Source organism: Ammospiza nelsoni, chromosome 10 (genome assembly GCF_027579445.1).
Source record: "Ammospiza nelsoni isolate bAmmNel1 chromosome 10, bAmmNel1.pri, whole genome shotgun sequence".
Classification (NCBI taxonomy): Eukaryota; Metazoa; Chordata; class Aves; order Passeriformes; family Passerellidae; genus Ammospiza; species Ammospiza nelsoni.
The window spans coordinates 21,517,451-21,761,362 of record NC_080642.1 but is presented as its reverse complement, the minus strand read 5'-3'; the positions used below and the strand labels follow the sequence as shown (position 1 = coordinate 21,761,362).

Below are 243,912 nucleotides of genomic sequence, written 5' to 3'. Positions count from 1 at the left end.
TCACACACACATTAATACACACAAACTCACACACCCGCACACTCACACACACTCACACACTCATTCACACTCACACACACATTCACACACTCATTCACACACATTAACACACACATTCACACACACACACACATTAACACTCACACACAAACTCACACACCCACACACTCACACACACATTCACACACTAATTCACACTCACACACAGACACACACACACACACACACACACATTCACACACATTAACACACACACTCACATTCACACACACACACACACATTAACACTCACACACAAACTCACACACCCACACACTCACACACATTCACACGCTCCCCCTGGCCCCGCTCCCTCCTCCAGGCCAGGGCTCAGCTGGAGTCTTGGCTTGCCCCAGTGACATTTCAAAATAGGCTGTTTATTAAAATATAAAAAAAAAAAAAAAACAACAACTGCAGGGGGGGGGATTGCTAGGAAAGAAATAATTATTAGAATCACATTAAGAGCTTTGGCTGTAAAACTCTGGTGAGGGCCTAGGGAAGGAGCTGGGGCTGCTCTCTGCAGGGAGTGCAGGGGGTGGTTTTCCTGCCTTGTGCTCTTTTATTTTCCAGCCCCGATCCAACAACACCTCCCCTCCTCCCCTTTCCCTCCCCTTTATCCTGGGAAATGAAAACAATTTATTTAATGATGGATCATCCCTTTCTCTGGTCACTGACCTTCTGGGGGAATTTCTGCTGAGCTCGGTGGAAAACTCGAGGCTGGCTTGTGGATCCCATCTGTGCATGGGGGAGGGAGGGGAGCTCACCCTCATCCTTCCCAAAATCCACAGCCACACTCCTGGGGAGCAGCACAGGGCTGGCACACGGGGTTCCCACCAGGAAGCACTATCCCTGCAAACTGAGGGCTTTGGGGGCAGATAAACCCCCAGAAAAAAAAAAAAAAAAAAAAAAAAAAAAAAAAACAAAACCAAAACAAAACAAAACAAAAAAAAAAAAAACAACCAAAAAAAAAAAAAAAAACAACCCACAACAAAAACAAAAAAAAAAGGGATTTTTTTTGTATTTATTTGATCTGCTCTGAGATTGGGGTGGGCTGGGGTGCAGTGCTGAGGTGGGAGTGGGCAATGGAGAAGTGATCTCCATCCTGCCAACAGCCCTTGGTGCCCAGCGGGGTTTTTGGGGCTCAGCGTGTGTCTGCGGGAAGAGTTTTGGGGCAGTTTTGGGGCAGTTTTGTGTCTGTGGGAAGCGTTTTGGGGCAGTTTTGTGTATGTGGGCAGTGTTTTGGGGCAGTTTTGTGTCTGTGGGAAGCGTTTTGGGGCAGTTTTGTGTCTGTGGGAAGTGTTTTGGGGCACTTTTCTGGTTCAGGGTGTCTATGGGAGGGGTTTTGGGGCAGTTTGGGGCTCCCAGCAGCAGCCAGCCCTGCGTTCCCTGTTTGGCTGGGTCCGTTCCCTGGGGAGGGATGGATGGGGAAATGCAGGATCCCAGGGGATGTTGGGGGGCGTGTGTGTGCTGCCAGCACCCAGCACTGCCCAGGGCCCCAGCAGGAGTGCTGCCCTGCATCCCTGCTGCTCTGCTCAGCCCCCAGTGACCTGCAGGAGGGATGGAGCCAGGCAGCGCGCAGCCCCCTCCCCTCGGGCCCTGCATCTGCCGCGGCCCGCTGCTCCAAGCATGGTTCTTGTAAAAATGCGTAAATATTTATACAAGAATAATTTAAAAAGCATGGCCTGTCAAATAATCAAAGCAGCAGAACATCCGAGGAGCTTTCAGCTGGCTTGGGAAAGCTGACATTGCTTCCCAACGCTGTGCTGGAGGTGCCCGTGGGCAGCCCCAGCCCTGTGTGGTGCCACTCTTGCCAATGTGGCTTCACAACAGGCTTGAAATCTTCATTAGAACTGCTGCTGGGCTGGCTTTCACTTCATTAGCCCAGCTGCAGGAGCCTCAGCCAGGACAAGGCTTCACCAGGCTCCGGTTTCAGCCTCGTGTCCTGGTTTTGGCACCGTTCCCTGCACTGGGACTGCCCCAGGACGGGGCTATCCTTGGGTGAAGTGCTGTGTCCCTGTCCCTCCCTGAGGCCAGGGGCTCTGTGGGGAGTGGCAGGGGGGCAGCTGAGCTGGCAGGGTGACCCTGGTGCTCCCCGACAGCATCCCCACCCCTCCAGAGCCAGCAGCACCCTCAGCATTCCAAACCTGGGGTTTGCATCCCCACCCCTCCAGCAGCACCCTCAGCATTCCAAACCCCGGGATTTGCAGTGGTGGACTAAGAGCCTCGGGCCAGGGCTTGCCCCAGGGGAGAGGATTTGTGTCCATCTCAGGGGTTGCACGTCCCCATCTGTGCTGGTGTCAGCAGTGGCTGGCAGAGCCACCGCTCCTTCGCTGTGTCCCAGTGGCACCGTGTCCCCCCGGGGAACAGCCCTGGGGAGCAGAACCTGGGACCCCCCATGTCCTTCTGTTCATCTGGGACTGCCCTAGGAGCAGGGAGGGGACACACCAGCAGCATCCCTGCCTCCAGAGCTCAGATGACACATGGCCACCAGCTGCGTGGGGCTCAGAGGGGTCCCAGGGTGGCAGGAGGAGGCGACAAAGGGGACAGGGGAAGAGGTGCCCCCTGTTCCTGCCCTGTGGGGTGGAGCAGCCATTGCTGGGGGTTTGGGGGAGAGGGAGCTGCGTGTTGCAGTAACCTCCATCCTCCTGGCTGCCCTCCAGCCCCTTCCCACCACCCACAGCCGTGCATGTGATCTGCGCTGCTGCATTCTTTGAGCCTGGGCCAGACAGCGAGCTCAAACCCTCTCACCGAAGCCCAGCTCCCCTCCAACACCCACACACCTCCCTGCTCCGCCTGGTGCCTCTGCCACCCTGGGGAAGGAGCTCCCAGGAGTAGTTCCCCCCCACAGGAGGTGATGCTTGTGCCACACACGTGTTTGGCATCCGCAGGGAACGCTCTCTGGGCTCGGCCCAATTAGCTGGGAGGGAGGGGAGAGCCAAATCCAAACCATGTGCTGACCTGCAGTCCCCTCTCCCCAGGCCCCTTCCACATGTCCTGTCCCCAGCACGGGCTGGGGCTGGGCAGGGTTTGTGCTCTTTCCCTGTGGTTTTTTCCCAGGGCTGCCTTTCGTGGGAGGTAGTGGGGCTGGGAGAAACCAGGGGGTGACTCCTTGTGGATTTGGGGCAGCCCTGAACCTGGGATGCCAGGCAGAGATAGGCTTGGGGTCACTGGAAGGATCTCTGCCTCCATCTCTCCCTCCTGGAGGTGGTTCTTCACTGGAGAGCATCTCCAGGAGAGTCCAGGATACCCCTGGAACCTGCACACAGCCTCACCAGAACCTACTGGGATGGGTGGGGCAGATCCTGGCCCTGTTTTGGTGGCCATCAGAGGGCTGGACACCATAAAGGAGGTGGCAGAAAGGGGCATCTGTGCTGGAGATGGGGTGGGTGGTGGAGCACAGAGCTTGGCCAGATGCTGTGCAGAATAAAGGGCTGCTGCTGCTGCTTTCCCCCACGCTCCCCCCAGCACTCTCAGCACAGAGCCCAGCTTTGCACTGGCTCCAGCTCCAGGCCCAGAGGAAATGTCTGCAGCTGGGGCCCACAGCTGTTCTCCCTGCTCCATTTACTGCTTCCAATTTAACATCCCGGGGAGCTGGGCTGGACAACACGGGGGGAATGTGGGGATGCAAAGCCTGCCTGGAAGAAAATCCTCCCCTCACGCTTGGGATGGCTGCCCTGCCCCTCTCTCCAGGGAAAACCCACCAGGAGAAGGCCAGGATGGCCCTGTGGGGTTGGTCCTGGAGAAGGGGCAGGTCCTGCCACAACATCCCTGTGTTCCTTGGGAGCTGAGCTTGTGGCAGAGCTGGCAGAAGATGGGATTTGGGAGCACAGGGCTCACTCTGGTGGGTGTGAGGTGGTAGGTGGTGACAGCCGGAAGATGGCCCTGCAGTCACCACCATAAAGAGAAGGGCATGGCAGAGCCACAGACTGGCATGGGGGAGGATGGCAGTGCCCCCCTGCACCCCATTCTGGTCAGGGAGGATGGCAGTGCCCCCCTGCATCCCACTGGGACTGGGCTGTGCAGCCTAATGCCTTCCAGAAAATCAGCCATGAATGGCCAGGGAGGGTAATTCATATCAAACCCATAAAACCTTTATTAGCGTCCTAGGGGAGAAATCCGGATGTGGCTGCTTATTTATTTTGGATTTCTCTCTCTCTTTTTTTTTTTTTTTTCTCCTTTTTTTTTAACATTTTCTTCCAAGAGATTTTTAAAGTGATAGGGTCAGCTCTCTGGGATCAGCAGTAGGGCCCAGACAGGGTTGCCTGTGGTCCTGAACCACTGGTGGATGCACTGGCATTCCAGGAGTCAGGCTGACTTTGGGGTCCAGCTTTGAGTTGTGGCACAATTATCAACCCATCATGAGCTGATAATTATTCAGAACCACTGGTGCTTTTAGTGGGGCTTCCCTGGGAGTAGCCCTCTCTTTTCCTGGGAGCTCAGCCTCTCCCAGTGAAACCATTTCCCGATAATAAATGTAGGGTGGGTGTGTTTGTTTTGCTTCTCTTTTTTTTAATTTTTTTTCCTCCAGCAAAGACAAAGAAGCCCTTGAGCTTGGAGCGTAACCTAAAACACGGCATTCCTGAAAAGAATTTCCTGATAATATTTTTAGCACCTGAAAAAAAAAAAAAAAAAAAAAAAAAAAAGAAAAAAAGGAGAACGGGGGGGGGGGGGTGGGGGGGAGGAGAAAAAAAAAAAAGCCAAAAAAACAGGGAAAAAAGGAAAATGACCCATCTTTTTTCTTTTTTTTTTTTTTTTTTTCTCATGCAGTTTTGTGTTTTCATGGGTCGGGGAGGCTGGGGGAGGGGGTGGGGGTGTCTCTGTCCCCATGCGTGTTTTGGGGTGGGACGGGGGGGGACCCCCGGCCGCTCGCGCTCCTCGGGGAGCCCCCAATGCCCCGCCCCTGAGCCCCGCCCCCCGCGCGCCGCGCTCCCATTGGCCGGCCACACCCCGTTTATGCAAATGAGGCTCGGGGGCGTGGCCGGCAGGGTGAGGGCGCTCGGAGCGCTGTGGGGCCGAGGGGCCTCTGCTCCGAGCGGCGCTGAGGGGATCGCTCCGGGCTCCCCGCTCCTGGCTCACAGCGCCCGGCTCCGGGCAGCAGCATCAGCCACCGCCCTCCCTGTGCCCCTCCGCGGGCGTCCTGCCCCGCCCTGCCCCGCCCCCGCCATGCTTCCGTGGCTGGTGCCGCCGTGAGAGGCGAGCGGCGGTGCCGGCGGCCATGCAGGTCCTGGCAGGCTGGGCCGTGCTGGTGGCGCTGGGCTGGTGCCTGAGGGCCGCTGCGGAGGTGCCGCTCGGCGACTTCTACCCCTTCGGACCGGCCCAGGGCGACGCCGCCACGCGGAAGCAGGACGATGGTGGCTCCGAGCTCCGGCCCCTCTCCATCCCCTTCCCCTTCTTCGGTGCGGGGCACACTGGCCTCTATGTGAGTAATTCCCACTATTCCTTCTTTTTCCCTCCCTCTAATTCCCTCTTCTCTGTTTCATTCTTCCTCTTCCCTTCCTCTTCTCTCCTCTTTCCTGTCGTGCTTGGATGAATCTGAGTTTCCTTGGGGGCCATCAGGTGGTCCCCCTTCACTGGGAGCCTCAGCGATGTGCCGAGGATGGTGCGGTGGGTTTGGGGAGCACGCAGGACCCCTGGCTCGGTGTGGGGGTCCCCAGGCAAGATCCTGGCCCCAGTGCCTTGGGAATGCTCACCCACGGTGGGGAGCTGGGACTGAGCCCTGCTGGAGCCTGCATTCCCTGTACACCCACAGCGTGTGGCACTGGCTTGGTGACATGCTGGGGGATCCCGGCAGCAGGGAGCCGGGCACATCTGGAGGGCAGGAGCCCAGAGCTGGTGTGCTGCAGCCTTAGAGTGGTGGCCCCTGGCAAAGGGGTGTTGGTGGGGCTCTGGGTGTGATTAGAATAAAGACAGCTGCACTTTGGGCTGCCCACTCGGCACATCTGATTCCCTTGCCTTTCCCTGTGCCCACTGGGACTGTTGGTGACACACTCCCTTGCAACCTCTAAGCCACCAGGAGGGGACTGTGGCCAAAGAACTGGAGTCATGCCTGGCCCAGCATGTCCCCTGTGGCCAGAGGGGCAAGCCCAAGTGCCTGGCTGACCATGGAGCCTTTTGGGTGGTGCTGTCTTGCATCCAGAAGTGAGATTTGGGCTCCCCATCCCAGTTTCCACCTGGAATAGTAAATCCTTTAGCATCTTGATCCCATCTCCCCAGTTTGCTCTGGGCTTAGCGATGACCCAGACCCAGGTGGCAGAGGAGAGGGCTGAGCATTGCCTTGATGCCATCCCAGAGCTGGGCTCTTGTACCATTCCACTGCCTTGGCTCAGCACAGGGGGTCCTTGGTCCTGCCTGGTGTTTTTCCCCTGATCAAAGCATCAGCCCTGCCATTGGGTGGGAGGGATCCAGGCTTGGGGCTTGAGCCACTGTGGGAGGATAGAAGGGGCTGGGAGAAGCCAGGTGACATGATGGTTGTCCCATAGAGGATCCACAGTGTAGCTGTAGATTTTGGAGGGGCTGCAGGGATCAGAGGACAGTGTATCCCCTTTCCCTGAGCTAAAACCCCACTCTGCAGGGCCAGCTTGCCTGCCCCCAGCACAGAAATCCATGTTGCAGGAGCCTTCCTCCCCAGGGAGCTGCTGTCCAGGGGGACTGGCACAGGGCTGAGTTCACCTGGAAACCTCTGTTCTCAAGGGCTGCCTCTAACCACCCCCCTCCTCCTTCACAAAAACCAGCAACAACAAAAAAAGCCCTTCTTGGCTCTGGTTCTCTCCCATCTTGCTTTAATCAAGGGAAGAATGTTCCTCTGCGGACACAGTGGGGTTACAGAGGCTTTGGGAAAACAGAATCCTCTTTCCCTTAGTCACAGTAAGGACTGCCCTGTGCTCAAATGGAGGGGCTGTGAACCCTCCTCAGGGACTGGGGAGCTCCCCCAGGGACTGCACAAGGCCAGCACAGCTCAGCCCCCCCGTGCCTGGGTGTGCTGGCAGCTGGGGTGAGAGCATTCTGGCTTCCACATGGCTCCTGGGGATGCTGGCTCCCAGCTCCCTTTTGGCACGCGAGTGTGACACCACTGCCTGCCTGCGTGCCAGAGCTGCTGTCTCCAGTTGAGAACCTCTTGCCTGTACCAGGCCCCCTTTTCCATCCTGCCTGGAGAGCTTGGCTGGAGTCTGAGTGTTCCTGCCTGTCCCACGGTCGCTGTGGGCTGGGGAGCAGAGTGGCTTGGAGCTGACTGGACTGGCAGTCACGGTGCTGTGGCAGGGTCACCTCCAGGGAATTTGGGAGCTCAGGGTGAGAGCATTTCCCTCTGATCCCTGTTCCGGCAGGCAGGGAGTTTCTTCACCTTCCTCATTCCCACTGCATCCCCAAGTTGGGAGGTAGCACTCCAGTCAGCAACATCCACTAGTTCCAGTTTCCTTCCCTGAGCTCAGGCTGCCTCTGCCATGCATCCCAGAACCCTAATTGCCCCAATTAGTAAGTGCTGAGGAACAGCTTGAATTATCTCACCGTGGGGGTCTGGCATCCCCCACTTTAATGAGAGCAGCTTTGCACGGGGTGGTGGCGCTTGGTGCCCAGGTGACCAAGAGCCCCTTGGCTCACCCGGAGTGCTGTGGGCGGGTGGGAGGATGGAGCGGGGCTCCTCCCACCCTGGGCCAGTGCCCGCAGCCCCCCTGCAGCAGGGTCCAGCCCCCTGGGCTGCCTGGGAGCCTCTCCCCTGCCAAGAGCGGTGCCGTGAGCTGGCCCCACGCACCGGGCACTGTTTGTTTTATGCACAGGCTCCTGCAGTTTGTGCAGCTGTTCCCCTCCCCTGGCCCGGAGAACAGGGCTGGGTTTGTTCGGGCAGCGGCCGCAGCCGCGCTCCAGCGAGCAGGAGGCTGGGCCGGGGGATGGGGCTGTTGTGGGTGCTCAGGCACGTCTCTGCTTCTAAGGACAGGAAGGGGAAGCGCTCCAATATTTGTGGAAAGGGGAGGGGGAGAGAAAGATGAAATAGAAAGCATCTCTAAAACATGGATTCCTGCTGGCAGCAGGAGTCAACTGTGGCCACCCGTTCTTCTCCCTTGCTCTCTGCAGGTAAACAACAACGGGATCATCTCGTTCCTGAAGGAGGTGTCCCAGTTCACACCAGTGGCCTTCCCCATCTCCAAGGACCGGCGTGTGGTTGCTGCTTTCTGGGCAGATGTGGATAATCGGCGGGCAGGTGAAATATATTACCGAGAGAGCACCGAGCAGCCCATCTTGGACAGAGCCAGCAGGGACATTGCCCAGTATTTCCCTGAGTTCCCAGAGTTTTCTGCACAGTGGGTCTTCATTGCAACCTGGTACCGAGTCACCTTCTTCGGGGGCAACTCATTTTCACCAGTGAGTAGCTGAGGCAAAGCAGCCACTCCACCCGTGTGCCTTCAGTGTGGTGCCAGACCTTCCACTTGGCATGGAGCTGTCAGCAGAGCTCAGCTGGCCATGATGTTGGCCATGTTGGCCATGATGGCTCCGTCACCATACCTTGCTGTGGCAGAGCAGTAGTGGGATAGCAATACCAAACCCTCCTCCTTGTGCCATGTGGAAGCTTTACATCATCAGCCTTCTTGGGCAAAAGTGAGGCACCTTTTGCCTTTCAGATACTCAATATCCATATTTCCCCCCATTTTTCCCATTCCTCTGAGATGAGAAGCAAGCTGTTGTAGCTCAGGATCACAACAAGTTAGGATTAAAAATAATTAAACTCTAATGCCCTTGCTCATAGAGGAGGACTGGGGTTGAAGGAAACATCCCTTTGCTGAATGCAGTTTCTGTCACTTTATTTTAGGACTGGTTCATCGTCCCTCACTGCTTTCCTCCCCTCCCTGCTGCAGGTAAACACTTTCCAGATTGTGCTCATCACGGATGGCAAGCTTTCCTTCACCATCTTTAACTATGAGTCCATCACCTGGACCACGGGTATGCACGCCAGCAGTGGGGGGGACTTTGCTGGGCTCGGTGGCATCGCAGCACAGGTAAGTGGCAAATGTAGCCCCTGGGGTGCCTGGGTAGCACATCCACCTTGAGAGCTCGTGGCTCCTGTTTGGGTTTCTTGGAGGTGGAAAATCTCCCCCTGCTTGTTTTTTGTTTTTTCTTCTTCAGAGTTCTTAAATATCTGTGTGTGCTCTGGCTCCCAAAGCTGAGACCATACAGGGGGCTTTGTTATCCCAAAACCACAGATCTTTGCCTTGGCTGCTGCTTCACAGTCCCTTTTCCTTCCTAACCTCAGCCTTTAAGAGCAGCTGCCACTGCTAGCACAGCTTTTGCTTGTAGTTTTATTTCATCCCTGTGTGTGTTGTTGTGTTAAAGGGGAAAAAAGCCAACACCCACACCCACAAAAACCCCAGTGCCCACTTGGATGTGTGAATTTACCATCACACAAGTTGATCCGTGCTTGGCTCCCTTCTTGCCAGCCTGCAGCAGGCAGGATGCTGCAGGTGGAGAGGAAGGAAATGGGATTTGAATTCCCAGGAAGGGACTGAGCAGGCCAAGTGTTCGCTTCACCCTGGTGTCCTGTCATGTGAACAGGACTGAGCGCTGGCCTGTGGAAAGGGAAAGGAGGTCTGAGTGGTGCCACCAGTGGTGCCATGTGACAGGAGAGATGAGTCCTGTTGCTCCAGCTGCCTTTTCCATGCGTTAGTGATGTCTCTTTACTTTGTGCCTCTGTCCTTCCAGGCAGGTTTTAACGCCGGTGATGGAAAGCGCTACTTCAACATCCCCGGATCCCGCACCGATGACATCGCTGACGTGGAGATGACGACAAATGTGGGTATCCCCGGGCGCTGGGTGTTCAGAATCGATGATGCCCAGGTGCAAGTGGGGGGCTGCAGCAATACAAGTAAGAGGACAGCAGTTAGGTTTACTTAACTCCCAACCCAACCCCACACTGTTCTCCAGCCCCATCTTTCCCTGCCTCAACCCCCACCTCCGCGGGGTGGAAGAGATGTCTGGAAGGGCTTTGGGGAGGGAGGGGAGGCAGCTATGTGGGGACTGTCTTCAGCACCAGCTGTGGTTGGGCATGGCACCTGTGGTTGCCCTGGGGCTGGGAACGGCTGGGAGAGCAAATGGGAAGGGGAGGAAGAGTTCTTAGTTTAAAGAAGCCTGTGGGGAGTGATGAGGAGGCTGGGGAGGAGGTGATGTGCACAGCTGGGCCCCTGCCAACCCACTGCCAGGCAGGGCATGAGGGACCAGCACCCTTGGGGGGAGCATATGTCCATCAGTCCTCGTACATCGGGCTGAGCCAAATGGAGGGCTGCTGAATGCCAGCCTGCCATGTGGGGTTAGGTTGCCAGGGCCTGGTCCATGCTCCCCACTCTGGGGGTCCTGGCATGTCCCCCACAGAGCTGTTGGTCTCCAGTTCCTCATCCCCACTTCCCCCTGGCCGTGTTTTCCCACTCGTGATCTGTGTGTCTTGCGTTATCGGTGGATTTTCTGTACATGGGCTCTCCCCGTCCCCTTTCCCTCTGCCCTGAATGATAAGTGAGGGCATGTTCATGTCCCCTCAGCCAGTGGAGCAGACCTCCCCCCAGGCAGGCTGCAGAGCTGTGCAGCCTCTCCCCCTTGCACAGGAGGAGTGAAACTGCCCCCTGTCCCAGGGGAGCCCGCAAGGAGCAGCCCCTGCCCCGCCATCAGGCAGGCAGCCCCACGGGCTCCCCAAGCACCCCAGGGAGCCGGGCGGGTGCAGGGAGAGACCCTGGCACTGGTGTGGCTGGAAGGTGGCAGGTGAGCCCTGCCAGGGTGGGGTGACAGGGGATCACTGCCTGTTCCCACAGCCTCTGTGTGCCTGACACTGCGGCCCTGCCTGAATGGGGGGAAGTGTATCGAGGACTGCATCACGGGGAACCCCTCCTACACCTGCTCCTGCCTGGCCGGTTTTACTGGGAAGAGGTGCCATGTTGGTGAGCGCTTTGCTGCAGGGAGCAGGTCTAGCTCTCAGTGTCACTGCTGCGTGCTGGCAGTCTGTCTGTCTCTGCCCTGAGCTCCTGTCCCCACCTGGGGCTGTGTTTCAGATGTGGATGAGTGCCTCTCCCAGCCATGTCAGAATGGAGCCACCTGCCTCAACGGTGCTGGCAGGTTCACCTGCAGGTGCCCGCCAGGCTTCAGAGGCAACAACTGTGAGACTGGTGAGCAGTGTGGCCCTTGAAAAGCAGAGACCCCAGGTTTGGGGGCACTTCTGCCCTTGGGAGGGCTCTTCAGACCAGGGCTCCTGCAGTAGCTGCTGGGCTCTAGCAGTTTGTGACAGCCAATTTGGATTTCAGCTTGCTTCAGGCAAAAGAAACTTTTCTCTGGCCACGAGCCTTTCCTTCTGCTGACTCTTCTGAGGGCTGTGCTCAGCACCGCTGCCAGCACTCTTCCACCACCACTCCCTTAGCCAGAAAAGCTGGCAGCCAGTGCTCAAACAAGCCTTGCAGGCCCTGCTTTTGCAGGTGATGCTCTGGTCCCAAGCTCTTCAAAGCCAGGGGAGACCTCCCAGTCCCTGGCAGGGCTGTGGTTACAGGTTTCCCCCAGTGCTGGCCTCTGCCTGCCGCTGGAAGTGCCGCCAAAGCTTTTGGCTCCCAGCAAGCGGCCGCGCCAGTGGAAAAGGCGAGAAGGGAGTTGACTTGTGGGGGAGGAAGGAAGGGAGAGAGAAATGCCCAGCAGAGCACACTGACTTCCAGGAGGTGTGGTGGGGTGAAAGAGCTGAGCTGCCTGAGGACAGGTTTTGGGAACAGTCATAACTGGGGACATGGCCACTGTCTCCTGACAGAAGGTGCATGGGTGGCTCCAGTCCATACTCTGCCTAGGCCTGGTATCACCACACGTAGAGGGCGCCATGTGCTAGTCCTGCACCTAGGCTGACACCCCTGCCTCTCTTTTTTTGATGTTCTTCTGCAGAAGAATCACCATGTGAGAACAGGGTGTGCCAGAATGGTGGGAGTTGCCAGGTGGTGAACAGGACAGCAGAATGCTTGTGCCAATCAGGGTACACAGGGGAGGACTGCCAAACAGGTGGGTGACAGAAACAGGAATGGGATGGAGATGATGATGTTTCTTACCTTGGCAAGCTTCCTTCCCAGTCAGCTTCATTCCTGGATGTAGTTTTGGGAGGGGAATGTTTGGAATTGCCAATGGCACCTATTTTTTCTGTCCATCACCTTCACCCTCCTGAGCATCATCCAGGCTGGGAAGGAGGCACCAGGTGAGCTGGCTGTGCCCACACATGACCTGATGACCTTTCCTGGCCTCCCCTTGCAGAGGTGAACGAGTGTGAGTCCAGCCCGTGCCTGAACGGCGGGCACTGCATGGACCTGGTCGATAACTACACCTGTGTGTGCCTGGAGCCCTTCGTGGGACAGCGCTGCGAGACAGGTGCTGTGCCCCAGCGTGTCCCACGGCAGGGACTGTGTCCCCCATGTTCTGCTGGCCATCATGGCCCTCTCCCAAGCCCAGGCTCTCCTCCTGCTCACTGCCTTGCTTTCCCCTTACCAGATTCCTCTTCCTGCGAGGACCGGAGTTGCCAGAACCGGCAGACGTGCAACTACATCCGCCCTGGCCGCTACATCTGCACCTGCTCCCCGGGTTATTATGGCAACAACTGCCAGTACGGTGCGTGAGGCTGTGCCTTGACCAGCCTGGCACGGGAACTGCAGTCAGGGACACTGGGCAGGAATGGGCACATGGCTGCAAAGGGGCTGTGTCAGCCATAGGCACTGCTTAAACTGGTGGTTGGCATGTGCAGAGCAGCTGTGGTGCTGCCAGGAGGGAACACCTCCCTGCAGAGCTGCTTGACTGTGCTGAAACCTGCAGCAGGATGCCCAGGACAGAGGGTATTCCAGCCCCACACTGGAGCTGTCCAGCTCAGACTCCCCATTCCCCACAGGTGGGCCCCGTGTGCCCGGCGCCTGCCTCTCCCAGCCGTGCCAGAACGCAGGCAGCTGCCTGGAGACTGAGAGGGGCTATGTCTGTGAGTGCCAGGAGGGCTACACTGGACAGGACTGCCGAGACCGTGAGTACAGCCCAGGGGACTTGGGGTGGGGTGCAGCATGTCAAGGGGAGCCTTGGTGCTCATGAGAGGGAGAAGCAGCAGCCCCAGAGGGCCTGTTCAGGGCTCTGGGATTGAGCAGGTCTGTCCTCCTGGAGGAGGCTGTGACTGTGTGTCTGAGGGCCTCAGGGCTGCTGCCCACCTGAGCATCCCCTGTGAGTGGCATCTGTCCTAGCCCACAAGCAGGAGAGATCCCAGGAAGCTCCTGTTTCCTGTCTTGCAGAGCTCTCTGAGGGCTGTGAGTGTCGTAATGGGGGCAGTTGTCTGGAGGGGAATGTCACCGTCTGCCAGTGCCTTCCTGGGTTTTTTGGTCTGCTCTGTGAATTCGGTAGGTGAAAGCTTCTTGCCTGCTGTGTTCATTCCCTCTGGGATGATTGAGTCAGGCAGCCTGTGGGTCAGCAAGGAGGCACTGCCCATGCCTGGGCCTAGCACAGTGCCAGGGACACACACGGAATCTGAGCCTGGAAATATTGTCACCTGGTGAGATGGCAGTGCTTCCACCTCCATCAGCTCCTTTCCTTGGAGCTGTGCCTCTCCCAGCCTCTGCCTCAGCTCAGCTCCCATGGGTGGGGAGGGAATTGTGGCCTTTGTGTGCTCCCTTGCTGAAGCTCACTGAGCGTCCAGGCTGAGCATTGCCATTTGCACTGTGTGTGCCAGAAGATCTGTCCTGCCTCACTGGACCCTGCAAAGTTGGGAGACTCCTGTTTCCATGTGGGTGTCCTCCTGCCACTGACTGAAAGAGGCTGGCACTGCCATGTGTTTGCAGAAGTCACCACGACACCGTGCAACATGAACACACAGTGCCCGGACGGCGGGTACTGCATGGAGTATGGCGGGAGCTACCTCTGTGTCTGCCACACCAGCTATGGCACCAACCACAGTAAGACTCCACGGGGATGTGGGAACAGCCCTGGGGTGGGGATACCCTCACCTCACCTCAAGGGGAGCTGCCCTTGCACCCCTGGCCACATGTCCTCAGTGATCCCTGCATTTGGCTCTGCAGCAATGCCGTCCCCCTGCGACTCAGAGCCCTGCCTGAATGGGGGCTCCTGCAATGTTCACGATGACTCGTACAGCTGCGAGTGTCCTCAAGGCTTCCTGGGCATGCACTGCGAGAAAGGTACCTCCACAGTGCCCCCTGTGGCACCAGCACCTGGCACAGGCTGGGAGAAGGGCTCTGTTTGACTTTCTTGGGAGATGAACAGTTGCTTGCAGAGCTGGAAGTTGGTGCAGGTTTTCCCATCCCATCCTGCAGGGTAGAGGGAGGGATTGAATGAATGTTGTCACCCAACAGCTGCAACAGCAGATCAGTTGTTTCCTCTACAACACCATCAGTGTTGGTGGTTTTTATTTACATGCCACAACTTCTGCCCTTGGGGGCAGCCAGCTGTCTCCCAGTATCATGCACCAGTTGGCCCCAAGCACATCTGCATGTGTGTAGTTTATGTGGTGTTGCAGGACCCAGGATGCAGTCAGGCTTCCCTCAGGAGGGCTGGTGGGTGCTGGTGTGGGGCAGCAGCTCTGGGTGACCCCGCTCTGGGCTCTCTCTGCAGCCAAGCCTCGGCTCTGCAGCACGGGGCCCTGCCGCAACGGGGGCACCTGCAGGGAGGCGGACGGCGAGTACCACTGCTCCTGCCCCTACCGCTTCACCGGCAAGCACTGCGAGATCGGTACAGCCCCCCGGCCCCCGTGGGAGGAGAGGTGGCAGCTGCCCCGCCCACCGGGCTCACGGCCGCCTTGTGCCCCCAGGTAAGCCGGACCCCTGTGCCTCGGGGCCCTGCCAGAACGGAGGCACGTGTTTCCACTACATCGGCAAGTACAAGTGTGACTGTCCCCCAGGCTACACCGGCCGGCACTGCGAGATTGGTAGGTTTGGGGAGGGTGTGCCACTGCCTGGGGGGATGGTGAGTGTGGCTGTCAGGAGCTCGCTGCTTGCTTGGAGCCCCCTTCCTTGTGCCCTGCTGGGGCTGGCTCTGGTTTCATTCCTTGCTCTGCTCTTCTTCCAGTGCCCTCCCCTTGCTTTCCTAGCCCCTGTGAGAATGGGGCTACCTGCGAGGAGCTCGGCAGGGGCTATGCTTGCACCTGCTCCCTGGGCTATGTAGGGAAGCACTGCCAGTTTGGTAAGGGCCTTGCACTTCCCCTGCTGGCTGGGAGCTTGGGGTGCCTCTGTGGGCCCCATTCATCCCCTGTCTCTCCACAGAGGTTGACTGTGGCATCCCCAGTGAGGTGAAGCATGCCCAGGCTTCTTTCAACTCCACCAAGGTGGGCTCACTGGCTGAGTACCAGTGTGAGCTGGGCTACATCCTCAGCCAGCACAACCATCCCCGTGTGTGCCGTGTGCCGGGCGTCTGGAGCGACCCCCCTGAGTGCGATGGTGAGGAATGCTGGGGACTGGGCAAGCCCTGGGACACCATCCCAGTGGCCTGAGGTCACCACCATGGTTTGGTGACCCCAGGAACTGTAGTGCAGTTGTCTGCTGCCTTCCCCCTGGGATCCCTGTCCTGTGCTCATGCCTCTCCCTTGCTCAAATTTCTTTAGAGATCGATGAGTGCCAGTCGCAGCCGTGCCTGAATGGTGGCCAGTGCAAGGATCGTGTCTCTGCCTTCCTGTGCTTGTGTGAGCCAGGTTACACAGGCCACCATTGTGAGCTGGGTAAGAGACCATGCTCCAGGACTGTCACAATGCCTCCCTCCCCCTCCACCCTTGGGAAAGCCCTATGGATTGCAAAGGAGCTATGTTACCAGGAGTAGTGTGTGCTTGGATCAGCCTGAGGCAAGGCCTTCTTTCCCAGGGCTCCCAGCCAACTGTAGGGTTTTCCACCAGGGAGACACTGCTCCTGTTTGAGGACAATGGGCAGTGTGGGAGGTGGTAGAACTCTGGCAGGTGGCTCCAGCCGAGCTCCCTGAGATCTGGCAGAGGACGGTGGTAGGAGAAGGTGGGCAGTTGGAAGCTAGATGAGGGGACATGACACAGGCACCCTGTGGGATGGATCTCTTGGCACAGCCCCACACTGCCAGTTGTCCCCAGGTGTCCCTGAAGGAATGTCTCCATGCCATGTTCTTCATGGCAGGCCTGAGGCAGTGGGCATCCAGTAGCAGGGATATTCCTGGCCACTGGGCTTGGGGAGGCAAATGACATGGGAAGGGTCCATGCCCAGGGGGAGGAGTGCTGCTCTCCAAGCCCCTGTCCCTAGCTCCAGCCACGTCTGTGCTGAGCTGGTGTCTTTCTTCCCTCTGCACCCCAGATGTTGACGAGTGCCAGTCGGAACCCTGCAAGAACAGCGGGACCTGCCAAGACCTCCCTGGGTCATTTGCTTGCTCCTGTCCTGAGGGCTTCCTGGGCACCCAGTGTGAGACAGGTAGGGGCTCTCCCTTCCTTGGGGTCAGTGGGAGGCTGGACTGTGGCACCAGGACACTGCCAGGGCTGGCACCATGCCAGGTGGCTCCTTGCTGTCTGGGACACCTTGAGCCCAAGCCATCACCTGGTTGCTCATTGTTGCACCTCCTTGCCTGTAGTATCGGGGGCAGAGCTGAAACTGCTCTGGGGGGGAGGGAACAAGGAATGAAGTGTCCACCAGTGATGGACTTCCTTTCCAAGGTGTCCATACTTTCCTGGGGATATGGGCACCATGGTGTACAGTGGGGGTTTCAGTGTCCAGCCCAGCTGTGCCAAACTCTGGGCTATGCATCTGCCCTGCTGCCCCCTCAGGGGTCTGTCACTGTTGCTCGTTCATGGAGGCTGGGAGCTGGCTGCTGGCATGCTCACTGTGGGCCTTCTTCCCCCTCCAGAAGTGGATGCCTGTGAGTCAGACCCTTGCCAAAATGGAGGGGATTGTGAGAGCTACGGGGGCTCCTACCTCTGTGTGTGCCCAGAGGGTTTCTTCGGCTACCACTGTGAGACAGGTGAGTCAGGCAGGGCAGCACAGGGTGGCCCTGGGGTCAGGGGCACTGCTGACACTGCCAAACCTGGCACCTCTCCCACAGCCAGTGACCCGTGCTTCTCCAGCCCCTGTGGGAGCAGAGGCTACTGCCTGCCCAGCAATGGCACCCACAGCTGCACCTGCAAAGTCAGCTACACAGGCAAGAACTGCGAAAAAGGTAAAGGCCCTCAGCAGCAGCACCAGGACATGATGTGGGGCTTGACGCCAGCCTGGCAGTGCCCACCACCCACCCACGAGGGGCTCAGCACCATCTGGGACCAGCAGCACTCCTTGAGTTGGGCAGGGCTGGGGGCTCGCCCTGGGGGGGCACCAGGACACGGGGGACAGATTTCCCCTGCAGCAATGGCAATCCCTCGGATGCCCTCAGGAGGGGAGGTGGAGGCATCCAAGAGAAGCCTCTTGGCACTGGCCTCCCCCAGACCCCTCGCCCCATCCCGCAGTGGCCACAAGTGCTTGGCCACCAGTGATATCAGGGAATGCTCCTGGCGCCCTGGCTCCTCCTGTGCCCACTGAGCCAGGGCTGGCTTACACCCAGAGAGCCCCTGCCAGGTGTGCCAGGCAAAACGAGCGAGGACCTCGTCCTCTTATCGCCGCTGTTCTGCCGCTTGCTGACAGGGTCTGTTCTCTAAAGATTCATGGCATTACCTCTCCCCTTTGCTTTTGCACACACCCTGAAGAATTGCTGCCACCAACCTCATTAAAGGTGGAAAGGGTGGAGGACACTGGTGTGTTGATTTCTTGGCACCCACCTGAGGACGCAGCTGCCAGGCAACTCATTGACGGCTACGCCGTGACGTACGTATCCCTCGACGGCTCTTACCGCAGGACAGATTTTGTGGACCGAAGTCGTTCTGCCCACCAATTGCGGGCACTAACCTCCGGCAGAGCCTACAATATTTCTGTCTTTTCAGTCAAACGCAACGTGAACAACAAGAATGATATCAGCAGGCCCGTCATGCTCACCACGCGCACTAGTGAGTAGCGTCCCCAGGGGGATCACGTGTGGCCGTGTTCACAGGGATGAGGGAAGAGATGAGGACCTGACTCCATGTTTCAGAAGGCTTGATTTACTATTTTATGATATATATTACATTAAAATTATACTAAAAGAATAGAAGAAAGGATTTCATCAGAAGGTTAACTAAGAATAGAAAAAGAAGGAATAAAGGTTTGTGGCTCGGACTCTCTGTCACACAGCTGACTGTGATTGGCCATTAATTCCAAACAACCACATGAGACCAATCGCAGATCCACCTGTTGCATTCCACAGCAGCAGATAATCATTATTTACATTTTGTTCCTGAGGCCTCCAGCTTCTCAGGAGGAAAAATCCTAAGGAAAGGATTTTTCATAAAAGATGTCTGTGACAATCACGGTCGTGAGCGTGCGTGGCCCCTGCACGTGCCAGGGTTTGTGCTGCCACCTCCAGCCTGCCACCAGCTCCAGCATGGTATCAAACCTAGCAGATTTGCTGGTGCAGATCCTAAAATCTGAGGGCCTCTGGAAAGTGCTTGACACAGAGAATCGCTGTTTTCTTTGCTGTGAGTAAAAGGCCTGACGCCCTGTGGCTCACCCTGTCCAGGGAGCTTGCAGTGGGAATTGCTCCTGAGCCCTGTTCATTTGGGCCAGGCTGTCCTGCTCCTTGTCACTGTGCCAGGAGAGTATGAGGAGCCCCTGTGCAAGGCAGGCAGCAGGGCTTCTGCAATCCTGTGAACCAATCCTGCCATACTGCTGGGCTTGGTGTGGGAACATGGCAGCGAGGGCAGTGTCTGTCAGGGACCTCTGCTCCATGCACAGAGGAAGGGGCACAGTGATGTCTTTGGGCCATGGACAGGCAGAGCAGCTTTGATCCCACTTCCTAGGGCAGGCAGGTGTGGAAAGCAAATGCCAACAGGATGGAGGGAATTAGGAAAGCAGATGGCCTCTGAGGAGAGGAGAATGGTGGTGGTAAAGCCCCATCTCCCACAGCAGGCTGAGACCAAGGGAAGCCCAGGGGAGGAGATGGCAGCATAATGCACACCATCTCATGGGGCCTCAAACCACAGCTGGATGCTGAGGTCAGGATGGCCACCTGAAGTGTGCCCTGGACTTAGCAGTCACTAGTGGGGTTCCCCAGGGCTTGGTTTGGGGCCAGTCCTGTTTAACGTATTTACTGATGGTCTGGACCTAGGGATTTTGTATACCCTCAGTGAATTTGTAGCCAACACCAAGTTGATGGGAGTGTTGGTCTGCTTGAGAGTAGGAAGGCCCTGCAGAGAGACCTTGGCACACTCAATCAAAGGGCTGAGGATAACAGCATGATGTTCACTAAGGCCAAGTGTTGAGCCCTGCACTTGGGTCACAGCAGCCCCTTGCAGCTCCAGGCTGGGGGAGGAGTGAAGAGCTCTTCAGCAGAAAGGGATTTGGGGGTGCTGGTTGACAGCTGGCTGAACGTGAGCCAACAGTGATCCCAAATGGCTCAGGAGGCCAATGGCATCGTGACCTGTATCAAGAGCAGCATGGCCAGCAGCACTAGGGAACTGATCATCCCTCTGTGCTTGGCATTGTCGAGGCTGCAGTGCATTCAGCTCTGGGCCCTTCGCTTTAAAAAGGACATTGAGGCACTGGAGCATGGCCAGAGAGGGCAGCAAGGCTTGCCAAGGGTCTGGCAAACATACCTGATGAGGAACAGCTGAGAGCTGGGTTTGTTTAGCCTTGAGAAGAGGAGGCTCAGGGGGACCTCATAACTCTCCAAAACTCCCTGACAGGAGGTTGTAGTGTGGTGAAGGCTGGTTTCTTCTGTCATGAATGCAGAGAGAGAACAAGAACTAATGGCTTAAAGCCAAGACAGAGAATTCACATTAGATAGTAGTAAAGAATGTTTCACTCTTTGGGTGGTCAAACATTGGAATCGGATATCCAGGTAGAGTCACCATCCCTGGAGGTGTTCAGGAGGCATCTGGATCTGGTGCTGAGTGATGTGGTGTAGGGGTTATAGTGACAGTGCTGGAAGGATGGTTTAACTGGATGATCCTAGTTCTCTTCCAGCCTTGATGATTCTATGGTTAGGGCTGTGCCTGGGCAGTGCAGCCCCTTTGGAGCTGTGGCGGGGGCTGGGGCAGAGCAGCCCAAGGCCCTGTGGGTGGCAGACAGATGTGCCTCCCACCTGCCTGGGGACTGAGGAGAGGTGGCACTGAGCCCTTCCTCAGGGGAAGGCGATGCAGAGGTGCCCTCAGGACGCCCTGGGGGCACACAGGGAAGGGAGGGGTGACCCGGGGTGACCGCAGTGCTCTGTGCTTGCTCCGGCCAGGGCCGCGCCCGGTGGAAGGCTTTGAGATCAGCAATGTGACTGCCAGCGCCATCACGGTGCACTGGGCTCTGCACCGCCTGCAGCACTCCACTGTCAGCAGGGTCAGGGTCTCCATCCGCCACACGGGGGACCTGGCAGCCCGCACCGTGGAGCTCAACAGCAGCGTGGCCAAGTACACCTTCCTGTGAGTGCTGCTGCTGGGTGCCAGGGTCTGCCTCCCTCAGCTTGCCCTGCTCACCCCTTCCCATCTTGTCTTTTTCCTGCACAGGGACCTGCAGCCAGGAGAGAGGTATATCATCCATGTCACAACGCTGAGCGGCCTGGGAGTGGAAGACCACCCCTCAGAGAGCCTGGCCACAGCCCCTTTTCATGTGTGGACAAGTGAGTGAGGTTGTCTTTGCCATCCTGGCTTGGCAGGAAAGCTGTGGGGAGGGAGAGGTGTGGGAGCTGCCAGACTGTCTGGCCAGCACAGCCAGCAGGAGGTGTGCAGGCAGGGCTGGGGAGGCCAGGAAAGACTCTGGCATGTGCTCCCCTGCCAAATGTTGTTCAGTCTCTGAGACCAGCCCCATGCATGGGTGCAATTCATCCTCTGCTGTCTGGCAGCCAGAAGGCAAGGCCTGACCTGGGTGCCAGGGTGCAGTGAGGCTCTGTCTGTCTTGGCAAGGACTGAGTGTTGAGCATCCCTTGGCTGGAGCAGGCTCGGGGCTGGCCTGGGCAGTGCCAGGCAGGCTGGTATAAGGTGATGTGACCATCCAGGGACACCAGCTCTGACCGCTTTCCTCCCCATCCCCTGCCTGCTGCAGGGCCTCTCCCCCCACAGAACCTCACTGCCTCCCACGTCACCGCCACCTCTGTGTCCATGGCGTGGCAGCAGCCGCCTGCTGGCACCACGGAGGGGTACATCATCAATGTCACCACGGCCCAGAGCGTCAAGAGCCGCTACGTGCCCAACGGGAAGCTGGTGTCCTACACGGTGCGGGACCTGCTGCCGGGGCAGCGCTACCACCTGTCCCTGACAGCCGTGCAGAACACGGAGCAGGGCCAGCTGCACAGCGAGCCCATCCACCTCCACGTCAGCACCTGTAAGTGCTCCCGGGCTCTGCTGGCTGCTGCGGCACGAGGGGGGCAGTGGGAGGGCAGGGAAGGGGTAAGGGGTGGAAAGCACTTGGCCAACAGAGTGATGAGCCCTTGTTGCCTCATCACTCTTTTGTGATGGGGACAGGACACAGCTCCACTGGAATGGGAGGTGGGGATTGTAGGGTTAGCAAAGGGCAGACACAGAGCTCCAGCTTGGTGATGGGCACCTGCATCCCTGGTGTGTGGAGAGTGTTTGTGACACCTGCAGCCCCACCTGGCAGCCTGGGGATGATGACACTGGCTGGGAGGTCGGCTGCTGGCTCACGCTGCCTCCATTAAGCCTCATCCTTTGGTGTGCAGTGCAGAGGGATGGGGCTCCAGAGAGGCGGTGGAGCCAAGCCGGGCACCCGCGGGTCCTGCGGAACAGGCTGCCCCCAGCCTTCCTGCCGGAGCTCCGCCTGCTGGCAGATCACGACACGGCTGAGGAGCCCTCGCCTGCCCCCAGGTAGGCACTGCCTCAGCTCTTCCACTCAGCCAAGCACTAGGCTGAGGCAGTCCCTTTTCCAGCTTCCATGCCCAGGTGTGCTCCTGCTGGGGTGCAGCCTCTTGCCCTCCCACTGGGGTTCTCAGCCAGGCCCCCTCCCTGAGAGTAGTTCCCCCATGGGACTTGCACAGATCCTGATGCCACCAGTGAATGCTTTATGCAGCTGCCACGAGCCCCAGCACACAGAGCCTGCAGTGCCCTGTACCCTCATGGCTCTCCTGTCCCAGGTTCACAGAGCTGGTGGATGGCAGAGGGAGGATCAGTGCCAGGTTTGGCCCTGCGCTGGGAAGATCCATCACTGTGAAAACACGTGAGTGCTCTTGTGCCTTGTGCCCTGCTCCTGCCAGCCAGTGCCATCTCCCGCTCCTCCCTGTGAGCTGAGGTGGCAGCCAGGCAGGCTGCTGGAGCTATAGAGGAGGGTGGAGCCCTCTCACCTGGCCCTGGGCAGGCAAACATCTGCTCTGTCTGTTAGACCCCTGCCCGAGGAGAGGGGTGACTGGCTGGGGGAGCCCAGAGAAGGACCCTTGTGATGGGAGGCAGTGCTGACTGTGCCTGCCCTGCTTCCCTGCAGGGGCCTGAGCAGTGGCTCCATAGCCCTCCAGTGCAGCCCCTGCCTGCCCAGCAGCCTCAGCCCTCACTGTCAAGAGCAGCCTCACACCTGAGGAGGGGACCTGGGTGACAAACCCCTCACTAGTCAGACCTAGCCCCCATTTTCCATCCCCAGAAGACTGGGGACCAACCCAAGTGCCCAACCCAAAATACCCTAGAGCACCCTGCAAGATACCCTGCAAACCCCACACCATGGGGTGGGGAAGGGGCCTGGCACACCTGAGGGCAGCCCTTGGCCTCTCTGCACATCCTGGTTCTGCCCAGGACTCTGTGTCCCAAACCCTTCCAGGAGGAGTGAGTGTCACCCCAGTTCTAGGGATGCCAGCTGGGAAGGGATAAAGCAGTGCCTCAGGCCTGAGCAGTGCCCCAGGGCTGCAGGCAGGCTGGATCCCCTGGGAGGGGCTGCCTTTGGGTCTGGCTCTGGCCTGGAAGGTGACATTTAATCCTCTCATTGTCCAGAGCCAGAGGCTCCAGTGAAGCTGGAGAACACAGAGGTGTCCAGCTGGGACAGTCTGGCACTGCAGCTGCGTGAGGCAAAGAGCAAGAGTAAGTTCCAGGGGGAGACCCACAGCAGCAGGAACCAGCCCTGGCCCCACAGGCAACCTGCTCAGCACCAGCCTGCCCTCCTTGGAGGGCACCCCTGCCCACCTGCTCTTCCTGGGAGCACCCTGGCAATGCCAGGGCCTTGGCAGGGCTGAGCTGTGGCCCCGGGCTCTGATGGTGGAGCGTGTTTTGCAGGAGAGGGGCAGAACTGCTCCCAGAATCCCTGCAGGAATGGAGGCACCTGCACCAGAGATGGGGAGTCCTACCACTGTGCCTGCCGCCCGGGCTTCAAGGGCAGGCTCTGCCAGCTGGGTGAGTGCCACGCCGTGCCCGAGGGCCAGGCTGCTGCCTGTCCCTGACACAGCATGTCCCCTAGCATGGTCACCCAGCACACCCTGCCAGCGCCCAGGGGCTCCCACAGTGCCCAGGCTTTGCTGGAGATCCGTGTCGTGCTGGCAGCTGGGAGAGGGGCTGGGCTCTGCTCCTGGCTGAGCTCCCTGCCAGGCCCCTGCCTCACCCAGAGAGTTGTGTAGGCAGTGTGAGGCTGGGGGCTCTGCTTCTGCTGCTGGGTCAGCTGTGTTGAGGCCAGGGGGGCCTCAGCAGACCCTTGCCCCGAGGCACAGGCAGGCAGGGCCAGGGATGGGCTCAGTGGTAGCTCCCCTCTCCTATTCCCCAAGCAGCCTGCAAGAAGGTGCCCCACTCGTGCACGCGGCTGTACTCGGAAACCAGGGCATTCCCCGTGTGGGAAGGAGGCACCTGCCACTACCTGTGAGTACTGCCTGCAGGTGATGCTGCCCCTTCCCCTGTGCTCTGAGCTGGGGGTGTCTCCCTGCAGCTCGGCTTTGGGGAAGGGACAGCGAGCTCAAGGCCGTCTCCAGCCCCAGCTGGCAGTTGCCCCCTCCCCAGTGCAGGCTGAGCAGCCTGGAGTGCCCCTGTGCCCACCCCAGCTGTGCATCAGGGCAGGGCGGGGCTCAAGTGACAGCCCCATCCTGGTGTTACCCACCCGCGTGGCAGCAAGGTTGGATTTGGTGTGTGTGTGACCCCCAGACAGCAGCAGATCCCATCCAGCTCCTGGCTGCCTCTCCATCTGTGAGCAGAGGGCTGGGGGAGCCCTGATTCAGTGCCAGGGCAGGGGGGCTCTGCTCTGCCCCTGGCCCCCCTGTGATGGAGGCACAAGGGCCTGGCTGGGATCAGTCCCCCAGCACAGCAGAAAAAATTGGGGTAATCTGGTCCCATTCCTGCCAAGGTTGGCTACTGCAGCCTGGAAGGAAACAGGGGAAATACCCAGACTTCCCCTTCACTCTCATGAAAGCACATCTCTCCCTTTTGTTCCCACATCTCCACTGTGTGTGCAGGTCCAGGAGAGTCTACAAGGTACACCAGGATATCTGCTACAAGGAGAGCTGTGAGAGCACCACTGCCAAGAGGACAAGCAGCAGGTACAGCTCACAGCCCACACTGGATGTGCCAGCCTTGCTGGGACCTTGCTGAGGGGTGCAGACATGACCAAGGCATGGATGGCAGTGCCGTGTGCTTGTCTGTGAGCAATGGCCAAGGGGCAGGGGCTGACAGTGCTGTCCTCCCTTCTCTTGCAGAAAGCCAAGCAACAGTCACACACTGAAGAAGCCCTAGAGGTAAGTACCTGCTCCAGCCCTCCCCAGATGCAGGCAGGGGCAGCTCTCATGCAGGGAGTCAGGGAGAGGGGTGCAGGCCAGGGCACAACCCTGCTCATGGCACCATGTCCAGGGGGTCTGAGGGCTCCTGGCTGTGGCTGGGGTGGAGAAGCAGGAGGGAATGCTCTGCTTCCCCCTGGCTCTGCAGCTCCATATGAGCAAGAAATTCCTGCACAGAAAGGGCCAGGCTGGAGTCCTGGAGGCTGCAGGTCCCCTTCTCTCAGCACAAGGTGGTGCACAGGGTGGGCAGAGGCCAGCTGCAGGGCATCTGGCAGACTCTGCACACCAGCTCATTTTCCTCCTCCTCCTCCACAGGTTTTAAAGCAGTAGAAGCTTCGTCTTTCCACATCTAAGGGCTTTTTGAACACCAGGAAGATCAGATCTGCTCACGGGGTTGAACACAGCAGGGTTGAACTTCCTGCCTGGTGTCAACCTCTCCCTCTCCTCCGGCCCATTAGGGACACGCAGCTGGATCAGCACACTGAGTAGTGCTCCCTTTCCCCCTGCTGGCCCAGCACTGCCTTTGCTGGCCCCCTCTCAGTGCCCCTTGAGGGGCCAGCCCTGCTCAGCACCCCCAGCCACTCTGCACAAGCCACGGGCTCCCCGCTTCACTCAGGGACCAGCCCAGCCCCTTGCCAACAGCATCTGCACCAATCTGTTCTCGTAATCCAAGGTTATAAATTACCTATAACCCTCAAATAAAACAGTTTAATGTAGACCAAAAAGCTTTAGCCATCACCTGAAATCTGGCCCCCAGAAACATGCTGTGTAGATGAGTTAGAAATGGTGAGCAGCTCCGAGTGGTGAGGCGAGCACGGGCAGTAGAGGAGCATTCCTGTTCCCTCTGCTCTAGCAGGGGAAACTGAGGCAGCTTCTACTGCCTGCCTTTTTTCTTTGCTTTGTACACAAGCCCTGCTTTTAACCAAATTTCCAGCTCAGAAACCAATAGAGCACCTAAAAGGAATTTAAAATGTGATCTGTAGGGTGAAATCTGTCAGCTGAGGCATACCAGCAGTTGCCTCCACACCAGTGCAGGGCACAGCAGAGGCTTGGTGAGGAAGCCAGCCCCACACTCCATTCCCTTGCACTGCACTTCCCTGTGGCACCAGTGCTGCAGGATTGTGTGGAGGAGAGGACCAGCAGCCAGCACTGCAGCAGGGCAGGCAAGGAAAGAAAAAGTGTAGCTTAGAAACGTTGCTAGTTTTTGTGAGTTTGTATGACAACACTAGTTAAACATAGATTTGTGTATTAACGTACACGGTGTATATTATAAATTAACACATACCAGAGATATATCACAGTTATGGTATAGAGTGTCATGGCCCCAGCAGAGTGGGATTGTTCTGGTGGGGAGGGCCTCCCCTCCTGCCAAGCAGGGCTCTGTTGCTCAGCCACACGGCTCAAACAGCAGCTTGGAAGCTGCTCTCAGAGCAGGGCAGGCCCAGGAGTTTCAGTGCTCCTGCCACCACCCTCTTCCTCCTGGAGCAGTGTAACAGTGCCCAGCCTGGGGGCAGGGACAGTGTGAAGCCAAGACCAGCTGGCCAGTGTGCTGCTCCCCTCCTGCACCACCTCCAGCTCTGCTCCCACAGGACAGACAGGCCTTGTTTCCCTCCAAGGCTGCCTGGTCCTGCTCCAGCTGCCTGGCAGCACAGCAGCCCTGCCTTCCCGGGGCAGGAGAAGCAGCCGGCCCTCCCCAGCAGGGAGAGCAGGGCAAGGGGAAACCCAAACAGGAGAGTTTGGAGCTGTGGTCTGAAAGTATCTGCGCCCCTGCTCTGTCAGCCACGAGATCAGCGCTGACATGGGCTGTGGAGGGGGAGGTGGCCCTGCCATGGAGCAGTTCTGTAGCCGCAGGAGTTGTCCCCACAGCACCAGGCAGCCTGGTCCCACTGCCAGCCAGCAGAGCAGCCACAGCTCCTGTCCCACAGCTGGCTCAGTATGTAATGCAGCTGGAAGGCTTTAACCTAGTCTTGGAAATAAATTAGGGGGTTTTGTTTGATTTTTTTTTTTTAATAAAAACACTTTATGGAAACTGTTTTGGTTTGGGTTTTTTTAAGTAATTGGTCAAGGAATGAGTGCTGTTGTATTTGACAGATGGGATTTATTGGAACCCCACCCATGGAGCCCTGCACCCACCCCAGCTTGTGCTGGTGTGGGGTGTGAGCCCAAAGCCCCCAGTGTGAGTGCAGCAGCAGGGCAGGGCTGGCACCTCACAGCCTCATCCACTCACTCCCGGGCTGTTTTACTTTCATCACTGTCCAAATCATCATCATCATCATCATCATCATCCTCTGTGTACAGTGCATCCTCATCCTCCTCTTCCTCCTTCTCCTCCTCCTCTCGAGCCAGCAGCTTCTTGAAGACCTCAAACTCCTCTGGGGTAGAGTAGGCCAGGCTGGCCAGGAAGTCTTTCTCCGAGAGCTGCAGGATGTCCTTCAGTTTTGGGTTACTAATTTGGGTCTGTCCTTTGTGTGGGGTCTCATAGAGCCCCCGGCGCTCCAGGAAGATGTGGCGATTCCGGAGCTCGGCAAAGGGCATTTGGAAGAGCCGAGCCTTCACCATCTCCTTCTGCTGGACCCCCATTCTGAAGTAGGCGTACTGCGGGCGGAACGGGGGTGTCAGGCACAGCCCCATTCCCGCAGCGGCTCCGCAGGAACGCGGCTCCCGGTTCTCACCTGGAACTGGTGATGGAGGGTGCTCGGCTCCTCCAGCAGGACGGCGGGGCAGGTCCCCAGCACCTCCCGCAGCTGCTCGGCCGTGAAAAGGCACCGCTCCCGCAGCAGCCGCACGGCCGCCTCCAGCCTCCTCCGGGGCACGTGGAACAGCTGCGGGCAGCGGCTCAGGGCGCGCTGCAGGCGGCCTGCGGGCAGCACCAGCTCAGCGGGCATGGCTCAGCGGCACAGCCCCGCTGTCCCCCCAGCCCCGCTCCCCGCCCTACCTGCGTCCAGCCCCAGGCGCCGCAGCTCCTCGGCGCGCTCCCGGAGCCGCTCCGTGGGCAGCCGCAGCAGCGCCGGGCTCCGCTCCAGCAGCGCCAGGGCGGCCTCGGCGCTCAGCCCGAGCAGCAGCAGCTGCGCCGCCGCCGCCTCCCGGCGCTCGGGGCCGAGCCGGGGCTGCAGCGCCTGGAGCCGCCGGGCCTGCTCCTGGCTGAAGCCCATGGCCCGCAGCGCCGCCAGCTCCCCGCAGCCGCGCCGAGAGCCCGGCCCGGGGGCGGCGGGGAGCGCCCGGCCCGGCCCCAGAGCCCGCCCTGGGCCGCGCAGCAGCAGCAGCGGCAGCGGCAGCCGCCCCGCCATGGCCGCGGCTGCGGGAGGGGCCGGGCCTGCCCCGCTCCGCCCCGGCCCGGAACGGCCGCGATCCCGCCCTGGGCAGCGCCGGGGAGCGGGAGAGGGGCGGGGTGGGAGCCGGGCCCGGCGCGGCCTCTGCGGGCCGGGCAGGAGCAGCCGGGGCGGAACAGCCCGGTGCCCTGGGCAGAGCGCCTCGCCTGCTCCGATCCCCTCAGAGCCGATCCTTGCCGGGGCGCGGTGCCACAGAACGCAGGTGAGGGCAGGTTGTGGGAGATAGCAGAGTGCACAGCTGGATTCAAAGCTAATTAGTAATTAAGACGAGTCCTGTTGCTTCTCTGCAGTGCTGCAGCAGCCGGCCAAACTGCTGCCTTCCTCCCAAGCAGCCTGTCCCCGCCTGACCTATTACCCATCTCTCGACCAAGCTCTCTTTATTGTATCTATTTCTTTCTTCCCGATATCTCTGCCTCATCAAAATCGAGGACTGTTTTCCTGAATATACACAGGACACTGGTATTATAAAAAAGGACACTACCAACCCATCCCTCTCACCCAAATCATGCAATTACACGTCTGGTTTTAGTCTCCTTTGTGCACACATACTCCAGAAACCCAACAGACATGTTATCATTCATTTATTCATTCACTTTTCAGAAAAATATATAAACTACATATAAAAAGCAAAACCAGGCAATAAAAATATTTATGAACAATTTAAACAACATTACATCTTTGCCTCACATTTTTGAAACATGTCCTGGGTAAGAACAGCAATAAACTGAGTATATGTGGGTATCAGCAGGTGGGACCCATCCTGCTAACAGAGCTCAGACTTTTCTAAGTCGTTCCTGGCTGAAGAAGCCTTTAGCCTGAGGTGCCAGCTGGCTCAGCAGAGGCAAACAGCTCCTGCCAGGTGTAATGTGCCAGGTTCACAGGCTGGCGCAGCCACGGAGCCCCTGCCAGCCTGGCCAGGGTCATGCGCTGCTCCGGGTCGGGGTGCAGGAGCCCAGCCAGCACATCCATGAGCCCTGGGCAGAGACAGCAGAGGGTGGCTCAGACTGGAGTTTAGGCAGGTTGGGAATGAGAGATACACTCTGTGTTCAAAGAATGACAAATCTCCTGAACTCTGCAGATCATCAGAGAACACATTAGGGAGCATTTTTTCAGTCTTCCCCTTTATTTCGGGTGAAAAACACTGCTCATACTTTCCCAGGAGATCTGCTCCCTTTGGAAAGCAAATGGCAAGAGCTCTGTCCTGGATTGCCAAGCAGATTGTATTCTATTTGCCATCTGTATGGCAGTTGTCTTCTGTTCAGTGGGCAGTTTCCTTATCTCTTCCACACCCAATCCTATCTCAGGGGGACATCTGCTGATAACAGCTATTGAATGTCCCTGCATGGCTGATAAGAACTGCAGCATCCCATTGGGAGATGTGAGCCCAGGGGGAGGAGCCAAGCATTCCTACCCAGATATAATCCAGAGGTTTTGAGACACCAGCATGGCTTCTCCATGGGATTCCCCAGAGGAACAGCAGCTGCCTCTCCTTCCACTGGATCTTCAGAGGAAGAATCCATCCTTCTCTACAGGATCCCTGCTCCAGCAGAACCACCCCTGACACTGCAGGAGGGCTGAGCCACAATTCCAATGGGACTGCCACCAACACCCTGACCCACAGGGTGTCAGGTTGGGTTCTGACTCTGGCAGTGTTGTTTTAGTGTACTGCATTGTTTATTCTATCTTTTTATTTTCTTCCCCAGTAAAGAACTGTTATTCCTGCTCCCATATTTTGCCTAAAAGCTCCCCTTAGTTTCAAATCTATAACAATTCAGAGGGAGAGGGTTCACATTCTCCATTTCAGGGGAGGCTCCTGCCTTCCTTAGCAGACACCTGTCTGACCAAACCAAGCCAAGCTCACCTTCAGACACGGGGCGAGGAGGACTCAGGACAGCTGCCAAGGCCTCCTCCAGCTCACAGAAGGGATTCTCCCCAAGCACCAGGGTGTAAAGGGTGATGCCAAGTGACCACATCTCCAGCTCAGGGCCATGGTACCTGTGCAGAGATAAGCTTGCTTCAACTCAGATTGCAACTACAGAGCTGTATGCTAAAGAAAGTGAAGAGAAAAAATGGGCCTTGAAAGTCTTTGCTTCCAATTTATATTTTAACATAGGAAGTTTGTGGGAATTCTAAGAAGGTTCTCATGTGTTTGAGGAGTCTGCACTGTCCTTCTGCAGGAAATAAAACCAGCCACAGAACAGCCAACCAGTTTCTGTTGATGAGTATGAGGTGTAAGACTTCCACATATGTAAGCTGCTGACAAGAACTTACCCCTCCACCTTCTTCATCATCAGCCAAAGCTGTCAAGTAAATATTTAACTGAAAGAGCAAACACATCCTCCCAGCCCTTTCAAAACAAAAGTTACTTGGAAAAAACTCTTAACTATCTCAATTCCATCAGAGAAAACAGCCAGTTCCTTCACACAGTAAGAGGTGGAACTCCCAGGGCAGAGCTGCTTGCTTCACCTTTCATCTCATTCCCAGCAGGAATTTCCTCCCTTCCTTGCATTGCTTCTCCCCTCACTGCTTTAGGAGGAGGACCCATGGAAACAGCTGTGAAGGGGGAGCAAGATCCATCCAGGCATGTACAATTACAGCAGTAATTGTAAAAAATTACTGTGAAATTGTAAAATCCCCTCTGATGGGCAGGCTTCCTTGTGGAGCAGCCACAAGAGCACCAGCTGCCAGGTACAGAGCACTTGGAGAGGGACACAAGAGGGAAGAGAGCCAAGATTTAGGCAGCACATCCAAAACAGCAGCAAAAGAAGCTGCAAGGGAAGAATCCTTGAGTCCCAAGGAGTACAAAAATCTGTGGGGAGTGAACAGGGATCAAACTGCAAGAATTCAAACAGAGGGAAGCACGTAAAAAAGAGAACAGAGAGGATGAGAGTGGGAGGATACAAAGCAAGAAGGTGCAATCAACAGCAATACCTGCTTGCTTGCTCCACCTCTCTGAAAGAGCAGCTTTTGCTAGAGAAAGCCTGACAACAGATTTAGAAATTACTTTGTACAAATTCAAGCTTTTACAACTTGATTTCTGTCACTAGAGTGCCCTACTTTGTGTGCACTCAGACCTTCACAGTGATTTCTGCCACTGCAGTGCCTTAAATCTCGCTGCATTTCCTGTGGTGGGATGCTCTAGCAGCATTCCAATGGCACAGCAGCTTGGCTTCTCTGTTCCAGCCCTGCCCACATGGGTAATTTTTGGTGTGATGGCACAAAAATGACTTTTCAGAGGGTGACATACGGTTTGCCAGACAGCACTTCTGGTGAGCAGTATTCAATTGTCCCACAGAAGGTATAAAATAATTTTCCAGGTTCCAGGTAGGCAGCTGAACCAAAATCTACTAATTTAATTGTGAAATCTTCAGCAATGACAATGTTTTCATCCTTGATATCTCTGTGAAGGATGTTCCTGCAGTGGAGATACCCAACAGCTGATACAAGCTAGAAAAGACAGAAGGAACTGGGTGTTACTACAGAGTCCCTGAATTATTGATGCAGCATCACAGCTTTCCCAGAGCCACATTTTGGCTTGTTTTGACACTGCCTAAACAAGATTTACATCCTAATTATGGAAACTGAAATGGCCTCAGGCCTGCCTGTCATCACTGCTGCAGTGCTCTTGGAAGAGACACTTTAAAGGGATTTTGCTGCTTTCATCTCACAGATGTGCAGGAGGAGGGGATGCTGCAGTCAGGATGTGACTGAGAGCATTGCAGCTACAATCCTGCAAGTTGCTCTATTTTTATCCCAGTTCATTTGGAGGGTCCTTTGGTTTCTCCAGAAGGATATTTTACTGTGTGCCTTCCATGCTGCAGGATGACAAAGCATTTGAGAGCCAAGTGTGGTATAAATAACACAGTCACTCCTAAACCCCATTCTTTTTCCTGCACGATTCATGCTTTAATGCCATAATTAAGGATAATATGAGAATGATATCACCTTGGAGATGATCCTGACTCCTACAATGTTTTTAACAAGAAAAGCAGATGGCTGAGGGAGCAAAGTTTCTATTTATAATACAAATCTGCCTCTGCAGAGAAATGCAGTGCAGATCTGAGGGAATAATTCAGCCTTGCAAACCCCAGGCTGGGTTAGGGAAAGGGCTGATCCATCACAAGGCTAAAGGGACACTTTTGGCTTCCATCAGCACCCCAGGTGAGGGCAGGGTGGGCACAGCAAGGGTGTGGGGGAGGTTACCACATGCACAGCAATTCTTGCATATCCTAAAGCAAGAATTTATTCCAAAACTCTGAGGAGAAATTACCTGGGGACTGCTGCTGTGGTTATTCGCTAAACAAAGGACAGTTCAGCCCTCAGGCCAGCTCCTGGCTCATGGGAAACTACTCTGTGTTACTTTGCATTATGCCACCTTAAAATCCAATATAATTTCTTGATTTAAAGAGCAGAGCCCTTTACCCCTGTAACCAATCTAAACTGAGGCCTGAAGTAAGTGAAAATGTGGCTTTTTGCAGGCTTGGGGCAGCTTCTGTGAGTTTTCCTCCTCCCTCAGAGGAAATGTGAGTGCTACATGACGTGTCTGGGTGACAGGGGCTGCGAGCTGAGGGGGCATGGCTCCCCAGGAAACCTCACAGGCAGGAAGGTCCTGGAAAAGGTTTTTTGTTGTTTCTAAGTAAACCTTAACAAGGTTTCTGCAGGCAGCATTTCAATCAGCCCTACAGAATGGTGAGGAAATGTTCTGCAGGTATTGAGACAACTCCAGTGCCAGTTGTCAGCCAGTATTAACCAGAACAGAGTCCTGGTTCTTACATTAACCAATTCTCACCTGCAGGCAGCAGTTCTGCTCTCACCTGTCTGAATATGTAACTTGCTAATGGCTCATCCAGGTTGGGCTGATTATCAATAAATGTAAAGAGGTCCAGACCAGATCCATGCTTCTCCATCACCAGCTGGAAGAAGCATTCATTTTCAAACACATCCAGCACCTATAAATAAAAGACATGTTTAATCATGTTCTTCATCCTCAAAAAGGGCCTTTTTTTTTTTTTAACAAACACTGTTCTCCTCTTGGAGATTTAATTATATATTATAATCTTTAAAGTCTCATTTCACTGAGCACAAATGTTTCTAGAAAAGAGTACAGAATTAAAACTGGGAGGAGAATTAAATCTGAGAGGAATTCTCTTTCTGAAGCAAAAAACAAACCAACCAACAAAAAACAAAATAAACCCCAAAAACAGCCAAACAAAACAAACCCCAATGAGAACCCCCCAATAACTCCAAAACCAAAACAAGCAACCTCAAAACAAAGAGTATGAAACAAGATGTGTCCAGGTTATTTACTGAACTGGTTGGTACATGTTCAGATGTGACATCACACTTCCAAGATATGCATCTTATCTTGAAATAGCTTTTTTTTTTTGTTAAGAATCACATCTTCAGATCAGTTTGGGGTAAAAATGTGGAAAATCTGCTGTGACCCACCCTCCAAAACAAAGCAGAATAAACAGGTTCCTTTCTCTCCTGAAAAGGCAGATTCAGTAGAAGACACTTCACTCCTGAAGAGGAACACCAGGCACCCAGCATGCAAACAAACCACCTGGTGCAGTGCAAACTGCATCAATTCCCAGCCACTGTACCTTAATGATATTGGGGTGCTGCAGCTTCTGCAGGATTGCAATTTCTTGAGTGACCCTCCCCAGGTCAGGATCATCCACCCAGCAGTCCTCCAGCACCCTCTCCTTCCAGATGAACTTTACAATAACCTACACAGACAACAGCATTCAGCATCATCTGCCAAAGCATGCCTTGGAGTGTCAGGTAAATTAATTTGCAGGAAATCTGTTAGTGCCTCATATTACCAGAGGCATGGAAGCAACCCCATGTGAATAGCTCAGAGTATATTTGAATGTGTTTAAATTAATTTAGTCCTGGAAGCTAAATGATGCACATAAATGGAATCTATTTATTGCTGCTCTGAACTCCAAAGGCTTTGGCAAGGCAGCTCCCTTATCAAGCAGTTGCAGCACATGGGTGCAGTGGAGGGAAATGAACACTGAACATCCATGCAGGGAGAAACACCAGAACCTGCCCTCTGAAAACCCAAAATGCTTCTCCTGGAAAAGAGGAGGTGCCATCATCCCAACACATCTACTTCCCTTTCTTGAGTCATGGCACAATAAACATTTTGAGGTTTGCCATTCTCTTTAGTAACAGAAGACTAAAACCTGTAATTCTGTTAAGATTAATGCCTGCTTCTTTCAGTAGGTTCAATTAGCTGCATTAATTAGTTCATTAACTCATTCTGCACCTGTTGTCTCAGGTAACATTTATACACAACATCAATGCAAATGTTTTGCTGTCCTGTTTCCATTGCAGATTTCTGTTTAAACAAAACAAAACCCCAAACTACCAAAGAGAAGCTTTTGACAGTATAATGTTAACAGAAAATGAATGCTCCAGCCTTTCAGTTTTCATCCTAAATTATTATTGCAATAGAGCAACAAGAAATACTTCACCTCCTGCTGATCTTTCTTGCTCCTGGCACTCCAGACAAAGCCAAAAGCACCTTTGCCAATAAGATTGAGAGTGCTGTAATGTTTTGCATATTCTCCCTCACATGCTCCTAATCCTTCAAGATCTTCAGCTCTTTGGGAATTGTTGAAAAGTGAAGATGATCTGATGGCCTAAGTACAGATATATGGGTTACAATAACAGCAAAAAATGAACAGGCACAGAATCACATTTATAAAATTAATAAACACTGAAAAGAACATACACATCTGCAAGGACAGAAAAATGAGGAATGTTTGGTAGAACTGCACTATATATATATATATATATATATAAAACATATATATATATGTTATATATGTATGTGTATAAATATATATTTGGATATAGATATATATATATATATATAAATGATAGTGAGTATCCTGCAGTTTGGAACTGCACTGTTCAGGCTGGAAAGGTAACACCAGAAGTGTTACAAAATAACAACTGAGATTTTGTTTTAGTATATTTAAAAAAAGTAGGAAAAAAAAAGAAACAGCAACATCCACCCCACCAATTCATGTCATTAATATGAAAATCTTCTTGACTTTAGCTGCAGCTTAGCAGTCAAACAAGGAGAGAAATGCTCAATATTCAAAGGTAGGATTCCTTACTTCTCCAAGAATTTTAGTAGAAAGATCAGCAACAGACTGGGAAGAGTTGGCCAGGCTGGCAAGGAGATGCTGAGTCTTTGCTAGAGCTTCTTTTTGGCTCTGTGAAATGTGTTTCACCACCCAGACACAGAAAAGCACAGTGGGATCCTGCAGCTCTGCACATTTCACCTCAAAGTGTATGCCTGCAGAAACAGGTGAGGAAATGGAAATGGTAGAATGTAACTTTGGTGTTGAACAAGACCACAGATGTTTTAGGACAAAATTCAGAGCTCTTGACAAAAAGTTCAGAATTTGGGGAACAGCTGCTCAGTAAAGAATCATCAGAGGGGCTGACACCAGCACAGCTCTTCTAGAGGTACCCATCAGCTACCTCCAGCAGTGACTTGTCAGTGTCCAATTGTGATTATTCATTTCACAGTTATTCTAGATTACATAAAAACAGGGATTTTATTCAACAAGCCACTGAATGCAGCTGCAGCAGTGAATGAAGCAAATTCCATTATATAATTTTAATTTACAGTTTTACAGTGGAGTTTGTATTTTCTATTCAGAAAAACTTATCAGGTTCAGACTTTTAAATTGTGTTTTGAGAGTATTTCTGACTTTTCAGTAAGGATTAATTTCTTACCAACTTTGTATTTTATACCACCTTCTTTTCTGATACCCTCTGGGTACACTTAAATACCATTTTTTTTCTTCTAGATGCTTCTTCCTTCCTCTCCACTGTGAGCTTCTAACCAGAACTGTGTGCATTCTGCAAAACTGTGGGTGAAAAAGAGCACCCCAATAAGAGTTTGGGAAGGGGACAAGGTTTCACTTACTGAACTGTGAACCATCTCTGTGACAGCAATTCCCAGTGTAGCTGCCTTCCAGAATCTCCCAGGCCAAAGGAGCTGCTGGATTTAGCCTGCTTTCTTCTCTCACTGGGGTGGATGTTACTTTGATCTCCATATTTTGCTGCCTGAGGAACTGACAGTGCTCTTCAGGCCTGCCTTTGCTTTTCAGGGGATTTCTGTTGGAGCTGTCCCCCACAGGTTCTGCAAGGGTTTCAGGTTGCTCAGGAAATGCTTTGGAGGATTCCTCAGAGTTTTGTAAATGCCTTCTGCAGGCCAGCCATGCAGAATCAGCTCCTGTGGCAGCAGCACCCAGCAGCTGCTTTCCCTGGTGAGTGGAAAAGGCACCATTGGTGTCAATTATCACATCAGAGCAGCATCCTCCTGCAAGAGCTGCAGTAACACCCACAGAACTGCCTGAGCTCCCCTTGGCACCAGCATTCAGCCCCAGTACCTCAAGGCCAGAGCAAATACAGTTCAGTTCAGATTCTTCCACGTCTTCAGAGGCTGTGGCAGCTCCTGGTGCACAAGCACTGCAGCCTGGTTTATCTCCTGAGCAAACATCACAGCCAGATTTTCTTTCACATGCAAAGAAGGTGGAAGGATCATTTAGCAGGCAGTTGTCACCAGCAACATGCTCCAGGCTGGAATGTTTTGCATCACACATCGAGTTTGTTTTTGACACCTGCCTTGGAACCGTGTGGCTTTTCAAGCCTTGTCTGCAGGTCAGAGCTGTCCCAGGCCATGGCTCATCCAGTGTTGGTGTTCCAGGTGAGTTCCAGGTGGCTGCAGAAGGCAGCTGCTCTGCCTCACAGCCTGGGGCATTTAGAATTTCTTCTGGTCTGGAACAAGCAGGCAACAGTTACTGCAGGAGATCCTGCACTGTGACTGCTCTCTCTGCAGTCTCCAAGTTCTGACCTAAATCCCACTGTTGTGAGTCAGAGCCTTGCAGAGAGCATCTTTTGAGCATTATTTGATCCTGAAGTTTCCACTGTTCTATCCTGTGCCACTGCTCTGATTGTGCCAAGCCAGCTTTTGGGATAAGGCTCTGGTGGGCTGAGAGCCCATCTGAAACAAGGCTGCCCTCAGTGCAAAGACTCAAAGTTATCAGCAACATCATGATTACAAAATAAGAAAACTGTCCTACTGTATAATACCCATTTAAATGTGGTCACTATTTAAAACCTGGACCAATAGATTTATTTCAAGTTTAAAAGCAAAAGGCAGCAAAAGGCATCCAAAATCCTGACAAATTTACCAAAGAAGAGCAGGTACACTCAAATGACATTCTTTCCCTATGGACAATTCCCTTCTCTAGCTTAATTTCTAAATGTAAATCACAAACCATTTACCACTACAAAAAAACCCCATAATACACATGGGAGGTGTTTTGCCACATTAATGGGGGTGATGGAATGGGCACAGACACCATTGGAAGAATGATCTTATTTTACTATAAATATTGAGGCAACACAGAAGAAAAAAGATACATTTGATAAAACAATAAGGTTATTACCCACTCAGCTTTAGCAACAAGCAAAACCAAGCAAGGTGATGCATCTAATCATTATTATAGGAGAAAGAAAAGTGATTGAGAAGGATCCATCAGCAATTGCCTAAATAATTTACCATCATCCAGAGCCTGCAATTGCTGGGCAGCAACTTTTTTTCAGTGAAGAGCTGGAGAATTCTTCCCAGAAATTGGGAAAATCCTTTGCAGTGCATCCACTTGCAGGTGAGGTCACCAAGTTTGCCCAAAAATGGGTCCAGCTTTATAGGCCCAAATCAAACAGTCCAAATGAGTTTTTGTGCAGAGAACATCTGCTTCTGAAGGCCCACTTCCCAACCAGCCACAGCCAGGGCTGAGAGGGTTTTGCCTAAAATATTCTGCTAACAAACCTCCAGGGATATCTGTTGGGACACTTACACGAGGTTATACAAATGTCTCTACAACAGCATTAAGAACAACTAATATAAATGCTTTTATAATCTATTTTTACTAAAGAACTTTGATGGTATTAATAGCATCATGCTCAAGATTCATCTTTTAAGTCAATTTAGTGCTTAGGCTGTTCAGATCTCAGCAGGATGCTTCCAGTCCTGAAAACAGAAGTTTCCTTGTCTGTCCAACAGGAGAGGGATATCTCCATCCACCAGGGTTTGGAGATATGCTTTGACAGAAACTCAAGCCCTGAAAAAACAGCTATGCCTGTAATATTTTAGACTAAATCAATTAGTTTTATGTTAGGCCATTAATAATTAATATTATTAAACATTAATAATAACTGTTTAGGAAGTATGCAGAATATCTGCATTGGGTCACTTGTGTGATGAGTTTTAAAATGATCCCATTTCAAACCTTTTTATCCACCTAAATGTTTGCTTAAAATATTCATTGATTTCCAGAATTATGCCATGTTCAAAAATCTCTTTGCTTAAAATATTCATTGATTTCCAGAATTATGCCACGTTCAAAAATCTCTAACAGGGAAAATACAAAAGCTTAATACAGCTTTATAGAGTTCATATAAATAGATAAGAAATAAATAAATGCAGAAACTATACCTTTAATAATCCATCCATGGCCCAAGGTGTTTTACAAACATTTCCATCAGTAAAAATGCAGCACAGAAAAACAATGAAGCAGAGCACACTTACAGTCCTTACTTACAAGTATGATATGAGAGATGTAAACCAGGAGAGCACAAAAATAACACTCTCAGCCACTTTAAAAAGCAGCAAGAGCTGTGCTGTAAGTCTATACCTTAAAATGGATAGTAAATATTTACTGTGGTGGAGAAAACCACAACTGTAGCAGAATTGTTAATGTGGAAGGCTTAAAATTTGACTTAAAGTAGGCCATGAGCATCAGATATGTACTAATACAGAATTTATAGCCTTGTAACAGGAAAAAATATCTGGAAATGTATAAGAAAAAATGGCTGGACTTCAGGAACACGGTAGCCTGTTTTAATGGATGACCTGACAGTTATGCCAAGCACCAGAAGGAATAACACTTAGAATTCCCCCCAGGTAACCTGATTTCAGTGCCACACCAGCTGGAGGGAGATAAACATCCACTATTCATGATTAGTGAGCCTAATTCCCTTAGTCTGGATGAAACATTTGGTCCCCTTTAGAGCTGGAATTTCTGCACCTTTACAATGGTAGCTTGTGCAGATAAAAATAAAAATCTAAGGCAAGCCTGTCTTGCAAACAGTACTCAGATTCTAAAGACAGCAAAGCATGCAAGGCTCTTGCTACACCTTCCCACAGACATCAAACAGGTGAAAAAAACCAGCTTTTGCTGGTGATTGCCACCACAGCTCTTCATTTTGCCAAGTGAATATGCAGTCTGTGAAATGCCTACCTGTTATTGGGGGTGGATGCTGCTTCAGGAGGTGAGGGAGGAGAAAAGAAACTGGTCCCATTCCTGTGTTTATTCTCATCATGTATTAATTTGTCATCTTTGTGTTGTTGCTCCAATTTCTGCTCTTCATCTCTTGACAGAAGGTGTGCTGAAGATGCAGCCAAGAAGCTGCTCCCTGTACCAAACAGGAAACAAAACCACACCAATTTAAACTTTTATATTTAGGCTTCAGAGGCTACAGGGATTAAAAATAAACTTGGAACTGCCTTGGTCTGTCTTTTTCCTAAGGAACTGAGTATAAAAGGCTTGATTGAGGCAAAACAGTCAAAATACAAGCATTCCATTCTACTTTGAAGTCACCACATGAAGGAATCTACATGTTTTAGGGTTGCCAAAATTTGCTTTGCTAGCAAAGCCCTTGGGCAGATATTGGTATCACATGTTAGCTACTTGAATTGAAGTTCAGAGGCCTAAAAAAATGCCAATAATGTAAAGAGACTGAAATTAAAATGATCATACAGCAGCAGCATTAAAAAAAAAAAAGCTCAAACCACATATATAGAGCCCATTTCAAACCCATATAATGAAAAGTTTTGGACTGGATTTATGTAACTCACTGAAGCTGCAATATAAAAAAAGAATATAAACATGTTTGCAAGAAGAGGAGATGAAGTTCTTTCCTTCCCTAGTGACAGCAGATCAGAAGAAAAACATGAGTTTGGAAGATGAAGTAAACCAAGAATTATTGCTGCAGAAGAAGGTAATGAGTGAACAAATCTGGCTTTGAATCTAGAACAATCCTTTAATTACTAACAGCTGAGTGCCAGCAATGCTTCCTCACTGAAGAACAGAACTAGTCCTAGATTAGAGGCATCATTTCATCAAAGAATTACCTAAGAAATTGTATACACTGTTTACCAAGTCTTCTTTGTTCCAGTGGGGTGCATTGGTTTCAGCACAGACCTGCATTTCAAAGCAAAGATAAAAAAATAGGGGGAAAAAAGGAGATAAAACCAGCCTAAAATGTGATATGGGTGAAAGCATGAACTTGCTGGTGTTCTCCGTGTTGGGCAGAGCTGGCTGGAAAAGACAGATAAGGAAATATGAAGCTTCTTTGCTTCTGTTTTTTCATGCTGTGTTTAGAGAAGTAAAAATTTTGGTAAATTTTGGTAAATTCTGATGCAAACTTCATCGGGGAATAAGAGATGCCTCCCTGATTGAAATACAGCAACCATAACATTGACTATTAGCCAGCAGCACAAGCCAACTCAGAATATTCGATTTTCCCTTAAAATATTAATCCCAAGTAGCTACAGCTCTGCTGCAATACAGTCACAAAAGCTATATTTTACACATTTTAAAATACCACAGGGTCCTAGCAAGGAAGGGAGAGAAGGGAAGTGCTTGTTAAGTACAAAGTGTTCTCTATGCTCACTGTGATTCCCAAATTGGATATTCAGTTTTATCTTCTTGGCAACAAAGAAAGAAGCTCAATCTTAGGTGAAAAATCCTCTTTACCTGAGGTTACAGTGGAAACCTGATTTAAAAACTGCATGGAGGGGCATTGCTTTTGTGAAGAATGTTCTCTTTTTTGTGGGTGAACCTCTTGTCTCTGCTCTTTTCCCCTTGGTTACAGCAGGCAGAGCCAGCTGTGGCAGGCAGTGACACCTTCCAAAAGGCACTCACCTTCTGTCCCTGTGGGATCATCCAGAGGGAAAGGCAAAGAGCAGCCACTGCTTCTTCCCATGTTGTTATAGAAACCAGGGATCAGGAATGTAATGTTCTAAAACAAAGAAGGAAACCTTATAAAGCTAAGGCAACTCTCACAGGACAGGGGTAAATGCTGACAGTCCCTGTCTGGGAGCCTGATTCTCATGGACAGCCAGGCAAAAGGGATCCACAGGACCAGGGGAGAACACAGAACTGTGCAGATTGCTTTGGGTCACTTGAAATCCATAGCAGCTCCTCAGCTCTGCAAGTCTCAGCAATTCCAGCATGGGAATTCTCATGTCATCCCACACCAAACATGTGGAACACAGGGGTTTTGGGATGGCAAGGAGTGTAAAACAGCTTCACAATTCCAGTGGGTGTGCTGCCACATGGATCAGTCTTCAGGGAGGATATGAACTTTTCTTACCTTTCCCAACAGATCCTTCTTCTCATAGCCAAAGAGCATTAAAGCAAAACTATCTGTGATGCCACAGATGATCCCATCTGACTGGACAGTGATCAGGCCACTGATGGTGGAGAAAACCACAACTGTAGCAGAGTACTGATAGCCTGGGAGAGATCCTTCTGCCTGTGGAATCCCATCTTTCTGCCCTGCTTGCTGCTCCTCCAGCTGGGTGACTTCCAGCTTTAAACTGAGAGGAAACATGCTGCCCTCTCTGCACTGGCCTGCAGCTCGCTGGATCCTGAGGCTCTGAATCAAAGAAAAAAAAACCCAACCAAATAAAACTCAAATAAAACCTCTAATTGAACAAATGTTTGGGGTTTAGTGCATTGTTCATATAAAATGGCATAGGAATTCTCAGGAAAAAGGAGCAGGAAAAGAAAAGGAAGCAATCTTGTGAGTATCAAAATTAACAACATCTGTTTTTTCAAGGATTTGGAATCCAGTGTTGAACTACTAAATAAATCTCCTGAAGATGAAGACCAGTCTATGCTGCAGCTTTTCAAAAAATTAGGCATTCACAAGAAAGCCTCCTTCAACTCCCTATCTGCCCATTTTCATGGCATTTACAAGACCTGGTTATTCTTTCACTCCTCAGAGAGACATGATTGAAATGGGCTAAAGAATTAGAAGGAATCTGAAAAAGCTTACAAAGAGAGCACAGTGTCTTACAGCTAGGACTGGAGAAAAATGTCTTTGACCAGGACAGATTCCAGTGAGAGGTCAGGACATGGTCTTATCCCAGGTTAGGAACTCTTCAGACAGCTGCTCCACAAAAAAGCAGCCCACACTTTTCAGGGGAATCAGGCTTCTCTCTGAAAAGGAAACCTTCTTTCTTCTGTTGTGTAAGGAGGGAAAGCAGCCTGCACCCCAAATGGGAAGGTTATGGAAGAATGAGGTTGGTGCTCATACTGTACCTTTGGGATTTTTTTGCCTAGAGGAGGGATCTGCACAGAAGGAATCAGGTCCTTTATGTGGAGTCCTACTACTGCTTCCAATGTTGGGTAGCCATGGAGATGAGCATAAAGGAGATCACAGGATGTAATGTTTCCCTGGTGAGGAAAATTTACAGGATTGTTAAAATTTTAACATTTTAGCCACAGTTCACTCAATGCTTTGACAATGGCTTCTGCAGTTACCTAAGCAGAGCCTCAGCAGAGATCCAGCACAGCTCCTGCATGCCCAGCCCTGCTTTGTCCCTGCATGGACACACTCCATGTTCACAAACACCTGCCTTTCAGACACCTTCCCTTCCCACAAAACCCTCACAAATTGCAATCCTATTTGATTTTTAGGAAAACACTTACCTCAGCTGTGAAGGAGACACAAGCTGAAAGTCTCTCCACTGGTTCCAGCACAACCACACAACGTTGGGTGTCTTTGCTTCTTATTTGTCTCAGCCACACTGAGACAGGGATCTTCTCATTGAGGTGGCCAATGACATCCACCTGCCCACCAGATTCAGAAATGGAGAATGACTTACTAAGATTGGTTACTTAGAACAAATTTCAAACAGGAGTAAGATACTGAGCCAAGATACCTCCCTATCATTATTAGAAAAACACCATTTCTTGACTATTTAATAGTATTTTATGGGAACAAACAGTTTTAATACAGAGATTTTTATACAGTTTTAATACAGAGATTAAAATATCTGAAAATAAGACACAAAATGTTGTTACTTTTGTGTCATCTCTCCTCACCTCAGGAAGTCTAAAGGCATAAAGACTTCAGAATAATAAATGTCCCACTCTAACATCTTGCACTCAGTGTAAAGTGCCTCTCAGAGATGCCCTATTTGAGGGATGTCCCATGGTGCTAATGAACATTCCCCATTAGTAACACAGTCCTTACTTTCAGCTGCAAAAACAGCAGTTTAATTTCTTTTGGGAGGAGATTCTTCTCAGATCAGAAAATGTTTATTTCTCTTATAGCCTGCAAGGCTCATCCCAAGCCTTTTATGATTTTTATATTATCTTGACAGAATGGTTTTATGATTTACACAGTGACTCCTGTAAAGTATTTGGAACAGCTTGCATTAAGTGCCTCTGTGAGACATTTAATTTTAATTCTCACTGAATCAAACTTAGGTCTTTGCCCCCACCCCATATCCAGCTGAGGATTCAGGAAGATAAAGCTCTGAGATACCAACAATTTCAGTTCAAAAATAACACACCAGAAAGAATATGAGCTCATTTTCCAAGGACTCTCTAGTGGCAAATCACAACAGCAGCAAAAGAAAATAATATGGAGATTTTCTCATGCAGTTCTCTTATAAATAACCCCATTCTAGGCAAAATAGCAATTCCACTCCTTTGCACTAACTATGGTGTTCTGACACAGACATTTCACAGTATTTCAATGCCTTCAACCTTTACAATATGCACAATCCAAATTGAGATTTAAAATATATTTTAAAAGAAAATATTAAAAAAAATTTAAACACATTTTAAAGGACCAGTCAATTGGGAAATTTTCCACACTAGACCTTTTCCTTGTTAAGCAACTTCTAAAAAATGTAATGTCCTTTAATTTCTGATTTGATCATGTCACAGTGACTCCATGTGTTGAGAGCTGCAAGATTCTCATGGGTGTCCCCTTAAATCATCTTTTGCCCTTTGAATTCCCACACCTGCAAATTTTTAAACCAAGCAGTCCTGCAAATGACACAATTGCCAAATGCCCAAGGAGTTAAATTTACCTGGATATTATACAGAAAATGTAAAAAAATCTCAAAGCCAAAGCTTACAAAACCACTTTATGTGGTAGAGAATATTTCCTTGAACATTTGACATACCACAGCTCCTGACACCACTGTTGAACAGTCAGAGGTCTCCAGGTACTCCTCCCCCACTGCTTCCCATGCCTCTTGGCCAGATTTGGATATCAAGTGGGACAGCTTCTGACCAATGAGGTCCTGACCGCTGCACCCAAGCAACTTGCAAGCTTGGTCATTGGCCACGAGGATCTAGAAAAGAACAGAAAAAACCAAACCTAAACAAAGAATAAATTTTTTTAAGAGCTCATCATCTCCTCAGGTTGTTGCTTTAATGTCTTATAATATCCCTTTCTCTTGGTGGAAATTAAATGGCTCTTTACAATTCTGAGTTCATGATAGATTCTTTTTCTAGGACATCCCTTGCCCACACATCTTTTTGGTTAAGAGGTTTTGGGACATTGCTTTCCTTTCAGGCTTCCTGCTTCCTTTTAACTGCAAACAATGACATCCATGGAGGCAAAACTACAAAGTTATATTTGCAAACAAACCTCAGGCAAGCCACAAAACTGCATCCAAGCTCAGAGGTGTGCAGTGATCACAGCAGTCACTGGCCCCTGGAGCTGGGCAATGGAGCAATTTGGGACTCAGTGTCTCCAAAGTGGGCAAACTCAAACTGCCAGTTCAAGCTGAAACATGGCACAGCTCTTTAAAGGCATCAGGACCCCATTTTAGATTCCTCTCAGGACAGGAACAGAGAAATCCTCCCCTCCCAATGCAAATGAAATGTTTACTGAGGCAGATAAAGAAATCTTGTGCCACCACAAACACATTTCAGGGTTGATACTTTACAGAGAGAAGGCTTGAAGCACAGTCTGCTCCTCCTTTCTTCCCTCCTGTCACTCCACAGCTGCATTCTTATAGAAACACTGAATCCCAGAATGGTTTGGGTAGGACAGGACCTCAAAGATCATCTATTCCACCCCCCTGCCATGGGCAGGGACACCTTCCAGCAGCCCAGCTTGCTCCAAGCCTTATCCAACCTGGCCTAGAACATTTCCAGGAATGGGGAGACCACAACCTCCCTGGCCTGATTGAGAAAAGACTCAACACATCCTTGCTTCTGCTATTATTCTGCGAGTTCTGCTATTATTCTGTTTATTCTGCTAACTACAATGGAAATAATTTTGCTACCTGCAATGGAAATAAACTCAACAGCCTTTAGAAGACCACTGAGCTGGAGCAGGCTACAAACTGCCTTCATGACACTGATTACTGCAGATTACAGAGAGAAGGCTTGAAGCACATTCTGCTCTTCCTTTCTTCCCTCCTGTCACTTCACAGCTGCATTCTTATAGAAACACTGAATCCCAGAATGGTTTGGGTAGGACAGGACCTCAAAGATCATCTATTCCACCCCCCTGCTATGGGCAGGGACACCTTCCACCAGCCCAGGTTGCTCCAAGCCCTGTCCAACCTGGCCTAGAACATTTCCAGGAATGGGGATTCCACAACCTCCCTGGACTGTCTGAGAAAATACTCAACACATCCTTGCTTCTGCTAATATTCTGTGTATTTTGCTATTATTCTGTGTATTCTGCTATTATTCTGTGCATTATGCTAACTACAATGGAAATAATTTTGCTACCTGCAATGGAAATAAACTCAACAGCCTTTAGAAGACCACTGAGCTGGAGCAGGCTACAAACTGCCTTCATGACACTGATTACTGCAGATTACAGAGAGAAGGCTTGAAGCACATTCTGCTCTTCTTTTCTTCCCTCCTGTCACTCCACAGCTGCATTCTTATAGAAACACTGAATCCCAGAATGGTTTGGGTAGGACAGGACCTCAAAGATCATCTATTCCACCCCCCTGCCATGGGCAGGGACACCTTCCAGCAGCCCAGCTTGCTCCAAGCCTTATCCAACCTGGCCTAGAACATTTCCAGGAATGGGGAGACCACAACCTCCCTGGCCTGATTGAGAAAAGACTCAGTATTATTCTGTGTATTTTGCTAAATAGAATCTGCAATGGAAATAAACACATCAGCCTTTAGAAGACCACTGAGCTGGAGCAGACTACAAAATGCCCTCATGATACTGATTCCCTGCAGACACACAAGAGAAAAACAGACATTCCAGCCTTGTTTCACATAATCTCTGCCATTTGTGGGCAGCTCAGTGCTGCAGGTTGTGCTGCAGGTACCTCTGTGGTGCTGGCATCCACAGTGAAGATGGCCTGGTTGGGGTTGCGTGCAGCAGCTGGGAGGTGCTGGCTGGATTCCTCCCCAGCTGGGGTGTGCAAAAAGGAGCAGGAGCTTCCAGGGGAAGCAGAGAGAGAGGCAGAATCCCACTGAGCCCATGAGTGCCCAGTTTTGCTGGTACAAATGTTACGAGCTGTCAGAGAGGACAAACAGTAAGAGCTCCACTTCTCCCCTGTGAAAACATAAAGGTCAGCAGTGTTGCTGTAACAGGAGTATCAGAGGAATGGATTAAAGAATAAAAAAGTTGTCAGCTGAAGCAGCTGTCAAGTAATCCCAAAATCCAGGCTTCTAGAATTTTAAAGAAATTAAAATCAGTGATACTAAAGAAAGCGGAAAGTATTCTAATAAATTTCTCTTTTTGAATCTGGAACGTATAAACTTAGTCCATACAACTTGCCAACCTTCATAAGTTTTAACCAGACTAGCTAACTTTTATTTTTTACTTAACAGTTTTTAAAATGTTTTGAAATCTCTCTAATTAACAATGAAACAGTCATTAAATAATTGCAGTAAGTGCTCAAGCCCTTATTAAAAACTGCATTAGCTGGGAGCCACTTAATTAACTGTTCACAGCATGTGACACTGAAATACCTGTGTCCACACCAATGTTTTAGGCTACAAGCGATTGCACTACAATTTTCAAAGGCTCTGTGAGCACCTATCCAGTAATGTTTTCCCTATAAACCCTCCCAGCCTGCAGCAAATCCATGGCTCACTGAACAAGTGCACCCTGGCAGATACATATTGCTGTTATCTCTAGGTTTGAGGAAGGGGAAGATCTGAAAGTGCCCAAAAGCTCCATGGGAACTCAGTCTCACAGGAGTGCTCACCAGGCAGTGATGCTCCAAGCTGACAGAGCCAAGAGAGGCGACTTCTCCTGCTTTTGCTGCCCGAGGGGAAGGATCTACTCAGAGTATCAGAGTCATTCAGGTGAGTAAGGACTAAGCCTGCTGATGAAGACACAAGGGCCCCTTCAGAGGGGCTGTAAGCCATGGGCACACTCTGGTCGCCAGCCAGGCCTCTGGAGCCACCATCTGCAAGAGAATCAAAGGACACAGAGTGAGGCTGGCAGCAGGGAAAGACGCTGGCAGGTCACGATGCCTTCTGACCCAGCCACAACCCTGTGGTGACAGCAGAACGCTCATTCCTGAGCATCCTGCTATGGCTGTGGGGTTATTCCAGAGCTGACTTGGCATCCTTCCCAGTAGAGGGTTCCATCCCCCTGTGGACTTTTCATTCGCTGAAAAGTTGCATTCCGTGATCCTTCCGAGTCCCTTCCAACTCTGTGTGACCAATAACGCATTTCTTTCTGTCAGAGCTGCTCAGCACCCCGCCAGCACCCTCCCCACTTTCTGCTGGCTTTGAGATCAAAACTTCTGGGTAATTTGGAAAGTCACTTACAGTTTTGAAACAACAAGTGGAGCGCAGCCTCCCTCCCTCCCTCACACACAGAGAGCCGCCAGGACCCCCGCGCCCAGCGGCTCCCACCGGGACGGGACGAGAGGGGACGGGAAAGGACAGGAGAGGACGGGACAGGACGGGACGGGACGGGACAGGAGCGGAAGGGACAAGACAGGAGAGAGCAGGACAGGACCGGTCGGGACGAGCCGCTCCGGTCCCAGCCACAGTCGCGGCTCCTCAGGGCGGGCCGCCACAGGCGGAGGGCGCGAAGGGGAGGCGGGAGGGACTGAGCAGCCACGGCACCCAATGGGCACGGGCGCTGTGAGAGCGGCACGGAGCGGAGCAAATGGGGCACCAGCGCGGGAGGAGGCAAAACAGTTCGAGTGCCCGGGGGTTCGTTGGTCCTGCCGGCCTCCCCTTCCCCTTCCCCGCCGCCACCGCCGCCGCCGCCGCCGCCGCCGCCACACGCGGTGCCCGCGCTCCGTGAGGCAGCTTAACCGACCTGCTCCGGGGGGAGAGGCTGCGGGTGAAAGCCCTTCCGCAGGGGAATAGCCGCTCCTCCCAGGGGTTTGTAAGCGGGAGGACGAGGCCGAAGGCAGCGCGTAACGCGTCCCGCTCCAGGCGCCGGTAAAGGGGGAGCAGGTCCCGGCGGAGGGAGAGCAGACACCCACCCCTCCTGCAGAGAACTACAACTCCCGAGAGGCCATGGGGGCGCTGGGGCATGGGCGGGGCTCTGCCCCTCCTCCTGGGCGCGGCAGCTGCGCGCGATTGGCTGTGGCGCGGCGGCGGCGGCGGGCTCTGATTGGCCGCGGCGGTGGCGGAGGCGGTTTCCGGAAGGGGCGGTGGGAGGAGGAGCGATATGGCGGCGGAGAGCGGAGCGGGGCCGCAGGAGATGATGGAGGGTGAGAGCCCGCCGGGGCTGCTGCCCGGGCTGCGGGGGTCGGGGAGGCGCGGCCGGCTGCCCCAGCGCTGCCTCCGGGCGGTGCTGCTGCCAGCTGCGTGCCGGGGGGGTTTGCGGGCCCTCCGGGGTCGTGCAGCCCCCGAGTGTCCAGCGGCCGGGCCCTGCCGGGGCCGGGGTGTCACCGCAGGGCGGGATCCCCGCCGGCTCCGTGCCCGCAGGGAGAACCAGTGGGGTTGTGGAGATGGCCGTGACGTAAAAAGTAAAGATAACGAGAAGGAAAGCTTGTGGATGGCGCTGGTTTTCCTTAGTGCCCCGGTGAGATGAGGAAAGGCTGAGGGGGCCAGCGAGGAGCTCGGTCCAGGCTCAGGGTGGCACCGGAGCTGTGGCTCGGTGAGCGTGAAGGGATCTGGCAGGTTGTTCTGGGGAGGTTGCTCTTATTTGCGAGGATTTTTTTATCCGTGCCTTCACTTTTTCGTGTCATTGGTACTATTGTACATGATACTGATTTTTTTTTTTTTTTTAAAGTCTAAAACTCTTAAAGTGTAATCGTTCTAATTCCATCTCCGTAATCTTTGGAATTGCACTTCATTGATCTAAGAAATTTCCTTTTTCCTCCAGTCTTCTTCCCAGATTGTTGGTTTTAGGAAGATGTGATGGGAGGAAAAAGTGCATCCAAAATCAAAGTAGAAACAAGGGGTAAGAGGCCTTTTATTTAAGACTAAACTTTTCATTTAGTTAACTTAGGATTTCTACTAACTGCCTAGTCGTTTATGTGAATCCTGGTTATTTTCTCTGCCTGCTGCTCCTGCCCTGTGCCCCGCAGCCGGGAAAAGCCTGATGGGGAATTTCTGTGTCTTGTGCAGTGGATAAGAGGATCGAGTCCGAGGAGTCGGGGGACGAGGAGGGGAGGAAGCAGGCGGTTCGCTTGGTGACAGAGCTGAGCCAGCAGAGCCTGCGGGATGAGCAGAACGGCGAGAACTCGGCAGGTACCGTGTCAGCCTCAGCGCTGCCTCCTGGAGCCCCGGCCGGCCGCGTGTGCACAGCCTGCAGCACCCCCTGGGCTCCTCCTGGCCGGGTGGCCATGGGAACCTGCCCCAGAGCCAGCCTCCTGAAAGCTCAATAAATCTGTTGCTAGAATAAAGTTGCCTGCTTTTTATGGAACTGCTAGTATTAGAGCTTTGATTTTTTTTATTTTTAATTTTTTCCTTGCTTATTTACCCATCCGTGTTTCCCTTTGATATCAAAATGCAAAGCATCTTTATTCTTTTCTTTTATGGAAGTTTAGAAACCTTATGTGGAAAGATTTTCATTAGAAGTTGTCATGAGGAGCTTTTCATAATTCTGCCTTAGTTTATGTCATTTTTTACCTAAAGAATTGCCAGATTCCTTTGGAAGGCAACAAAGACCATTTCTAGATGGATTGAAGGAGCCTGTCCCTTCTGTTATTTTAATTTAAAAGTTCTAAGACATCTCAAAATGATATCTTTGAATCCCCTTGGGTGTAAACTTTTCCCACTGTTTGCACTAGAGCATGGGACAGAAATACTGACAGACTTTAAAGCCTGTAGATGTTTGATAGGAGGGTTTTCAGGGGTTTGCATGGAATTTGTCAGAGCAGATCCACTTCTGCACACCCTGTGTGATGATCTGAGCTGAGCTTTTGGTGCAGTCTGAAGTGTAACAGCATTCTTTTGACAGAGATGTCCATATTATCATTATTATTATTATTGGGATACTGAAAGGGAAATTAAGAAAGAAATTTTAGTTCTTACAGTGGAATCCCTGCTCGTCTTAACCTTGCACGTTGGGATTTGCCAAAGTATCTTTCAAACTGATAAATTGTTACTAGAATTTTAAATCTCTTCTCATTACTAAATGCACTCTATTATAGATCTAATTTGTTGCTGATAATTTAAACCCCTTAAATCTTACTAAGGAAATGCTCTTCCATTTTTCATGGCTCTGCAAACTGTGCAGTTGATGGAAGCATGCAGATCAGACGGAGCTTTCCTTTGCATGCCTGGAATCCTGAGTGTTTGCTCAGCTGCCATCATTTAGCTGCGTGTGTTGGAGGTTGTATCTTGCACTTTGTTCCCCTGGGAATTGTATGAAAGGAATCACAGAAGTGATGTGCTCTCACTCTAGTGAAAGCAAGAAAAGCACATTCAGATTTGTTTGCTGGGTTACATTTGTGTACTGTTTAATATAATGACTGTATTGTTACATTTTCCAAACTGCAAGAAGCATTCAGAAAACTAGGGCAGGAACCAAGCAGAGGAATAATTTTTGAACATTCAAGATACTTTCCACAGCCAGCTTTGAATTTCTCAGCTGAAAGAAAAATGATGAGTTTTCCACATTTTTTCACAGAAGATCTTAAATAGCTTGAACAGCTGAAATTTCAAATTCATCATTTAGCTAATTCTCTGAGGAACAGAGCCTCTGGTTAGAAATCATATAACTGAACTATTTATAATATTCTTCATGCATATGCACTTTAAGAGTGTAGTTAGGCTTTTTGTTGATTGAAATGCTTGTGGTACTGTGAACTTACATAACTCAGTAATGACTGTTCCCACTGTGGAATTTGGGTTTTCTCAATGGTGGATTTTTTTTTTTTCCACCTCTGCAAAGGCATGTGGCTTGCAGGCATGGGTTACACAGAAATTCACTTAGGAAACTTCACTGCCAGAGTGATGGGAATTTTTTCCATTGAGAAATGTGGAGTAAAGCAATTTGCAAGGGAAATTGCAGCCCTGGCTGTTAAGTAGGAGGGTCAGTTTAGAGGTTTTTTATATCCAGTCACTTCATAAATAAAATGACTGTAAATTTGCTAGAACCATTTTTCTCTTCTTTCTCTTTCCTTTTTTTTTTTTTTTTGTTTTTCTGCTCTTGAGAGAAAATGTGTTTTAACACTTTCCTACCAATACTGATTTACAGCTGATATCAGATACACATCTCCCTCAAGCTGCTGAATGTTTTATACACAGTGCAGAGACTTCATGACAATTGACTTCAGTACACAACAGCACTGCCTGTGTGTTCAGTTTGAAATTTATTTTATTGTAGTGTGGGTCCTGTGTGATTTGGATTTGCAGCTTTGGATTTGAGTGCTGTTTTCCACACTGGCTATCATGAGAGGTCTCTCAAATATGTCAAAATTAAGAGGAGCCTCAGAACAGAGTATTTAACACATTACCTAAATCTAGTGTTTATAAATTAATATATTCAAGCTTCCTAGCCAAACAAAATCAATGTTTTTTTCTTGAATGGGGTTTTTCCTGAAGATTTTTTTCTTTACTATGTGTGTGGTTGGCTTTACTGTTGGACAACTTTGAAGTCTCAAAGGACTTGAAACTCAAAGTTCTTTCACCATGAACACTAAGTTACTGCCAGTATCACTCAATACAAGGGCATAATTTGGATTTTTCATGTGATATCTCAAATAACTGTTTTTCCAAAGCTGGGCACTGCTCCTGTGGGCTGTAAATTCAGCAAGGCTTGGAGCACTTCTCTCTGAGAGTCTTTGCACCCAGGAAACAGATCAAAGAGGTCCAGCCTTGATAGCAGCAGGGTGGGGTATCCCCCTCCCTTGCTGAAGGGCAGAGCTCCTGATATGGAACTAAAATAAGAAAAAGCAGGCATTGCTCATTGCTGACAGGCACTTGTAGATCTGTCAATTTTTGGTGGCATTTCTATCTTGCTGTTCCACATCCCCAAGACTACCAGCTCATTTTTCATCTCCAAAATATAATTTGTTTCCTGCTATTTTGTGCTATTAAAAAAAAAAAAAAAAAAGAGGATTGCTTTTTCAGTCTTAACTTCTGTGAATCAGCTCAGTGAGTCTCTTTCCTGTTTAAATGTCCAGGCAAGAGCAGCAGCCCAAATACAGGAAGGTCAGTGATGATCTGTGCACCAGCAAACCCTTGGAGTTGGATGGTGGCATTAAAAATGGTGATGCTGGTACTGTTTGTGCCTGCACTGCTGCTTGCAAAGCCAAGCTTTAGCAGGAAGAACACTCATTAAATAGGAACACTTGACATTTACAGGGATTTAACCACTCTGGGCTGTGAAAAGTCACTGCTGCTGGGTTAAGGGAATGAGCTTGCATACATGCAGGAGTTAGTGCAAAGCCTTGGGGATGTCACTGTAATTAAAGTTGCTTGAGTTTTTGGTAGCACTCAGAGAAGCTTTGCACATGAATTAGAAAAATCTTGCAAATCGTGTTGTATGTCAGTTTTGCAAAGCTGAATCAGACTTTGTTTTTCTTCAGCAATTGATGCAACCAGCAAGCCACCTCCAGCAAATGGGAATGGGCATGAATTATTCAGCATGAATTCTCCAGTAAATTTCCCTCCCTCGTGTGCTGTGGTAGAAGCACAGCAAATGCTGGGGTGTTTTCCAGAGCTGTAAAAGCATTTCCCAAGGAAATTCATGCAGTGGCATAAACAGTGTTGTCTGGCATAGTAGGGAGTTCAGCCCAGCAAAGGGAGGGAGATCCATGCAAAAGTGTTCACCACAGTGACATAAAGTGGCAGTGCTAATAAAAAAACCCAAACCCTGAAGAGTGGGATTGTTGAGATGTTTGGTCATTCCTGGCCATCTCACTAGACAGTTAGGATTCCTTCTTGGTAAGGTTTTACTGTGTTGTCAGAGGAGCACAGACTTGGGATGGGGTAGGTGTGAAGGAAAGGCATCCTGCCCATCCTTGAGCCTGCAGTTTCCAGCAGGTTGGGCTGATCTCTGTGTGTTTTACATCTGAGCATGAAATCCTGCTGTAAAGAAAGGTTTTCCTGTAACTCTCATGGCTTTAATGAAGCAGAATATCTGAGCTGTGCCTCTCATGTGTTTGTCCTCCTGAGGAGCATTTGCTCTCTGCATGGGGCTGTTGTCCTGCCTTTGGCTGTGTGCTTCAGGAGCTGGTAATGTGTTTGCCTCTCGTGCAGGAGAAGCAGAGACCCCAGTGGACATGGAGACCATTAGCCTGGACCCAGAGGCTGAGGTAAAGGCAGATTTTTGTCCTTTATTCGGCAGGAAGCAAAGGTAGGCAAAGGCAAGTATTGAAACCTGATTCAAAGATCTAATTCTTCTGAAGGTGCTGGCTGCTGTGATCCTCCCCAGAGCTGATTCAGAGCCTTTAGAGTAGAAGTAGAGGTGTTCTATTTTTCATCCCTAGCTGAAACGTTTTGTTAGTACTTTAGAATTTTAAATGAGGTGTAGATGCACTGAAAGTGTGTGTGTGCTGCAAGAGGCACTGCTGGGCTGTGAGCTTCAGGGAGTCTGTTCAGTGAGCTGATGGCTGCTGTGAGCCCTGTGCTTTGGAACAGGCACTTACCCAGCCCAGTGCCTTGGCATCAGCAACCTCCTGAGTCCATTAGCAGCAGAGGGTTTCAGCTGCTTTGGAGGGTGGGGAAGTGCTCTCTGTCTCTTTGACTTTCAAATCTGGAGCATCTGGGGCTGAGCAGCACAGATGGGAAGTGCCTCAGCTGATTGCCAGTGCAGGATTAACATTCACAAAACCACTGGTTATTCAAACTGGCACTGACTCCTGCTCATCTGAGGCCTGGAACTGGAAATGCCAACTTGTGTTCTGGTTAAGCCCTAGCAAAGTAAGTAAGAGAACTTGATGCAAAGCTTTATTTATGCAAGAATTTTCCCATTTCAATACATTTCTGAAGATTTCTAATTTTAGGAATGCTCAGACTCAGGAAAGGGCTGTTGCATTATATGCAGTTGACATTTTGCATTTGCAGTTGACAAGTTCAGGCCGTGTGTCTCAGTTGTGGTGGTAAAATGTTCCAAACTCATTTTAGAAATGCTCTTGGAAGGGAAGTTTTAATGAGCTGCACATTTTGTAAGCCTATGATTTCCTTAGAACAAAGTACCAGATTGATCTTTAAAGACCAGATTTGTTTTGGAACAACTGCTAAATCCCTCAATTTCTCTTTCAGGATGTTGACTTGAATCATTTCCGGATTGGGAAGATTGAAGGATTTGAGGTGCTCAAGAAAGTGAAGGTAACAGTCCTGGGGAGCAGAGAATGCCTCTTGGAACTGGGGATTTTCTCACCTGTAAGAGGACAGATAGACAGTCTCTTTTTGGCTGAGATTTAGTGGGTTTGCTTCATTTTTAGCTGAAGAAGGCAGTGTGTTTTGGAAGTTGGTGAGAGGCAGTGCATCAGGGCACATCCTGGACTAGCAGAGCAGACTGAACATAGAATAATGTGGATGGTGAAGCCCTCAAAGCAAGCCCAGTCAGAACATGTTGCTCAAGGCCTTCTCCAGTTAAGCTTTTGAGTGTTTCCAAGGATGGGGATTTTGTATCCTCTCTGTGCTGCTGTTACTGTATCTGACCATTGTGGCTGAAAGATTTCCTTCTGTAGAATTGGAGTATACCAAGAAAAGATTGCTTAAAAAAATCAAACAAAACCCAGCAAATTCCCAACAAAACTTAATGGGGGAACCCTCACCCACACCTTTTAGTCTGTGAGGCATTACATGCAATCCTTCATAGCCATTTTTTTGTTGCTTTTCCAACTTTTCTCCACAATTAGACACTGTGTCTGCGGCAGAACTTGATTAAGCGCATTGAGAACCTGGAGCAGCTGCAGACCTTGAGGGAGCTGGATCTCTATGACAATCAAATCAAGAAGATTGAGAACGTGGAGGCTCTGGTGGACCTTGAGTGAGTGCAGGGCAATCACCAGGGTTAGGCTGGGGGTGGTTTGCTGCTCACTGTGTTACTCATGCTGTACTTAGCCCAGTGTTTTAGCCTCTCTCAGGATTTATTCTGGTGCTCAGTAAAGGATAATGTCTATTCTCTATTGTTATTCAACCTGTGGAGTACACAAGTTCCATTATCCTGAAGCTGCAAAAAGCAGCTGGAAATGAACCCTGTGCTGTGTGAGACAGTGAGAATGACTGGTGGTTGTAGCTTCCACAAGGTGTAGGAGCTCTCAGGCCCTTTGCTCTTGCAGTGAGAGCTCTGTGTAACAGGTGTTTATTCCTGCAAAAATGACAAGAGATTTCAGGTAAGGTTATTTTTATTTTTGAAGAGTGTTAGGGAAGGAGTAAGTACCCTTCCAAGTTCCTGAGTTTCTGGCACTTGCCTGAATCACTCTGGAGGTACATGACAAAACTGTTCTCCCTGGGGCAGGACTGGCCCAATTCTCACCATCACAACCTTTTCCTGCCCAGGGGAGCCCTTGACATGGTCCTGTCAGAGGCAGATCTTGCAGGCAGGCACCTTTCCCAAGGAACATGCAGATTGGCATTTTTCACCGTGGCAGCTCCATGGCTGGGCAAAATAATGGCTGTCTTCTGCATGTGGCAGGTGATTTTTTTTTCCTAACACACTGCAGAAGTATTTTGAAAGTTTTATTTGTTGTATTTTTTGATAAAAAGAAATTACATTCATGACTTTAGCTTCAAGGCTTGATCTCTGCAGTCAGGGAGATTCCCCACTGTCACCATGATATTTTCTGAATGATATTATGAAAAATCCTCTTTGCCCAGGATTCTTCTCCTGGGAAGCTGAGAAGCCTCAGAGAGAAATGAAAACAATAATTATCTGATTGCTTCTCCTGTGTTTGCTGTTCTGGAATGTGGTCTGGAGATTATTTATCCAAACATATGAATAGTTTTTACCTAATGACCAATTACCATCAGCTGTGTTGGACTCTGAGGAGTCAGTCACAAGTTTTTCATGATGATTCTTGTTAAGCCTTCTGTCTGTATCCTTTTCTGTCTTTAGTACAGTTTTAGTATAGCATTTTTAATATAATATCATATTACATAATAATAAATCAGCCTTCTGAGAACACGGAGTCAGATTCCTCATTTCTCACCTCACAAACACCACGCCCCACCAATTTGCAAGTGTTTCTTTCAGAATCATCCCTGCCTGATGGGCTGATGAGACCTTTGGTTTGTTTTGCCCCAGGGTCCTGGACATCTCCTTTAACGTTCTGCGACACATTGAAGGACTGGATCGGCTCACCCAGCTTAAAAAGCTCTTCCTTGTCAACAACAAAATCACTAAAATTGAGAATTTGAGCAGCCTGCAGATGCTGCAGATGTTGGAGTTGGGGTCCAATCGAATTCGGGTAGGTTTGCTCAGAGGTGTTGGCTGCAGAGTTCTGAGCTCTGTGCTGTGATATTGGCATTTCCTGAAAGTGCACTGCACTGACTTTGGTTTGCAGTTTTGTTGGTTTTTATTGTTCCAGTCACTCCCTGTGCTGATTGCTGTGCATGCTGGAGCCTTTCATTGTGCATTAGTGCCTGGCTGCTAAATCACCATTTGTGAATTGTGTCTTTAATGAACTCCTATATCCCCTGTGTGTTTCCTTTTGCAGGTGATGGTTCTCCCTGCTAGAGAGCCAAGCTTGTCAAAACCAGCAGTTCTTTTCTCTTACCTTTCCACAGGCTGGTGCTGAGTCCATGAAACCTATTGAGAGCAAAATGAATTTGATTTGCAGGTGCAATTTACAGCCTGCTATGGCAGTCAGTCTTGTTTAGGAAAAAGATTTTCTTGATGCTTTGCTCTGGAATGCCTTTAAAACCTAAAACTTGGTACTGCACTGCTGATTGCTTTGGGATTTTATTGTGCACATTGTGACTTTTTCAATTTAAAATCTGTGCCACTTACAGGGGAGCAGTTTTGAGCAGTGTCTCCTGTCCCTAAGGTATGATTCATGGATTTACTCAGTTCATAAGAGAACTGGTCAGACAGATGACACAAAAGACTTGCAACATGCAAAATAAGCTCTTTTTTAAAAGCTTTTTTAATTACATGCTCTTTAGAAAATACTCATGAAGATGAGTGCATTTCAATCAATGTGGTGTACGTTGGTGCTGCCCATTTATAGTCTCTGAGAAATTACTTGTTATGGTAAAAGATTAGGAAAAGAAAAATTGTCCTCTTTGAAAAAATAGAAAAGAAAAATAGAAAAATTGTCCTTTTTGTTTCAGGACTTGTGGAAGAACACTTTTATTTGTAGAAAAGAAGGAAATTTCAGCTATTAAAAGCAGCCTTCTAAGGCTGAGATGTGTGCTGCTTTTTTGAAGAGGAAAAATTTTGGTTTCCTCCTAAAGCCAAACTGAACTGAATTGTTTTCCAGGAATTTCTGCTTTGGAAATGAAATTATTTAGGGGGATAAATCTAGAGTGTGAGAACATCAGCCAGGTCAGATGGGGGATTAAGAGCCTTAGAGTTTGCATAGGATGAGGGACAGGAGTTATGGAGAGAAGCACTTGGCTTTTTTCAGAAGCAGAGCAGGCTCAGCACACTGATCCTTACGTGACAGAAGCTGGGTTAAACAAAACTGTATTCTGTATATAAGCATCATTTTCATCTGGAAAAAAAGAAATCCAGCTAGATTTCTGAATTGATACTTAAGCAGTACATTGTCAATTATGTTGTCAAGCCAAGGAATATGTTTTTAACAATAAGGTTAGATTTATTTTATGTGCTTTCTCAGTGTTGAGCCTGAGCATATTAAGAACAAACAAAAAAAAAACAAAAAAAACCCTAAATTGTTGCTGTATGGGTAACACAAGCTTCTTAAATTACTTTATTTTTAGTGGGTTTTTTTTCTGTTTGTCTGTTAATTCTATTTTGACTTGCTTCAAACAGCAGTGTTCTGTGCTTCTAATTGCTTTATTGGAGTGAGTAACCTGTGACTTGGCTTGGCACAGAGAAATCTGGTGCTGCCTGGGGGTACCCAGAGCTCCTGGGCTGCTTTTCTCTTGGTGTAGGGTGTGTGTTCTACAGCTGGACATACCCTTAACTCTGTAGGGTACAAGGCTGTGGACTCTTCAGGCAGAGTTCTTGGCTCTGAGGTGCCTGATTGACTTTTTCTCTGTGTATTAAAGCTGTTCTTGCCTACTCAAACCTCCCAGAGTGCCCTTAGCTTGGAATCCCTTATGACTTAGCACTTCTTGCTCTGTTTGAAGAGCAAAACTTTATGCTTAAGCTGAATATTTAATGCTTTTTTTCTTTAAAGTTGGACTGAGGCAGCTGTAATGTAAGCTCTTTACTTGTTCTTAGGTTTTTGTCCCCTCATGTCCATATATTCCATTCCTCTCCCTGTACTGAGTCATCAGTATTTCCTCCTCAGAGCTGGAGAAGCTGCCAATGAGCAACAAATCTATAATTTTTCTTGCAAGGTCACGACAGGGCTAAGTCCATAATCTTGAAGGGGGCAGAATGCAAATTTGAGCTGATTAACACTGTATGTTCAGTGTTCTGGCAGCTGTGGGATAGAGGTCCTTTCCTGAGTGTCCATCTTCTCCTTCCTTGTGCTGTTACATGCCCAGGTGAGCACCCAGAGTGATCCAGGTGCTGCTGGGACTCAGTGGCTCCCCAGCACTACTGAATTGAAAATTTTGGCAGGCAGGAGGCACGTGGAAAAGCTGAGATGTCACAGCTTGCCTGAGCAAAGCAAGACACAGCTCTGGGTGTGTCTGTGTCCATATTATTGTTTTTACTGTGAGCTGAAGTCCTTGCTGCTTTTAACAGCATCTTGATTTTTTAATTCAGAGGCTTTTCCCTGTGAAATAAAAGTGTTTCCTTCTGTTTGCAGGAGCCTTTTGTAATCTTACCCTTTTTCCTTTTTTTCCTGTTTTCACTCTTCTGTTTGTGCTTTCTCCCTTCCTGTGTAACATCCTTGATGCTTCACAGAAATCCTGATTTTCTCTTCCTGAAGGCTGAGCTGGAGCTGAACTGGAGCAGTGTCTGTGTTCTCCCAGTAATGTGTGTATTTAAAAGGTGTACATCACTGACTGCTGTGGGTGTGTTCTGCCAGAAGCCAGGCTGTACAGTGAGACAGCTAATTTTACTCATGACAGAGAAGCTGAACAACTCACCTGTGTTATACAGTCACTGATGTGCAGCACTAAATTTACTAATTGTGTTCTTTCTTCCCAGATTCTCTTTCCATTCACTAGTAACAGCTTTTTCTTTAAATTCACAAATGAGTATCTTCTCCCCAGGCTACACCACATGGTTATAATGTGGCTACAAAATGACAGCCACGTCTCCCAGGTGGAGCTTTGCAGTAACACTGTCTCTCCTCTGGTTGTTTCACAGGTAATTGAAAACATTGACACCTTGGCTAATCTTGACAGTCTGTTCCTTGGAAAGAATAAAATCACCAAGCTCCAGAACCTGGATGCCCTGACAAACCTGACTGTGCTCAGTATACAGGTACTGTGTTCTGAAAGCCTTGAACCACCCTGTGAGATGGGATCAGCTCTTCTGATGGTTTGGGCTGGAAGGAACCTTAGAGACCATCTTGCTCCACCTCCTGAAATGGGCAGGGCACCTTCCACCGTCCCAGGCTGTGTCCCAGGGATCCAGGGGCAGCCACAGCTTCTCTGTGCCAGGGCCTCACCTCCCTCACTGAGAAGAATTTCTTCCTAACATCTAATTTAAACCTTCCTTCCCTCTTCACTTCATATCCTTGTGAAAAATCCCTCTCCAGCCTCTTGTCGGCACCCCCTTAGCAGATCTGCAGGGTTAGAGTCAAACTGCCGTGCTGGAAGGAAGGGAGATATTCTTTGTGTTGTCTTTTTTCATCCTTTCATGCTACTTGAGATTGACAGACACTGATAAAATTATAAAGCAGCTGTCTGATTTTTATGGAAGAAAGAACAGGAAATGAGTGTTATTCCCTTCTTCTTTCCTGAAACACTGTTTCCTGATGTGTTACAATAACACTGAAAGTGTGATGCCTTGCAGTGACAGTGCCTTGGTGTCACTGCCTTCTTACTGAGGAGGCCAGAAATGTGAATGAGCCTGTGCTAAATGCAATCTGTCCTCAGTGAGCTTTCAAACAGCTTCTTCCTTTTTTAAAATGTGGAATAAAATACACTCAGCTAATTTCTTTCACTGAATCTCCTTCTTATTCATGTGACAATGCTTGTGCATTGTGGTATCTCTTCTTAAAGCTGCTGGCAAGACACACTGACCACCTGCTGTGGGTGCCATTATTCTGTAGGACATACAGAATTAGCTTTATGTCCTGCAGGAGTGCAGACAAGACAAGAGTGCAGTGTGGTTAAGGTGGTGTAACTTCCTCTCTGACCTTCCCATTTGTAAAGACCTACAAAATGAACACTGAGACCTACAAAATGAACACTAAGACCTACAAAATGAACACTAAAACCTACAAAATGAACAGAGACCTACAAAATGAACACTAAGACCTACAAAATTCATGCACAGGCCTGCTGTTTGTTAAGACACCAAGCCAAAAACTTTCAGGCTGCAACTTCTGATGGGAAGGTCAGAGTTGGATTCTTGCTGGGGACTCCCATGGAGTCCCTCCTCATGCATCAGGGGTGCAGAGACCAAATAGCTGAGCTCCCAAGATCTGTGTGGGCCCAAACAGACTGTTCCCCTTCCCAGCCATACTTTAGGGGAATGGTTTTCCCCCAGTGAGTGCCATGGATTTGGGTTGGTTTGGAGGGTACTAAAGATCTGCTGCACTTGCAGAATAACCGTCTGACCAAGATTGAGGGGCTGCAGAGCCTGGTGAACCTGCGGGAGCTGTACCTGAGCCACAACGGCATCGAGGTCATCGAGGGACTGGAGAACAATGTGAGCCTCTGCCTGACTCTGCAGCACAAGTGCTGCCCTGAGCTGCTTGTGTTAGTGGCTTTTCTGGAAGTTTCTGTGCCTCAGTTTCCCCAGTTAGGTGTGGGTTCCTGAGTCTCTTGAGAGACCACAGATATCCAAGTGTTTGTTGTATGTTAAATTCTCGTGTGGGTAAAGATCCTCCAGATATTTTGGAGTAGAATTATTTTCCTGACATGGGGAAGGAGATGTGGTTGAAGCAGTAGCCTGGCTGATCCTCAGCCATGGGAACTCCTGGACACAGCTGCTGCAGCCTTTCAGACACAGCTTGTAGATAACCATAAGTGCTTTTCAACGGGACAGAACTGGAGCTGGGAGGAAGAGAGGCCAGCCATGGCATGCAGTGTGCCTTCCTGTCACTGTACATGTCTGTCTTTTTGGATGGGATGGATTTTGTGGAAGTATCATTTTCACTCTCACCCAGCAAAAGCTTTTCTAAAATTGTTGAGTTTCCTGCTGCTAAGAGTTTGTTGAGCTCTGCTGCTCAAGGGGACACTTTGGATCTGATTTTTAATCCTCCTCTTAATGTATTTTGAGGAAAGCTCACTTTTTAGGAGCCTTTGGCTGGCAGTTGCCATCCAGCCAGTAAATGCCTTCATTTTTGTCACATTTGGGGGGGTCAGTAGCCCAGCTTAATGGAAAACAATCTTCCTTGTTCCACATGGGCAGCAAGAGCTGGGCTGAATGTGAGCAGCTGGCAAGAATGTGTCTGCTCCTGACAGCTTCCAACTCTGGGCTTGGAAAAAGTGGCACAGAGAAGATGAAAGGAAATCAGATCTAATATTTTTGTGTTTGCTTTGTCTAGAACAAACTCACAATGCTGGACATTGCAGCCAACAGAATTAAGAAGATTGAGAATATCAGTCACCTAACAGAGCTGCAGGAGTTCTGGGTAAGCACAGGCCAGAGCTGTTCCCCAAAATGTCTGTGCCACAGTGAGGGAAACCCTTCAGATGGGCAGCACATGGACTTGTGTGCCTTGGAGCTCTTCTGGTTCTGGTGATCAGCTTTAAGGTCTGACAGTCTGCATGCATAGTGTGGTGGTTTTCCCTAGGGACAGGGAAGAGCTTGAAAATTTCTTGCTGAGTGGTGAGGAGCCTGTCTGTGCCTGGGAAATGGGCCCTTCCTTCATGCCCAGGTTGGTTATGAAACAGCCCCATATGTCCTATTTCTGCAGCTCTTCTTTCTGTAATGACAGAGTACTAGGGGAAGCACAGAGCTTGTTCAGAGCAGGGTTGGTGTATTTATGGTGTTATAATTATGAAGAAAACTAAACCAACTTCTGATTCCATTCCTATGTGTTCTAAATGCACATAAGTGAGCCCCATGGAAGGGAAGAATGATGTATTTGATTTTATGTTGTTAGAAGGTTAATTTATAATTTTATTATGCTACATTATATTAAAGAATACTATATATACTATACTAAAGAGTGCTAAATATAATGCTAATAATATAATATAAATATATCATATAATAGGATATAATATAATAGTATAGTGTATGATAGTGTATATATATATATATAATTTATATATATATAAATATTAAATATAATACTAAAGAATACAGAATGCTAAAAAGATAATAATGAAAACTCGTGACTCTCTCCAGAGTCCAGACACAGCTTGGCACCAGTTGGCCAATGAGTGAAAACAACTCCCAGCAGAATCCAATGAAACAATCACCTGTGGGTAAACAATCTCCAAATACATTCCAGACAAGCAAAACACAGGAGAAGCAAATGAGATAAGAATTGTTTTCCTTTTCTCTGAAGTTTCTTGCTGCCTTTCAGCTTCCCAGGAGAAAAAACATGGGCAAAGGAATCATGTTCAGAGAATGTGAATGCCACATAACAGCTTAGGATGGCTTCTGTTTCTTTCTGGCACCCTGAATTGCTGAGCTCCTTGGCTTTCCTAGGTCAGGAAATTCAGAGGTGCCCTGTCCTGAAGCATCAGCCCTGTGCCATGTTTGGGAGCTGTGCACAAAGGTGCTGATGTGAGAAAATGGAGAAGCAGCAGCAGATGTTGATGAGCTGGCACCTGCTTTAGCTCTTGTAGAGTCTCTGCATTCAAGGCTGAGAATAAGAATTGTGCTGTATAATGTCTGTCATTTGGAGTGATTTAAACTCTTGGGCAGATGCTGAGAGAAAAGGAGCTGAAAGCAGCTTCAAATGAAGCCCAGCTGGAGTCTGCAGCCCAGGCTCCTTAGGTGGTGTTCCTCATCTTGCAGTGTGGCTGAGGAGCCAGCCGGCAGTGTTAGCTGGCCATGCCTGTCTGTAAGGAGCATTTCTGTTTTTGAGAAGCCCATTTAACTGCCCATTAATCTTTTGGGCAGAGAGGTGAGGCAGTGCAGTGTGGCTGGTGTGGGGCCTGCCCTGATCCTGTGCAATTTCCTCCTGTTTGCCTCTTTGCTGTTGCTGTGCTGATAGGAGGTGTCTGCACTGGTTGCACTTGTACTGAAATTACTTGTACTGAACTGGGCTGGATTCCTCTGCAAAAACACCAGTGTGTTTAGAGTCCTTTGTCAGAGCAGAGGACTGGCCAAGATCTGTTAACTGAGCACAGAAAATGCCCTCCTGGCTTTGTTCCAGCCTTCCAACACTATGTTTAAAAAAACTGATTTGTTTGAAAAGGAGCAAGGCAGAATTTTCAATGGAAACCAGTGTTGTATCTCCAAATTTATATTTTTTTTTCACTGACTGCACAGTTGAAGCCACATAACAATGTCCTTTAACACCTCAAGTAAACAGAATTCAAAATCCTGTCCACTGTAATAGTCTTCCAGCAGTTTCTCAGTAGCACATCCCCAATGGAGGGACTGAGATGTCTGAAAGTTGAGTGACTTGGCTGAAGTAACATTGTGATGAGCTGTAGCAGAATGAGACAATCCAATGAGGTTTTTTATATTTAATATGAAGGTGGCATTGCTGCAGTGACTCTGTATCCAAAAGCAAAGGGTGCTGTTTTCTCAGGGTTGGACAGCTTGGGGCCACCTTGCAGCTTTGCTTCCTTGTTGGGCAGCTGAAGCACTCAACCCTCTGTGTGCAATTGCTGAGCCAACAATGAGGCAGGAGAAGAACCCAAATCACAGAGCTTGGCATTTCCTCTGGAGTGCAGAATCAGTGTTTGCAGGGAAATTTATGTAGAGAGAGAGGAAAATGTTGCATTTCTTGTCAGTTTGGGACCTTTTCTAATGTGTCCTGAGAAGTCATAAAAGTAAAGCTGGATGTCACAGTAGAAATAAATTATGATAGAAAGATTTCCAGCCCATAAATGCAGAGTGGAGTGGGAGAGGGTGTGGAGACTGGCCTGGTGCTTTGCAGGGTCTCTCCTAGCTCAGTGCTTGGGTTGGATCTGCTGTCTGAAGGGTGGCACATCTGCCCAGCAGCCAGGACAGTGTGGAGAAGCTGGGTTTAGTGCTGAGCCTGTCTTATGAGACAGGAGAGCTCATCTCAAGGGTTGCAGGGCAAGAAGGATCTGGTAGGGAGGTGTTTGTGCTGAGCCTGGCCTGTGAGACAGGAGAGCTCATCTCAGGGGTTCCAGGGCAAGAAGGATCTGGCAGGGAAGGTGTTTGTGAGCAGTGCTGCCCCAGTAGCAGTGACTCAGCGCCACCCCTGCTCTCCTTTTCTGGGGGCTCCCTGTGGGTGTGAACATGGCTCTGTGTGTGTGCTCTGCAGATGAATGACAACCTCGTGGAGAGCTGGAGCGACCTGGATGAGCTGAAAGGAGCCAAGAATTTGGAGACTGTGTACCTGGAGAGGAACCCCCTGCAGAAGGACCCCCAGTACCGGCGCAAAATCATGCTGGCCCTCCCGACCGTGCGGCAGATCGACGCCACCTTCGTGCGGTTCTGAGCCTCCTGCTGCCCTCCCTCCCTCCCCTGCCCTCCTCCAGAAAATGTCCCAGCAGGGTTTTTTATCCACTCACCATCCCCAGGTCTTCAGTACACCGACACACACAGGGCAAAAAGTCAACAGAAAGCACTGAAACCAGGTCTCGTGTACAATGCACTCATTGTTTTTGAAATGTTGTTATTATTATTATTAAATCTTAACACAAGAGCCTTCAGTGTGCCTGTGGTTTTTATTTCGTGGGGGAGGTGGTTTGCCTGCTCCTAACACCTTTACCAGAAGGTGTTTGCAGCAGGCTGAAGCCATGGGAGGCACTTGCTGACCCCTGGTGACTCTGTGACACGGGTTCAGGTCAGGAATGTCCTCACTAACACCACCTCCAGATCAAGGCTCAACAGTGGCCTGCAAAAAGGTGAAAAAAGATCTGACCCAGGTTAGTTACCAGGTATACCTGGTGGTACAACATGGGGCTGCAGGGGGAATAGCCTTTCTGTATTCATGTTTTTGAACACAGCTACAAGCTCATGAGAGGACTGGGGACAAACTGGTGTTAATATGGTGAGCCATATTAATGGTAATGGTGAGCCAGGTAACGGTTGGTAGCACTTTGTTGCAGACAGTGTTTGCCATCAGAAAACCTGAAACACATCCTGCTCCTACTGAAGATGGCAGTGTGGTGTTACTGTCCTCTGCACCTGTATTTGATATGGGCCCTTGAACTGCATCTCTGCATCACTTGAAAAACCCTGGGATGCACTTGCCATCTGCTGCTGTTTGTCCAGCAGCCATGTCACCATCCAGAGGAGCAAGAAAAACACAGGAGGAGTGCTTGAAAATGTGCTCTTGGTGGTAGTTTCATTGTGATCTGACATGAATTTGTATCTTTGGAAGACTGGGATGAATCCCTTCAGCAGGCATATTAGGCAGGACAGTGTGGCCCTGTAAGAGATTTTAGTTCCCCTTTGTGGGCTGTGTTGCATTTGCTCACTGGCAGCTCTGCTGTGGTGACTGGGCTTGGCTGGGGAGCCTGCACCCACCATGTCACTGAACTGGGAATGTGGTGACATGAGTTGCTGTGAGTCCCTCACAGTGCCACAAGCCCTCCCTGGGGACTGTGAAAGCAGCAGTGTCTCAGTTACTCTGTTCCATGGGTGCTGTACCCCACACTGCTCCTGGGCTGGCAGCACCCAGCTGGGATTGTCCCCAGAGTTGTACAAACCAACACAAACCGTGTTCTTGTAGGTGTGAGGTGAACACAGCACCTAAATCTTCCCTGGGACCCCCAAATCCCGGTGCCTTGGCCAGGCCCCAGCCCCTCCAGGGTGTGAGGGGGAGCTGCTCCTTCTCGCTGCCTCTCCCTGAGCCCTCTTTGCTCAGGGCCACCCAGGTCCCCTCCTCCAGCTCAAACAAAGGCAGGGCCTCCTCCTGGCCGCTTGGAGGAAGGCGTTTCCAAATGGGGAATGTGCCTGCACACCCATCCACCTTCCTCCTTCTCCTGTCCCAGGCTCTGCCCCTCCTACACGTGGCTCACATTCCCCAGGAGGGAAGCCGCCATCAACAGGAGTAGGAGGGTGGCACATCCCACTGTGTCCCCACAGGAGGAGAAGCAGCATTAGGGTGGGAGGACCCCCCTGCCCTGTGCCTGTGCCTCAGACCCAGCTCTGAGGGAGGAACAAGCAGGGCAAGGGCTGGGCAGCAGCTGCGGGGGTAAAAGCTGCAGTTTGGGGCTCGTGTTGGGACCTGCAGGATAGGGGCAGTGTGAAAAATGCGTATTTTATGATTGGCTTTTCACAAATATCAAAATGAATATTATATGTGTTGTGTTAGAAAGTTATGCTGCATTAATTCTCTTAAGTAGTGTGTTAAATATAGCTTTAGGTTATAACAAAATGTTAAAATAGAAACTATGCTATGTAAGATACTTTTTTCCTAAAGAAGGGATTTCACTGAGATAGCAGCCACAGGACACCTAAATCTTTCAGAGAAAGGGAATTTATTGCTCCATTATCCGGAGAAATTAACTTCTTCCTGCCTCACAGGCAGGACAACACCATTAGGATTCAGAGGAAGAAGTTGACACTGCCCAGACAGAATCCTGTGTTTGAATGGAATTTATGCATCATGTATGAGGTGTATGAATATGCAACAGGCCATTGTTTTTAAGAGTTAATCCTCTGTTAATGTGTGTCCTTTTTGGGGTTATGCTGCCCAGAAAAAGGTACCAGGACTGTCCATAACTCTTTGTTTCTATTGTTTCATATTGTCCTAATTCAAATTGCCCAAAATTTTTATTACTCTAATTACATTGCTGTTTTTATAACCATTTTATTACTATTAAAATTCTAAAATTTCAAAAACAAGTGATTGGCGTTTTTTACAGGCAGGATGGAACAGACCCTGGTGCCTCCATGCAGCTTTCCAGCAGTGCCTGGCCTGGTGGCCTGTCCCCAACACTGTCCCTCCCCAGCTCCAACACGGGGCTCAGGGGTGCCTGCTGGGGGATTGAGGGGTTTTGTGGCTGTGTACCAGGAGGGATAACCAGCTGCTGCCCCAAAGGAGCACCACTGCCAGGCACTCTGGTGGGGCTGGATTGCTTCCCAGCAGAGACAGTGTCCCTGTGCTCCAGGTGGCATAAGGACCTCTCTGTGTGATGGAGGGGTTTTTTGGGGATAGATCACCCCAGAGCTTTTCAGGACAGGGATGTTTTTCCTTAGGGATAATATTCTTGGGCCATGAGGAGAGGGAAACATGCCATGAAGAGCCCAAGCTTCTAAATATTGCACCACTAAGAGTGTTCTCAGCTGGGATCCTCAAAAAGGCCAAGGCCCTCCTGGGAAGGTGGCCCTGCCACCACACTGGGACAGCCAGCTGGGCATGTGGTGACCACACAAAGCAGCACAAAAAAGATAATAACACACCTGGAATTGCAGGGAACATGCAGTCCTGGACAAGGGGAGCATGGCCAATGTCTTCAGCAACAGCTGCACCAGGACAGGTGAGGGAAAAGGCTTGGCTTGGAGTTTGACTCCTTTCCATCCTGGAGAGGAGGCTGAGGCAGGAAAGCGTCTGCTAGGCTGAGGAGCACAGGAAAAGCCCCAGTGCCCCATGGCTGGAGCTGGCAGCTGGTCATACATCATGTTCAGAGGGCACTGGACCCCCAAGCCCTGGCAGGCACCACCCTTCTCACCCAACTCATACAATTCATGCTATTCATCCTGCTTATCCTATTCATCCTACTCATCCTACTCAGGTGCTCCAGTCCTTCCCTTTCACAGGACAGCTGCAGTCCTCAGTCCTGTTAATCAACTCTCCCAGCTTCTTTCTTCCTTTGCTAGGAACACCCAGGTGAAGTGGCTGGAGCCCTCTCCAAGAGAGAAGGCACAGCCTTCCCTCAGCTCCTTGTTTCACTCACAAGACAACGCCCAGCCCCACAAGAACACCAAATCCGGGAGGAAGGAGACATGCAGGACAAACACGGCTTTGGGTTCCATCATGAAATCCCTTTCCTGGTGTGGGAAACCATCCCCCAGGAGCTGAGCTGGCAGCAGGACACTGAGAACAGGGACTTGCAGGAGAGATCTGCTGCCATCCACAGGACCTGGAGGAAGAAACTTCTGGACAAGCTTCACTCTGCTGGGATACACATAGAAAAGGTGCCCAGTGATCTGACTCCAGATTTCCATCCCCTTGTGATAAATTCACCCTTGATTTGTGGATTGTTGGATCCAGGGGAGGATTTGCCCTGCCATGGGGGCCTCCTCCAGGAGTGGAGCAGGGGTGTGATGTGTTTATCTGTGTGATGTATTTGTGCTCATCTCCTGGGTAAGCTCTGCCAGGCTGATCCACACCAACACAGCCACCCCAGCGCTGCCCACACGCACAGGTACAGGTGCCAGCAGCCTTATCTTTTATCTCTGCTGGAGCCACCTTCTCTCCACAGCCCATGACTCATCAGCACCCAGAACATGGTGCTGAATGTTCCCTGCAGCCTGCCCTGCCTCTGTGCAGCAGCTCCAGCTCTGGGTGCCTCTGAAGGTGAGGGACTGAGGTGCCCAAGCTTGCAGGGAAGGGGACAGTGCCCCAGAGCTCCTGGGTGTCCCACTCTGCATAAGCAGCTGCATTTCTGTGGGGCTCTGATGAGGTTTGCAGTCTCCTTGCTTTCCAGGGGACCCAGAGACCCCCAGTCACCACTCTTGTCCCATCTGACTTCTGAGCTTTTCCTCCAGAGCCTCATCCCCTGTTTTCTTGGCTCCTGAAGAACAGGTTCCTGGTTCTGTGGGCAGGGCTAAAGGACAGGGGAGTGCTGGTGCCATGTGAGGAAGAAGCACTGTGGCAGGGGGACTGTCCCAGCAGAGAGTGGGAGCACCCACATGGCCACAGGATGCCTGGGACCAGGGCAGTGCCAGCTGTCTGGGGGCTAACAGGTCCCTCTGGGAAATAGGAAAGGTAAGAAGATTTATTTTCCGCACTCTGGGACCCATCATCAGCCCTTTTGTCTCCCCTTGGCAAACTGGAAGAGGCTCTGTGTGACCCAGATAAGCCCCTCTTTCCCTGGGGCTGCTCTGGCTGCACTCCCGAGCTCAGAGCCTGGGCTGTCCCCTCACAACCCTGCCCTGGCTCCTGCAGGTGTCTCGGCTGTCCCACAAACTCCCTGAGCCTTCAGGGGGTCCCCAGTGAGGGGCTGAGTGCCAGGTGGAGCATTCGTGTTCTGTGGAGCTTTAATCTGAGTTTAAGACTCCTCCCATGGGACACCTGATAAAAGCCCGGCCCCGGGTCTGTTTTGCTCTCTTTTCTCTCTGCTCGGGGCTCTGCTCTCTGGTGCTCTGCTCGGCCCCCCGGGCCTCCGCCTCCTGCTCCGGGCCGCGGCACGGCGTGAGGGGGAAATAAAATGGACTCCGGTGCTAAACAACGACGAGACTTGTCTCGTCTGTTTCCTCTGCTGTCGCTGAAGGGCTGTGGCCCCCCTGGATGCGATCTCGTTGTAGCCACACGCTGCTACAAGTGAACAGCCCCTGCACAGGCCTTCCCAGCGGTGTGGGCTGTGGGAATGCCTTCCCATGATCGGGGTGCCACAGCAAACATTTGGTTTAGCTCTCAGCAGGCTGAGGGCCCTGCTGTCCCCACAGGACAGCCCAGGTGGGAGCCCCACTGTCCCCTCAGGGCAGCCCAAGATGGAGCCCCACTGCCCCCACAGCGCAGCCCAAGGGGATGTCCCACTGCCCTCACAGGGCAGCCAGAGGGGATGTCCCACTGTACCCTCAGGGCAGCCCAAGTGGGAGCCCTGCTGTCCCCACAGGACAGCCTCAGTGTGAGCTCCACTGTCCCCTCAGGGCAGCCCAAGGGGATGTCCCGCTGTCCCCTCAGGGCAGCCCAAGGGGATATCCCACTGTCCCCTCAGGGCAGCCCAAGGGGATATCCCACTGTCCCCTCAGGGCAGCCCAAGGGGATGTCCCGCTGTCCCCTCAGGGCAGCCCAAGGGGATGTCCCGCTGTCCCCTCAGGGCAGCCCAAGGGGATGTCCCGCTGTCCCCTCAGGGCAGCCCAAGGGGATATCCCACTGTCCCCTCAGGGCAGCCCAAGGGGAGCCCCACAGAGCTGGCAGGAGCTGCTGCCCATCATGGTGGGGAAGCAGATCAGCACCAAGGTGCAGGAGGTGGCCATCCTGTGAGTGTGCCCTGGCTTGTCAGGGCTGTCACACATCCCTGAGCTCACACAGGATGCCAAGGGCATATTCAGTAGCAGAGGATATGGTGGCCCTTCTTTGGTTCCTCCAGAGAGCTGAAGTGCTGGTGGCAAAAGCAGAAGCTCCTCTCAACCAAGGAGGATGAGGAGGGGAGTCAGCCCTGGTGGAGCAGGCACACAGGGCTGTGGGCCACCAGGGCTGGGGTTCAAAGGGCTGCTTGGTGAATTCCTGGAGAGGGATAGGGACTGGCCTCAGGCTGGGGCGTGCTGAGGGGTGCTGGGAGAGAGAAAGCTGGAACTGCAGGAGTCCCCCTAACGAAGGAGCTTCCACCCTGAGCAGCCTGCAAGGGCTGGAGGGAGAAGGGCTGCCCCACTCCCCACAGGATGGAGCTGTGAGATGCTGCAGTTGATACTGTCATATCTGTCCCTCCTTGCTCCTCTTCCTCCTCTTCCTCCTAGTCCTGCAGTTGGGCTTCATCACCATCTTTGTTGCAGCCTGTCCCCCTGGCAGCCCTCTTCACCCTGCTCAGCAGCAGGATGGAGATCTCCTGGATGCCCACAAGCGCATCTGTGACGACCAGCAGCCTGTGGATGAGCAGGCATGGGGCACTGGCACCTGGCTCTCTACCCTGCAGGTCAGCACTCACCTGGGCAGAGGGGGCTGCAGGTGGAGTAAGGGAGTTGGGGAGAACTCGTTTGGGCGTTGCAGGATGCAGCATGATGAGGGGAGCAGCAGTGCTCAGGGTGGGTCTGCCTGTGCAGAGGGTGCAGCTCCAGCCATGGGCAGTGAGCAGCTGCCATGCTCTGGGCCTTGCTTGGCAACAACTGAAGGCAGAGAACAGATGTCTGCTGTCCCAGTCCAGTGTCATGTCTGGTTTGTCAGGCTGAGGGCAAGCAGAGGCAGAAAGCCACGCAAGCAGCACAGGGCATGAAGGAGGGTGGGGATGGGGCGTCCCCTAGCTGCAGGGTCTCCCTGCTTCCAGGCCTTCTTCATAGCCTTCACCTCTGATTTTCTGCCCCATGCATACTACAGGTACATCCACAGCAGCAGCCTGCACCTGAACACCTTGGTGCACACACCACGGGACTCTGTCCTGTAGAGCAAAGCCCAGGCAGGTAGGAGCTCCTGCCTTGGCTGGCTCCTCCTTCCTTAGGCTGGGATTTTGCCTTTCTCTGCCTCTGCCACAGCATATATTTTGTTCAGCAGAGCGACTTTTAGCCAGGTCCACGTTGTCCACCCACTTCATTGAGGTGCTGGGGGCCCTCACTCGTGCCAGGGCTGAGCGTGGCTGGACGTGTCAGTGTGCAGGGGGGTGGGAGGGTCACTGGACACCGTGGTAGAGAGGGAGGGGCTTTTGTGGAGAATAGACTCCATCAGGGCCAGGTTACCTGTGAGACTCAGATCCCAGCAGAAGCTGGCTGAGGGCTGGTTCTGCTGTGCTCTGGCATGCCAGGCTGGGAGGAGGAATGCTAGGAATCTCGGTCAGTACCTGCTGCACTTTGCTCCCTGAGTTACAGAGCATTCAGGAATCGGGATGGCAGCCTGCCCTTCACTGACTGGCAGCTGCTGGCCATGTGCTCAGGTTTCATCATCACCTTTGAGGTACCAGCTGCTGAGCCCAACGGGGTGGCCCAGGGTGTGGTGCTGGGCCAAGGGTAAGGACTCACCACAGCAGCCAACCCACACCTCCCATTCACTTCCAGCATTTGGGTTTCCTTACTGGATGTGTGATTGCATAACTGGTACCTGACATGCCTGGGGTTAAGATGAAATGTGAACAGTACCTGGCTAAAGAGGCTCTGGCTGTGGAGCAGCTGAGCAAGAGGGACCATGGCTGATGCCCCCCCTTCCTCCCTTACACCAGCAGCATCCCTGGCACCAGCAGCCTGGAGACAAGCAGGTTTGTGTTTCCCTACTAGGAGGGCACAGCCCCAGCCCTTTCCTGCTCTCATCTCCTCCCTTGGACCCACCACTTGCCATGTGAGTCCCACCCCTTGAAGGGCAAGGCCACAGCAAAGACTCAGATGTGCAAACTTAAATCCCTGGCCAAACCCAGCCCAGCACGGGCTGTCTTGGATCTCACCCCACCAGCAGAAATAATATCCACCACACTCCAAGCTGTTTCAGGTTTTATTTTAGAATTTATAAAATTCCAGTGTCATCCATACTCATGAGCCTTTTTACATGTTTGCATATAGTCTCCAAATTCCAAAGTTAAGGCCAAGGGATCATTGCTATGGAAACGTACAATATGGAAGACGTCAAAGAGAAGAAATGGACACATGCCACAGTCTGCTGCGGAAGGAGGGTGCTGGGGGACAGTACTAGGTACAATCACTTCATGACCTTCTTTAGAGTGGAAGGTTGGGCTGTGGGGCATGAGCCCAAGGCAGTGGGTGCCCTGGATGTAACTCAAGCCTTGCTGTGCAACTGGTGAGGGCACGGGGGAATAAAGAGGAGGAGGGGGTGATAGGCTTGGTGATGCAGGGCAGACCTAAGCTACAGGGTATTTATTAACCATTTTCTGACAGATGCAGATGGGAAGGTACCACCCTAATTCCCCTTCTCCCGTGCTGGAGGCAAGGCCACCCTGTCCTTCAGGGGCAACCAGGCACCCCACAACGGGCTATGGTCTGGTTCACTTGGTTCTCAGACTAAAGGAGAGCACTGTGAGGTTTTGGTTTGACTTCTGCATAGCAGTCTCTGCCAAGAAGAGCTGGAAGGAAAAGCATCGGCATGTTGGGCCTGTCCCAAGGAGGGAAAGGCAAGGCAGCTGGGCTCAGCCTGCCACACTTGTGCTCTGTCAGCAGCACTAGACAAGAGAGGCTGGGGACTCCTGCTTGTCCAAGAGCTGAAGCAGCTGGGACAGAGGAATGGCTCAGACTACAAGCTCTGTAGGAGCAATGCAGGGAAGTGGGGGCACACAAAAAGCCCACGCTACATGCCTCCCTCCACGAGGACAGGGCTTCCCTCTTGCTGGAGCAGCTCAGACAACACCCTTTGACCAAGCTGTGGCAGGGCCCAGGTGCAAGAGGCCCCGAGTACGGATCATGGATCACCCTCTACCACATGATGGAGGTCTCAGGAGGGCTCAGCACACACATCAACCCCCAATGTTGTCAGAGCAGAAGCCTGGCTCACACAACCTCTGCAGCCCAGGGCTATGGCACAGCTGCAGCCACAGCCCTGGGGCCAAGCCCTGTGCTAGCTCAGCATGCAGTCCTACGGATTCACAGCCTGCCTCAGCACCACCAAGCTCTGCTTCCCTCTGGAGCAGCTCTCCCAGCTGTGCGGAGACACAAGGCTCCTCTTGCTTCTCCTCCATGCTCCAGGTGATGGCTGGAGCAGCTGCTAAGCCACCACCATGGAGAGGCCCCACCATACTGCTGTTTGAGGTAGAAAGAAGGCAACAGGAGCGCTGTGACTGCCGCTCAGGCCGAGCTGCTGCAGCACTAACAGCCAGCTACAGCTCCTGCAGGCTGTGTGTCCCACCAGCTGCTCCTGAGCCAGGTCACTGCACCCAGCCAAACCCGTCTCCTCCGGCCACGCTGCCGTGTGCTGGCTCTCCTGCCTGCTCACACTGCTGGGAAGGGGGAACAAGGAGCAGGGGCTGCCATCAAGCACTGGAAGACTGGTCAAGTGTGCAGCTGGGGCTGTGCTTGGTGCGGCGCAGGGACGCTCGCTGCGCTCACAGGCGTTTTCCTGACCAGGGTAGCCATAGGTTGTTCTGGCCCCTTCCATCTCTGTTGTCTCTGCAGCCTATTGAAGGTTTTGTTTCTTTAAAAAGCAGGTTTCTGACCTTATAGATTATTTGAAGCTCTCTTCCCCACAGTCAGCTATCAGCATTAAATGAATTTTTGGCAGTTAAAAGGAAAAAAAGTTGATTGCACTCTACAAAGGTAAGGTAAGGCCTGGGATAAACACAAAGGAAAGAGGGCAAACGTTTTGGCTTTAGAAAGTCAAGGAAATTTATTTCCTGAGGTCATGAGACAGGAAGTAGATTCCTAGCCACAGTAAAGGAGGTCTCCTAATGAAGGCGAGAATGCCTAGTCAGACATGCTCAAGAGAGCAGATTGCTCTGCTAGCGCTTGGGAAGCTGCAAATCTTAGCCACTTGGAGTCAATTATGAAGTTTCTAACAAAAACACACACATTTAGTGTTTGAATCTGAGTGGAAGTCTTGTTCCAAAGGAGGAAAGAATATCCATCAAGAGATGAGGGTGGGTCCTAGACACGGTGATAGCTGAGGGGAGCAGGATGGGGTCTAGCACTCCAGACACCATTAGGAGACCTCTTGGGACAATTGATTTGTGCTCCAGCCGCTGGGTCAGATTTCAGACAGGAAGTATTTGTGGCAGGTTAGTGTCAGGTCAGCGGGCTGGAGGAGTTTCTGCTTCCAGGTCATTATCGTTTGGGTCCCCAGGGAAGAGTCTTGGGGGCCACTTGAGCCCCAAAGCTGGGGAAGTCTTCAGAACTGCTCATATCAGGGGCCTAGAGCAAACAAAAAGGGAACAAGTTAAGCTCCTGCCCTGCTGTGAACTTACATGGTGAGGCCCTGAGCTAAGCAGAGTCTTTGATTTCCCAGGAGGAGAAACAATGGGGAAGGGACAAAAAGGATCATTGTGGCCCCAGGACATCTAGAGGTGACATTGAGGAGGGTGTAGAGAAGGTGCAAAGGGCTCCAAGGGTCCCAGCTGGTAACTGGGACACTGGAACAGGGTCAGGCCAGCCCTGCAGCAGTACTGGGGCAGCTGAGGATGAGCTGCCACATGTCCCAGCTCAGAGCTGCCAACACTGAGCCAGTTGTGTGCTGCAGCCTGAGTCTCCAGTCCCAGGCCCTACCCCTACCCCTGGAAACAACACAGCCTGGCAGCACACTTTCTGTAAGGATCCCCCATTCCCCAACTGCTCCACACTGATGTAGCCACAGTGACAAGACATTGGGAAGTGCTTTGAAAGCTGGGCAGGAGAGCCCAGGCCTGTGCTCAGGCCACAAAGAGCAGCTAAAAGCTGCTTTCTCTGTCACGAGGAGATAGAGTGCTGTGTCCCCAGTACAGACAGAAGTGTCCCCATGCTCTGTGTCCCCAGCCTGCAGCACAAGCAGCACTCACCTTCTCGTTGTTGACAGTGGCCCAGGGGGCATCTCTCACCACAAAGCCCTTGGATGGGGCCTTGGACTCTTCATGTGAGGAGGGCTTCATGTACACCTGCATTGCCTCGTTGTCCACCACATCTGCAAGCTGCAGTAACACAACAGTGAGGGGGGAATCTGGATAGCTCCTCAAACTGGATGACAATGCCCACCCCTCCATCTCACCACACTGCAACGTGTTCAAGCTCACCAGCCTGTTCTACAATGACCAAAAATGGTGTGTCTGCACTACCCTGAAGGCCACAACTTTTAACTGGTGCAAGTTGCTACAAGGCAACACCAGGCACATCCTGGGGTGTCCCAACATTCTCATTCACTGTCCTCTCCAGGACATTAGTCCAGCTGGTTTGAGGGACAGCTGCAGTGGAAGCTGATAGCCACCTGCACAGGGCTCCATTTCTCCAATGCAGTGGAAGAAAATACCACCTGGACATAGTTCAGACATCCAGCTCTGTGTCAGGGGAACCCCATCACAGATTTGCTGAACACTTACATATTCCTCCTCCAAGTTCAGGATGTGATCAATAGCTTCTTCTACATTCTCAGGGAGTCCTGTCACAGTCACACAGTTGGGGTCAGGAGCTCCACTCTGGGGGAAGCGAATATCCACCTGGAACACAAGGAACAGCACAACACTTACACCTGCACATCTGAAATGCCAGACACTCCCCATGACCCTTGTCACTGGAACCACAGATCACTGTCACTGATGCCCTAATTACTGTCTGTCCACAGCCACAAGTCTCTTTTAGACCTCCACAGCTCAGACACTGAGGGGTGAGCAGGTATACAGCTGGCCCCAAAACTTGCCCAGTTTCCCGTGCAGGAAAGCAGAGCAGTCTTTATTAAGGACCCAATTTCCAGCAGCCCCTGCTGCTCTCACTCCCAGAGGCTCAGTTTTCTGGGCACTACAGGCAGGAGAGGGGCTGCATTTCCAGACAGTGTCCTCACACTGCTGCAAGCATTTTTACCATTGATCCATCACCACAAAGCACAATGAGCTTTCTGTGTTTGCCACAGAATAATCCTGGCTGACAATGGCTTTACAGAGCTGGCCTAGTGCACCCCATGCACAAGCACTGTGCTCTCTCACACCCTGCCTTCCAGATGGGTGCCAGAAATTTAAACAAGACAGGACCAAACTCAAAAGCTGCTCATTTGGGAACCAGTTTGTTTCAATAACTGAGCCCAGCCAAAATACAAGTCTCCAAAATCTCATCCCTCAGTATTCACATTCACTGCTGGCCCTGCAGTAAAGCCTGCTGCTGATGCCATATGCTATCAGGGCAGAGGTCCCTGACCTTCCCAGAGCCAGCCAACTCTGCCACATCCACAGCCCTGAGAATGCACCATGATTCCCAGAGTCAAAGGGATCTACAGTGGCCTAGAGAAAAGACAGAAGAATTCCCTGAATTCAGCTCAAAGTAGCTGGAGGGTCTGGGGACAGCCTCCTTGCAGAACCTCCCAGCAAAAGGTCTGGCTGCCCACTTCCAGTACTCAGAGTAGCTGACATACACACCTCCTCCTCCTCTCTCTCAAGATCATCTGGGACCCTGAGTGCAAAAACCCAACAAAAGGACTCCAGAGAGGGACAGAACTCAGTGCTGCTTGCAGAGCTAATCCAGAGCACCAAGGAAGCATTTCCAGGTTCCACTTTAGTCTGGGTTCCAGCAAAACAGGAAAAGCTCCTGGCCTTTCCAGAGAAACATGACACAGAGCTGAGGTGTGGGGACGCTTCAGCTGGTGTCTGACTATGGTGTGCAGACAGCCCAGGTGCCCCTGGCATACCAGGGTGCCCTGGGCCAGGAATGCTGCTCATATGCTGGTGGAGTTGAAGATGAGCAGAGCAGCACTGGCTTTTCTGTCATTTCTGTTCCAGCTGAAGATGCTGAGCAGGCACAAGACACAAGAACCACGAGATGTGAGCCTCATTCAGCACCAAGCTCTTCCCACAGGAGGACATGGCTGCCCAGGCCCAGCCTGTCCTGTGTGGCCCTGGCCCAGTGCTCACCTTGAACTCATCCATGATTTTGCGGATGGCTTTTCCACGTGCTCCGATGATGCGTGCGTGAACACGATGGTCCAGAGTCACGTCCTCGGACACCATCTGCTCCAGCTCACCCACGATCTTCATGATGGCATCCCGGGCAGCCTCAGCATTCTTCTCATAGCCAGTAATGGTGATCTGGTCCTGGGCCTGGGGAACCAGCAGAGATGTGTGAGAGACCAAGTATTGTATTATTAGGGACCTCTGTGGCAGGGAGGAATGATGCATCTGACTCCATGTTCTCAGAAGGTTAATTTATTACTTCATGATACTATATTATATTAAAGAATGGTATACTATACTATACTAAAGAATGCAGAAAGGATACTTAATGCTAAAAAGATAATAATGAAAACTCGTGACTCTTTCTAGAGTCCCGACACAGCTTGGCATTGATTGGCCAAGGAGTGAAAACAACTCCCAGCAGAATCCAATGAAACAATCACCTGTGGGTAAACAATCTCCAAACACATTCTACATGAGCAAAACAGAGGAGAAGTAAATGAGATAAGAATTGTTTTCTCTGAGGCTTCTCAGCTTCCGAGGAAAAAAACCTGGGTGAAGGGATTTTTTCAAAGAATGTGAATGCACAACCAAGTTCATAAGCAGCTAAGCAAGCTTTCTCCCTGCTAATCCCCTTCACCATCCACCTTATCCTAAGGCAGTGGAGAGAGTTCAGAGCTTTTGAGAAGATGCTCAGAGATAACCACTAGCCATCCTTGCACTCAGTCTGATCTCTCACCTGGCTTTCATCATCCTTGTCAGGGAACTGGATGTTGACCTCATGCTCTGTGCGTATCTGGGTGATCACTGCTCCCTTCCGCCCGATGATTTTAGGGTGATACTTGGGATCTACAGTCACTGTCAGTTTGAAGCTCCGCAGGGCCTGGAACAGGAGAAGCACAGTGAGAGCAGGGAACACACCACGGCTGTTCCAGTCATGTCCACTTAAGTCACAGCATCTCCTTCTGCCTTCTGAGATGCATGGAACAGATTTTGCAGGGCCATGCTTGAATATCCAAGCCATCCATCCACTGGAGCCTTGTGCTTTTGCTAAGTTCAGAGGGAAACTGCAAACAGCAAACAACCCCCAGCTCATCCCTAAACTTTTATTCAGAGCTGTGATAAGGATTCAGTGAGGATAGGTAGAGAGAGACTGGCAGCACAGTGAGGTTCCCACCCACCAGTATCTCAAAAGTACACGAAGGTGTGAGAGACCTGGACAACCCAAAGTTACACTCCCAAACCCTCCTGTCAGTTCATGGTAAACCTTTGAGTAAACCATTTATGATCATTCCACACCCACAGAGCAGCTAAGGGTGCCCCTAAAAGATGAGGTGTTCCAGGAGTCTGAGCCCAGAGGCAGAAGCCATGTTTGGCTGGAAGGAAGGACAGGCACAGGCCTTACCCGATCCTCTTGTTCAGCCTGCAGCTCCTTCACTCTCTCCAGGAGCCCAGCCTTGGCACGGTCCAGGTTGGTAGCCAGCCCAGTGATTGTGATGATATCTGACTGCAGCTCAGGAGCAGGTACCTGGATGTTCACCTGAGTAACAAGCAGTAATTATCATTTTACATCACTGCTCATTCTGTATCACTTGTGATGGCTCTGACTGCAAGCTGGCACCTCCCTGGTCTCCCCTGGCACCAAGACCAGCTCCCACCCAGGTATCCTAAAACCCACAGAATGGCTGGGGTTGTAAAGGACCTCTGGAAGTCATCGAGCTGGGGCCATCTGGAGTCAGTTGTTTGGGACAATTTCTAGATGGTTTTTGAATAAAACTCTGTTTCTCCAGCCCCTGTGCTGGCCTAGAGAGGCCAGGAAACAAATATATGTTAACAACACTGACTGCAGCCAATCTGCATCAGCCCCGGAGGCTCTGGAGAATTCTCCTGAATGGGTAGGCACAGCAGAGCTGTTTCCCAGGGCCCAGGAGGAAAACAACTCTCACACTGATGAGGAATCCCTGCAGACACCAAACAAGTCATGCAACGCTCACAACATCAACCCTGACTGTACTGCTTCAGCACAAAACCTACCAAGCCCTGGATCCAGCCTCCAAAACACCCAGGGATCATTTTCCTACCACGGAGCCTTGTATTCCATGGCAGACCTGAGTATGTTGTAACTGTCCAAATCCCCAACACAGTTACTTACAGATTCTCCAGGACAGAGGAGATGGAAAGAAGGGCAACAACTTACCTCAAACTCATCCATCATTTTGCGGATCCCACTTCCTTTCTGGCCTATGATGTAACGGTGAAGATCAAAGGGAACTTCCACCTCAATGGTGACAGGAACCAGAGCCTGCAGGGGATGGAGCATAGTTTACCAGTGGAAAAACTTCTCCTCTCTTCTAGCTTGCCATATACTTGCCCAAAAGAATATGCTGCTGAACAGAGGTACATTCCCAGCACAGCTGGGAACACCAAAATGACCTGTTGCATGTTTTCAGAAGAAGCCATGTCAAACCCCACCTGTGGGACAGGTTGCCTTCATATCCTTGGCTTCAGTTTAGCACAGACTTGGAAAATGTCACTACAGAAGCATGGCAAGGTCTGCTGAACCTGGAATGACTCAGCCTCAACCAGACTCCTCCTTTTCTCAGCTGTGCTCCATAAAACAATCATGTCATGCTTTTATGGCTATTGGGGCTGCTTACAAGCACTAGTAATTACAAAGTCAGGCACTGTGATTCAAGCTGCCAGGCGAAGTCACAGAGCAGAGGGGCTTCCCTTGAGTAGTGCAGACCCCTTCTACAGGCCAACATTACTGACCACTTGCATTGCATCTGGACTGAGCAGCTTTTACTACCACCACCACAAATTATATCCAAGCATCACCACCTAAGGGGGTAAGGGGATGAGAAAGCCACACACCTGCAGCGCCTCCTTTGCTGCCTCACATTTCTCCCTGCGGCCAGAGATGATGATGATGTCGCACTTCTTCGGAGAGCTGGGATCTGTGTCCTTCCCTTCCTTGCCTTCCCCACCTTCCTCACCATTCTCCTGCACAGCTGGCTCCACAACAGGGGCTGAAAACATGGAAAGTTTTGTGTTCAATGCACAGAGTCCCCTCCTCCAGATCCTAAGATTGAGAGGTCAGAGAGACCTCACTAAGCTCACAGAGCCTTTTTTGTCAGGATGTCCTGGCTCTCCCTGTACTCTGCAGTGATAGCATGTTCACAACACCCAGGTCTGCAGTTTGACCTCCTGAAACTGTCCCATTCCCAAGAGGACATGGCTGATGCTAAGCCCAGATTCAAGGACACTGCAGGAACACCAGGGATCAGTTCTCTCCATAGATTTAAAGTAGAATACATCCACTGGTACAGTCATTTGACCATCCCAACTACCATCCCACCATGCATCCACAGACATACCTGGGTTTTCCTCCCTGTCAGGGAATTTGATCTGGACGCCGTAGTCACGGGTGATCTGCTGAATCCGGGACCCTTTGGGGCCCATGATGGAGCGGTGGAACTTCTGTGGAATGGTGCATTCGATTGTCACTTGAGCTTCCTGTGGGAAAGCAAAGTTGTTCCATTGTGATGCAGCCTCTTTCACACCACAAAACAGGATGTTTGTGCATGGTGAAACCCAAAACGGACACAGAGAGGAGTCAGAAAAGATAACAATGGCTGAACAGGGGAAGAACTCAAAACTTTCAAGAATCATTTCTCTTTTGGAAGAGCAGAGGATTTAAAGAAGGTTGCTTTGAACTCAAGACATTAAAGGCTTCCAAGAGCAAAGCTCAAACTCTTTAGTACTCTGAAGAGGAGGAAGCAATAGAAGAAATGGAAAAATATAAAGATGGATGGGAAAAGAACAGATTTGACATTTGACTGCTTCCAAAAGCCAATACTAGCAGTGCAGGAAAGCTCTGAAAGCAACCACTGGCCAAGGCCAGACATGTAGAGGCACAAGAAGGGTCCAATATTTTAATGTCTAGATGTACATCAAGGACTGGCCTCCTACTTCCACCCCTGAAAACCAAGATTGTCAGAGGAGATTAATTCATACAGAATTGGCATTTTGGAGCCAGCTGCTACTCTCAAGCCAGGATCTAAAGTCTGCAGACCCCGTATGTTGACAGCAAAGGTTCAAATCCAAGAATTACCACGGGACTTGTTCACATAAAGCTTGGTCATACAGCAGGTTCAAGCAGGACACTGAGAGAACAGAGTACAGAAGAAACAGTTTTTCTACAACATACCAGGTCCTCAATGATCTCCTGGATGCGTTTCTTGGCTGCCTCCACACAGTCCTTGGCCCCCTTGAGGGTGACCTTATCGCTCTGGGTGCCGGAGCGCGGGAAGCTGACCATCACACCACCATATTCATCTGCAATCTCACGGAGAACTTGTCCTCGACGGATGACAAAGTGGCGGTGGTGCTTGGGGTCCACCACCATGGAGTCTTCAACCACGTTATCCTGCCAACACAACACAGCCAGTCAACCCCTGTCCTGGTGACAGGCACAATTGGCTGCACTCAACAGCAATCAGCTTACAACCTCACCCTGAGGTAAGGAAGGATCCTCCCGAGCTCCCATGAAGGCCAGCAAATGGTTTTAGGATAAGCAGGTCCTTCATGCTGGCTCATTACACCTTGCAATAGTGAGAGGCAGGAAAAAGTTCATACCAAGTTCTTGATGAGGGCTTCCAGCTCCTTCTGTGCTTCTTTGACAGCCTCCTCTGTTCCCATGATAGTGATCAGTTCCTGGTCTTTGTCCTCAGAGGTGGGGAAGATGATGCGGGCCCCCGTGTTGTCCCGCACCTTGCGGATGTTGCCACCACCCTTGCCAATAAGGAATTTGTGGTACTCTGGCTTTGCACGGAGGTCCACAGTATAACTCTTTGTTTGCTGAAAGAAGCCAGACACCCATGGAACATGTTAATATACAGAAAATATCACCAGCACCAACAGTCAGCATGTAAATATGTTACCTGCAGAGTGCTGCAAAAGCAAAGTAGATGCAGCTCACCATTGAAAGTAAAAAAGGTATACAATATATTAAATTAAAAACTCTACCCCAAAGATGTTCTCAGGGCCAAAAAACCAACTGTACACTCAGCATGACCAATGAGAATATGAGCAGACGTCCCCAGAAGGGTCTGACCTGCACAAAATGCAACACAATCATTTGCTAACAGCTGCAAGCCAGGCTCCCAGAGGCAACCAACCAATTCCCATGGAGAGCACGTTCACATGCTGACCCCAGAAAGCTTGCTATTAAAATGACTGAGTCAGTCAGCCACAACTCAGAGCAAGGTCTTGTAACCAAAAGCTCTCAAATCTGAATATATGCAGTGAAATGGGAGAACTGGAGCTGAAATGCAGAGATCAAGAAAAAAGTGAAGGAGATCTACAGAGTAAAGTGCTTCAGAGAAGTGCAGGTACCCAGGAATATTCAAACCACAAAAGCAAGGAGCCTTAACTCTGAGTGTATCATCAGTCTGCCCAGAGATGCATTACAGACAGTTCTTCTGCCCATGAGAGAAGAATTCATTGTCACAAGGATGGAAGTCATAAATGTATGACTTTTAATCACCCAAACTGTATTCAAATCCCTCAAAGAAGGATTTGTTCTATTGACATAAAATCCTTCCATGCAGACAGAGGGAATCACTTCAACCTCCAGAAACAAAAAGCTGGTCAGACCAACGTGCTCCATCCCCTGTAAGGCAAGGCTCACCTTCTCCTCTGCCAGATGTAGCAGCTGTTTCTTGGCTTTCTCCACATCCTGGGCTGGGCCCCTGATGGTCACAGTATCACTGCCAGAGCCCTCTGTGGGGAAGTGGATGTGGACTCCACCACATTCCTCCATGATGGAGCGGATGAAGCGGCCTTTGGCGCCAATGAGGGAATTGTGGAGTTTGGAAGGAATAGAGACCTCCACCTCTGTGATGTTGGCCTAAGCAAGGACAGTATGGGATGTTAGTCAAGCTATAGCTGTGTGTTTGCACAGACTCTGCTTGCCCCCTAACTCCCACATTGCCAGGAGCTCTGCAGAGCTAAGTGTCAGAAATGCCTGACCACAGGGAATTGGGATTGGCCACTCCTAACACACGAGCAGCCACAAACTTCAGCTGAAGCATCAAGAACAGATTGACATCCATATTTGTCTCCCCTCTGCCATGCCTCACTACAAGCACTTCTCTATTTATGTCTCTTGTAACTCCTATATTTATGTTTTCAAGTCCCTGATCTGGCACAGGCCAGCTGTTTCACTTACCAGTTCCTTTTGGATTGCCAGAATTCTGTGACGAGCAGCCTCACAGTTTGCTTTCTTGCCCGTGATAACAATTGTCTCAGAGTTGCTGTTCTCAGCTGGGAGATCTATTTTGGTGTTGCTTTCTTCACGGATCTGCCACAAAAAAAAAATTCCAGAAAAATTATTTGACAGGTGTCCCATGTCAGAAAAAAAGGCCTTGGAGGTTTTATTTTGCATTACCAATGAGCAGGGGAGACCAGTGAATGAGATTTCACTGTAGGCAATCATGGTAATGAGCAGCAAAGAAAGGAAAGATATCTCACCTTCTTGATGTTGGCACCTCCTTTCCCTATGATGTTCTTGTGGAATTGTTTGAAGATGGGAACAGAAATAGAAAAACTGTTTTCAACCTAAGAGAGAAAGAAAGGGAGAATTGAAGATTACACCATCCTGGCAAGTGAGACCCCACCCCAGGAATTTGATAAACAAGCTTCTGACAACAGGCTTAGACCCAGTGAATTCTTCATATGGGACACTTCCAAGAACAAGCAAGAGATGTACCCTCTCCTACAGCCCTTAAATAACAGGTATTACTTGCCTGCTTTCATACACATAGAACCATGTCCACAGTTCCCTCATCTTGAGGTGTGTCAGCCCCAGCCAAACCACTACAGCTCTCCACTATTCCAGGGTTATTCAGGCATGGAAGAGAGAATAGCAGACAGAAGTGTCCCTTACCAGGTCTGCCACCATCTTTTGCATGTACTTGGTACACTTCTCCACTTCGTTTTTGGGACCTCTGAGTTGGACAATGTCACTCTTGTGTGCAGGGTCTGGGAAGTTGATGATAACCTGCAGGAAATGGTCACTTAAGGTCAGCTCAAACAAATATAATGATTGTCATGTCAGACACGTGCAAAGGTTGGGGAGATCCTGCACATTTCCTTTGCCATCTGGAAGCAGGTAACCATGTCAGCAGTCTCTGAACCATCTTCTCACATATTTTAGATGTATGAGCACTAACAGATCAGTTAGATATTTCTCATGCTCACAGAGACACTACATTTATGACTTTACTGATCATGTGTCTATTACCCAAGTAGGAACTATGCCCTCTGAATCCCTCCTCTCCTGGAAAGCCTTACCTCTGGGAATTTCTCCCGGATCTCCCGGATCCGCTCGCCCTTCTGCCCAATGATGGTCCGGTGGAATTTCTGCTCGATGATTAGGTCCTTGGTGCGTTCATTTTCCTGTGGAGAACAGAGTTTACAAGGAGTGCTCAGCAGGAGAGCCACATAATTGTTATTACCAGTTTGCTGCCCAACAGCTTGCTGATCATCAATGTTTTTCCTCCAGATATAATTTATTTTAGGCTGACAGAGAAGGGATCCAAGGGAATAGAGGAACTTGCAGCTGTCACAAGATCCAAGTGCTCAGTGGGCCAGGGGCACACACCTCTACCAGCAGGTTACTAGGGAACACAAGAGCTCAAACCCTGTGACCTCCCAGGCATCACATCCCACTAACCATACGGGAAGCGAGTTCCAGCAGCTCTTTCTTGGCCTGTTGGACCCCCTGTGGGTCTCCTTCAATTCTGATCAGGTTGCTCTTCTCATTGTCCGGGGGAATGCGCACAGACACCTTGTAGAGGTCCTTAATCCTGTTAACTGCAAGGCAAGGGCTGTGGTGACACACTCTGCTAGGCACCATTTGGAAGCAAAGACACCTTGACTAGAGGCTTTAAGAAGTACATCAGCCTCTGAGGAAAGGCCAAGGGGATGGAGCTGAATCAGGGGAAAGTGCCTCTTTCCCTTTGGATCTGCAAGAGCAGATCCATGCTACACAGGAATCTGTACAATTAAACACTATGGCATCTAGAGGCAATAGTTCATTTGCCAAAGTGAGGAATCTGTTTCTTCCCCAGACACCACCATATTTAGACTAGAAGATGCTCATTCATTTCTAATCCCAAATTCTCTTTTTGGGGAAAAACTCACCATGCAGATTTCTACCCACCCAAGTGAGTTCTAAAATGAAATTCACATAGACGAACTTGAAAAAAAGAAAAAAGACAACTCTCTAACCTCCCCAAAACACAAAAATTCTGCCAGGACACAGCAAAGTAATCTGTTCAACTTTCCAAGGCATTAAAGCCATCCCAAGGCCTCACTGCCCATTTATCTTCTTGTGCCAACTTCACTCCAAAAGGGCAGAGGCAATGTGATGGAGGCAGCACCCTGGCTGAGCTGCAGAGCCATGATATGATAGGCTTATGACAGAGAGTCTGAGTTGAGGAAGGATAAGAAAGGCACCCCACTTACTGTTAGCTCCGTTCTTGCCAATGAGGTGTCGGTGGAATTTGTGGTCGACATTGATTTCTGCGTAATCCATCCGGTTGATCTACAAAGAATTGCACAGGGCTAGGCAGGGCAGGCCCCCTCTGCTGCTGCCTGTGCCCACTGCCAGTGCAGGCACTGACTCCAGCTGCAGCTACAAGCACTCCTCCTGCTAGTGAGCACAGCAGAACACTCCTCTGCTTTGAGCTGAGAGCACCATTATTGTGAAACATTTAAAGAGACTTAAATGCCTCTCCAGCTGTGACTGAAAGAGAATCTTTCCTTCTCTGCATCAAAAGACTGAAGATGTGCCCGTGATTTTTTAGGAAAAGCTTCATAACCAAGGTTTTTGTTCACCTGCCACACAACTTGCCTTCCGCAAGTTCTGTTAAGCCTGTGAAGATACCCACAGACATGAGCTACACTTCATCTCTTCTGTTTCCCCACCTTTCCCCACTTTCTTTTTATACAGTAGAACTAGCACCAGCAACTTACCAGATCCTTAACCATGACTTCAATCTGTTCCTGTGCCACATTCACATCTTCTGTAGGTCCTTCCAAAGTGATTTTGTCTTCTCCTTCAGTGAATTCGATGTGAACCTTGACACACAAGGCAAGGAAACCAGTAAGAATTTTCCAAGACACAAGTCAGGTCAATGCTGTCTGTCAGGCCTGATTGATCAATCTGATCAATCCCTTCCACTAAGGGTACACATGATTTCTGAAGCAGGCAACCTACAATTTTGGTCATATTGGTGTCTAGAGCACAAGGTTTTGGTGCTGTCCTGGAGTCTGCAAGGGCTTTGGAGAAATTGCTCACCTAGCCCTTCTCCAGATACCATCTAACTCACAAGGGAGAAGTCTCATTGAACTCAGAATTTCCAGGTCTCCTACTACATCAATTCTCCAAATACTAACACATAAAGCTTTCTTTGAAGGACTCAATGCTTGAAAGTAACATAGGATGGAAAGAGTTTGAGGCAGGAGAATCTGGTTGGTAGCTCCCTTGAATATGATGAGATCTGTGTCATTTCCTCCCTGGTTTTATCCATACCAGAATACATTTCTCTCTCTACAAAGAGTGATCTGGATTAAACCACATTCTACTTCAACTGGTGCTAAGCTAATAGTTCATCCATACCTTTGGCATCTGCTGAGTTATTTTGGCCAGGTTTTGTCCTTTCTTTCCAATGATGAAACGATGAAGCCAAGAGGGGGCTGAGACCGAGGAGACGGTAAAACTGTTGGCCTGAGAGACAGAGAAGCTGTTGATGGACGGACTGCAAGAGGCCTTCACAAAAATTCACTTCCAATTCCCATGCTGCAACCTTGTTATTGAGTTCCAAGCTGCAACTCTGACAGCCTGACAGAGACCACCCCCCTCCATCTGTCAGTGCCTAGGGATGTATTTTTGTGGGGCTTTCAAAGGAGCCTGGCCCATTCCATCAGTACCTTTGCATAGACTTCAGTCAATGCCTGCCCAAGCTTTTCAGGCTCGCCTCGCAGTATCACCGTCTCCGAGCTACTGTCAGTGGGTGGGATCTCGACAGAGACTCCAGTTTTCTCCAAGATCTCCTGCAGGGAATTACCCTTGGGGCCGATGACATACTTGTGCTGGGACTTCTTCACCTCCACAGCGATGGTAGTAGTCTTCTTTTTCTGTAGGAGCAGAGGCACTGGAGCATCAATCACAAGGGAGCAGGGAAGGACAAAAGTGAAAGGAAGAGACACAAGATGCAGTGAAGCTCAGCACCCAGGAAAGATCAAAGCAAAGGTGAGCACAGGAGTTCTGCAGTACCCTAGAATCTTTGGGACCTGCCTACAGAAAGCCCTATTCTCAAAAACTGACAGGTGAAATACAAAAATTTTGTTTAAGCTCCCTGGGACAGTACATGGAAGAGACCACATACACACCCCTGCCCTTGCACAATGCCCAGCTGTCCCCAGGCAGTGCTGTAATGCAACACCACGCTATAAGCTGATTATCTGTGTTGAAATTCAGACTGGTACAAATGCAGACGTAACCATGAGGAAAAACAGACCAACAACCCACAACAAGGATATTCACAGTGACACTAGCAATGGAAAATAAACTGAGGTGAAATTTACTTTTCAGCAACGTCTACTCATGTAACAATTTTGATACTGTCAGTTGGCCACACTGTAGCCTTCACACTTCCCTCCTTCCTTTGCAGCACCTGTGAAAACATGCACCCAGAGCGCTCTTTGTGGTCTGCTAATTTCCATTACACAAAAAAGCAGGAGATCTGTCACCTCCCCAGCAGAATCACCCCAAGTCCCACTCTGCTGAGCAAGGAAATGGTAAGACCCAGGTCCATGTACTGCAAGGGCTGCTGAGCAAGAGCTGACACGAGGAGAATACAACTGAGGGATGCACAGAAGTAGAACAAGAAGGGAAGAGGGGCTGTGAGCAGGTGAGGGGAAGATGGGAAACTTTAGGGACCATCCATACCTTCTCCTCATAGATCTTCTTAACACGAGCCACAGCCTGGGCCAGCTGCTCCTTCTCCCCTGTGAAGACTATCTCTGTCTTGTTGACGCTGGGCGGGGGGATGTTGATGCGTGTCCCTGTCTCCTGCATGAGCTCACTCACCAGCTTGTTGTAAGGGCCAGCAATGAAGGGATGGTACACTTTCTCCACATCCAGCCTCTCCACGGCACGCTTATCCTACAGGAATCCAGAATAGCCCTCAGGGAAACTGCTGGTGATATTACATCTCTGCCACATACAGCTGAATTCCCAGTGCTGTCTTGCTTGACACTCTAACCCAAGCACCTTTCCAGTTTGCAGGTTCCACTCCTTTCCATCTACCAACACTGCTGTTCTTAATTTAGGATATTCGTCTCTAATCTCTTGTCTTAGCTGGCATCTAATGTGGTTCACTTCAAAATATGAAAAGTGCTTATCTGACTTCAGAGATGGACAAAAGGGACAAGCAGAAGGTGCAGAACCTGGAAGCAGTGCTCAAACAGCCAGTGGAATGGTGTACATCTCTGTTCAGACTAACAGTGTTACCATTTGTAGGGGGATAGAATATAAAGGTAGTATAGAAAGTAATCTTACCCCCTAAAGAGTTGCAGCTGGGTTAATTTTTAAGGATTAGGAGCTGGCCTGATGTTAACAGGCCACAGCTGTAGCAAATAGGAAGAGTGTTATAAAAGAGTGGATTGGTTGGTTGAGGGAACTGGAGTCAGTTGGCTGCTGTGAGGACAAAGAAGAGTCAGTGCCTAGGGGAGCTGCCTACAAGAAACATCAAGGGGGTACAAAACTCTGGCAATATGGAACCATTGCAATGTAATGACAACAACCACTGGCTGTGACCATGGTGGCTACAAACATCTAATGTACCACAGAGAACCAAAATGGCCCTTCAGATAACGACATGAGAGATCACAGGACTGAGGTACCTGCTCAGCAGAGATAAGCAAGATCTCGTGTCGGGCCTTTTCAATCCCTTCCTTAGTGCCAGTGATCTTGATCTGGTTGCTGGGGTCATCTGGGCGGGGGATCTGGATCTTGGTTGCAGTTTTGAGCTCCAGGTCCTGCAGCTTCTCACCATTCTTTCCAATGACAAAGCGGTGGTGCTCCTTGGGGATGGCAACTGTCGCTGAAGCCTGCAATACAGAGGCCAAGGATCTGTGAGAGCCCCTGCCTGCACAGGGAAAGCTTTTCAGATGCTGCTTAGTGCTACAACTGAGGAGTAAACACAGTGTCTTCCAGCACATCCATCTAGCACAAGACTGACACAATGCCAGAGGAGCTGATCTAAAGTGCCTGTATTCCAGGAGTCTAAACCCCACCATTCCCTAAAAAACCTTCTGTTTTCCCAGGACCAACACTCTGAACAAGCAAAAGCCTTCAGGCACAGATGAGGAGGTGTCTATGCTCCACTGTCTCAGTCTCTCAGCACCAGAGAGCAACTGGGATGACAGCTCTGGGGTAGAGTTTATCTGAACTCTGATATCTGCTGCCAAGGCTACAGAGAAGAAGACATAGCCTGACTCCTAGGAAACTGAAATTCAACACCAGAAACTTATTCCAGCAGGCAGACAGCTCAACTATGCTTACCATTACTGAGTGCTAAGGTGTCTTCAAAGCAGCACACACTGCTTCAGGGACTGCTTCTCTCTTGAAAAAGAGGGGTTCCCAGAACTTTTCTAAATCCAGCATTAAAGGTCTGGCTAACAGACCTTTAATAACAGGGATTCCTGACTTCTGCCCTCTCAATGAGTTTTTACTGACCTGAGAGCTTAGGATTGCTACTATGCTCTTGATCCCAGGGAATATGTAACTATTAACTAACTAGGCACTTACAATTCAACCTACAATGGAAAAAGTAATAAATCAAATCAAAACCAGATCACTTGGTGTGACTCTTCAACTTCCTGTCCACATACTGATGCCAGCCAAGCCTAGGAGAAGTTGCAACACAGACACACCTTTCAGACCTGGGGCCATGTAGGAGGGATATGTGAGGACATGTGGGGCATGGATCTGTGGTAGTACAACCTAAACTATTTTTTCAGATGCACATTATGTAGAGTTTGTCCATTTTTCATCCCTCTGGCAGGGTATGACACATGGGCTGAACAGCACTGAGCAGGCATGGTATTAACTACTGCATTAACTACCTTGGACATTACACTTTAAAACACAGCGTGACACCAGGCTATGATGGATCTTAACAAGAAGTACCATTTTGACAATGAACTCAAGAACCTGAAAGTAAGAAATCAAAATGCAGAGGACTGAAAGGAGAAGCAACTGAAACAAGCAGTCTGTAATTACTTACCAATGGGGCTCAAGTTACATAACTCAGAACCCCAATATGAAACTTCCACCATTTGGCAGAACTCCCTCTTCTCTACTTTTCTTTCTCCCATCCCTCCACATTCTTCTCTGAAGGACTTCAGAGAAAGCACCACTCTGTTCTCACACACCATGAATTTTGTGTGAGGGGCCTGTACCCTGCCAGCACCAGCACCTCAGCACAAAGTCACAGGTTGAAGACTCCACCCTTCATGCAACACCATGGCCTGTAATTAGCTTTGAACCCTATTTTAAGCCTCATTTCCATTCCAAATTGCCAACTGTATGCTTTGAAAATATATGGCAAAGCTGAATTAGTCATCTAATAACACCTCTTTGGCTTATAAGCACACACACCCAAGGGTCTCAAAGCATTCAGGAGTCTTGGGGAGGAGCAAGGATCAAGTGAGAACAGTTAGCTGCCCTCACCTGAGTCTGCAGCCGAGCAACAATTTCCTTCCGAGCCTTCATGACTGCTTCCAGCTTGCCAGAGACCATGATGGAAAGGCCCTGGTCCTTTGCCAGAGACAGCTCCAGGTGAGCTCCTGTCTTCTGCATGATGTCAAGGCAGATCTTGGCCTGCTCCCCTTCTCCAAACTGATTCATGTCCTTGTATTTCCTCTCCTCCAGCGGCACGTGGAACACCTGCTCAGCCACAGACACAAAAAGAGCACAGCAAGCTGTCAGTGTGCTTTGCCTCACAGCTCCTCTCTCTCTCATGGCTATGCAGGACTTTGGTGGCAAGCTGACCTCCCAGTTTGTGCAGCTGTGCCCAGGGAAGTGCAGGAGCACTTCAGCAGCCAGTCTGCCCCACACTGGGACTCTTCCTACAGGGGGATTAGCACTCACTACAGGAATTCTGCAATCCTCCCTCTGGGCCTGCTTCAGCTATTTGAGGAACAGGGATGCAGAGCTTCTTCTGGACAGTTTTCCAACACATCCCTCCCCTCCAGAGCAGTCCTAGCTCTCAGCTGCAGTACCAGGGTAAAATACAACAAAGAGGCTGACTGATATACCAAGGATTTCATACTCCAGGGAATGCTTCACTTCACCTACTTTGGGGAGTGGGGAAAGACAGGAGATAAGACATCCACTACACCAACCTGAGTGATGACAGAAGCCTTTATTGGTCGAATTTTGCTCCAGGGACCAGCAGGTTCCTGGGCAGCTTCCAAACATGGTGCTTTCTCAGGGAGTGGAGGGAAGGCTTCCTTGTAGGTTGGAGGATCATTCTCTTCTTCAGAGTTTAAAGCTGTAACTGGAGTAAAGCAAATAGGGCAAATGAGTCACTTTCCCTGCAGAAATGCCCCTGTTCACAGGCAGTGCAATTGTAATTAGGCACCACTAACAAGGGAGAGCAAATGGCTTGTGCCCTGCTATTAATCCTATTACAACTATGCCTATGGGGCTGCCAAGTCTGGAGCACGACTGACATCAGCACAGCACAGACTGCAGTGGATGCCACAAACCACCAGCCTTGTTTGAGCTGGCACAGGGGGTGCAGGGAGTGAACAGCACCTTATTGCCAACTCTGTCAAGAGGAGTTCAATTAGGGGAAAACAGGCTGAGCTGAAAGAAGTGAAAGGACCAAAGGGTGCAGGTCAGAAGGGGATAAGACAAATATCAGCCCAGGGAAAAGGCAGAGAAGGACTATAGTTAGGGCAAAGTCTAGGGAAAGCCTGTATGGCTGTACATTATGTGCACTGAGCCATACCAAATGGGGCAGCTCACAGCTGGGAATGGATGCCAAAATCCACCACAGAGTCAGTTTGTATGGTCAGTGACCACGCCCAGCACCTGGCTGAGCAAAGGGTGGAAATGACAGCCCAGCACACTGATCCATGAGGCTCTCATGTAGCTCAGTGCCCCACTCTTGATGTGCCCCATCCCAGGGCTGAAAGCACTGCTAGCCAGAACTCTCTGAAGCGTTCAGGCCCATCTGCTCACAGTCTTGCACTGTGCTGCTGGGGGTAGAAAGCTAGTCTAGTAAAACACTAATTCAGGAAAGGCAAATGCACACTTTTAAGAGGTCTGTGTAGTCTGGATCAAGAGGCACATGACAGGAACTCACCTTTCACCTGCTGCTGGGCCAGGCCGCTGCGGTGTTCAGCAAAGCTCTCCTGGGTCAAAACTGCCACAGAGCTCATTGTCGACTTCCCACCCACACACAATCCGGGTATGCCACTGGGAGAGATGGAATGACAACAGTATTACCAACAGCCAGGGTGAACAAAGTCAGTCCAGGAAGACAAAGTATTTGTTACTGAGCACTCTTCCAGTCTTCCTCTTGAAAAGCACCCCCAGGGCCCACTGACTGCCTGATTTTCTTGTTGGAACAAGAATTTTGGGGGGATATTCCTCCCTACACAGTGGTCACCAAAACCAGAGCTCCTCCCTAAGAAGGCAAAGGATGTGTAACCTAAGAAGGTCACTGGAAAGGGGGACTCCGCAAATTTTTAAAGCATACTCTAATTAACTTAGAGTACAGTCTCATTAATCTATTAATTATTAATGGTGTCAATTTTTACCTTAGTAGGTGAATGTCTGGACAGTCAGTCCAAGACCATTGTGTACCCCTACAGTTAAAAGAGAAAGGACCCAGGAAGCTGTTTCCTCTTCATGAGAAACTTATTTAGGTGCCTGACTTAGGGACACACTCAGAAAGCCACTCTGACTAGCAAGCTCAGCAGCAGCAAGATCTTTAGCTCCCCAAAATAAGAACTTACCAGCTAAATGGTGTACAAACTTACCAGCTAAATGGTCAGTAGCCAGAGAGTCCGTCCTGTAAGCTGCCTGTTTGTCAGCCTGCCAGCTTTTGCTGTAGAGAAAAAAAAAATAATTAAAATAAATAAATTAGGTCTAAGACAACAGAAAACATGACATCCCTGTTACTATGACATCCAACAGCACATTGCCTGAAGGTTTCAAAGCTGCACCTTACCCAAAACACTCATACCCAGCTGCATCTCCCCACACACGACACCTGTCATATTTTACTAGCTGTGGCACTATCTACTCAAACTTCACAGCAGGAAGTCTGGAGTAGTTACTCTTTCACCACACTGGCTACAAGAGTAGCCATCCAATATCAGGCAAAAATATACTCAGTTAATAACAGATGTTCAAAACATGAAATTTCAGGGTTGCAAGCAAGACCTCTAGTCAGAAGAGACTAACAACCTGAAAACCTGCCAACAGCACTGCCATCAGTCACAAGTTAGGAATGTAGTTCAGTGGAGCTTGGGTGAATCAACACAGACATCCTCACAAACCAAGGCAAACACTCAGCTGCTGGGCAGTCCAGCTCTGCAGTTTTTATTGCAATAAGATCATGCACCAGGCACTAAATTCTGTCTCCAGGCCTAAATCAGAAAGTTTGAAGAAGAAAATTTACACTGGTTTACACGGACTATTTTAAATGTGTACAAAAGGCAGAACCAGGAAGAAAAATACACTGCTGGGAAAGGATTTCCATCTCCTGAATCTGGATCTGCAGATTTATTGAGAAAGTGCTTAGAAATACAAGTGACAATGTAAAAGTTGGTACAGTACACACACTGTCAGTTGTACAATATCCACACCCAGAGTTCCCCAGAGCTGCTCTGTGCGCTTCTGCAGAGCTGGAACTCTCCTAAAACCCAGTGCCTCTGCCTGCTCATGGGACAAGAGGCTGCTCTCCCACACACACCCTGCAGTGCTGCTTGGACCGTCATCTGTATAGCAAACTTGATTGCTTTTCAGGAAAGTGACAGTTGCCATCTCTGACATTCCAATATGTTTGAAAAGGCTCCCAAAACCAGGGTCACTCCTAAAAACATAGTGTTGCTGATGGGGTGTCTCACATTATGCTAGAGCTGTGATGCAGTAAAGGGAGGCTGATGATGGCAGAAGGAAAGGAGGGAAGAACAGAGAAAACAGTGATGCAACAGAGTCATCCAGACCTGATCTGCACCTCAGCCAAGGCCATTGTTTTCCCCTACTTCAACATGCCTTGAACAGGCAGAAGGCAGCACAAACTGTGCTGTCAAAGCAATAGAGTTAATGCTGCAATTAATCCAGGAATGAGGCAGCAGGTACTGGGACAGCCAGTCATGCTGCTGAAGTACAGCTGCTGCAGCAATGCAGATCTCTGCAAGGCATTTGCTGTGCACAGAAAGGGTGGCTAGCAACCTGATCTTGGAGAAATCTCCTTGCAGTCCAGGGTTACACCCCAGTGTAAGACATGGTTATGTGTCCATGGTACATGCCTGTGCTGCTCAAGCTGCTGCAGATCCAGGGAAAGCAAGTACTGCCATGGCACCTGTTCCAGACTATCTCCCCAAGACTTGCAGACTCTGTGGCAGCTCCAGCAGCCCCTTGGGTCACTAACAAGGGTGCCACCACCTTGTGGCAAGCTCCAAATGAAGGCAGGAGGGAGAGGCATGCTAGACATCACAAACAGCTGTCAAGGCCTGGCCAGAGCCTTGCTAAAGGCACAGATGTGCTTATAACTCTCATTTCTCCAGAAAACACCACCTGGCTGATCTTGCATGTATTTTTCTCCTTAGAGGAGGAGGGTAAGGATAAGAAGTCAGTGAGCAACACCCAATATAGCACCTACTTGAAAGACACAACCTCAAGGCACAGCTGCTGGTTTCACTGTGTACACAGCAGCTGCACAGATCCTCCTTCAGCCTCCACCTCAGAGAGCAGCCAGACATTGAATGCAGAATCAAAGGGCAGCATTTATCCATATGAATTTCTGCTTCGTCACCCATACAAGAAGCTAAGAACAAATACTCCTCATCTCCAGCAATTCCAAGCATCTGGTATATTGTAGGCCTCAGGGATTCATCTCTGGCCAAAATCAGAGGCAGCCATTAGAATAGTATTTTAAATGTAACATCAAAATCAGCAGTTTAAGCACTGCATTTGGATCTTACAGCTCCTTGCCTTCCCACTTAGGTTTGAAACTAAGGCTACAGCTACGTCATGCCAGCATGGAGCTGACTGGGTCAACAGGTTTCAAACTGCCTGCTTGATACACTGCCTGTAGTGCTGGCCTTGTGCACCAAATAAAGTTACGGAAGCCTAGAGTACATTTCAATAAAGAGAACGAATTCTCAAAGAGAAACATCCTAAAAATAACCTCCAGCAATGGCCAGACCTAATCACACGGGAAACATTTGTATGAAGAGAAACAAAGGTAAAGTCATGAGTTACACTGCCAATACAGGCAGCTCTTGTGGACGGAAATGTCAGTTACATGTTATTTAAAAGTATACTTAATACAAACATTATTACTTTGTTAATGGCATGCAGTGAGAACCACACACAGCAGCAAGGCTTGGCTGGTTGTGGTAGGCACTGTGCTCTGTCAAAGGTTCATCCAGGACAGGGCAACCTCTTGGTTGATGAGTGGACACGTGAAAATACTTCTTTTCAGAAAACCGACGGGCTCCCTCAGACTGGAGGCCCAGGTCCCCTGGTTTGGAGGGGATCATGCTGACAGACAGCTGCTGCGTGGCAGAACGCAGTCTCCCTTCGCAGCGATTCCCGACTTAATGCATCACAGAGTGCAACCCGACCGCAGCCCTGGCCGCGGGCAGTCCTGACCCATCCCCCATGTTTACTCTTTCACCAGCGCCGGCCCCGCCGCCGCGTCTGGCCCCGGACAGGAGGAGCCCTGTGGCGGCCCCGCCACCGAGGACGTGCACCCGGCCGCGTCCTGCTGGCCGGCCCGGTGGGGCAGCCAGAGACGGCGCCGCTCAGCGGGGCTGGGACAGGGGCAGCGCCGGGGCAGTCGGTGCCCGGAGCCCAGCCAGGCCCGCACCGCCGCCGTGATCCCCGGGGCAGCGGCACGGGGCTGCCGGTCCGCTCGGCCCCGCCGTGCCCGGCCGAGGGGCGGGGGAGCCGCCAGGCCCCGCGGGCCCGGCCGGGCGGGCGGCGCCGCCAGCGCCACCTCAGCACTGGCGGCACCGGGGGCGGGGCGGCGGGGCGGGGCGGCGCCCTTAAAGGGCCCGGCGGGCCCCGCTGTCACCGCGCCCCCCGCGGATCGAGCGGGAGGGGGCGGCGGGGGCGCGCCCAGGGCACCGGGACCGTGCGGGAACGGGGTCGGGGCGCGGCCAGCGCCACGGGGCAGCTGCAGCCCCAGGTCCGGCAGCCCCAGCCGGCCGCGGCTCGGCGGGTTGCAGGCCGGGGGCGGCCGCATCAGGCGAGCGGGGGGCAGGAGCTCCCGCGGGGCCCAGTGACAGCCCCGAGCGCGGCTCCGCGGCCGCCGGAACGGTGCCGGTGGCGGGCAGCGCGGCGGGCACGGCCGGCTCCGGGCCCGGCGCTGGCACCTCCCCCCGCCGACGGTGGCCAGGGCGCTCGTCCTTCTATAGCCACGGCAGGAGGGGAGCGCTCGGCCCGCGGCAGGCTGGGCTGCCCGCCGCCGTCGCTCCGCGGGCTGACCAACACCGGACGAGCGCTCGCCTCTGGCCGCTTTGGCTCCTATCGGAATCAAACCCTAAGACGGCCGGGAACGGCATAGAGCCGCCTCGTTCTGCGCCACTAACCCTCTCCCACCAACGACGGGATCCATGCCGTGCCTCGGCCCGGCCCGGCCGCCCCCTCCCCAGGCAGCCGCGGGGCCCGGCCTCCCTATCGGCGTGGCCCCACTGCCGGCCATCCGCGGCAGCTGCTGCCGGCCGGCACAGCCATGCCACCGGCGGCCGAGGCCGCGCCGCGGGGCCAGACTTTTCCCCACCTCCCGCCGCGGGATGCCCTCCCTCGCCGGACTTTGCCCTGCCCGGCCCGGCCGGCGGGAAGTTAGCGCGGACTTTGCAGGCAGCGCCGACACGTCGGCGCCCCAGGGAGGATGCAAGGCCGCCTCGGGCCGGGCCGGGCCTCCCCGCCAGCCTCCACGTCGGCGCCGCCGCGGCCGCGGCGGAGGGGCCGCCCCCGTCCCCCGTGACTCACTCCGGCCGGTGCCCGCTCGCCCGCCCTTCTGGAGAAACGGAGCGCTCCTGGGAGAACGGCGCGGCGCCCGCCCCGCCGCCTATATAGGCCGGGCCGCTGCCAATCCCCGGCCCGCACGTCAGCGGGACATGCCCCTTCCCGGCGGGGCCGGCCCGCCACGCGTGCCCTGCGCTGCCGGGGACGCCCCGCTGCGGCCGAGCGGCCCCGGAGCCTGCGGCTCTGCTGGCGGCCCCGCTCCCGCACGGCCAGGGAAGCGAATCGCGGCTGGCTACCGCCCGCTCTGAGCCCTCAGGACCGCGCCGATATCCGCGGTACAGGCCCTGTGCACCTTCCGTGCAGATTCACAGCGGAACGCGCCTCCCGACCGCAGCCCAGCGGCAGCACCGAGCCGCCCGCGGGCCCTTACCCAGCCCCGGAGCTCAGGATTACCCGCTCTGGGCAAGCCCGGTATCACGCAGGGTTAGTGAGCAGTGGCTCATGAGGGCTCCGGTCAGCCTGAAAACCACGGCTTAGTGAAGAGAGCGAACAGCTGGGGCTCCTGCCAGGTCCCGCAAGTGCAGAGGGACAGCGAGGCCCCAGCCCCGAGAGGCCCCTTTATCCACCTCCTCCTGCACACACTGTCAGAGCAGCAGCTGCCCGAAGGGAGGCTGCAGGCAGGCAGGAGGGGCAAGGTAAGAGCAAGAGTACAAAAAAAAAAAAAACCAAAAAACCAACAAAACCATAGAAAACCCCCAAAACCACAACACAATCCCCCAGAAAAATAAAATTAAAAAAAAATACCAAACCCACACCCCTCTTCTTATTCCAATCTTTGGGAAGAGTAAAGGAGGGGAAAGGCCAGCCAGAAAGCACAAAACCCTCCTTTCCTGCACAGAGGATGTTTATTACTTTGTGCAATATAGATGTTTTTAATTACTAACTCTGCACCCTCAGGGAACCAAGGAGAAAACCCTGTCCCATTCCCATCACTGTAAAAATGCATCCAATTTGAACTGATTTTTGCATTAGCTCATTTTCCTACATGGCATTAATCTTTCTCATAATTTATAACTTACACTTAGTGACTGGTTTTCTCATTCCCACCTTGAGAAAGAACACTCCCAGATCCTAGCAAACAAAATGAAAGCTGCTCTGTGGAGCTCTGACCACAAAAATCTGAGGTCTTTGGGTTAACTGCTTTTGAGTACACGCAGTAAATTTTAGAGATTTCATGCACTGTATTTATGGAAACATGGATGGTATTTAGCCTTTAGTAAAATTATTACTTATTAGTAAACAAGAGTAGATTTCTCCATTTCTCCTCTTTTTATCTTATGGCTGAGAGGACATCATCAAAACACTTGAATTTTTTGACACATACAATTTATAGCTATAAATAAAGATACACTTGTGGGTGAAATCGGGAAGTCTGCTGAACAGAAAACAGTCATCAAGACTAAACTGACACCACGGCCAGGCACCTCTGTGATCTCCCCTAGCCCAGATCTCCCCTCAAAGCCTGTTATCTCTGGGAGGATGCAGGAATCCCACTCCAGGCATGGGGATCTCCACAGAAAGCAGTGACCACTGCTGCCACGTCATGACTGCTGCAGGAGCTGGCTCTGGCTGCTCTGGCACCAAGCACTGGGCTGTGGATGCCACCAGCGCCCCTAAGCCCCCCAAGCAGGCCGGTGCCTGCAAAGGCATTTGGGGGTTTATGTAAAGGCAGAGCTCCAGGGACCTGGGCACACCTCAGCAACTCCAGACTCTGGGCAGCAGCTGCAGTGCAAGGTGTTGTAATTTGGGACTCAGAACCTTGCTTAAGCTGCAGGATGCTCTTCAGGTGCTTTTGCTCCCTCATGTTTATCTCCCCAGTGCAAAGCTCCTCTCAACACTAACTTCGAATTAACTCTAACATGAGTAAGTACCATGATCCCCTGAGCCAGGGAACCAGAAAAGCATCACAACCTCCAGCCTACCAAAGCACCAACACTGTTCTCTCTCAGCTCCACCTCATTATCTGGTTTAGCAGGGGCCCTCTGTGGGGACAAGACACCTTGTGCCTCTGGGACAACAGCATGGCTCTCTCCTGCTTTCTCTACACAGTGCTGCTGCAGCCACGGGCTGCCAGATCATTATGGATTTCTTGCTTCTATCACAGCTTCCTCTCCAGGTCTGCTGAAGAGGCAATCCTCCTCTGCCTGTTGCTCTTCCTTTACTTGCAGTTCCAAGTGGTGGGAGGGAAGTCTGCCAGTCCCAGAAGCTACTGGAAGGCCTGGAGCACCTGTGTGCCACCCTCAAATAATGATTTCTGCTGAAGGAAATGTGTCACAGGCTGTTCTCCTTAGAGGAAGATCTTCCACAGGGAAAGAGGTGTGTGTATGGGGGGAAGAGCTCACCTTTCCTCCTACATTCAGTGCAACGTACTGTGCATGGACAAAAACACATTTAGAAGGTGCCAGGAGGCTCATTTCAACCTCCTGCTCCCACCAGCACATCAACCATCCATGTCCCATCCCATACCTTTTCTTCAATGAGGCTATGGAGTGTGGGTAGAGAGGGGTTTGCAGGGATTGCTTCAGGTCTCTTCTGTCTACTTACTTGATCAAAAATCTCACATTAAAAAATAAAAATACACTTGTCATGGAGATGTGTGTAAAATGGCTCCTCTACAAGCCAGGTGCAGGAATTTTTGGTAGCTGAGGGGAATGGAGACAGAAGAAGGTACCCAACCCCTTGACAAACCTAACTTACCACGCCCCCTCAAGCAACCTGTATTTTGGCAGCATTATAGGCCCCAATTTCATGATTTGCTGGAATAAAGGAAAAAGAAGCCTCCCAAAGAGAGCATCAAAGGGAGGCAGAAAGGGTAAAGGATTGGGCACTGTGTAGTTTCCATGGCTTATCAGAGTGGCAGCTCTTATCACCAGTCTCAGGGAGGACACAAATGGGACCAGCAAAAACATCAAACACACAGAGAGATAAAAGTAACACTGAACTGGTTTGGGGCTTGTTTTTTTGGAACATGTGTTCACCCATGTGAAGGCAAGGCTGAGGAGTTAAGAAGCTTTCCATGATCACTTCAGCCCAGAGCTCTTGGGAAAGGGAAAGTGCACCTTAAAGTACTGGAGCAAAAAGGCTGGTCTTTCCTGGCACAGCCACCCTCGGCTGAGCTGGGATTTTGAAAGCATTTCTTCTGGCCTATTCGTATTTTCTGTTGTTATAACAGAGCCCTATTTTTCCTGCCAGAAACCAAAAGCCTTATTTGGAAAGCAACCCAAGTATGTTCCAAAGAGTGTGTGCTGTGATTTTATTTCCTGTTAAATATAACTCCAGATTTCTAAAACTGTACAAATAAGCACCCTTTTTGTACTCTGGGTGCTTACCCCACACCCTCAAGTCAGAGAACACCACAAAAGAGCTACCCCTGAAAGCATCCATTGCAGCACATCCCCTGCCAGTGGCATTAAGAGAAAAGGGTTGGGGGTAAACTTTGCATCACACTAGAAAAAGCAAGCAAAAGAGGATTCAGGATGCAGGGCACTTGTATGGCAGGGAGTACTGAGGGTCCCAGCCAAAGCAGGATACGTGTCTGAGCTCCACAGCTATCGCTGTGGCAAGCCAGGGGATCTTCCAACAGAACATTGGCATTTCTACAGAAAAGCTCTGTTAAACTGAAGTTTGGAGTCAAACTATGTGGATAGTTCTGCTAAGAGAATAAAAAAAGTTTCATCATAAGAAATGATTGAACTGAGTCCACATTGCTTATGTCTCTGAGATTAGTTTTTACTTATTTGCCATGAGGAAGAAGAGTTTCAGGGATGTGCAAATCAGACACCTATCTTCCCCATTCACATCAATGCTGGGAAGAGATGATTCTGTAGGCTAAATTCTACCCCTTGGCTGTACTTAATGCAGCTTCCATCATCTTCAGAGGCCCACTGTAAATACCCAATTAGAGAATTAGAGGTAGAAAGAGAAAAGTCTACCCAAGCCTAGACACTAATCCCAGCTCCAACCACTTAGTGATGCTGTGAAGAAGAGAGGGTGGTGGAAGGAAGATGAGTGACTGTGTGTGTTTGTCTCACACAGATGTGGCTGGTATAAAATACAGGGTCCCAGGTGGGTGCAACACCACTTGCCTTTCTCCTGGTAACCTACATTGTTTATTGAGGGCAATGCTCTTGCAGGAACAGAACAGCTGACTGGATATGGAAGGAAAATGACAAACCTCAGCAGGCCTCTCAGGCAAATATGGGTCTTTAAAACTGACAATAAAATTATGTAACCATCAGCTAGCAAAGAATATAGACACTGCCCTTCCTGGGCTATGGCAGGGTGCTCTGTAACAAGGGGCATGCAGAATAGGCAGGAAGAACAGGAGCAACTTACTGGTGTGACAGAGTTCTAGAGTGAAAAAGGAGCATCAGGCTTCTGACTGCAGAGGGAGGAAAAGCTGCTGGCTTTACACAGGGACACTGTGAGAAAATCAGATTTAATGGAAAAAAAAAAACAAACAACAAAAAACCCAGTAAAGAGACTCAAGCTCTGCTCTTGGATTTGCTGCAGATTTGGTGAATTGACCAGCAAATGGTCTTGGTTGGCCTGGCTGTACACACACACAGCATCTTGATTTTCTCTGTGGACTCATTATTTCATTTCAAGTTGTTCAGAATGCTGTGATCCTTGGATGTCAGGTGCTGTGACAAAACAAATGCCTTTTCAGAGATCAGAAAGAAAAAAAAAATAAAAATCAATGGACACTTTAATAAAATCAATTCAAAAGCAAAGCAGAAGGAAGCCACAGAGGACCAATCTGAGTCTGCCCTTCCACTTGCACTGTGAGAGAAATCTGGTTTAACATAAACATGGCTTTCAAGAAGTTGCTAAGGAGTAGAAGCAAATTTCAGGCTCCTGGCCTTGGGGACCCAATAAACATTTTCATGAGGAATAAACATGAGGGATAAAGTAAAATACAGTATCTTCCAGTTTCACAGTAAAGCAAAACACTGGTTTGACTCAAAACGGAAAAAGTGATTCAGAAAACAAAGATTCCAAATATATTGCCTGGAAAGTGGGAACAGCACAAAAATCACAGAAATTCAGAATATCTGGCAACACATGGAGGTCAGAGACTCTGGGGCCTGCTCAAAGCAGGGTCAGACCACGGCATTCAGGGCTTTCCTCACTCAGGTCTTGAAAACCTTCTTAGCTGCACAAACTTTCTGGGCAACCTATTCCAACACCTGACTATCCTTACAGTGAAAAAAGGTTTCTTAATTGCAGTTAGAATTTCAATGTTGGCTTTTTATGCTGATGTGAAATTGCTTTTTAGTTTAAATTACCAGCACACTGTGTGCTTATCACTCCCAGGTGCTTTCAGAGTGGTGTTGCAGCACTGCTTGCCATTCTACACTGCAGAAGAACAAAAATCTTCCACAATCAGTGAGTTGAGAGGTGCTTTCCAAAGCCTGCTAATATCCCAGCTACCCAAGAAATGAGCATTTTGGAGATACTGCAGAACAAAGCATGCACTATTTTTTTTTTCTGTTCTTCAAATGGAAACTTTTACTTTGCTCTCCTTTGGCCACTGGGTTGAAGTTCTTTTGTTTACCTTTCAGTGTCTCCTGATCTCTCTCCATTGGCCACTGCAATATAAAATGAACACGTGGCAATTTTTTTTAAAGAAATGCTGCCAGCAACTCTCATCCACTCTACACCACCTAACTTGAAAAGGAAAGGAATTTGCAAGCCCTAAAATTACCTTTTTACTATATTAACTGTCCTATACTTAGAAAATATGAACTCAACTAAGTCCCTGAGCCCAAACCTGTCACCAGACCCACTAAGACCCTCCTCCAGCTACTCTTAACCTAATATTTTGAGGGCAGAATTTAAATACTTGCTTACAGCAGTTTATAAAGACAACAACAACCACTTCTTTTCATATTGATTGGATAAATATATACAGAAAATAATGAAAAGAAAAAAGAACAGTGGCAAACTAAATGAGACCTCCCCAGTGTCACTTTTCAGGGGAGGAGCAGAAAAATTGCAACTTAAGCAAAAATGTAAACAGGCATTTGGTTTTGTCCACTCTGTTTGGGTTCCAGTTCTTTTTAATCTTGCTTAGCTACTTTGATTTGAGGTATTATATAAAAAAAAACCTCAGCAAAGTTGTTCAAGGCTCCTTGAAAGATTTTAAAGATTCCTTAGTTCATAATGTTTATTGGATAATGAAGAGAAGAGAATGCCAGAGCTCCATTTTTATAAACTTCTATGTGCTCTGGTATGTTTTGCTCTGAATTCCAGTTTCCCAAGTCACATGGCTTCAAGAGAGTCTCTAATTCTGTAAATTTTATTTTTCTTTATTTCTATCTTTCAGTTGAAATAAGCAGCTTGAAACTACAACCCAGAAAAGTGAGCATTATTATGACAAACAAAACACTTGAAAGAATAAGAGCCTGATACTTGCAGGGAGGCTAGTGCTTTGTTTGGAGCAGGACAGAACTATGTAAAAATGAAAAAACCCACCTTTAGTTTGGCAACAATTCCTCTGAAAAAGCATTAAAGTAAATATCTGATTCCAACTGGAAAAGCAATGATTTCCACTTTGGCAAAGCAATGCTCAGACCCTCATTATTTAAGCACTGCCTTCCCTTTGTCCTATTCATAGCACATGCAACAGGGGCTCAGCATAACCACAGACAAGCACTAATTCCTAATCTCTACTAGGCCAAGCAAAAGGCTCTTCATGTGTTAGACAGAATTACATCACAGTGATCTAAACTGACAGTGAAAAACCCAGACAGTCTTCCCTTCCAAATCTGCAAGGCCACTCTAAGCCTGCTATGAAAGGAGAGAAAGACAGATAGGGAGAACTCAGAGTAAAACTATTCCCCCTAATTGTTACAAATAATATTATTTTACAGTTAAAACCTCTTTTCATAACTGAATCATTCCCAGTTCTACCTTGCTCATCTTTGGGCTGAACTAGGACAGGACATGAACCATTTTGGGTACAATTTTTTTGTTTTGATACCTCATGCTGCTCACTCCTCCACCCACTTGGAATGGTGTCCTGAGCAAGATGAGTTTTCAAATAAAATAGAGGGGTAATGTTTCCTAAATTTGCAAGAACTTCTAACCTTCTGTAAATACTCACTGCTTGCTCTCATTTTACCCATAGCTATGCTGCAAGCAACAGAGCCATCTATTCAGGATTTTAATCAAACTCTTTATAAGAGCAAGAGTTTAAAAATCACTTTCAAGCTTTTTCAATGCTACATAACCAGCTCTACTTTTAAGCAACCTACAACTTGCTATTCTCCAGACATTCCAAGGGTCCTTCTAAGACCAAACACCTGAATCCCAGCACACTGCACCAATGCTGAACTACTCATTTTGAAAACAAAGGCATATGCACTAGCAGGTCAACCATAATATATTCCCATTCCCACTCTCACCCTGCCTGCTCTGAGAGTTTTCTTTCCAGTTTTTCTTTCAACTGCTCCAGCAAAGGTTTACATTCAACTTTATCACTGGCAAAGAGATAAGAGCAAACTTACTTTCTCCTGAGCAATGGAAACTGCTGGAGCTGCTGTACAAACAACAGGACCCTGCTCTCCTCTTTCAGAAATGCAGAAGTCAGGCAGTCCAACCATCTCCATCCAGTGCCCACTGGAGACACAAAAATGCCCCCCAAATTCTGGGGCAAGAAGTAACAAGCCCACTGCAATTACTCCTAGCCTCCTCCCCAAAATTGGCTTTCCCTGGCTTGGCCTTTGTCCCTGCAGTGGGGAAATGTTAATTCCATCCCTTACTCTCTTCCTTTTTCCTCATTCAACCCATGTACCCATCCCATGCCTGAGGTTCCTCTTCTGGCCACACAGCCTGCCCTTGGCTTTGTTTGTCACTCATCTTTGGCAAATATCCAGTTTATTTTGTGAAATATCCAGTTGAATTGTCAATGCCATAAATGCAGGGATAGACAAAAACACAGGACTACAAAAAAACAGAAGAGAAGAAGCAAGTGATGCTACAGCAGGTGGTACCACCTGAATCCAGCTCTGGCCATCAAGGCAGTCAGTGTTCCTCTGAAAAGAGCCTCTGCAGATTTTTACAGCAACTTGCAATAAAACCTTTGAAATACCAGTCAACCAAAACCAGCATGGGTGGGGAAAAGGGGACAGGGGAGCGATGCCCATGCTGTGTGCCAATACCTGGCACCAAGCCTAAGATCTGAATGATGTAAGGAGATTATTTGTTATCCAATCCTTGATGAGAAACATGCCAGAGGTTACCTTTGTGACAGTCAGCCATACCTGCCTCGTGGTATTTACTGGGAGATATGATACCAGTAACCTTCCTTTGAGAGAGACCTCAACAAGCAGCTGTCAATTCAATAACACAGAGAAGGCTGGGTCCTGCCTCCTCCAAACAGGATTGCAATAGTCATAACACAAAGGGTTCCAAATCTCTCCTCCTTAAATTCCAGTTATTTGCTGGGATGTTGCTGAATTCAAAGCACACAATTATCAATTACCATGATATGATGACTCCCAGAGACTTTTCTTCACAAGTATTTCTCTTGCAGGTAAAAGATGTGGCATACACACAAGTTATATATGTGTGGATACTTTTACCAGAATCACACTGACAAGTTCTTTATAGAATTCTGTTTCTTGGTATTGCTTTGTTTCCATATTTGAGGTTTTTTTTTTGTTGTTGGGGTCTTTTATTCAGGGGGGAGGGATGGGTGTGTCTCTTTTCTGTCATCAATGCTAAATAAATCTATCTGTTCCATCCCTAAACTTCTCCCAAGTGGTTCTCTCATCACTGAAAAACTGTCAATAAAACAGCAAAACTGTGGCTGGAAAACAGCTCCAGACACTGCTGTGGGGTGTAAGAGAATCTGGTACTACTTCCATTCTGCATCAACAAGTAAATCCATTTTATTTTGCAATTAAATTAAACAACATCATTTAAGGGAGGTCACAAATATGCCTGTGCTATTCAGTCCCCTCAAAGGCAAAACTTTTCCTGTGAGTCACCATTTCTTTGTGTCTTGCAGCTACTGAACCAATCCCTTCCCTTCTTCTAGTGCTGTTTTTCCACTGAAGTTAAACTCGTTATGACTTCCTCTAGATGAGCCTTTTGTGGTTTATCTTTTCTCTCAGGTTTCTCCCTGTTTTTTTTCCTGCCTGCTGCTTTGCAAGGGCTTTTTTTGTGCCTCTAGCTGGACATAACTCCTTGCTCCAGCCCCTGCTTCCCTTGTGCCTCAGCAGCACAGGCAGCTCCCCCAGGCCAGGCAGCTGTGGCCAAGGTCAGCCCTCTGCACCCACAGCAGTGCTTACGTGTACTTCAGCTACTCACGTGCTAATATAGCCAGGAATAAGTTGTAAAATATCACTGAGGCTTGAGAGATCTACCAGATGCAAGATTCAACAACACAGAATCAGTTGTGAGAGACAAGTGAAGTCTAGCAGCAGGATTAAAGTATCTGTATTATATGGCAGCTGCCACAAGTGATTCTGTACTTCTGCAAGACTGCTGGGAAAATATCAGAGCTTGTGTAGGTAGAAACACCACAGATCATCACCTAAATGAAGGGTAAATTAAGAATTTCAGCTTTAACACACCTTTTTTATGAAAAACTCAGAACACTAATCACAGCCTGATTACTCCTCCTTGTTGCAATTAAAACTTTAAACACATAAATCCTTTAGCAACTCAGTTTTTCCCCTTGCTTTGGTTGGAAATTTTCCTCCTCGTTTATTGATAAATCTTTTTCCAACCTGACTTTGTTATTTCCTCCCACTGAAGTCACACTATGAGTGCACAGAAGGAAGATCTGGAAAAAGATCACTAAACTCATTAGGCATTCAGGACTTATCATTTAAGATGAGAATGCAAATCACAAGATTTTAATAGACTGTTTATATTCTAAAAATCTGCTTACTTTTAAAGCTAAAGGGCAAGTAAATACAAATATAAATATAAATGCAAATTTCCCAGGTGTAATTCCACATCCAGGATAAGCTAGTAACCCAAAATTGTTCTTCTAAAGCTAGGAATTTCTAAAATGGAAAGAGCTCTTGAAACAAGCTCTAGATTCTTGACTTAATCACCAGTCCAGCATGAACACCTGAAGGCCAGAGACCACCTCCAGGTGTCCTGAGTCCTCTGCAATCCCTTCCCCAAGAGGCCCTCCGGACCAGGGCCCTCCCTCCCACTCCAAATGCAGCCTCACAGGCCACAATCAACACCACACACCCTGCAGGAACAGCTTCTGGACCAAAGGCCTAGAAAAAACAATAAGAAAAATAAAAAAACATGAGCAAAGCCCAACAAGCTACACAATAGCATTCTGCTTTCAAAGGTAGGGTAATTAGGAAGAGGAACAGAGACTTAATCCTGCAGCTGGGGTTTATTTTCCTGTCTGTTCTTGATCTGTTTTCATATTTTAATACAATAACACCTACTTAATTTCTGCACAGACTCATGCTGCAGAAGTTCTGCAGGCCCTGGGCCTCTCACCACCATGCTCCTGGACAAGTCAGGCTTGTTACCTCCTGGGTGAACACACCTTCCTCAGCCTGCTTCAAAAACCCTGCTGCAACTTCTTCAGTGCTGCACAGAATCCCAGAATCACAGATTGGTTTGGGGTGGAAGGAACCTTGACCACCATCCAATTCCACCCTGTGTCATGGAAGGGAACCTTCCACTAGGCCCAGTTGCTCCAAGTCCTGTCCAACCTGGCCTTAAACATTTCCAGGGATGGGAAAGCCTCCCCTATTCTGAATATCTTTGTCAAGACTGTAACAACATTCCCCTTAGGGTTCAAAACACCCATGGGAACACTTGCCAGTCTCATTATTTCACTCTGAGCTTTATTTTACAAGCTCTGCACAATACAGGCCTGAGGATTTCCTTCTGTAGAATTCTTGAATACAAAACAAAATTGAACCATTGTTGAGTGACTTTTTTTTTTCAAAGAGAAACATTTTCACATAAATATGATACTGTACAGAAACCCACCACTGGAATTAACAAAAGCCTCCCAGTTATGGTAAGAGAACCATTCATTAATTCATTCATAAGGGAGGGTTTAAATTGGATATTGGGAAGCAGCATCAGCCACCATCCCTGGAAGGGTCTGAGATGTTTGGATGTGGGAATGGTCAGTGCTGAACACAGCAGTGCTGGGGAAGGGTTGGACTTAATGATGTTGGAGGTATTTCTCGTCCTACAAGATCCTGTGATTCTAACCACACACCTGCATTCAGTTTGAATGCTCTGGACTGGTCCCAGTGCCACTGCTGACTACTCTCACCATCTGATTGGAGCAATTACCCAAATTTTCACAGCAGCACAACCCTAAGTGTATTTGTACCAGCTTAACAAGCTTCTGTATACAAAAAGAATCACATGCTTTGGAACAGGCAGTATCACCTGAAATACTGTAACCAGTGAAACCCGCCAATTTTCATTAAAAAGGTGCAAAGTGCACAGTTTGCTTTGTCTGGGATGGCTCCCACTCAGATAACAGCTATGAAAGCCCAAGGTTACAAAGCTGTCATCTAACAGACCATACTACCTTCAGAGGTAGCCTAATGTTAATTGGAAAAAGAACAGCTACTTGACTAAGAATAACCTCCCCTAACCTACCAAAATCAAATTGTTATTGTTGCCATTAAGCTGTGCAACAACCAACAACAACATTATGCTCAAATTCCAGTTCAAGGGGAAACCTCCTTCCTCATCCCAGTCTAGGTAAGTGAGATTAATGAAAAAAAAGGGAATAACCTTCAAAATCATAAGAAGAAATGTCATTTTTTTCCACCCTATCAGGCAAAACTGGGGAAGAGAGGAAAAATAAGCCAACAGAAAAAAATCAGCTTAACTTGCAGCAAAGGAGGAGACAGGAGCGTGTATCACACTGCCAACTGTGGACACAGCAGAATGAGCTACATAGAAAAACCCTGGAGCAATCTTTAAATGTTTCTTATAGAAGCTACTTGGAAAATTGTCCTTTGAGAATGATCTGGACTAGCTTAGCAGCAGTGGCAAAGCTCAGGCTGGCTGGTGACACTGCCTCTGCCACCCTGCAGTCACATCCCACCAGTTACTGTTTCATATCTAGTGAGAGCTCTTCCTGTGCCTGTCATTCTGATCCCTGTAAAACTATACTGTGGACCTTTCTGAAAAAGGTTGTGTGCCTTAGCTGTGGATGGCTCTGCCTATGATTTGGGCCATGCTTTATGAGAATCCCTGTACAAATAGGAAGACTGGGGTTTTTTTGTAAACAGCTTGAATCTAAACAGGCAAAGGGTTAGAAAAACTGGCAGCTCCTACTCAAACACAGAGCTTTAGCAGATACACATCAGGTTATTGCTTTCTTTCCTGCTTCACCTCTGATTTACGTTCCTTTACCACACAGAGGGATGCCCAACCCACATATGAAACAATACATAAAACACCACTTCCAATTCAGGTCTGGGGGAAAAACCCCAACACAAATCTACTGTCGGTTGTCTTCTAACTGAAGACAGTTGTCAGAATAGAACGAGTAGGAAAAATGGGGAATAAATCACCAGGCAGATTCTTCACCTCCCTTACTGAACAGAAGAGATGTGACAAAGCAATGCAGCACAAATGAGTGTGCAGATTTTTTTCTCTGCCATTACACAACAGGATAAGACAAGAAATTATTCTTCAAACACCTTGGGACTGAATGTCACCAATCTTAACTTCACAAGCACAGAACTGAGAATGTTTCGAATTCTAAATTTAGTTAATTCAAAGCTCTTGCTTCATCTTACAAGGTAACTGATCTCTATATTACCAATATCCCCAGCACAATCTCCTCTCCTGCTTCTTGTCTCTCACTGGAAGAAATTGTGCCTTCCAGTTATGAAACCTCCCCTACTGTTTGGGGAAAGCCATCACGGGAAATGCTATTTCTCATGTACCATTTCAGCTATAGCTCAAGAATCAGCACCCCGTGCTTAACCCTCTTCGGGGCTGCTGGATCATCCCGGTCTATAAATAACCCGAAATAAAACCACACTGCAGGCACCGAGAGCAGGTCAGCAGAGGCTGAATTTCCGCTGCTATCATGCCCAGAGGCGGCTGACGCTGCCTGCAGTGTCACAGGTGAGGCCACAGCCCTTCCCCAGCGCGGCCCTTGGCGCATCCTCAGCCTTGGGGAGCACCGGGAATGGAGCCCGCTGCCCTTGGGGAGGGGGGACACAGGGCAGGTCGAAGGCGGGGAAAGCGATCGCTCCCTCCGCCGCATCCCCTGAGCGCGGCAGGGCCCAGCCGCGGCCCCTTCCCGCAGGGGAAGGGAGCGGGACATGACTCATGGCTTTTGTCCGCCCGCGGGCGGCGCTGCCGGCGGAGCGGGGCCCCGGGGCGGCGGAGCGGGACCCCGGCTCGGAGCGGGGCGCGCGGCCGGCACGTGGCCCGCGCTGCGCCAATGGCAGCGGCCGCGACCACAGAGCGGGGCCGGGCGGTGCTGCACATCCCGCCCGCCGCCCTTCTCCCCGCTGCCGCCATCTTGCTGCAGGCGACAGAAAGAGCCCGGTCACAGCGCCGAGCCCGCGCCTTCCTCCCGCTCACCGGAGGCGCTCCCGCTCCCGCCCTCCCGCGCCGGGCCCGCCGTTACCTCTAGTCGGCCCGCAGCGAAGCCTAGGCTGGGTACGAGGCCGACGGCCCGGCCGCCATCTTGGTGCAGCAGAGGGGATGTGCGTGACCTACAACATGCGGGCGGCCCCGCCCCGTCCCAGCGGGTTGCTATGGGGACGGGGCGCGCGCGTGCGCGCGGGGCCCTGCACCGCCCGGGGGGCGTGGCCTGGGGCGTGGCGGCCCCGCCCCCTCGGCCGGCCCTGCGCGCGCGGGAGCGGAGCTCGGGGTCGGCGGCTGCGGGACGCGCTGAGGTGAGGGAGGGACCCTGCCCCGCCCCGGGAGCGCGGGGTCCCACCGGGCGTGAGGGGGCACGGCGGGCAGCAGCGCTGCGAAGGGCTCTGTCTTTTCTAGACGGACCCCTGAACGTGAGGGGTTCGGTTGAGATGGGGTGATGGCGAGGAGGGAGCGGGACGATGCGCGCTGCGGGCGGTGCTTGGGAGGTGTGAGGCGCCCTGGCGCCCTCCCAGCGCGGGACTTGGTGCTCGTGTGGCCGCCATGGGACCCCCGGGCGGGCGCCCCTCCCACGGCGGGCAAGACAGTCCGACAGTCCCTTCTGAACGTGCTCTCATAGAAAACTCTACCGCGCTGTAGAGACCGGAGGGTAAGGATCATGTCCGACCAGCTCCCGAGAAAGTCTGGGCTGCTTCCATGCACCCGAACCCCGATGTCAGCCCGCAGCCCCCCGTGCGCTGCCCTGGGCTCGGCTCTGCGGGCCTTGGCCTTCGGGTTCGGCTGTGCTCCCGCCTGTGTGGGAGCGCTCAGACCTGGCGGGAACGCTGTGGGAAACACCATTCCTGAAAAGTTTCTGTGCTTGTTCTCTGTGTTAAAACATAACGTAGCTGTAGCTGTCTGCATAACTCTGCTCGCTGCTTCGTTTCCTCAGTAGCTGTGAGAAACTTTCCTCGTCTCTTAGCCCTCCTCTGAGAAATAGTTGGGTGACAGACAAGTCTCACAAATTAAAAGAATGTTCCTCTGTGTTCCAGCAGGATCTGGTTTTGTTTGGCTTTGAAAACCTCTCATGGAGAATGCTTAAGCAGGAATCAATGACATCACTGGGCAGGAAACACTGTTGGAAGGAAGAGTTGCTATCAGAGCAATCTCACATGATAACAGGCTCAAGTTCTTCACTAGCTGAATACATCACAAGTCATAGATTGTTCTGTGGACTGAAATGCAGATATTGTAGATACTAGATTTTATTTTTATCTTGCAATTTCACTTGAGAACCATGTTATTCAGTTTTTATTTCCTGCCAGTAACCTGGGTGCCAGATTTTTCTCAGCAAATTGGGCTTCATGAGAAAGGACACCAAACTACTTCAAAGTTTAACATCTTCAGTCTGTAACTCCCATCAAACGCAAATGAGGTTAAAATCGTGTAAACATACTATATGGTAGCTTTGAGAAGAAAATCTTGGAAATCATCCCCACACTGAAACAACTTTACCTTGTGCCTGGCACAAAAAGTTGGGGTTCTGCTGTCTAACACTGGGCAGTTTGTTTTGGTTCCAGGATGTCTCTTTGCTGGGAGAAGCAGACTGAAGGATGCTGCAAACTGAAGCAGTTTGGTGTAATTTCACACAAATTGAGCTTGCTGACAAAATCTGCTTGGAAGATGGAAAGAATTATTAGTGATAATTTCAAATCCATGGAAATAAAGTGTGAGTGAGCTAGGTAAGAGGTGGCTGAGAGCTTTGGGAGTGGGAACTGATACCTTGTGGTAAGAGGGTGAGCCAGGGGAGGGACTGGAAAGGGGAATTGAGCTTTTATCACTTGCAGATCCAGCATATGCAGGCATTTTTATGTTGCCACAGTAAATCACATGTTCTCCTGAAATCATGCAAGCTAGTGGTTGGTGAGGCTTTGTTAAGAGATTTTTTTGCACAGAAGTGTTAGATAAGATATCTTTAAACATTTTTTGTGCCTGTTTTATATTTCACATACAGCTAAATATGAAAGTTTTATACTGGTAAACAGGAGGTAGAATGACTGAGTTTGCAAGCATCTAGATAAAAGAGGAAGAGAAAAAGAGAAAAAGTTTCATTTTGAAGCTGTGAGCTCTTTACAAAACACTCAAGCATGGATGGAAATGTTGAGGATAAAGAGGCTTGAAAAGAAAAATAATACATGAGTTAGGGTTTTGTGTTTTTTTGGCTTTGAAGAAACTTCTGTAAAGAGCAAGGTGTTTTTAGCAAGGTGTTTGGTTTGGTGAGTTTTCAGAAAGGATGTGGACTTTGAGGGCTTCAGAATGGTTTGTCACACATCTGCTGCCTTCAGCACCCCTCATTCATGCTGGTTGAATTTCTTGTCTGACTGCATTTATAGGAGCAATTGTAGCTGAAAATTCTGCCCCTTGTTAGTACAGAAAAGTCAAATACTTGTGCCCTGTGAAGAATCTGACACTGTTTCAGAGTCTGGACAGCCAGTCAGGGATGCTCCTTTTTTCATTTATTGTGCAACAGCAAATATTACACTGGTTTGTAGGTGAGTTTTTTCCTCATACAACTTTTAATAAGCTGATAAACATTATTATTTTTTCAGATTTTTTCCTGTCCTTGCCTAAAAATGTCCAAGGTAAGAACAACATTTCTGTCTTCCAATGCAACAATGGGAAATACATTTTTTGTTTTGAAATATTAATCCTCAATGACAAATTGTGCAACTTGCATCTGTTTGATGATGAAGGGTATTCAAAATTTCCTGTCTATGGGAGACACAATATTGAAAGATCAGGGATGTAAGACATAGATTAAAGTAGTTTCATACAAATATAAATCTCTGCAGTTAACTAAAACTCTTGGAAGGATTTCATTTTGGTCAGAGTTGGATAAAAATTCCCTGGTGCATCTTCACTGAAACTGCCTTTCTGTAATCATTTAAGAAAATGGTGGTTTAGGTTTAATTTCTTTCTTTACTGATAGAATCAACTGGTTTTCCAATAAAACCCTTCATTTAAAGTATTATAACCTAAAATATTGTTGTCATGCTGGGATTCATCTCATTCTTGGCTCCTAGCATTTGCTGTGATGGGTAAAACACCCATGTTGGTTTATTGGAGAGAAATGAGTGATAAAGGGTGTTTGAGTGATGTGTTTGAAGAGGGAACTAAGAGATGTAAAGATTTCTCTGCCATATCTATAGCAGAGTGAGCATTCTATTGTGTAAATTCCCCTTCCCCACACCTGCAGAGAGCTCTGAAGAGCACCTCCAGCCAATGGCTTTCACTTCACAGCTTGCTCAGGGTTTTGCTTTGGATGTGCTAAAAATGGATCAGGAATGGTCATCTTTTTATTCAATCCATAGAAAACTATTTTATTTTAACTGTGTGTGAAGCCTGTTCAAAAAGTTATTAGTGCCCACAATTCATACTTTGTCATGCTTTGATAAATAATTATTTGGGATTTTGGTTCTGTTTCACATAAAGTGATCTTGGCTGGATATCTGAACAAGTGAAGTTTTGTTTTTTAAGCTCTAGGTCAGTGTAGTTGCTCTGCACTTCTCTGTGAGACCATTGAGTATTAGGAACCTCTGAGTAGTTTCCTCTCTGTCCCATAGCTTCAAACCTTTTGAGTTAAGTTAGGAAAGCAGTTATACAAACTTCTAAATCTTGACTGGTTGCTTATTATAGTCTTATTTTATTTTTTTAAAATTTCATTTGTAGCAACAGCCTGCTCAGTTCACCAATCCAGAAACTCCTGGCTATGTTGGATTTGCAAACCTTCCCAACCAGGTTCACCGAAAGTCTGTGAAAAAGGGGTTTGAATTTACTCTGATGGTGGTTGGTAAGGAAACATTTTGTAGTTTTTCTCACAATTAGTAGCTGCTCACAGGGAATTTGAAGTTAAAACAAATGTTACTTACACTATTCTAAGGCTTCAGCTTGCATCAAAACTTTGCTTTACTGTTGCATTTAGCTTTCTTTTATATTTTGTTGATTCTTGCAGCAGTTGTTTACCACATTAAAACTATGCTTGAATACATTAATAAGTTTGTTTGTGGGTGAAGAAAGTTTATTGTGCACTCCAGCAACCATTCCTTCCTTCCTTCCTTCTGCCCTGTCTTACAGGATTCCAGCACTCCATTTCAAATATAATTTAAAACTGGTTTTGCATTTGAATACTGTCTTAGTTCATTTGTGTGTTTTGATTAAGAGACTTGTATTAAGCAGGCCATTCTATTTAAAATGTTGTTTATACTTCTTTAGTTCAAAACAATCTGACCTCTAGTCTTTTCAACCTTCCAAATACTCTTGTAAGAGTGAGCAAGACTGAGAATTGGATCAGTTGGTTTTGGTGTGAACTGTTATTTTTTAATTTAATCATGATTTTATGTTAGCAGCTGTAACCTAAAGTGTTATTCTATTTGATAATTCATTGGGAGTCGTGATAAAAAATCTGGGAGTGTTGATAAAAAATCTGATGTCTGCAGAAATACCTTGATCATTTGAGAAATGGGTTGAAAATTATTCTTGAAAATTAAACAGACTCCCAATTCAAATAGACTTGGGTGTTTTCTCTGTCTCTCTGTGAGCCATAATTTGTGAGTTTTGGTGTTTGAACTCTGTAATTCTTGCTTTTAAATAGGCTTTTACAAAAAGTACCCTAATAGAATTAGGCTCTTCATTACCTGGCCCCACAAGAAATAAATCCCATTTATGTGCTAGATTTGCCTAAGAGAGATCACAGTGGGAATGAGCAGGAGAGGTGAGATAGTGATGATGATAGGAGGTGTTTGACTTCATAATGGTTTTGGATTTCAGTAGTTACAGGGAGAGCCTGTCCTCAAACCTTTCATTAGTTTTGCCAAATGACAGCCCAAGCACTGCTTTTGTCCTACTTCTGTATTTTGTTCTTCAGTGTTGTACAGAGTTTGCCCTTATCTTTGTGTTCCTATAATTTTATTGTAGTTTTTTACTGTATGTTTCACTGGTTTTGATTTGGTTGATACCATAAAGAATATCTCATAAAATCCAAGAGTAAAACCAAACTGTAAGTAGCTGCTTCAAATTATTCTGTCTACTCTGACTCTTCAGAATTTACTGTTCAGTGATCCTAAAAGTGTGAAAAGTTTTGGGAAAGAAAAGATCTGCTTCCTCCAAACTTCCAGATCTGTTTGAATTCTAATTGCAAATTCTGCCACGTAAAACAGTTCTGGAAGAGAGCAATGTAAAATTATAGTGACCAACAGTTGTTTCTTGTCTCTTGTAAAATAGAAATAGAGGGGAAATGATGTGGTGTAAGAGTAACAGAAAGAGAATGAATCCACCCATGTTGGAGTGAAGTGGAACTTTACTGTTGTTGCCTGCCAATATTTTAAGGGGTAAATGAAAACTAAAGGAAGAGGACTTGGAAAAAAATAATTTCATTGAAAATTTGGAGTGGTATTTAAGCCACACTAGCAGAGGGAGGCAGCTGATGTAAGATAAAATAAACTGTGCTTTAAATTGTTGGTTATTTCAACAGTTTGGAATGTGAATGCTTTCTCTTCAAATATGCATAGAGTTTAAGTATGTTCTTTTCTGGGCTGTGTCACAGTGCCTGTTCTGAACTCTCATTTTTCATTAAGTTGCCATCCTCCTTCATTTCTGAGCAGGATAATACTTTACAAGCTGCCTGTGCTGACAGAATCCTAATCAATGATTTTGCTTTTTTACACAGCTTTTGGTTATGTTTTTTCCCCTGCTATTGTTTACTGTGGTGTCTGAAAATATGAGCTGGAGTTTATAAGAATTTGGCTGCTTGGCTGTGTTGCTCCCAAAGAAATCCCAGTCACTTGTGTTTATTTTTATGTGCATTCTCATTATTAAGCTATGACTTCATCTAAATCGTTATTTCACTTAAACGTCACTTAACTATTGTAGCCAACATAATCATTGACAGTGACTATGAAAACTGATTTATGTGTAATATTTACCCTTACTGAGACAGTGGAATGTGGCACTGGATGAAATCATACTTTTGCTGAAATAATTCCATGTGACTGCTGAGTTACTCTGGGTGTGTGTCACCTTCACTGGTGCAGGCTGCACTGGCACAATCTGATCTTCAAAACTGCATTCTGTGAGGCATTAAAACTGACAACTCTTATTTAATTTCAAAACAATTTCTGTCTTTTTTTTTTGGTTTTTTTTCAGATATTTTTGTCTGATTCATATTGCAGTGTTACTCAGACATTCTGTGGCCCATAATTTTTAATTTTTTTTTAAATTTAATCCTATTAACAGCTGAAATAAAACTAAAATTCTAGAAAAATATCTCTTCAGTAAACTCAAGTACTGAGCATTTCAATTTGCTACTCTTTTTTATGCTATAAACATTTGTTTTGATTAAAATCTTGATATCTAATGAGTCTGAATTTTCCTCATGGCCATCAGTATCTCTAGAACAAAAATATACTTAGAGTACAATTTGGTAATCCTCTAGTTCATATAAAATTGCTCAGTGGCCACATTCCTCTTGCTTTGAATTCTTGTTTGCCATGCTGGCTTAAAAAACAGAAATAAATCCTATTTTATGTTGCCTGGCTGTACAGAAGTTCAGCAATGGATTTTTCATTGTTTAAATTGATGATAAAGCCTTGACAGGATAGAGCTTCTCACTGGGTATGATATTTCACATTCTGGACTGATAACAGAAAAGCTTGTCTTAAGAAATCAGGAGACATGAAATGGGAAATCTTAAATCTAAATGGGTCACAACTCCACTTGTCTAGCAGCATTAATTACAGATCATCAGTGAGAGCTCTGGGAAAGTGCATTACAAAGCCAAGATGTAAAAATTGTTTTTCAACCTTTTTGTGTAAACTTGGCTAATCCAAAATTAAAAATATGTAAATTCTTACTGTGAAAGAAATATGAAAAAATCTATAGTCAGATAATACTGTCAGATACTCTTGAAATTATTTATGTAAATATTTTGAATTTATCTTTCTATTGAATCACAGGTGAATCTGGATTAGGAAAATCTACATTAATAAACAGCCTCTTCCTGACAGATCTCTACCCAGAAAGGATAATCCCAGGAGCTGCTGGTAAATACATCTTTGCTCAATGGTTTTTGGAGTTGAATGCATTTATCTTTGAGTTGTGGTAAAAGCCAGCAGTGATTTCCAGCTCCTGTAGTTTCTAATGCATTTCCTGACACTTTGAGCTGTTATATAAAACCATTTTCCTCTGCACCCAGGATGTCCATCAGGTTTTTGTTATTTAGTCTTTGTATTTGTATTAACACCTAGAAATTTTATCCCTTCTTTTGCTTAAAAACATTCTTTGTCTCACACTAAGATAAGCAATCAACTAAAACAATCAGAGAATTTATTTAGTTTTTAATCTGTTGCATTTGCAAACATATGAATTGTTTATGCCTGTTTGCACCTTATTTCATTTACTTTAGATTGATATTTAGTGAATGAGAATTTCACTTCCTATTCTTCATCTTCTTGTCCTATTTTTGTTGTTATCAAGGTATGAAATAATCCAGCAAAAGAGAACATTGTAATAAGATAAAAGATGCAATTTTTGTCTTTTTGCTGCCTGTTGAATGAATGGCTTTATATAGATCAACAGTTGTTTCTTGTCTCTTGTAAAATAGAAATAGAGGGGAAATGATATGTATTTGTATTAACACATAGAAATTTGTGTTAATGTTGTAACACGTAGGAATTTGTGTTAATGTTGTGAAATTTTATCATGTTAGCTGATGCTACTTATTACTTCCAGCCTTAAGAAAAAATCCATTACATATAATTTTATATTGTTCTCCCATTACTGATGGTTTTGTCTCAGTTCCTTTTGCCTTAATTTCTATGTTATTTTCAAGAAAATTATGGAATCTCATACTCAGCCCTCTAATAACGCTGAAGGAATTTATGTGCTGAGCCTTTTTGTAATCAGGCCTTAGAATGCAATGGATAGAATAATATTTTTGCTGTTTTCTCTGCCAGTTGATTTTTGGAGCTGATCTCAGGGTGCCGTGGTGTCGGGCTGGGCTGTGCAGGATGCAGTTTGCTGTTTTTCAGATAAGATTGAGCGCACAGTGCAGATTGAGGCCTCCACAGTGGAAATTGAGGAGAGGGGGGTGAAGCTGCGCCTGACGGTTGTGGATACCCCGGGCTACGGGGATGCCATCAACTGCCGGGACTGGTACGTGCACACACAGCATCTCTTCATCCATCTGTGGAGAATAACATGGATTTCTTATCTCCCCTGGGGGGTGGGAGTGTGCTGTGTGCCTGTGAAACGCTCAGTTTGAGGTGGGATTTTTTGTTTTCTAATTTTGAAGAAGTTTGATTATGCCATCAACTGCCGGGACTGGTACGTGCACACACAGCATCTCTTCATCTGCCTATGGAGAATAACATGGATTTCTTATCTCCCCTGGGGGGTGGGAGTGTGCTGTGTGCCTGTGAAACGCTCAGTTTGAGGTGGGATTTTTTGTTTTCTAATTTTGAAGAAGTTTGATTATGCCATCAACTGCCGGGACTGGTACGTGCACACACAGCATCTCTTCATCTGCCTATGGAGAATAACATGGATTTCTTATCTCCCCTGGGGGGTGGGAGTGTGCTGTGTGCTTGTGAAATGCTCAATTTGAGGTGGGATTTTTTGTTTTCTTATTTTGAAGAAGCTTAATCTTGGTGTTATGAATGAATTCCAATACGTGTGAAGAGGCAGCATAACTTTGACACAACTTGAAATCAATTTTGTAATACTTTTTATTTCTTTGTTAACTTCCATTTTGCTTGAAAGAGCTTTAAGTGAACAGTGACCTTGATTCTCAATAATACTCTAGGAAAGTAAATCACTTACTCTTCAGTGCAAGCAAAAACTCTCCCCTAGATCTTGTCAACATTCACTTGTCACATTCATTTTTCAGATTCTGTGCCTAATTTTTAAATGCTTTTCATCAACTTAGATTTTCATTGTTTGTTTGTTTAGGTTTTTTTTTTCTTTTTACAAATTTACATTATAGTAAATACTGAGAACTAATCTTGAGGTCAAATCAGTTTTCAGTGGTAATTCCTTTTCCCACATCTCTCAAACCCCTGAACCTCAAGGCAACTTCTGCCTTTCCCCATAATTTTGGAAATTAAATTGCTCAATGAAGTGAAATTCAGCTTCAAGCCCACATGTCCTGTCCTGTGAGCCCAAGGGCTACTGCATGAACAATCTCATGTTTCATTTGTTCAAAAGCTTGTTGATGGTCAGGACCCCACTTGAAATCATTCTTCTTCTGGGTCACATGATAGAGCGGCCCTGCAATCTGACTGTACTCTGCAATATGCACCTTACAAAATCCCACAGCACCTGGGACAGCCTGAGCTTCATTCCTGCTGCTCACTGGGGACAGAGCTGCTGTTTTGTTCACCACATCCACTGGAGTCTGACAATGCCTATTTTGCCTTTTTACTCTTAAGAACTGGATTTCCTGAGCTGGTCCCTTGACCTCACTTTGTTTTATGGCAAAACCAACCTTCAGAAAGACCTGGATTGTCTTCTCCCCTTGCTCAAAAACTTCCTCTGCCATGTTTCCCCACATGATGATGCCATCAATGTACTGCAAGTGTTCTGAAGCCTTACACTTCAGGAGTAACATCAGCCCTTCTATTGTGTCTGAGGACCTGCCCACTGGAAGCTGGAGCTGCATTTATGCTTGAAGAATTTCCTGTGGTGGTTGTGCTTCCTGTCAGCTCCTGCCCCCCTGCTGCTGAGGCAGTGCTGGGTTTTCCATCCCACTTCCTGATGTCTTTTCTGTGGCCATGTAGGTAAAACCACAGGTTACCACATGGTGTACATCCTGTGTCCTGAGGATGGGGGGGTTTGCTCCCAGCAGCAGGGACTGGCCCATACTGGTGGAGTATGGAACATTTCCTCTCTAGTTTTTCAAATCTATTCTTAATCTTGGACAGTGTTTCCACAGCTGAGGTGCAGGTTGGTAGGGAAGAAAAAAAGTAATATTCATGTTGCCAGAGCTGGGTCACCTGAAGCACTGTTTGCTCTCCTTCTTTCATTGATAACAGTGCCAACAAGTTGACATACAACAGTGGTGTGCTCTGTACAAACTTCTGCCTCATGGGTTGTGTACAGAGCACCTCATCTGGATCTACAGGGGACTGATAGTTATTTGGACCCCTAGAGATTGCCTCCAGCACAGCCAGTTCTCTCAGGTACTGGATACCTTCCTCCATGGCCTTGCACCTGCCTGGTCACACCATTAGATCATCCTTGAGAAAATACCTTTCCCTCACACTTGACAGAAGTCACCACCAGAGCTGAGAGTTTCTGTCCTCTTCCCAATCCCCTTGTCAATGCCCACATCCCAGGACAGGGATCCCAGTTCCTTGGCTTCCCTATGATCTGATTCCATGTGGTGGGCCACCATGTCCTGGTGCCAGAGCAGCCAGGTTGCCAGGGTGTCCCCCAAATGGCAGCTGAAATCTTTTCACCAAGTATAGCAATTGGGTGATCATCTCTGGCCCTGCCTCTTCCTCCTGCTTCCTCTTCATCCTTCACTAGGCAAACTGATTTGGTCTTGGATTTCTTCTTCAGTGTAGGGGCAGCTGTTTGTGGCACAGGTTGTGGCAGTGGTTCAGTTGTAGTTGGAATGCCTTGGTGCCTGTTGCTCTGCTTTCCTCCTCCTTGCCTGAGGCTGCTCTCTAGTGATGAACAGTGTCCAGTAAATAAAAGCCAGGGCTCAGCACACTGCAATAAGTTGTTCCTCTCTGGAGTTGTCCCCTCCTGTAGATCTGGGCCAGAATCAGGACACTGGTGGATAAAAAAAAGTTGGGTATGAGCAGGCAGTCCCTGAAAGCCATTAGTGTCCCAGGCTGAGGGAGGGAGTTCTGCCGCACTCCTGTGAGATCTGCATCCAGCTCTGGGCTCTAACACAAGGCAGACATGGACCTGGTGGGGCAGGTGCACAGGAGAACCACAAAAGTGATCCAAGGGCTAAAACAGCAGTAAGGAGAGGAGGCTGGGAGAGTTGGGGTTCCATCTGAGAAAAAGATCCAGGGAAACCTTACTGAGGACTTGAAATATATCAAAGGGGCTCACAGGAAATATGGACAGAGACTTAATACCAAGGCCTGTAGTAGAGGAGCAAGGGACAATGGTTTGAAACAGAGAGTAGATTTAGGTTGGATGTAGCAGAGACTTTTTTCCAGTGATGGTGTTGAGGCCCCTGGCACAGTTGCCCAGAGGAGCTGTGGCTGCCCCATCCCTGAAAGTGCTCAAGAGAACCCTGGACTAATGGAGGGTGTCCCTGCCCATGACAATAGCTTGGAAATAGGTGATCTTTAAAGGTCCCTTCCAAAACAAACCATTTATGATTTTAAACCAGTTTGCAACAAGAACCATAAAATATCTTGAAAATGTGTAGTTAATGCTAATCAAGATATAAACACTAACCCAAGAGAAATTTGTTGTAGAACTGAAGTTGGGTTATGTATATATTATCTTTATATACATATATATGTAATATGCATTGCTTGTTATTATTATTATATTATATTTTTACAACAATTTTTACAACAGCAATTATAATTATTGTTATTATTCTTTGTTATTCTAGAATTCCAATAAAAGTTTAAGATGTGTTTTTCTATTTTCCCTGTTCTATAGAATGAGTAAATGAATTTTTGTCCAACAGAAGATTGGTTGACCAGCAGGGTATCTTAGTAGTTTATTATTATCTTTGAAAGAGTCCTAAAGTTGAGGGCCATTTGGTGATTCCTCAAATCTGTGTTTGTTTTCCAGCTTTAAGACCATAATCTCTTACATTGATGAGCAGTTTGAGCGATACCTGCACGATGAGAGTGGATTGAACAGAAGGCATATCATAGATAATCGAGTTCATTGCTGTTTCTACTTCATTTCTCCATTTGGTCATGGGTAGGTGTTTCTCTGTCATTTTTTTTACATTATTTTATTTTAGAGAGTTGGTTTGTGCCTGGTGACTTAAATTTTCAGAATCAGGTTGCCATTACTTAAGCAACTACTATAACTGCTAACATTAATTGGCTGTGTTCTTTCTCTCTGTGTAAAGAGAGATATTTCTGTTGGAATGAAAATAAATTGGTAATTTAGAGTAAAAAATAAATAAAAATTTTTCATATTTTAATTTTAGCCTTAAGCCTCTGGATGTTGAGTTTATGAAGGCCATACACAACAAAGTAAATATTGTACCAGTGATTGCAAAAGCTGATACACTTTCTCTGAAGGAGAGAGAGAGACTAAAGAAAAGGGTGAGTGTTTTTCTGGCTTGCAGAAATGTGCTGTGCTTTGGTTGTGGCAGTGTGGGCATTCTCATTAACCTTGCTCTGTCCTAGCTGAGGGAAATAGAATCTCATGCACAGTGTAGCATCACTTAATATGTAGTTTGATATCCTGTAAAATATTTTGTTATGTATTTAAATGAGAAACTGTGCTTCAAATGTTGTTTGTAAAATGGTAATCTGGCTATGTTTACAGTTAGATTGAGTGAATTTTGAAACTTTGGAAAAATATTTAAATACATTTGCTGATGGTAATTGCTCAGTTACCTGTTTAATCAATCCTAAAGCAGAGATAGTATCTGCATTTATAATGTGCACATGGGTTTTTTCCCCAGTCAGAATTCTGATGGTTAAAAAATGGGATTTTTCAGAGATGTTTCTGGTTGTGAGGCTGTTTTTCTTCCCTTTTGTCACTCCTTCTAAATCATTCCAGCTCTGTCTTCCAGAGGCAAGACCTCTTAACACATCCAGTCATGCAGGGCTTGATGCTGTATTTGCTGGGAGGAGGTGGGATTCAGCAAACCATCATGAGCTAAGAACAGCTATGAAGTTCAGAAAGAAGTGTTAGAATTACCTTGTCAAAGGCATGCTCCAGTCTTAGCTCTTGCATTGAAAACTATGATTTTGTCAGTTATTCTGGAATAAAAATGAAGACTTTATATATAGTATACTCTAGTAGGTATGTTTAGAGTGCTAGAATTCTGCAGAAGTAAAGATTATTATTTTTTAAAGAGCAAAATTTGTGGTCTATGGTAGATGGATTCCTGGTGTGGGTACCATTACTGTCAATCATGAAGAAAAAAGTATTTGTAGTGTCTATATCTCAGTTTTTCAAACACTCCCACCCCTACCCCCCAAGTAGCAATTCAGATGTAAGAGCAAGGAGGTTAAGCTGTAGAAAGCAAGTATAATTTCTTTGTCAACACCTTTATTATTATTAAAAAAAAAATTGCAAAGGTTTAACAAAGCACAGCTTTCACAAAGAATGGTGGTTTTGTGGACACTGTTGTTTGTATGAAAGTCCATGGCAAGCAATTGTTGAATATCATGAATAAATATAGTATTTAAAAACAAATCCCTGCTGAGCAATTTGGATCAATAAGATAAATCCAGATTTCTTAAGAGCCTGTGTATTAAGTAATTTTATATTAGGATTTAAAAGTACTGATTCTCCATGTACATTATATCTATTTCTTTTATTGCATATCTCAGATTCTGGATGAAATAGAAGAGCATGGCATCAAGATTTATCACCTGCCTGATGCTGAATCAGATGAGGATGAAGATTTTAAGGAGCAGACCAGACTCCTGAAGGTGTGACTGGTTTAATAATTATATACATGGATAATATATTGTATTTTTTCAGACTGCTCAGATGGCTTTAGGACAGGAGCTGCAATGCAACCTGGAGTGAGTCACTCAGGTTCACCCAGAAATGAGACACCTGAAGTGTCTCTGCCCAGGCTTCCCTAGCTTGGAAAATGGTGGCAGCAGTTCCTTTTATTTATTTTACACCTTTAATTTAAAATAATTATGAACTTATTACCATAATATGCAGTGCTGGGCAGAACAAGAGTTGTTCTTGGAGTTGTTTGTCCTGGTTTATTGTAAGTAATTGTTGCACTTTTGGCTTTCAGGCCAGCATTCCATTTTGTGTAGTGGGGTCCAATCAACTCATTGAAGCAAAAGGCAAAAAAGTCCGAGGTCGGCTCTACCCGTGGGGTGTAGTTGAAGTGGAGAATCCAGAGCATAATGACTTCCTGAAGCTGAGGACCATGTTAATGTAAGTGAGAACATTCCAGTTACATGGGAGTTTAGAAAACAATCACCAAGATAATCAAGCACTGCACTGGGGCTTTGCAGCAGTTGTGTAATGCCGGGACATCCAGAATTTGTGTGGAGAAGGCCATGAGCAGCCTTGACCTAGCTGAGCTAGGCCTAGTCAGAGGTTGGACCACACAGGACTCACAGGTCCTCTCTGATCTGAATTACTCAGTGATTCTGTGAAAATAGTGATTTGTGTGCTTCTTTTATCCAATGCAGTGTTGTTTTGCTGCTTAAATCCCCTGAACATAAAACAAGTTGTGCTGATTTCAATATATCTACGAGTAGGTACATTTGCAAGGGAGCAGACCTGAAAAGCCCCCTGGTTGGTTTTTTTCCTGGTCTATGCTACTCTGTTTTGCCTGCTCAGATTCATCAAAGGCCTCACCCAGGAGTACAGCTCTGCCAGGGCAGTCTCAGGGCTGAGGTGACCTCTCTGTGTCCTTTATTGCACCAATTGAACTGAAATCAGTTTTAAATTAGTATGCTAAGTGGGTGTGCATGCTGAGCACATTGATCCAAGCCAGTGCTGAATGCCAGAGTTGCTTAAGCAAACTGATGTGACACAAGGATGTTTTATCTGTTAATTACTTTATTTCCTCCAGCACCCACATGCAGGACCTTCAGGAGGTGACCCAGGATCTTCACTATGAGAATTTCCGCTCTGAGAGGCTCAAACGAGGCACCAGGTTGGCATCTCATGGTTGCATGCTGCTTTCTCCTCTTCTGAATTTCTATTTTGCTCTCTCTGTGTCTCACCTACCATTGCATTGCTAGGATTTGGTAGACCAAAGGCAGCTTTGTAACTCCAGTCAACATCAAGTTCTGTTGAGCAGCTTACAAAGAGTGTAACAAAAAACTATTTGGTAAATCTGTAGTGATGGTGGTGGGGTTAGGAAATTGTGGGAATAGGTCTGTGCTTTGGTCTGAGGCTTAAACATGGTTGGGTTGGAATGTTGAAGGTCCTAAGTAGGACAGATGTTTATGATAAATGCCTTAAAAAATCTGCAAATTAGATCAGAGCTGATATCTTAAAAAGAGTGTGTGGAGGTTTTTTTCAACCAGAATATTTGGATGGAGGCTTTAAAAAGAGATGATCAAACTTTTTTGTAGTGCTTTATTAAACATGACATACATAAATAGTAGCAGACACAAACTCTTAGCCCTGTTTTGAGCTGGCTTGGATAGGGCACAGCTTTCCTGGGAAGAGAACTGGGTAAAACACCCCATTTTTAAACACATTAGCAGGGTCTGTAAAGACGAGTTGGGGAGTTCTTGTGGGAAATTGCACGATTCCTGGTTTAGGTGTTTCAGCTGCATCTCTTCTCACAGCCACTAGAGGGTTCCAAATCGCACATTTTGGGGTTTTTGGGGCATTTTGCAAAAGTTTCCTCATCAAGCTGTTAACAGACATTTTGTAACATGTCTGGTCAGTTTTCAGCAAAAAGAGTTTTCCTTTTAGAGTTTTCTGCCTACAGGCAAGATAAAATCCTCTTCTCTCCTGATTTGAAATCCTGCTTTCTGAAATTCAAGGTAAAATCCCCAAACTTCCCAAGTTCTGGCACCTCTTATCCAACAAGTGTGTACAAAGGCCTTAGAGGTAATGTGACCTAAGGTCATCCAATTTTTAGAGGATTTCAAGTTGCTGTTAAGTTGGGTATGTGAAACTAAAACATGTTTTTGTATATTTTCTAGTTAAGTGGTCCATTTCCTTTCACATTTCTGAAATGGCACTAGAACATAGTTAGGTTTACTGTAAATGAGGGTAAATTTCATGTGAATTTATTTCAAGCTTGCACTTTGCTACCAGGAGTGCTTACAATATGTGTTTGTTGTCTGTACTCACTAATGATCTCAGAGGTTTTGGGGCACAGCAGATTTTTTACAATGTATTTCTTTACACTGGATTTATTTACAATAATTTATTTCTTTTTGTTTACACGGGATTTTTTTACAATGTATTTCTCTGTTAACTTTTTAACAAACACCAATTTATTTGCTTTGCATGTTTGATGGCACTTACTTGATTAGCTCCATTAGTAGATCCTCCCTGTTGTGACATGGGGAAGGAGAAAGCCATTAGCAAAGTGGTAGGAAATCTTGAATAAAGCCAGGTATGAGGGAGGCAGTCACTTCTCCCAAGTAACAAGTGGTGCCATAACAGGAAACAGCCTCAGGTTGCACCAGGGAGATTTAGATTGATATTAGGAGAAATTTCTCCACAGAAAGGGTGTTTGGGCACTGGCACAGGCTGCCCAAGGGCAGTGGTGGTGCTGCCATCCCTGGAAGTGTTCAAACTGCTTGTGGATGTGGCACTGGGCTGTTGAGTTGGTGAGGTCTCCAGGACAAGGTGAGAAATGAGGAATCTGACTCCATGTTCTCAGAAAGCTGATATTTTATGATATGATATTAATTTTATTATGCTATACTAAAACTATACTAAAGAAAGATAAAGGATACATCAGAAGATTTAACAAGAATGAGAATGAAAACTCGTGATTGACTCTTCAGAATCCAACACAACTGATGGTGACTGGTCATTAAGTAAAAACAATTTACATGAAACCAATCAAACAAGCACTTGTTGGTAAACAATCTCCAGCCCACATTCCAAAGCAGCAAACACAGGAGAAGCAATCAGATAATTATTGTTTGCATTCTTTTTTGAGGCTTCTCAGCTTCCCAGGAGAAGAAATCCTGGCAAAAGGATTTTTCAGAAAATATGACAGTAACACTGAGGGACATGTTAGTGGGTTAACACAATAGTGGGTTAATGCTTGGACTCAGAAATCTTCCAACCTTAATGTTTTTATGTTTCTAACAATATTAATATTATTTTAGGAAAATAGAAGATGAAGAAGTGAATAAAGACCAGATTCTGCTTGAGAAGGAAGCAGAAGTAAGATGACAGAACTTTATATTCTTGTAATGGGGGAATTTTTGTTTTGTTGCTACTTTAGAGCAAACATGTATATGATCTTGGTAATTCATCAAGGAAAAACAGTTACATGCCAATATAAAGTTATTTAAAGTTTCACTAAGAAAACAGAAGGAGGAGGAGACTCAGAAAAGGATTTTTTGGAACAAGTGGAATCTGGTAAAACATGATTCCATTTTACTGATCAGCAATGGATGTAAAACAGTTTGGGCAAGGAGAATCGTCCTCCTGGGAGTAAAGGTTCTGCAGTTAACAGCTGCAGACTGGGACAAAGTCAGTTCAGCTCTGCAGCAAAAGAGAGAAAGATGGTAAAAACGGCCAGAAATAAAAAATGAAACAGAAATTTTCATTCTGCCACTGTGACAAATTCACAATGTGTAGCTCTAATGCTGCTTTTCCTGTTCCTCTAACCTGTAAAGGTTATAGATAGGCAAGACTAGAAAAAGTGCAATGAAAAGCAAAATGTGGGCAGAAAGACTGAAGTGGAGACCTGAAACAGGTGCTGTGCTAGGGTAGATGAGATTAATAGCCTTGTTGAGAAGTGGATGACAGAAGGGAAAGGGTCTGACATGATCACACATGGCAGGATGAATGGGAATCTACCACACAAGCAAGAGGTTAATGGGACTCATAGATGATTGATTTCAATTAAAAAAGCTGCTTCTAAGATAGTCTGTTACTCTAAAATGCAATACTCTAAAACTGAGCTTCAACCAAGTTTAGTCATGCTTGTGTCTCACTGGATGGTTTGCCTGTAATAGTTGCTTCCACCCAGTCATCCCTAACAAGGGAGTTGGGGAATAATCCTGACAATTTTTTTTTGATGACAGATACAGGAGTAGTTTGGAGAGACATAACCAGGCTGCTTTTTTTTTTTTTCTGATAAACTTTAGTAAGTGTAAATGCTTGTTCAGTACTTCAGAACCATAATTTTTATACATGTAACATCAGAGACTTCCACTTAGGGATGCTTAAAAATCCCATCCCACAGTACAATAATAAAGTCTATGTATTTCAGTCAGTAAATGCCAGCCTCTTCAGTGATGCAGAGCAGTAAAAGAAGATGCCATAACCTGAGTACATTACCTGTCAGATAAAGAAAATGCAGATGTGTGATTCCCTCTTTAATAAAAATAAGAATTAGAGTGATGACAGTGAAGAATTCTATTGTGAGCTACAGAATTCCTCTGTGCTGCTCTTCCAGCTGCGCCGCATGCAGGAGATGATTGCAAGGATGCAGGCACAGATGCAGATGCAGATGCAAAGTGGAGAAGGTGACAGCAGTGGGCACCATGTGTAAAGTCTTGGGTAAGATGCTCAAATAACCTTAATAAACTTAAAGGGCTTCTCCTTTAGCTGCTCTCTAATGTGCTTGGTATTAAGAAGTTTTGGAAAAATGTTAACGAAATGGGTTTCCATAGGTTTCAGTGTGAATTTTAATTTATAAAGATTAACTGCTGTTTGCAAAGTTAGATGGCTTGGAGTCAAACTAAACAGTGTGGTGGTGTGTGTGTATACATATAAAAATTTCCCAGAAAGTCAATACAATATATCCAGGTAAGAATTATGGAAGAAGTCTTTGAAATAGTTTAACCAGGTTTCTTAATCTCATGATGAAGTCATTGTTTACTTGTGACTTATAAAAATGTGTGCAGTTCTTTCAGGTTTCTTAATGTGAGAAGACTGCTGATCTGAAATGGTCTTTTCCTGTCTTGTTTTTAGATGATTTTACCCCCTGACTCACAGGAGACCTCCTGGAGCTGGATTGCAGTGGTGGAGGACAAAAGGATGCCTCTTGCTTCCATGTGATCTGGAGCTTGCTGTGGAGTTTAATGTGGGACTGTTTTGTGGTAACACCTTGTGAGATGTATTTCATAACGTGTAGTCAGTTGGTATTTTTATATATTATACACATTTGACTTTCATTTTTTTTAGTCCTTCTTTTCTTGAGGTTATTTTAAATTTCCTCTTAGGGATACAAAATAGTTATTGAAAGTTTTCTAGCCTGATAAGCAGTAGATAGTAATATTTTTTTAATATACCTTATTAGCTCCCTACTTTTAACTTTGTATTCCATTTAGAAATAAGCAGCTGCCAGTGATCCCTTGTTCAGTGCCAGGTAACAGTCACCTCACTAAGGCTGCACCCCTGCAAGGCTAATTTTATAAATACTGCAGTGTTTACATGTGTGTGTGAGACCAGCAGCCCTTTCTCTGTCTCTGCTCACAGCAGAGGATTTCCTTGGCCTCTGCAGAACATCAAATGAAAATTCAAGCATGCCTTGTGTCTTAGCAAAAGGAAGGAGAGGAGATGCCTCTGTGAGAGGCACACTGTATGTTACATGACAGGCATTATTTCTTTTAGATTTACCCTTGAGGCTTATGGTTTTCCTAAAGTCTATTACTCTATTGCAGCTAATTTTGAATAGTTTCTTGTAGGCCATCACAAATCACTCCTGCTATTTTCTGGCATTATTGTAGCCAAATAAACTTGAATAAGGCTGATTTTATTGTTGAAAGTGGTAAACTCCAAAGAGTCGTTTTCTATGCATGGGTGTTTCCTACATCCAAAGTGTAAGAAATTCTATAATTCCTAATAAGTATTTTCATACTATTTTTAGGGCATTGTAAACTGTTACATGTAGTAAAAATATATATGAGCACACTTCTCTTTTTAAAAGTGACCTGTTCCTAACAGGATCAGTGCAAACTGTATTTTAAGTTCTTGCTCCAGGATGGAGTCAGCAGTATTACTTCAGGAGAGACTCTGTTTCCTTTTATTAGGCCAAGATCACTTTTTTAATCCTGGTAGCAAAGGAGACTTTTTATCTTGGCTGGGCTTGTGCTGCAGATCATTCCTTGTGTTGTGTTTGCAGCAAATAATCAATAATCAACACAAGTGCCCAGGTGGTGGCTGACAGGGCAAGCAGTGACACACCCTGTGTTGTTTGCTGCTCCTGATAAAGCCAGCAATCAGATTTCTTCATCTGTTCTATCACAAAACATCCTTATCTGAGCAGCTAATAAACAAATAGATAGAATTGCAACTTCTTTTGGCTCTTTGAGCTCAGGTGCAGCTGTGACTTTTAGAATTTTGTTAATGTTCCTGTGGAAAAAATAATAGAATTTCTGCAGCTAATGTATAATTCCAGTGGTGCTTCAGTGGCTAGATTAAATATAAATATCAGCTGAAATTTTTACCTGCCTGAAACTGCTGTTTTATGTTTGAATCTTTCTAAAAATGTGAAGTAAAATCCTGCATTGTAGCTGGGGATGTCCAGCTCTGTCTTCCAAACTTTGACACAACTCATTTGACTTTCCCTTACTTTGACAAAACTGAAAATGAGAACCTTTTTGTATGCACAGAAGAGTTAAATCCCATTTTGTCAAACCTCTACACATAAAACTTGGTTAGAAAAACATGTGCTTCTAAATTCTTGAATTGCTTTTTCAAAAAAGGGTGTAGGACCAAAGTAATGTAGCAGCACTGTCAGAGAACACTCCACAACACCTTATTTATTTCTATTACCATGAGCCTGTACTTGAAGAAAAACTGTGAAATGTAAAATGTCTGCACAGGGGCCTGGTTGTACTTGTCACTCTCACTGTGTATATTGGGTTGAAAGGTTTTTTCTCTATTTTTAACATGGGAACAAGAGCACACTGTCCATTTGTTTAGTGCTGTTTGGTCACCATCTGTGAAATTATTTCTTTGGAATATTTACATATCTATTAAAATATTTGTTCAGGATAAAGCATTTCATGTTATTATTAAGCAAAGAAAAGTTTGATCTAAATTGATCAAAAAAATGATCTAAAAATTCAACAGGAGAAATATTTTTGTATGTTGCTTTGGCATTTAATGGGAAAAACCAAGTTTTTGGCATTAGCCATTTTAGGTAATTAATTACTGCATCTTCCCAAGTCTTTGGGACAGTTGTTCATAGTGTGCCTGATGTCTCTGAAGGTTCTTCACTTTTCTTGAGATGGTCTTGAAATGGATGGTTTTGTGCTAAGGCATGAAAAGCAAGACTACTTTTCTCAGAAAAGCTGCTGGTAAAAGAAAAAAATATGAGTGGCAGAAAGGCTTGGGGACAAAAGGTAAATTCTGTTTGGTGGTTTGTTGAACTAGCCACAATTCTTTGTCTTTTACTGTGTTGTGATGGTTTTTATATTAGGAGTAAAAATACTTTTGAATTTGCAGAGCTTTATAGTTGATAGCAAAAGTTACTAGTTCTTGGTACAAAAACCTGTTATAATCTGTGTACTTCAATTAGCTAAAACTGTAATAAAAATGCTAAAAAGCTGTTCTGTGTTTATTATGATTCTTTATTGTACTCAATATTAATTTGTGGTGGTATGTTTGAAATATTGTCCTGTTCTAGCCAGGACAGGGTTAATTTTTGGGGCAGCCAGGAAGGGCAGGGTTGGCGTGACAGTGGATGGGGTTGGGCTCCATGGTGGGCATTTTCTCTCTCTTTTGTATCATTTTTGTTTTTTAATATGGTTGCTATTACTGTTCCTTTTCTTATCTCATTGCTGTTTCCAGTAAATTGTTCTTAAAACATTTTGTGTTTCCAGTTCTCCTCTCCATCCTGATGCAGAAAAGAGAGAGAGAGGAAGAGGGAGCAAGTGATTGGCAGCCTGGTTTGGAGTTTCAGTGGGAGCAGTGAATTGGGAAATACCATTGCTAAACCAGGACAGCCTTAATTCAGCCCCAGTGTGGGGCACAAAACAGTGAGAAAACCACAGATGTGCCCAGAGCAGGTTGGAAACAGGTTTGATCCAAGCATTTTCTGTATCTGAGAAGTCCCAATGTTGCTTGGTCTGTTCCGTGGGTGTGGTGCCTAACTCTGTGTTTATTGCCATAGATGCTCCTCATGGAGGGTTTTTTCAGGGCAGGGAGAGCAATCAGGATTTGATTTTTGCTTTGTTGCTGTACTGTGGGATGCCACTTTATGACATGATAACATTGAGGACAATGAGGGTCATTTGATGAGTATTCAGTGTTGTTATGCAGGGAGAACAGGGAAGGATGATTTTCTCCAGCTTTTCACCCCTTTTTCCTCCCTCTAGCCTGTTAGAGCAGCTTTTGAGAGTTTTGAATGCCCTTTGTATGTTAAGGAAAGCACGTTCTTGTTGCTAAGTCTGCCAGGTCTACTCAGTGGGGTCCACACCATGTTGAGAGTCAGGACAGAGATTTTAGGGAGGTCAGTCAGAGATCTGCCCCCAAGGATGACTAAGCATGCATAGCATGGGAGAAAATGGGCCAGGTTTGGGGAAATTCTCTGCTACAGCGGTTTGGAAGTTCACCCCTAAAGGAGTACAGATCTTTTTGTCACTGTTAAAGTGACAGAATGTTTGCAAGGAGAATGCTGTGGCAACTCCAGAGAGGAGAAACCTCTTGCAGTGTGCTGAGCCCTGGCTTTTATTTAGTGGACCCTTCTCATCACTAGAGAGCACCCTCTGGGGAGGGGGAGGAGAGCAGAGCAGCAGCCACCATGGCTGTCTCTAGACTCTCTCCCTTTCTTTGCTCCTTCCATTTGGGATCCTGCAAGCTCCCAGCTTTTTTCTTGTACTTCATCCATACTTTTGGGGTAGCATTTTTGTAGGTTCTGCTTATCCTGGTTAGAATGATGGTGGCTTGTATGCCCAAATGTTCCCTTTTCTGGGGAGAGTAATTCAAATTCACTCCCTGGCTATCATGGCTCTTCAGCAAAGAATGAGGAAAAAATATCATTCAGAGCCTGTGATGTGCCCTTTTCAGGTGATTTTGAATATTAGATCAAACTCTGACACTGCTTGCTCCCAGGCTTTTCATTTGTGTGACTCCTGTGTGTGAATCAGTCACACCTCTGTCTTCATACACACTCTAATGACCTCAGAGTGAGCTGCAGAGGAGAAAGCTCTCCTGTGATGTCAGTGGAAGGGAATGTTTGGCATTCATTAACAAATGCTGCCAATCCCAACTATATTCAGAAGGCATTTAGTAGGAAATCCTCTCAAGACTGAAAGAAATAAAGTTCAGATTCGTGGGTTGTAACTTCAATATCACTTGAGTCCTTTACTGTTTCTGTCTCAGTGGACAGCATGGGTACAGAGAAGTGCCTTTTTCAGGCAGCTCTCCTGCTCCACACTGCCAAATATTGTCTGGATCTTTCTGAGTGTTTGGGCAGGGCTGAGCACACCTCCTGTGTCTGTTCTGTTGGCCTCTCTGTGGGGCTCTTGCTGGTTTATCTGGCTTCTGGGCCTTGGAGAAGGATTTCTAGCAGCATTTTGCTAGCTTGTTACACAGATCTAGTGTTACAAAAAGAGAAAGAAAAGTGAACAAAATATCTATAAACCTTTGTTTCCTGACATCTGAGTAAAGAAAAATGAAAAATGTAACTTTTCCTGCCTTTCTCTGGACACTTTGTAGTAGATCCTGAAATGCTGCATGTTTTAGGGAAGTGTCTGAACTAGAGGAGAAATGAGGTGGTAATTGCTCGGAATGTGCAAGAATATAATCCATAAAGGCTTTGGGAAGAGCTGAAACCATTGCTTGGAAGGACATTGTACTGGAATTCAGTGCAAAGGACTCCATGGAATTATGTGCTCTTCCCTATTTGCTGTTTTCTCTCAATGCTGAGTATGGAATAGAGCTCAAAGAGCTTAACACAGGGCTCCTGCTGTCAGAGAAAGCCAGAAAGAAATGCTTAAAGGATTCCTGCAGTGCAAGAAAGCTGTGATTAAAACACTTCATAACTCAGCTTGCCATAGAGATTTTCCCACAGCCCACGATTCCCAAGGGCAATTTCTCAGCAGAGATAACAGTTTGATGAGCAGCTTGTTGTTCTGAAGCCCTGTTCCTGCCATGGCTGCCACCAGAGATGCTGAATGAGGCTCTGAGCTGCTGTTCCTGTGGACAGCCCCAAAGGCATGGGGCTGGCACTGCAGGTCAGTTTACCTGTGAAGCAGGGGTTGTCCCTGTGCTGGAGCAGCCCTTGGTGTGTAGTTGTTTCCTAAAGAATCCCTTCATAATCCAAAAAATGGGAGGTGCTGTCACCTTCTAGTGTGTCCTTTTATATGAAGACTTGAAGGGTGCTGGCACCAGGCTGTTGTCACAGTGCCCAGGTGAGCATGTGTGCAGTGAAGTTACATTTGATGTCATTACAGGTGAAACCCAGAAACTGGGAATGGAGTATGAGGAGGAAGAGCTTTGTCTAAGGAGTGGTGTGATGGCCAGACACCCTGCCAGGGCAGCCCAGACATGATGGGATCACCTGGGCCTGGCTCACAGCCACAGCAGGGTGTGCCCAAGTTTCAGGTGCCTCGTGGAGTTTCTGCAGCATTTAGCAAGGCAAGATCTGATGGAGCTGTGTGTTTGCAAGTTTAGTTTCGGTGCTATAAATGCAGAAGGCAAATGAATTTCACTCCCACCCACAGGAATGAGAGCCTGTCAGTCCAGCAAGGCAGAGGAGGTGTCCAGCTCCCTCAGTGAGAGAACAGCACACTTTTGGGGAGCTCCCCTAAAAGGGTGAGAGCAGACCCAGCCCTGCAGCCATCCTGCCTGGCTTTATGGAGCAGTGCCACACAGAAAGCAGTGCAGCACTTACTGCTGTAGGAAACACTGAACTCCTAGGCAGGAAAAGAATGAGGAGTGAGGAGCTCTGCTCTCTCTGCCAAGCCTGGGGCTTATCCTGTTCCCTTTGAGACCTGCAGTAAACAGTTCTGTAGAACTGATGGAGCTGGTTGGTTTTGCTCCATCCCAGCCCTCCCTGGCTCTCAGCTTTGCACATCTCATGGGATGTAAATGGTGTCAGGTTTAGGGCTTTGTTCCAGGGCTACCTCAGAGAGAGAACAGCACACTTTTGGGGAGCTGCCCCAAAAGGGTGAGAGCAGACCCAGCTCTGCAGCCATCCTGCCTGGCTTTATGGAGCAGTCCCACAGAGGAAGCAGTGCAGCACTTACTGCTGTAGGAAACACTGAACTCCTAGGCAGGAAAAGAATGAGGAGCTCTACTCTCTCCCAAGCCTGAGGCTTATCCTGCTCCCTTTGAGACCTGCAGTAAACAGTTCTGTAGAACTGATGGAGCTGGTTGGTTTTGCTCCATCCCAGCCCTCCCTGGCTCTCATGTGATGTAAATGGTGTCAGGTTTAAGGCTTTGTTCCAAGAGTGATCCACGTTGCCAAACAGAAATTTCTGTTCAGCCCTGTAAGTCACATACACAAAAAAATGACAAAAAGTCAGGGAGATCTGAGTTGTAAGATGTGCTTTCCATTAGGAACTTCACCATGTTGAGGCATCATGCTTAAAGTGCTTCAACCTGGCTGTCCCCCTGGTTTTATTGACATGCAGTTTGAAGCTGGTGGGACAATAAGGAATTGCCTCATTTTTAAAAGCAGAAGCCAAAAATTCATGGGGAAAAACCCATGTAGGAAGTATAGGAGCTCACAAGTGTCGTGAAGGTAACTCAGTGTATTCTATAAAATAGGTAAATATACACACCCACGAGAGCTAATGCAAAACTCTCATTAAACCTGATCCTGTGCTGCTTCAATAGCATATTTATTAAAAAAGAGAGAAAAAAAGGCACTGACAGTAAAAGGTTTTGTTCAGAACATGCTCACTTCTGTGCCTTGCAATTTCCAATTTCCTTGGGTTTTTTTAATTTTTCATTTATTTTTACTTTTAAGAAGCTTTTCCATAGAGGAGAGCCCAAAACCTAGGCTGAGCTGTTCCTGTAGTGGTACTTACTCTGAGTTCAGAGTTTCTTCCCTGCAGAGAACAATTGGGCTCTCCAGGAATATTTCAATCTCTTTGAAAGTTTGCACCCAGCACAAGAAAACTGGTTTGAATTTTTCTTTCCTGCCCAGCAAATAGTCCCAGGCTGCTTTAAAACATGGAAACAGCATGGCAGGGGTGGCTGTCCATGTGTCTGACAGCTGGGCTCAGCTCAGGGGCTGTGTCAGGGCAGCAGTGGCACTGCTGTGCTCTGTGTCCTGGCACCAACAGCTGGAACAGCCCTTGGGTTGAGGGCAGAGTGGGGAATCCACCAGTTTGTTTTGCCAGCAATCTGTGTTTGGCTGCCTCATTTCTGAAATGAGCAGATGTTAATGCAGCAGAGTTGGTGTTACTGACAGCCTCAACTGTGGTTTATCTGGCAGTAAAGTAATTGCCAAGCTTATCCATGTCTAGTGCTTGGAGATCCTAAATTTATCCTTTTATTATTCTAAGTTCCTGTGCATGAAATAAAACTTGGCCTTTTTCTCTTTTATATTTAACTGGGCATTTGTGCATTTGTTGACTAAAGTTGATTGGTATGTGAGGATGAGTTGATCTTTCTTGTCAGAATTTCAGATTGTGGGGGTGCAGTGGTTTCTGTCTGGGGATGTCTTGTTCCCCACCCCTTCAAACACACAGAGACATTTTTCATGTACATCTTTGAGGCATTGTACAAGGCATGACTGACTTGAACCCTTGTGCAACTTCTCTGAGGTAACAAAAGCCAGGCTGATTTGATGGGCAGGGAAATGAGATGAACCTCAATGGGATTTAAAAAATAATAAAAAAATAAAAGGCAGGGTGAGCTTTTTGGCACTCTCAATTTTTTTGGGAGGTGGTGTTCAGGCATTGCTGCTTGAGACATGTTTTGTTGCCCTCAGTGTGCAGACATTATTAAGTGTGAGAGAGGAAAAAATCAGTATAATTGCAGAAAAGACTATTTGGTAGCAGCTTAACGTTCAGGCTGTTAGTCACAGAACTAACATCTATCAAAAAACCTTTGGATTCAATTTAAAGCAAATTCAGAGGAATTCTGGGCCTATTTGTGCTTTTGTGCAGTAAGATTGGTGCACCACGTGGGGGCAATAAGGGATTGTCCGTGTCTCAGCTGTTACCTGTGGATAAGAACACAGCAGACACAGTTGTCAGATTTTTACCTGGACTTTTGTTGCAGGGTTGTGGCTCAGCAGCTCTGTTTTATTGCAGTTTGTAGCTTGTCTGTGCTCTTTATTTTTGTGCTGTGGCTTCAGAACTGCTGCTGGCTACAGACTGTACCTTCTGGGCAGGGAGGACGTGCTTGGACGAGTTCACCAGTCAGACTGAGAGGAGCTGCTGAGTGAGTGTGTCTGTGTGTGCAGGTAGGAACATATGCTGTGCTTAATTTACTTGTTCTAATTGCCACCTTCACCATGAGAGCCAAGTTAAAATAGAGATGTAATTATGAAAGTCAAAGTAGGTGATTGCAAAAAGGGATTGCAGCCTCTTGGGGTTTTTCTGTTAGCAGAAGTCTTTCCTGTACATAAATACCTAGGCCTGTTCTAAAGAATTGGTTAATAATGAGGGTTTAATTCCAGGTCATGGTCTAAGGCTGGTGGACTTTGTGCTTTATAAAGGCCAATGTAATTCAAAGTTGCAGTGTGTATAGAAGAGCTTTTGAAAAATACTCCAAAGGGGAACAATGAGAAGCTCAAAGATTTCCTTCTGGGAGAAGTGCTGGACCATGATTGTGGGGAGCAGAATTATTTAAGTTTGGAAGTGTAAAATCCCAACCACAGAGTTTACAAGTATCTGTAGCACAGAAATCAGTTGGTTTAGCAGGATACTGCTGCTGCTGAGTGCCTTTGCCATTCCATCTCTGCCAGTAGAAGGAGGTGCATTCTGACCATTTTGAAGCATCTTCATTCATTGCTGCTGAAGAACAGGATTTCTCTTTTGCTTTCAGTAAATTTTAACAGTAAGTGAGCCTGGAGTAAGAGAGTAATTCTGGTAAGTGGCATGTACAGGTATGGCTGTGTTATTCAGTCTTTATGCTCATTGTGTGGATCATATCTCTGCTTATCCAGCAATTCCTGTTCACCTTGACTTGAGTCTTTTGTCATTTGCTAATGAGAGTTAGTGGATTGGTCAGATTTTATGATTTCACTCTTTTCAGTTTTTCTACCACCTGAAGTACTGGTGGGCTGTTAGTACAGAGCACCACCTGATTAAAATTCCTGAAATTGACCTGATTTTGCAATTTAAAAAACAAACTTATGGTCTTTGTGACTGTCGGGTAGAGAACTTGTTATTCAGTGATGAGGCAGCTTGAGGAATGACTTGTTGGTCCTGCAGACTGGTCCCTGCTGACATGTCCAAGGTGATGTGGGAGGCAAGACAAGTGGTCTCTGTCTGGTTCTGCTGCACAGGCCATTACAGGCTGAACTCTTCAGGGCTGAAACACTTCCAGACCAGAAACACAGCCAGGGTGCTCACTAATTGTCATGACTTTTCATCTAACATGTAAACACACTTGTGCAAAAGTGATTTTTTCCCCTGGTGGAGCTCTGAGGTGCTCTGCAGGTGGTGCAGTGTCACCATGTCCTCAAAAGTGATCATCTGGTGGAGAAAGCTCTCAGCCCTTCCAGTTAGTCCTAGGTGATACTTAGGCTTAAGTTAATGATGCCTACAGGAAATTGTTGAATATCTCCAGGCAGTAACAGATGGAAGAATTGTCATACAAGGCTCTGACTTGAACTAAAGCAAGAAAATGGCAGTGAACTGTGGCAGTCAAAGTCTGTGAACAGCCCCCAAAGGGATTCTGGTGCTTTCAGTGACCCACCTGCAGTGAAACCCATATCAATCCATCTTCCTCATCATTCTTGGTGTGCCCATGTGTGTTGTCATTGTGGAATGCACAACACAACACACTGGAAATGTGAACTGGTGACATGTGGCTCCGTTTGGTGCACATGGTATAAAATACTGGCTGAAGTGGTTGTAAATAATTTTGCTCTCAGCTGTGCCAGCTTGCTGCTGTAGACAGCAGGGAAGACACAATGTAAGCATTTGAAACTGCTTGCCTTGTTCTTATGAGATGGAGACCTCTGAGAGACAGAGCTTTGTAGTGTGTATTTGGAAAATATGTGCTGACAAAATCACCATTTTCAGCCTGCAGAGTTTCTCTTTGTCATGGTGAAGGATCGGAACAAAAAGAAGCTTTCCCGGCTGTTATCTTGGTTGGATAAGAAGTCTGCTTTGAAGGACTTCCTCTAACCTCATCCAGAGGGTGATTAAAGAAAAAATTTATATTACAGTGTCATGAAAGGGTAATTTGAATTGTCCTGCTCAGACCAAGAGGAGAATGTGGTGCAGATTATCTGTTGTATTACTTGAGTGAAAGAGTTACACCTTGTTATCAGTTTTTATCTCAAAAGGAGAAAGCTGTGCTTTGTCCTGACACTGCATCAGCAACAGCTGGCTTTCATGTGTAATGACATTCTTCTTCTAGTTTTGGTCTCTCAACTTCGTCCTCCTCCTGTAAAGGCTTCAAACACTGCTTGGATGGCTGAAAAGTTTGATTTCATGGCTATTACAGAAACTTAAAAGTCTTTGTGGACAGCTGTGAAGAACATACTGCTGAGTCTGGTAGAGATAACCATCCACTCCCTCTTTTGGTTTTCAAAATCACCAAACACCAGATCTCAAGCATGTTTTTTGTTAGAGATGCTGAGGATTTAATAAATGATTGAGTGTATAGAACAGAAGTTCAACCTCATATGGCCCTTCCTAATTGTACCCTGTGGCTGCTCCAGCCCTGGAAGTGTCCAAGGCCAGGTTGGATGAGGCTTGGAGCTACCTGGGATAGTGGAAGGTGTCCCTGCCCATGCAGAGGAGTTGAAACTGGATGGTTTTTAGGTCCTTTCCATCCCAAACTATTCTGGAATTCTCTGATAGAAAAGATTTTTTTTGTTTGTTTGAGTAGACAGGTCAGAAATGAGCTTGTTCTTATGTGTTCAGGATGAGGACAATTAAACAGTGAACCTTTGTGCCTTTTCCTTACTGCATTGTTTCAGTTCAGTAAATTACCTGTGTTTTTGGTAAGCAACAAAGTCAGGACTCTTGAGTGAAGCATAAAGAGCAGCAGCAGGGTGTTGATGTTTCTAAAGGCTCTGCCACATCTGTAATTTTTCCTTCCACCCCTGAGTGTGGTGGTGTGTGGCTTTAAAGTGATCACATCAGATTTGTTCTCTGACTTAGTGGCAGCTGCTTTTTTGCACAAGAAAACTTTAGTGCTCTTTTTAGATGTTAAAGAAAGTGATTGAGATGGAGATGACTCTGAAGTGTCGGCACTTTGAAGGATGTGAAAGTGTATTAGCAGTTAGGCTGCAAATAAAAAGCCATGCAAATAAGATACTGAAACAGCCTGTCAGTAATGAAAGCACTTCACCTGACTGAAATCACCATTGGTCTTATAAATGGAGTTCTCTAAAATGTTGTGTACAATTTTGCAACTTTCCTATTTATGTTTTTTTTCTGTATCCATGAGATTCTTCAGCTCCACATCATTTTTAAAGGAGAAAAAATCATGGGGTGTATTTTTTAAAACCTTGTGTCTTTTGTTCTTTTGAAGAGATGAGAATGCTGTTAGTCAGGAATTACTCACTAAATTTGCAAGCTGCCTTTTTGTGAGTGAGAGTAATGAAGCTGCTTCTGTTTGAAAGTGCTGTTCTGCATAATTTATGTGCTTTTTATTACCAAAGTCATATGCTATGCCAATATTTTGTTTTTCATATTGCTGTGAAAAGGTCAAGTTCTCAGAAACAAGATGGCTCCTTGCAATTCTCATGCTATTTTCCAACAATCCATATCTAGAGAAACCCGAGGATTTCTCTCATTCCTGTTGCTTCTTGTCTTGAAGAGCAGACTGTAGTGAGCTGTGGGTGACTCAGGGTTGTGAAAGGTGGCCCTTTTCAGGAAGAGCTCTTTTCCTGGCTGTCCTGTTATCTGCCAGCCTTGGCCTTAGCTTTAGAGCTGATGAAATCCAGACGGTGCAAAGATCTGTTTGTCCTGTGCTGAATTTCCTACAGTGTTTTGTTCTTGTGTGTGTCAGTGAGGGCTTGCTGGCTGGGGAGGGAGGAGGAGGAGGAGGATGCTGCTGCTTTTGTGTTTTTCAGCTCCTTTGGCCAACAACACTTCCCAATGCCCCTGTGCAGCACCCACCTTTTCTGTTCTGTAGCGCTGAGTCTGTTTCTATCCCCACTTAAAATTCACATGTGAAAAATTTAACCTAGTCAAGACCTAAAATTTTCACTACTTGGCCTGGGGCTGGTTACTGGCGTGGTGTTGTCCCCCAGGGTGGTGTTTCCCTGAGCAAGTGAGATCTGTGGGGTGCGCCTGATGGATGTCTGTGGTGGCACTGGGGGATCTCATGTGCCTCTTTTTGGGGTGCAGGTCTTGTGCAGCAGCCTGTCCTTCAGCTTCGCATGAAAATGTTATTTTAAAGCCTTCCTCGTGCTGCAAAACCCCACTTTGGGTTCCGTTTCGGTATAAAATAATTCTCTGATCCCGGCGGGACGGTGTGGCAGCGGGAGGGCTCGGTGTGTGTCTGTGTTCTGTATCCCGCTGAGCTCCGTGCGCGGAGCGAGCCGCGGGCCCTGCCCCGGGCCCCGTTACCCGCCCGCAGGGTGGGGCCGGTCCCGCCCCGGTCCCGCTGCCCACAGCCGGGCGGGGCGGGGCGGGGCCGCTCGGGGCCGGTGTGAGCGCGGGCGGCGGCGGAGCGGGCCCGGCCTGGAGGTGAGCGCGGGGCGGCGGCTCCGGGCCGCGAACCGAACCGAACCGGGCCGGGGCCGGAGCGCGGGGAGCGGGCGCGGGGCGGGAGCTGAGGGGGCCGGAGCGGCGCTGCCGGCGAGCGGCGCCCCAGGCCGGTGGCTCGGCCCCGCCTGCGCGGCCGCGCTTCCGCCGCTGCCGGCGGTGCGGCCCCGGCCCGCGGCGCTCGTGTGGGAGCCGGGCCGGGGAACGGAACGGGGTCTGCGGGCCGCGCTCGGCCAGCGCCGGGACGAGGCGCCGGCTCGGAGGCTGCCGGGGCCTGGGGAGCGGCTTCCCCGGGGCTTAGAAAGCGCCTTCGCTGGGGCTGCCGCAGGTCCGGCCTGGGCGGCTTCGCCCCTGCCCTGCCGGGCTGCGAGTGTGAGGGCAGCCGCGCCCCGGCACGGCCCGTCCCCGGCACAGCCCGTCCCTGACCGCCTCCGTGCGGGGACCCGGGCCGGGAGCGTCCTGCCGGGCCCGGCTGCTCGGTCCGAGAGGCGCTGCTGAAGCGCCGCTCACCTGGCCGGGACCGGCCGCGGACATTCCCCGCTGTCCCCGCCCATCCTGCTCCGTCCCGGCCGGCGTGTGCAGGGAGAGCCATGGAACCCTTCGGGGCCGTGAGCTGGGACGGGCCCTAGGGGAGCCTGAGGTGCGGCTCAGGGAGAGACATCGCTCCTCTCACCATGGAGCACTCGGAATCTTCACCGTCTTCGCTGCGGTGATGGATTCCTGGTGCATCATTTGTGTCAGCTCAGTGTAGCTGTGGCTCAGGGTGGCTGTGGCTTAAAGAGTTAAGAGAGACAAGTTTGCTCTTTTGTACTTCCTTGCTGCTCCGTGTGTAGCTATTGGAATTAACACCCTGTTCACACTGCTGGGGAACTGGCCTCGCTTCAGATCTGCCTCCTGCATGGGTGAGGGATGGAGCATGGACCCTGCCATGGACCACTGACCAAAAGACACCGTGCTCAGAGGAGCTCCTTGGAAAGCCCTTGGTGTCATCCAAGTGTGCAAAGCCAGATTGAAGGGGCTAGAAGTAAACTGGTCTAGTGGAAGGTGTCCCTGCCCATGGGAGGGGGTTGGAACAAGGTGGGCTTTAAAGTTCCTTTAACCCATGCCACTCTATATTTCCATGATCTTGCATATCCTTAGATATAAGCTGCCTTTCCAGATTTGCTGGTAGCTGAAAACGCTGTCTTGCTTCTGAAAAATATGTTTATTCCATCCAAATAGAAGATGAAACTCATTGTGACTTAAAAGGTATTTTGCAAAGCACCTGGTAAAAATGAAAAGAATATACTGCTACCTAAATTTTGTTTTGTTTGCTCCTTCATTTAGGGCTGAGAGCAGCACTCATTCAGTCACTGTGCTTCAGGGAGCAGATTTAACTTTAGTCCCTGGGTCCCAATTTGTAGGAAATGATCAGGAGAAAGACTAGGTGCAAGCAAGTTCAGGGAGAGGCAATGCAAGGAAGATTTTTTTATGCCAGAACACCAGTGTTGTGGTGATATTGTATTTTAGTTTTGCATTGTTGAGGTCTTGTTGTGGCTCACTCATGGCAGGAGGCTCTTGGTTGGATGTTCTGCTCTGCCTGTAGAAATTCTGTGTTCTTGGAGCTTGCAGCCTGTCTCTAGCTCATTTTCCTCCTCCTTTCATAGTCAGCCCCTTGAACTGAAGTGTTTCCTGAGCCATGACACTGTGGGTTTTGTCCAGAAACGTCATATGTGTAGTCAGAGTACTTAAAACACCCTCTGTAGCTGTGGTGGAGAAACTGGAGATAGTGCTTGGCTTGGCTGGCACTCCTCACACATGGGGTGGTGGAGGCAGAGGGAGCAGACTGGGATATCTGGGGGTTGTCAGCAGCTCTGGTGGCACCAGTGGGGTGCCCTGGCAGGGAGCAGGATGTGCCATGGGGGGGATGCTCCACTGCTGTTCTATGCATCATGCTTCTGCACATGTGTGTTGTGCCCAGTGCTTGTTTGGCCTTTAAAAGCTGAATATTGGAAATATTTTTAGGAACATCTCATCACTGAGACGTGAGATCAAGCCCCACTGAGTTCACTTTTCCTGTTACCACCGGTGTGGAGGGACTTTGACACGTGCAGTTCCTGTTTGGTGTGACTCTGGTCTCTCCTGGCTGGTGACCAAAGCTGGAGAGTGCCCAGGAGCTCCCCCTGAGCCTGGCCTTGGGTGGCCTGCCTGCCTTCCTTGGGGCAGCAGCTGCCTCCAGCTGGAGGGGAGGCTGCTGAGGCTCTGCAGGGCTGTTCCTGCTGCTGCCTCTGCTCTTGCTGCTTGCATTTTTTTCCTTTTGAGTAACTGCAGTGTGTGTCTCTTCCAGGAGCTGTTTATTCAGGAGGGAATGAGTGCTCCTGGAGCACTAATTTTAAGAGTGGCTGGCTAATAAAGAGCCCTGTGAGGAGTGTGACTGATCCTGGGCAGCTCCAGGTGATCATGGGCTTCTGAATGCCAACAGCAAAAATTTACCATGGGATTACCTGATAAGGGACATGATAACAAGGGGATACAGGTGACCAGATCAAGCTCTGGTTTTCCTTCAGATTAGCAGTTAGCAGAAAGAGATACCCAGTTTACACCTCTGAATTTTGTTGTTAGGGTGCTTTTAAAATTTATGACCTAAAAGTTTTCCTCCTTGGCTGTGTGGCCACACGGACCAAGAAGTTCAGCCAAAGAATACACACGAAACACCCTAAGAAAAAAACTTAATGATTATTTGTCACCCAAAGCTGGGCACAGGGCAGTGTGTGCCCACTTTTAGGGTTAAGCTCATCCTTCATGCTGGGTTTGGTTTTGGGTCCCTGGTGCATGTCTAGAGTTGGGCAGTGGAGCTGGGGAAGGGTCTGGAGAGCAAGAAAGGCGAGGCACAGCTGAGGGAGCTCAGCCTGGAGAACAGGAGGCTCAGGGGGAACCTTCTTGCTCTCTGTAACTCCCTGACAGGAGGGTGCAGCCAAGTGGGGGTCAGGCTCTGCCCCCAGGGAACAAGGGGCAGCCAAGAGGAAATGGCCTCAAGCTGTGTTAGAGGACATTTACATTCAATATCAGGGAAAATTTATTCACTGAAAGGTTGGTCAGGCATTGGAACAGGCTTCCTAGGGCTGTGGTGGAGTCTCCATCCCTGAAGTGTTCAAACATGTGTGGATGGGGCACTTGGGGACATGGTTTGGTGGTGTAGGCAGTGCTGGGTTAGGGGTTGGACCTGATGATGTCAGAGACTTTTTCAGTCATAATTATTCTGTGATTGTCACACTTTCTTGTTGCATGGGAGGCTGGTGACATCTCTGGGTGCTCTCATCTGTGCTGCTTGGTCAGGGCTCTGCAGGGGCTCAGAGGCCACACAAATCTTGTGGTGGCTGTGATTAGGTGGGGAGGCATCTTTCTGCCCTTCTGGAGTAAGTTTATCTCTACAGGGATCTACAAGTATAAAAATAAAACCCCCCAAATGTTAAAATGCACTGGGCTGCAAGCTAGGAAGACATTTGACCAGTCTTGATGTGTGTGAGAATTGAAACATAAACACCCCCAAGCAATTAGTAAGGACATCTAGGGCTGGCTTCATTCAGATCCTTGCAGTAGGCTGCCTACCTACTCTGAGCACAGAGACAAAGGAGTGTTGTCATGAGCTGCCTTTCTTCTTTTCTGACAAAACACTTTTACTAAAACAATAACCTGTCCCTCCTTTGGAGTGAAGCTGTCCCACTGCAGTACCACACACTCTTGTGTTGGCACACACTGTGGTGTTTGGGTGACTCACCCAAAAGGCCCAGGCAGCCTCCCTGTGTGCTCCTGCTGCCAAATGCTCAGTGCCAGGGGTGGGCACGGGGCAGGGGCAGTGCTGCATTCTGAGCACACAGGCCTCACCTTTGTGTGGCCCCACTGTGGTTCCCCATGCAAACGTCACCACTGCCCTGGTGGCATGGCAGAGCTGGGACAGCCTCGTGGGACATTTTTCCCATGTCAAATTAAAGATTGGCTCTGCACAGCTGCCACCAAGCTGTGACAGCAAGGCTCCTGTGTAGGAGTCAGCCTACACTCACCAGTGTCTGTAACTGAGATTTTTTCCCACTGATGTGGGAAAATGTGGATATAGCACAAATTTCCTGGTGAGGTGAGGAACTGTTACCTTGTAGCAGTGCCTGATGAAGCCTCTGAGCTGCCAGCAGCTGAGGTTTTGCATGAATCATCATTTTGGGGGTGCAGGAAGTTAATAGTTCTGTTATCTCAGTGTGCAGTCAGTGGGATGGTTGGGTACCTTCTTGTCCCCGGTGCTCATGCTGCTGGTGGGAGGAGGCTCATCAGCAGAAAAACCTTGTCACAACCAAAAATGTTCATGTTGAGAGGGCAGAAGGCACAAGTTTGACTATCCCATTTCTTAACCATGGTTCAGAATGGTTGGTTTTTCTTCCCAGCTCTTGGATTTTAGTCATTATAGCACGGTTTGGGTTGGAAGGGACCCTAAAGCTCATCTTGTTCCAACCTCTCCCATGGGCAGGGACACCTTCCCCTAGACCAGGTTGCTCCAAGCCCTGTCCAGAGCTTCATTAGCTTTCTTAGTGATTTTGCTAGTGGGATAAAGAATGTTAAATAAGGATTTTGTGATAGTGCTTCACTGAGTGGTATTTGTATTTCCATCCACAATGTCAGTGTAAAATCTTTCAGGCTGTAACCCTAACCCTCTATTTCCTTCCATATTTCTACAGACTCTGCTTGCTGTTGGAAGATGGGAGAGATAGAAGGAACCTACAGAGTTCTGCAGACTCCAGGCTCTCGTTTGGGTGCCCAGAAGAGCTCAGGAGTGAGCACCTTGGAGCCAGGGCAGAACCTCCTGCCTGCCATGGCCTCATCGCCCGCCAAGGCGCACGAGCGCGACCTCCCCGTCAAAATCAAGATGTTGGACAACACAGTGGAAGTTCTTGACATTGAGGTAAGAGAGATTTAAACCTGACTTCAAGCACACTGAGCCTCTGAGAATTTAAAGCTCACAAGGATGTGCCTCTGTAGAGAGCTGGGGCATTTTGAGCCATGCAGATTCCTGTTGGGATTTACCTGCTTACAAGCAGTGATAGCAGTTGCATGGCTTGTTTTTTAAAATCTTTCAAGTATAACAGATGTTTTGTGTTTTTAACAGACTTTAAATCCAAGCACATACTGTAAGGAGAGTTTTTGTTTGTTGTTTGCTTTGGGGGAGCAGCAACTGTCTCCTGCCAAAATGTTCTTGCTTCCTGAGCTGCATGCAGCTTTGTCAATTTGGCAGCTGGGAGAGCACAAGAGCTTTGCCTTAGTTACTGCTGTATATTAATTATTTTAAGGGTTTGTATCCTCTCCAAGTAAACTTGCTCTTATTTGAAAGTCTTTGATTGCCAGCATGCTTTAGGAGGGATGCACCAAAGCAGTGTCAGTTCAGTGTTTCTGAAAATGTTGATTTAAAAGTATGCTTGGGGAATTCTGCCATGAGACATAGAAGCCATGCACAAATTAGGGAGATTCTGCTTTGAAACTAGTTTTTTTTTCCTTTCAATTCTTGTTACATTTTCAGCATTAACCTCTGAGTTAAATTCTAGTTTGCCTGGGATCTGTTGTTAGAAAACAACTGTGTTGTAGTGAAGATACTCAGCTATCAGATATTCTACATTAGTATCAAACTGTCATCAGTAATTTAGAATTACCACTTGGAGCTTTAATTCATTGCACAGACTCAAAAAAGATTTTTCAAATAGAGTGAAAAAGATGGCTGTGGAACTCTGAAGAAATACTGGATTTGGGGATGTGTTCCACAGATTCTGTCCAGCTGTTCAAGTCTCAGATGTGAAATCTGTTTTTTGTTTTTTAGAGTGAGGCTGTGCCTGCATCCTTCCCATTGAGCACAGAGTGTCTGGTGCTGCAAACCCACCCATCCCTCATGTACCACATAGAACACAAAAGCCTCTTTTTTTCCCTTTATGTTATGTTAGAATATTTTTTTACAAAATCTGCTGACTTTGGTTCTTTTGAAGGATAATTTTATTTATTTTTCCAAGTTGATGTAGATGTGCTTTTGTGTTTTGATTCAAAAAAGAAGAAAACAGCTCCAAGTAACACCCTCAGCTCTGTAATTTTGAAAGTCAGGGCAAGGCCAGGTTTCTGGGCTTTCAGCTGTTGTGCTGTATGTGTTAACCATAATTAGGAGCTGTCTTAGTTTTCTTTACCTGGAAAGCTCTCTCTGATTATGGCACCCACAGAAACACCCAAATTCAGGCACTAGCATAATTAATATTGTGCTGCTTTTCTTTATGAGATCAGTTGGAACTGAAAAACTTAAAAACCTCATGCCTGATGCTGGGAGTGATGAGGAAGAGGGGTCAGCCTTGGGTCAGCCTCAGAGCACTGAGCACAAAAAGGTCCAGAGTCAGCAGCTGTGGCATTACAGTCCAGCTAACACTGCCTCCATGGCCTTTCAGTTTTGGCTAAATAAGGTAGCAAATGATAGAAAACAGGCATGAGGTATTAAACTGTGACCATCTGCCTGATTTCTCTGGTGAGCTGTTGGGATAGCAGGAGCTGCTGACTGCTGTTTGTTGTGGAAAATGGGAATTTTTCACTTATTATTGAGAGCAGGAATTAGGAAAAGGCAGTGACACTGCTGAATAGGTGTGTGTGCTAGCACAGTCATTTTGCAAAAAGCAATTAGAGAAACTGGTGGCCAAGCAGCTGTCCTGGAGGAGTGCAGGGTCACATTGCCAGGCCACTTGCCCATTCTCTTTGCTTTTGTAATTTTTGTCACTAGCTGTGAAAACAAGATGTGATCAGCTGGGGTTTGTGTTTGATTCAGGTCAGCTGTAGTTTGTCAGTGCAGTGGCACTCAGGCCTTTTGTCACTGCCTGCCTGGGGAGATGGGGTGATCCCAAAAGGGGTTTGGGGCTTTTTTAACCAAATGATTTTGGGCAAAAATCATTTTTCTGTCTGTAAGAGCTATGGCAAGTGACTTTTTATTGGGAAAAGTGGTGTGTCAGTGGAAGGACAGACAGACTGAGTGTAGGATCAGCTTCCCTGTGCAGTGTGGTGGGGAACCTGCTGCAGTAACCCTGTTTATTCCTCCCTGCCTAAAATGAGCCACAGGAGCATTTTTAACCATATGGGATGAACAGAGTAGCCACAGCAACAACTTAATCCATGCAGCTTTACCTGTCATCCCTTCCTTTCTCCAAGATGAGTTTAAAACTTGCTTCTCTCCTGGCAGGAGTTGGTGGTTGCCCTTTTTGGTAGCCCACTTGACTTCTTAACTTGCCAAAGAGCAAGGAAAGAGACTGACAGAGTGATGTAATGGATGGAGAGAGAACAAAATGGGAAAGAACAGTTTTTTCTTTGTGTTGTTGGTGTATCTGGAACAGTTTGCTGAAAGTTCCACATAGCTACATTTTACCACCTTTTATGTCCACTGGCTCTGTCCATTTTCTCCATCTGTTTCATAAGGTTTGATTTCTAAGTAGGAATTTTATTGATTACTAAGAGGGAATTATTCTTTAAAGTGTGTTGGGCAGAGACTTCCTCCAATGAATCTTGTTTGAATGTTAGGGGATGGAGAAATACTCAATGTTTTCTGGAGTTTAAAACAACTGAAAATGGGCTATTTATGGGTTTTCCTTTCCCTTCCAAAAGAGAAGAGAGAATGAAACATATCCATTCAAAGCTAGGCTGCAATATTCACTATTTCCACGAGTTGTTTTTTTCCCCTTTTTACAGCCAGCTTGTTTAGTCAGCTCTAATCTGGCATGTGCCATTTCATGGGTTACCTGGCCTCTTCTCTCCAAAATAAGTCCAAAGGGAGGTTTTGCAGACCGTGAGATGAATGATTGGTAAATTCAATTTAGTTCACACTTCAAAGTAATCAGGGTTTTACAGCAGAAGTTCTGCCAGCTTTCCAGATTTTCTGAAGAGATTAAACTTGGAGGCTTTCGATCAGGACAAAAATGTGGCAGACTCTTAAGTAAAAGGGTCTGGGCTGGGTTGAATTCACCAAAATGACATTTAATGGAATTGCTGCCAGCAGATGATGTTTAATATTTGGCCTGTGTGATATGTGTCATTTAGGAAATTCTTTTACATGAAATATTCTCTATGCTATGAGGAAGTGCCCCAGAAAAAGTAGTTTATATTATTATGCTTCAAGTTTACTGAATTGTTTGGGGAGAACTTGGTGCTTCTTCAATGGCATGTACTTCCTCTTCTCCTTCTGCTTGGATGTCAGATGAAATTTGGGAATCAAAAATATTTGTACAATTTATTATAGGATCTGCCTGCTTGACTCTAAGGGAAAACTTCAACTGGATATTTTCTTTTTTCTTTTGTGCTAATCTTTGTTGGGTTGTTTTGAGAACAGAAGTAATTTCTTTTTAATTTTTTTGGTGTGTAATGCAGTAATGAAGTTCTGCATCCCTGCCATGCTGTCTGAGGTGTCCCTCTCCCTCTGACAAGGGTGGACTCCACTGCCATTCTTGAGAACAGACTAATTAGATAAGATTACACTGTAATTTCCCTTTATTTTATTATTAATTAGTGTCCTCTCACTGCTCTTGTCTGCTTTGTTCATTGATGTACCCTGCAAAACTATTAATTACTACAAAACCAAAGTGGCTCATTCTGTACTAAATGAAAATGTGTACTTGATTACTCTGACAGTGATAGTGCCTTTGCTGGGCACTTCCTTGGCTTATTGAAATTTATAAATTGCATTAATAAAAGTGCAAAGCTACTCTCCATCCTCATGTTTAGAATGGAATAGAATAACTCTGATTATTCTGGTTTCTGTGCAGTCTGCAGTTATCTGTGATTGAAAAGGTGCCATGAAAGTGGCTTCCCCTGGGATGCCCATTGTTTTTGAGCAGCCATTGGAGGCCCTGAAATCAGGAGCTGGGCTGGGGCTGCAGGAAGTTTTTGGGATGGCAGAGGAAGCAATCTGACTGCAATATCCTTCCCATGGTTTGGGGAGTGTTTCCCACTCCTGCACATGGCAAATGTTCTCTCAGCAGCAGAATTTTGGTAGCTTTGGTGCCCCAAAAACTTCCATGGGGATGGTGCAGAAATGATGCAGCTTTTAACTGCTGTTATTGAGCAATTTTAAGTGAGAAACATGTGTTAAACACTGAGATAATGCTGTGGGCACTGAAAAGCACTTGCTGTGTGCCATGAGGAGCCCTGGGCACGCTGCTGGTGGCACAGGCAGCCCAGCCCAGCCCTGGCTCTGGCACTTGTGCCCTCCTGCCTGTGCCTTGCTCTCCCTGTGCCTGCTCAGACCTTCCTTGCATGAAGGCTTTCCCTTCTGTGCTGTGAAAGTATCAACAGCTTAAATATGTGAGGAGTCAAGCAAAATCCTTCCCATGGTTTGGGGAGTGTTTCCCACTCCTGCACATGGCAAATGCTGCTCTCAGTACCAGAGTTTTGGTAGTTTTAGTGCCCCAAGAACTTCCATGGGGATGGTGCAGAAATGATGCAGCTTTTACCTGCTGTTATTGAGCAATTTTAAGTGAGAAACATGTGTTAAACACTGAGATAATGCTGTGGGCTCTGAAAAGCACTTGCTGTGTGCCATGAGGAGCCCTGGGCACGCTGCTGATGGCACAGGCAGCCCAGCCCAGCCCTGGCTCTGGCACTTGTGCCCTCCTGCCTGTGCCTTGCTCTCCCTGTGCCTGCTCAGACCTTCCTTGCATGAAGGCTTTCCCCCTCTGTGCTGTGAAAGTATTAACAGCTTAAATATGTGAGGAGTCAAGGAATAGTCTGCTGCTGAATCCTATTAAGTGCTGTGCTGGAGGAATTGAGGTGCTGTTGGTCAGCTCACAGTGTTTTTCTTCCCTAGCCAGGAAGAAATATTCAAAATTCCAGAAAGAATCATAGCCAGATGTTTGTCATTGCTTCAGTTTGAGTCTCCTAAATATGGCAAATAAGCTGCCTTAGGATTTATTTTTATCTGACCTCAGAAGAGAAAGTTAGTAATTCACTCTTTTAAATTTGCAATTATTACAGGCTTTAAAAAGAAGGTAACTAAAGCTTTGCATTTTGTGTGCTGTTTGATTCCACTATATATATTTTTAGGCCTGTTATTTTGTGTTTGGAAGCTGGACTTTTTTGATGCCATGTAGGAATGTGGTATGGGGTGGGGAAAGGTGAAACCACAGCCATTTTATTGACAGACATTTAGAGTGTGTGTTTTGTCCATTCAAGTGTTTTTTTGATTATTTTTTTTTTAAGGAAAAATATTAACTTAAATCATATAAGCCAAAATTATAATTTTACAGTTCTCTTGACCTTAGGTGTCACATTATGTGTAAAGAAATTTGAGTTGTGCTGCAATAAAGAAAAAGCAGTCTGAATATCCCTGTGCAAAAAATTGGCATCTTAAAACGCAGAAACCATTTAGGAAAATGGTGATCAAGTATTATTACAGTCCTTGAAATATTAATTTTTAATAGTTGTGAATTGAATTTATAACAGTTTGTGTGACTAGGCAGGTGTTTGTTTCTGTTTTCATAATCTGCTGATGTAGAATAGTGAAAATCAGCTGAAATCAGTCTTATGCCATTCAACCAAAATGGCTGTAGGAAATGCTGTATTCTACAAAAAAACCAAGAATAAGTCCACTGGAAACCTTTTAAACCTCTTTTGGGTGTGGTGGCTCACAGATGGGTAATTCTGTAAAATACAGGGAGCCTGAAAGGGAAGAAACCCAAAAGCAAACCAAGAATCAGCCCACGAGCAGCCAAAGACAGCTACAGAAGTTCAGTGTGCTGAGAGCAGAGAAATTTTAGGTTTGTGCCTACTGGAGAAGGGGACTTAGAGCTGAGCCAGGATTTTGTGTCATGGTACTCCCAGGGTTCAGAGCACACAGACTTGGGGATGTGCATTTACCTATACAGGTTGCAAATGCACACCTGTGGGTCAGCCCTTTCTCCCTGCAGCCAAATTCCTGTTTGGAAAGGCAGTGCTGCCTACTTGGGTAAGAGACAGACCATATATATGGAATATTTAAAAAGCTGTGCTATGGTGGCAATGCCTGGCATGAGAGGTTTTCTGTTCAAGGCTGGAGTGTTGGATATGGGAGGGGAGTGGGCTCCTCTCTCTGACTGAGCAGTCATTCATTAATAAAAACAAGAATTAGAAAAGGAAAAAAACCCCAAAGCTTTGTAGGAACTCTGTTAGCACTGTCTGACACATCTTCAGCTGAAATAAAGCAGGAGAATGTTGCTGTGCCCTCAGCCCACTTGTCAGGCAGGCAGCCTGAAGCCAGGGGTGTAGGAAACCCCTGCTGGAAATGGGGAAGTTAGAAAAGCTTGGCCTTATCTAATCTGGCTTGTGGGTATTTATTAACCCATCACCACCTCTGCTCAAAGTACAGTGGGGAGTGATGTTAGGACAGCTGGGACCACTTCAGTTTTGCACAAAACAAAAGGGACTGTTGGCCTTTTCTGTAAAAATACCCAATTTGTGTTTGTCTTTTGTCCAAGGAGTCTGTCATAACTGTCTTCTAGATGTTTTAAATTATTTCCTTTGGGCAGATTTCCTCAAAGAAGTGTCAGCCTGGGGTAGCCTAACACCTTGCAGGGGAAGTGCAGTCCCTGCGTGCTGTAACTCATCTCCTAGGAGGGAAGGCTGGGAGAGCTGGGATTGTGCAGCCTGGAGAAGGAAAATCTCTGGGGAGCCCTTACTGAGGTCTTTGAGCACCTGAAGGGGCTCCAGGAGAGCTGGAGAGGGACTTGGGACAAGGTTCTGGAGTGACAGGACACAGGGAATGGCTTCCCACTGTCAGAGGGCAGGGATGGATGGGATATTGGGAGGAATTGTTCCCTGGGAGGGTGGGCAGGCCCTGGGACAGCTGCCCAGAGCAGCTGTGGCTGCCCCTGGATCCCTGGCAGTGCCCAAGGCCAGGCTGGACAGGGCTTGGAGCAACCTGGGACAGTGGGAGGTGTCCCTGCCCATGGTAAAAATTGGAATGAGATGGGTTTAAGGTCCCTTCCAACCTGACCTATTCTGTAATTGTATGAAAGGCCAGATCAAATCTGGTAAATGTGGGCATGGATGATGGTTTTGAGGCAAAAGCATAATTAAAGTTGAAAGACTTGCAATTTTACTGAGGTGGTGTTTTAGGTTTTTTTTTTTTTGTTTGTTTGTTTTTTTTTTATGAACAGAGGAAAACAGAGTATTTTCTATGTTTAAAATGACTTAAAAATATAGAGTTTTATTTATATGCATGTATGCATGTACATGCCTATGAAATGAAGCTGTGCAAGGTCTCAGGAGCAGCAGCACTCTGAGTGTGTGGGGTGGCCAGGCCTGAGGGAATGGCTGTAGGAAGGTTCAAGGGGGAAAAACTGAGATCAGTCTCCTGACTTCTCATTCCTTCTCTTTATTACCTTGTGTGAACAAAGGAGGTGCTCAGACTTTCTGCTATGGACCTGAATTTGGGATCAGCTACCCCAAAGCTGCTCCCCTCTGTGGTACTGTCACTGTTGTCACCTGGATGTTTAATTATTAACAAGCAAGAACTCTGGTGCCAAATCATCCAGCAGTACCTGTGAAACTCTGTCCAAGGATGTGGCCCAAGTTAATTAATGTGCTTCCTTCTTCCCCAGGTACTCTACAGCAGTTTTATTCTGAGTACTCCAGGTATTTCAGCACCATTTCTAAAAACTCAGGACCATTTTTTGTGTCTACATGCTCTCTGCCCAAGTATACATTTCCCAGTCTCATTCATATAATTCCCTCCCTTTTGGGAATGTCTTCCCATGTCAACCAGTTGTTGTTTTCCTACTTTCAGACATCCAGCAAGTCTAGCCACTCTGGAAAAGCTTGTTTGTTGGGTAGAGCTGGTTCAGTGCTTTGACATTGCCTTAAATGATCCTTTAAATGATCATAATTTTAAAGCTAGCCTTAATTAAATGAGCCAGAGGCTTCCATTTCTAGAATAATTTGTCTGGCTGTGGATTCTGCTTTAAAAAACCCTGACAAAACCACATCAAAAGCAACCACTGAAATCCTAGGAGAAAAAAAAAATTGGGAGAGAGTCCTAGAATTTTATTTTTTCTCCTAAACAAAAAAATGCCCAGTATGGAGTGTAATAATGGAACTTTAAATAGCTCCAAGATTTTTATTTGAGTTTGTAGCTTCCATAGTTGAGTAAATGATACTTCAGTGCAGTGTGGATATGCTGTAACACAATAATTCTTTTTTCTGTAACATAATAACTTCTTCTTTTTTATAAAGAAGAACTTTCAAGATGAAAGTGAGCTCTATCTCATTTTGTGATAATGAAGCTGCATCCTGTGCTCTGGAAGCTGTTAAATGCTCTGCAGAATATTCTTGATGTGGTCTTAGTAAAGTCAGTATAGAAGGGTGGATAATATAAATGTATTTAAATTCCCTTTTCTTCACAAAGAGTTAAAAGAAAAATTGAAAGAATTGAAGCTTAAACTTATTGTTAAATGTTCAGATGATCAAAATAAAATAGTATTTAAGCAATTTGGCTGAGCACATGAAAAGAGTGTTTGGCAGAGTTGTTACCTGGTGCTTGTTTTAGTGGGGAATCAGGGAGTATTTTCCTTGGAGTTACTAGTTCCTATCAGAACTGAGAAAACCAATAAAGGACTGCAAAGGAAGGCAGTTGTTTCTTGCTTTTCCAGTCTGCAGATTGAATACTGGGTATGGAGCTGTAAGGTCATCTTGTTTCAGCCATGAAAGCACAAAGTTGATGGCTGGTATTCCTCTAATACCTCCTGGTATTAGATTATTTCCTTCTTTCTAATAAAGATTCTGATGTCCACCCTGCATTCAGAAATGCAGTTTTGTTTACATGTGGCATTAATGATGATTATTAACAGGGACTTTTGAGAGTGTTTTTTCTGTCTCACGCTTCATTTGGACAGAGATCTAACAGATTACAGAAGGGTTGGAGATAAACAGAGCTATCAACTCACCAAAATGTTTGCATATTTCTGATTAAGAAAGGAAATAACAAATCTATGTTTAGCTGCGATTTGTCTATTTTTTTAATTTCTTATAAAGTGAAAAATCACTTTTTCATTAGGAAAACTTTTAAAGTGGCCTGAAGAAAAAAAAACAATAAAAATCCATGCTGAAGTGGCCTTTATTTAAATTTATTTAAACAGGGTGCTCTGTGTTGGCTGCTTGTGAGTGATGATGTCAAACCTAAACTTCTGCCTCTCATGCACATCCACTGTTAACTGGAGGAATTGCTCTCCTGACATGCAGATTTCTGATTTCTGTGACACAAAAATCCAAGGTGTTTGCTGCTGCTTGGGTCCAGTGGCTCTGCACAAGAGTTTCCATTCTATACCTCAGCTTTATTACACTTTTTTTTCCAAACTCTTGACTTTTGGACTGATTTTCCCTTCCAGTTTATCTGCTGCCAAAAGTGGATTTCCTTTTTGGAAAGTTGGAGCAAGGACAGTATGCCAGTTTTGGAAGATGAGAGTACTAGTCCTTATGAAAATATGGGGGTTTTTGGTTTTTAAATTAAAATATGTGGAAACAGAAAGTTAAGATGTCCTGGAAGACAAGTTTGGGAGGTAGAGAGGAAGCCTTGATTTTGAGCTATGATACTGAGCTATGGTCTGCTGAAAATCCTAGGCTGAGTTTGCATTTCTCTCTTCCTAAGTTCAGACATTATGGCAGAGGGGGGATCTGCCATGTAGCAGTGATATTTGAGAAAATAGCAAATAACACTGGGCTTGATTGTCCCCCTCTGCTCTGCTCTGGTGAGATCCCATCAGGAATACATGGATCTGCTGGAGTGAGTCTGGAGAAGGCCATGGGGATGCTCCAAGGGCTGGAGCCCCTCTGCTCTGGAGCCAGGCTGAAGAGAAGGAGCCTGGACAAGAGAAAGCTCTAGGAGGACCTCAAGGTCCTAAAGGGGCTCCAGGAGAGCTGGAGAGGGACTGGGGACAAAACATGGAGTGACAGGACACAGGGAATGGCTTCCCACTGCCAGAGGGCAGGGATGGATGGCATATTGGGAAGGAATTGTTCCCTGTGAGGGTGATGAGGCCCTGGCACAGGGTGTCCAGAGAAGCTGTGGCTGCCCCTGGACCCCTGGAAGTGCCCAAGGCCAGGTTGGACAGGGCTTGGAGAACTTGGGACAGAAGAAAATAGAACGTTCCTGCTCTCAGATATTTTAATTTGCATTGTATTGAATTATTCTAATTCTATCACTAATTTGGCTTTGAAATGAAGAAGGGTAGATTTAGATTAAATGTTGAGAAGAAATTCTTCCCTGTGAGAGAGGTGAGGCCCTGGCACAGGTGCCCAGAGCAGCTGTGGCTGCCCCTGGATCCCTGGCAGTGCCCAAGGCCGGGCTGGACAGGGCTTGGAGCACCTGGGACAGTGGGAGGTGTCCCTGCCCATGGCAGGGGTGGCACTGGATGAGTTTTTTTAAGGTCTCTTTCTACCCAAACCATCCTGTGATTATATTGTTCTATAAAACAAAAATAACTGCTGTTACTACTAAAAAAAAAAATATTTTATTCCTCTGTCCTAAGCACTCCTAACATTAAATATATTTATTCTTTTGATAAGGTAAAAAATAGAGATATTTCCTTGAGGCAAGAACCTTCAGCTGGGAATGGTTGTTCCTGTTTGATGCTGTCTTAGCACTGGGAGGGGTTTGGGGTTTGGTTTGGGGTTTCTCTTGCCACACAGAGCTCTCTGTGCCATGGCTGGCTGTCAGGGTACCTGCTGGCACTTGTGCAGCTTTGAGGGAGCTTTTAAAGTTTGATTTCACTATAGAAATCAATTTGAAATAAATCTATTCTACTTATCAGTCTTTTAATGGTGACTCATTAAAATTATCCACAGTACAGTTAGAGCAGGGTCACCAAGGAAAGCTGTTGTTAGCTGCCTATTTAGGTTTTTTGACCCATTTTTTCTTCTTTTTAATGTGAAATATAATATTTTAAAATTAATTTGTTTTAAAATATTTTTATGTGAAATATAATATTTTTGCCCCATTTTTTCTTCTTTTCTTGTGTGGAATACAGCAATATCAGTAGTCATTGTCTTGGCAGAAAATAAAGAGTAATTGAGAGGTTTGGAATGGAAAGTATGCTATGTTGTGAATTTGTATTGAAAGCAGGACCTTTATGAAATGCAGTCATGCAGCTACTTGCCCTGCTGTCAGAATTACAGTAATTAAGAAATTACTTCAAATATTTTGCTTTGTGCTGCTTTTATGCAAATGAAACAATGACATGGAGCTGCCCACTGTGTTACTTTCATTTCTGTTTGAAAGGATGGTTATAAATGCAATAAACAACTTGAGGAACCAAATACTCCTAGGAGGAGTTTTCCCAAAGAATTTGAGGCAAAATAATAAAAGACTGTGTTCTGTCTCAAGCTTTTGAACCTCATTTTTATTTTAAAATAAAATTAATACTGTTCTTTCAAAATGTGATATTTATCCTTTGAAGGATGCAAAATGATACTGAGCTTAAACTGAGGTTTTTCTTAGCTTTTCATTGAAAATGACACCCAAAATTACAGTTGGTAACCCAAGCAAAATTATTTTACACTTTTAACATTTGGATGGCACCTTTATAATTTAATTGGTTGCCAAGTGCTTCCAGCTCCAACCATCTAAATTTCTTCATCTCCAGTTTCTCTTGAAGGAGCATGGACTTGACAGTGGAAGGGGAGAAGTGCCAGGGATCTGTGCCATAAAACTTATTTTTTTGGGAGAGATGAAGGCAGCTAGATTGTCTTCAGGCACAGAACTTGATGGAGCCAGAAGATGTGGCTCAGTGGGAAAGGAAGAAAGCTGTGTATTAAAATCCAGTTGGGATCATTTTAATGCCTGTGTGGAACTATCCCTGCACACAGATCCCTTGATAGTGCAGCACAGTTTGGCTGTAAAACTTGTCTGATTGTCAGCAGGCATCTTTCAGGAGTGAATCCAACTGTGTCAGCTCTAACAAAAGGTGGTTGCTGGAACCAGAATTGGTTTTTTGTTTCATGAATGAGAAATCAGAGACCTGGGTCACAGGACATGTCCTGTTCAGAGGCTTCTAAAGGTTTGTACCATGGAAAGGCAAAGTGCACGTCCCATTTTCTGCACATGAGCTCGGTCAGGGTGTTGCTGCCTCAAAAGTGTTCCCTTCTGTGGGGCCTGGGAGAAGGAGGTGCACAATAGACCTTAAAAAACAAGGGTCCTGCTAGATTTGAGGATATTTGCTTCTGTTACTATTTTAAGATTCATGCACAAATCCATTGAGGAGCAGCTGAGGGAGCTGGGGGTGCTCAGCCTGGAGAAAAGGAGACTCAGAGGTGCCCTCACCAGTCTCCCTGAAAGGTGCCTGTGCTCAGCTGGGGCTGGGCTCTCTCCAGCAGCACTGACACAAACAGAGCACACAGCCTCCAGCTGCACCAAGGGAAATTGAGGTTGGATATTAGGAAAGAGTTTTTTACAGAAAGGTGATAAAGTTCTGGAATGGCTGCCCAGGAAGGTGGTGGAGTCCCCATCCCTGGGTGTGTTTAACCAAGCCTGGATGTGGCCCTGGGTGCCAGGGTTGAGTTGAGCTGTTGGGGTTGGGTTGGACTCCATGGTCTTTAAGGTCTCTTCCACCCTATTCACTCTGTGAATAGCAAGAGATGTGTTTCAGTTAAAAATTAAAAAACTTGATTGCCAAAATTCATTTCTCCAGGCATAAATGTCTCCTGTGGCAGAGTCTGTAACCTGCATGGGAAGTGTTCAGGAGGCATGACAGAAATAATGTAATTTACTGGAGATGTGGTTTATCATTACCTGTATCACCCTAATTTCGTTGTCACCATTTAAAAACAAAAACCCATACCCACAGAGTCTTCTGGAAGCACAGATTTTGGCTAAAAAAGTGCAGCTGTATTATTCTTCCCAAGAAAATGCCATCATAAAACCTGTTCAGAAAAAGAGATGAGTACTCATATTCACGTACCATGTCAGCACTCATCCTGGCATCTCTGTACATCTGCAGTCACTGAGAATTGCATCGTTTCTCCTGACTTGCAGTTTTATTTAGGGGTTTCAGCATTAGTGGCCTGAGCCAGTGTGATACCAAGAAACTTTTTGAATTATTTGTGTTTGCACCAGATGAATTCACCTGACTGAAGCTGTGGCTGCTCTTACAGGTACCATGGCTGGTGAAAGCCTGAGTGAGAGGTACAAGCCCATCTTGTGTCCTGTTTCTGCTTTTCTCTGAGGTTCCAGGGTTGCATTCAGTCAGCTTTGCTCACACCACTGCAGATACCAAAGCTATTTCAGATTTGCAGCACTGCAGGACTGTCAGACTTTCTCTATGAAATTTTAGGTTTTTTTAATATAGAGGCATTTGCACAGTTCTAAAAGCATTGACAGTTTATATCTTTTTCCTGTAAGAGGTGATTACTTTTGAATTTTTTTATTCACCTCAATCATATGAAACTTTTTCCCCAATGTTTCCCTTGTTTTTTATCTTTTAAGCCTAAAATAACACATTCTTGCCCTCAGATATTTTAATTTGCATTGTATTAAATTATTCTAATTCTATCACTAATTTGGCTTTAAAATGAAGAAGGGTAGATTGAGATGAAATGTTGAGAAGAAATTCTTCCATGTGAAATTCTTTCCTGGTGTGAGAGTAGTGAAGTCCTAGCACAGGGTGCCCAGAGAAGCTGTGTCTGCCCTGGATCCCTGGAAGTGTTTCAGGCCAGGCTGGACAGGGCTTGGAGCCACCTGGACAGTGGAAGGTGTCCCTGCCCATGGCAGGGGTTGGAACTGGATGAGTTTTAAGGTCCTTTCCTACCCAAACCATCCTGTGACTCTGTGATAATTTATTATAATGCCTAATACTTTTAAAGCAGATACTATTGTGGGTGTGTAGAGTCATGACAGAACTCTGTGCCTGCTTTGATGGGAAAATCATAGAGTCTTCCATCACTGGACTTTTCCAAATGAACCAAACCACAGTGGCATCAAGGCTGTCAGTGCATTGTGCTGGATAACCCAGTCATCCATCCAGAATGGTGCCACACCCTGTCCCACAGCTGGGGCACTGCTTTGTGGCCCAAGGTGGAGCTTGGTGGCCATGCAGGGTTTAGTGTGTTCCTGGGATGGGCTGGGACAGCCTTTTGGGGTGGCCATGCAAGGTTTTGTGTGTTGCTGGGATGGGCTGGGACAGCCTTTTGGATTCTTTGCTGGGTGATGCAGATGGGCTGATGTGTGGGTTTAGCAGTGCTGGTTTTCTCTGGTGCCTGCTGCAGTGAGAGGTGCAGAGCAAACTGAGTGACTGAACCAGCAGCCCCAAGTGTGGATGTGCTGTGGAATTCTCCTGCTCTCTCCTGTAGCTGCTTTCTGCTGCTGCTTGTGGCTTTGCCCCTAACTGGGCTCTCAGAAGGGGTTTGTGAGTGAGTTCCTTGAGGGAGATTGGTTGACAGGGTTCCCCAGGCAGTGTGGTGTGAGAGGAGGTTTGGTTGGGTTCCTGCTGTCCGCAGGCATTCCCAGCCTGGGGGTGTCCCTGGGGCTCCTGCTGTGGGGAGGAGTGAGTGAGGGTCTGTGTGCAGCAGGGTTTGGCAGCTCCTGCTCCAGCCACAGCCCTCAGCTACACAAACAAACGTGTGGGTTTACTGAGGGAGCTGCAAATAGCCCACAGCTGCTCTGCTCAGCTCTCTGCTGACCCTGCTGGCAGCAGGAGGCTGAGGGTAGGTGACCTCCAGTGGCCCCTGTCAACTTCAGTTCCTCTGCTTTTGTGAAGGATTTTTGTGTGGAGTCTTGTATATGAGATGTTTGTGTGTTACAGTGACAAGAACAATGTGAATAATCTTTGTAGTAATAGTAGCTTCTTCGAGCCAGGTCTCATTATCTCTTGGAGGTCTAGTACTCACCCAAGATAGCTCAGCTCCCTTTGGAGGCTTAAAATCAGCACGATGGCTTCTATTGCAGTGTGGAAATAAAAAGGTTTAATAAAAGGTAAAATAACAAACAGAGAAAAATCGAGCCAGGTGCAAGAGGTCCTCCTGCCCCTGGTAAAACACCTTACAAAAGGGATTAGTTTCTTTGTTCTCTTCTTTTTCTAGTAAATTGTCTAGGCAGGACTTTTTGGCTTCTGTCCAATTGGCTATCCTTAAATTGGAGCCAAAGTCCTCAAGGTCTTATGAGCTGGCTTTTTTACCAAATTGAGGAGAAAAACTTCTGGGCTTCTTTCATTTTTGAGGGCACAAAGCATAGTTTTATCACTCCATCAACAAAAGGCACATTTCTATACTTTGTGATATTTTTCTTCAGTTTATAAAGATGCCATTTGTTTTTGCTTATTCAATAATAAGAATAGATAAACAAGAATAAACTTATTCTTATTTATTCTTATTAATCTCACTGTAACTTTTTTATTATTATTTCTTTAGTCAAAATGTTATGGCCAGACGTTATTGACAGAAGTTTACAAGCATCTGAATTTGATTGAATCAGACTACTTTGGAATTGAGTTCCAGAATATCCAGTCATATTGGGTGAGTACAGTTCCCTGACAAATCTGGGATTATAAAAAGGTTGGGTGAATGCAATTCCTTGAGTGACAAAAATGTCTCAGTCTGCTGCAGTTTCCTGTAGTCTCCTGTGGGATTATCTCTTGGATTCTTGTAAATCTGTTTTACTCAGCAGAATGACAAGAGCTATTGAAGAAGAAGGGAGAAGAATCAGATCCTGCTTCTTGTTAAGTCTCAGAAATTGTATAAAGTTAAATAGCTGCTGATGTTCCCACTTGCAGGGACAGAAATAAAATCCTCCTTTCCTCTGAAAGGAGAAACATGAACTCAAAGTGTACTCTGCAGAGCACTTATAAAATCAAATTATGGTGTGTAATTTTGGTAGTGTTCATATATATCTTCAGTTAATTCAGTCTTCAATTAATTTTCCTGAAGAGCCATTACAAACCTCTTTCTAATCAACAAAAACCTCAGCAGGCACAAAGGCCTGCAAGCTTTTTAAATCATTGATCTAGATCAATGCTGACACCTTTAAGCCTCCTAGTCACTTATCCTGAACCTTGCAAAGAGGACAGTGTGACTTCTAAACTAGAAAATGTTCCCCAAACTTTCCTTTAATTTTGATTTGTTTTGGTTTTTTTCAACTTTTTTCTTAATTACGTTTTTTTGGTTTTAGGACTCACATGCAGAGAATATGATGAGAATATAGGGAGTGCTAAAGGCATTATCCATGCTGCTCTTGAGCTGAGGGAATACAATAAAGCTTGTTTAGTTTCTGTTGCTTGTGCACGGTGTGCAAACTGTTCTGCAGCTAATGATGTTCTTAAAATCCTCAGCTGTCTCACAAACAGGGCAGTAAGCACCAAACATAATTGTGTTGTAACAATTTTCTCTTTGGAAGTGTGGGGAAAATAAAAGGTTGAGCTTCCAGAATATTTTGCATTGCTTTTGTGGATTCTCCTTTTACTAGAACAAAAGTCTTTCTTGTCAAATGTGCTTGTCAAAAGTGAAAAATGGTGGGAAGTTAATATTGAGTAAAAAGCCTTAAGTAGGTAGGGAAGAGTGACAGAAATAGCACAGAAGGGAAAAACCATTGGAGCTTTACATGTTCTGCAGACTTTCTGTAATTCTGCAGCCTGGCTCCTGTCAGACTGTGGGTTTTGGCATGACTCCTGCCCTCTTGGCACTGGGGCTCTGCTTTTGCTGACCTGGCTCTTCTTCTGTCCAGATGAGCTTTAAGCACAGATCAGTGGCTTTTGTATTGATGCATGAGAAATGTCAATTCAAATAGAGAAATACACTTTTTGTAAAGCAAAGAATTACTGCATTGAGGAAGAAATGCTACTCATAAATTACTGCTTAATTTTAATTTCCTTTTGATGTTTTCATATTATATTAAATAAGAATGTAATTTTTTCTCTTCAATTTCAGATTTGGCTGGAACCTATGAAACCTGTTATTAAACAAGTACGGAGTAAGTAGTTTTAAAAAAGGAAGTTTTCCTTAATTTACATCTTCTTTATGTGGGTTGCTTTCACAATTACTACTTGATTTACTGGTTATGCTTCCTTGTAAAACACACATGGCAGGGGTGAGAGTGGTTCCTGCTGGGGCATGCTAACCTGACATTTTAATAGGCACTGTGTGGTGGGTGGAATGGAAACTTCCTGAGGGTAGGGTTCTTTCTCTGATAAATATCTGGGTAGGTTGGCTCAGCTGCTGCTGTATTGAAGTGAAATATAACACTTGCTGTGTTAGCTTTTGGAAGTTGTTGTGTTGTCATACCGTGGGAAGAAAAAGGAACATTTTGGCTCATTCCCATGGCAGCTCTTTCCACATGCTCAGGAGCAGCTGCCCTGGAGGAGCAGAGGTGGGGATGTCCCACCTGGGTGGGGGCTGCAGTGTCAGAGCCTCTGCCTTGGCTCTGAAATATGGCCTTTATACCACCTAAAAGGTGTTAATGTGACAGGCACTTTAAAGGCCCAAAACAGCTGAAGAATTCAGGTTGCTGCTTGGTTCTTCAGATGTTGTTGAAAGATTAGATCCAGCTTTTTGTTTTTTCTCTGTAGAACACAGTTAAGCAATTTGTTTGTTTTGTGGTTCCGATTGTAGAGGCTTTGTGGAGGAACAAGGTCAGGAGGGTGTGGTGGATTCCTACTCCTTTGCAAATCTTGATTGAAATATGTTGAAAATGAGTACTGGGAAGTAGCTTTTAGCTACTCTTCTGTCTAAAATTGGTTGCCAGAAAATATGAAATCATCAATTCTAGCTCATTTTCTAACTTTAAGGTCATGATTTTTGACTTTTGTCAACATTGTTTTTTAAGCAGAAGAACCAAGTCATCTACAAAATAGGGCTCCCTAGGGAGAATACAGAATATTTTCACTCTATTTTCCCTGCCAAAAAGATGTTGGGAGTGCTGTCTTTTTATATGCTCCTGGCTAGAAGGAATTATGTCCCAGTCAAAAGATCTGATGGATCACAGGTCTGCAGTGCTACTTGGTTATTCCTTCTGTATCCTCTCCTATACCAAATAAATTGTGAAAACTTGACCTTAGACCACAGACAGCGTTCCCTGATGATACAAATATTGTTCTAAAATGGTCTAAAATCATGGGGATGTACTAAGATTTATGGCTGCTTTACAGTCTGCCACCCATATTGTGGTGTCAGTGAAACTGAAAGATTTATTTAATTTTTTTTGTTAATATTATTCTGTAAGAGATACCAGTCAGTTGTCTGGCAAATGTTCATGTTCTGAAATCAATTTTAAATTGACTAATTGACTGAAATGAATTTTCTATGTATTGGGGATTTTGTTTGCTTGTTTTTTTTTTTTTTTTCTGTAGAATGTAATGATTTTGAATTTAAACTTCGAACTTTTAGTCCAGCTGCAGGGGAACACAGATGTTATGGGCTTTAAGGTGATTTTGCTCAAAGTGGTTGGTCAATGTTGCTGGTGATTGCTGCAGATAGACACTTCTGAGTCTTTGACATCCTCTCCAAAAAGTGAAATTCTTGGTTTACTCCCAGTTAGTTTTGGCTTTGTGACATCCGTTGAACCTTATCTTGTGTGATAAGGTTTGGAGTTTTTAAGTTAATTTCAAATGAATGCAGTCAGTTTTAGTAGTGCATCTCTCCAGATGGAAGGAGTTTGGATCCAAATTTTGAGCCTCCTACCAGACACACAGTATCAGGTTGACATTTGGGTACCTTCTCTGAGGTGCTGCTACCTTATAGAATACAGAATTCTATTCACCATTCCTGCCTGGGTAATTTTTTCTCACATCCTTTTTGTTTCTTTCTCTTACTCAGATTTGGCTTCTTAAAATAAATTCTGAATATTAAGACTGGGCAAATGTTTCTTTTCCTAATTTGAGTGGAACTTATTCATAGAGGAAAGGCAAGAGTGGCTAAACAGAAAGAGGAGGGTTGTGCTGCAGAAGCAAATATGCAGTATTATGTTTTTAATTTTTTATATTTATTATCATTTGGTGTAAATGATGCTTGAAACACTTCCAAAATTGCTCCCACATTAATACTTCCCCTTGATTGGCATCAGGAATGTGCAAGACTCTTCTTAACCTTGTGAAGGTCTTCCAGAGGCTCACAGTATTTTCAGAAATTTGATGTAAAGTTTTGCTCTTTTAACTGGGATCATTAAAACTATTTATTTCCCTCACTTGGTCTGTGTCTAGAACTGTAGAATCCTTAGTCTCTGCCAAATGTGGGCTTTCTGTGTCATTATAGGGTGTTATTTCCAGCTTCCTTTCATTTCTAGATACTACACTGTAATTAGGATGTGGATTTTAGTGGCTTTTTTGTGTTTTTTTGTTGTTGTCGTTGACCAAAGCTTTGGTAATTCTGGAATTGGAGGCTGGGAGCTGCTCTTGTCACAGCTGTGATAGTCTGAGTTCTCCCAGCTACTTGTCAAAAAGCAAAGTTTGTTATTCTCTCATTAGCAAACAAGAGGATGAGTGAAGGAATGTTTGACCTGTGGGAATCAGATATTCCAGACAGAAAAAATCAGTGTACTTTAGGACTAATGTGGTTAAACTGGACTTTGTTAAGCTTTGAGAGATCCTGGTGCTTAAAATAAATTAAAAAGCAGGCTGCTTGTGCTCCAACAAGTTTGATTTATTTTTAATTTGGGTAAGTTTGCTTTGAAACAGCAGCAGCACAGGGAGTCCCTGGGGGCACTGCCTGGCTCTGGTGCACATCAGGTGGATGCTCAGCACAGCCTGCCCAGTGCTCTGCCTGCCTCTGCAATACTTGGCCTCATTTGCTTTCAGGCAGGAAAAACAATGGGAAAACAGTGGTGCCCAGTCCTGGCATGGTGAGGGATTGTTGTACTCTGTAGTAATTCCTTCAGAAATCCAGGTGAAACAGGGATTTGTGAGTTGTGATGCTGGAACTGATAATTCAGAGCATTATGGACTGTTCCAAATAATGACCAAGGGTTCTCTTGAATTTTGAAAATTAAATTAGTTTTCTGGAAATGGGAGGAAATGTGTATTACCAGACAAGCTGGGAGCAGGCTGCAAATACCTTTTATCTGCATGGGGAGCCAGCCAGCTCTGCTGGCATCAGTGCTGATGGTGAGGTGGGTGTTGGCAGCCTGTGGGATGTGTCTTCCCTTCTGGAACCTTCTGCCTGGGTCACCTCTGAGGGTCTTTGATGCAGCCAAGCAGCTGCTTTGGGGTGTTACAGATTTCACACTGCATGAAACTGTTTTTCCAGTTTCAGCTGCAGACTCACCTTGTCAGTGGTATCCAATTCCTCTGGAAAACAGCTGCTTTATCTCACTTGACATGAACAATCAACAGCAGAGCCTGCTGTGGTTAGCTGGGATTTGAAACTGGCCAGAATTTCTCTGTGTTGTTTCTCTGCCTGTTGGCAAACAGAATATGCATGTGTTTATGAGGATCTCAGGGTGTTTTTGTGAAATGACCAACTTTTCTTCCAGGACCAAAGACTACAATGCTTCGTCTGGCTGTGAAATTTTTCCCTCCTGACCCTGGTCAGCTGCAAGAGGAATATACCAGGTAAAGTGTTTTTAGAACTACTGGACATGATTTAAAGTGTTTTTAGAACTATTGGACATATTAATTCATGGATCTGAATTAATAGAGTAGGAAGGCAGCACAGCTAGTTCCAAGCAAAACTGAGGTGGAAGATGAGTAAAACATCACTTACAGTGAATGTTGCAGTTCCAGCAGACATGTGTTGGCAGATGAATGTTACCAGAAAAAATATTTTTCAAAACAGAAAACAGCACAGGTTAGGGCTTTCCAGCATCCCGTGCAAGGGAGTCAGAGTATACAGAAAATACTAATACTTATAAACAGTGTCTATAAAAATAAATTAAAATAATCAGTACATGTTTTAATATGTGATTTAAACTTCCAAACACATTTTACTGTTCACAATTTAAACTGTGCTCACCATAGGTTATTTTTGGGTTATTGCTGATGGATCTGTGGTCAGTTAAGCAGCCCTATCCACCTGCTGGCACCTGGGGACCTGGTTTGAAGTCTGCCTCTCACAAGGACATTACCCAGATGTTGTTGTTTCAAGAGCTCATTTTGTGCTTTTCACAGTTTCACTACTTTTAATTGGAATTCCTCTCAGAGCAGTTCCTTATTATCCTTCAAATGTATTTGAGAACAAACCAGCATGATAACAGTTGTGACTGTCTCTTGTAAGGAGAAATACTCTCTAAATATTTCCTTTGCACCAAGTTTTCTTATATTAACTGCTGTTTCATATAGGAAATTCATTAGAAGTACAGCTTTTTAGAGCAGGAACTGAATTTGCCTATTTATTGAGTATTTATGGCCTGCACTTAGAGCATCTGGGTAATTAATGATGCTGTTAATGATATTGTACTCTTTATTGTGAGTATACTAAAAAACTGAGAGAGCTAATCAGACATGCAGAAAGCAGAACATACTTTTTGAGAAGTCTTTAATACATACTTACAGTACTTAAAAATTTAAAAAGCCTATAATTCAAAATTTATAACTTTTAGTATCTTTTACTTCAGGAATAAAATTTTAAAATAAACTCTTCTTTTAAAAAAAATCTTATTACCATCTCCTAGGGTGTAATTCAGTAAAGAAAAAGAATCAGTCTGTTAGTTTGAAGATTTCTAGTAGTGAATTGTTGCCTATTTACTGGAGTCCTTACTGTATCTCCTTCCAAGTAAAAGGAGCAGCATACAAAACTGCTAAACAGAAATTATTCCTCTTTAACAACTGAATGGGAAATATTTCAGTGGAACTAATATAGGAGTATAAGAAAAGTAAATTGAACTTCTGAGTGTCTTTGCAGGCTGCTAATATAGTTCTGGAAAGTACAACTGCTGAGTAGATTAGTTGAATGCTAACAAAAAAGCTTATCAGTTTTCCTAACAAAATACTGGCATCAATGATATTCTTCCATCTTTTTTTCTAATAGATGATATCACTTGAAATGTTGCTTAAGTTTCTTTCCAGCTAAAAATGACATCTGCTGTTACTGCAGAGATGAAACCTGCTTAAAACATGCCTTTCCTTCTTCCTTTTTCCTGTGGGTCTTTCTGTGCTGATAAATTGCACTGGAACAGTCACAGGTTATTTTGGTTTGATTTGACACTCCTTGGTAGCCAGGCTGTTGTTGTTTGGAGAGCAGAAGGATCAGAGATGCTGCTTTTATAAGCTCCTGCTGAGTTGTTCTGTTGTGTTTTCAGTGTCAGGATGTAACTCCAGCCCTTCCTCTCCTGCAGGTACCTGTTTGCATTGCAAATCAAGAGGGACCTGGCAGAGGAGAGGCTGACCTGCAGTGACAACACAGCTGCTCTGCTGGTCTCCCATCTGCTGCAGTGTGAGTATCCACTGCTAACCCACATTACATCACATGCAGAAGCTTTTGGTAACTAAAAGAAATCTCTAACTCATAGTATTTCCTTCTCACACACTGTAAATATGTTGGTTTTCATCTGTCGCTATAGGACACGAAAGAACACAAGCACACACAGCTGCTCTCAAGGTGAAGAGAAAAAAGGGAGTTTATTTTCTGACTCCAACATTTATAGTTTTCTAAAAGTGACAGTGGTTTGGAGGGTGACAGTGCCACCTCTCCAATGACACTGGACAAACCAACAGTCTGTCAAATTTCTCCTCCTCCACAAAAGAATGCAAAACAATGAGTTATTTACAGAAAGTGTGTGAGAAAGTTCATTACAAGAATGTAAACATCAGAAGGCTTAGAAAACCTTAAAAAATCAGGGTGACAGTTCATTGGGGGAGGAACAGCTGGTGCTAATGTATGAGGTAAATTTGGCTTCAGAGGGTAGTACAAAACCAGCCTTGCTGTTTCCCTGGCTCTGCAGGTTCTGCTGCCAGCACTCCACATCTCCCAGACAGCTGTTCCCACCTGTCTAGGTGCTCCCCTGGCTTCAGTTCTCACTTTCCCTGTGCTGGGAGGAGATGGCTGTACAGGAGCTGGGCTGGAACACAGCTGAGAACCATGCTGGAACAGGTTCTGCACTGGGGCTGTCAGCAGCTTTCCTCCTTGCTGGGACTGAAAATGGAAATGGGAAGCAATTTATTTGGAAGCACTCCATGCTGCTGCTGGCTCAGTCTGTACATGCTTAAAAACCTAAAATGTGGCCTTTGAGATGAGGAGGTTGGAAACCCTGAGTGAGTTCAGACACCAAATTTTTGGAGCAGCAGCTGAAGTGTTCACAGGTCTGCAGCCCAACCTTGGTGGCTCTTGGCTGGCTGGGAGCAAAAGCTTATCAATAATTCTTCTTCACAATTGCACTGCTGAGTAGTTATTGGTTGTCTGATTCTGCAATGCAATACAATAATACAGTTATAATAGTATTTCGTCTGGTGATTTTATTGGAGGAGCAAATCTGCCTTGTGTGTGTGCCATCAGTGAGTGGCCCACTAAAACCTGCTTGTGGTTTTCCAGCACTGTGGAGCTGATGAGAGAATCTCAGCATCAGGCCTTGCTTAGCCTGATTCTTCTCCTCTGGAAAATGTGAGAAAGAACAGCTTCATTTTCAACAGAAATTATTTTACAAAATATTCAGTATTTTTTATTTATTCTTTCATGTGCTGGCTACATTTTAAACAGGATTTGCTGTGTTCTTGTTAGGAACAATCCCATTCCTTTCTCTGACACAGCTGATGGCAGATGCCCTCAGACACAGAGCAGCTCTTCCTTTGCTGCATCCATCCCATAATCACTGCACACACAGCACCGCAGACTCACTCTGCATCTGTTTGGTTGCCCTGGTATTTATCTAATTTTTGAATTTGCCTATATTTTTGGCATCCTTCCACAGAAATGAGCTTCACAGCTTAGTTTTTGGGAAATTTTAAGGACAACATATGTACTTTTATCTTTTAAAACCTTTTGGCTTTGAATTTTATGTTGCAATTTCATCTTTTTTATCAGAAAAAGTAAATTCTTAAAATTTATTTATTCAGCTTGTAATTTTATGTACATTTGCCACATGTTCTGCCTGTCTTGTGCTTTTGTATTCTGAGCCAAAAACTTGTGTTATATCAGGTGGAAGCTGTTCTGCACTTTACAATAATGCTTTTTTCTTCTGTAAATCTTCCTAAATTCACAAAATTGCATCTGAAAGACATGGATATGTGAAGGGGAGACCAAAATTCCAGCTGTAACTTGCCACCTTCCTGAGTAACCTTGTCTATTACTAGACACTATTTTACATATTTTTTTTACTATTTTACATATATATAGTAAAAATAATATTTTTACTGTATTACATATATATAGTAAAATTACTATTTTACATATATATAGTAAAAAATAAATTGAAATATGCTATTTGGTGTAAGGTATCTGTAAGGAGGAATTGTTCAGACCACTTCACAGGTCTTCTACAGGTTTCACATCTTGCACCTTTAAGAAGTCTAAATTTTCCTGACAATGTTCAAATACTGCTGTAATCCCCAGGAAGTCAGCTTGGGATAAATGTGATTTTGGTAAAATAAAGTTGGATACAAAACATCATGCACAAATTTGAAGACTCTGATTCCTTACCAAGTGTTTTCTGTCATTGTTCCTTTTCCATTGTTCTTACTCTAACATAGTTTTCTTTTCTGTTGTAGCTGAAATAGGAGATTTTGATGAATCAGAAGACAGAGAACACCTTAAAACAAACCAGTATTTGCCAAACCAGGAAAAACTTGAAGGAAAGATCCTGGACTTCCACAGGAAGCATGTGTAAGTGAGGATTAATGCAAACCACAAAGGGAACCCCTGGGCAGCAGGTGGGCTTGCCTAGGGGAGGCTGAGCAGCTGCATGGCAGGATGACATTAAGAGTGTGTAAATTAAACACCATTTACCTTGAGCAAGAAAAGTTTGGTAGCAATAGTTACATAGTCAGGATGGAGCTGTTGGGCAGTAGTTTTTCTCAAGTGAATTTTGCAGTGTGCCTGTAATAACATCCTAAAGAAAACTTGTATGTAATAATGGGTTTAGACAAAAGAATTCTTCAGAATTTCCATTCTACAAAGTTTATGCTCAGTTTTGCCTGCATATGCAGAGCTCTTGCTTTTGTCTAAATAATTAGAAATCATTTGTATTGTATTCTTTTGTTACACATTTTGTTACACAAGCATAAGGGAGATGGAGAAGGATGGGGAGAAAACAACTTCCATCAGAATTCATGCAATACCTTATCTTACAGCTGGGTAGTTTTGAATTAAGGGAAGACTATTGGTGACAAAGAAACTGCCACAAATATAAAATTAGTTCCAACATGGAGTCAGGAACTGCAGGAACTTATTTTTCTGTAATTTTTGACACCTTACATATTAGGATTTAGCAATTTGAAGGTCTTTTAAAAATTGTGAATGTCCACACACACATTTTATTGTGCATGGTTCTGTGTTTTAATCCAGACTTAGATTTTTCTTTGTTCTCTGTGGATTGTTGCTGACTGATTTTCTTTTAAGACAGAACAAAGATTTTTCATGGCAGCATCTGTGTTGAAAGACACATCCTATAATATTGGAAAATTAGTTCCTGAGAATTTCAGTAATTTGCTGTTTGTGATCAGTCATTTTTAACTTGTACTGAAATTATTGCTAATGATAAAATTTCAGTTTTGCTGATTCTTCATAAAATCAGGTGGTTACTTTTTCTGCTTTTGAACCTTTGAGGTGCTTGTGGAAATGATGAAGAAACAAAAGAAATGTTTTTAAGTGATTTAAAGTAATTTTGAAGTAAATTAAAATCTATGCTAGGATTCTTCACCTTGGGAGAAAGTAGCTGGAGTAGGGAAACCATTCATTTCATTATTTTTCTCTTGTCTGAAGAAAATAATTGGTAATTTCAAAGCAAATTAAAAGGGGAAAAATCCTTTTCACAGAACTTGCATCAACATTGTGATACTACTGCAAGGTGCTGTGGAGTCTGAAGCTACCAATGGGTCATGCAAGGTTTTGATGATCCCATGCAGGGTAGGCTGATGGCTCTCAAATTTTAGGTGAAATTTGGGATTTTTAGGTCTAAGTACCCCCAGAGCATGGGCAGAGCAGCCCAGCATTAGTCACATACCAGGGTTCTGTTCAGTTGCTGCTGCTTGTGGGGAATTTTCCTGGGTTGCTTCTCTTGGAAAGGTTGTGACTGCCTTCTGAGTCAAGGATTGCTAGTTCTCTTCTGATTTGAGCTTTATTTCAAACAAGTTACTTCTAATAATTGGTTACAATAACAAAAGTTTGTATTTTTACCTGTCAGGAAGGTTAATAGGTAAAGATTCCTTACTTCATAAATGTACTTTTCAAAATCAGTTTAATAAGAGTTGCATTTAATGCAGCCATATTATTAAAATGATTGTAAATCTTATTTTAAGGCAAAAAAAAAATCTTATTTTATTTTTTTAGAAGTGTCCATGCAAGCCACGTTTAGATTAACAGCTGAGGCATGAGATTAGAAAAGGTTACCTTTGAATGGAAACATCTTTTTAGAGAAATGTCATTTTGCAAGAAGTGCAGTTTTAACATTAGCTGTGGCTTCCATGGTTTAACCTCAGCTCAGCCCCATGCTGCTGCTGGCTCCCCCTTGGTGAGAGATTTGGAAGGGTGAAAGTGGGAAAATTCACAGCTTGAGGTACAGACAGCTTAAATAGGAGAAGAAAAGACACACACATGCAAAGCAAAACCAGGAATTCATTCCTTACTTCCCACTGGCAGGCAGGTGTTGAGCCATCCTCAGGAGAGCAGGATCCCATCACAGGTAACAGTGACTTGGCAAAACAAGCACCATCCCTCCAAATGTCCCCTTCTCCTGCCTCCCCCAGCTCTGTGTGCTGAGCACGAGGCCATATGGGATGGGATATCCCTGGGGTCAGCTGGGATATCCTTGGGGTCAGTGGGATCAGCTGTCCTGGCTGTGCCCCCTCTCCCAGCCCCTCCCTGTGGAGCACAAAGGGCCTTGGCCCTGGTGAGCTCTGCTGGGCAATAAGGAAACACCCCTGGGTTATCAACAGGTTCCCTGCTCAAATAGAAATCTCAGCCTGCTATCAGCTGCTGTGAAGAAAATTAACCCAGCCCACACCAGCACACACATCCCTTCCCTCTTCCCTTACTCAGGGAATATTGACCACCCTTTCCCATCTTCAGCAGGTGAGGGAAGTTCTGAGTTTTCTCAGTGTAGACACATTTTTCCTCATTTCTGTCCCAAGGAGCAGGCAGCTGGGCATTTGGCTTTTTCCTGGTGAGGATGCACAGTGCAGATGGACAAACAAAAATGCTTCTCTTTCCTATTATCCTGATGTGTCCCATTTTTACTTTTTCCATTTATTTTAATTTTTTATTTCCTTTCATTTACCTTATTATTCCCCCAGTTACCTTTAGCAGACTAATATTTTTGAGGCCAGGTTGGATGGGGCTTGGAGCAGCCTGGGATAGTGGAAGGTGTCCTGGGTGATCTTTAAGGTCCCTTCCCACCCAAACCATCCTGGGATTCTGTGATTCCTCCACTGATGATTTCTCCTGAAAGATTTCTTGTACAAATCAGGTGTTCAGGAAGAGAAACCCATTCCTGGCAGGATGATTCATCTCCTCCAGATTGTTTCTGTGGACTTTCTTTTTGCCTCATTTCCTTTTTATTTTTATTTTTTTATCGCTTCACTGTAGCTATTAGAAGTTGGAGAATGTCATCACCCTCAATAAAACAGAACCTGTGTATCCAATCCATTCTGTAAATGGAGACTGTTGTAATTGGAAAGATGGCAATTGAATGCTTATTTTCTATTAAAGATATTTTTTTTCCTTTTACATTTGTAAATACTTTTACTTTCATAAAGAATAGGAATATGGTTTCTATACTTTGCAAAAGCATTAGTGGTCAACAAGATGAGTTATATTTTTGGTGTAGCACATTAGTTATTGCTTCAGCAAGAGCCTGAATTAACCTATTTTATTTCTATAAAATGGAAATAAATAAAACCCATCTTCTATAGTTTATTAAAAATAAAAATATGTATATTTTGTAGATGGTGTATTGGTGCTGGTGCAGTTAATTCCTGACACCCAGACACCCAAAATACAATGTTTTCTGCCTTCTTGTGAGTAGTAGAATACTTGCTGCAAGGGGAGTGCAGGATTCAACATGACACATTTGGCCTGTGTTCACATGTCTGTGGTTTCTTTGTCTGTGCATACCTAAATCAGGAAAGAAATAAAAAATTTAATAGATTTATATTTACTGATGTAAATGCATGTCCTTTCACAACTTGTTAGCTTACTTGTCCATGAATTTAAATTCTTTAAATTGCCTGTAAATTAGAAAAACTCTAACTTGACACTTCATCTTTAAAGCTCTATATTAATTACTGGGTTTAAATACTCTGTAAATCACTTAACACTTGACAGCATTTATTTTGAGTCCATTGCCATGGGATTATTGTATCACAAGCAATATTTGTCTAGCTGGATGGTTGTAAGGAATCTCTACACCAACACCTATTGCACTGACAGCAGTTTTTGCTGGAAATACTGATATTAGTGTGTCATCCATTGACCTGGAGAAGATTAAGGAGATTTATCTGCTTAATGGCTGGACAAAATTAGAGCAGATTGTTTTGGGGCTGGGCTGTGCAGCTAAGCCTGCAGGCAGCATCTGAGGGCAATTTCTGGAGCTGCCTCTCTTGGTACCTGTCTGTGGTACAATCAGAGTGTCTGCTCTGCTCCCAGCTCCTCCACACCAGGCTCAGCTTTCTCTGCTGGCTACAGGCAGGCTGTGTGCTAGTGAACACTCTTAAAATTGCCTGGTATCTTATTTTTAATTTTTTTTTTCTGAGATGTGCTGTGCTTTGGATCATATGTAATAGTACATGAAATAATAATCAGTGATTCTATATCAGTTGCACCAGACTGTTCATGAGGAATTTTTAGTACTGCAGAGCTCCAATTTTCTAGTTGCCATTTTTTGTTTTTTGCCTTCCTTCCCTTGCAAGCCTCCTTCCCAACCTCAGCACCCCTTTTAAAAGACAAAGCCCTGCTTTCATTCTTAATGTCGCTGTATTCAGAAGAATTACAGCAGGAATTAGCGTGGGTGGGAGTTACACACAGAGCTCAGAGTGGAACTCAGGGAGCCCTGGCCAAAAGCAGGATTTATGATCTACCTCTTTTGTCTTGTGTATATTTCATAAATAGGAACCATGGTTCTCCAGGTTTTTTGATGTAGTTGAGGAATCTGTGGTGGATATGAAACAACAGTTAAAGGCAATGTTAAAAGCATTTACTCCAGTGTTACTCAAGAAATCTGCTTTACCAGTCTGAGCTTTTGGACATAATTACTCCATGTAGTAGCAAAAGTGGTAGAAATTGCTCTCTCTGTTTGGCATTTCTATTTCCATTTGAAATCAGGTTTTTTGTGCCTCTTATGTTTTTCGCTTTCTGTTACATGGTCACATAATACTGACATTTGGATGAGGGTGGATTATGGAGTGAGCTTGTAAAGACAGGAATGCCGTTGAATTCCTGCCTTCTGCAGCTGGCAAAATAAATTTGTGATTTCCTGCTGTAGTGTTTTAGATTCTTTGTTTGAACAAGGCAACAGAACACTGCTGAAATGCTGCTGTGTGCATTCAGGTTTACTTTCTCAGGGCATTTTGTGCGTTTTACACTAAAAATTTTACTAAGTATAAAAAAATCATTGCTTTTTCTAACAACTTCTATTTTTAAAACTGTAGCATATGAAATAAGTTTCATAATTGTATTCTGAATTGTAGTTACAAGTCCTACTTGGGGTTAATATGTATTGTCATCATCCCTAGTTTTGTTAATTCAAATGTAATAATTCATTTTAGTATTCTCTAATTGTATTTTAAGAAAATCTATATGGAGCTAAACAATTGTTTGATCTAACACATGACTCCAGGTAGGTAGAAGGAGGTATTTTTAAGGAGTATGACTAGAAAAGCCAGTCAGGGGACCAGGAGAATTTATTTAGTAGTGATGTTGTGGTTGGCACGGCATAGTACACAAAAATAGGTAATGCTAAAAATAGTTTGTCATGTGTTTTAATAAAATAAAATGCAGATTTATGAAAGGAAGGCCACTTTCTTCTTGGAAAAAAAGGCTTGTAAAATTTGCTTAGTCTGTGTGTGCAGGAATCTAATCTGGTTTCAGCACTGGTTGTTTGTAAATAGAATAATAATTTTTAAGCACATGTGTCTTCTGTGTATCATTACATTTATCCTAGTGAGCTTGCACATGGAAGTTATTTGGTATTTATTATATCTAATCATTGTCAGTAGTGATGTAGGGGGTCTGTTTATCCAGCTGTGGCTGATGCAGCCTCACTGCTCTGAGAGCCCCAGCAGGTCCTGTGCTGGTGTTTCACACAATTCCAGAGTGGTTTGGGATGGAAGGGAACTTAAATTTGGACCTGTTACCATGGACAGGGACAGTTTCCACTATCCCAGGTGTCTCCAAGCCCTGTCCAGCCTGGGCTTGGGCATTTCCAGGGATCCAGGGGCAGCCACAGCTGCTCTGGGCACCTGTGCCAGGGCCTCAGAACCCTCACAGGGAAGAATTTCGCCTAAAGTAATTTTAATTTAATCTCTTTTAGTTTAAAACCGTTCCCCCATCTCCTATCACCTTTTGTCCATAGAAAAAAAATCCCTCTCTTTTTTTAGAGCCCTTGTTAAGAACTGAAATCCCACAATGAGGTCTCCCCAGAGCCTTCTCCTCTCCAGGAGGACACCCCCAGCTCTCCCAGCCTGCAGAGGGGCTCCAGCTCTTAGAGCATCTCTGTGCTCTCCTCTGATCTTCCTTTATTTTATGGAGTGTCCACTTAGGCTGGGGACCCCAGATCAGCAGCTCTGCAGTGGGGTTTCCTTGGGGTTACACAGGAGAAGGTTCTCCTGCTTCTCCTCGTTCTTCTGGACCATGTTATGCCTAAAACTGGGTAGTAGCATTTTTTTGCAGGGATTTTGTAGTTCAGAGACCTACTTGGGTGACATGCTCATGTTTGTGATAAAGACTATTTTGCTTTGTAGTGTAACTGGGGCATGATCAGTAGCAATAGTTGGACTTGATCATCTTCATCATCTTCAATGATGATCAAGTCCAAGTCCTTTTTCTGCCCTAATGATTTTGTGATTCTATGACTTCAAGAACTCCTTCATTTCCACAGCACCATTTGCTCATTCTTGGAGGATCTTCAACTCCTTGTCAGGACCCATGAACTTACAGAGTGTTTTGACTTACAGGGAAAAGCTCTTGTATTCATTGAAAATGCACTCCAATCTAATGCACTCCCTCTCATGGGAAAAAAACAAGGGGGATTGAGGAAAAAATGGACTGTTTTCATGCAGGAGAGCAAAATGTTAGTGGTTTGATGTCAGCTAACCTGGGGAGCAGTCAGTGAGGGCTGAAACTGTGCCAGGTCACGAACAGTCTCTGTGTTGCCATTTTGGGCCTTGTGCACCCTTACAGAGCACTTGCTCCTGTCTGTGTACAGCTTCCTCTTGTTTTTAGAGTAATTTTGACAGCAGATGAAGTTTCATTTTAAAGATTCTTCTTTGGTTTCCTTGGCAGGAAGGGAATTATCCAGCCAAAGGCACCTGGTAGTAATAGAGTAATAATTTTGTGGTCCCAAAACCTGACCTGAAAAGGGTCATTCTGTTGCAATATTTGCATTGTTTCTGTTTTGCTGGCTGTGCAACTCTGCCAACTCTCACTTCTTATCTTAATGCTAATGTGTACACAAGCAAGCAGAAGCAGGAGCACTGGATTGAATTTGGATTTGTTCAACTTTATAGTTTCTCAACTGGCAAAAGTTGATTAATATCTCTGAGCTGATTAATATCTCAATCAGCTCAACTCTGAGCTGATCAATATCTCTCTCAGCATCTGTCTTGGGATGCACTTGACATTGGCCATCAGCTGTGTCATTACAGAATTTTCAGTGTGACACATGACATGGAGTGAAACCACCCAACTAGATGAGACAGAACATTCTCATTTAGTGACAGAGTTCAGACTTAAATGTGTTGGCAGTGTTGTAGTGTCAGATTGTTCTTAAAACTTTATTTTTCTTCCTCATTATAGGGGTCAAACTCCTGCTGAATCTGACTTTCAAGTGCTTGAAATTGCCAGGAAACTGGAGATGTATGGCATCAGATTCCACCTTGCCTCCGACCGTGAGGGCACCAAAATCAACCTGGCAGTTTCACACATGGGTGTGCTGGTGTTCCAGGTATGGCAGGGATGGCACACTCTGTCCTTTAGCATGTCTTGGAGTAAGTCTCATTTTAACATCAGGTGTCTCTGATGCCTTGGAAATTTAACATGTTCTATGGTCAAGGAGGGTCATTTAAGCCCCCAAAACTTTGTTTGGTGCAGCTTGTTCTTGTGCAGAGAGCAGAGCATCAAAGCCAAGTGACAGTGAGGTAGAGGGGCTTTGTTTGAAGTTAGGTGTGTGATGAGAGAAAATCATCAATTAATTCATTTTTGAACAGCCCTGGGACAGGTCTGTCATCCTGGAATTTTGGTTTGATTTCTGTTATTTTAATATTGCAGTGGATTTTTACTGGATATTATTGCTCTTATTGTATAAGAATGCTGATTGATTAGAGTGATTGGACTAATTAGTGTTACTATGTTTGTTGTATTAAAGAAGCAACTCAGTGCTCAGAATTCTGTTTATGAATGCAATGATAGGGTTTCCCTCTCCCCAAAACACAGAGGCAGCTGATTTACTGAAATATTTCTGTTTGGGTGCTCAGCTGTGTCTTACCTGTTCTTCCTGTGGGGCAGCTTCTTTTGGAGGTGCATCAGTCCTGCAATCCCTCTCAGACTGCTCAGTGGCCTCTCTTGTTTAAGGGAATATTGTCACCAGAACTAAAAATCCATATGGATACATACACATCTATATACCCACAACAGAATTTTGTTTGGTTCCCTGCTTCTCTGAAACTTCTGCTAACATTTGATCATTCTCATTTTAATTCAGGGTAACACAAAAATCAATACCTTCAACTGGTCCAAGGTCCGTAAGCTGAGCTTCAAGAGGAAAAGATTCCTTATTAAGCTCCACCCAGAGGTCTGTGTCACTTTTATTGTAATATAGACTGCTCAGTGTTGGAAAAAATACCTGTGCTTTATTTTATTATGAACATTTCTGGAGTTTGTGATTTATAAAACAGCCTCAGCAGGCAGGCTTGGCTGCATCATTCAAATGTCAATCTTTCTCACTCCACAATTTAGGATCTTTAGGTTTTGTGTTTCAGTCTCAGCTTATCCTTGACACAAGCTTACACATGTATAAATGTAAGACAGAAAAAAAATTATTAGACCCAAGTATTTGGTGCAGCCTTTCTCAGTATTTCTCCTTTGAAAAAGTTGCATCCACTTTCTTAATTCAAATGAAAATTATCTGATACCCCTCAGGCAGGAATAGGTGACTGAAATTATATTGTAGCTTAATTTTAAGGATGATGTGATTACTCTTGCTTCATCTTTTTCATGCATTTCTATAGCACAAGTATCATTTTGCATATTTAGCTGATTTACAGTATATATTTTTCATTGCAGATGTCATGTCAATTGTTGCTTCCACCCTGGATGACTAGATTACATTCAGTGTTTAATTTATATTAAAATAGAGGAAAAAACTCAACTTTGGACATAATATAATTTCATGTATCAAGGATACCTGAAGTAGGACCCACTGTCTGCTGATGTAGCAATGTGTCTCACAAAGAGACCCTCAGAAATTTCATGTGATAACTGTACTCTGACATATGCAGTAGTTTCTGGTTTTGTCTGGAATTTTTGTTCTGGAATTTCCAAGAGACAAGCATCAGAACTCCTAAAAAAAGGAATAGTATTTTAAAATAGTGACTATTTCACTTGAATATTTAAATTCCTTTGAATTTTCTGAAGATGGGTTATATTGAGCATGTTTCTAAAGTCAAGTGCTTTTTAAACACTTTTACAGTTTCAAGGTAAGCAAACATTTCTGACAGGTATTAAATCATTTCTAACTGCATTCAGAATCACTCCCATTGTTTTAAAGCAGATGAGAAGTGACTTAGCAAAATCCTGCATCTTGCTGGAGTTCATCTTTTTTGTTTGCACACATTTGTACCTTCCTTTTCTCCTTACTGTCATTTTAGATGCTACTGAACTTCTATTTTTTTTTCCCCAGGGCCCATACCAAGATACATTGGAGTTTCTTTTGGGAAGTAGGGATGAGTGTAAAAACTTCTGGAAAATCTGTGTTGAGTATCACACATTCTTTAGGCTCTTTGACCAGCCAAAGCCAAAGGCTAAAGCAGTGTTCTTCACCAGAGGATCATCTTTCAGATACAGGTAGGGAGAAACACAGCACACTCATTTTGTCTTAGAAAATGAGAGCAAAAGGAAGAAGTATTCTAAAGACATTCCTCTGTAATGCTCATCCCCTGTGTTTGATAACCTTTGTACTTCTGTGGGTTCACAGTGGACGAACACAGAAGCAGCTAGTGGATTATATTAAGGACAGTGGGATGAAGAGAACCCCATATGAAAGGTAAGATGAAATGGCTTTCTAAGGCAAAACATAGCTTGAGACTTTCACAATACCCTTCTTGCCTAAATTTCAGTGTTTTAGTGCTGCTTAGAGGCAGGCTCATTCTCATTCATTAAGGTAGCTGACCTAAAATGTAAAAAAATTATTATTTTGTGATGATATAAGAGGCTTTGGAAAGTTTTGGTACCACATTTTTATGTCTATGGATAATGTGGCTTAGCTGTCTGAAAGTTCAGCACGTGCTGAAGATTCCGTAATGTTAGTGAGGACCTGTCTGTGCCACTCCAGCTGTGCAGTCAGCCAGTGGCAGAGCACATAATGGAACTTGGGATCTGCAAGTTTGAAACTCTGACCTAAAATACTCAATTGTTTCTAAATATATAAATATATCAATTAAGAATATGCTTTTTCATTATAAAATTGTTTTTTCCTTACTTTAATGCTGTCCAGTCTACATGTGGGAAACTCCTCCTACTCCAAATCCAAACTATGTATGGGAAATCTTACTCCTAATACAAAAGATCATAGGGGCTTAATAGGAATTTTAAAAAGTTTGCATTAATCTACTATTAATAGGTATTGTTAATGTCTCAGACTCCAGTTGAGCTCCTTTTCTATTTGAAAATTTGATTTTCTATTTAATCATATACATAGAATGAATCTAACCATGAGTGTAATGCAGGATATCACTTTTTTGTGGTGTAACATACAAAATTTTATATGGCTGACTGAATTTTTAAAAATTTGTGCAATTGTTGAAGATTAGCTGATTCTGGTTCTGACGCCATTCTTCTGTAGATGTTTATAATAATGAAAAAGGAGGGAGTTAAACTAAAATGTACTGTTTAGTATTCAGTTAGTATTCAGCCCCAAGTTGTTGAAGTCTCCTTCAGTGGTACCAAGAGATCCCCACCAGCCAGGTGGGGTCAGTCTCTTCTCCCAGGTAACAAGTGACAGGACAAGAGGAAATGGCTTCAAGTGGTGCCATGAGAAGTTTAGGTTGGACACTGGGAAAAATTGATCAGGCACAGGCACAGGCTGCCCAGGGAAGTGTTGGAGCCACTATCCCTGGAGGTGTTCAGAAAAGGTGGAGATAAAGCACTTGAGGACATGGGTTAGTGCTGGGGGAACAGCAGGACTTGATGATCTTAAAGGCCTTTTCCAATCTTAATGATTCTCTGATCCTGTGAATGATCTGGATCTTGCTTTATTCCATTTTTGTACATTTCTTATCTTACATAATTTAATTTACAACTCTTTTGACCTTTTAAAACTTGAACTAATTATTAACAAAACATGATAAAATAGAGCTTGAGATGTTTCTGTTGGCCACTGGCATGGCCATGGGAGATGGGGGAAGGAATGAGGCTGAAGCATGTCTGGGATGCTGACAGGCTGCTCTGTTCCACAGGAGGCACAGCAAGGTCAGAGCATCCACTCGCACCTCGAACGCAGACGTGCCAAAGCAGGTCAGTTCTGCAGCACTCTCTGGGTTGTGGTTGTGGGCAGGGCCATGGACAAACATCTCTCTGAGGTGATAGTGAAGGAGTCAACTCACCAGAATTGCTGCCACTGTTTGCTCTTTGTCTGCTGCACTGTCTCTTTCTCGGCTGTTTTTTATGGCCTGGAAAGGCTCGGGGTGGCCTTGGGCAGCCCGCGCTCCAAAGGACGAAAAGAATCTTCAGGTTTTTTCTCGGTCTTCAGTGTTTATTAGTTTTTTATCTACAAAATTTTCTCTCGGCCCGACAGAGGTCTGCACAGCAGCCAGCCATGAGCACACTGAGAGCCCCCGGGGCGGTCACTTATCTTTATACTCAAAACTACGTATACAATATTTACCTATTTTCCCCAATACCTTTCACCCTTATTAACCAGTGCACTTTTAGTAATAACCAATCCCAAAGTGCCAACACCACCACAGAAGATGGAGGCTAAGAAGAAGAAGAAGAAGGACAGGACACGCCCCAATTCCTCCATCTTACTTCTCTAGACACCCCTGTACAGAAATCCTAAACCCTGTGTCTCACACTCTAATTAACTTATCCCTTCACCATTTACCCCAGTGAAATCTTCCCATCCTCACACAGGTGTCGTCTCCTGTGTAGGATCAAAGTCCAGCCACCAGACACTTCTGGCAACATTCCAGGACCTCCGAGCCCCCCAAGGGTGGTCTCGGTGACTCGGCACATCAGTCCTGAGGTGCTGAGATCCCACAGTGCACAGTTCTTTTTGTTGGTGTTACTGATTTGATAGTTGTAGCCAGTGGAGTGTGAAGTGAGTAATATTTTACTCAAAGTTTCACTGAACTGAAAAGGAAATGTTGGACTTTCTAGTATGTTGTTATTTCAGAGGATTAGTTATCTCTAGGTACTCTCTGACTGCTCTCTGGCAGTCTCAAAGCTGTTGTAAGATGCCTTCTGCAGGACACAGCAAGAAACAATCATTTCACTGAATGCTCTTGTGTTACATGGGTGAGGTTAAAGAAGCATCGCAGAATTTCACTGTCATTTTGCTGTTCTTATTTGTGGATGCTTGTTCAGCTATAAAATGTATGCTTTTAACTTTCCATCCAGTTATCAGAATTAAGGAAAAAAACCTTGCCTTTTTCATGGGCTGCTGGATCAGGTTCAGTGTCTGCTGTAAAGTGAGCTTCTGTGAACCATGTATTCCTTCTGCATATGGATGTGACTGGATGTTACATTTGTTTTATGAAAACCTTTTTATCTGTTGTGTTTCTGCTTTTCTGTCCCATTTTAGAGTGTCCCATTCTCTGAGGGCTTGAGAACTCCAGGGTCTCCAGCCTCAACAGCTGCCCCCTTCCACTCAGTTCACTCCTTGGCCAGTCCCGCTTCCATCCTGCCCATGTTTGCTGAACCCAGCCCTTCCTCCTTGGAGCCCCGAGCATCGTACACAAGGATTCCAGACAAAACCACTGCAGCCCCAGTGGAAGAAGTGGGGAGGAAGCTGATGCAGCAGCCTGGATCTCCCGTGCTCCAAGGTGTTGGGTTTGGTAGTGTTGCAGGAAACTGTGACCCGTCTTGTCCTGTCGTTGAGAGTGGTTGTGGTGTAGACGTAGATGTAGTGAGAAGTAGTAAGGAGAGCAGGGTTGCTGGTTGTAAAAATGACAATCATGAGGATGACTTTACCACAGGTGTATTCATTGCTGAAAAAGAGCAGCAGCATGGCAGCCGTGGGGCCCCTCTTTTCACACTGGCAAATTCCCAGTTGCAGGTGTCAGAGGAGTTTATCGATGATGACCCAGCAGAAATGTCCTTTTTTGCTGGGGGCTCTGAGGCATTTTCCTATGTGTACAGCGGGTTAGAATTAAAGGGTTCTGAGTTTTCCAAGTGTCTGTCAGAGCCAGCTGGTTTAGCTGCAGGTGCCCTCCAGCAAAGCTCAGTCTCTGCTCAGTCGAGCCCTGACAGGTACTCAACCGAGGCCGTGGATATGAATATGGAAGAGGAGTTTGAGTTTGAGGAAAGCAGCGATTTCAACGGCAACGAGAGGCCATCGGACACCTCAGAGCTGTTTGAGGTGAAGGCCCAAGCCAGCAGAATGCAAAGCCTGCTGAGCCCCTCTGAAACCAGCTCCCTCATCAACAACCGCTCCGAGAGCAGCTCCCTCAACAACCTGGCCCTGAATGGGAGCTGCTCCCTGCACACCCACGGCTCTGCCAACCATTCCTCTGCCAGCTCCATGCTCAACTTCCCCGCCTGCTCCGTGCGCTCCGAGTCCAGCTCAGCCTTCCAGTTCACGGACATCATCGACCAGCTGGAGCAGCTCAGCTGCCCTCCCACCACCACAGAGGACTCCAGCAGCACAGACACCGACTCCTGGGACTCAGAAACAGCTGCACCTCTGGATGTAAACCTTTTCTTTAGCAACCCCTTTGCTCAAAGCGCGGGGGACAGCTATGCCTTTGACTTTCAGAATAATTTAAAAAATCTCACTCAAGAAGATTGGACAGAGAAGTCACAGATCAATTGATTGGTCTTGATTTTTGGGATGGATTCCTCAATGCTTTTCAGGCTTGGAAGTCAATAATAGGGTGTGATATCACTCAATCCAATGGCTGGATTTTAAATCATATAACATGGTTGATTTTTAAATTTTTAAAATTTTTTTAAAAATTTGTGTGCCTCTTCAGTGTCCCTCAAAGCATACAAATTTTGGTGCTGTGTTTCTGTGTATCACACTACATCAAGAATGGGTTCTAATAGGTTACAATGTTGGAAAATACTACATTTAGGAAAAAACACTGATTTCAGAGAATTTTAACTATCAACTGGCTCATGCAGACATCACAACTTACACTACACTGAAGGATTTCTTCGGCTGTAAACATATCTGTAAGAGTCTCTATAATATACTGTTCCTCCAAAATCCAAATAAAACAGTCACTTCTGTACATGCCTATTAACCAGCAGCTGCATCTAAAAATTGCCTGTTTTCCTGCACTGTGGCAAGATCCTCATTTTGGGTTTGTTTTTGTTTCCATCATCAAAAAAAAAACCCTGAAGAATCTTCAAATCATCTCTGAAGGACAGTTTTAAAATACCAACCTTTGCAACATATCTGTGGTATGCTTTGAAGAATAAATACCTCTGCCTGCCTTTGGAAGAGGGAATGTGTATCCAACCAAATGGAAACAGCAGTTTCCAAACTTCTTGTGAAGACCAGCTTATTTGCTGACTTCCAGGTGTCTTCAGCAGTCCAGCAGCAAATGTTTTGCAGCAGCTTGGAGATATACAGACTTTAAAAGCACTTAATCCCCATCACATTTCCCTTCTTTCTTGTTTTTAATCACTCTGCAAGAAAATACAAAGTAATGCAGAGAAGTGTCCTGTGTCTGTGGAGGACAGCTGGTGGCAAACCTGGTGATAGCTTTAACTTTTTCCTTAAAATATGGACTGTATTCAGAAAAATACTGTAATTTTTCTGAGAAATGGAGTTGTTAGGAGAGGTAAATGCTATAGACAACAGTTAGAGCCTCAGGGCTCTTTTAGACAGGTGAATTTTATATGAGACATGAGCTGTAAGTTAGGAAGTGTAATGGTAAAGACACTTGAGTTGTTGCTTAACTGGTCACATTTAATTTAGCAACTTTTACTGAGGCAAAACAACAAAAGTTGTGAAATGTCCTTCCAACTGCTGTGGATTGTGGAGGCGAAGTTCTGAACTTCAGCTTGTGAGAGCATTTTTTAGAACATATTTAAGCAAGAATGGGAAATCCATAACACCTGACCCAAATCTTGTGATGGAAATCATCATCTCCTTCAGCCATTGGGTTTTTGGGTTCCTTCTGCCCAGTTTTCAGTCCTTTGCAGAGAGAATGCAGCACTTTTACAGTTGATGCCTCCAAAATAAGCAGCTTAGTTACAAACATAACTTTATGGTCAATATTATTGCTACCAGTTTAAATATGGTCTTGATATATCATTAAAGACCTGCATTGTTTACTCAAGCATTTAACAAATACTATTATTTCTCAAAATTCTGATAACCAAAACTTCAATGGAATACTTTTCAGTGTGAGGCAGAACTCAAGGAGGTAAAACCTCCTTTAGTCACCCATTTCTTCCAGGTTAGTTTTACTATGGTATAACTGTTCTGCACAGTGCTTGCTTTTACCTTGTGTTTGAGTGGAATGTGTGTTGTCCCATGAGAAACCCACCCCCTTTGCCAGCAGCACAGGAATACAAAGCACACTGAGAACAAAATATTAGCTCAGACCTCCAGTAATCTACTACAAGGTGCTCTTTTTTTTTTTTTTTTTTTGCTATATGTTACTTCCATTTTATTTCTTTCCTGTTGAATGTGTGTTCTGGCTCTTTGTGGGACTTTATTCAGGCCTGTGCAGATGATGTCATGGGGGTGTGGTGTGACATTTTGAAACAGGGCAGTGGTGTAGAGAGCTGGTGCCTTTAACTATGTTTTTAGGTGATTTGTCTGATTTCTTCCCAGAATGAACTACATTATGTAACCTAAGGAAGAGAAATAAAATCAGCAAAGAGACAGAATTCTTTCTGCAAACTCTATAACAGGTGGTGGCATCAGGGACAAGGATGTAGATGAAGATGTAGAGAAAGGCTGTTGATATCTTTGATCTTTTAAAAAGAGGATCAGGATTCAGCTATTACATATAACTGTGCTGCCTCTGTTTCAGTCCTGTGCCTTACTCACAAGCATTCCTTTAAATGTGTTAGAACAGGGAATAAATCCAACTAAATTCTCTTAGTTTTCAAAAGATCTTGGTAAAAAGCTGCCTGTATTTTTAATGTACAGGCTTGCCAATTTGCCTTCTTGCACCACAGTTAGTTTGAAAAGACATCTTCAATGTTTTTCTTTAATTTTAAATTGTGCAGATCTTTTATTGGCAGTTCCAACTCTCAGGGATTTTCTATTTTTTTTTTTTTAAAGAAAGCAATAAGATTTTTAGTGTAGTGTCCCTTAAGTTTTTCCAAAGGAATGGTGGTGACTAGAATTCCAGTCTTCTATCTTAGGGATCCACAGGTGAGGAGGAGGTGAGGGGACCTTTGACCCTGGTACAGATGTGTTTAGATGAAGGTTTTAGGTACAGAATGAGAGTTCAGAGCTGCTGCTGTGCCCCTGTTAGTTCTCTCTGTGCTCTGTCTGACTGATAGCATAGAACTGTCATGGTTTCCTTCTGTCCCTCACTTGATTTCCAAAGCCCTGTGGCTTCTGAGGATATCTTTGCACTCTGACCTGTGTTATTTTGTTCTAGGTTTCCCAGACAGACACAAAAGAGCAGAAAATTTGGTTCATAAGCAGAGTTTTTATTATAGCAAGAAAGCTGTGAGCAAAGGTTCTTTATAATTTCCTTCAGAGACATCAGATTCACTTTCTGATAGAGATGGAGAGAAAACCAGCTGCCCTCAAGGGAATGCAGCAGCTCAGACCCTCCCAGGGAGCTGTGTGGGTTAATTCAGTGCAGTGGAGCTGTCCTCACCTCCCCTGGCTGCCTCCTGAGGTGGCAGGAGAAGGTGGGACAAGGAATGTCTGTCCCTGCTCTGTCCCCTTCATTTACTTGTGGGTAGCACAAGGGGGGTGTGATGTGTCCTGAGTCCTGGTGATGCTGCTTAACTTCCAGCATTGTTCCCTGGGGTTTGTTTTGTTTGCTTGTTACTCTGTTGATACTAAAACTCAGTTCCTGGTACTGATTTCTGTTTATTTCCTGAGAACACAAGCTTTCCTTTCATGAAGGTGAGTGGTGAGAGCCAGGAGCCTTGCAGTGACCTCTGCTGTGGGAGCCATGCAGCATGGAAAGCAGGGGGAATGACTTAGGAAAAATGCCAAGATGGAGAAGATCTTTGTTGAGCATCACATGCAAGAAAGCAGCATTTGAGGAGCTGTGGTAGAGCAGATAAAACCTGGGTGTAAACTTTGTGGTCGTATGCCCACTCCTCCAGTCTGCACCTCTTCAGGTTCTTGCACATTTGCTTTGTGCTTCCCACCCCATGGGGAGCTGGGGGCACACAGGAATGAGCATTTCTAGCCAGTGCACAGCTTTTGGTGCTGTGTTTTTCCAGTAGGAGAACCACAGACTGTCCAGGTGTGCTCTCCTGCTCTACACAGAGCACCCAGCAGCTGTTTGCAGCTCAGCAAATGGATGTGCCAGGGCTCTTTTCCTTCCCTCCACATCTCTCTGTTCTGTTTTAGCAAACACAGGCAGCTGTAGGATGCATGCCAGTATTGGTGGCTTTTCCCAGTGAGACAGACTGCTGAGCTTAGCTCTGCAGTGCTCACCTGAACCCTGAGAGAAAGCAAAATGGGTATTTTAACTGAGCAATTTAATCCCTACCTGTCCTTCTCTATGTGTGAACTTCTAACCCTTCTGATGCTTAAAGACATTTATTAAATGTAAAGCACTACATCAGAGCATTTTGGATCATCTATGCAGTTAATGAAACTTAATTTGCACAAAACATGGGTCATGGAATATTCTCTGACCTATCCACCACCTGGTTAAGCTTTGTTAACTTTACTAACCTGTGTTACCTATTTTGTGTAGATTTGTAATTTTAAAGTATTCATTAGTGAAGTATATACATGCTGTATATTCCCAGGACTTGCCATATGTTATCTTAGGGTGGAATAGGGTGATATATCAATCTACCCTCAACTTTCACTTTAATTTCCAGTGAATTTCAGAGTTGCTGAATAATCTGGATAATACCAAGTATTGATCTCCTTTTTCCTGTGCTTTTTTGTATTGTGGTCATAGGTGATTTTGTTTAAGGGATTTTTGTTTTGGTTTTTTTTGGTGGCTTGGTTATGGTTTGATATTGGGTGTTTTTATTTGATTTTTTTTTGTTGGTGGTGGTAGATTTTGTCTAGTTGCAAGTCTTGGTAGGGATAAGATTTTATGAAGACACTAATAAAAGTTGTTATAATTTTATGCTTTTTTGGGGCAAACCTGTCGGTAAGTCATTCCCATTATTGTCATTTTGCAAAATGTTCTAAGCCATAATTACTCAGTACTGAATGAGTGTAATCACAGGTGTCAATGCAGTCATTTAGCTGTCATTGCCTGTCATTTTTAGGGACTCTTCCACCTCACTTGTCACAAGGGCTCTGTGTATATGTGTGGCTGTACATATACATCCTCTGTCTGAAGATGGGGAGACCTCACAGTTCCAAACACATCAGAAAATCCTCTTCATTAATTCCCTGCCCATGGGCTCCCATAGGATCACTCCAGTGGCTGAGCTGGAGGTTTGGAAGTTCAAATTTGGACCATGATTAATTGAACCTGCTCTGTGGGAAGGTTTCCTGTACATTTTCAAAAATCAAATCATGTTCTGCAGTTGCTGGAATCCCAAAATTCCAGTTTATTGGTACGTACAGGGGTACTTGTGCCTTGGTTAGAGGGACTCCCCAGTTCCTTAGGTGCTTACTCTTGCCAGGAAAAGATTGCATTCAAACAAAGAGAGCTGGAATTTTTTAATTGATCTCTTGAACTATATCTTTTATATGGGAAATGTTTATTGAATTATATGTTGGGGTTTTTGAGTATCTTTGTGTCTGTTCAGATTGCCAATGATGAACCTACAGATTTGTACTAATTCATAATTTTAATTGTTTATGCAATAAAACAAGGAAAACTTTGATATAAATGACAACATGGGCTTTTTAGCTTTATTTTCATTACCCTTACCTTTGAAATAGAATAAATATTTGTTCTCCTAGCCAAGGCATCTTACAGTTTTATTCCCAGCTTTCTCCACGCAGTTTTTGGAAATAGAGCACAGTAGGCAAACACTGGTGTGTGGCTTTCAATTTCCTGCTTTGTGCAGATCTTTTGCTTGGAATACAAATGGGACTAGAAGCTCAGATTTCTTTGTAGGAATTATATTTATTGTGGAGATCTTTTTCTTTTAAACTGGGTATATCCCTTGAACTCTCTCTTGTATATCTGTTTTTATTGGAAGATTGTCCTTTTTTTTGCAAACTCAGCATGTGAAGGTGATTGCATGTTTTCTAGCTGGCAGGTTCTCCTCCAGGTATCTCTGGCCAGTGTTTAGGTAATTCCTCTTCCCTGCAAACAGGGCTTTTGCAAGGTGGCAAAAGGAGGCTGATTATTTGGGATTGTTTCAGTTGTTTTATGGGCATCTCCATAAAACCAGGGCCAACCTTAGGATTGTGGTATGTGACTTCACAGGTACACAGCACTGGGCACATGCCAAGTGCTGTAAATGTGCTTTAATGTTTTACATGACCTGTACCTGTTGGAGGATAAAAAAGAGATCTTTGAATTTAAAGTCTCTTGCATCAGTTCTTTAGGCTCTCAGATAATTTTCAAGATTCTCTTATCACCCAACTATTTCTCATCTTTTTAAAGGGAAGATTTGCAGAGGGACAAGCTGCTAGTTGTGAAGTTTTGAAATAAGGAAGATAGAGAAAATATCCAGGATTTTACTTGTAGTACATCAGCTTGTTAATGATTTCACTCTGGAAGTAATACTGTGTATTTCACTCTAGAAATAATCATTTGGTCTGTGCATGTGATGGGTTCAGCAGGGCATGGGGTGGAAGGGAGGCTCAGAGCAGGCTCCCCTTGCCCTCTGGTCAGCCTCTGCAGGGCTTTAGCCTGAAAATAATCTCTGCTTTTGAAGCACTAGTAATAACAAGGATATAATAATAAAGTTGTATCTCTAAAGGTTTTCTGTCACTCCATTTGATAAGGAGCTCTTGCTGACATTTGACCTTCACATAGCTTTTGTCCATCCCATAATGCTCAGTATTATTGGGGAACTATTTTAGTTGTCTGTCTTTGAATTATTTTAAGTATCCATGCATAAAGCTTAGAGAACCTGTATTTTTTGTTTTGGCCAGCCTGTACTCTCAAATCTGGCTTTCTGGGTAGGAATTGAATTTAGATTGAAGAATGGAAATACCTGCTGAAAAAATAACTGGGAAGTGATGCCAAAAACTTGTTATCTTATTATTCTGCTTGTTATCTCAGTGAAAATCAAATGGAACCTACTTCTACATGACCAGTATTACCCAGTAGCTGTGGAGGATATCCCTCAGCATTCTCACCAGATTCTCTAGCTGTGCTCTTGAATACTACAGAGCTTTTACAATGTTTTATTGATTAGTTTTTATTTTTTATTTCCATTAGGTGTATACTGGGCTTTATGAAACTGTGGGTTTGTTTGCTTAAGGGCACATTTCTAACTGTGTAGTGTAACTAAGAATATTAGCATACTTGAAGATCTTTGAGTATGTGGAGTATTACACTGAGCTGATGCATTTTTGGATGTTGCCTTAAGTGCATTTGTGTGTGATGCAGAGGCAGAAATTTGCTGTGTACAGGATGCAGCCATGTCTGACTGTGTGGGGTACCACTCTGAATTCCCACATCAATGCATGGAGGGCTGTTCTCCCAGCATTTACAGACACCAATCTGGGATGTTTGTGTGACTTGTAGAGAACAAATTTCCACTTCATGCAGAACACTGAAACACAGAAACACCCCTGTGAAAGAGTAATCCCTTTTAATATAACTGGAGGATGCTGCCTGTGGGGAAGGGAAGACCTCAGAGCACCAAGGTTTGATGTCAGAGGGAATCATTCACATGTTTTGATCTTCACATCAATATTTCCACCTAATTAGGAGTTTTCTACATTGAGCAGCAGTTGAAATGGCTTCTCCCTTTACCATCCTTCTCTGTGAGAATGAGGAATTGCTGTACATCCTACCTGCTTGCCTGGAGTCCTCTGTGCTGCTCTGGTGGAGAAGACTTGGCTTGTGAGAATGAAAATTTCAGTCCTCACCTGTAATATCATCTGCCATCACACTGAGCTCAGATCAAATATTTAATTAAAGAAATGTTAGCCAAAAAGCTAACTTGAGCTGCTCTGTGACTTCTTATAGCCTCTTCCAGGGAATAAAAAAAAAAAAAGGAAAGTGACAGGACAAGAGGGAATGGCCTTAAGTTGAAGAAGGGAAGTTTTAGATGGAGTAAATTCTTCCTTGTGAGGGTGAAGAGCCCCTGGCATAGCTGCCCAGAGAAGCTGTGACTGTCCCTGGATCCCTAGAAGTGTCTAAGGCCAGGTTGGACAGGGTTTGGAGCACGCTGGTGTAGTGGAAGGAGTCCCTGCCCATGGCACAGGGTGGGACTGGGTGGGCTTTAAGGTCCCTTTTCACTCAAACCATTCTAAGATTCTGTGAACATGCCTCATTTCCATCAGGCACTCTGGCTTTGGGGAGGAGTTCTTGCTTTCAGATTCAATATTTGCAATTAATTTCCTGGCCATCTTCTGTTGGAGGAGATAAAAGGTAGAACAACCCAAGTGAAAAAGCAGGGTGGTTTATAGCAAGTTCTATCCCATTTGTTCCCTCTGTGTCTGAGTTTTCAGGCTGTCTGGAAGCAGTTCAAGTTACAGATTCTGGAATTTGTTGCTACTTCATGTTAAATTCCAAGAACTTAAAGAAGCTCCTCACCCCTGCAAACTCATTTGTTTGGAAGCTGGTTTTTTCAGCATTCCTGGCATGTAAAAGCAAACTTGAATCCTGTGCCTGGACAGGTGAAACAAGTGTTGCTTTCCTGGGGTGAAGGGCCAAAATGCTTAGGGAGAAACAAAATCTCCTCCAGAAGTGGTGCTGGACTAGTGTACAAATAGTTAACTCAGCAGCCTGGATGATCTGAATCTCTTCCAGGTGACCGAGTGCAGCTCTGTTTAGCTTCCTGCCTTTGTCCATGTGGAGTCACAGGCTGGGGCTGCCTCGCCCTGGGTGTGCTCTCCAAGCCTGAGCAGCTGGGAGGGAATCGAGAGCTCCCAGCTCCTCCTGCAGCACCCATGGCACTGTGGGGGGATCCTGGATACCTGTGAGAGCTGGTTTTTTAAAAATTTCAAGATATTGTGATGATTTCTAAGTAGTTTGGGAAATGGTGATTTGGCAGTTTGGGGTTGGCTGTTGATTTCCCCGTTTGTCTTCGGGTGGGTGGTTCAGCACTCGTGACACAACAAATCCTGCTGGGGAGGCTTGGGAGGGTGTTTCAGTTTTCCTTGCTTAAGTACTGATACCTGTTTGGTTGCCTGATCTGAGAGAACTCATTTGTGTGTCACAGGGAAGATCAGAAAAACAGTATGTGAGATTAGGAGGAATTCTGTGGGTGTAGTGTCTGTCACCTTCCTTTGGTCCAAAAAAGCTGATCTTGTATGGTCATTTTCAGCCCCATGGAGGGGTCTACAGGCTGAAAAGAGGAGGTTTAAATTCACTGTGATGTGTCAGAAATCTCTAAAGGGTCCACAAAATAGTAATAATAATTTTTAAAAATTATGTTTAATAACCTAAAGCAAAGTGGTACCTGTTGCTTCTAACAGGTGGATTGAGTCCATCCAGTTAATACTCAGTGCTACAAAATTGTTTTCTATGAGGTTATATAATACCCTAATTTCTGAATGTATTTCTAGCATACTTTGTCTTCTGGAGTGGCAAGTCATGGAATAATTCATCCTAGCTTTTCCCTGTGTTGAAAAGTAACTCTTATATTGAAAAGCAAAAATTAAAAGCTGTATTGCAGTCCCTGCAGTATAACCCTGTGTTGTGAATTGTGCTACTACTTTTCTGTGACAATAAGCAATTTATCCTTCCCTTTACTGTGGTTTCGCTGTGTCTGTCCTTACTGCACTGCCCTATAACCTCTGGGATGGAGGGAACACTCCCTTTACTTTAACATACACACTGAAGTCTTTGGATTTATATGCCTTTTTGCTTTTTTACCTTTTTAAAAATAATATGAGATTACAATGCTGGTTTGCTGTAACAGTGGATAATCACGTGATTTGCACTATCTTTGAAATAATTTTCTCTCCTTTTCCGCTCCATTTTCTTGTTGTTTTCCCACCCAGGCCTCCCTGTGGACCATGGCCAGCTGTCCTCCCTTGTGCTGAAGAGTCCCCTGGGTTTGAGCCCAGGCTTTCAGGTGACTGCAGCCACCCAGGGCTCGTCCCCTCTGCTCAGCCCTGTGCTCAGCGATGCTGGTGGCGCCAGGATAGAGGAGGATGATGAAATGAAAAGGAAGGTAAGAGCACAGAGCTGGGCAGTGATGGTGCCATGTGGGAGCTGTGCTGGGCACTGCAGGTGCCATGAGGAGCTGTGCTTGCTTGCTGAATGCAGATTGTGCTTTATTCTGTGGTGGCTGGGGCAGAACTCCAGTGCTGAAGGTTGGTTGGATGTGTTGAGCTGTTGTGGCAGGAGTCCCCTCTGCCCTCCTGGCATCTTGTGTCTTCTTGGCATGGCCATTGGGAGCACCTCCCTCTGTTTTAGTAGGAGCAGTGTATCAGGGAATTGTGTTCAAAACCACCTTTTGTACCCCAGAATGGAAATGAGTTCAGGTTGGATATTAGGGAAAGTTTCTTTATCCCGAGGCTGATCCCTGTAGCAGATTCCCTAGGGAAGTGATCACAACACCAAGCCTAACAAAGATCAAGGAATATCTGGATGATGCCTCCATTCATATGGTTTATTTTCAGGTGGATCTGCAAGGAGTGGAGAGCTGGACACAATGATCCTGAGATCCTTATTTGTTAATGTATAAGGAGTTTGTTTGCTGGGTTCCTTCCTTTCCATGCAGTCTCATCACTGTCTCGTTGCTCCATCTCACCATACATTGTTCCTCCAGGCCATGCTTTCTGATCATAACAGGACCTTTAGAGGGGTCCTGTGGTGTTCCCTTTGAGCTGTGGAGGACCTGAGCTCAGTGTGAACTCTCTCACATCCATTTCATCCTGGGCTTGCTCAGCACAGCTGGCTGTGTTGTTGAAGTTCCTCTCCATGGCTGACCCTTCTGTCTGGAGAGAGGTGGACAGTGCTCTGGCCTTGCAGAACCATGAGGTTCATTTTCTGGAAAGAGGGGGACAAAAATGCCCCTGACTTTTGCAGGTGCAGTGAGTCTCAAACCAGGAACAGCTTTGGGTCTTCAAGATGTGCTTATGTCTGGGTGCTGCTCCATCCCTGGGCTTTTCTTTCTGCCTGGTGAAAGAACCTTTCAACCACTGAGCACTGGTTGCTTTAACCAGGGACTCCCCCACATGATGTGGGGTTTTCCTCACCATCATGCAGAGCTCAGGATTTGCTGCATTTCTTCCAAAGTTTAAAGAAGTCCACAGCAGAGTTCCATGACCATTTTTCTGGAAGACTCTCTGCTCCACTGTCCAAACTCAGTTCTGTATGGAGTTTGTGGCCACACTGGCATCTGCAGTTTTCCACACAGCCACAGAGAAGGAACAACCACCTTGTGTGGTCTTTGCTTCTACTCTCCTGCTTGCCCCATCCAGTGTTCTGGTTGTCTTACCTCTGGCAGGACCAGGATCCTCAGGCAGAAAGGTCACAGGCCCTGCTCTTTGGTGTCTTTACCCCATTCTTGGGCACCTCCAGGCACTTTTGTGATGCTGTTGAGAAACACCCATGGTGTGGACGTGCTGTGAGTGCTTGCCAGAGAGAGGAAGGTTTAACCAGTGACTGGGAGCTGAGCTGCACACAGCCCACCCCACTGGCAGCTTCCCTGTCTCATTTAGGCTTTCTGAGTGGAGTTTATAGCTTTGGCTGATCACTCTACTGTTAGTTTCCATAGTTATTTTAAAAATAACTCTTCTCATTTGTCCTTATGGCTTGGAAATAATGAGCAGAGACTGTGTTAGCTGACTTAAATGTGAAGCCCAACCCTTTCTGCCACATTCTGCATGGTCTGGTGTTTTGGCAGCTTGTGTTCTCCTTCAGGCTGAAACTAATTTATGAAAGTGAGACTCCTTAGAAGGGAACTTCTTTTTCTTGTATTGATCTTAAGCTTGATCAAGTCCTGAGTATTCCAAGGCTTTGATGTCTATTCAGAGACATTGTTGTAAGTGAAACAGACACAAGAGGAAACCAGTGTGAAATTGGTTACATTTCACAGGAGCTTTGCAGCTTTGTTGTACAAGAAAAATGCAATCTTGCAATATCTCACTGACTAGAGCTCTGTTTTGAAGGTGATGCTGCTGTAGTGGTTAATCAGGGCAGGTTCTGCAAACTCTCCAGCCCTCACAATGTGTGCTGTCTGCTCTTTGCAGCCATGTGCTGCTGGTCCAGTACTGATACCTTTAGAAACATGAGGGTTTCTTTTTTTCCTTTCTTTTTAAATCACTGTGCTTTTTTTTCATCTCACTGATAGATTTCTCCCTGTTCCTTCTCTAAAGGAGGCTGGTTGTAGCAACCCACTTAAAGAAGGACATTGAAACTGGGCTTTTTGGGGGAGTTCCCCCACACAGAGTTATTTTAACACTTCTGAAGCCTGGTGTTTGAAGTGAAAAGTTAAACATTTTTGGCCATTGCAAGTTCAGAGTAGAGCTCTTCACAAGATGGGTTTGCTGTATCTGGTGAGTGCTGAAGGTTTCCAGGTGGGATTGTTTGTACATTATATGGTGAAACATCATTTTTTCCAAGTGGGGATCTTTGCCTGGATGCCTGCTATGGCTGTAGAAACATTTTCTTTGGACTCTAGAAGGAGACTGCCACCTCAGAGAGTTCTTGTGTTTGGCTTTTGAGGCATGAGCTGATTTCCTTTCCCCTTGCAGAGCCTGAGCAGTGGTGAGGGTGTTTGGCAGGGCCCCTGTGCTCTGTGAGAGCCTTTCCACGCCTCTGGTGCAGGGTCTGCCCAGCAGCTGCTGCCAGCACTCTGCACAAGGGATGCACTTAGGACTGCTGCAAGACTGAAAAAAAGCAAATTAAGCGCACTAAATTCCACCAGGGAGCAGTTTGGAAAGAGCAGGAACTTCTGAGAATTAACAGGAAGGGCTGATGTGCTGGGGAGGGAGAAAGGAACAGAAGGTGGCTGGGAAAAATAAAAGCCCTCTTCTGCCCCAGGTTAGCACAGAGTCAGCTGGAGAGGGAGGCAGAAACCTCAGAAGTGTTCAGAGGTGGAGAAAAACATGATCCATGCAGGCTATGAGAAGTGACAGGTTATGACCATGGTGTGGTTTAGTTGTTAAGGAAGTTCCCCCATCACTACCTGCCTGTGTGGAAGCCATGCTCCCATTTCACACACCTGCATGCCCTGTAACATTTGAAAGAATTTCAGTAAAATCCTGTACATAATCCAGAAGGGGAGGTACCCAGAGCTGTGTGAGAACATCCCTGACAGCAGAAACTCTCCTGTCTGTAAGGAACTGAGACTGAGAAGTGAGATGGTGAAACTGTGTCACCTTAGGCTGTAGGGAGGCCAGGAAAATGATGATGTTTCCTTTGGGAAGAGGCTGCTTATGGAGGATGCCCACTGAGGTTCCACAGTATATGAGGCTGCAGTAAGGTAAATAGGCCAGGGAAAAAAGCCAAGATCAGGTAGGACTTTGCCTGTAAGACAGGTAGATTGAAGGGGATGGCTGTGGAATGAGTAGGAGCGTGTTCTCTGCTTCCACCAGGGAGTGGGCTGACATGTGGAACTGCAATAGCTAGCATAAAACAACCTGAAAAGAGATTAGACAGTGTCTCAAAATTAATTATTTGAGGATACACTCCTCTAGAGATTTTCTGGACTCAACAGAGAGGTTACTGAGCACCCAGGAGAATGTGTCCTCCATGGGTAACCCTGAGCTGGAGGATTGGGAAACACTCAGTAGCTGTGCTGACAGCACTGGAGGCATCTCAAAGTGACTCTATAAAGAGAATTTTTGATTAGCTCAGAACATACAAGGAAACAGAAGAAAGAATTTTCAAAGCAGTGTTTCCCTCAGGAGGGGCAGAGATGGAGGAGACCAAATTTTGACATAAGTTAGTGGCATTTGGCACAGAACTACAGCACAGCATAGTGAGCTAAGGAGTCAAAGCAGTCCCTTACCTTGAAGAGTGACTAATTCCTTAATATTTCATGATTTTTAGTAATGTATGTTTTTAGGCTAGTTCTAATTTTCTGCTGTAGCTGCACAACATCTCTTGCCACCATTTCATTCCTTTGTTTTTCCATATCCATTCTGTCTTCTCTTTAAAGAGCAGCCCAGAGCAATCATTCAGGCAACAACTGCTGTGGTTTGATTTTCTTTTTTTCTTATCTAATTAATATGGCCTTCAAAGGAGTAGCTTGAGTAAAAGCTGTAAGTGGAAATAAGGAATTTTGGAAAAGGACTGCTTGCAAATCTGTTGGGCTGTTTTTGGTGGTTAGAGAAGGGTTTAAAATCTAGGAATATTGGATTAAGTGTTTCCATATTTCTGTGAAATGCTCCCTTGATTTGAGATGGAAGGTCCTGTAATGGAGGTGTCCAAAGCCAGGTTGGACAGGGCTTGGAGCACCCTGGTGTAGTGGAAAGTCTCTGCCCATGGCAGGGGGTAGAATGAGATAAGCTTTAAGGTCCCATGTAACCTAAACCATCTGTGATTCTAAGATAATTGACATATAATTGGCATTTTTTTAATACTCTAACAATATAAAGAATATTTTATAGTAAAGTCAGCATTTGGGAATGTGATACTGAACAAAGAGATGTCAGTAATGAGGTGCTCCATTTGCACACAGCAAGAGGAAGTGGATGTGAGGTTTGAGCTGATGCCCAGAGGAAATGGAGGTTTGTGTTTCAGTTCTCACTGGTGTCTGTGTGTCCTTCCAGCGCTGCCCCACAGACAAGGCATACTTCATAGCAAAGGAGATCCTGGCCACAGAACGCACCTATTTAAAGGACCTGGAGGTCATTACAGTGGTAAGTGCCTTTGACTTTATTTCTTTTCCCTTTTTATGACAGATTTGTGGTTGTAAGATTGGAAAAACTTGGAATTTCTTCTTGTGATGTAGCATAATCCATGAGCCAAGCAGCTGTCCCCTTCCTTGTTGCATAGCTCCTTCCCTGGACTTCAGCAGCTGCATCCTGTGCCATCCTGATGACCTAGGCAAACTTTTGCTCTGAAAACTGTCAACAAGGAAAGCCTAAAAACATTTTGCAGGAGTCCCTTACCTTGTTAATATTACATGATTTTTAGTAATCTGTGTTTTCAGGCTAACTCTGATTTTGTGTTGCAACTGCACAACACTCTGTTTCAGTGATACCTGCCAGCTCTGCTTATAACCTGGCTGTCTTCTCTTTTTTTTGGTTTTCCTTGGGAAGTTTTTAGCCTTGGAAAGCTTTTAGCCTTGTGCCTGTGGATCTGTGAGCAGATGGCAGTTGCAAAGGGCATCGAACCCATGGGAGTTTGAAGAGTTTCTTCTTGTTTTGCTGCTTCTGTTTCTTCCTCCTCCTTTCACTCAGAATAGACAAGTGAGTCCCAGTTTGGAGGGCAGCATGAATTTCTAGTTCATGTGCTTCTAAAAGAGCTTTTTTTGTTCATGAGCTCTGTGTTTGAGCATTGTGACTGTTGCCTTCCTATAAGCTGTTGTTTTAATTTCATTAAAGAAAAGCTTGATTCCCTCAATGCTTCATGGCCTCAGTGGAGGTGTTCTCTGCAAGCTCATTGAGCACCATCTCACTCCAATTCCTCCTACAGGCTTCCCAGCACTTCTCCTAAAAGAAGGGGGAAAAATCTCAGAGAATTTTTGTAATATCCCCATCCCTGCCAGAAGCACTAAAGTGTGGAATGTGACCTCAACGAGATCTTCAGCTGAGTGACTGGCACAGGCTCCAGGCCATTGAGAGCAGTTTTATCTGCGTGGAAGTGGCAGCAGCTGGGGCAGCCACTGGGTAACTGACTGTCACTCAGCTGTCCCCAACCATCCCATCATTGCATTCAGAAACCAGCTGGTGCCCACAGCCAGCCATGGGCCTCATCTTCCTCATATTTGGCACAGAAAAAAAATCCCTTCTTTCCATTTTTCACAAATTACGTCTTCCCTAAATACTACTACTTCCTCCCTGCTTTTTCCCTGTGCATACTTTCTCCTCCCCCATCACTTCAGGAGCAGGAATTTTCATGCTAACAATGAATTTCTGAAGCAGAGACATTGATGAGAATTTCTGGTTTTCTGGCAGTGGTTCCGCAGTGCTGTGATCAAGGAGAATGCCATGCCCGAGGGCCTGATGACCCTGCTCTTCTCCAACATTGACCCCATCTATGAGTTCCACAGAGGCTTTCTCAAGGAGATTGAACAGAGGCTCTCCCTCTGGTAAGTGACATGGGGGACCTTTTTATACATCCTTACATCCAAACCAGACTGCAATTGGTATTTCTGCATCAACAGAAGCAAGGAGAAATCTTTTATGAAATTAAAGCCATGAAAAAAGCACAAACCATGTTGCACAAAGGCCATTTTCTAATCTTTGCTTTGTATATAATATCTTGTACTTGTATGACTTGTGCACCAGACTGAGGGTTTTGTAATCACAGAATCATTTAGCTTGGAAAACACCTTTAAGATCATCAATTGTTGATATAATCTGATAGTGCTTATTAAGCCTTAGAAAAAAGAAGGAACACAAGATCAAAAAGATGATGCATGTGTTTTTTCCCCACCTTTAATGAAATCTCCAGGTGAAAATCTAGGAAACATTTTTGTGATTAAGATGGGAGTTTAGTTCTTGCAATGCAGTTTATTTCACACATGATGTTTTTAAACTTTGTATTATTTTCTTCTAACCTGCCATGTTATATATTACAGTATAACTTCCTTTCAAAAGGAGGTGATCTACGTAAACAAAGTGTGAACAAAAATAAATTCACAAAATCAGGTGGGGTCGTGTTATGATATTTATGTGGAGGTCTGGAGTGTAAAACACTCAAATAGACTTTCACACAAGCTCCTTTCTAGTCCTTTCTCAGTTTTTTAAGCATGTCTTTGTGTTTGCTGTTTTGTGCAGCATCCATATTTAACGTACCAAGTTCTCAATCTGAGCAGTGAAATCAGAATGTCAAATGCCTATAGATTTTTGTGAATTTCAAGGGAAGATGGAGGGAGAAAACAGGAACTTCTTGATCCGCCATGCATGTTTCCTTCTCCTTTTCTCCTCATGTGTGTTCCAGGGAAGGCAGGAGCAATGCTCACGTGAAGGGGGATTTCCAGCGCATTGGGGATGTCATGCTCAGGAACATGCACGCTCTCAAGGTAACACAGGCTGCAAGACCTGGAATTTTGGGATTATTGAGGTGTTCTGTTTGGTTTTGTTTTGTCAAGGATCAGAGCTCAGAGTTAATATTTCCATTCATCACAGAATCCCAGGAGGGTTTGGGTTGGAAGTGGCCTTAAAGCCCATCCCATTCCACCCCCTGCCATGGCAGGGACACCTTCCACTGTCCCAGGTTGCTCCAAGCCCTGTCCAGCCTGGCCTTGGACACTGTCAGGGATCCAGGACAGCCACAGCTTCTCTGGGCACCTGTGCCAGGGCCTCACCACCTGTTACAGTCTGGTTCTTGAAATTATTAGAAATGCAAAAAAAAAATTAGAAACGCAAATGAGACCATATGCCAAAGTCAATAGTATGGGCTTTATTTAATAGTAAATATCAGAGAGAGAGAGAAGGAAGTGAAAGAAATAGAACAGATGTGGGGGAACAGAAAGAGAGAGATTAAAGAAAATATCACCACTCTGTGCATCCCACCAGTGTCCTGATGTTCCTGTCCAGTTGGTTGTCTTGGTGCTGAGGGTCCCCCACAAAACACAGAATCATTAATAGGGATTAATATGTGCTCAGGCCAGGTGGAATGGCCAGGTATCTCCCCTGGAGAGGGGCAACTCTTACACAGTCTGCTGCAGCTGAGTGAATCACTGCATCCTGTGCAGTCCTGTGGTGCAAGGCCACAGGAATGAGTCTGGGAAGCACTTTGAGGGGGTCTTGGATGGATCAAGACCTCTCCTCAGCTGCCTCCCACATGCATGTCCCATGGATGTGGCCATCCTGGGGTTGGGGGGTTTTACAACTGATCCAGTTTGGTGTAAGGGAGGGTGGGTGTTCACTGCCTCTGACCAGAGGTTTTGCTAAGCACCCAAAACTCTCCTCCTCTCCCCTTTATTTGGGGGCTCCATGCAAACCTGACCTTTTGGGCTATGGCCTCCCCCTCCCAAACCCAGTCAGGAATGATTTTCTGCTGGGTTTGGCTTTCTTGGGCATGTATTCTTTTCCCTCTGCCTTGTTTATTCTCCCTGACCCATGATTATTGAATAATAGTGTTCCCTTTATCTTATCAAGGCATCTTAACTCTCAGTCCAAAGTTCCAGTCAGGCATCTTCAGGGAGGGCTGGGCTTCTGTGGCTGTAACTTCTTTATACAACAGGAAAAAGGTTCCTAACAATGTTTAGGCCATGAACTATCAAATTCTAGTATCTGACACCACCCTCACAGGGAAGAATTTCTTTCCAATATCCCATCTAAAACTTTTCTTTTTCAGTCAATCTCGAAGTAACTTTATTTATTTTTGAGAAACAATTTTAAACATGGTAAAATAATTGCAGGAAGGTTTTGTATCACTGTTGCTTATTTAGGCACCTAAATGTACCTTGATAAGTGGTGTTTGTTGGTTATTCAGCAGAAAACAAAGAAAAGTTATTTATTTAGCTCCCCTATTGAGACCTTGATTCACAAGGTCATTTAATTTAAAAATATACATATTTTTTAAAGGCAGAATAATTTCTTCTGAAATGAAATCAGCTTTATGTGGTGCAGAGTGCCTATGTGGGACAGTTACATTAGTGCTGCAGTAGTGGAGTATTTATTTAATTAAAACCAATGGCTTGAATGGGAGTGCAGGAGTGTGGGACTGCTATTTGTATCACCAGCATTTGGTATCCTCAGCAGGCACGGGCACAATTCCATACAAACACTTATTTTGACCTTGATTAGGAGCTGTCTGCCACTTCCTTTAATGATGAAGGACTGTTTTCCTTTGATGCAAGTCACTTTGTGTCCATTTCCACAGGAGTTCACGGGTTACCTGCAGAAACACGACGAGGTCCTGACGGAACTGGAGAAAGCAACCAAACGCCTCAAGAAGCTGGAGATGGTTTATAAGGAGTTTGAGCTGCAGAAGGTTTGCTACCTGCCCCTCAACACCTTTCTGCTCAAACCCATCCAGAGACTGATGCACTACAAGCTGATCCTGGGGAGGCTGTGCAAGCACTACACAGCAGAGCACCGGGACTTCGCCGACTGCCGCAGTGAGTGAGCGCCCAGTGTGGGGAAGGTGCAACAGGAAAGCCTTAGAAATGGGATTGTGTGGCAAAAGATTTTGAGAATATGGAAACTATAAGTGAGATTGAAATGAAGGCAAGCTCTGAGATACCTCAGTTACTGAACAGCAGGAAAACAATGGTGTGGCTGGGTGAAGGTAATCCCTTTTTGATGGAACAACTCCCTCTGCTTGCAGACAGCTCCAAGGGTCAGAGCAGATCCTACAGCTTGGCAGAAGGGGCCCAAAGAGGAGTTTTTAGGGTTTAAAATGTTACACAGTGTGGTAATGTAGTGATTCTTACCTTACAGGCTGTATGTAAATGCTATAGGATTTGTATATTGTACTAGATTGGTTAGTGAGCGTTAGAATATTCAACACAGAAGAAGATTTATTGTATTGTAATAGGAACCTCACGCTCTCTTACCTTTTTTACTCTCTAACCTTTTTTACTCCCTTATGCTCTTACCCTCTTACCCTGTCATCCTCTCTCCCCTTCTCTTCTCTCAGGCCTGCTCTGAGCTGTGGCTGCAGCTCCCAGCAGGGCCCTGCACCCAGGCCCTTTGCAATGAACCCCAAATCCCAGCAGGGCCCTGCACCCAGGCCCTTTGCAATGAACCCCAAATCCCAGCAGGGCCCTGCACCCAGGCCCTTTGCAATAAACCCCAAATCCCAGCAGGGCCCTGCACCCAGGCCCCTTGTAATAAACCCCAAATCCCAGCAGGGCCCTGCACCCAGGCCCTTTGCAATAAACCCCAAGTTCCTGACCTGGCTGCAGAGATCTCTCATCTCTGTCTGTCCCAACTGTCCTACCCCCATGGCTCCTACAGCCCAGCCCTGTCCTGCTGGCAGCACTCTCCCCATGGGCATCAAAACTCTGCCTGTGCCCTGGGAACACAAGAATTACACACTCATAGAATCTCAGAATGGTTTGGGTTAAAAGAAAGCTTAAAACTCAGCTCATTCCCCTTCCACCATGGGCAGGGATGATTTTGCTAGATCATGATGCTCAGAGCCCCCGTCCAGCCTGGCCTTGAACACTTAGCTTCACTTATTTTCAGTTATGTTCACGAATTCAATGTAAGTGCTTCTTTTTCTTGGCATTCCAGGAAGTGGGTTTCTCATGATGCATCCCAAAGCTGGAAAATGACCTTTTCTTGTCTCCTAGCAGGGGAAAAAAAAAGAGGAGTTTTTTTTTTTACAACCTTTTTGTCTTTTAGATGTAAAAATGTGACCAAAAATGCTTGTTTTGCAGCATCAGAAGTGTGTGTAGTAAAGTCCATTCATGACAAAGTAATCTTTGGCAGAAATAGTTTGATATTTTCATTTACTTTCAGCTGCATAGTTAATGCTTTTTGTTTAAGCAAAATCTCAGATACACAATGATCTCCAGAAGCATAGGAAATGCTGTGAAGTTGCTTGCTCTTTTTATCCTTCTCTAAAATACACTTAAATTGGCATTGTAGGTCCCTTCCATATGAACCATTCTGTTCTAGAATTGGCTATAAATTTCAGATCTAAGTTTCAGATTCAGTTTTCCAGGGGTGAAATGGGTGGCCTGGATTGCTCTGCTCTGGTCCCATTGGTGCTGTTCTCCACACAGATGCTCTGAAGGAAGTCACAGAAATGACCTCCCAGCTGCAGCACAGCCTCATCCGCCTGGAAAACTTCCAGAAGCTTACAGAGCTGCAGCATGACCTGATTGGGGTGGACAATCTCACAGCACCTGGCAGGGTAAGTGCCTCTGCTGAATTTTTGGAGCCTTTGGTGGTTTTATTTCCAAGGAAGTGCCTTTGGAGTGAGGATTTGCCATCACTGCCCCTCTGGTCTGTGTAACTTCATGTAACTGAAGTTCTCTTAGTGAATACCATGGATGGTGGATCATCCCCTTGGTGATATTCTGATCAGAAAGACTCTGCTTCAGCTCTGGCTGCAGTTTTGTGTTCCCAGTACAGATACTGGCTGTGCTGGGTGCTGTGAATGACTGGGAACTGCTGTGTCCTACTGGAAATGCACTCCCAGCTCTGCTTGAGTCTGCCTGGTGCAAACTCAGAGGGCACAGGGATGGTGAGAGCACAGCACTGGGCTGAACTGGTGTGGGTGCCACTGTGTTACAGGAGTTTGTGCAGTTCCTGCCTGGGTTTTTGTTTCTTTGTTTTTGATAGATGTACTGGGCATAGATACAGGAGCATTGCATGGGCTTTGGGGATGCTCTGGCAGTCACTGCAGTGGGATGTAGGTGTGATAGGTGAACTGCTGGTGTCCAACAGGAATTCTGCTCCTTTCCCTTCTCTTCCTTCACTGATTTAAATGCTGGCTGCAGCAAGGAGCTGATTCATGTCCCAAAAAAGGAAGGAAAGTGTCATTGGGCCTCTAAGAAATCTGTTAGTGGTCATTGCTGGGCACCAATCAACTCTGTGTACTCTGGGATGAAGATAAAATTCCCCCATTCAGGAAAGATCAAATATTATTTAATTTTTTCTTTTCCACTGCAGGAGTTTATCCGGGAAGGTTGCTTGTACAAGCTCACTAAGAAGGGCTTACAGCAGAGGATGTTCTTTCTGGTGGGTGTTGCTGCTGACTTTTATAAACCCAAAGTCTTCAAGATAAAGTTGTTGAGGAAGTGTGTTTTTATGTGCTTGTGTTGAAAATCAGCACCTGAGATTGAAAACTCACTCTAAGCAATGTTTTTAGAGGGTGTGGTTGTGGTACTACTCCCTGGTCAACTTGGTTCCTTAATGGCACAGAGTTTTAACAGAATTTAAAAATTTATTTCCTCTTTTATAAGTAAACAAAAAAGAGGTTGGAAGGGTAGTTGGCTGACTGAGAAATGGCATTTTTCATGCATCTACAGTGGCCTTTAAACAACAGATTTTCAAGGAGATGTCAAAAAATCGTTGGCTCTGCCTGCTGCTCTCAGAGCACTGATTGTTCTCTTCCTGCCTTTGCAGTTCTCAGATATGTTACTGTACACAAGCAAAGGGGTCACAGGGACAAATCAGTTCAAAATCCACGGACACCTCTCTCTGCATGGCATGTTGGTAAGTGGTTCCATGTTGCACCACAGGGTTAGGGAAATGGTTTTGCCTAAGGCAGGCTGAGGAATTCCTTCAGGGCACAAGGACCAAAGCCACAAACTGCTCCAAGACAGGTCTCAGCAACAATTGGACCTTGATGTGTGTCAAACAGAGCTTTGTTTATCTGCAGGTGATGAGTCTGTTCCTTCCACATTAGCAAAACAGCTGGAGCACACCCTGTTGCCCATTCGTGTTCACACTGTTGTGAGAGGCTGATCTGGAAATAGGGATTTATTTATCCTGGTGTTTTGTCCCCCTGCACACAGCTGGGCATGTAATCAATGCTCCTGCCTCCACACACCTTTTCTAACAGGATTGTTCTTTCTGTCTTTGGTTTGCAGCTGATAGTGCTTGACCCCCCGGTGAGTAATGAGCCAAATCTGCTCCAACCCTTCCTTTCCCTGCCCTGCTGGAAGTGCTGCTGTGCCCCTGCAGTAGAAACACACCATAGATTTTCATAGAGAGCCAAAATAGACTTGAAAGTAGCTGGTATTCATCAGAGAGTTGCTGTTCTGCACTCCCTGCAGCAGGGTTGGGATCCTGTTTGACTCCAGTCCCAGCCAGCACAGGACAGTTTTAGTGTTTATTGGTGCCTGAGCACTGATGAGAAAAATATTTTCTTTTCCTGTAGGTGGAGGAGAGTGAGAATGAATGGTCTGTCCCACACTGCTTCACAATCTATTCTGCACAGAAAACCATAGTGGTGGCAGCCAGGTAATCCTGCTTTTCCTCTGGACTTCAAAATAAGACCAGGACTCTTCACAGCTCCTTTTTCAGATTTGAATATTGGGAAGGAGCAGTTAGTTTATCCTGGGCTGATCCCAGGGTGGGCAGCAGCAAAGGGGTTGGGATTGTGCCCCTCTGCCCTGCTCAGGTGAGACCCCACCTGCAGAGCTGCCCCAGCCCTGGGGCCCAGCACAGGAAGGAGCTGGAGCTGCTGGAGAGAGCCCAGAGGAGGCACCAGGGTGAGCAGAGGGATGGAGCAGCTCTGCTGGGAGGAAAGGCTGGCACAGCTGGGGTTGCTCAGCCTGGAGAAGAGAAGCTCTGGGGTGACCAAATTGTGGCCTTGCAAGCCTGAAGGAGCCAACAAGGAAAGTAGAAAAAGACTTTGGAGAGGGCCCTGTGGGGACAGGACAAGGGGAAATGGTTTTCCACTGCCAGAGGGCAGGGTTGGATGGGATATTGGGAGTAAATTCTTCCCTGTGAGGGAGGTGAGGTTCTGGCACAGGGTGCCCAGAGCAGCTGTGGCTGCCCCTGGATCCCTGGAAGTGCCCAAGGCCAGGCTGGACAGGGCTTGGAGCAGCCTGGGATAGTGGAAGGTGTCCCTGCCCTCATGGGGTGGGATGAGATGAGATTTAAGTTCCCTTCCCACCCAAACCATCCTGTGAGTCTGTGTTTCTGTCTGACCCAAAGCACAAATAGCAGCAATAAGTTTGCAATTGTATTTGTTTATTTGGGAATTGCCAGTGTCATCCTTCAAACCACTTCAGGAGACAAAAATCTAAACATACAAATATTTTAGAATGAAAATTCAGAACATATAAATTGCTGTGAAGAGGGGAGAGTTCCTGCAGAATCTCATGGAGGAAGCTGGGGGAAAATTAAAGGCTGGCTTAGAAATAAAAACAATCAATTTTCAGCCTCAGTTATCCCTGTGCAGTGAGTTTGGTGCCTTTTTGTAATTAGGGTGGCTCCTACCCCTGGAGTCAGGATCAGCTTTAGGAGTTTTTGTCTTTTTGCAAGTCTGCTGTGAAAACCCAGCTGGAATCAGGAATGCCAATGATGCAGGGTGGGAGCACTAAATCTCAGCCTTAAATCACAGAGATTTTACTGCTTCATGACCTGTTTTTGAAAAATAACCACTACAGTATATTTATAAAGCAGGTGTGTAATGGCACAGGAGCCAATACCTTTGGTATGCAGATTTATTTTTTAAAATTCCAACCTAACACCTTAGAATGCAATTTTTTTAAGATCAACCATTTCCCAGCAGCTGTGAGTCTAAGGTGCTTGAAAGATTTCTGAATTTAGAGAAATAAATAGAATTTTACCTTCTCATGACTTTAAAATAGCTCAAAGGTTACCTGTCAAAAATAAAAATTACTGCTAGGCTTCGATCATGTTGGAATCTTCAGTCTAAATTAAAAACTTCCAGAAAAAAAAGGTGGTTACCAAAACAAAGAAATGTTGTGGCTGTGTCTAAAGCCAAACCTTCCATTGTTGCATCCCTGTGGATACAGATACACCTTGAAGGGCTGTGAAGGTCTCACCTTGTAGGATCCTGGGAGGGGGGAAAAGAAATTTCCTCTTTCTGTGCTCTGGGTTTTACTTGCTTGAGATGTCAGGTGCTCTTTAAAAGATGGGCTGTGCTTCAGGCTGCTATTTGTCCTTCAAAAAAATCATGGCTTGTATCCCCCAGAAAGTTCCAGAATTCTCTCCTGACCCTGCCTGCTGTCTGTGCATTTTATTTGCTGTAAAGTCCAAGTGTTTAATTGTTAATTTAGTCTTGTTTCAAGGCTTGACTGTAGAGGTGGAGGCTGTATGAGGTCAGTTTCCTCTCTGGAAAGCTCCAGCTTTGGAGGAATTCTAATTTTGGTTTTATTTATCTAATGGAAGGATACTGCCCCTTGCTTTGGGCAGTGACCTGTGCCTTCAGCAGCAGGGCACAGCTCTGGGCTGGCAGATGCCCACTGCTACTGCTTCCCTTGAGATGCCCACTGCCTCTGCTTCCCTTGCAGCACCCGCCTGGAGATGGGCAAGTGGATGGAAGACCTGAATGTGGCCATTGAGATGGCCAAGAAATCCACAGAGAAATCCGAGATGCTTCTGGAAAATTCCGTCTGCAACCGCTCCAACAGTAAGTGCTGTTCCCTGCCCCCCTGAAAGCAGCACTTGTCCTGTCCTTTCTGCTTTTCCTTTTGTGAGTTTGATGACATAAATGATGTATTTTTATAGTTCGTATGATGATGGAGAATTAATTGGGCTTTGGTTTTAACCAAAAGAGATATGCTTGTCTTCCCAGACTGATGTTCAGGGCAGCTTTAAATGCAGCAGAGATGCTCCCATTGCAGAGTTGTTAATTTTATAAGGTCCCTTATAAAGGGACTTTATAAAATCCTAAAAACCCTCACATAGCTTTTTCTCAATTTAACTATGTGGTGAGTGTTTTTGTCCAAAATGTAGAATCTCTGGAGGTCAGCTTTTACAGCCCAGTATTCCTGTGCCTGTCTGGGGGTGTTATGGCTGTGCTGAAACATGGAGTATTTTTTCTTGGAGACCTCTGTAGGTCTGTCACAGCACTACTCAGACCACTCTGTGATTTTAATCTAGTGGAAGGTGTCCCTGCCCGTGGCAGGGGGTTGGAATGATAAGCTTTAAGGTCCCTTCCAACCCAGACCATCCTTGGATGCTGTGAGCCAGCTGCCCCAGGCAGAACTGAGTTGAAACCCAGACTGATGTGCTCAGAGTGGTGCAGGAGCCGTGTAACCAGTTCATCTGGACATGACAAGAGAAAACCTCCTATCTCAGACATCCCAGCTTCTCTCACTTTTCTATTGCACAGTTTACTTAAACCACTGCCCCATTCTCCTCCCCAGGATCCTCAGATGAGGTGTCAGTAGAGCAGGAGTCAGAAGATGACATTCACTCCTCCCGTAGCTCCCTGGACAGGCAGAGCCAGCCCCGTGCCAACACCACGGTGCACGTGTGCTGGTACCGCAGCACCAGCGTCTCCATGGCCGACCACAGCGCGGCCGTCGAGGTACCCGGGCCAGCCCTGGCCCCTGTGCCCCCTCTCAGCCAGGGAGAGCCTGGGCACCCCCCACCTGTGCATGCTGTCCCCCTGTCTGGCTGTCTGTGTGTCTGCTCTCCGTGCAGCAGGGCTTCGCTTGGGCAGCGGGAACGAAGCGGGGAAGGTTTACAGGAAATTCAAGATGTGCTGGGGCTGAATTCTCCTTTGGGTGTCACCCTGCTTTGCTGCAGCACTGAGCAGTGGCATTGCTGCTGCACTGCTGGGCACTGCTGGTGCACCTCCAATCCTGGGGTCAGTTTTGGGACCCTCACCACAAGAAGGACATTGAGGAGCTGGAGAGTGTCCAGAGAGTGACAGTGGAGCTGGGGGAGGATCTGGAGCACCAGGAACAGCTGGAGGGGCTCAACCTGGAGAAAAGGAGGCTCACGGGGGTGGTTTTTGTGTTTTTTTTTTTCTTTCTTGTTTTTTGGGGGGTTTTTTGTTTTTGTTTTTGGTTTTTTTTTTTAGAAAAGGCAAAGAAGGCTTTATTCAAAAGAACCGCATGGTTTTTATAGAGTGGTGTCACGGTGTTCACAGGGGTTCTTGGATGAAGGAAGAGACAAGCATCTGACTCCATGTTTCAGAAGGCTTGATTTATTATTTTATGATATATATTACATTAAAACTATACTAAATGAATAGAAGAAAAAGGTTTCACCAGAAGGCTAGCTAAGAATAGAAAGGAATGATAACAAAGGCTTGTGGCTCAGACAGAGAGCCTGAGCCAGCTGGGCTGTGATTGGCCATTAATTAGAAACAACCACATGAGACCAATCACAGATGCACCTGTTGCATTCCACAGCAGCAGATAACCATTGTTTACATTTTGCTCCTGAGGCCTCCCAGCTTCTCAGGAGGAAAAATCCTAAGGAAAGGATTTTTCATAAAAAGATGTCTGCGGCAGAGTGGTACAATAGAGTCTGTTCTATTGGCTGACTAACAGAAACATCTTTCTCACACACTGTCCTTGAGAGGAACAGAAAAATAAAGTAGAAAAACACTACTTGCAAATTGTTTATAGTCAACAAATTATCACATCTTTCCAGCTCCCTAAAACTTTTCACAAGCTCCTGTGAGAAATGCTTCCTGTTTCTCTCTGTGCCATAGCATGTACAGGGGGACCTTCTGGCTTTCCACAACTCCCTGACACGAGGGAGCAGCCAGGTGGGGGTCAGGCTCTGCTCCTAGGGAACAAGGGACAGGACAAGAGGGAATGACCTCAAGCTGCACAGTGGAGGTTCAGGTTGGGAATCAGGAAGAATTTCTTAGCAAAAAGAGTGGTTAAGCATTGGAACAGGCTGCCCAGGGCAGTGGTGGGGTCACTATCCCCAGAAATATGTGGATGTGGCCCTTTGCTAAATTAAGTGGAATTTAGTCAAATTGATGATCTTGGAGGTCTTTTCCAACCTTAAAGGTTCTATGATTATAATGGTCCCCTCTCCATGATATTTTCCTTGAGAGACTGACTGTGCTGTACAGAGCTCTGGTTAGCTGCTGTGCTGCACCCAGAATTAAGAGGGAATTCAGTTGGAATTCTCTGCCCTTCCCTTGCTGGCAGGACTGAGCAGCCAAGTGTCCTTTCATGGCAGCATCATTCTATGCTGAGCAGAGATGTTGATTATGGAGGTGTCCAAGGGCAGGCTGGATGGGAGTCTGAGCAGCCTGGTCTAGAGGAGGGGGTCCCTGCCCATGGCAGGGGTTGGAACCAGATGAGCTCTACAGTCCCTTCCAGCCCAAACCTTTTTGGGGTTCTGTGAGCCACTGGTTCCTGCAGTCTGACTGTTCCTCACAGTGCAGGGCAGCACTGGTGCCACATTTGGGCACTGAATCCTGCAGATTTCGAGGCTGATCAGCTCAGCACTCCTTACACTGCTTGCACCAACTCTGGTTTTACTTTATGCAGCAGTTTGGCAGGGCAGGACCCCTGCCTGGAGGCTGGGAAGACTTCCTGAAGTGGGAAGGACCCTAAATAACATGGACTGGAAAAGGAAGTCACTAACCTGACAAAGGCAATGGGGCAGGGGGCTGCAGCTGTGTCTGGGCCTGCCTGTCCTGCTCTGCTCTTGAGGCACTTGTTCAAATGGAGTTGAAAGTTTGGGCACTGGAGCTCCTGTGTTTTTCTGATAGAGACCTTGTGGATCAGCTTGGTAGGGAAGTGCTGTAGGTGTGAGCTGGGCTTGAGGTACAGACATTGGGCACTTGAGCTGGCTGAGTTGTGGTTTCTGTTGGAGGGCCCAGGCCTTTCCCTGCTGACACCTGGGGAAAAGCACCAGTTCTGTGCATGGATAACAAGCCCAGCCTGCTGCAGGCTCTGGGATGGAATGTGTGATTCGTGCACTCGCCCTCACTCTGACCTGTTCCATGTTCTAACACCGTCATTTTTCTCACAACCCATTTTCCTTTGACAGCCACCTTTCTTGCATCACTCCTCTCACCCTAACATTCTGTTTTTCTCTTTCTCTCCCCCTTTCTCTGCTCAGTTTTCTGCTCTCTTGCTGTTTCTCCAGAGCTTCCTCCTCGCTATTTGCTGGGCCAGGCCCAACGGCCCAACACAATCACCCATGTTTGTTGGTACCGGAACCAGAGCCTTTCCCTGTCTGATTACTTGTGCATGATCCAGGTAAAGATGCCTCTCACATGTTGTGCTGGTGGGGAGGAGCCCTGGGATGCCCAGGAAAATGTCCTGCTTCCTAACTGCTCACATGAGGATCCTCATCCTCAGAGGCAGATGTGTGCCACTGCCTTGTTAAGACAGGATTTCCTCCTGCTTATGCCTCAAAAAAAATGGTTCTCTCTGTAAATCTGCCACATATCCTGTCTTTTTCTCAAATTACAAAATTCCTGTGTTGCCATTCCATGCCAGAGGTTTTCCTGTGCTGCTGGCTGACTCCAAGGCAGTGTTCCCCTCCCTGCAGCCCCTTCCATGCCAGCTTTGCTTTGTGTAGCTTGTGTTGTTCATCTCACAGCTCTGCAGCCCTCTGTGTCCTCTCCTGCTTTGTTTCTCTTCTCACACAGTGTGTTCCACATGGCTTTTCTGCATGTCAGAAAGGGTGGCTGGAAGGGAGGGACCCTGGTGGCTGTCACCATGCCTGGGTGAGGGGACAGGAGCAGGGCTGGGCTGCAGCAGGATTGCAGCCTGTGATTCCAGGGAATTCTCTTTTCCTTCTGTGCCAGAACCAGCTCTCTGGGTATCTGCTGAGGAAATTCAAGAACAGCAATGGCTGGCAGAAACTCTGGGTGGTCTTCACCAACTTCTGCTTGTTCTTCTACAAGACACACCAGGTGAGGGGGTGATGGGCAGGGTCCTGGGGGCACCTGGGGATCCTGGGCTTTCAATCACTGCTGTTTGAGGGACAGTCCAGGGGAAGAGGAGGTAATTAATTCATAATGAAGCTGGGCTCTGAAAGGCGGTGGGCACTTTTGTAGGGGTATAGAATATAAGAAAATATAGTGTAGAAAGTAATCTTACCCCTAAGGAGTTGCAGCTGGGCCAACTATCAAAGATTAGGAACAGGCCTGGCTTTAACAGGCCACAGCTGTAAGCAATGAGAAGAAGATGCTATAAAAGAGTGGGGTGGATGGGTGAGAAGGGAGCTGGAGTCAGCTGGCTGCTTTGTGAAGAAGAAAGAGTCAGTGCTCTGAGGAGAAGCCCATGAGAAACACCAAGGAGGTTTGAAACTTTTGAGATAAGATGACAACACACTTCTTGTGGAACTTAATCAGAATTTCCAGTTCTGATGGTTCTGAACTTCTGTGATTGAGGGGGAAATGTCTCCTCATGCAGTGACTGAGGGCTGTGAGGGACACAGCAGCCTCTGGGCCTTCTCTGCCCACTTCTCTCTGTGTTGGGCTTCAGCTCAGCCTGACAGGCTCCAGGGGTTTTTCTGCCCATGGTGCATGCAGCACTGCTTGATCATGAACCATGGTGCAGTGCAATTCTTTCATCTTATTAATCAAATAAACTGTGATAACCTGTGATGTGTTCACAGGAGTCTGAGGATGAGGGAAGAGATGAGGATCTGACTGCATGTTTCAGAAAGCTGATTTATTATTTTATGATATATATTATATTAAAACTAAACTAAAAGAATAGAAGAAAGGATTTCATCAGAAGGCTGGCTAAGAATAGAAAGGAATGATAACAAAGGTTTGTGGCTCGGACAGAGAGCCTGAGCCAGCTGACTGTGACTGGCCATTAATTAGAAACAACCACATGAGACCAATCCCAGATGCACCTGTTGCATTCCACAGCAGCAGATAATCATTGTTTACATTTTGCTCCTGAGGCCTCCCAGCTTCTCAGGAGAAAAAATCCTAAAAAAAAGAATCTTGCAGGAAATATCATAGCTACAATAACCCAGTAATTGGATTATTCTGGCTTCTTGCCTTGAGGTCACATTTCTTTTGTGAGGGTTACTTCACTTTTTTGTCAGATCTGTGCTTTGAGTTCCATAGGAAGGGTGCAGAGCAGGAGGAGGGAGCCCAGGAGGCAGCGTTGGGCAGAGCAGCAGAAACAAATAACCATAAAAAATGAGAGGAGTTGGGGGAAGGTTTAATCATAAACTGTTGGTGGCCTTGCAGAAGAGCTCTCCTGTTGTCTCTGAGCAAGAGTGCCCAGCCCTGCCCTGTGGCACACAGGGTGCCTGGCACTCAGGGCTGGGCTCTTGGGCTCTTGCAGGATGATTATCCCCTGGCCAGCCTCCCCCTGCTGGGCTACACGGTCAGCTGCCCTGTGGAAGCAGATGGCATTCACAAGGATTATGTCTTCAAGCTGCAGTTCAAGTCCCACGTGTACTTCTTCAGGGCTGAGAGCAAATACACCTTTGAGAGGTAATTTTCTGTTTTCTCTGTCTTGGTTTATAACCTGCTCTTAACTCAGTGGTTGGTCATTCCATCCTCTCTTAGAGTAATCAGGGAATGTAGGGAATGATTGGCATGTGACTCCATTGATTCAGAATGCTGAACATATCAAAACTATATTATATTACATTGTACTATACTATATTAAAGAGATACTATACTAAATTACATACTAAAGGCAACTCCTAACAGTTAGGACACACCTTTGAGTGATTGGTTAATTAATATTAACCAATTAATATTAACCATGGAATGATTGGCATGTGACTCTATTGATTCAGAATGGAGAACAATTGCTTTATTAAAACTATATTACATTACATTATACTATATTAAAGAGATACTATACTAAATTAAAATACGAAATACTAAAGAATATATGAAATAAATTACAATAATTTTTATTGTAAATAAATTACAGTAATTACTAAATTAATACAATAATTACTAAATTAAATACAATAATTACTAATTACAATACTAAAGAAAACTCTTGACTGTCTCCCAAAAGTCAGGACACAGCTTGGAGTGATTGGTTAATTAATATAAACAACCATCACCAGAATCCAATCACCAAATCCCTTCAGGTAAACAATCTTCCTAACACATTCCACATGTGCAAAAACAACAGGAGCAGCAAATAGAGATAAGAATTATTTTTTCTTCTTCTCTCTTTGTTTCTCCAGGAAAAAATCCTGTGAGCGAGAATTCTCTGTTCAGAGCATGTGAATGCCACACTCTCTTTCCTCCTAGTCTGAGTGATCTTCCAGCACATTCTCAGGAATAACATTCCCTTCTTCTCCCCACCAATGATATTTGGAGATCCCTCCTGTGTGCTTGGGGGTGCTGGGGATACACCTGAGCTGTGCTTTGTGCAGGAGTCTGGGGTTTCCTTGGGGCCAGGGAGGAATGTGGGAGGGGAAGGGCTGTGGGGTCTCAGCTCCAGCAGCTCTTTGGGATTCCCAGGTTCTGTAAAGAGAATTTTGGTTTTTATCTTCCATCTCTGGGAGCAGAAGTTACAACACGAGGCTGAGAGCAGCAAGTGCAGGGCTCCCTTTCACTGGTCTGCTTTCTCTGTAATCACATTTTATTATTATCCTCTGTAATTACAATTAATTGCTCTTAGGGGCTTCCAGAGAGAGTCCAAACTGTGTGAAATGCACCAGGTACAAAACTTTGCTGTGTTGAGAACCCCTGCTCTGGGCCCTGCCATGCAGGGTTGGATTGGTGGTTTTGGAATGTGGTTTTACTGAGGTGTCACATGTCCCCTTCCTTGGGAGAGTGTCACACACTTGTGAACAGCTGAGGTATCAGCTACCTGAGCCCTAAGTTGTGCTTTTTAATGCACTGGGCTCATGGTAGGGATTTCAGGGGAAAAATGTCCAATTCACAATAGATTTGTCTTGCTTTTTCTCTGTTGCTTTGCTTTCTTCCACAGGAGCAGGGCTGTTACCTATTTCCTAATTTATTGTTAAGAAAAGCAGTAATTATTATCAGCTTCTCATGCTTGATAACACTGAGGAGAGCACAGTGAGCTCTCATGGGAGTTCTCTGGAGCTCAAAGCACTGCAGACTCATTACTTGGACAGGCAACCACATTCTGCAGGGTATTTTCTGCAGTCACATCTCAAGCTGTCCCTTTGAAGAGTTAATTATCCAGAAGACTTGTAAAAGAAAGAAAATGGCTGTTTTGGAGGTTTGGGAAAGGGGTACAGCTCACAACAAAGGACAAGATTCCCTGTGAGTGAGGGTTAAACATTCCTCATGTCTTTTCTTGGCAGGTGGATGGAGGTGATCAAAAGAGCCACCAGCTCTCCTGCCAGGTCGAGCCTGCCTGTCCCCAAGGAGAAGGACACTCACACAGAGTGATGTGGGGCAGAGCTGGATCTCTGCTGGCAACACCAACAAAACAGGTGGGAACAGGAGGCTCTGGAGTTGGCAAAGCAAAGAGCCAGGAGGCTCCTTCCCCCCAGAATGGAAAGTGGGGCTGCAGCCAGGGATCACATCCATTCCCAAAGGTGGGGAAGAGGGGCAAGTCTGTTCCAGCTGGACCTACTCAGAGAGAACCCAACAACACCACCATCATGGAGGGGTTCTTGTTCCCTGTACCTGTACAGTGACACCTTTGCCTGCCCTGAGGGCAGCTCCCACCTTCTTTTTACACCTTGACTGGACGCTCAGCACACAGGGGAGGAACCCAGCAGCCTCCAGGGGTGCAGCTGGCTGGCAGCAGAGGGTGCCAGGGCTCCTGCCCTGCTGCTGGTGGGGCTGGCAGCACAGCCTGTCCTGCTGGCACAGCTGCCTCAGACAGACAGGGACACACCACGTGCTGCCTCACTCCCAGCTCGTTCTGAACAGCCACTGCAGCTCTCCCAGCACAGCTCTGCTCCTCAGGGCAGCAGCTTTCCAGGCAGGCTGAGTCTCTGTGGAGGTGCTGGTGGGTTGTGGATCGGTGCAGGGGGGTGCATGGTTTGTCCTCTGAACTCAATCACTGTTCTCATATCACAGCTCCAGTTTCTTTATCCCTTAGTAGGAGTTAAGGCATGGGATGGCAAACACTCTCCACTCTGGTGTGGGTGATGTTTTCAAAGCATTTAAGCACTGCAGGAGAGCAAGCCTCTGAAAGTCACTGTTGCTTGTGCTTTTGTCATGGCAAGACTTGTGAAAATCCCTCATCTTCTAGTTCAGTTTGGGGTGGGATCCATCTTCTGTTTCTCATGAAGGTGTAAAAGTCACTGGATTCCAGATGGAGCATTAGTGTCTGTGGACTCTATTAAATTTCTGTATTAAATCTGAAATGTTTGCAGCTTGCTCTCTTTTGTACAGCTGTCACCTTTGGGTGCCTCCACAGAAGGACTGACATTTGCTAAGTGCCACAAGGTGCTGTTGGACGTGGCTTTGATGGGCTGTGGGGACTCTGGTTTATTTTAGATAGACAAGTGTTTGTGTAGCAATGGAAGGAACAAGGCAGTGAAGCAGTGAGAGCAAAAGGAAAGTGTTGCATGCTGAGGGGATGGAGCAAGGTGGAGATCCCATGGGACAATGGGATGGACAGAGGCCAGCACGAGTGTTCAGGTATGGGCTCAAGCATTTGTGGGATGAGGACTGAGGGGAGGGGGAATCCAGAGGGATTTTCTTGCTTGGCATTTGCATCCTAGAGGAGTGACTGCAGACCCAGCCTTTGCCACCACTGTCACAAAGACCATTGTCCCATCTAAGTTAAATGTACTTAATTTATTAGTGTCTTCATTTATTATTTTTTTAATTGCCTGTTGTAGGTGTATCCATGTGGATTGATTAGACCTGTTATACTGTGGCTGAATATGACTGTTCAAAGTAAATAGCATCTTGGTATAAAACTCTCTCAGCCTCTTATTCCTGAGCTCACCATCCCAGGTTCCAGTTACTCAGTTTTCCACAACTCTGGATCTCAGCTCACACCAAGTGCTGTCCATCCAAAATGAGCAGGAATCTTCCCCTTAGGTTTGTGGGCTGGTGAGTGAATGATCCTTTTGTTGCTTCTGTGCTGGAGCCACAGCTCAGCATCTCCTTGAAGTTGCAGTGGCTGAGGGGGGTTCTCTAAACCAGGAGCCTCTGGAAGGACTTTAGCAGGCAGCCCAAGTCCCTTCTTGGTTTGACAGGGCTGAGCTCAAATCTCTGTGCATTTACAGTACAGGAGCTCAGGCTAGGAAAGCCAAAACCATTGCTATTCCTGGCAAAACTGCAAACACCTCACCTCAGTGAACTCTGACAATGGTGCAGTGGGTTATCCCCAAAGATGGAGACTCCAGCACCTCCCTGGGCACCCCTGCCCCACCTGGGCCCAAGAGGAAGGCAGAGATCTCTGGTGCCAGTGGAGCCTGAGTCTAAAGACTGCAGGTAATGAACAAACTCCAGCAAAACCCTGCAGTGCAGTGTGCTCAGTGCACAGCCCTACCTTTGCCAGTAGTGGGGTGCCAGCAGCAAAGACTGATGTGCCTGCAGCTGTTGTCCTTGAATACAGCTCTTGGCTTTGGCTCTGTTATAGATCCACGAGGAAGAGCAAGAAGAATGCAGAGAAAAGCAGCTGGAACCAATCCTTTTCCCCCAATAACACAGTTACACCAGCCTCATTGGTTTTGTTGCTTTATTGAAAGTGGCAGATCCCTTTCAATGTTTTTGAAAACTAAACCCATTGGTTTTGAATACTGGGCAAAGGGGTGGGGATTGTTTCCTTTAGAAAGTTTCCTCGTTACACTGCAGAGCATGTGAGGAACAACACAGGTACCTTATCAACACCTTTGCTACTGCTGTGAACAGCAACTTGAAAAGCAGCAGGGACCCTTGTGCTGGCCTGCAGCCTCTGCCTTCCCCCTCTCCAAGCCTCCTGTCTGTACACGAACTTCTCCTCCTGAGGGAAAAGTGGATTTGTTCTGTTCTTCCTACCTGCAAGCTCTGAGCTGCCTCTCACCACAGAACTCTGCAGCAGAGAGCCAACAGCAGCACCTCTTTACTGTACAAGTTCATAGTGTTGCTGAGCTTGGCTTTATCCAGCAGGATAAATAAGGTAAAGAACACCCTACACCAGGAGCAGGGAATGTGTGGTCCCCCTGAGCTACTTGCAGCCCAGCACTTCAAATCTGCAGGTCTAAGTACCAAAAACCAAGCCTTGTTTCTAACCAAGTGGCCTGTCATTAAAAATGCTGAACAGCTCCAGCCTTTGCTCTCAGGGGCTCTGGGCTGAGCCATCTCATCCACACACAAACAGCCAGGCAGAAAGAGCTGGGTCACTGAGCTCCTGCTGACTTCATGGGAATCTCTTCTCAGTTAGAGAGCAGCTCTCTAAGCAATCTCACAGCTATCAGGGGTTATTCTCCTCAGTCTATTTTTCTGGACCTTTAAAATGTAGATTGAAGATCTGTGTGCTTACGTGAATTAAAGATTTATAAACCAGTATGGTACAGAAAGCAAAGCTCCTGGGGATGCTCTGCTGGGATACCTCAAGCAGCCAACACAGCAGTGGGTGCTGTAGTGTCTCTGCTACCAAACACCAGCCCAGCCTTCACCTGGAGCAGAGCCAGCTGCAGTGAGTCTGAGGAGCCACAAAGGGAAGGCTGAGAAGGAGAGGGAGGCCTAGAGCAGCTTTTGGGAACCCCCAGCCCTGCCACACTGCTGTGAGCCATCCAGCTTAAGTCTTCCTGGAGAGCACAAGTTCTTGCATCAAAAGCTGCTATGTAGTGTCCTGCTGTCCTGTGAACCAAAGCCCTGCAGCTGTTGTGTCCCCCCACTCCTCTTTTTAACCCTTCTGCCCCCTGTGGGCCTGCCCAGGCTGCCAGGAGCACCAGGGACAGGAACTGCACAGCTCCCACAGCAAATCCAACACCCCCTTTGCCTCCTGCTCCCCACAGACCCAAGGCAAGTTCTGCTGTTGCCTGAAGTAGGTGAACTAAGCCTAACACAAAATGATGTCCCAGAGCCAACAAAAGAACAATCAGCAAACCTTCCTATGAAATGACAGGCTGGGAAAGAGCAACTGTATCAGCTCAGCTGCTGCAGCACTGCAAAGTGTTGTTACTTGTGTGTGAAGGGCTTGAAGTGATCCTCCAGAACCACTGGAGAGCTGCTCTCACTCTCCCAGAGGCCCTACACACCTGGAGAGCTTCCCAACATCCCTGCACTCACACAAGACTGCTCACAAACACTTCTTTAGGAAGGGCAGGAGACTAAACCCATCAGATTTGCTTGTGAAACATCCATCAATGGAAGAGAATCTCCCTTTTTCCAGCAGCCAGGCATTTACCAGAAACAAGCTGTGAATCAAACCAAGCCAAAATGGACACATCCATTGTAGGAAAACAATTAAAAACTGCATTGATTACATTGTAAAAACAATTAGACCACCCATCTCGGGTTCTGCAAAAGGTCTAAATTGTACTTGCATTGCAAACCCCACCCTGGTTTATCATGGAAACATGGCTAACATGAAGGCTCTGAAATGTCTTGGGGTCCATCACAATGTCACATCCAACAGATGGTGGTCTGGATTAGAGATGTAGTTCTTATGAAGCTGGAAAAATTCCTTCCCCCCTGGCAGCAGCAGCAGGGAAGGTGAGTGTCAGCGGGCAGAGCTCAGGTGGTTCCGACTGTGTGAAAACCTGCAAGGAACAGGGGACAAGGGACACTGGGCAGGGCTGCTGCCTCTGGCCCCACTGCCACGTTTTGCAGTCCTGACAGACAACACCAGCATTTTTAACAAAAAGCCAAGGTGGTTTGGTGCTTCTTCAGCTTTCAAGACTCAGTTTCAACCTAATAAGTAGTTTTCAGCACTGATGTTTTATGGTAAAGAAAGCAAGCAGGTCTTTGAAGTTCTGCAAGCCCCTCAAAAAAACAATTATCATGTGCTTCTGCCCTGTGCAGCAGTGTCATTTCTAGGCTGACAGAAGTGAATGATGCTGGAAGCTGTCTGCAGTCACCCACACAAATCTACCTGCACCTCCTGCTCACTCTACCTGGCTGCCACAGTGGGGATCAGTGAAAGGCTGGATTCAATCTGAGACACCTTTTCTAACCTTAATGACTCTCTTCTATTCAATAGGAACCTGAGTTACAGCACAAACATTAACCCACCAGAAAGAAATGCTTAGAAACCTGAGCTCAAGGGTGTAAAGACTGTTTGGGTTGTGTTTATAGGGGCAGCTTCTTTTGGTATGGTAAAACACTTCCAGCCTGCTAACCAGGGAGGAGCCAAATGTTAAGTTTCTCTCATGGTAAGGAAAGGGTGAGATTTAGGGAGAAAAGCCAAATTCATGTTAAATAAAGCCTGGTAAATCTGTGACCAGGTTAGCTGTGCTGGTACCTGCAACACAAGGATGTGACTGGACTTGGTGCCAGCAATGGAGCCAAGTTTGACCCAGCAAAGAACTAAATTCTACCAGCCTACATTCCTTCCCTGGTTTAATAAATAATTCTTGCAGGAAAAGTACACTTTTGTGTACACCTAAAGGTGGGCAAGCAGTGACTAGCTGCACGTAGTGCTTTAAAGCACATTCCCTGCAATGAAACAGGTATTTATTAACAGAAACTTTCTATTCCAGAAGCAAACCCAGTGAGATTTTGCACAGTCCTTGCTGCCTGGGTAATGAGACCAGCAGGACACCATGTGAACGTATATTTATGTGCAAAATGAACAGCAGCACCTTTCTGTGCCCTACAACATACACCTACACTACAGAAACCTGTCCAGTGTGAGGAAAGCCTTCTGAGGCAAAGGGACTGTTGCCATTGAATGCAAGCAGTCAGAAGAAGTTCACTTTTGTCTGTGTGGACTTTGCCCAGCTGTCAGTGGCAGCTCCACCCCAGCTCAGCCTCGGGCACTGCTCACCTTTGGACCCTCTCCACCATGTGTGCTATCAGTTTGTCAGAGATGCCTGGGCAGGACTCCTCGGCCAAGCTGAAGGCATTCTCCAGCTCCTCCATGGCTCCCACGTTGCCTCCAGTCTGCTTGTGCTTATCTTTGAGCTGAAACCCAGAAACAGAGCATCAGGTCCTTGTTTTGTTGCAGAAAGCACAGGTCAAGAAGTGCAGCACTGACATAAAGACTCTTTCCCACTCCACCAGGGTGTAGGAGGGCACCCACATTCCACTTAACAAACCAAAACCAGCTCATTTGTAGGTCAGCAAGGTAGAAATCCAATGCCTGGGGTTCAAATTAGCCTCCAGGTACTAAAGGCAATCAAAGCCCCTACCTCATAGGATGCATTCTTAAACTAAATGTTGTAAGGAATGGACCAACAGCCCTGAAAACTCAGCACAAAGAACTCCAGGTGTACCTGAAGCAGTACAATCACCTTTGCTGCTAATGACAGCCCAGCACCCAGACACACACTCAGGCTCACAGGCAGGCTGGGCCGAATACACCCAGTGCCAGGAGTCAGTCAGCACCACTTCTAACAACCACAAAAAAGCCTTGAGCTGCTTCCAGTGACTGGGAGGCCACAGAAAACTGCCACACCAGGGATCCTGAGCCCCTGGGCCTCCAACACTCCCCTCTAAGAGAGCTTTACCCAGGGGGCAGGGGAAGAAAGTGCACACACTAAGACCTCCACAAACAGCACCCTCCCTCACCAGTTCACATCTCTCATGGCCTCTACTTGCACAAGTTTCCAGTTGTTAACTTGAAATAGCCACAGCTCTGTTGAGAGGGAACCTGACAGGTCACTGCTGCTGAGCTGAAGGAGTTGCTGTTGGAAATCCTACATTTCCACCCCCACCCCCACCTTCTTCCCACAAGCTGCTGATCTGATAGGCCCTTCCCCAGGGCACCAGCACACAAGGAGCTGAACAACACTCAAGCATCCTGCTGAACAAGCAATGTCTGGTCCAGTTCAATGAAGCTCTCATCAGGCCCTGCTGATTAAAGGGCTTTACATAAGCCTTGCAGTTCTTTCCCTCAATTCCAGGATCAACCTTTCCTGTTGTTGGAGCTCACCTTTTCTCAGAAAGCAGAACATTGTGAATGCTAATCCCCAGCTTCAGTCATGCCTGTACACCAAGTCCCTGGTGGGAACAAACAGTTCCCAGCCAAGAAGAGCCACTGCCTCCTCAGAGGGGCACTGTTCCCTGCCACAAAGCTGGGGGAACAACCCACACACACCTCTGCTCAGTCAGAGTGGCAGGGGCATGGAGGGCAGCTCAGTTACTCATCAAGGATACTGATTTCTTAGGGCAAAAATAGCTGTGATGCTACAGCCAAGGATGTGATGTGTACCTAGCAAAGGCTGCCTGCCTCAGAATAAGCACAGGGTCTGTCTGTCCTGGAGGTAAGGAGCCAGTTTATCATCAGCCTTTGATGCCAAAGCCCCTGAACTTCAGCCCAGCAGGCTGTGATGGGAGCAGTGTGTGCTGGGCTGTCTCCTCCCACTGCAAAGAGCTCTCTGGAGGCTTGCAGGAGTTACTGCACTGCACTGAGCTCAACCTCACCAGGCTGAAAAAGTCATTTTACCTCCCTGCCCCACAGTGCTTCCAGATTTGCAGCTACCCACACCTGTTAATTGTTGTCTTATATATCAGGAGTTCTCCTATCATTATAGTGCAAGGATTCCATAGCACCAGAGTTTCATATCTCCTTGATGTTTCTCATGGACAGCTCCTCTAAGCACTGCCTGTTCCTGGTCCTTGCAGCAGCCATCTGACTCCTGATCCCACCAATCCACTCTTTTATACCACTGTTCTTATTGGCTACAGCTGTGACCTGTTAACATCAGGCCTGCTCCTGATCTTCAGTAATTGGCTCAGCTGCAACTCTTTAGGGGATAAGATTACATTCTGTACCACCTTCATTTACCCATGCTGTGTCCCCCTACAGTTAATGACTCCTCATGAGCTGTTCTCAGTGTTAACATCCAATAACTCACATGCAGGAAGGCAGATAAAGGATTACAAAGAGCATCTCAAGTCAGATTTCTATTCACAATCCCAGCTTCAGACCCTTTAGGGAATGAGGGAATCAAACCTAGCTGGTTTAAAATGCAATCATACAATAGTGAGGAGGACAAAGTTTTCAGTTCCTTCCTACCAATAGCAAAGAATAACACATGCAACCAGCAGAGAAGCAGATTTCCAACCTGGAAAAGTTTTCTTTCAAGGCCCCTCTACTGCACACAAAAGCCAGGTTATTTCTGAGACTGCCCAGAACCTTCCTGCTCCTAATTTTGCTCAATGAGATTTTCAGAGCCAGCAAAAGTCTAATCAAAGGAAAGGGGGATCAAAAAACTGGGGCAAGGGAATCAAACCAGCAGAAATGAAATGTCTGAGAAGCCACTTCCTGCCTGGAACTGGTGCAGCAAGGTGAGTAAGGAAAAGCACAAACTGCATTTACAGCCACAGCCCTGAGCACTCTGCCCCAGGGGGCTCCTAACGTGAACAGAGAGCCAGACATCACCCAGACATCAGTGACTGTGCTGCACAAACTGCATCACAAACCAGCATGGCTTTAATGTGGCTTCATCTCATAGCTCTGGGCCTACAAGAGCCAGGCCAGTGCCCTCATGCTCTGACTCTGAAAGTCAAAGCACAGAGAGCCTGGTCAGATACACTCCCAATTTCCAAAGCAGAGTGGTCTCAGGAGCCTGCATTTCAGAATGACCTCTGGTGCCTGCCATGCAGCAAACTCTCCTTCCACAGAGCAGCACACCTGAGAAAACAAAGTCTAGAAACTATTCCTGGGCAAAGCACAGCTCTGTGCTAGGCCATGCCATCAGGATCCAGAAGAGGAACTCCTCAGGACCAGGAAAGGGTGTCTGTCACCAGCAGCTCAGGAACAGAACCCTGACAGGCAGCTTCTAATTGATTTCTTCCAAAGCATAATCTCCTGGAAAGAGCAACCAGATCTCATAGCCAGCAGCCCCCTTATGATTTTCCTCCTCTTCCCTGACAGCATCACCCAGCTGTGAAGGTGATGCTGACACAGACACCATCCTGTCATTAATGGCAGCTCTTACTCCAACTCCACATCCCCATCCAGACCACCAGGCAGGGCAACTGGGTCAGTTTTCTAAACAGATTTTCTCTGCCTGCCTTCCAGAAGCTGGGTGGCAGGGAACTCCTTGGTCTTGGCATTCTACCAACAGCAGTCTGTACAGATCAAGAAATGGTCCAGTAACCAGCAAAGCCAATTCCTGCTCTAACCCACCCACCTTCCCCTCAGTAACTCTGCTGTGGACATGCACAGTGACAGGCAGCTCTAACAGGAGCTGCACTTCAGCCACAGACATCAGAGTCTGGAGCTGCCCAGGCACCAGCAAGCCTAAGATGCAGGTAAGAGACAGATACTCCTCTGTCAGATCCTCACCAGAACACAGATTGCCAGAAGGGTAATGCCTTTCTTCCAACACAGGTGTTTTCAGGAGGACACACCAGGGACACACTCACTCTCCCCACATATGGTCTAGCCCTCTGAACTGGTACAAATACTTCAGAGTCCCTTAACCCCACTAGACACCTCTCCACACCTCCCTTCTCCAAATCCTTCCCATTTATCTATGTCAGGTATCTCTTCATCTCCAACCAGCAGAGACACCAAGAAGGTTCTACTCACCTCCCCAAAAACTGGGTGAACAAGTGTGGAGAGACACTGTGACCGTGGTTGCCTCTTGATGGGCTCAGTAGGCTGGAAAGCAACAAGAGAAGTTACAAGCACAGGGAAAAGCTTCCAGGGCACACGAAGTACTCAGCCTTTGGTGAATTCACAGCACCTCCACAGCAATCCCATCACCAGATCTTGGGAAAGCCACAAATCACAGTGCCCTGATGATGTGGAAGAGGCAGCTCTGGTGCACCAGCCCCTGGTGCCAGACTGAAGTAAATTTCAGACAGAAGATGAGGGCATGGTGGCTTCCACAAGACACCCAAAAGCTCATGTTAGTTCAGTCCACTTGAGAAAGACCAGACAGCACACAGACCTTCTGGGAACCATGCAGAGCCATTCCTTTGTGCAGCTTGCTCAAGGAATTGGGGCGAATGGTTGGTGGGAATGTCCAGACTGGACCCTGGTCTCCATCCTCTGCATCTCCATCACTGCAAATGGAAAGGGCAAAGTCAAGACAAAGCCTCAGCTCCATACATTGGGGGTTTGCCCACACTTTCCCAGAAACACAAGTTCTCCCCACCTGACTGTCATATTGCTGCAGGCCTTCAGGCTTTTCCCTATCCCAGAAAAAATTCTGAAGAGAAACCACTTAAGTCTCTACTACATCTATAGAGCATCAAAGAGATCTGAGCTAAGTACTGCATCATGTTTCCAAATCACCTCTCTGATCCAGCCAGCTTGAAGAAGTTTCTAGTACTACTTAAATTTAGGAGAATTTCAAGACAACCCAAGCTCACAATGTGAGGGACCAGACTTAGATGTCAGAAGCCAATTTCCCCAAGTACTTGGTCCCTTGAGTGCTGTCACACATGAAGAGCAGCTCTGTGACAACATTCTGGCAATGAAGTGCCCTTTCCCCACCCAAGGCCCATAACCTGACTGTCCTGCATGGCAGTGCAAAAGATTTGCCCTGACTACACATCCACACCAACACAGCCCTTGCCACAGTTCCTAAAACCTGGAGCTCTTGTAGTTAATGAAAGATGCATAAAATACAGGCCACAAGAGCCCTGTTCTACTGGTTACACACAGATAATGTTTTGTGTCAGTACTTTGATTCCTTACACTCAGCAAAGAGGCTCCACAGGTTAGGACCAGAACAGAGAACAGAGTCCCTCTGAACAGGAGGTAACAGCACTCACTTGCTGCCACAAACAAAAGCTCCAAGGTAAGATCTCAGGTGGGAAAAGGACCTGAGCTGTTTGCAGTAGGCCACCCTGGGGCAAGCAGGGGCAGCAGGGGCAGCCTCCATGCCAAAGATGCACGTACATATCAGAGTCCCCAGAGCTGGAATCCTCTCCGTGGCCCTCTGACTTCCAGCGCTTGAAGCGGTCGATGAGCTCCATGAGGAACGAGGTTTTCTTGGTGTAGCGTGTGATGAACTTGTGCTTCAGCAATTCTTTAGCTGTTGGCCTCTGGAGCAGAAAACGAAAGCATGTCACATCTAACCATCCCTGCACACTGAACACACACTCACTGACTGCTGCTGGAGTCACAGAATATCCTGAGATGGAAGGGATGCACAAGGATCATCAAATCCAACTCCTGGCCTTGCTCAGGACAGCCCCCAACAATGCCACCAATCCCCAACAAAGTCCCTGAGAGTTTTATCCAAATATTCTTTGAACTCTTGGCAGCCTTGAGGCCATGACACTGCCCCTTAGGAGCTTGTTCCAGTGCCCAACCAGCCTCTGGGGGAAAAGCCCTTTCCTACTATCTAATCTAAGCCTGCCCTGACACAGCCTCATGCCATTCCCTTAGGTCCCACTGCTGATCAGAGAGAAGTGATCAGTGCTCTCCCCTCCATGTCCCCTCATGAGGAGGTCCAGCTCATGTGTCCATCCTGTAAGCTCAGCAATTCTCTCTCTGCAGTTCTGGAACCTTCCTGTTGAAGGCATTTTTGACCTCTGCTGTTTTTCCCAAATTCACAGGTGGGCAGCAATACTCACAAATCTAGGATCCTTGTTGAGGCAGGCTTCCACAAACTCCTTGAAGGGCTTGCTGTGGTGACCCTCAAGTGTTGGAGGGTTGTTTTTGGGGATCAAGAAGAGAACCCTCATAGGATGCAGGTCAGAATTTGGAGGCTCTCCCTTTGCTAGTTCAATGGCTGTGATCCCAAGGGACCAGATGTCTGCCTGAAAAAGAGAAGAAAAAGAACACAGAACAGCAAGGAACAATTCTACAACATGAAAGCACAGTTTTAGGACAGCTAACCACATAAATCAGGTGGGGCATTTCATGTCTGATATACAAACTTCTTCAGCAGAAGAACAGAAACTTCTGCATCATAACAGAAAAGAATAATTCCTGCAGTAAGCAGCACTTCCAACCTCATGTATGGCAGCCCCAAGCAGCAATCCTGCCCCCAGCTCACCTTGAAGTCATAAGCAGACTGTTTGATGACCTCTGGTGCCATCCAGAATGGAGTCCCCACAAAGGTGTTTCTCTTGATCTGGGTGTCTGTCAGCTGGCCAGCCACCCCAAAGTCAGCCAGTTTCACATCTCCTTGTTCTGAGAGCAGCACATTGGCAGCTGTATGCACAAATAAGAAATTGAGTCTGCTGGGCTCTGAATCACCTCCAGCCCACACAGACTGAATACTGAGCAGAGCCCTCCTGGGGGATCCCCCTTCACCCCAGTGACAACCCTCAGCCTGGATTCCAGCCTCAGACCCATTCTCATGCTCTGAACTCCACTGGGTAACATGGAACAAGCTCAGGCACTTTCTTGGATCAGGAGGAGAATACTGCTAAGGTAGGAGCAGGGGGTAGTTGTGAAGGACCACACCATCAATTAGATGTTGGTCACACAGAGAAGGGAGGGTAACACAGTCTCTAATGCTCACAATTTTTTTTCCAGAGTAGCATTCAGCACAGGTTAAACAGCAGATCCTTCTAAAGAGCCTAAGGCCCACTCTTGTACTGGTTCCCACTCACTGATAAGACTGTAACATTGTGCAAGCTTGGGAATGGGGGTTTCCTTCTGAGACCCCACCTAACAACCTTCAGCATTTCCCCACCACTGGCAGACAACAGCCCTACACATCCTGCAGTGGTAGAAACATTCAGTCTCACATACACAACAAAATCTTTTCTCCCAACCTCCCTGCATGAGGTTTCTGTGCCCTGCTCACACCCCCTCCTGCAGTGGGGTCAGAGCAGAGAGCACCTGGCCCTGCTCCACAGCTCTGTCCCTCCATCCTCCTGCAGAACTTTGGTGCTCTGGGCTTGTTGGGACACTGCTCTTGGAGAGGCAGATGCCAGCTCTGTACACCACACGTGGCCAGGGACTATAAAAAACAGCAACAGGATAAGCTGACACAAGCTGCCCTGATTTTCTAGGGCTGTGAACCCTGCCTGAGGACAGCTCACTCCTGCTGTGAGCTACAAGCACAATAACCAGCACACACACCCTTGGGGTCCAGCAGAAAAGCAAATGTCCAGACACAAGTCAGCTAATATCTGAGCATGCCTTTCACTGACTCCTTCACTTCAGCTCCAAACTCCAAGTGCCAGAGGAGAGCTCTGATCCTCACTGCTACTCTAAACCCCAAAGACATGAAAAGCGTGAGTTGTAATACAGTGACAAGCATCAGATTCACAAAACAGCAACTCAACAAGAAGAGCAGCACTGAGAAACAGTCTTTGAAACCTTGCAGATTATGGTGAATAAAATATCTCTGAGTATTATGTTACTAACATCCATTACAAGAAAGGGAGCTGAGCTCTTCAATCTTACCTTTGATGTCTCTGTGGATCTTCCTCTCTGAATGTAAATAATCCAAGCCCTTTAGGATTTCTCTCAGGATAGTAGCTATGTAAGTCTCCTCCAGTGGTCCTGGCTTCAGCTAAAAAAAGGCAGAAAGATGATTTAAAAGAGGGTAACTGATGCCTTGGATTTTCCAGGCTCTCAGTTTGTTACTTGGAAACCTTGGCCAAGCAGGTTGTACTCAGCAGGAAGCACCTTCCTGCACCTGATTTAGGTGCTACAAGCAGAATGCTGGTGTTTGCACCTGGCAAAACTTTGGGGGATTTTCTGCTGGCCTATCAGTCTGTTAAAGGTTTCCCAAACAAAGAGCAGTTCATTTCTTACTTTGGTCTGGAAATCCACTGGCCAACAGAACATTTTAACTGTTTCTCTTGTTCAGGTCTCTCTGCCAGCATGCAAGTACTGAATTTCAGCCTCTGAGATAACAACCCTCAGGCTGTGGAGCACTATATCAAAGCTCTTCTCCTTCCCATCAGTTCTCCTCTAACCAAATCCTGCCTTCTCAGTGCAACAACTGAGGTTCTGACATTCAGATAACTTTTGCTGGTGACAGGCTCCCATTACACCTTCCTCCAAGCCTCCAAGCTCAGCAGTTTTCCCTACATCATTAGCTATCCCTCTGGAAAAATGGGCATTATTGTCCTAAGGAGAAGAGAAAAATGCTGTGACAGAATACAGTGCAGTGCACCTTTGCCTGTGGATAAATTCTGCATGTGTATTCTCAAAATTTGGGGTAACTTAATCACAGACCATGACTCTGACTAGGTGAAGTACAGATTTTACTGCTCAAAACCAACTGGCTGTGCTCACTTTTCAGTTCACTGGCTCTTTCATCACACAGCAGCACAGCATGGACAACAGTGCTGGGACAGCTGAGCCCCATGAAAACATTCCCTGAGTCCTGGGATAAGCATAACCAACATGTGTGTCCTGCACTGTTTACCCTTGGGCACAGGGCTGCCTAAGGGATGGAATGTGGCAAGTGAGTGTCTGGCTTATGGGCATTCCACAAACCAAGGCTTCAGTCAGTATTTTTCATAGTCCAGAACTTGCCACTTACTCACCAAATCCAGGGCTGAACCTCCTCCCAGGTACTCCATGATTATCCACAGCTTAGTGCCCTGCAAGCAAGAGCACAAACCAAGAGCAAAGACAATAATAAAAGCAGCCAGAAAAGTGAGACACCCACGAGGCAGCAACACACAAGAGTAGTCCTGTACACAATCCCAGAGCTGCTGCACACTGCAGCTCTCAGGGGCTCAAGGAAGAGCCCCAAGCTCCCTCTTTTCTGCTGACACAGCATTACCTGCCCCCAGCACTTTGCTAACTCTCAGTCTGCAGTTTCACCTGGGCAAATGCCCCAACAGGCACCAGACTGCCCAGCCCACAGATAAGCTTATCCCAGGCTGGAGCCCTTTAACATCTCTCCAGCAGCTCATCCAACATAAATCCTTCTTGGCAAGAGCAGGGGAGCATAGCAGCCCTTGATCTCATTAATAGAGCTGCCAGCATGAAGGGCACAATCAGCAAGACACTCTTACTCCTCAGAGAAGAGATTCCATGCTGAGGTTCCAGGGTCCCAACAGAAGATAAGCAGCAGGTCCATGAAACTACAGCAGAAGGCTGAGAAAGTGCATTATGGCCTTTGAAAAATAAAGTTGGAATATTCAGGACCTGAAGAGCTCAGGAACTATTTGCTGCAGTCCCATTGTTACATTCATCTCCAGCAGCCAGCATGGATAGGCCACTTTTGATCAACACTACCTCCATCAGGGATTCCTAAATCTGCTCTCAGTGGAAGCAGTATTAGTACTCCTACATAGACTCAGTTCATATACTCTTCACCTTTTCTGATGAAATGTGAAATGAATGAGTTTCAATCTCCACTTTTTTTCAGAGGCATAAATCCCTCAGTGGTACTGCCTTAAGACTGTGCTATTCTGGAAAAGTATTCCATCAGCTTCCTCTCCAGAATTGTCAGACCAGGGAAAGTTCAGTCTTCAACAAGTCTTCAACTTGCTCTCCAGTGAAGTGCCCTGCTCTTGGTACCACAAAGTACAGGGCACCTCATTTCCATGTGCTTAGCAAGTGCCTTAAAGCCCAGTCTGCTATCAAGTGCACATCAGTTCAGTGAGCAGAGGCACCAATGCTCCTGCTGCCATGCTGCCACTCACACATCACTTTGCAGTGCCATGTGCCACCACCCACTGCAGCATTCACAGAGCAGCTCTCACTGTTACCAGCATATTTTCTGAAAAATCCTCTTTGCCCAGGATTCTTCTCCTGGGAAGCTGAGAAGCCTCAGAGAAAAAGGAAAACAATGTTATCTCATTTGTTTCTCTTGTGTTTTGCTGCTTTGGAATGTGGTTTGGAGATTGTTTATCCAGCAGGTGGTTGTTTGGTTTCATATGAATTGTTTTTACTTAATGACCAATCAGTGCCAAGCTGTGTGGAACTCTGGAGAGAATCACGAGTTTTCATTATTATCTTTAAGCCTTCTGTAAGTATCCATTCTCTATTCTTTAGTATAGTTTAGTATAGCATTCTTTAATATAATCTAGATCATAAAATAATAAATTAGCCTTCTAAGAACATGGAGTCAGATTCACCTTTCCTCCCTGAGAATACCACACCTCCCCATTCCCAAACCACAGGCAAGGCACCAGCCTGGTCTGTCCTACCTTCAAGTAGGAGCCATAGTAGCGGGTGATGTAGGGGCTGTCACACTGGCTGAGCACTGTGATCTCCTGCTGAATGTCCTCAATCTCATCCTCAGCCTCCTCCAGGTCAATGATCTTGATGGCCACCACCTCCTTGGTGCGGTTGTCGATGCCTTTGTACACCTCCCCAAAGGACCCCTTGCCAATCCTCTCCAGCTTGGTGAACAGCTCCTCAGGATCCACCCTGGAGTGCTAAACCATGAGGTGGGAGAATTCCATTCAGTTCCCAGGCTGCAGAGCACCACACACACACACAGAGCTCATCTCCATATCTGTGCAGCACCCACTACCTTGATAAATTCACCTATCTTAAACAGTCTTAGAAACTTAGCACGGAATATATCCAAGATTAGAACTTTTCCACAGGTTTCCAACCCTGCAGATCACAGTGGGGGGGGAAAAGGAGGGAAGCCCAGCATGAGAATGTCAGCAAATATTGCTATGGAAAGTGTCAGCTCCACTGGGACAGGGCTGCTCAACTGCAGGCACCAACTGGTGCCTAAGCAGCTCCATGAGCAGGCATCTGTTCACGCTTCAATACAGACCAGCAAGGGGTACCAGAACCAGATTCCTCCTGGAGATTTGATGAGAAAATGAGCACAAGCAAGAAGCCACATAAAAATGTTTCCCTAGTTAGCCTTCCTGCACTCAAAGACTGAAATGATTAGAAAGATCTGCACCCTTCCCTACTTGTCTGGAGGGTGAAATATTACAGTAATCTGAATTCACATTTACTGTCTCCTCTGCTGCAGCCTGATCTCCAGGCAGCTCCCAGCACAGCTCTCCTCAGATGTTTGCAGATGGAGCCTCACATCTTTTGGAAGCTCAGCAGCAAGGAGAAGGCAGGAGAGCAGAATGGACACTCCATCTTCCAGAGCTGCCTTTCTGTACCAGTCTCTTCTCTAGCTGGCACCCTCAGATGCAAAGGCAAACAGCATCTCCTTCATTAGATAAGCACATCAACCAGGCAGTTACTAACAGAGAAATACTGACCTTTTAACAGCAGCTGCACAGTTAATTCTTTATTAAGATATGGGTAAGAAAGGGAACAAATCACAGTCACTTTCTCATGATACTTAATTCAGTCCACCTGCACATCAGGAGGTCCTACATGCCACTAAAATGCTCTTTGTGATTGGTTTTTCTGTCTTTTTTTTTTTTAATAGTTTGAAAAAGAACCCTGAAAAATATGGCCTGACCTTAGGAAGCAGCCAAGCCATAGAAGGAATTCTCCACACCCAGAACTTCTCAGTCTCACCTCCAACACATCACCCAGGGAGAGTGCTCTCTCACAAGGGCCTTGAGCTGGCAGATTTTTCTCAGAGAACACAGAGGCTGCATTTTTCCATCTCACACCACGTTCTAGCAGCAGGCCATCACTGAGCAGCCCAAGATGTTGCTTAATGATTAAGCCAGTCTGTCATCACAGGTTGTTTGCCTTCTGTGCATTGCTGCAAGCCAGGCCCAGGTAAGTTTTACAGGCAGCTCACTCAACAGGATTTCCACACAAACTCCAGCCCAAGATATAGAAGGATAACCAAATATCCTTTTGCATCCATAGCAACACCCAAACAGGCTGTACTTTGAACAAATGCACTGGAAACAGACTAGAAGGGATGTTCAGAGATAAGAACTGGAGATGCATAGCAGAGACTGGAGAGAGGGAGGTGGGAAAAAGAGGATTTGAGCTTGAGAAATGTTAGGAGACAACATGAGAATGATGACCACAGGCAGGGAGAACAGTCTGACTAGTCCAGGCTCACTGCAGACCAGGAACAGCTTCCACCTGTTGATCAACTTGGAGGAAGGGGTAAGAAACTGCCCCAAACATTACTGTGGACAATGACCTACTGCACCCTAAAAATGCCTACAACACATCAGCCACTCCCACACATCAAGGAGAAGGGAGAGAAAGAGGATCATCTCCTAGAAGCACCTGCTCAGCTCAGAAAAGAAACACTACCCACATGAATACTGCAGGGAAGCAAATCTTCAAGAAAACATTCCTCCCCTCCCATGTAACTTTCCCATGAAGTAAGAAACAGGAAAGTGGAAGTAACTGCTCCCCCCTCAGACACATCAGAGTCAGGACTGATTTCTCCAGATCAAGACATCAAACATAAGATCACTGGCTATGGCAGGCAGCTTTAGGGACAGCCACCACTTTATGTGGCAGGCTCTGTCATCATGGACAGCTTTGTAAACAACCTTGCAGACTTGGATGTTGGTTTATCCTGTTTTCTGTAGAACAAAGGAGTTCAGGTAGGTGTGGTGGAGGAGACAAAGCCTCTGACAAGCACACAGAAATTTTGCCCAAGGAACTCGGGAAAACAATGTAACAGATGGGGAGGTGAGACAGGCCCACCCCCATAAGGGTGGAAATATGAGGACATTTCATTTGTAGGTACTGGATTTACCTTCTCAGTACTGACCTGGAAATGCTTTAGAGCTCACAGGTGACAAGGCAAGGGTCTGACTCTGTGGAGGGCCTGAGGATGAACATCCCTCAATGCACTGGCCAAAACTGCAGAAATCAGAGCCAGCAACAGAAAGAACCCAGAGAGCCAGCACAGGGCCAAGGGGTACAGAGTCACTGCAGCCACAGTTACACTGTGACACACCACACACTGCTGGAGGAGCACAGTTTGCTGATGCATTTCTTCTCTTTCTATAAACAGGGAGGAGGAAACAGGCCCATGCCCAATTCAAGCAGGTCAATATCTGCTCAAGAGCACAACTTGTGAACACCACAGAAGAAACTGCCAGGTGGCATTTTCAGCAACTCTGAACTTCCACAACAAACTAAGATGTCCTGTCTGCAGGACATTGTTCAGAAGCCCTTGTCCATTAAAGAAAATCCAGTTTGAGACACCACATGGTGACCTGTGCTGACAAAAAAAAATGCTCAGATCTGTGGGCATAAAAGCCTCAGCATTCCATCAGAGAGCAGCACAAATCAGGAATGGAGAGCTGTGGAGCTGCACTGCTCTGTCAGGAGAGAGAAGGATGCACTCCATGAGCCTGACTTCCCCAACACACCTCCACCATAGTGAGAGCTGTAACAAGCACCATCCCTCCTTCTCCTAAATATAACTTATCTCAGTACCAGTCATCTTGTTAGAGAACCACCCTGGCTGGAAATCTGGAATTGCAGTGCTACAAACACACCTGGAAAACTTCACAAGTAGGAAGCAACAGAGCCCAGATGAAATGCTTTATACCTGCTTAAATGAGCACAGTAACCCCAAGCAGCTTATGAGAACCTGTCACCTTTGCAAGTGCTCCTCAGCTTGGGTTCTTCCCATTTTTCTTCCACATTCACAGAACCCATCAGAGCTGAAAAATGGAGCTCCAGCAGCAGCAGCTGCTCCTTGTTCTACATGTAAAAATGGAGCTCCAGCAGCAGCAGCTGCTCCTTGTCCTACATGTAAAGCCACTAAGGGATGATCACTACATTGTAACATTTTCTTTGGCTGACTGCTTGTTACACAGCAGTTCTGAAGCAAAAAGCCTCCTGCTGCTCCTCTCCACTGAGAGCAGCCAGTCAGGCACTGGAGATGGCTCAGGCAGGCCTGGGCAGGCTTTGAGGGAGAGCACACAAGGCACCAGCTCACTCTGAGTGCAGGAAGGGAATAAGTATGAGAGGGATGGTGACAATTTCCTGGTAATGTGCTCCACTTGTGCCCTCTGGGATCCAATCTCACAGCACAGGAAAGAAGGATGCTCTGTCCTGACAGGTGTGGCAGTGTTTGCCATCCTGACCGATGATACCATGTTTTAAAACACACCAGCTCACTGCAGCCATCAGGAACTGCAGTGTGTTATGAGACAAGCCTGGCAGTAACACCAGCTGCTTCATGGGGAAAGAATGGTTTTGGCAGCTCTGCCACCTCCAGCTGCTCAGACATGATAGCCACAGTCTCTGAGAAGATGTGGATAAGCACTAGAGAAGAAGGGTAAGCATCTGCCCTCATTTCAAAGCTACTGCCTGCAAAGATAAGCTGCATATCGGGAACAGAAGCAAACACCATTTGAAGCAGCTGAAGATCTTCTCTCTGGGCTGTGTCCAGCTGGATTTTACTCTCAAAATATTCAAGAGCAAGGATCACGCCTGCATTTGTTGCAAAAAACACTGAGGGGTGCTTAAACTCTTCTGGAAATGAGAACTCCTTAATCTTGGAATTGGAATCACTGTTCTACATGGGAGAGCTCTCTAACAGAAAATTGCCAAGGCCCCAATAGTTTATGAGCTGAAGCTGACCAGGAACACAGCAACTTCAAAGGGTTTCTGTGGAACCACAGCCACATTTAGAGTTATTTCTGACTGCAGCACTTTCCAACCAGCCACACAAACAAACATAATTCTGCTCTGCCAAACACAGTGGAAGAAGGAAGTTGGTTTTAATAGAACTCATCTGCTCTTCTCTTTCCCTCATTGCCTCCTCTGCTCCCCAGTTTCCCAGCCTGCATGATGAACACTCACCTCTGAGCTACCAAGAGTCTCTCTGGTGAAACCAGCTTTGTATCTGGAACTTTTTGGAAGCTTCCCTGTCTATATGAAATCTGTGCATAGCTCTCTGCAGCTGCCAAAACCTGGGACAGTTTGCAATTTCTGGAGTATAGAAAAGAGGGAAGTTTGTGTGCAACACTTTGAAACACTGTCTGAAACTCCCAGCTCTCTTCACAGACAGTGTTCTTTTGCTTCAGGAGATGAAGCATTGTGTAGCCAAAAAAACCTAAATGGCTTCTCCAAGGCCAGGTAAGGAACAACAAATGTAGAAACAGAGCTCAAATCAGAGCTTTAAACTGGAACTAACACAAATCCATCCCCTGAGAACTTCTGACCAAGACCAGAGGCCTGCAGTGCTGTGTGTTCACACAAAGGGAGCCAAGGAAAGAGAGCAGAAGCAGCTGAGGCAGGGAAATGGCAGCACAGAGGCACAGCAGCCTGGTCTAAGGTAGCTCTGCCCATCAGCACCAGGACTGAGAATCAGAGACAAGCCAAGCCTCTGAGAGCCCAATGCAAGTCTCAGTCTTGCTTTTCACAGCACCTCCCACTGCTCCCTAAATCCCAGGGAAGAAAACTTCAGGGCAGCTCCCAGTGCCCTCCCAGCCAGCTCAGCTGCACCAGGGATTCCTGAAAAGACTGGAGGAACGGAGAGCACAGATTGGTTTTCTATGCCAAGACCAGACACTCATGGTATGACAGGGTCTGACAATGCCTAACATTTCCATAATAAATACAGAGCTGAGGCCACCAGAATGCTGATAAGCTTCAAGAGTGAATGCTGTGTACAAAAAAAAGCTTCAGAGCAATCTCCTCTGCAGCTCCAGAACTGTTTTCAGCCCTAATCAGGCAGTATCCTTCCCCTTCTCTCCCAGTACAGTGACTCAGTCAGGCATTACATTCACATTTAATTCCACACACACTTTGGGGAAACAGCTGATGTGAAAGACAGCATGCAAACTGAGGTGCATTGCAAATCAATTTTAAATCAGTCAAGGTTCAGAGAAAGCATCAGCCCAAACCACTAAAGCTTTTAGTAATTCTACACCTAGGAGCAGAACAGAATAATGTCCCAAAATGGTTTAAGAAGACCTGTGCTCAGTATTGACACTTGCCAATAATCAAACACACCTCACAACCAAATTCAGAGGGAAGAAGATGCAAGCCAATACTATTAATGTGCTTTAGCTTTCAGTCCCAAATCCTGGCATCACCTTTCCACACTCCTCTTGTGAAAATGTCACCACATCAACAACATTTAACCACATCCACAGAGGCTGGGATCTCCTAGAAGAGTTATGACCCTGTATCAAATATCACTGCCTCTTATACAGCAAGGTTACAAGCACCATTTTTCTGAGACTAATGCCATGAACACGTTTTTCTATTCCCATTTCTAGACTTCCCCTTCCTAAAATGCTCAGAAAGCCAGTGACTCCTGTCTCCCTAAAAAGAACACACTTAATCCCAGAGAAAGGCTCCACAGTGGGTGAAAAATTAACTCTCTGTATGGCTGGCAACACACCATTATCAGCCCAACACCAGGTACAGAGTCAGGCACAGGCCAATCAGCCAACAGGAGTAAGCTGAGACCTGTGCAACAGAGATAAAGAGTGGCAAAAAGTGATTTTCTGGTTATTTGTTTGAAACCCTTGTATCAAGAGCAAACACCATTGTGTAAACCCTTAAAGAGGGCTTTAAAACAAACTTTTAATCACCACTTACCTGGCTAGCAAATTCTCTCAGGTGAGCCATGCCTACAGGATGGGGTTTTTTGCAAAATCAGGTAGGATTAGGATGTTGCAGCACAGCAGGAAAGTGATGATTTCTCCACTGGTCAACTGTGACAAGCAAGAATACAGAGCTCTCAAGTCAGGTTCTTGGAAGCTGGCTCATTTCCCTGAAGAGTTACCTGCACCTTTTTTCTCTCCTTCATCTGAAGTGCTCCTTGAACCTGCCAACACGTTCTAAGTGTGCCAGGCCCTCCTTGCACAGTGCATTTCTCAATTCTTTACAGAAATGCCTTCCAGATATGTCAAGGAACCTCACTCTGATGTTACACACTGACCAAGTCCCAGGCTCCATTTTCCCTCAGCACGCTGCCCAGTATTATAGCTAACCCCACAGATCTATTGCCTCACCACCACCTCCAGCATCTTCCCCATGATCATCCTCAGACAGTCATTTTCTCCTGCTCCTCCTCAGCAATCCCCTCACTGGGAGCACTCCTCCACTCCCACTGTCCCCACTACAGCTCAGCTGCTCAGCACACACCTTCCTCTTCAGGGAGCCCCAGCCCTGCACCTCACACCTTCCTCTTCAGGGAACCCCAGTCCTGCTCAGCACACACCTCCCTCTTCAGGGAACACCAACCCTGCTCCTCACACCTTTCTCTTCATGGAGCCCCAGCCCTGCTCCACACACCTTTCTCTTCATGGAGCCCCAGCCCTGCTCCTCACACCTTTCTCTTCATGGAGCCCCAGCCCTGCTCCACACACCTTTCTCTTCATGGAGCCCCAGCCCTGCTCCACACACCTTTCCCTTCAGGGAATCCCATCCCCGCACCTCACACCTTTCCCTTCATGGAGCCCCAGCCCCGCACCTCCTCGCTTCTGCTCTCCTCAGGGGCCCTTCCCTCCCGGCACCCCAGCCACAGCTGAGCCCCAACCCAGCCCAGCCCCTCGGCCCGGCCCTCTCCAGGCCCCCGACCCCCGCATCCCCCGTCACGGTGCCGCCCCACAGCCGCCCTCCACCCCCACTCCGGGCACGGACACCTCGTCCCGCCTCACACCTCAGAGATCTCCCCCCTCCCGCGTCCCCCTCGCCATCATGGGCTACTCAGCGCGCCCCGCCCGGCACCCTCACAGTCCCTCCGTGGCTCATCGCCGCGGGCCCGCCCGGCCCTGGGCGCCGCCGCACCTACGGGCAGCGCGGCGCGGCCGTCGGGAGCGCCATGCCGGGCCCTGGCGCACGGAGCCGCCGCCGCCCCGGGCTGCCCCGCGACACCAGGCGCGGCGGGGGGGGAGCGCCGGGCCGGGCGCAACAACACGGCGCGGCGGCGGGGGCGGCCGCGCCGCGCGGCACATCGGGAGATGTAGTTTCCACGCCGCTCCACCCAGCAGTGAAATGGCGGTCCTGGACTGCAATACCCAGAATACCGCGCGCGCAGCGGCGGGGCGGAGTCGCAGGGCGGGGCGGCGGCGCGGGGGTGGATGGGGCGGGGAGTCCTGAGGCGGGGAGTCCTGAGGCGCAGGGGGCGGGCGCTGCCCAGCCCGGCCCAGCGGCTCCGCAGCCCCCGCGTCCCGGCGGGGAGGAGGTGGCGGGGAGGAGGTGGCGGGACAGCCGCTCTTGTGCTCCCGGCCCGACCTCACGGGGCTTTCCTCTTGCCAGCCCTTACGGGACTGTGCCCGGGAGCCCCCCGGGTGGCGCCAGGCAGGCCCGCCCTCAGCTGTTCTGCCCGCTGCTCGCCGTGAGGGTGAGGGGCTGTCCCCTGCCGGTGCCCCGGGAGAGCCGGCAGAACAGGAGAAGGAGAGCCGAGGGGACCGGAGCTCCCTCTTGGCCTCGTTCTCTGCGGGGTTGGGTTTTCCTTCACGTGCTGTAATGTCAGTGACTGATTCACGTTTTTCAAAGGAAGAAAAAAAATCTAAATTTTGTTAGCTTCTTGCCAGGCAGCTTGAACGCTGGTTCTGCACTGAACAAACCAGGCGCAGCTCTTCCCTGGTGCTGACACACGAAGCCTTTATCACAACCGGCTGCTTCTAATGGGGAGCTGGTGCTGCTCTGAAGCACAGGTGAGCTTAGCAAGGGGAGCAGCCCTGGTGTGGAAAGTGTGTATTTTATGATTGGCTTTTCACAAATATTGAAATGAATATTATATGTGTTATGTTAAAAAGTTATGCTGTATTAATTTTCTTAAGTAGAGTGTTAAATATAGTTTTAGGTTATAACATAGTGTTAAAATAGAAACTATGCTATGGAAGATACTTTTTTTAAAAGAGAGGAACGAGCTACTCCCACTGAGATAGTGGCCACAGGACACTGAAATCTTTCAGAAAAAAAGAATTTATTGCTCCATTATCAGAAGAAACTAACTTCTTCCTGCCTTGCTCAGCCCTGAAGATGCTGTCAGGATTCAGAGGAAG

The 243,912-nt window shown here is 46.7% G+C and overlaps 8 protein-coding genes across 15 annotated transcripts; 4 read left to right on the top strand and 4 right to left on the bottom strand.

Moving 5' to 3' along the window:
* The first annotated feature begins 5,191 nt into the window (after positions 1-5,191).
* Positions 5,192-25,472, top strand: SNED1 (sushi, nidogen and EGF like domains 1). Its single transcript, XM_059479574.1, has 33 exons — positions 5,192-5,458; positions 8,107-8,394; positions 8,886-9,026; positions 9,727-9,889; positions 10,824-10,949; positions 11,061-11,174; positions 11,926-12,039; positions 12,286-12,399; positions 12,520-12,636; positions 12,911-13,036; positions 13,296-13,400; positions 13,839-13,952; positions 14,076-14,192; positions 14,626-14,742; positions 14,822-14,938; positions 15,079-15,192; positions 15,273-15,446; positions 15,611-15,724; positions 16,317-16,430; positions 16,861-16,974; positions 17,056-17,169; positions 17,690-17,986; positions 20,302-20,485; positions 20,570-20,682; positions 21,105-21,383; positions 21,739-21,883; positions 22,150-22,232; positions 22,991-23,077; positions 23,270-23,386; positions 23,755-23,842; positions 24,430-24,513; positions 24,670-24,708; positions 25,063-25,472. Exons 1-32 carry the CDS (start codon positions 5,255-5,257, stop codon positions 24,704-24,706), a joined length of 4,335 nt encoding a protein of 1,444 aa, XP_059335557.1. The 5' UTR covers positions 5,192-5,254; the 3' UTR covers positions 24,707-24,708; positions 25,063-25,472.
* A 1,307-nt stretch (positions 25,473-26,779) lies between these two features.
* On the bottom strand, positions 26,780-28,034 carry MTERF4 (mitochondrial transcription termination factor 4). The gene is made up of 3 exons (XM_059478892.1): positions 27,683-28,034; positions 27,420-27,604; positions 26,780-27,342 (listed from the first exon to the last, which is right to left on the bottom strand). The coding sequence occupies exons 1-3, from the start codon at positions 28,032-28,034 to the stop codon at positions 26,971-26,973; spliced, it is 909 nt and encodes a 302-aa protein (XP_059334875.1). The 3' UTR covers positions 26,780-26,970.
* Positions 28,035-28,640: 606 nt separating this feature from the next.
* On the bottom strand, positions 28,641-48,575 carry PASK (PAS domain containing serine/threonine kinase). Its single transcript, XM_059479484.1, is given in 18 exon segments — positions 28,641-28,902; positions 28,905-29,050; positions 29,938-30,071; positions 31,324-31,523; positions 32,891-33,025; positions 33,680-33,805; positions 34,559-34,726; positions 35,210-35,391; positions 36,031-36,884; positions 39,413-39,587; positions 41,099-41,195; positions 41,550-41,834; positions 42,503-42,637; positions 42,893-43,033; positions 44,383-44,553; positions 46,510-46,739; positions 47,398-47,601; positions 48,471-48,575. Coding segments are annotated over 17 exon segments (3,405 nt in total). The 5' UTR covers positions 47,561-47,601; positions 48,471-48,575; the 3' UTR covers positions 28,641-28,839.
* Positions 48,576-48,792: 217 nt separating this feature from the next.
* On the top strand, positions 48,793-65,568 carry PPP1R7 (protein phosphatase 1 regulatory subunit 7). 2 transcript variants are annotated; one of them, XM_059479147.1, is made up of 11 exons: positions 48,793-48,870; positions 49,488-49,565; positions 49,733-49,855; positions 53,816-53,871; positions 54,821-54,886; positions 55,423-55,553; positions 56,811-56,973; positions 59,958-60,074; positions 61,365-61,469; positions 62,311-62,397; positions 65,185-65,568. In XM_059479147.1, exons 2-11 carry the CDS (start codon positions 49,523-49,525, stop codon positions 65,359-65,361), a joined length of 1,068 nt encoding a protein of 355 aa, XP_059335130.1. In that variant the 5' UTR covers positions 48,793-48,870; positions 49,488-49,522; the 3' UTR covers positions 65,362-65,568. The 2 variants fall into 2 exon arrangements, with proteins under 2 accessions (XP_059335130.1, XP_059335131.1); XM_059479148.1 differs by lacking the exon at positions 49,488-49,565 and having other exon boundaries at positions 48,812-48,870.
* Positions 65,569-74,983: 9,415 nt separating this feature from the next.
* Positions 74,984-112,318, bottom strand: HDLBP (high density lipoprotein binding protein). 2 transcript variants are annotated; one of them, XM_059479679.1, is made up of 28 exons: positions 112,207-112,318; positions 94,370-94,437; positions 93,691-93,803; positions 92,723-92,877; positions 92,049-92,264; positions 90,218-90,424; positions 89,262-89,477; positions 88,241-88,447; positions 87,930-88,037; positions 87,284-87,388; positions 86,774-86,852; positions 85,980-86,119; positions 85,598-85,702; positions 85,191-85,304; positions 84,776-84,862; positions 84,474-84,605; positions 83,934-84,152; positions 82,880-83,101; positions 82,452-82,670; positions 81,619-81,757; positions 81,116-81,270; positions 80,439-80,543; positions 79,647-79,781; positions 78,981-79,124; positions 78,203-78,388; positions 76,685-76,801; positions 76,151-76,279; positions 74,984-75,530 (listed from the first exon to the last, which is right to left on the bottom strand). In XM_059479679.1, exons 3-28 carry the CDS (start codon positions 93,764-93,766, stop codon positions 75,444-75,446), a joined length of 3,804 nt encoding a protein of 1,267 aa, XP_059335662.1. In that variant the 5' UTR covers positions 93,767-93,803; positions 94,370-94,437; positions 112,207-112,318; the 3' UTR covers positions 74,984-75,443. The 2 variants fall into 2 exon arrangements, with proteins under 2 accessions (XP_059335662.1, XP_059335661.1); XM_059479678.1 differs by lacking the exon at positions 112,207-112,318 and adding an exon at positions 98,559-98,631.
* An 89-nt stretch (positions 112,319-112,407) lies between these two features.
* SEPTIN2 (septin 2) lies at positions 112,408-133,563 on the top strand. Of its 3 annotated transcripts, none has more exons than XM_059479006.1 (13): positions 112,408-112,477; positions 114,767-114,799; positions 115,887-116,007; positions 119,168-119,254; positions 120,242-120,365; positions 123,978-124,112; positions 124,348-124,465; positions 125,708-125,809; positions 126,133-126,278; positions 126,925-127,008; positions 129,161-129,218; positions 130,462-130,565; positions 130,980-133,563. In XM_059479006.1, the coding sequence occupies exons 2-12, from the start codon at positions 114,791-114,793 to the stop codon at positions 130,555-130,557; spliced, it is 1,080 nt and encodes a 359-aa protein (XP_059334989.1). In that variant the 5' UTR covers positions 112,408-112,477; positions 114,767-114,790; the 3' UTR covers positions 130,558-130,565; positions 130,980-133,563. The 3 variants fall into 3 exon arrangements, with proteins under 3 accessions (XP_059334989.1, XP_059334990.1, XP_059334992.1); XM_059479007.1 differs by lacking the exon at positions 112,408-112,477 and adding an exon at positions 113,738-113,899; XM_059479009.1 differs by lacking the exons at positions 112,408-112,477; positions 114,767-114,799; positions 115,887-116,007; positions 119,168-119,254; positions 120,242-120,365 and adding an exon at positions 120,692-120,707.
* Positions 133,564-143,715: 10,152 nt separating this feature from the next.
* On the top strand, positions 143,716-220,448 carry FARP2 (FERM, ARH/RhoGEF and pleckstrin domain protein 2). 2 transcript variants are annotated; one of them, XM_059479588.1, is made up of 28 exons: positions 143,716-143,791; positions 148,513-148,736; positions 164,204-164,308; positions 165,716-165,758; positions 169,251-169,329; positions 171,051-171,148; positions 173,416-173,530; positions 180,875-181,022; positions 181,779-181,868; positions 182,976-183,139; positions 183,270-183,338; positions 184,750-184,807; positions 186,096-186,336; positions 196,722-196,894; positions 201,447-201,536; positions 202,797-202,930; positions 203,785-203,866; positions 205,675-205,912; positions 207,527-207,657; positions 208,419-208,487; positions 208,875-208,964; positions 209,632-209,714; positions 211,739-211,857; positions 212,597-212,760; positions 215,965-216,072; positions 217,469-217,620; positions 218,777-218,816; positions 219,432-220,448. In XM_059479588.1, the coding sequence occupies exons 2-28, from the start codon at positions 148,533-148,535 to the stop codon at positions 219,768-219,770; spliced, it is 3,426 nt and encodes a 1,141-aa protein (XP_059335571.1). In that variant the 5' UTR covers positions 143,716-143,791; positions 148,513-148,532; the 3' UTR covers positions 219,771-220,448. The 2 variants fall into 2 exon arrangements, with proteins under 2 accessions (XP_059335571.1, XP_059335572.1); XM_059479589.1 differs by lacking the exon at positions 218,777-218,816 and having other exon boundaries at positions 219,432-219,748.
* Positions 220,449-221,762: 1,314 nt separating this feature from the next.
* Positions 221,763-242,799, bottom strand: STK25 (serine/threonine kinase 25). Of its 3 annotated transcripts, none has more exons than XM_059479591.1 (12): positions 242,690-242,799; positions 241,496-241,611; positions 235,225-235,455; positions 233,608-233,664; positions 232,514-232,622; positions 231,150-231,307; positions 230,725-230,910; positions 230,045-230,190; positions 229,089-229,203; positions 228,725-228,796; positions 225,011-225,147; positions 221,763-223,784 (listed from the first exon to the last, which is right to left on the bottom strand). In XM_059479591.1, the coding sequence occupies exons 2-12, from the start codon at positions 241,523-241,525 to the stop codon at positions 223,745-223,747; spliced, it is 1,281 nt and encodes a 426-aa protein (XP_059335574.1). In that variant the 5' UTR covers positions 241,526-241,611; positions 242,690-242,799; the 3' UTR covers positions 221,763-223,744. The 3 variants fall into 3 exon arrangements, with proteins under 3 accessions (XP_059335574.1, XP_059335573.1, XP_059335575.1); XM_059479590.1 differs by having other exon boundaries at positions 242,694-242,792; XM_059479592.1 differs by having other exon boundaries at positions 242,636-242,781.
* Between the last annotated feature and the right edge of the window lie 1,113 nt (positions 242,800-243,912).

What these genes read in the sequence shown, in the direction of transcription:
- SNED1 (XM_059479574.1), top strand. Translation starts at nt 5,255, where the DNA reads ATGCAGGTCCTGGCAGGCTGGGCCGTGCTGGTGGCGCTGGGCTGGTGC. An exon ending in AGGCAACAACTGTGAGACTG is followed by an intron (nt 11,175 to 11,925) that starts GTGAGCAGTGTG and finishes GTTCTTCTGCAG; the next exon opens with AAGAATCACCATGTGAGAAC. An exon ending in GGAGGCACCTGCCACTACCT is followed by an intron (nt 23,843 to 24,429) that starts GTGAGTACTGCC and finishes CTGTGTGTGCAG; the next exon opens with GTCCAGGAGAGTCTACAAGG.
- PPP1R7 (XM_059479147.1), top strand. Translation starts at nt 49,523, where the DNA reads ATGGGAGGAAAAAGTGCATCCAAAATCAAAGTAGAAACAAGGG. An exon ending in AATCAAAGTAGAAACAAGGG is followed by an intron (nt 49,566 to 49,732) that starts GTAAGAGGCCTT and finishes TGTCTTGTGCAG; the next exon opens with TGGATAAGAGGATCGAGTCC. An exon ending in CAGAGCTGCAGGAGTTCTGG is followed by an intron (nt 62,398 to 65,184) that starts GTAAGCACAGGC and finishes TGTGCTCTGCAG; the next exon opens with ATGAATGACAACCTCGTGGA.
- MTERF4 (XM_059478892.1), bottom strand. Translation starts at nt 28,034, where the DNA reads ATGGCGGGGCGGCTGCCGCTGCCGCTGCTGCTGCTGCGCGGCCCAGGG. An exon ending in GCGCCTGGGGCTGGACGCAG is followed by an intron (nt 27,605 to 27,682) that starts GTAGGGCGGGGA and finishes TGCTGCCCGCAG; the next exon opens with GCCGCCTGCAGCGCGCCCTG. An exon ending in CCCTCCATCACCAGTTCCAG is followed by an intron (nt 27,343 to 27,419) that starts GTGAGAACCGGG and finishes TTCCGCCCGCAG; the next exon opens with TACGCCTACTTCAGAATGGG.
- STK25 (XM_059479591.1), bottom strand. Translation starts at nt 241,525, where the DNA reads ATGGCTCACCTGAGAGAATTTGCTAGCCAG. An exon ending in ACTATGGCTCCTACTTGAAG is followed by an intron (nt 233,665 to 235,224) that starts GTAGGACAGACC and finishes TCTTGCTTGCAG; the next exon opens with GGCACTAAGCTGTGGATAAT. An exon ending in TTCACCCAGTTTTTGGGGAG is followed by an intron (nt 225,148 to 228,724) that starts GTGAGTAGAACC and finishes TCTGGGTTTCAG; the next exon opens with CTCAAAGATAAGCACAAGCA.
- FARP2 (XM_059479588.1), top strand. Translation starts at nt 148,533, where the DNA reads ATGGGAGAGATAGAAGGAACCTACAGAGTTCTGCAGACTCCAGGCTCT. An exon ending in AAGAGAACCCCATATGAAAG is followed by an intron (nt 183,339 to 184,749) that starts GTAAGATGAAAT and finishes TCTGTTCCACAG; the next exon opens with GAGGCACAGCAAGGTCAGAG. An exon ending in GGACTTCGCCGACTGCCGCA is followed by an intron (nt 205,913 to 207,526) that starts GTGAGTGAGCGC and finishes TTCTCCACACAG; the next exon opens with ATGCTCTGAAGGAAGTCACA.
- HDLBP (XM_059479679.1), bottom strand. Translation starts at nt 93,766, where the DNA reads ATGAGCTCTGTGGCAGTTTTGACCCAGGAGAGCTTTGCTGAACACCGC. An exon ending in AGGCTTCTGTCATCACTCAG is followed by an intron (nt 92,265 to 92,722) that starts GTTGGTGTAGTG and finishes GTGGCTGAGCAG; the next exon opens with GTGTTCCACGTGCCGCTGGA. An exon ending in AAATGATGGATGAGTTTGAG is followed by an intron (nt 79,782 to 80,438) that starts GTAAGTTGTTGC and finishes CTTGTTACTCAG; the next exon opens with GTGAACATCCAGGTACCTGC.
- SEPTIN2 (XM_059479006.1), top strand. An exon ending in AGCAGACCAGACTCCTGAAG is followed by an intron (nt 125,810 to 126,132) that starts GTGTGACTGGTT and finishes TTTGGCTTTCAG; the next exon opens with GCCAGCATTCCATTTTGTGT. An exon ending in TGCTTGAGAAGGAAGCAGAA is followed by an intron (nt 129,219 to 130,461) that starts GTAAGATGACAG and finishes CTGCTCTTCCAG; the next exon opens with CTGCGCCGCATGCAGGAGAT.